This window comes from Pagrus major, chromosome 7 (assembly GCF_040436345.1).
Source record: "Pagrus major chromosome 7, Pma_NU_1.0".
NCBI classification, from domain to species: domain Eukaryota; kingdom Metazoa; phylum Chordata; class Actinopteri; order Spariformes; family Sparidae; genus Pagrus; species Pagrus major.
In genome coordinates this window covers 9,192,897-9,481,254 of record NC_133221.1, presented here as the reverse complement: position 1 = coordinate 9,481,254, position 288,358 = coordinate 9,192,897, and the positions used below count along the sequence as shown (strand labels likewise).

At 40.1% G+C, this 288,358-nt stretch overlaps 5 protein-coding genes across 7 annotated transcripts; 1 reads left to right on the top strand and 4 right to left on the bottom strand.

Annotated features, from left to right (window-relative positions):
• The first annotated feature begins 7,984 nt into the window (after positions 1-7,984).
• On the top strand, positions 7,985-39,735 carry LOC141000018 (synaptotagmin-2-like). The gene is made up of 9 exons (XM_073470635.1): positions 7,985-8,037; positions 28,317-28,532; positions 28,853-29,013; positions 34,165-34,302; positions 34,417-34,584; positions 35,037-35,204; positions 37,170-37,287; positions 37,629-37,762; positions 39,520-39,735. Exons 2-9 carry the CDS (start codon positions 28,337-28,339, stop codon positions 39,733-39,735), a joined length of 1,299 nt encoding a protein of 432 aa, XP_073326736.1. The 5' UTR covers positions 7,985-8,037; positions 28,317-28,336.
• Positions 39,736-48,204: 8,469 nt separating this feature from the next.
• Positions 48,205-63,300, bottom strand: LOC140999199 (protein phosphatase 1 regulatory subunit 12B-like). Its single transcript, XM_073469484.1, has 7 exons — positions 62,841-63,300; positions 57,124-57,140; positions 56,898-57,027; positions 56,534-56,638; positions 56,259-56,309; positions 56,016-56,066; positions 48,205-49,792 (listed from the first exon to the last, which is right to left on the bottom strand). Exons 1-7 carry the CDS (start codon positions 62,940-62,942, stop codon positions 49,706-49,708), a joined length of 543 nt encoding a protein of 180 aa, XP_073325585.1. The 5' UTR covers positions 62,943-63,300; the 3' UTR covers positions 48,205-49,705.
• A 10,600-nt stretch (positions 63,301-73,900) lies between these two features.
• Positions 73,901-80,366, bottom strand: LOC140999225 (uncharacterized). The gene is made up of 5 exons (XM_073469534.1): positions 79,826-80,366; positions 76,669-77,156; positions 76,180-76,246; positions 74,710-75,286; positions 73,901-74,615 (listed from the first exon to the last, which is right to left on the bottom strand). Coding segments are annotated over exons 1-5 (1,413 nt in total). The 5' UTR covers positions 80,105-80,366; the 3' UTR covers positions 73,901-74,613.
• Positions 80,258-99,007, bottom strand: LOC140999349 (immunoglobulin-like and fibronectin type III domain-containing protein 1). The gene is made up of 25 exons (XM_073469703.1): positions 98,962-99,007; positions 96,440-96,499; positions 94,845-94,967; positions 94,477-94,616; positions 94,271-94,370; positions 94,044-94,086; positions 93,738-93,924; positions 93,313-93,523; positions 92,457-92,729; positions 91,230-91,727; positions 90,694-90,831; positions 90,162-90,296; positions 89,784-89,909; positions 88,814-88,938; positions 88,198-88,339; positions 87,760-88,053; positions 86,836-87,132; positions 84,626-84,805; positions 84,407-84,535; positions 83,958-84,266; positions 83,698-83,783; positions 83,383-83,575; positions 83,007-83,303; positions 82,600-82,926; positions 80,258-80,550 (listed from the first exon to the last, which is right to left on the bottom strand). Exons 1-25 carry the CDS (start codon positions 99,005-99,007, stop codon positions 80,258-80,260), a joined length of 4,752 nt encoding a protein of 1,583 aa, XP_073325804.1.
• A 49,516-nt stretch (positions 99,008-148,523) lies between these two features.
• LOC141000435 (metabotropic glutamate receptor 4-like) lies at positions 148,524-287,006 on the bottom strand. 3 transcript variants are annotated; one of them, XM_073471177.1, is made up of 10 exons: positions 286,473-287,006; positions 211,465-211,681; positions 186,112-186,247; positions 182,244-182,398; positions 181,397-181,537; positions 170,808-171,008; positions 162,224-162,360; positions 159,553-160,488; positions 153,392-153,638; positions 148,524-148,573 (listed from the first exon to the last, which is right to left on the bottom strand). In XM_073471177.1, the coding sequence occupies exons 1-10, from the start codon at positions 287,004-287,006 to the stop codon at positions 148,524-148,526; spliced, it is 2,754 nt and encodes a 917-aa protein (XP_073327278.1). The 3 variants fall into 3 exon arrangements, with proteins under 3 accessions (XP_073327278.1, XP_073327277.1, XP_073327279.1); XM_073471176.1 differs by having other exon boundaries at positions 148,524-148,595; positions 153,408-153,638; XM_073471178.1 differs by lacking the exon at positions 181,397-181,537.
• Positions 287,007-288,358: the final 1,352 nt, after the last annotated feature.

Genomic DNA, 288,358 nt, shown 5'->3' with positions numbered 1-288,358 from the left:
TTTGTTTAGTTTTGTTTTTGTTTTGATTGTTCTGTAAATCCAGTAATTCATCAACTAAACATACACATGAAGACACTGACATTGCAAGGTTGCATTAGCAGCATGTTAGCTCCAGACAGCTAGGATGGTAGCTAGCATGTATTTCTGCTAAAATCAAGCTCTTATAGCCTGCCTTTTTATCTTTATTTTGCATTAAACATTCAAAAACGGTGTAAATAAATAAACAAATTAAACAGTTTAAAACAAATTCACAACTTAACTTCTATACCAGCCTATTTGAGCCTTCTGTTTTACCTGTTAGACTCACGTTTCAATACCTGTGTTTTACATCAGTGATGTGACAACATCAGATTTGCACACAGTCAGTCCTGCTTAGTTCAGTTTCAAAATCCCAGTGCACCAGGGAGCATCTCTCCTGCCAGGCTGGTGGATAGCCCAAAGCTGAGGATAGCCCTGAGCTAAGTGCAGACCCTGAAATAACTTAGCCCCTTTTACAGTTACATTGTTAACCCAGGGTTAACATAAGCCCAGGGCTATACAATTCACACTGCTCTTCTACTAGCCCATGGCTTACGAGTCCTTTGGCACACGCCACTGATGTTTACTTTCTAAAATGAGGCCTGACTACCCTCAAAGTCCATTGTTGACTTCAGCACTGGTTCACACTGGCACCTTTTAGCCCAGCATTTAGTTGACTTAAGTGCAAATAGCTGTATTTAAGTTGTCCGAGGGTAAAGGATAGTTCTGGGCTAATAATATGCAATGTGAAAAGCCCTTTTGTGTCAGTAGGAGTTGCAACTACAGAATGTAACCAAACCAACTGCAGAAATGTTGTCGAAGCCATTTTCAATCACTAAGCATTCTTTGCGGGACAACTTGTGGGGCTTTTCCATACACGTGCTGGCACGGCTTGACTCGGTTTGGCTCGGCATGTCAGCCTAAAGCGACAGGGATAAGCATTTCCATGACAACAGGGCTACCCGCTTGAGAGTGTGTCTTTCGTTGATGTCGCGCCTGCAGAAGAATCGGCGTTAATAAAACTCTAATTCAGGAATAAACACATTTTATTTCCTACAAGTTCTTCCCAATAGAACTCCTCCTTTAACCAGGTACATAAAAGCTTTTATTATGAAGCAGCAAGACCAGTAAATATAGGGTTTTCACCAGCATTAACAACACGACTCCTGTAACAAGCATGATGAATAATAAAGCAGCTATCTGAAAGTAGAAACAGAGACGCCAGAGAGAAACTTAACTGCAAAAGCACTGCATGCCACGCTTTGGCAATGAGTCGCAGTCCACTTGGCGGCTCGGCTCAACTCGGTGCATTTAAACCTGGAGTGGAAAACTCTGCGTGGCCAAAAATGCCAGTGGAAATGCCCAAATAATGACAGCATGGGGCAGGGAGAGCTGAGGCTTTGCCCCAGTGATTCTTTTAAAGAGAGTCAGTTATGAAAAATTCACAAATCTTGCACCTTAACAGGAATGGTAGATTATTTGCTCATTCGAATACCGCCTAAATCCATACTTAATGCCCACTTTGGGTTTGGTTGGTAAATTTTTGATGGACAGCGCTGTTTCTCTCTTTTGTCTCTGTACTGGCTGTATCAGAGCGTGAAGAAGGCAAAGTGTCATCAATTGCTTGTTTCTGCTGACTGTAAAAGACTCCCACAGTCAGCAATCTGTCATGTAAGCAACCACCCATCACGCTCTTCACCTCTCACACCCCGAGAGACTGTATGGGCTGTAGAAACAGTAAAGCTCACGACAGCCTCCACCTTTGTTTATATTCAGACGAATGGTGCAATGTGCTGAAAACGTTCAACACAGAAATCATTTGATTAACCTTTAGAGGCCCTAAAAGAACAATTTTCACAATCAGATTATCACTGTGAGTAATGGGATTGTACTTGAACGCAATATTCTCCGACGGCAGATTTGGTTATTTCACATGTTTCTATCTTTCTTCGGTTTTGAGTGAAGTGATAGGGGATCAGTTCGAAAATGGCAATGTCAGCTGCCTCTAGAGATGTGCACTTAAAAATAAAAAAATAAATGATATGGTATCAGATTGGTGCATAGACTCATGTACTCGGCCATACCGATTCCAGCATTTTCGTCAGTATTGGAGTATCGGAGAACATTTGAATGAAAATGTAATGCAGTTGAAGGGTTGTTTGGCCACTGCCAATCAAGTCTGATCAAATTACACCCACACAGTCCTGATGAGAAAGATGAACTGAGTAAATGTGACTTTTTTTTAACATATAGAGCAATATTTAAAGGATAAGTTCCAACAAAAATGAAAATTCAGTCATTATCTGCTCGCCCTCATGCTGATTGACAGCCAGGTGAAGTTTTGTAGTCCACAAAACATTTCTGGAGCTTCACAGCTTTGCAGCATTCTCCTAAACAACTGAAGTAGACGTGTTTTTAATAAAAACAGCGGAGGACAAATGGCTCCATACAGCTAGCCCCGTGTAATCTAAGTCTCTGTAAGTCCTGAGATCCCAAATTGATGCGAAATGACAATATTTACACCCTTGACGCGCGGTTGTTTTAGCTTAGCAGCTACATTGAAGATTTTGGCTTTCAAACGGTGTAAATAACATATTTCCGAATCAATTTGAGATCTCTGGGCTTCCAGAGACTTGGATTACTCTGGATACGCTGTATGGATGAACCAGAAATGGTTTGTGGACAACGAAACTCAACCCGACTTTCCATTTCAGTCAGTAGATAACTGAATTTAAGGCATTATAAATATGCAGATTAATCAATTCTGCTTCTATTCATGACTTAAAATGTTTTTAAAGTAAGTTCGGCTCTAAATATTTTTCATTATACTCAATAATATTTCTCCCCTTACCTATCATTTTACTCTTTTCATTTGGTATTTAAGGTGGGTTGACTGTCCTTCACAGTGCTGCAGATCCCTGACCTACCTGGCCGCTAAGATGCTACACGTGACCTCGCTCAAAGATGAGCTGCCTCATGAAACTCTGAGTAGGCGTTGCAACATTTCATGATGTTGAAATCACCCCCTCCTGCCTGTCAAACACTCTTTATGGAGGCATCTTCAAATCAAATAGGCTTCAGTGGGCGTGCATGCATGCATTCGCCCATCTGTGTGTACTTGTGTTTGTGTAAAAATATGCATATTGTGTGTCATCAGAGGGGCAGTTCTTTAATGCGTTCGCCTGCCTTCAGGCTCTATGTTAAACCCCTGCATTGCAGCACTGCCAGTGGGATTTCAGCAGGCACGGCCCTTTTTTTTTTCCAACCCTCCATCCTCACAATAGAGAGATTAAATTTGGGCCAGATCCCTCCTGCTTGGAAAGCTCCCGCTCACACATGCACATCTCCCAGTGTTCATACGCTACGCTCCAGAGAGCTCAGGGCAGCTGAGAGCCCCCCAAAGTCTCCTGTAGGCTCCCTTTGCCCCACATGAATCCCCCTCCTCCTCCCCTGTTTGAGTGGGAGCAACAGTCATGGAGAGCCACGTGTCTTGGAGACAGACACAGACAGAATGAGAGACCGAGAGAGAGAAAAAGAAAAACATGGGATCCTTGGGGGCTCAGCGATTCAAGTGCTGTCTTAGAGGCTGCACAGTAATCTTGTTAAAGAATGGAAGAGGCTCTGTAGTTTGGTGCTGAGTGACTTTTTCCAGTTGTTTGGAGGACTGCATTGGCTCCTTTCATCAAACAGAGATCAATTGGGGAATAAGAGACAACGTAAACCAAAGGATGTGATTTTTTTTTAGCAGTTTAGAATATTAAAAGAAAGCTTTTATTTCATGTCTCTCATCGTGGACTTGTTTCATCAATGAGACAGTCGTGGACAGAGTGAGTTTAAACAACAGCCAGCACAGATGGCTAAAACACTGCTGCAGGAATAATTTTCACTTAAAAATGCTCAAAGGAGGATCAACAGCTTGAAGTGAGTGATGTTGACAAAATGAGGAAGATAACGACAGATGTGACAGAAACGTTGGTTACAATGGTGGGATAATATTTTGGAGGTGACTTTTCCTCGTTTACGAAGATGTTAAGTTTCGAGCAAGAATCATCATTGGTGGCAATTTAGGTCAGAAAATGTTTGAAAATTGCACGTGAAATAATAAAATGGTTTTAATTTTGGCAGAAATAGTGTTTTCATATAGATTAAATGCATTTTCAGGCCCATCAAAGACGTCATTTGAGCTGCCATATATCACAGCACGTGAGATCATGTCCCATACTTGTCAATGCGATACGTCAAGAAGGCCTCGAGGGAAATTATTAAAATTTGGTACAAGTGTTCACTTGGACTCGAGGATGAACGTATTAGATTTTGGTCGCCACAGGTCAAAGGTCAAGGTCATAGTGACCTCAAGGCGTCCCATACTCGTGAACGCCATTTTTCAGGAACGCATTGAGGGCATTTCTTCACTTTCTTCAAATTGTCTACTATGACTCAAGGATGAACTGATTAGGATTTGGTGGCCAAAGGTCAGAGGTCAAGGTCACTGTGACCTCGCAAAACACATTACCATAACTCAAGAATTCATACAATAATTACAGTAACATTTTATACAAACATCTATTAGGATGAAATAATAGTTAGGGCAGCAGAATAGCTCAGGAACAGGAACTTGAGCGGAGGCATGCAAACATTAGGCATCTTGCAAAAATATTGATAGTCACAATATATAGTGATATAGTGACATTTTTTCAGTGTATATCCAAAGCCAGGAATATCAGTAATCCTCTCAAGGTCCAGCTTTATGTGCTGATGTATTGGTGCACTGTTTTCAGAGGTGTGTTGGAGCAAGATTTGACTATTTCGACCCGTTGGACCTACTATAGTCGGGTAGAATTTGCTCTAAACGTCCCGGAATTCCTTCACGCCTGGTGAAACCTATATCCTGACATTTAATGATCTGGTTTATCAATGTTCATTTTGATATGACTCCACTGCCAGCATTGGTTTACTGGTGTGGACCTGAAATGAAAGCCAAAGGGCGAGTCTTCATTAGATTCCCTCTTGTTTTTTCCTCTGCATAATTTGGTCCCTTCAGGGACATAAATAGGTGTTGGAAAGATCCAATTATGTTCACCAAGAGCCAATTTCCTTTAACGTGATTGTATCTGAGAATCAGGGCGCGCCACCCCTATCAGCTGTCCAGTTTATGATCTTTCAAGATTTTTTTGTCCTCATATATCTCCTGCTGTGAGATTATGTAATTATGTAAGCATGTAACAGGAGAGAACATTTAAAGTTTGAGATTCAAATCAGGTTTGAACGGGTGTTTTTGTTTTTTGGATTTTGAATTCCGTCCTTGTCGGTGACCTTTCTTTTCGAATCAATGGAAATGCCACTTGTATTGTTGGAGTGCTGCAGTGCGAAGCAGTGTTGAAGCACTGCTTTTCTCCTCCCTGTCACTGCGGCCCCTCAGCTCGCTGCAAACAACTCACTTTGACAGTTTCATAGTATTTCTATGAGGACTGCAGGTATTTCACAGTGCACGAACCCCAAAGAGTCTACGCTCCTCCGCGAAGCATGAAATTATTCTCCTGTCAGTAATATTTGTCACCAGCCATCTTGTTGCCGAGAAAAGATTTCAGTCACGTGTGTTATAATTAAAAGGTCACGAGCGCGAGATATAGAAAATGATTTCTTTCTGTAGTTTTATCTGTTTTCTTTGTCATCATAGATTTTATGGCATCAGCAGGAGCGAATGATGGATTGATCTCAAGGGTGTTATTTACTTTAATAACATTTGGAATGAGAATGAAAGTGAACTGCTTTGAGTATTTTTAGAAAAGTGAGTCCCGTATATAGTACATACAACTCAAGGAAGAAAAGGTGTTCTGGTGATGGCAGATTTAAATTGTGTGAACTGCTTTCCTCCACTGAAGTGCACAAATTGAAGTTGGTTATCTCTCCCTGTGGATGTCTTTCATGATACAATTACAATAAAGCAATTAAGTCCAGTGAGTCATGAAATTGATTGTTTTGCAAAAATAGGAAAAGTAAATCGGTCCTCATAGGTCTTTAAAAGAACACGTGCTGAATTTGACTGATCATACAAATGCTTTAATTCTCTCGTCAGCAGACTTAGATCTGATTGTTGCACCTTAAAGGATAAGTTCACCCAAAAATGAAAATTCAGTCATTATCTTCCTACCCCTACACCAATGGAAAGTCGAGTGAAGTTTTGTGGTCCGCCAAACATTTCTGGAGGGTTGCAGCATTCTCCTAAACAGTTGAAGTAGATGGGGACTTGTTTTAAAATGTTAAAAAATAACAACAACAAAAAACAGCAAACAGAAAATGGCCATAACCCAAGTCTTAATAAGTCTTGTGGTAGAGGTCATGCACCCACTCCGGATGGACCGTGCATGCTTTTAGTTAAGGAGCTACAGTGATGGTTTCGACTCGGATTACGCCGGACGAGCTGTATTGAACCATTTTATGTTTTTTTTCAGTTGTCCCCATCACTGTTTACACTCGACTTTCCAATTGTGTAGAGGTGACAATGATTAAGCCATAAAATAAAGGCTTTTAAGTATTCCATTCCACGTTTTAATACTTGTTCTTGTTTTTGGTGCCAGGATTACCTCTGGTTTATGAAGTGTTCTTTTTTCCCGTTTTCCAAGAGCACTCGACACAATTTTGTCTTCATTGTGTTACACAGAGCAACACTTCTTCTTCTAACACTTCTATTTTTGTACAAGTTGAACAAACGAGATAACCTGTGTCACGTCTAAACTAACCATTTCCCAGTCGTAGCTTCATATTTAGCTTCAGTGTATTTTGTTCATTTTAGTATTGTGTATCGTATATATGTATATTGTTTTTTTTATATAATGTTAGATAAGCATTGGATAGATAGATAGATAGATAGATAGATAGATAGATAGATAGATAGATAGATAGATAGATAGATAGATAGATAGATAGATAGATAGGCATTTATACATTGTGTGTTTTTATACCGATTTTCATTCATTCGCTGTGACCTACTCACAAATAAACAAATAAATATTTAATGCACACACATTACAATTTATATATCTTCTATCGAACTCTTGGCAAGAGAGCAATAAGCATATTTCCCCAAATGTTGAACTATTCATTTGAAATGAGTATTTTTTTCTAAATAGATTATAGAACCGCTCGAGTTGTCTGACTTGTTCTTTCTCAAATTAGTAAATGAATAATCAATGCTCTGAGTCAGATCTTAGTCAATTAAATATTGAATCTAGGACCAAAGGCAAATCTTTTATTTCCCAAAAGTGATTTTGTTCTCCTGAAGTTATTTAAACCAGTGAAGTTCAGGAAATGTGTTGCTTGGATTAGATTCTCATATTTGTCTAACACAGCCATTAGTGCGGTGTTAGTCATTTGTCAACACCTGCCGGTTGTGTTTATCAATAAAACGCCTCAGTGTGCCAAAATATTTATACATGGCTGAGGAATTAATCTTGAAACACCAGTGTGGAGAGTAACGGCACAATCAAATATCACAAAATCACATGTTGTGAAGTCAAAGTTCTTTTAACTCGGGTTTGAACTTTCTGTGACGTTTTGTTTTTAGGGATAACACATTGATTCACAGCCAGAGAGAGTCATTACACTGATACTTGGATAATGTCAATGATTTAATTCAATAACTTGTGAGCGGTAGTGTGCAACGGATAGCTGTCAGTGATAATTAATTCGTCCTGCTGCTTTGTGGATCAAAACCCGTTGACTTCAGGCATATATCAGCTTGTTTATGTGAGCCGGAGACAGCTATCAATGATCTTCTGTTGGCTAGAAATGATTTTAGCGTGCAGCGTGCAAATTGAAAGTTTAATTTGTTTTTGTATCCACATTTGGTTGTTTTATATTTAGGAATGCTTATCATACCAGGTGTTCATGGACTCCAAGAACTACAGTACGCATGTTTCTGTGCCTCTCTGAGTTCACATTGTCTCTCTCTCTTTCAGGGTCTGACAACATTCTCACTGTGATTACCTCCAGCCACTCTTCGAGATTCAAGATTTGGCTGTAAGTATCCCGCCGGCAAAGATATTCTGTGCATGAATCGTGGCTCTGAGCCAATACTGTGAACTTAAAGATAGTGAGATAGAGAGAGGATGGGGGGGGACGAACTCCACTCCACTCCATCAGAGCGGTCCGGTGTCATTGCCGTGACCGTCCTCTTTAAGCGGAGACAGATCACTGCACATTGTTAGATGCCTCCATCCTCTACAGCTCCCATCTCAGAAATATCACCCATCCCTCGTCATTTGAGAGATCCAGCTTGCCTCCGCTCCCTTACTGTCCACTAAAGGCACGGCCCAGATGGCGGAGCGTCTATGGCTGGATGCTCTCCGAAACTGTCCAGCAATATAACACTCTGATGAGCTGTGGGGTGAAGCACTAATTGACCTGAAAGTAAAATTCTGTTGATTATCATTAGTGGATGTGAATTCTTCCTGAAGAATGGAGTTGTTTAGACTTCACCACAAATGATTTCAGAGAAGGATCTCTGGACTAAACCTAAAGAAATTAAATCGGTACCAAAGTGTATGTAAACACACCCGAGCCTCGCGTCATCACGTTTTGGACTCCACTAGATGTCAGCATGAATCGTTGTGTGTCGGGTTTTCCCCACTCTTCCATCTGTTCTTAGAAAAACCTTTGCATGTGCCAGGGAGGAGGGAGCCCACTGCAGTGTGTAGCGAGCAGGAAAGGCGTGGTGAGGATGAAGGTGCAGCCCACTGTGAACAAGCATGATTTACTGTAGCATCGGCTCTTTGTGCGCCGGTCTCCATCATACCCTGCACACTCCAGCACTCAGCTGATTAATCAGAGTCATTTCCATGAGTGATGGAAGCTCCAGTGCCTCAGGGGCTACAGAAAGCTAATAAACCTCAGCGGACAATAGCCACGCCTGGACTGACGGTTACCGGCCACTGCTTTTAGACAGGCTCTGTTACCACAGCCATCTGCCATTATTCAGCCCCTCGCAGCCTCATCATTATTAACATTGATCAGCTCAACATTCACTGAATGAGATTTCATACCCCTGGGGACTGGTGGTGCACAATTAGTTGTTTGAATATGCAGCACCACGAGAGGCTATAGCTTCTAATACATGCATACTGATGGTCTTTTTAAGACAGAGATATATTTTTCCAGAGCGACCGGAGAAAGGCTCATAAATTCATCCCTATCTCTGGTTTAGACTCACAGGTGAATAAACAGTCTTTCCATTCAATTACGATGAATCATTAGATAACAAAAACAAGAACTGAGATACAAAGATTTACTCGTTAGAAATGTTTCAACCTTTAATGACTCATTTCTTGCCCACAGCTATAAGCAAAACACTAGCAAATAATCTCCTTTTAAGAAGATCTGTTGAACTTGTAAACAAACAGTTACCTGTTTTGACATCCAGCATCAGACGGAGCAGCATCATCATTTATTTGCAGTTGTGTTTCTGGCCACCAAATGAAAGCATTCAATCTTCCATAACTCTGTTGTTGATCTCCACCATCTCCTGAGAGAAATAACTGGCTATTAAGCTGCTAAATGCTCCACAGTGTTCTCCAGCTAGTTGATTACTTTGTCTGTCTGCTGTTGGATGCTGAGCGTAAACCAAAACAACAAGCTGAAAGACTGCAGAGTCAGGTGATGATTCTCGTTGGGTTCATCACCACAAGCAACCCTTTTCACATACAAGTTGTCATGGGATACACTGATGACAAAAATACCGATCACATCAGTGTTAAATATTGTGTTATTGCAAAATATGAAACGAGAATGGCAGTCCCCTTGAATTCAATCAAGCCTGATCCAATATTCAGTAAAACATATTTACATCTGCTGGATCCAGATCTGTTCTCGGTGCGCATCAAATTATTCTCACTCCTAGATACCAGCCACCTAAAGACATCTGATTTCATCAAGGTCCATGTGTTATTACCTCAGAAAGTAATGACGCTGTTGAAAATAGTGGTTAAACAATGTTAAAGAAAGTGAGAAAAAGGATCTGCACCGAAAGTTAATGGGGTCTATTCCTGGCCAAGACCAATCCGCCATTCAAGTTTCATGGAAATCCGTTCAGTAGGTTTTGTGTAATCCTGCTGACAAACCAACAAATGGACACAGGTGAAAACATAACGTCCTTGGCGGAGGCAAAACCGACATAAAATCATGTGATGGATTAAATCTGAGTGCAGAGTTTGATTAAAACAACCATATATATCAAAATAAGTAAAATATCTTAAAATAATATCACAGCAAATACACAAATATATATATAACCTTTATTTAAATAGGAATTCAGATTGAGAGTAAAATCTCAGGATCAAAATGGCAGCGACAAAGAACCAAATCACAGTAGCAGCAAGTACAATAAACTGCATTTCATAATACAGTGCGTGGACGAGGCAGCGATATTTAGGCATGTGTGAAGCAACTGCAGCTGGCGGTGACTACCTCCAAGTTTAAGCTCGGCCTGCTGATCATTCCACGACCAAGGACTATAGCGGAACAGGCTGGATTTGGCAGCCTCAAATACGACAGAAGGCACTTTAAACTGAAGCCATTCGTGCGGAAAATTAATGAAATAGTGGTGGTAAAAAACTGGAAATGATAATCTACTTTGTTTAGAAAACAATGTAAAATGGCTTTAAACATAACGATACAAACCAACATGATAAACAAAACATTTGCTGACAAGTACAAGTGATAACCAAATTAATCTGCCAGTTATTTTTTTCAATTAACTGCAAATTTCCCAGAGCCCTTAGGCAACATAATCCAACTGTTTCAGTCCAAAACTCAAACACAATCAGTTTACGCTAAAAAGACACATTTTGGGAGCCGGAAACAACAAATGTTTAACATTCTTACTTGGAAAAATAACAGAAATGATTGATAGTGTTTTGTTGATTAAGCCACTGCTTGTTTCAGCCCTCCTAGTTGATAAAAGACACTATTTCATGCATGCCCATGGTGTTTTTATAATGACGAATATGATCAGTTGTGAGTTATTGATTTGTACAAAACAGATATCTCTTCTATAGTCTTACATGTTCACCAACACTAACCCCTTCAAGCTTCAGCTGCAAGAAGACAAATCGTAGGTTCAGAACAACGGTGTGAAAATACATTATGGAAAGGAAAGGCTTCCCTCTCACTCTGCCAGATCTAAAAATGGGCCAACACATATGAAACACAAAGTACTGGATTGTAGCACCTCCTCACATCTGTAGCACAACAACCCGGCACAGATATAGCACCAGATCTAATTCCTGACTGGCAGCCACAGCGTTTTTTACCGCACATGCGTGAAGGCAGCATTCACTAAAAAAGATTAGGAGATGGAGGGGAGAGACAACAGTGCTTCAGTGCCTCGTGTTGTCTTGGGATCCCACTCGATAAAAAATGAAACACTACGGTAGATACTGTGTATGTTTGTGCATGTGTTCTGTATCTTTTTAAGCAAATGTTGTTGTTTTTTTGTTCTTGTGTCAACACCGACGAAGGGAAGCATCATCCTGCTTTCCTGTTTTCTCCTCTTCTGTGAAATATCTCTCCTGTCTCTGAAATACAGCTGTTAAAACGGAGCCATGCGACCTAAAAATCATTACACGGGAAAAAAAACACATGGTGTTACATGTGATTTTACAGAAAAGGCTGGGCAGGGCAGTGCATTTTAATAACTTCCCATAGTCACTGACTGAACAGCTTCAATACACGGCTGTAAGCTCCATGCAGTCAGTCTCTACAACACGCTTGCCTTATTAAATATGTATTCAAAGTTGCACTGAGTCTCTCCGGGGACTTGGCCTGTTTAGTTCAAAGTAAGGTCTGATGGAGCCTTTTTCTTTTTACTCAATGAAACGCTGCTGCTGATTTCGACATTATTAGTGTATTTGGCGTCTGCTTTAGCAGCAGCAGCAGTCAGCAGTATAAAACTATGATGAGACCATTCATACTTGTCCTCGGTTGCTACAAATCATTATGCTTCAGTGTGTCATGTCACATGGGACGGGCGCCAGTGTTGCTCACCGTGGGTTTACCCAGCATGCTATGAATCTTATTTGGATCAATATCCTGTTCCCACTCAGACACTGAATCAGACCCTGCCTGGGTTTCAGGGCACTGGGCTGTAAGATATCTGAAGGAGAGAGCAGAAAGGAATACAGGCTTGACTAGCTTTTCGCAGATTAAATCAAGCAAGGCCTAAATGTCATAGCAAATTGGTGATGAGGAGGGAATATAAACTATTGTGCTTTATTTAGTCCAAATTACAGTGGTAGGCTGACATTTTACTTTTACTCTGCACGAAACAATATGGAGGTGGAGTAGCCGACTTGTATCCCAGCAATATTCTGTATTTTTTCATGCTGTCAACAAAAGTCATGTCTGAATCTAACATATATTTTGTGTGAGTTAAATATTGGAGTTATACCTGTCTCAATCCAAAATGGGTCTGATCCTGATGTTTGAAAAGGGAGGAAGAGAAAACAAAATAAAGCACTGGCATCACTGCATGCAGTTAAGGAAGACTTCCTGGTACACTGAAGAAGAAAGAGTCTATTGTCTTCCTCTGTCTCTCTGCTGCCACCCGTTGGGCAGCGGTGTGTATCTCTTGTATTGAAGAGGAGCGAATTACGCATGTACAACTTAACAACGAGAGTCAACGGAGAAAGATTTTTGCACCCTGGGCTGGAAATGTGTCACCTATCCTTAACTTTAGACAACATAGAGCACTCACTGCCCATATATAATATTTCAGCCCAGTCTCAAAGCATGTAATAGACCAGCCGATACACTAGAGGTCAGCACCTGTGTGACGGTTTGGCTCAGCTAGGTGCGAAAAGCACGTGTATGCAGGTGCAATACCAGCGAGGGGCGATGATGATGGGAACAACGGATAAACACAATTCAAAATGCCAGAAAATCCAAATGGAAAGATGGCTGGGTGTTTTTTATTCACGGAAGTTCAACAAACAGCGGTGACCATTTGTAGGATGTAGCTATTTTAATCAAACTATGATCTTCACCTAAACCTAGCCGAGTGGTTTTGGTGCTTTTATTTTGAAAATGTAACACATGTAACATCTGTGTTTGCTAACTTGAAGATGGAAGAGACTATGTTGTTTTCTTGGAGAATCGAGGCCAAACGCAACAGTGATACAGTCTTAAAAATATATATCATACAATATATATATATGTTTGATTTCTTACTGAGGTCTTTGTGATTCTTCTTTATGTGGTGAGCACCATAGCACCCTCTACTGAGCAGCCGCCCCTTATAGCTGTATCGTTTTTCTTAAAGTGGGTACGATTTGCGCAGCTTCACCTCCCCTATAATTACCTGATCACTTCTAATCAAAAACCAGCAATCACACATTCCTGCCTGAACCCGATACAGAGGAACGGTTTCACCACGGACAGGAAACAAATTACATTTCTCTCTCTCGTGTTGTATTTTTTTTTTTTGAAATTCCAAAAAAAGCCATCTCTTCTTCTGCCTTCCATTTTCACTGATTGAGACTTCATTGATTCCTTGTTCGAGTGCCCATTGCTGGCCGATAAGAGGGTGATTCACTTAGGGGGACGATGATAATTCTCGGTGACACACAGTAATACCCGAAGGGCTCCAAACTGTCTGGTTCGGCGTTGCTGTTAAGCGAAAGAGTGCGTCACATTTTGTCATTAAAGACGCTGATTTATGCACTACCGTAAAGGAAAAAAAAGGCATTGTGAGCTGAGGGGTGATGTCGCTGATGACGCAAGTAGTTATACACTAAATTGTTGTTATCTTCTTAACCTTTTTAGTTTATTTTTTATACTCAGGCCCCTCATCACGAAGCTTTAGTTGCGAATATTCAGCAGATTCAGAAAGCTAATTGTTGGTCAGCGTACCGAGAACTCGCACATATTTGGACATTTCATACGCCGTACCCTGCCAGTCTTTGTGCCGTTGTCAAAGGATTAAAATCTTGCTGCTTGATGACAGTGGGAGTGGTGCAAGTCCAAAGACATAATTCAGATAAATGGATCGAGATGGCAAGAGCGAGAGAGACTCAGCAGCCAGACAACCGCTGCCGTAAGCAAACATCAAATGAAAGGCTTCTGCTCGTCTTCGTGCTATTATCTAGAGGTCTCATCTACAGTCATTTTTTCCCCCCGTTTACTTATTTACATCCACTCTTTCTTTTCATGCACTTGCAGCCTTGTAAGCTCAGGAACATGAGCCCCCACGGAGACCCCCGAGCGGCGGCGCTGTTTTAAAAAAACGAGGGTGTGGATGGCGGGGTCGGACAGTAAAGCATTATGGATGTTTTTGGATTGCCCTTATGCGCTGGACTTTGGGGGACGGTGGTGGTGGGTGGGTGGGGGGTGGGACGGGGCGCATATTGCTGCATACAGCACCTTGCGAGCAGCATCGCAAATCAGACGGCTGAGCAGTGAGAGCTGGAGTGGACGGGAGAGATGGAAGATGGAGAGAAAGCGAAAGGGGAAGGGGAAGGGGGAGAGAGAGGGGGGAAAGAGGAGGGGAGGGGGATCCTTTCAGTGACAGAGATAGGAAGAGTGGATGGAGGAGGAGGAGGAGGAAGAGGAGGAGGGGATTGAGAGAAACAGAGGTGGGGGTAGTCACCGAGAGAATGAGTGAGCGTGTGTGTGTGTGTGTGTGTGTGTGTGTGTGTCAGTGTGTGTGGGAGAACAAGTAGTGCTGCAGTGGAAACAGTGCGAGGAGGACTGCAGTTTCTGGTGCTGATGGGAGAGCGGTCGAGGGACGTTATTAAGGCATTGTAACATTAACCCTAAGTGCCTCTTTGGTGAATGGGTTAGCCTGTTGTGGAGAACAGGATTACGGAATTACGGTAGTGCTGGTAAGGGTGTATTTCAACTCTCTTCTCAGCATTGCTTGAACGCGTCCTTTTGAGGAAATCTGGAGTTGTTGGCATTGAAAGAGAGGGGGGTTGTCGCTGTGATTTGCTTGTATCCGACTTCCTTTTTGTTGTTGGTTTCTTTTGCATTAACGCAGGTGCTGTGTGCATGTTACTGTCCGGTGATGATGCATGTGGTCCCCCCAAAAACTTTACTCACAGCTAATTCGTGAAGAGGATACCGAACATCCTCGGGGGTGTTCGTTCTGCCCCAGGACCGGGGAGTTTGTCTTCATGCCATTTTCAGTGCAATCTGCGATGGTTGCACATCAGGCACGTTTTTTTTCTTTTTGCTCTGCTTACCCAGCCTCCCTGAACACAGAGGAAAAGAAACGACAGGAGTCCAAAAAAAAAAAAAAGAAAAACGCTGCACGCTTCACTAAAATATCTCAGGTCTGCTGTCTGCTTGTATCCGCAAATTTAACAAAACAGACACAAGCCACGGCGCTCTTCATCCTTTCAGAGTGAGTAGTCAGATGTAGAAAGAGGCTGACAGTTGTGCTGAGGAGTATAGAGAGTAGAGGGGTGGGGATTTTTATAAAGTGCTGCAGGATGCTCATTTTTTTTTTTTTTTTCTGCTGTCTCCCGTGGGACATACAGCACAGGCAGCACCGAGGTGACAGTACCAAGGACAAAAACCTATCTTGGGCTCGATTGTACCTCCTGCTGCCTGATGCTGACTCGTGCAGGTCTGCATCAGGCTCATTCATCACGAGCACAACAGAGTTTTCACTAATTCCAATTCATTATCACAAAAAAGATGATATCTATGATAATAATTCCCTATCTATGAATAGATAGGGAATTATTTTTAAAGTGTTAAGTGCGAGCCCTGAGGTTTCTTCTTCTGCAGAATTTTCACATCATGCACAAACAGAATTATTTATTCTTCTTCGTGTCCTGAAGTTACATTTTGAAATACAAACCAGGTTTAGTCTCTTCCCCCCCAGAGTCTCTGCTATGGGTAATTATCAGAGACAGTCAATGGCTTATTTTCGCGAGCAGTCACATGATCACTCAGGTTTCGGAAGTAGAGTAAACAAACACAGCATGGAGGATGCGAGGGATCGTATTATATGTATATACAGCTGGGTATATATACACTCCCCAGCATACATGTGTACTCCGTCAATATCCTGAGTGCTGGAGACTATTTGATACTGAGCATGCTCTGACGGCTTCTTTTTTTTTTTTTGTCAGGCTCTAAAACATTCAGGCAGGCTCATTAAGTCCGTACCTCGGGCTGCCGCTCCCATTGGCTCTCACACTGAGAAATAGTCTCCGAGCCTCTTCATACATAACCAGAAAAATGAGAGGATGCTTTGAAGTTCACCAATCTTATTTCCCTTTTTTTTTCCCCTTCTGTTGGCTCCCTCCGAGAAGGCAGCTGGTGCCCGGATGCTGGAACTGCTCGCAGAAGAGGAGAATAAAAAGAGGCTTATTCGAACTGTGTAGCTTCCTAAATTGTCGAGTGCCCTCTTGTACCCACATCGCCCCTTGTTTTTCCACTTCCCGCTGCTTCATCAGGTCGAGATATTTCTTCTCCAAGTAGGAGAAAGTACATTCGAAACCATAACGACACCCACGTCGGTCACAGGGAATGAGTCGGTGATTTTCTCTCCGACACATTAACACAACTATCGTCGCGATTGCTCAGCTTCTCACTCCAGGTGAAAGCAGAGCCTTCCCCGGTCCTGGCCCCGGCCCATTTCTGATGGTGTGTCGCTGGCAGACGATGGCAGAGAGCGTCAGTGTTAAACGGTCAGGCGCTGTCACCAGTCACAGCATCGTGATGGCTGACGGGGCATTTTTCACCACTCTTTAATCTGTAGAGGGATAAAAACATGGCAATTTTTGAGACCTCTAGCGAGATTTTTTTTTTTCGCCCCCTCACCCACAGCCTCTTGGAAGAGAGGATTTGTGATGGTCACACAGAGCAGGGCAACACTCCACTGTAGAGAATGAGTGAATTTATTTTCAGTATGTTTCATCATACTGGAGATGTTTTGCTGTAACGCCTACGATGTTACAGCAAAACCTCTGAATTTATGTCGAGATTTTCTGGATTGAAAGTTACACGTTGTTTGAGGTACGTGTTCATTTGCCCTCTGGCAGAGAATGAGATCAGATAAATGGAGCCACTTTCATGTCTTTACTACCGGCAGCTGGTTTGCTTAGATAGCAGGTGGAATCAGCTGCAGTGGCTCCGTCTAACAGTGACATAGTTCACCTACCAGCAGCGCTACTGCTCACTAATTAACATGTGTTATCGCTTTTGTTAAATCAGAACAAATATCAAAGGACAAATCACAGTTTTACAGAAGTCATGTGCTGGACTATTTCCTGGCTGGGACCTGCAACTTCCTTGAGTCTCTTGCTGGTTGCCACGCAAATGAAGGAATAGAAATAGTCTGGTGCACAACCGTCAACAACTGGTCTTTATTCAAAGATTTAAAATCTTTTAGCTTTGGGCAGAGCCAAGCTAGCTGTTCCCCACTGCTTTGAGACTTGTGTGTTAAGCTAAGCTCGCTGGTTTTAGCTAAGTCCTTTATTTTTGGGCAGAGCCAAGCTAGCTGTGTGCTCCTGTTACCAGACTCTTTGCTAAGCTACATTAGCCGGTTGCTGGTTGTTGTTAAAATGTTTTATCTTTGGAGGCGCCAAGCTGGCAAGTTGCTGGTTGTAGGCCTAGCTACAAAAAAAAAGGGAAAAAAATAGCTTTGGACAGAGCCAAGCTAGCTGTTTCCTCCTGTTTCCAGACTTTTTGCTAAGCTAATCTAGCTGGTTGTAGCTAAGTCTTTTAGCTTTGGGCAGAGCCAAACTAGCTTTGTGCTCCTGTTACCAGACTTTTTGCTAAGCTAATCTAGCTGGTTGTAGCTAAATCTTTTAGCTTTGGGACGAGCCAAGTTAGCTGTTTTCTCCTGTTACCAGACCTTTTTGCTAAGCTAAATTAGCCGGTTGCTGGTTGTTGCTAAAATGTTTTATCTTTGGAGGGAGCCAAGCATGCTGTTTCCAGACTATTTGTGAAGCTAAGCTAGCTGGTTGCTCATTGTAGCTACATTTCTTTTTTTAGCTTTGCACAGTGCCAAGCTATTTGCTTCGTCCTGTTTACAGATTTTTTTTGCAAAGCTAAACTACCTGGTTGTAGCTAAACAATAAAGGGCAGCCATGTCCATGAGATAAGTATCAATCCTCTCATCCGCCTCTCCACTAGAAAGCAAATAGGCATACTTCCCAGCTGTCTCGTAGCCTCGATCTCCACGTATTCTCCTTTTTGAAACAAGAACGTCAGTACACGTGGCCTATCTGCAGCGCTGCAGAAGCCCTCTCCTCTTTCACATTTTCTCCACACAGCCTTACATGCAGATTGGGTCACTGTCTCGGTGACAGAATGATTAATCGACCTATCGGGGGACGGGGGAAAGGGGCTGCGCTGAGGGGGAGAGGGAGGATGTATGGCAACCGGCTGTAAATGATCCCCGCAGCTCCTCACTCAGCATTCAAACCCTGGCTCCTCCCACCTTCTTTTTCAAGGATCCCTCCTGATAATAGCTGAGTCACATTCAGCTGCAGGTGAGAATAAGCGTTGTTTTATCTACACAAGCAGAGCTGTAAATGAGCCCCTCTGGACCGCCCTTTTGGGTCAGCACACAATGAGGTGTACGAGGGAGAGGCTTTTCTCTAATTCTCCTCGGCGAGATGATGCGCGAGGCTTTTTGACATCCTTATCTCGGCATGCGGCTCTCAGATCGGCGGTGGCGCCAGCAGGATTTCCCGATGCTCTTGCATTTTGTTGACATAAAGGTGTAATTGCCTCGTTGACACCTCTGATTGATGGTCAAGGTCTCCTCTATTGCGCACGTTTGCATTCAGAGCGTTTGTGCGGCCCCGAGGCGAAACACAGGGGTCTGATACCTCTGTAAATACGGTCGCATGTGCGATTCTGCCGACTGTGATGCAGATCGGTCACTGAACGGATGTGTGAATGTAATTTACTCCGCCGGTTTTTGGCACAGAAATCACTGAAAGGTGAAAAATTTGTGGTTTGTTTTTGAAAATCAGAAAGTTTGGCACCAGTTAAGTGAGCCTTGACTACTGCAGATAGAAGGGGGGCACGTACATCTTTAAAAGAGAGATATCTGGCAGGATTTTACTGGTCGCTGAAGTCGCTGCCTTGTTAGTTGAATTTAATGGCCTAATTAATGTTAAGTCACACTGCCGCACTCCTGACAGATGCTTGGCGCTTCCTCGTCGATGTGTTGTGGCAGGAGACTTGAAGGCTCCCGGTCAGGAGTTTCAGATTCTGGCTCTCGCTCGTGTTTTGCACCATGTGCTTGGATTTTGGATTTGCCAGAGCTTGACAAATGACAAAGGAGGGGAGTGTTTTGCAACTACAGTAGGCAACCTTACGGAAATCCGTCTCTGCCACAAGATATTGGTATCTGTTCAGCAGCAGTGCTATACACTGACACGATGTGCACAAGTGATGAAGGGGAGATGTGTTTTATGCAGCATGGTTCAAAATGGCATTAAGGGCCAAGACACGCTAAACTGACATCAAGGAACTAGTGGCGTTACCTCGAATCGCCTGTGTATCGGCCAAAAAGCCGCACTTGAACACACCGCAAAGACAGCAGGCGACGGCCAACTGCGCGAGTAGAGATACCTCTTCACACCACCAGGTAGCGGTTGTCTGTATTCGTCATTCAAAAAGGGGAAACAGGAAGATTCTTTGAAAGAGACGGAGGCCAATCTGTGACTTCTCTCAGCGAGTAGCTCCTCGTGGACTATACACGCAGAGTTGGCCAAAAAGCTGCCGACAAAGGCCAACTAGTGCGAACGCTGCAGGACACACTGCAACAACTACGGCCACAGGTCGCCCCGACATGACCGACTAGTGGCCTGGTGCGTCAGGGCCCTATAGCCCCCAGATTGCACCAGGCAAGGCTGTGTCATGTTGAGGCCACACCACGGCCGCATGAGCCGCCAACAGCTGTTCTGAACAACGCTCACGCTCGCTAGGGCGCGTGTCAGAAATGTCCCAGAAGCCTACGTCTGCTCTCGTTCCGTGGAGAATACGCGCCGAGTCTATTTTTGATGCAAGCGGGCCGCGGCCTCATCAAGCTGCGAAGTCAGATGCGGGAAGCTAAGATTACCCTGTCAATTTTCAAAATAAAACACTTGGGATCTACAGTATAACAAAGTCGGATATATCAACAATAAACACGCTAAAAACAGACAAACCGTTAAACCATGCAGCCTACGCCTCAGTGGTAGAAGCACAGAAAGCAACACAATCTGAGCGAGGCAACTAAATCAGGCAGGCGTGATGCTCTGTTTCTGAAAACGCTCCCGGGGGAATATGAAGCCACATGGAGGACGGAGCAAAACTGCTCTGCACAGGAGAGGTAACAGAGGCGTGCTCGGTAGAATCAGCCAGTAAGAAAAGGGATAGAAAGATGCAGCCGGCAGGTGAACGGACTGACGCTGCACGGTCAGCGGCAGCTCGCAGCTCGATGTCTTGATTTACACCGAGGTGAGGAATGATTGCAGGGCATTTTGTAAAAGATTAATCAGTAATGACTTCATTTAACGAACGATAGCAGAAATGGTTATCCCCCCACAGTTTGATCATCGTCATGAATTTTTCCTGCCTATACGACTCAGTATGCTCCTCAGGTTTAACTCAGGCCAAGCTCCACACAGGATCTCATCCTTCAGTGGTAAATAACAAGCAACGCAGCCATCAGCACCCCCCCGTAATCCTATTAAAACTCGGCCAAAATGAGACCATTATGACTGTGGGAGCACCAACTCCATTTCAGCAGGGGTAAATTACCATAGAGTAGCAAGAGTTCAGGAACAAAGCTGCACATTATCTCTAATTGAAAGAACTCCACCATCTCAGCTCAGCTCAGCTCTCTGACTACAGTAATGCTCCGCCTGATGGATCTAATAAAATATCACGCTCCCTCGTTCTCTAAATGTTCCCGTGCACACTTTACAGCGAGGTCCGAAACAGGATCGGGGGGGTGGGGGGGTCATCTGTGACTCAGCCGTTATCTCGTCTCCAAGCGTGTTTATCATAAAATCCAAGACGCGAGCGATCACCCCCTTTAAATGACGTCGTCCGTGTCTCGTGCGACTCGGCTCGCACCTAAAATAGCTCCGATGAAAGAGTCGCTCGGCACGAGATTGTAGAAATGCAAATTCAGATCACAGACGCACACACACAAACAGACACACACACGTACATGCATGCAATTTTCTCAGAAAGAGATAATCTGCATTAATGTTGCAGTGGCCTGAATCTGAAATGAGCAAATTAACAGTCTCTCCGGCGCTTAAAGTCTCGATAGTTACTCAATTCATGGATGTTTTTTTTTTCAAATAATAATCCAGCCCGGCTCACTGTAGCAATCACATCAGTGAGACTTGGGAGGAAATGAGGCTGCACAGGATGCGCCGCTAGTTCGACTGGAGGCCAAGCACTTCACCCACCCACGCATAACCTATAATGTCACAGATGGCAGGGGCCTCGGTGGGGGTCACACTGTTCACATTGCTCTGTGACTTGGACCCTTGTCGGCTGGCTGCCTGTGACAACCCAGCAGCCATTGCTGTTGTTCCGTCCCTGAATACAGCAACCTTTTCACGGTGCCTAATATTCAATACTTAATTTGCCGCCCCAGCGCCCCTGACTGTTGCCCTCGAGCTGCAGTCACGTGACCTCCCATGACCGGTTTTTCTTTCCATTTACAGAAGCCATTTCCATCCTTAGACGTTTGTAGCTTTTGAAGCGTGTTCTGCGTTACATTAGCGTGGAGGAAAATGTACGTACGTGCTCACGAGTCAAACAGACAGCTGTTTGAACTGGTATAGAGGCAAGTTGTCGAGGCCGCTGGGAAACAAAGGGCTTTGCCGTCTGGCTGTAGGTTGGTAATTAATTGCTGTTCGGGGTACTTGTTGTTGTGTAATGAAACAGCTGCATGACTTTAACTCGCTCTCCTTAGGTTGTTTTCTCTTGAATCTGACCTGGGTGCTAATAAGCCCCTCAATAAGCGCAACCCCTCACACATGGAGATTGTGCATCTGCAGGCCGGGGTTTTCCCGTCTCCGGGGAGGTTTTCTCGCTCTGTGGTCAGCGGGGTCATCACACTCATCACATCAGACGGGGACACGGCACTTCATAGTCATGTGTTTATATGCGAGAGCAAGGAGATGTAGTCATTATCATTAGGAGTTTGACAGGTGGGAGGTAATTAAGGAAGAGCACTTAGCCTGTAGGCATATTTGAGTGTTTATGAGTGACTCATATTTTTCCTCTAATGATGATGAAGACAACATATGATGTGATAATCCATCAATGTGCATGAATATGTTTCAGATTTGCTCCAGCTAATCTGATTCATCTCTAAAACTCTTATTTATCGCATAAAACGAACGCAGCCCGTTAAACGTACCGAGTTTTGGGGGCAAGTACGAACCACATACGTACCTGATTCGAGTCCAGCCGGTGACCTTTGTTGCATCCCTCTCTCCGCTGTCTGTAATGAAGGGGCGAGCTATCATACTTTCCCTTTAATTTGCTGTGATGATTTACTAATGGATGACGAGGATAGGAGAGGATACGTCAGTGTTGTTTGTGCACGTGGAGCAGAAACGCTCCCTCGTGAGGATTATCTTTGCCGGTTTAGAGACTAATTAAACACCACGGAGGAGCTCCATTTCTTGCTCTTTATCAGTACTTAGCCCCCTTTTCAGTGCTTCCCCTTAGAAAACAAGAACGAAGCATTCGAATATTGGTTTGGACATGGATTCCCATGGCAACAGTAGACCAGCCCTACAAAAATGCCCCCGAAATACTTGGAAAATATGCTGCGTTCATGTTTATTTCTTCCACAAAAGCAAAAAGAAGCGTTTTAAACCTTTTGAAATGACCGAATGTCATTTGAAAATGAAAGAAGCATTCAACACAGCGTTCCCCTCAGGTGTCTCCTCAGCATCTACAATAATGATTTTTTTCAAATACTGACGCCATCTGCTTTCACCTTCATGTCTCTCATCTGAAAGAGTTTAAGAGACATGTTGAACCTTTATGTCCCACGGTTCATTTTTCAGTAAAATGGCTGCGTTAGTACATCGGGTTTCTACACCCTGTTTGTTTGTGCACCAAAGATAAAAAGTGCTTGATCCCCATCCAACTCGGAGCAGTGTGTTTAGTGATAAGGGCCGGATCATGCCCATAGCTGCTCTGCTCCGGGCCGTGGAGCCGAGCCATTTTGTTTTAACTAATTCTGATGATTCAAAAGCTAACGGAATGAGACGCACGTTGGGAGATGGTGCTAAAAAACTCCCACTCGTCTCAGTAATCGAGTATTTCATGTCATTCATATTGAATAAGAGGTCTATTTTTAGCTTGTAGTCGTCCAGGGAAGGTTTTCTGAGCATTAATGCTCCTTTTTCAGGGTCGCCCTGCTCCACACTCACACAGCTTCACATATTTACACCTGGAAGCTGCCCAGTGCTACCACAGTCTGATCTGCTCCACTGGAGCAGATGGAAGTTAAGAGTCTACCCGAAGGGCAACTCAGTGGTGGTAACAAGCGAGAGGGGAGAGGTGCTCGATTTCTTCCCTTCCAAGATTTAATCTGTTGGTTCAGAGATTGAACCACAGACCTTCCCGTCAGAATCCCAGGCTCCCTTCAGGCCAAAAATAACTTACCACAAAGTAAAACTTCTCAATATTAGTTTGATGGATTGACATGGCGTTTGGTGCCTCAAGATTTACTGTGAATATTTAGTGATTGAATATCTTTTCATCTAACACCATAATAAACAAAAAAATCTCAATAGCATGGAATAGAAAGAAAATACTTTATCTACATCTACTTTTTTTGCAAATGCATGCAAAGACATGTCTGCCTTTTTGCATGCATTTGCATAAAAAAGTTACATTAAAAAACACAAGGTATCACACCAGGACACATACATGGTGAAACACAGAAACCCAATAGAAGCTACATTAAAAAAAAACACCATGTACTCAACGTTTAGCGCTGAATCAGAAACAGAACGATATAAAGTGCTGTGGCTCGCTGAAGAGGTGGCTGTCTTTACTTCTGGAGATGTTTTATGACAACACGGACAAATGCTCTGCAGGAGTAGTTCTTTACTTGTCCTTTATATTTTTCCAAGTCTGTAATTTTACTCGCACTGATTTATGCATTACACCATATTATTAGTACTATTTGAATTAATATGTTAACCTTTCATCTGTGTTTTTGTGGCCAATAAGACCATCCGATTACAAACGAGCCCATGAAAACCCTGACGGACATTCCCAGGGAGTCAAATACTGTCACGGTGTCTCATACAAGCGGAGAAGCTAACCTTTAGCGTCTGTATGAGACGCAGCAAAGTCAAGTGGAGGTCGAGGTCGAGTGGAGGGTCACATAAAGGATGTTCATGTCTCGAGTGAACTTAAGCATCAAGCAGAACAACAGCCGAACAATGACAGAGGCTAAAGGGTACTTTTTGTGTCTGCATGAGATGCCAAAGGGCACGACGACAGGCGATAAGCATGTTGGCTAAACATCAGCGTGTAAGCATTTGCCGTTTTGAGCATATTAGCATGCTGATGTTGGCATTTAGCTGAAAGCGCCGCAGTTTTTAAGGGCAGCCTCACAGAGCTGCTAGAAGACTCACATCATTGTTCCCACAATATCTGAATTATTAAAGCAGCTCTGTTTGTTAACTAGCATTTGTGTCTCTGTTTGTATCAAGATTTCAGAATCGTGACCTACTTGTCGTTCAGTAGGTTAAGTTTTAAGCACGAGAAAAGCATTTTGGCTTCCCCAGCCTGCAGGGGGGGGAATCTTTAAGAGTAGAGTAAAGAAGATATAACACTTCCTCCCTCAAATGAAAAGCAGTTTATGTATCCGATATGTCTGAAATGAGTTCTAAGAGGCGGCCGTGAAGCAGGACTAATGGCTGTCATAAAACAATAGCGTAAGTCTGTGTCCTCTCTGTCCGTCCTCACTTTTGCTCGCAGAGTGGAGGAGATAAAATGCTTGAGCACATAACCATGAATGTTAATTTAATTGGTCTGGCTTGGCCCAATGTCGGGGACAAACAGGATAAAATGCACATAAACCTCGGATGAAAATGGATGCTTTTAACAATGTCACAATATCTACAGTCGTGTGTAATGCAGAGCGGCGACGGAGGCGTCGGATGATTGCTGTTTCATTGAGCACCGCACTCATTTTCAAATGTGTGATGGGTTAAAGTGATTCTGAGTCATTTTCTCAATTTTCTTAATAACTCGGTTCCCGTCTCAGTATATTACAACAAGATGCTGGCTGTTTGTAACATCAGCCCGCACAAGTTATTTCAGAGACATATATTTTAAGATGTATAAACTGATCCTGGCCCATGAATAATATGAGCTTATCCTTCTGGCTGTCAGCCTCCGTTTGAATAATTTATATGCAGCAAGAAATAGAGGCAGAATCTCCAGCACAAACTTGGAGAGACGGCACTTGAGAAATGGGAATTTCCTCTCTTTTTTTGCCCATATCACCATGACTTTAATAAAATCAACAGCAGAAGTCTTCCTCTTGTTACGCTTGTCATCTTTCAGTGCTTTCTGAAGCGAGGTCTCGGCCGATCACTCAACGCTCTGTTGGCAGGCTGCTTTCAGCTGCACTTGTCACACTGTGATTTCTGGAACCGATAAGAGCTCTGATTGAACATTTGTTTGGCCCGTGGAAACACCACTACAGGACGGCTCGTAGTTGTTCATTTCGCTTCTTTCCAGGGTTTAAACACTTTTCCTCGTCAGGCACCGTTGGCTTGAGTACAGGGCAGCGCCGGGATAAAACAAATGTGTGATAAACGCAGAGAAATATAGTTATTTTCTCATAAATATCGTTAGTAACCGCTCTCAGATCATTGTCCAATGACCTCACAACACCGTAACATATGCTGGAACCTCTATAAAATGGCGGACTGTCACAATCTATCATTTAATAAAATGAATTCTTGTACACTTCCCCAGCGGAAATGAATTGAATGCTGCAGAGCCAAAAGGGTTCAGACCTTGGCTGAGTCATAAAAAGGAGCTTTGTCATGTGTTTCCAAAGCTTTGTCGCAGTTGTTGTGCACTTCCTGTATTGTGTAAAAGCTGAACAAGCAAGTTAAACTCTCCATCCTACTGTGGACAACGTGCCCAGTGCATCAAATGATTTAATACACTTTCAGTGCATTATATTCTTCCCTTCCTTCCTGTATTACATACAAGTTTTTGGCTTGAATCTTATGAAGTTAATAATGATTTGCCAGTGTAATGGCTGTAGAATAATGGCACTATCAGGCTTTAGATTGGTTCTCTATAAACTTTACTTTCACTCTGCAGTTTTGTCTGCCAGTGGACACGAAACCTCCAGAGAAAATGAAGGCTGACTGGCGATCAGTCAGTCTGGCAGCCTGGCACCGTTTCTGTCTGCTTTCACATCTCCATTATAGACTAAATGAAGGAATAGACTCAAGTTGTGAAAACAGAAAGGATCCAGTTGTCTTTGCACATAAATGCAAGGGTCTGTTTCCACTTTAAGAATTGAACCTCTGTGTCAAACTGATAAAAACAGGAAAAAGGACCATTTTGTTAAGTTGTGAACATTTTGAGTTTTGCAGGGAACATCACATGAATTCATTTATATGGTGTTTGAAGTTTTGTCTTTCTGAATTTTATATTAGAGAAACCTCTGTTGCAGTAGAGTATGTAGGGTGTGAGGGGGACGTGTGGAGCTTTAATAGATAGATAATAGATAATTTCATCTTTTGTAGGCGAGCTGCTTCCAGCCATCTTGTCTCAGTGTGTCTGACATGGATGTGGACATGGTGGTGGACAGAGAGGCCTTTTGATGAAAACATTTTAACTTAACAATGACTGTTGATGAAGATCTTGAGTCATTTTTCTTTCATACGATGCACCTCACTTGATGAACGGACTGCAGAACAAACTGAAGTTAGAAACGCTCACTCCTCTGGAGGTCTCACGTATGAACAAGTTCTGCTGGTTTATTTTGGTGATGAATATTTTAATTAGTGTGTCTGTGTGTGAGTGATGCTTCGCGTGAATGAATCGTCTTCTTGTGATCTTGTTAATTTGTTCTCAGGTGTGTCTTATAAAAAGAGATCATGAACTCACTGAGACGTTCTGAATAAATTAACCAACACCGTGATGTAGAAGAAACTATCAGTCTCAGGCGTGGACCTTTTGAAGATATCCTCTCTCAATACCATCAGCAGCAGCAGGAAATATAATTAATCCTTGCTTTCCCATCCAATATGATCAATTGACTTCGATTTTTTCACGTACATGCACACTTATAAGGAGTAATTCGGGTTTCAGTGATTGATGAACACCTCCAATTTCGACGTCATGTGGAGCAGAGTCTGTGCAGTAGAGGTCAGGCAGTGGAGCCGGGGTATCAAGGTCCTCCTAATACACCCGCCAAGCTCAGTCACGAGCACGGATGTATTAATAAGACCTGGATATGACTAGGCCGCTCAGCCTTGTATCCATTTTGACCAGTGGCATAAAAAAGTAATTTGTAAAATAAGAGATGCCATTAAAAATGTTGACAGGACACCTCGAACTGCAAACAGGGTCAGTTATCACTCTTTCTGTTATGAATTTTGATTTGTGGAGGATTTATACGTGTACGACTTTCCGTGAGCTGAGAAAAGCGATTTCAAAATCTGAGTCTGAGAATGGTTACCATCTTTGCGTTCACTGTATAATTCTGTTTATTCTGTTTCTGGCTGGGTTTATGACACTGCAGGGGATTTAGATGTTTTGGCTTCATCTATGGGGAGCTGTAATGTCGTCCATCTTTACATACATTGGTTTTGCTCAAGGACACCTCTACATGTCGACAGGGTTTGGGGATCAAACCACCAAACTTACAACAGCCGACCCATAGTCATCTTTGATCCATTTTAGTCATTTAGAGGATTTTTTCTGAAGATATGTTGCTCTGCTTGGTGTTTAATTTAGTCTTATAACAGCTCTATTAACTTTCTTAATGAAGGTAATGCACCAATACTCATTCATTAATTTGGGCATTTAAACAAACCACTGTAGACCATAAATTATTCCCTCTTTGGCTTGTAGAATGTATTATTATGAACTTAAGAACTTGTTATTCATTATTATTTGCAGAACAAGCTCAGATCCAAAAGCATGAAAGTTGGCTGAATGTCTAAACCGTTTGCTGACATGAATTTTCACACGCATGTGCAGGTGAAAAACAAACCATCGACAGTTTGGATACTCACGTTTGCTCTCATGCTGTTTTTCAGGGACCGTGTGTGCAGCCTAAATGCCGAAGTGGAACTTGTTCAAGCAACAGACAACGCCCATGGTCGCTGCTAAGCCAACGGGGGCCAGTGCCTTGACTATGACTCCAGCCCCCGTCGCGTTAGTCTCCAATGAGAACTCCACTGAACCGGTCGACAAGAACGATGCCTTCGACGAGATCAAAAACAAGTTCCTGAACGAAATCGACAAGATCCCACGTGAGTGACGGCACAAAAACCTGCTCTGATCAACCCACTGTTATCGATGTGACTCTGAGCAATGATTTCAGAATTAGATTTTCTCTTTCGCTGCAGGCATTGGCAGCCTCATAATGTCTTTATTCAGTATTGATCACTGGCTGCCCTTCCTAATGGCGGAGAAATCTAATTTTTACCCAATCTAATTGATAACCTTGCACCTCTCACTAAATATCTTTGGCTCAGGACATAACATGGAGTGGGCTTAATGATTGGTTGGTCAAATGTCAAAGTATTTTCTTCTCTTTTCTGTGTGTGGATGTGCCATCTATTCTCCTCAGTGCCGTCCTGGGCCATCATTGCCATTGCCGTGGTCGCTGCTTTACTCATTCTAACATGCTGCTTCTGCATCATCAAGAAATGCTGCTGCAAGAAGAAGAAGAACAAGAAGGGCAAGAAGGGGAAGGGTGACATGGGAATGAAGAACATGAAAGGGGGAGAGGTATGTTCCACCGCGGGAGGTCGCATTGTAGCCGAGGGGATTTACACCCACACTGTAAACGCAGCCGACATGAGCCTATTGTGTAACAGCTTACAGTATGGCTTTGTACTGGAATAGAGAGAAAACATGCATGTGGCGATAAGTTTTGACTCAGCTAATTATATAACAAACAGCAGTCCTCGTGTCGCACATTTCAGTCAATGCTCCCCGTTTGAAAATGTATCAGATTACATCTCACTGTTTAACTTTTGGACGAGTGTCTAACCCAGTCACAGTTTGTGTTCTCCGCAGGTGTTAATTACATTCTTGACTCACCATGATTATGTTGTATTTTTCTTTCCTTTCTTTCTTTTTGTTATTTAATGTATTTGTCATGAATGTTATCGTTGCTCTTTTTCTCTCACTTGTGCTTTTGGGATTTGAGTGGAAAATGACAGGACTCCTATCAGCCTAGCCATTGTTTTGCCAGTCATTAAAGAGCAATTATGAAAATGAGTAGTTTGCGCGATGCTGTTGTGTTTGGGGCCCATAATTACTATTTTTTTTCACACGCGTTGATTGACGATTTGACGAAGTACAATAAGACTACATCTAAAAAAAGAAGTGGAGTTATTTTAAAAAAAAAAAAAAACACCGGCCCTGCTGCACAAGATATGATTGTGCTAATGAGGAGGCTTCTCTATCTGTCATTTTCCTCGCTCCCTACAGTGTAGCTGACTGCATTTGCTGTGATTACCCTTCTTTGGTGTCTGCTGTGAGTTCAATCTCTGCCTTTGTCTCTGCTCTCCTCCTTCCTGCTTTGTGTCTTATGTGTGCTCCGTGTATCTTGACTGTGGTGGACTTCTCTGCCTACGGTAGGTCTGACAGCACGCGGCGCCCCTCTCTGGCCGCTCTGAGTAAGCGCAGACCAGGGCAGGGGGGGAGCTGGTGGTTGGGGGCGGGCTGGGCTTGAAAGGGGGTTGGATTGCAATGATGATGACAATGAGTGCTATGGCTTCCTTAGTTTTTTGCAAGCTTAGGTGCTGCGGGTGCTTGAGGAATCTATGGGAGCGAATAAGCTGCTTCGCAAAATCCACTGAACTGATATGCCGCACCAACTGCTATGTCTTGACTATTTCAGAGATTGCAATTTTTTGGCTAAAAAAGAAACTATAGAACAAAGATGTGTTTAACTGTTTATGGATTGAAATGGACTTGAAACTCATCCTGTAGTTGAGCCTTTGAATGACGAGTGCACTCAGCAACTCACTAGATATCACTAACATGCATGTGCAAGGGGTAAGCTGGGTATTTGTCAAAAATAACGGCTAAATCTTTACGCAGATGAGAGCTTTGAGCATGTTTCCACCATAACAGGCCTTGATCGCGCAGCCAAAAATCTCACAAACAATTTCTCTGCGGAGACGCTTAAATTTAAAATCCGGATGCTGCGCAGCGCTTGTGCAAACACGCTCAGAGTTCGAACCACAGATAAAGCTGTTTGTATCTCCTGACAAAGACCAGCATATGCCCTTGCAGTAGGTACCATTGAATGGCCACAACTTGACTTGAGAGTAACTTTTCTGGATGACCCATGCTGCTGACATACTAGGTGACCAGTCATTGACGCCCTCTCTCCCTGAAGCACTCGGGTCTCACTGAGGAGAAATGGTGGGCCAGAATGTTTGCCAGTCAACTGCTGAGGCCTCAGTCGATCCAAAGTTAAAGCCAACATCACCTGGCTGATATTTTCTTCGAGTCAAACCTCAGTATTGAGCTTGTACTTCACCTGATTGAGTTGACCAAAGGGCATACATTCAGACATACCATGTCTTTATCTTTGAACCCCCCACTTGAAGTTTGAGAACAACTGGAAATTCTCAATATAGCATGATCCCTCCATGGATGCGTACATTTCACTCAGGGCACGTGTACAGAAAATTTTTGGACCTGACAAAAATTTGTCAAAGGGGTTTTAAGAAAAACACTTTTATCCGTCCTCAGAAATTAAAAAGGTAATTTCATTTTTTTCAATTACATTTGCCATCGGATAGAAACTTGATCCTGCATTGTGTGGCCTGGCATGCTTGAATGAAAAGCATTTAACCACAGTAAAGACAGAGAATGCCACATATATAAGGATATTGTGTGAGAATGTGAGTGCGTGAGAGAGAACGTGAGTTTTTTTCAGCATGCATGAGAGCCTGCATGTACGCAAATGTGTGCGCGAGTGCGTGCAGTACAGTATGGTGTGTAGAGGGCGTGCTGGTGTGTGTACTCTCTGTGTGTGTGCCCTGTTCCTCTTCCAGCTCACCAGTGAGTAGCTGGACCCCTCCAGTCTTACGAAGACATCAGTGTTTTTTCAAGAAGACAGCCATAGGAAAGTAGGCCATACTGAGATATTATCCAGCTTCACACAGCATCCGAAGTGAAAGTTTACTCTAATATTCATATCGGAGCAAATTGCTCTCACACGATTAGTCATGACCGCCTCTAAAGAGATGAAATACTGAAGAGTCACCGAGTGTGATGTAAAGGCAAGATGGACGATAACAGAGGACTCGAGTTATCTTCTTTATCAAGCCCTGATAATCTCAGGAGCCGTTAGCTGTCAGTGCACTGCTGAATTTTGTCCCAGCATATGATCAAGAGTCCCAATAATTTGCATTAGACAATCAGCTGGAAAATCAAGAGTCTGCTCAGAATAAATTGTGAAACAAATCAGCGAGTGAGTAAGCTACAATAATCAGACTAGAGTAATAACAGCAGCGAAATCCTATCAACAACACCAGTGTAAACACATTAATGAGACTTTGGGATGTCAGGAGAAGATGAACGGCAAACAGTAATAATGTCTGGCTTGAAATAAACCTGTTTGTCAAACAGCTTACACTATCAGTCCTCAGGAAATCCAGCCTGCACTTTTTTTTTTAGCAAGTTTGAGAGCTCCTCAAGAAAAGTGTCAGGAATCACAGCGTCAGTGGTTTGATCAAAATCTATAACTCATCGCTCCGTCCTTCATTTCTCTCAGTAAGGACGCTCTGCTTCCTGTGACAGCCTGTGTTTGAAATACTGTACACAGGGTGGACAAAATAACAAGAGCACCTTGCATTGCACTGCAAGCGGTGCAGTAGCTCTGCATTTGATTCTAGTTTGAAGGGATTTTAGGTTTTTGTGCCAAAAGACTAAACACGGTGGTGTTTTTTGAGAAAATATCCTCCAGTCTGTGTACTTGTGACTTTGGCTCATCTTTGCTGATGCAGCTTTCCTCTGTGTGGGATACGCCGTCACGATTTCTTAGACTTTTCTAAACAACTTAAAAATGACTCACTTGGGATGAGTCATATTTGGGATTGGTGTAGATGCTTGTGTAGCCGCAGCGCTGTCCCCTCAAAGTTGAGATCCTGTCTCCTGGCATGTTCCCGTTACTTTGTCTACACCGCCTGTAATTATCCAATTACGAGCAGCTACACAAGTGAGTCTTATTGATTAACAAAAAAAAAAAAAAGCAATTAGCAGTAATGATAATTTGACAATCACCATTTTCATTAGTGAAAAAGGAAGATATTCACTTATTTCTGGACGGCTTAGATTGTATTAGATCGCAGTGTATCGTAAGGTGTTCCTGTTTTTCTGTCCACCCCTTGTATATTGACTGTTTTTATACCTGTTGTTTCCCTCTTTTTCTCCCTCTATCTCTCTCCACTCTTTGCACAATAACAGATTTCTATTCACTCCATAAAAACATAACTATGCCTAAAACGCTGAGTTTAAGTATTTTAATAACATGTACATTTTCCATCTTGTTTTATTACATGAATTCGATGTGAAAGGTCACATTTAATGCTTTAAAGTTTTTAGATCATATTGAGTCAGTGTGTGTAAATGAAACAACTCAGTCTGATTGGTAACATATCATAATAACTCATTTATAAATGGTAAATTTAAACTTTAGTAGTTATTTCACTGTTAAAAATCAATGAAATGCTTTATAAACTATTTGTTTATTGTACATTTGCAACTGATGTTTTTAAGACTTAGTAAGTGGTTAATAAATACCATGTATTGCATCTTTAAACATTATTTGGATGGTAGTTGCAACTGATGTTTATGAATCTTTAAGTAAGGGATCATTTCCGACGAGGTGTCCATTATCATGATAATGTTATTATCCTGCTTATAACACGGTCACTTGCCAAAGACAAAAAGATGAAGACCATTAAGATATATTTTACGTGTTTTGCAATCAAAATATAAGTATATATATAATATATATAATATATAAGTTTTTCACAAGAAGTTATTCAGTTTCCCTGGCAACACCTGAGAGTTTGACTAATAGCTGAAACAATCATTACAGTCCCATAAGGTTCTTATGTAATGAAAACATTGGTCACTACTCCGGGAAATAGGACGGATTAGATGCAACTTTGCAACGGGAGATAAATGAGTTCTGCTCAGCTGTTAGCCAGAAAGCTAACGCTATGCTTGCAAGATTCAAAACGTGCGGTAGACAAGCAGTAAATATAATTACACAGCAAGTTAAAAAACAAGACTTGCAAGCTAACCAGTCATGTCACTGTTGTATGGCTGCTGTAATCTCAGTAAAACGTTAATTAATTGACACCCTCCAGCCAATCAGAATCGAGTATTGAAATTTAATTAACTATAAATATACCATGTATTAATGATGGGTATCATGAAGTGTTAATTTAAAGCAGACACTCAACATGACAGAAAACCTCTGCCTTAAATGTGACTCTTAACATTGAACTTACAAAATAAAATAAGATGGAAAATGTGCACGTTGTTAAAAAAGTTTTCGGCGTAATTATTATTTTTTTGAGTGCTGAAATGGCATTTGTACCACATGTTGTAGTCGAAGAGAAATTCCCTTAATGAACGTACATGTAATGCTTAAGAAAACAAAGAGAAAACAGCAAATGGTGTCACCCAAGAAATAGTGAAATCAAGTCAGGTTGCAACCTGTGGTCATCGATGAACAGATTGCACTAGTAACTCCGGGGTGAGCAGGGGGTAAGTGGCAGGTAGGTGCTGTGACTGACCCGACTGCTGATGGCCGAGGTTTTGTGTTCAGCACAGCCGCCACCTCAGGAACGTCCTCTTACTCCTCCTTCTGCCGCCCGCCCCCTCCCCCTCCTGTCTCTGCAGAAACAACAGGATGATGATGATGAAGAAGATGATGTCGAACCCGGTCTGACTGGAGACGAGAAAGAGGAAGAAGTGAAGGAGAAAGAAAAGCTCGGGAAGCTGCAGTACTCCATCGATTATGACTTCCAGGAGAACAAGGCAAGCAAAGAGACTACTTAAAAAGTTTCTTGTTTAAGTAACAGGTTCAAGGACATAGGGAAGGATTTGTGGCCATAAGCTGGACTGTTAATCACATATTTCATACCTCCCCAGCTGACTGTAGGAATCCTGCAAGCAGCTGATCTCCTCTCCATGGACAGCGGCGGCACGTCCGACCCCTACGTCAAGGTCTTCGTCCTCCCTGACAAAAAGAAGAAGTTTGACACAAAGGTTCACAAGAAAACACTCAATCCCGTCTTCAATGAGACCTTTACTTTCAAGGTAAGCCTGACCACCTTGCGGTCACCCTTTACTTATTACTTATTAAACAACATGTACCTGGAGCTGTTTAATAGGTAGACGGGTCTGTTGAAGGTGAAGTGCTCTTCTTGTCTACTTCCATGATCACTTCAGACGATGAAAGGCAGCAGACACATTGAAGGTGTCTGACAAGGAGAATGTGGGAGAGAATCAAATTAAAGGAGAGGACCACCTCCGGTGCCCCTTGGCTGCTGACAAAGCTCTATGAAAACCAATTCAGACTGCTTTACCTTGTCAAAGTCGGGCTAGTTCTGCTGAGGCTGCATGCTATTAAGTGAGGCAATCTTGAGCTCCAGCCTAAAGTCACAACCCACATCGATTTATAGCTCTGATCTGACTCACACTCACAACTCTAAAACCTCCTAAAAACCATACAAACTAACATTTTGGGATATATGCTTTATGTCTGACAGATTCCTTTCCAAGAGATGGGAGGAAAGACTCTGGTAATGTCAGTGTACGACTTTGATCGCTTCTCTAAACATGATGTCATCGGAGAGATTAAAATACCCATGAACACCCTTGACCTGGCGAAGCCAATTGAGAAGTGGGAAGACCTGGACAGCGCAGATCAAGAAGAGGTAAGAGTCATAAATTGGGGTGTTACTTCCGCTGAAGTGCGATGTACAGTTTTGTCTTTTACTAGTTTTTTTTTCAGGCCATTGTGTATATCAGTATATTAGAGTTTGAGAATCCAAACACAATATATTTTTTCACTAAAACCATAACATAAACAACATTTTTAAACAAGGATCTTTGTCACAAGTTGACATTTTAATTGAAATTTGTATAACAATGTATGTGAAAACAACATGAGATGAACCTACAGGGCTTGACGCCTGAATCTGGCAACACATCCTCATCCCTAAAAGACTGAATAGGTTGATAGCGAGTGACTCCCAAAACATTACCATTCCCAAAACAACACCACAGCACGGCGTCCCAGCGAAAGGCATCCCAGACTATTGTGATACAGTTTGGTTTGGTTTAGGCACTTAAAATACTTGGCTTATTTTATGAAAACCTAGTGATTTTTAGTTAAAATAACTGCGTTACTCATTTAACTTCAGTTACGAACTTACCTTCAAGTAAGTTACCTACAAGTTAAAATAAACCACTGTTGACCTCACTGGACGTGAAGTGCAGTCTCCTGGGTTAAAGTCCTGTGCTTGTTTGACACATCCATCCTTCCCCAACCTTCTCCCTGTGTGGACTGTCTCTCTCTACATGCTGTTTCAACCGACTTCCTCCTTTACTGCCATTATAATTACTACAGCCACTAGAGATCACTGCCTAACAGGAAATATCAATATGGGTAGAAATAAGCTGCTTTCACAGTCGATGTATACAGTCATGTTTTCTGATGAGGACAGGCTGTCTCATGGATCCGCTCTCACAGCTGTCATCTTGGCCACAGCAGGCAGCTGTTTTTAGAGAAAAAGCTTTAGAAACCCAGTGTACGCTATCTGCTCAGCACCAAGAGGTGCCAGCTGGAATATATGACTTTTGTTTAGCACTACAAAACACAAAAAACACAATGCTGGGGAAGGTGCATCCTTTCCAAGACTAAGCCAGATATTTCCCGCAGGAGTTGGTAGAGACCAACAACAGAGCAAAAAGAGAGAGAATATTGGCTTTACATTTGCCAAGTGGCCAAAAACATGACTCCAAATGAATGAGAAAGTTGCTCTATAACTGCTGGATGTGTAAATGGTAAATGTTGCAAACAAGGTGATGGTATATCAATGTTGTGTTCGCTACTTGTTTCTGCTGCCCTTGAATAGCCAAACAAATCAGTTGTTGCAGGTTTAAATTGGATTATTAAAGAACTGTGACTACTTTAAAGCAGAAACATGTCAAATTATATGACGGTTACGCTACGTTACCTTCAACATATCTTTGGTGTCCTGCGGTTTCTTGTTGAAATGCAGAAACGTGTACTGACTTAACTGTAATCATAATGCAAACTGTTAAAGAGGTTTGAAATAAACGTAGAGACATTAAATCAGACTCTTAGGAGACACATTTTTTTCTTTCATGTAGAGCATTCTGACCAGCTTACACAGTAAATGTCAAAAATCAAAAAATAAGCACGAGCACAAGGTGGCAACTTTGTACGTCTGCCATTAAGATTCAAAGAGCGAGAGAAAAACATGCTCTGTTTTTCTACATGGCTTCCTCTGTAGCCATGCAGACTGTAAAGTGCCGTTTTCATCATTAAGCTGCCCCAGAATATGAAAAACAGCTTTTAATCAATGAATCCTCCCCAGAGCCATCTTAAGAAGAAATACTCCACAGTTGCTTGCAATCTCAGATATTTTATGAACTATGAAAAGACAAACTAGATGTGCTTAAGAAAACCGATAATTGCTGCTGCTGAGACAAAAGTAATGGCACCAGGAGATTTTTTTATTGATGCTATATTTTTAGAATGTAATTCCAAAGGGACATCTTGTTTATTTATGTAATGTACTGTATATCAGAGACAACGGTTCTGCGTCAGCCCTTTTTTAACCCTCTCTTCCTGGACCTTTTTTTCCTCACAGCCGGAGAAGCTGGGTGACATTTGCATCTCTCTGCGTTACGTCCCAACTGCTGGGAAACTCACCATCTGTATCCTAGAGGCCAAGAACCTGAAGAAAATGGACGTGGGTGGACTGTCAGGTATTTACGCACAGCTGAGCATCAGATATTGCATTTTATTATCATATCATCAACACTTGAAACCATTTTAATGTTCATCATTTAACAGAAATTGACACTTTGGTCAGCTCAGTGTGGAATCAGTGGGACTGCAGTGTGTAAGCAGCATGCTTGTAAGAGCACAGCCATTAGGTCGCTCCTGCTCTGCTCACGTGCTGACGCTGCAGTACTCACCATGCACCAGCCCTGAACTCCCACTGGGTTCAGCATTGGCCCCATCTGTTGGTGCATTACAGCATTGCAACCCAAACATGCATGTGCATTTGTATCAGGTTTATCATGACTCTCCTTTCCGTTTTCAGATCCCTACGTGAAAATTAACCTGCTCCAGAATGGAAAGAGGCTGAAGAAGAAGAAGACGACGGTGAAGAAGAACACTTTGAATCCGTACTACAACGAGTCCTTCAGCTTTGAGATTCCTCTTGAGCAAATGCAGGTGAGGGCATGGACTCACTTGGCAAAGTCCTTCAAGATCTGTCAGGGGTGGGAAGAGTGCCAGCGTATCCTACAGAAATAAAAGTGCTGAGGGAGCATTTACATCCAAATAAAAGCACTCACTACTAATTACCATGAAGAGGCAGATGTGTACCTAGTTCAGTATCAATGAGCTCATGTGCCCATCAATCATCAGGTAGAGAAACATTCATTTAAGTACATTTACTGAAGTATTGTACTAAATTACAATTTTGAGGTACTTTCCTTGAGTATTTCCATTTTCTTCTACTTTACATTTTGGAGGCAAATATTGTACTTTTGACTCCTTTTTAAATGAATTCATTTTAGCAGCAATCGGATAAAAAAAACACACTAACAATCATAAAAATGCTGAATATCTGCTCAGATAATCACCGATAGAACAAAGCATACACACATACATATATATATAATTTACTTTTACTTGTACTATGGGTAATTGAGTTAATTTAATATCAGATAATTTTACTGAAGTATTATTCGAATGGGCGTATTTTACTTTTACTAAAGTCATATTTTGACACAATATCTTCACTTTTACTCAAGTATGACTTTAGAGTACTTATAACAACGATAGCTGGAAAGCAGTTGAATGGAGTAAAAGACAAATAATACCTGTACACTGCTGTCTCGTTCCTGATTTTTAATATATTTTATGTGTACATGCCTGACAACATTTTAGATGAGCTGAGGATGGGAACTTATCAGTATATATGAGCAATTTGTTATGAATGTTTCTTGATCCCCTAAAATTAGATAATTTGTCAAATAAATGTGAAAACAATATGCCCACTCTTGAGATAAATCACAAAACTCCCATGTAAATGTCACCTTAGAATCAAATTAAAGTGAGACTATCATTCTAGTCCTTGGGCAATAATAATAAACGTACCCTTGCTAAGTTGAATACACGGAGGAGTTTTGCTGCTGCATCCTTATTTGGTTTGGTATGAGCAATGATTTATGGTGGCTGAAGTTAACAATCTTAATATAGATGTTTTTATTGACGTCATGATTCTTCTTTTCTTGTGCTATTATCATAAATCAGCTTTTAAAGGAATAAGTTGACATTGTGGGAAATGTTCTTTTTCACCGTCTTTCAAAGAGTTTGATGAGAAGATCAACACCATCTCTTGTCTGTCTGGTAAATATGAGATTGCCGCCAGCAGCCAGTTAACTGAGCTTAGCTTAGCATGAAGTCTTGAAGTCTTGCCATCACTGTGAGCTTGCCAGGCAACCAGCAGAGACTCCTGGAAGACACTGCTACTACTGTCAGAGAGATAACCTCCTGTTAACCACAACTCGTCCATCTCTAATAAGACATTGTTCTCACTTTAGATACCGTGGCTCAAAAACTAAAGTTACTCACAAATACAACACTACTAACGCACTAACACTTATCATTAACTAAGGCTGACTACAAGGACCTTAATATAAAGTGTTCCCTGAAAGTTTCTGGTTTACACAGAAGCATCCAGCAACTCCAATTACCCTCCACCCCACACAGACACCCCTGAAGGCACAAACCGCAGCCACAGCAGTGGGTACACTGCCGCCAAAACACTGCTCATGCACCATCGACTGCAATATTTCTGGAATACAAACCTCCTTCAGCGAAAAGCAGAATTTCTGATTTTGGAAAATACTCACCAACATGAAATCATCGTGCCATTCTGAACCCTTTTTTTTAATCGTAACGCTTTCTCTTCATTCTCCCAGAAAATCCTAGCTGTGATCACAGTGCTGGATTATGACAAGATTGGCAAGAACGACGCCATTGGGAAGATCCTGGTGGGAAGCAAGGCCACAGGGGCCGGGCTGAAACACTGGTCCGACATGCTGGCCAACCCCCGTCGCCCCATCGCCCAGTGGCATCCGCTGCAGCCAGAGGAGGAGGTGGATGCCGCCGTCGCAGCCATAAATGCCAAGAAGTAAAACTGCCTCCAGAACACATCGTCCCCCCCCCCCCCCACACCTCCTCCACCCACCTACCCGTGCATTTCCCATCATCCCCGCCCCCCCCCCAGGTCCCACATATCAGTGTATATTCCAAAAAGAGCACCCTTAACTGTACATCTGCTCCCTCCACCGCCACCTCCTCCTCCTTTTCTCCCTCCGCCACCTCTCAAAAGATCCATAGATACCATTCAACATGATGGGAAATATAGTTTAAAAAAAAGCATCATGTTATATGAATTCATGTCATTGAAAAAAGAAGAGAAGATACAGGATGGACAGATACTCCGTTGATTTCCTTTAGATCTATTTTTGTATTGGGGTTGTGGTTCCATTAATAAGAATACAGAGTAGACTATGAAGAACAGTAAGAGTGCTATATGGGAACCCGGTGATAGAGGGGATAAAACATACATTCACTCATGTTGTACTTCTCACCCCTTTCCCTTTAGTGACACAGTTTGCTTAGAATAGTGCTTATTAATAATAAAATGCTTTATACTGCCATATAATAGAGAAATAACACAAGCAGGTCCATTCCTTAGGTGTATTGTGCACCATGTTCCACACCTGCCAGTGATCATTCTAGATGATTCTGTTGGTTTGAAGTACATTCCTAGAGTTGGGTAGCCAGTAGGGATAGTCACATATCCAGTTACCCACAAACACACTGCCTTTTTTGATTAGTTAACGTTCCACCCATCGTCTCAGGAAAACTGAGAGGAAAAACGGAAACTCCATGCCTTTTTTTCTAAACGGGTTGTTATTATTCAAACACTCCACTTTTCGATCGAGAAAAAGAATTCAAAAAAGCTCGACCGCTTGTGTTTTTTTTTCCGGTGACGTAAGGCTCACAACTTAGTTTAATCCATGAAATGGTATGTCAGGGAACAGGGAGTGATGGATTTTTCGGAAAAAACAAAGGGGGTTTTGTGTATTTTTTTGACTGTGCAAAAAAAGGCTGTCGTTCGAAACAACAAAAAAGCGAGGAAATATCAGAGCGGGTACAACAGGGACTGATTCCAACCAAAATGACATGATATTTACAAGGTGTCGATTACTGCCTGCAGTCTACCCACCTCCCCTCCCAACGCCTCTGATTCTGTATCTCACTTGTTCAGTGCTACTGCCATTAGTCATGGACTTGACACAAGGGTTTTACTTCAAAGGAATCCCTATAACCGTCTTACAGTCATAAAGGAGACAAGCCTTCAAAGTAACAAAATAAGCAATTTTCAACTTACCAGGGACGCCTTCCAGTTAGCGGTGTTGTTCTCTTCATTTCTGTCTCAGTTTTTTTATTCTGCCTCTTTTACCCTTCTATTTGTTACGTTTTTATTTCATTTAACTTCAAACGCTTTTTATTCCTCAAGCACTTTAAATCCAAATGTTTTTACGTTTAAGCACCCTCAAAAATCCAGAGCTTTAATTATTTATGTTAGGAATAACTGCTGGAAAAAAAGAGGGCAAGGGAGTGTCAGCAGTTTTCCCTGTTGTCGCTTTGTTTCAGCTCAGCTTTTCCGTGTATGTGTTTCGATTGGTTGAATCTTACGTTTTCCTCATTTGATTGCAAGGTTATGGTCTGGAAGAAGGCACTGATCCATGTGTATTTTATACACAGCTTACCAAACTGTTGAATTTAATTGCACTACTGGGTATTATTCTGTTCTGTGGTAAGTTGACACTGTTATTTGATCTGTGTTTTTTTTTTTTTTTATTTTTATTGATAAAATGTTGTGAGATTGACTTTTTTCTGTGGCACATGTGACATGCCAGACAGGTCTCCTCGTATAAGTGGACTCCTCTGACAAGAAAAGAGACACGTTTCAATCTAACACTGCTCCCTTGCTCCTTCGCAGAATGAAATCGGTTCAGTATTTGCAAATTGTTATTCTGTTGAAGAGGAATTTTGAGGATCAATCTCTCTGGACCAAAACTCATCAGTCCTGAGTAAATCGGTGAAATTAAAATCCTGATATGTGTCAGGTGCTTGGGCCCCCAGTATACCTGCTTGCAGGTCCAGTTATTTATCTGCGAGGCACCAACAGCAAAAACTACCCGTTGACTGTGTGCAAGAAAAAATGCAAAGTCAATGTAATTCAAACGTAGACAGTACTGCAACTTTTTATTTCTTTATTAATTTTTTTATTTTGGAATTTAATGAATGTTGGCTCTTGTATCTTTCTCTGTTGGAAATTATTTTTTTATGACCGACATAGACCATATTCAGATTTCTGTTTCTCATCTCGCATTAAACGTTTTTCTTTCGTTGACGAAGCAGCACTAAAGAAAAGGCAACATGGAAGCAATCAAGCAACCCATCGGTGTGTAGTTTTGCCTATATACATAGTTCATACACGTTGATACTGCATGTTTATACAAAAATACTGTACATAAGAGCATGTTTTAGAGACGAAGCAAAAATATCTCGTGTACGTAAATGGGTGTCATTTGTCATTTTAATAACACGACGAAGGGAAAAAAAAGATGCACTGTATATTTTCTAAATGAAACAAATGTGTATTTATTTTCCATGAGGGTCATTGGAGAGAATGTCATACAAATATTAGAGTACTACTACTAATAAGAAACCTTTCCACGCCTGAACTTCTTAAGCAAGTGTGTCGTCCAGTACTGTGTGTGAGTTCATGTAGGATGAAAATGTAGCCGCATGCTTGCTATCTAATTCCTTGTGATCCGATTTTTATTTGTTTGTTTATTTTTTTTCATTTGATGCCATTTTATCTGCCATACGTTTAGTTACAGCACTTATCTGAAGGCCAATGTTTGTTCTTTTATTGCTGTTGCTTTTTTTGGAAAAAGATCTGTTTTAAAATTTTTAATGTGTGGGACAGGGTAGAGGGGGTCTCCAAGTCTATAAGATGAGTATTTTCTAATAGATTTGGCACGGTGTCATTCTGAAATAGCTCGTTAGGCAAAGACTGAATAATTCTGCAATCCGTAGTTGGATTGTAGGAGTCGTTATTTGTGCCAGTACCAAACCCAGAACGAAAGTCTGTTGGATCATATCCTGCATTTCCAGGGGCCAAAAGATGAACAATCTCATTCCACTGAACACAAATGACTTGGAATCCCTTCTTCTCTCTTTCTTTCCTTGGAAGTTTTTACTTTCCACTTCTATTTAAATGACCTAAAAACCTTTCACGGCTGTGTCTCTTTTACTGTGTTTATTATACAATACGTGTATGTGTATACAAGATAAATGAATAAGATAAAACTAAAGCCATAAAACTCAAGCACTAACTCTTTAGAGCTCAGCTGAGTAGCTAGAGTTTATTTATGAAGAAAAAAAAATCCGACATGTCGTTCATTTTCCTCGACTAGTGTTTCTCTTTTACATTCCGTTCAGAGGTCTTTGTTCGTCAAGAGGGCAAAATCCATTTTACTGTATATGTGAGCTGTGAGTTTAGTAGAGTGAGTGTGTCTTTTTCTACTTTCAGAGCTGTTGATGTCCTTGTTTCATAGAGGTAGCTGATTTTACAGTATCGTGATTAGTAATGTATATGCCTTGTTTTGATAGTATAAACGATAGATATAATATCACAATAGGTTCTCAATAATACTGCTAAAATGATATACAGTATATATCTATATATATATATATATAGAAGAGAGTGTGTTCTATTCTTGGGCTGAGTGCAATTTATGAACCTAAACTGGATCACTGATCAAGTTTCTCTTCTTCCCGTTTAGCAGCAGAATGTACCAGTGACTACATGTACAATCAATAACGCACTGCTGGTGAGCTGCGGCTCGCGCTGGTGGTTCTTGTTGGTTCATTTAGCAACGAAACAATAAAGTTAGAGATCCAACGATATAAACGCAAGAACAGAGAAACAAGAAACGTAAAACGGTGGCACCCAAGTTTTAGCCCTGAATCCCTCCCATAGAACTATGCATAGAGTTATGATTTTCTCCAACACGTGGTGAATAGCATATGAAAATGTAGAAATACGTATTATGTCATGCACATGATATGGAGTTAAAGAGGTAGTGTAACATTTTTGGGAAATCTGCTTATTCGCTTACATGCCGAGACGCGAAAAGATCAATAGAACTCGTATCTAGTGGTATTTGTCGAGGTGTTTGGACGCAGGATGCGACTGTTACTTTCACAACAACAATGGCGGCTCCTCAAGAGATTCTTCTCCAGACGGACATTGATACGAGTTTGATTTACCGACTGGCTCCGCTGGTCATGGCGCTCTCCTACTGTCGATCTGATTGTTTGAAGTTAGCCCGTAGACGGTTCGTCCAATTAGCTTCCATGTAATTTTTTTGAAAGTGCCTGCCCTTTTCCCAGCAGTTGTGAAAACAAACCATCTGACGTGTCACGTTAGCAACAGACTACATCCTCCGTACAATCACGTAAACACTCGTCGGCTGCAAGTGATTGGTTGAACACTTTCACTCGTTGGCTGTCTGCTCCTGGATTTCAAATCGGACCAATATGGCGGCTCGTTTGGAAACTTTCTCATATAAAATAGTTCGTCGAAAGTGAGGTGAGAAAGAAGCAGTTGCTGAAATTGTCTCCGTTTTAGACAGACTACGGTTAGTTTTAAGGTTTTTTAGGAGTGTCCAAAGGCGGCGAGTCGCGCTTCATCCCCCTGATTTTCATTGATTAGCTTAGATTTCAACTTTAATGAGAAGCAACCAATGTGACTCTGCGTTCACATGCTGTGGGAATTATCGGTTGACGTCTATACATTGGGTTGATGGTAAGAAACGGCTACCGAAGTCACGTATTGCATAGTCGTTGTATCGTTTCCTTTGCGCTACCTTGTCACTCATACTGAATACTGAAATCAGCTGTCAACATGTCGTTTAAACGCTCTGAGCGATGAAATGCAAAGCAACTTCTTTTTGCGTCCATCTTGCTCCCACATTCCGACATGAACACACCGAAGTTGGAAGAAACGACTTCCCAACTCGGGGAAAGGGGACCATCTGAGGAGTGCGCGAACGCAGCGTGACGCCTTGCATGACTGCTTTGGAGGCGTGGAAATGACGGTTCCTGTGGACACGTACCGTAAGAGTGGTATTGATTTTCTCCTCTAACTCTTGGCTATTTCCCAAAATGTTGAACTACTCCTTTAAGTTTACCTCCGTCGCTGAATTAAACTGCCATTATCTATACTGACAACAGTGCGTTGTGTTGTTACGCCGCACGTTGTCTAATGCAATATAATCTTTACTCACTGTCCCATTAATGACTGTGACCAAATGATGCACTGAGAATAAGTCGAAACACAAGGTTTCAGTGCGTTTCAGATATACTGCCACTACCTGATTACAGTTGCCTGCATTCGTCGCCACTGTTTGAATCTACGAAAGCCAAAATAACAATTCACGCAGAGGCAAACAGAACACATCTGATGATGAGGCAAATGTGATTACAGGTAAACATTTATAGCACATTTAAAGAGATTTATTTACTACTGCTTGGGTCACCACAGTCACATGACCACCTGAGTTCTATGGGGGACAGAAACTGGGAGCTGTGTGTGTTTGTGTGTGTGTGTGTTTGGGATATAAAGACGAAAAGTAGGCCCTTTAGCAGACATGGTGCAAAAACACAGCACTAGAATATATAAAGATACAATATACAGTACAGGTCTGCATGCATGGGACACATTACTCATTCCTAAATGTACATCTCTGTGTGTATGACTGTAATACTCAAACGATCTTAGTTATATTATAAATATGGGGTTACTCCGTTCTGTTGACCGCTGTGTAGATGTACAATACCTTATGCACAACTGCGTCTGAAACACTGAGTTTCAGAGCACCGTTCACACAACTAATTGTTCTTTTTTTTTTTTTTTTTTTTAAACAACGCTGGGATTTAAAAAGGGAAACCATCCAAAGTTCAACAAGATCATTTATCACCTTGTCAAAATGTGTTGAGAAGCCTCTCAGCGGGTAAAGGCACCACTTTGAAACATGTTGTCTTGTCTCCTCTATTACTCGCTGTATTTCTCCTTTGTATTCTTGTGCATATGTGTAATCACTTCTTCTGTCGTTTTCTTTGTTTTTTTGTCGTGATGTGCACTTCTTAATGTAGAATGTAGGAACTGTATTTGAATCAACGCCAGACTCACATTTGCTTTTCGTTTGTGTCTTTGTCCTGTTTACGTGTAACCAGCTATGTACCATCAATATCACTGAGCTGAGTAGAAAGCAGGCTCGTTGAGCTCTCCTCCTCTGAATCTGCTCTTGCTGAGCGTAAAGAATGCCGGCCTTCATGTTTACAACATGGACATACTGTATACTGCCAAACATGCAGGACCGTACCAAACTCCCCTCTTGAGCGCTTAGTCCTCCACCTGTCGTCCCTGATGCAACTGTACCCTCAAGACTCTTTTCTTTTCCTTTTTTTCCCACCTCTTTCTCTTCTTCATCATCTTTTAAAGCATCGGAGGACAGTCAGGTTGTGTCCTCTAGCTGTGTTTCTTCGTGTCTAGTGTCGTGGTGCGCGTGTTCATGTCAGTACTTGTGCCTACTGTGGATCGCATGCTTTAGCCCTTGACTGGACACAAACGTTGCTCACAAACTCCTCTTGACCCTTGTGTGGACAAACGTTGGGGATCCTTATAAAGTTATCAAGGGAACCAAATAACTTATTACAAATTTATCATATGTGTTACCAGTTCTGTAAAAAAAACAAATAGGAAATAAAGGCCTTTTAATTACCATGACTTGTTTGTTTTTAATATGCAGTGTGTTCGGCTCAGCCGGCTCCTAATAATCTCTCTGCCACTGATGCATAATTTATTGATGTCACGCAGAGAGACATTTTCATTTGCTTTACAGTTTATTAAGCAAAGTGAGTAAACCGATGCGTGTGTATTAAGCTATCATCAACACGTTTCAACACAATACACTGCATAGTTCAATACATCTACAGCACACGTAGGAATACTGCAGCTGACATATATTTTATTTACTGAACGTGAACAAAGAAACACTTGTGTTAAAGCATGCTGCCCTGCATCACATTTCCTCAAAGATTACATCAAACACAGGGACTTTGGTCCATTCTCATGTTAAGCGACGAGAAGACAGATCTCAAAATCATCGTCGTCCGAGACACACCGTCCATCACTTCTGACAAATCTACAACTGAAGGTATTTTAATGCAAATGTGAGCTGAGCCTGGCCGGTTTCATACATTTGATATGCTAAGATACATAAATAACACACTGTTTTGAACAAGGGATGACTTTATAGGCTCTCTATGGATTACAGTTAAGGTGACGGCACTCCATAGACTATATTCACGTGGCGGCCATTTTCTAGTTCTGTACTGCTGCGTTCCAGGTTTCAAGTCGTATAAACGTGGTGAACGAAGATGTGGAGGGAAATCGGGCCATCTTTCAAAGTAAAACAATATATTTGATAATCTGTTAGCTTCCAGTAGACGACAGCTCACTTCACCATTATCACTTCCTGGCTAATTTGACTGTTTGATAGTGTTACAAGATATGATAGGAAAGGCTTACATTCATTCTAAAGTATCAATATACATCTTTAAGCCTGGAAGTGATGTCTTATCAGATTTTCACTTCCCATCATCTTTTCAGTTGCTGATAAATCGGGAAGGGGTGATATGATAACAATTAGTCAGATTCCCTACGTTTATACCATTTGCAACCTGGAGCGCGGCAGCTTCAAGCTTCCCACCCTGTTTGTGCGTGATGTGAGAGGAACAATGGCCGCCATGCGAATATGGTCCATGATATGCACTCCATTTAAAGAAATGTATTTAAAAAAAGACTACAAGGCAGCAGCCTCTTTCATGGTGTTATTTTATTTCTCGCCTTATAGGTGAAATATAAAAGAATTTTAGTTTAAAACATTCAAAAATAAACTACAATCATCAACAGAATCTGAAGAATTAACACTTTTGACAGTCTGTCAAAGACGTCGGTGTATTGTGTTGCTAACACAACACAGTTATGATGCTAACCAGCTAGCCTCTAGCCACTTTGTACCTCAAGAGGATAGTAAAGAGCACCAACGCTCCCCGGTGCTTCAGGCTCCCGGTCCAGGTGAGCTATTATGACCGCTACAATGGCTAACAGAGCTTACTAGCTAACGGCAGCTAGCAGGTTCTCTGGTGAATTGGGGTATGAATTCTTACATATTGCACCCTTAAGTAGAGTGAACACTTTCTAATTGCTCAAACAAATACTGAACAACACAATACAGTAGCACCAGTATAGGCTATCTAATGTAAATGAGCTGAAAAGCTTCTTGAAGTTAAGATTAATTGCAGGGCTGTAGTGTTGGACTGCATTACATGTGTGTCTAATAAAGTGGCAACTCAGTATACTTAAGGTATAAGTCATTTAATTAATCGTGGCAATATCATATGCACAACAGAGTTTATGTCAAAATGCACTGTATCATGGAAAGTGCCAGCAACAGTTTATTTGATATTTAAGATCGCACAATATTATGGAGACTTAAAATGTCAGCAGTGATTTCGCAGCGTGCGTCTTGATTTCGGTATTTGTTTTTTTCATCACCTAACGAGAGAGATGGCCAAAAGGTCAACCAAAACAATCGGTGCATTCCTTTCGAAAAAAGGCACTAAACAAAGTATAAAGGTTAAAACTAAGAAATGCATAAATAAATAAATATATCTCTATTACAACACAAAACATAGGACACTTTCTCTCACACACACTCCTCTGTGTAGCTATCCTGCTGTTTGAAGCTGAGCCATTGGATTAAAAAAAGAAAAATCCTCTATGAAGGACAAGCAAAACCAAAAAATGACAAACTGAAGCCACGCAAAGAACTGATGAACAGAATCTGGCAAACACTAAATTATGTTATGTGCTGCTAGTGATGCCCAAGTGATCGAAGATCTGCACCGTCCACTATGTACAAAGTGCATATAGCGAGTACTCTGCCTTTCAGTGCTAACATACAGCCCTCTTTAAATACCAGATACAGTGCGGACATTATACTAAACATAATCCAAAATGATAAATGGGACTGAAATGTCACAAAAATGTTGGAAATGGTTTACAGATCCGCTGTTGTAATGAAAACTATGTGAATATATTCCAGGGTCCTGATACTTGGAGCATAAAAACTGTCAGAAAACATCAATATTGTTTCTAGGATTTTGCTGAGAGGTTTCTGAAGGGAGGTCGCGTTATAAAATGTAAATTAAAGTAGAGCCGAGGGGGGTGAGCAGGCACAGCTGAGTGACAAACCTGAGTAAGTTGATAAGCCAAAACATGCATCTTATTATCCGGAGTATAAATTTTGAAATGATGTATTATATAAAAAAACGTCTGAGAGAAGTTTTAATACATTCTTCGTCTGGAGAAAACATCTAGTGAGTTTGCATCTTACAGCTGTGCTGGCTTCAGTGGTTGAATCCTCAGATGCCTCGGTGGATTTATATTCAAGTTAATGCTTCTGGAACCGCAGCATCTTGGCCGGGTCTCGTTTTTTACTTGGTACGGTCACATTTTATGATTAAAAATTCAGATTATTCAAATGTATCTGCCAGTTTGGCATGGGGGGAAATAGCATGATTAAATGATGATGAATAATTGGCGTCTCTCTTTTGCAATTAAGACGACATTAAAATACTTTTCAGCGGTGCTCAATGTGGCGACAAACGTGATGTCTCAACGTGATGTGTGGGTATAATATCAGACATTCATGCAAACCCCTGGATTTGTTTGAACTGGGCCTCAAAAGGTTATTCAAACAGTACAACTGGTCCCTATTTGGTTGATGTGAAGTTATGTATTTTACAAATCTAATAAAAAGTCCCGACATGAATTGATTTCCATAACTCAGAGAGGAGCCACAACTTCGTGGGACATCGTGGATAATTATTCTGCCATATCAAGGCTGGAGCGTCCACGGACACAGAACAGGAGCGTCAGACATCTTTTCATTTGGACAGTTTGCTGATGACTCGGATGAGAGCCCCGTTCTCATCCTTTAGCCTCTGGTTGTCTGACTTGAGCTCTGTTAAGATCTGGGACAGCAGAAAGGAAAGACAGTATATTAGAAGATTATAACGTCATGACATTTATACACTCAGTGAGATGTATGTTAAAGCTTCAGGTGGTACAGTGACACACTTCACCATCAGGACTATCCGCTGTGATGATAAATAGCCTCGTTCACCGCTAACAACACGTGGACTAAAAGTTGTGCTTCGGTGAAGTTTGAGGCCGAGTTATGAGGACATGCTTCACAGGACTCGATCATGCAGGTGAGGAGTGACGATATGTTTTTGCATGAAAAAAGTGAAAGAGCATGTAGTGAAAGTCAAAGAGAGAGATACACTGAGAGAGGGTCAATTCTCCAAAACTAGGTCATGTCTCTCATGAGGAGCAATGACTAAAAATAACCGCCCTCTCTGCCAAAGTATTTCCCCTCTATTAGAGACAAACAATAACCCTCTGCTCTCGCTGCGGCATATTAAAGATAAACTGGTGAATGAGCAAAGGCACATGGCATCAATTTATTCAGAACCTGTGGCAAATCACCTGTTTGCCTTTAATATTTTGTTTTCTATGTTACCCTTCTCTTTTCACCCCTGCTGTCGGCAGTGCAGTTTAAAAAGAAATAGCTCTGCATTTTAATGTGCTTATTCACATCGTTGCCCAGAGTTAGATGAGAAGATCCACACCACTCGGATATTTGATTTTAAATGTGAAGCTGCAGTTGGCAGCTGGTTAGCTTAGCAACGAGACTGGAAACAAGCCTGGCTCTGTGTAAAGGTTAAAATAAATCTGCCACCAAGCACTTTGAAAGATCGCAAATCAACACAGTAAATCTTTTTTTTTTGTTTCATTTGTGTAAAAACAATAATTTGACAGATTACAGTGTTTGTGTGCTGGAAGAAGGCCAGTTCTTGGTTAGGTGCAGTCATGTCCTGGAGGCTTGGTCACCATTGTTTTGGGGGGTTTTTTCTCAAAGGTGCAATTAACATTGAAACATTCAAAAATCAACCAAAACTAAAATGATCAGAAGTATGTGAAGATTTTTGATGTTATGTCAAAGACATGTATGCATTTTGTTGCAGAAATATCTACTGAAGTTAGCATGCTAACCAGCTAGCCCCAGCCCATCCAGTCTCATAATACTACTTGTACCTCAAGAGGTGATAGTTCCATAGCATAGCTGAGGCCTCCGGAGGTGGGCTTCACAGCTAACCAAGCTAACAAGCTAAGGTCAGCTACAGTTAGCAGCAGATAGTGGTTACTCTGGTGATATGCTGCCCCTTATTTGTTAGGAGTATAAATTTGACAGGTGGCTGATTCTTGCATATTGCACCTATAATGGAATGAACAAATGACGTACAACATGTTAATTAGTGAGCTTTAGAGTTGTCGGTAGGCAAATGTTTTAAACTTTGGACAGCGCCAGCCAAGCTGTTTCTCTCTTTTTTCAGTCTCTTTCTTCAGGGGCCAAAATCTTTCATCAACTTAAGATGGGACAACTGCATGAAATGATCTCGAGCGATTCCTGAGGGGGAAAAACACATGTAGTGCTGTAACTCTGTAACCCTGCCAGCTAAGGAAAACTTTCAAACAGCTGCAAACACTAGGGTTAGAAGAACATGAAGAGTGACCTGTAATTCAGTGCAGAGAAAATGAAGACCGGTAACGATTACAAATGTTTTCTTTTTCTTCCTTTTTTTTTTTTTTTTAATTGTATTCAGCTGGAGAAGTAAATAAATGTCAAATTCTCTGACTACTGACTGGAGGTCGGCCACCACTGACTCAGATTCCCAGACACGTACTGCACATGCATGATGTGTCACTACCGAGGGCTTTAAGGGCACAAGTGCTTTTATTGCGTGTTATTATTATTATTATTGAGATAACACAGTTGTAATTACAGTGATATACTAGGTGGACAAAATCATGTTTTACACAGGATGGGGGCTTCTGTCCCCCTTGTCCCCCTTGTCCCCCCTGTGATTTACGCCTATGCCTTTATGCTACTCTAAAGTAAGCGTTTCCCAACTACAGCTTCATATTGAGCTTATAGACATCAGGGTGGTATCAATCTTCTTTTCTCACTCTCAGCAAAGAAGCAAATAAGCTCTAGAAATGTCAAGCTAAACCTTTAAAGTAACATAATCATCTGTTTTTGTCTCCGACAGGGTTCGTGAGCCAAAACACGCACGGACACGTAATCCGTCACATATGTGTGCTTGCATCTCACCCATTTGCACAGGACTAATGATCTCACACATTTCATTTCCTGTGGAAGACTGTTTCCTTGGCAAACACATTTGCATTGATTACACAGCACATTACGCAGGACCCACATATATTTGACTGCTGCAAATCAATACGGGCTGCAAATGTGTTTATTCTTTATGATGCTTCAGATGTTCAATAGATATGGCCGGAGAAGAAAACAACAACTCAACTAATGAGAAAGGAGTGTTCATGTGATGTGAAGCCCCATGCAACTTGAATGCAGCTAAAAATACACTTCAAAGGAGGCCTGAGAAATGTTCAGGGAGGGGGATGGGTCAGCAGGGTTTGCCCTCAGATGGCCATAAAGAAGACTGGGTGAGAAAGAGTGCAGAGGAAGATGCATTGCAGTGTGTGTGGGGGGGGGAGTGAGCATCGGGAGGGTGCAGGACCTGCCTGAGAGGAACACAGCAGAGGACGAGGGGGCTGTAGAGGCACCAGAAGGACAGAGGAGTGTAGAAGTTATGTGGCTGAGAAGGGGGGAGGAGGAGGAGGAGGGGGAGAAAGGAGGACAGATGATGTCAGAGGAATCAGAGGTCCTCCGTCTCCGGCATGGAGGCCGTCTCAGAGAGGCGGGCGAGGACACGCAGCATGGCTCTATTCTCAGCCAGGAGACACTCGTTCACCCTCCGCAAGCTCTGGACCTGAGCCAGAGCCGGGAAAGCCTGCACAGAGGAGGAGAGAGATACAGAGAGGGGCAGACAGAGAGAGCATGCAGGGAGGCAGGCCGTGTGCAAAGAGAAAGACTCATACAGAGACCCAATACAAATCCACTCGTACAGACATGCGCCCGCACGCCTACACAGACGGGGGACAACAAATAGATCTGAGGGACAAATCAGGAAAACTTACATAAGCGGATATTTACACAACAGGGAGATTTTGAGAAGAAATAGCAAAAGCTGCAACAAGCAAACTAAATCATGAAGCCACTTCTCCTTTGGTTTGTGCACATCACACTGTATGTGGAGAGTGGTAAGGTGCTGAAGTGCTTTGCAAAAGGAGAGGGAGGTAAAATTCATGAAAATTCGCAGAATCCAAAACTCTTTCCAAAAAATTTCACACCTCCATAAGAGTGTAAAAGTCCATTATAAGTCAAAGGAAGAGAAATAATTATTTTTCCCTCCTTCTTGGCCTGACTTTTTGAGGTTAACCTCAATGTGGTTCAAGAGAAACATCTGTGGTTTGTCACGATTCCTGAGGGTAAACCACAGGAAACACACACACACACACACATACTCTCACACACAGGGCACTTGTAGTGTCTCAGGCTCTCCGAACACAAGTCTGTAGACATTGTGGCCAAGGATGAGGTTTAAGGAGGGCATCCAGCTGCTTCTTACAACACCATAACACATTTATTAAAGCAATTTAAAGCTAGCCAGTGTTTGAGACTGAACAGTTCATGCATATAATGTTCTCTTGGTATTATAATAAAACTGTTCAGTTTCTGGAGACGTGCCCTTGGCAAGAGGGAATAAAAGGACAGAGTGAGGAGGGAATGCATAATGACTGTCCTTTATTACATCCTCATAATACTGAGCTCTTTGATATTAAATTAGATCTGACCACACTATCCAGTCCTGCAGATAATTCTGCAAAGTTGCTGTTAATTAGGTTTCAGAGGCTGTTAAGAATTGTTCAGCTTTTCTGCGAGAAATGTAAGACCCTACAAAGTTATCTGACACGATTTCAAAGGGGGAAAGAAGGACAGGCAGTGCAACTGATGTGAAACACCTGAAACTGGAACCACTTAACGGCAGAGTCGCAGTGTCAGCAGGTTCAGACGTGAGGAGGTTGTCTCAGTCCAACCTGCGCCTCCAAGCTGGAGATGAAGCCGAGTTAGTGTGCGCTATCCATGGGAGAGGAGTGGAGTAGCTTTTGAAATGTTGACGCTTCTGTCACCTGCATTGTGTCACAACTGCAGTTTTTATTTATAGCTGTTCTTATTAAACAGCTGCTGCAGCAGCATTTGTCACACTAACAGTGGTGAGAAATCACAGCAGCTGTTACTCTGTTTTCCTGCAGAAAAGACAACTCTGACATTAGTGTGCTGCAGGCTGCTGCGTTTCCTTTCCAGCAGATGGCACAGGTTGGCACAAATCGGACAATAACTGAACAGTTCCCCCTTGTGGAGAATCTCTAACTTGCTAAAACGTGACTAAAAGTGACTTTGTGAGTGAGTGACAAGCCAGCTTTTTGGCGTGCTTTACATCTAAAGAAAAGACAAAAAAAGAAAAGATTGTGCGCCTGTCTAACATTTACAGTATAAAGTACTCAGAGCCTAGCATGTGATATATATATATGTGTGTCCACACGTGTAAACATGCCCGAGCCTCTGACAGAGCAGAGGCATGTGAGGTGACAGGCAGGTGTCAATCACTCCTCTGCATCATTGTGACCACTCACCATCCCCCCTCCCCTGAGACAGCCTGCTCTCAGGGCTGGTACCCACAGCGGAACCGCAGTGGGGCGTCCTGCTGAGGGAACCATGACAACATGGGGGTCAAACATCCACTGCTGAGATGTGTCCTGTCTATAATGTCGTCGTCACTGTCTGCGAACCACATTTTCTCAGAAAGGAGCCATGATTTTATTTATCTTAAGGATTATAACGCTAGCTGGGTTTCCATCCTAATCAAGCTGGATTTCCGAGAGAATCAGCGGCGATGGGATAAAAGGCCGGTGGTGCCACTTTTCCAACCGGGTACCATTAAAAACCACAAAAATGGCCCCCATCCAGCGTAATCCAAGTCTCCGGAAGCCTCAAGATCCCAAACTGATTTGAAAAGACGTTTTTTACAACCTTTTTTAAGCTGAAATCTTCACAGTAGCTGCTAAGCTAAAAGCATTAGCACGCACCCCGTCTGAAGTGGCTGCACAAGCTCGACGTCATGTTGAGGGTACAAATATTGTCAGGGCTTCCCGAGACTTGGATTAAGCAGGATGATTTACCTCGGTTGTTCAGCAGAATGCTGCAACACTGTTTTGCTGTGAGGCTCCGGAAATGTTTTGTATATAATACGACACAACTTCTTCCAACTCTCCATCCGCATGGGGGGAAGTAGACGATGTCAGAATTTTCATTTTTGGGTGAACTTTTCCTTTAAGCACTTTTCGTTCGTAGCTACGCACAAATCTGATGTTTACGTCGACCATTATTTCTCATCGATGCAGTACATTGGAAGTTTCAATCACATGTACGTCATGATTTATTCACTAAGACTGTTTCCGTGGCATCAAGCCAAGCGTAAAAACCTTTTCTGTACATTTCGAGATTTCTCGAAAAATGACTGATCCTATTTCCGATCAGTTTTTTTAAGGCCCAAATTGAAAACGCGTATATAAACCAGCCTAATGTCGCTGTAATTATCTATAAAAATCCAATTAGAATCTCAGCGTGTAATTTTACGACCGTTTGCGCAAACTGCACACATACAGCGCAGATCACGTCTACTCAGGCCTGAAATCACTCTGCTGCTCTGCCCTGTGTCTCTTTGTGAAGCAGAATACACACAGTGCAGCGCAGGAATGTCTCACAAAAGCAGGTCTTTTGGTCTTGGACGGGGTTTGGTATTCAGCTGGAACTAGGTCACAATGTTCACCCCAACAGTGGGATAAGTGGAGCAGGAGAGCAGCAGCACAGGCTCCTCCTCAGCCTGGCAGGAAGTGGCCCAGCAGAACACTGTGGGTAATGAGCCTGAAGCATTAACCTTCCCTCTCCTTGACTCCGAGCCCACCTGTCTAACCACAACCCTGGAGTGTGTTATATGTGTGTGTTTTTGCTCTGTAAAAACACTTTAGGCGTGCTTGATTTAGCATGGGCGAGAGAGGCTTGGCTGGAGGTGTGTACCCTCCAGCACTGTTAGTGTTGTTAAAATGCTGGGGACAAAAACATCACTGAGATTAATGACACATGAGTTATATCAGACAAATATGCCAGTAATTCCAGGGTGGCTTTTTTTTTTTGCATGCACTGACCTTTATCTCGTCCTCCATGTTTGACACTCTTTTCTCAAGAGCTTGTTTTTCCTGTAAATAAAGAAGAAACAAGTAAAAAAGAAAATACGCCTGAGGTCCACTGAAAACCCGAAGAGCGAAAAGCCAGCTAGTTTGCAATAGACAGGAAAATTAAAGAGGAAAAGACCAAAAGAAGACATGGACGCTCATCCATCTTGATAATGCAGATCAAATAAAATGCCAAAAAGTTGCTGGGACACTTACCCTTTTCTCCAAATCAAGCGCTGTAGATCTCTCTGATATTCTGTCGTGCCTCTGGAAGTTAGAAAGGTTGTTACGTTATTGTCAAATAATGGGAACATTTTCTTGAAAATTACATATATATATATATATATATATATATATATATATATATATATATACATATATATATATATATATATATATATATATATATATATATATATATATATATATATATATATATATCAGCCACGACTTTCTTGGGCAATTGTGCCAGCTTCTTTAGTTTCCTCTACCTGGGTGACTTTCTCCAGCTGGGAACGAATCTTGACCAGTTCTTGCTTGCTGTCCTGCAGCCTGGACTTGAGCCTCTCATTCTCATGCAAAGCTTCTGCATACATCTGAAAGTGAGCAAAAATAAAGATTAAGGAAGAGCTTCATTCCTGAGATTCTGCTCTTTTCATGTGCCAGGTCCTTTTTTTTGTTGATAAGAAGAGGTTTTGATTCTGTTTATTCTCATAAAGTCCACTTAAATCTCCATCTCCTTGCCCTTCTTATTGGAATGTTACAAAAATAGATACATGTGCGTGGTGATCCAACAGTCAGGACCTCCGCTTCAAGTGGGATCGTGCTTGTTTCAGCCAAAGTTAGAGTGACTACCTTCTTGTAGTCTTTGGTAGTGGAGTCTTGCTCCTGTCTATTCAGGGCAGCGAGCCTCGTCTCTCTCCTCGTGTAAGAGCTGGTGCGGCCCATCGGTTTGTCCGTCGCACTCTCCCCACTCGAGTCATATCTAAAAGTAACATATTCAGTACACAGTGCTACTTTATTTAGGGCGTTAATTTATTTTTTTTATCAATACATTTCTGTAATATAAGAGGCTCCTTACCTTGACAGTCTTTCATGCTGAAAAACAAAGAATAAATCATGTTAGTTTGATCACTCAGCAGCACCACCACCACAGCATGGGAACGACACAGTGTGAAAAAAATGTTCTGTTGCTGTTAGATCCAGATTTATTTGTTTGATAAGAGCAAACAGAGGCCTGGCAGTGAAATATCTTCCAGTTTGAGAAAACAGAGAACAAAAACTTCCAAGTGAATTATCACAGCGTGTTCAGAGAGCCGGAGTCCCAGAGGGAAGAAGTGCATGCAGAAGTGAGATATAATTCACCCCAACGCTGCACCGACAGGGTTCACGCGGGTCAAACCTCCCTGGTGAGCCCGGTTAATCTTTTAGAACAGGCCGCTGCCACACAAATGCCTGCAGCGTAAAGATGACATCATGACATCAGAAGCTATAAGTATCTCCTGTGTGAAGGGTACGACATCTGACCTCAGACAACAGACTGATAGCAGACTGTCCTGGCAGGTTTTTAGCTATGACTAGTCCAGTGCACGTGGCTGCCTAGTTGCCTGTTGTGTTCACTTACTGAATTTCTTTTCCATTTCTTCATGGAGACCAAGTATTGTGCTACATTCAGAGGGGTTGTTTATGTTTTTTTTCTCTCTCTATTTACCTTAAAAATGTGCCTGTTATTAAAGGGTAACGATTTTAGATTTTACACATGTAAGTGTGTTGACAGGTCTTGGGGAGCAGTAGCAGTACAGAAGTAGCAGAAAGCCTTTTGTTGCTCCAGAAGAAGCTGCATGTAGTCTGATAAATTACCTCCAGTGATGTCATTCTGTGACCAAGTTGCATTGTGGGTAATGTAGGCGCCAGGTTTTGAAAAAGGAATATCCAATTCTACTGTATCAGTTTTGATCATTTGTTTTTAAACTGTCCATGAGTCCAACAGTGTTAAAGGACAGAAGCTCCTCTCTCCCGCAGAAAACACTGCTCCTGAAACGCCTCATCAGTAGTCTCACCTTTAATTCTGTGACTTTGTGACATCACACTACATCACTGTGTCACACATTTACATAATTTATGGCTCGCCACTAGTTTGGCAGGTAAGAACTGATTTAGCACAGCTGCTTTGTTGTTGTTAGAGGTGCTGGGTCAGGCGTGTTCGAGCTGACCAATCAGAGGAGACTGGGTATTCGGGAGGGGGGGTCTTAAAGAGACAGGAGCTAAAACAGCCTTTCAGATGGAGGGGGAATACAGTGCTGCAGCACTGGACAGTATGAGAAAACTGATGTGTTTTTGATGTCTCCTTTGAAGGAGTGCAATACTAGACAAGTGGACTGCTTTTCAAAGCCTGGCGCCTACATTACCAACAATGCAACTGAGCCACTGAGTGACATCACTGGAGGCAATTTTTTAGATTATATGCAGCTTCCTCTGGAGCCACAAAAAGCTTTATACTACTTTTATCACAGAAGTGCTACTCAAGACCTCTGAAGAAACCTTGGTGAACTTACCCTTTAATTATCACATAACTTATGTGTCTACTGTCTTCCTACATTGTGTCTATACAGACCTGTTTCTGCAATGCACACAGCTAAACTTATAGATAGCTCACTGCCGTCAGCTGATATAATTAACACGTGAGAGGACGATAACTGGAAGTGTTTACTATGAGTCAGAGAGACAAAGAGAGAGAGAGAAGATACCGTAATATGAAGCCAGACTTTCCCATGAATATCTACTGCCGTCCCGTAAACTTTACTCATAAATTCAAAAGATTTGAAGTTGATGTCTTGCTGAGGAAATAGGGCTCTTTACACCTCTGTTTGGGAACGCTTTGCAATAAACACCTTGCGTGGTGGTCCAAGCAATCTCAGACACGAAGCAGATGCAGCATCAGAAGCACGGGCTTTATAGGAGGAAAAGTTTATGTCAAAAGGAACAGTGTGCACTGTTATTCCTGAGCTCACATTTGGCTGGTTGGGGGATATTTCATGCAGCGTCAAAGGAGCTATTCCTCAGCAAGTGTTTACATAACTGAGCCAGCGCTGCCTGTCCTTATGTGGTCATGTGCTTAAGCAGAGCCATCCAGGAAAAAACAGACCTCCATGACCTCAGATCATGAAAAAGGGCCAAGGATGGAGCCAAGAGGAGCTCTCACTCAATCCCATTTTCTTGGAGGAGATTCCTCGATCAGGTTCGGTGTACAGTATATTCATTAATCAGCAGGGATGATTGCCCCCCCCCGGTTTTATGAATAAATCATCCTGCAGCCTGCTTTCGGGGAAATTAAATGTAACACAGTCCTTCGCTAAACTCTTTCAAGATTATAAGTTCCTGTACGCAAACCTATTTCACACTGAAGGATTAACAAATTGGTGAAATGAGTTTTTTTTACAAAACCTTCATTTCATAAAACCTTCAGTGAGCCTGGCGGGGTGTGTGTGCGTCTGCGTCATGAAACTTTTTTCTAGCCTGAAACTGAATCATATTTGCAATTCTTCTACTGATAGCAGCTGCACTAATTTGATTCCCTTGTTAGGAAATACAGAGGGAATCAGAAGTAGCACATGTAGCTCGGCAAATTATGTGAGGCTGAGCGGCTTGCAGGAGGACACAATCAACTCGGGGAGAGGGGGGGGAGAAAAACAACAGGGTGTCACACTGATGGAAACTGCCTCCAAACGGGTGCATGCTTGAACCACAGGCGCTCTGTAAACACAACTGCCTTCAGCTCAGTGCTTTGCCAGGACCAACATCATGCACACCAGGGGGGGCAGGGGTATGCATGAGCTCACTGCTACAGTGTAGAGATAATAATGCCAACAGCAGTCTGCGAGAGCCGGCGAGGACTCTTCTTCACCTTTCCTCTGACCTCTTTCACTTTCTCCCCCATTCTGTCACAGCGTCAGTCCTTCAGAGGTGACCGGAGTTTGCAATTGGAAAATCTGAGCTACACACACGCACACACACACCACACACACACATTGTCTCCCTCTCTCTCTCTCGTCACCCCCACCACTGGGACTGACACGGCACACACAACCATAAAAGACGTTTTCTTCCACATTCACACACCTTTTCTCACTCCTCCTTCTCTGTTAACTCTTTACAGAACATCCGAGCCTTTCTGATGACTGAGAGCATCTTCCTCTCTCTTTTTTTTTTATAACGAGCACAGACACTAATGACTCACATCCAGTGGTGAAAGGAGCATTTGGATCAGTCGAAAAATGGCCTCCGACCCGACACGGTATCATACATTATTAGATTGTGATGCAGCAAAGCGTAGGTAGCGTTTTAGTGTCGTAGCAGGTCGAGGCGGAGCTTGTTTTAATTATTTTATATGCAGTTAGTTTAGTCCAGTGGGGGTCAGGCCTCCTCCATAGGGTCGTGAGATGATTGACAGGGTTTGAAAAAGAAGAAAAAACACGCAAATTTATATTCCTTTCTTGACTTTTCTTAAACAATCTTTGCCTTTTATGAAATATTCTTTTAGAGGGGGAATATTGTTTTGGTGAAACTGCAAACAACTCTCAAGTCTCATACAGAAACAGATGGGAACTACTGACTTAATGTGTGGTAGTGTGTTATATTTACTAAGTCTATCAAATGTATTTTTAAGTAAAACGTCAATTTGAAAAGTTAGTAATAGCTTTAGTTGCCAAATAAATGTAGGGCAGTACAAAAACTGATGTGGAGTGGAACTCACAAGTGGCATAAAATGGAAAAACTACTTCAAATTAAAGGAAAACTTCACCCATTAAGAACATATTCAGTCGTTAACTCTTGATGCCGATGCAAAGTAGGGTGAAGTTTGGTGGTCCACAAAACATTTCTGGAGGCAGCATTCTTCTAAACAACTGAAGTAGATGGGGATGTAAAAAAAACACAAGATGGCTCCAAACAGTTAGTCCGGCAAAATCCAAGTCCCTGGAAGCCTCATGATCCCAAATTGATTTAAAAAAGATCTCATTTACACCCTTTTTAAAGATGAATGTTCATTTTTGGGTGACCTTATCCTTTAAATGCAGCAATCCAGTAAATGTCCTCAGTTACATTCCAGCACTACAAACCATCTGCAGAATGATGCGTGTCATCCAATAATGTGAATGTGTTTCTGTTTACACGTCTTCCTGTTGCTCACAGCTGTAACACACATTGCATTGTACTAAGGAGCGCTGTGGTTCTCATCAAAACATTCTGGCAAGTGCTAAAAATACTGCATCAATCCGATTCCACCCCCCTCTGCAGTGCATTCTCTCTCCCATGAAAACTCAATTCAGACCGAGCTGACATCATGGAAAAATGAATGCCCAACTTTCATCATGGATACAGCACATAGAGGAAAGCAGGAAAATGACAGCATCCACTGGTCGCATTCACTGCCCAAAAGACAGAATCAATGTCAATGTCATTTCTTTCCGTCCCTTTGAACATGGCTGTCACTCAGAGCACAGCTCGGCCTGGTGCGCTGACATAAACACAACAGTCAAACAGTCCAACGCCCATGAGAATAAGCCACTTAGACAGAGAAAAAATAACAGGAAATTACAGAAGGAATGTTTCAATCCAAAAGTCTTTTCCAGAAAATGTGGTCAGACTCTCAGAGCTTCAGAGCCAATACCGGCCCCTCTCTCTCACAGGCCAGCAAATGAGCTGAGACGATTGGTTCACAAGTTATTTAATCGTAAACTCGTTTAGGGGGATCAAGAGCAGCTGATTGTACTGTAAATACAGATAATGATGTAGAAATGTGGAAATAACTCGTTATCCTGTCAAACAATATTTGCTTGTTTAACTGCACACGCTTACGAAGACTCGTCCAAATACATATTTACTTTACGAGGCCTGCAGCTAACAACTTTTTTTTTGATCAACTATATGCCAGTTATTTTCTCGATGAATTGTTCTGTCGGTAACACTTCATAATAACAATGATATCATCGCCATCATTAAAAAAAGTACATTTATAGTTAATTAAAGTTTAGTTAATAGTTTTTTCACTGTTAAAAAACAAAGAAAAGCTTCATTCAGCAATAGTTAAGTTTTATAATCATCAGCTGCAACTTTATAATGGCCATCCAATGATTTTTATGGATGAACTACACAGTATTTATTACTTATTTACAATGTATAATAAACATTAGTTGCAACTTTACAACAAACATGGATTAATAAAGCACTTCGTTGTTTGTTAACAGTGAAATAACTATGAATAAAGGTTGATAAACTATACATTTACCATTTATTAATGATGGCCATCTAAACTGTTACAGTTCTGTCAAAAAAAGTCATGAAATAGTTTTTTTAGTTAGTTCAAAGTGATATGTCAAAAATCCAAATATATTAAGTTTTCTGTCATAGATGACAAAGAAAAGTAGCCATTCCTGTCATTTGAGTGGCTCAATTTATGTTTTTTTCTTTAAAAATGTACATTTCTGGACCTACCGACTAACCTATAAAATGTTTTAGCTCTACTTTACTCAGATTTTGTGCTGCAGATGTGATGCTGCCTTTGAAGATTTAGACTGAATCCTGGAAAGTTAATCCTGTTCATGGATCAATCACAAACACCTACTGAGAGAGAAGATGCTTTCCTTAAGTTTCTTCAAGTTTGGATTAATATAATACCAAGTGAGTTAGCAGTGAGTAACAGCTCCACAGATATATGTGAGATATATGAGAATAGACACAATTCTCCTGTTAAGTTGGTGCAATCATAAAGTTTAAAATAAAAAAAGCTTCTGGTCTTACTCTGTAGTTTTTGTCTGTAGGGGACGGAGAGGAAGGTGGTGACTCTGTCAGTGACTTCCTGGTGCGAGTCAGGTCCTTGGTGCGTGGGTAGTAGGATGACATCTCCCCCCTCTACCCTGGACTGGCAGGTCAACGTCTACTGTAACATTCAGCGAGGCCACCGGCAGATAACAGCTGCACAGACTGCACAGATTCCCTCAAGCAACAGTGACGCAGATGCCCATGACTGCGATCCCGGGGAATCCTCAGCAACAACAGGTGTGTGTGTGTGTGTGTGTGTGTGTGTGTGTGTGTATAATGTGTGTGTGTTTGAGTCCAGCTTCACACTCCCATGAGCTGGAGAGAGCTGCTGCTGCTGCGGCTAAGTTTGGAAGGATTTCAGATGTGTGGTCACGCCTTCTTCAAAGCTCAAGCAGTGAAGAAATAATCAGTTAAAAATGCAAAGAACAACAAATAACTGAGAGAAACTACTCTGGAACTAATAAAACCAACAAATTATCATCCCTCTGTAAACACTGAGGTCCCTGATGAAATGTGGAAAAGTCCAAAAGGCAGCAGCCAAGAGAGAAAAGTTTGTTCCCAATGCTGCTTCTTCCAATGTTTCCCAAAGTTATACTCTCCATCTCCCTCCCTCCCTTCGCTTTCTCTCCCTCCTTCTCCTTTCACTGCTTGGTCGCCCTCCCAGCAGTCCCTCCACCCCCACCCCACCGCCGCTTGCTTCTCCCTGCTGTCTTCGGCTCTGGCAGCCTGCCAGAGGCTCTGCTATGGCAGGACTCGGCACTGAGGGCTAAAATTGTCCACTGATGTGGACGAGGATAAGGGGAGGTGGAGCACAAAGCCAGAGTCGGAGGGGGGTGGGGTGGTGCGGGGGGAGAGCTGCAGCAGTTCGTGTCCTGGAAGGTCAACACACATTATTACCTGAGGAGCCATCAACAACCGAAAGGTGTCAAGTGGCTCTGTACACGGCACAGTGTGATAGAGAGGAGATGCTGTTGGCAGAAGTTTTTTACACGGTGTTAACACATTTCCTCTCGGTCAAATTTGTCTGATCTCTTTTAGATTTTAGTCCTGCAGTGCTCACAAACCGGTGGTGATTTTGTTTTCAGCCCCTCTTGTTGCCTCGGTGAATCAGTGGAAATATTACGTTTTTCTTCCACCTTTCTTCGAGTCCATGGGTCACCCACTAATTACCTCCACCGAGAAGGTTGGGATTTTGGTCCAGTTTTTTGGATTGTTTTTCAGCAAGATTACAGAAAAACGACTTGCTGATTTGCATTAAACTCGGTGATCTGATGAGCAGATCTGAATAGTGGGGCGGACACACTTTTGCCAATACATCTCACAATCTGATAGATGGCAGGAAGGTTCAGTTATGACGAAACATAACCAATTGTAGAAACCAGTGTTTCGAAACATGCTGTTCGACACAGATGATCTGCTAATGTGAGGAGTTTACAGATCCAGTCTTAAGTCTCCTGAACTGCTCACAGACTCAGCAGCCCCGATAATGCCAAACATGTTTGATATTTAGGATTTAAAATCTGGATGATGACATCGGTGCTTTCTCATCTATCTATGAGAGAGCCATCCTGGAGCAGCTGACGGTAAACATTCAATCCCTTGAGGCTAACGTTAGCTAGCATAGTACTGTTGACTCTCACCTCCAGTCCTCACTGAAGAACAGGAAACCCGTGTTGACCGTGTCTCCCCACTCAACTCGACTCATCTAACCTTCTGCTTTTGTTTGTTTCTCCCTGCAACGCATTAGCACCGCGAGTCGTTGCTCATGCCAATCTCCATTTTGTTTATGTCTGCTTCCCCACGAGATCACGTGAGACCAGCCTCAGTCCGCAGAGCCACAAAGCGAGGGCGCCGAAGTCAAATACTGCCTCCATATCACAATCCACAAAAATGTTGAAACTTAACGCTTCACAAGAACTATACTATAACGCTATCATACCGACTGATGCATTTAACTCTCCGCAAGAAAGTGAATAAGTGAATCTCACGAAATGCTGCACTTTTTACTTTTGAGCGACCCCTCTTCCCCCCACTTTTCCCCCCATAGTTGGCTGGAACCGCCTAATCTTCCTTTTACAGAGAGGTTCGCAGCGCCTCACATCTCCTGAACTCCCTCATCCTTGCTCGGGGCAAGACGATTGCAGAAAAGAAAGGACTGAAAAGAATTACACAAAAAAAGCAGAGGGAGAAAAAAAAGCAACACGGAGAGAAAATATAAGAGAAAGAAAAAGGAGGCAGAAAATACTCGATTATTTACCAAAAAGACTTTCAGTTGAGCGTTAGTGCACAACCATCCACCTCCAAAAACATTACTCTGAGATGCTGAAGCTCTTCTTAAAAAAGGCTGATGATCCCAGCGTGAGTTTCTAAACTATTCTGTATGGTGAGGGGATAGTTTGAGATATTACGCTCCAAATACTGAAACCGACAACAGGATTTAACCTGTATGGACAGAATATTTGCAAAACCTGTTCTTCAGAGACCTCTGAGAATTTGACTTGAGTGTTTTATCAGCGTTTGAGCCGAAGTGGAGGGCCCCCAGCATGATCCTCACTCTAGTTTCAGGTGTTTCCATACGATATATTATCCTCAAACATTTCTAAAAAGCCACAGAAGCAGCTATCAGAGTTTACATGATTCTTTGAGTAAACTTGGAGGATCAGGACGCCTTTCCAGCAGGATCTAATTACTGAAATCCCAGAATAAAATGCTACCGTCGTTTAAAAACTGTCTGCGAAGGCATTCTTGCTTTCTCTGTCTGTTTATTCCATTTATCGCAATTGCCACCAACAGTCTTAAAAGTAGCAGAATCCCTGAGCTGATGTGCTCTACACCTGTCTTTCTGTGGAAAATCTGCTCTGATCATCACAGAGTCACGCAGCGGTCGGCTCTGGTGATGGGCAGCCTTTCATGCTTCTGATGAACCCTCGCTGCTCGGTATGATTATCACAGACAGATATAGTCCTCTCGGTAACGCTAAGAGACTCTCATGTTACCAACAGATCTCTGTTTCAGATTCCACTGCAGGGGACAGCTGAACCGCTGACCTGGAGTCAGCTCACAGGGAAATACCACTTTCAATTCATGCCATATAATCTAGTAAAAGTCGCCCTTCGCTGTCTTATCATCCCCCGTCCCCCCTTTCTCTGTCCTGTTCGCTGTGATATCTATTTTTATCTTCTTTGGAGAAACACAGTGAAATAAAATATCCTCGCTGGAACTCGAAGTGAATTGCCAGGTTGCACCCAAAAGGAGGATTTAGCGGTGAGGTTCAGGGTTTTTTATCAGCACACAGGTGGAGGGAGCAAGCGGTTTAGAGGGTGAAAGGGAAAGGAAAGTCTGAATCTGAAGACTTAGCAGAGAGCGCCTCAGTTTTGCCCAATATGGTATGGAATGCTGAGACACCTCAGACATGTGATGTGAAGAAGCAAAGCGACTTAGACGGAGGGGAGGGGGGTTGCTCTCCCTGGACTGTCTTTTTCTTTGAGACATTAAACAGCACTTCTTGTTCTTCTTTCTGTGAACGCATGCTTCACGTCTACGATTGCGGTACATCTCAAAATATTGCATCAGAGATCAGAGCTTTAGCTGCCTTTGAAGCATACTTAGCTTTTGCGTGAGGGGGGGAAAAACAGGATGTGAATATGAAACAATGGAGCTAATGAATATTGAGCAATAACATTTGTGTCTATGAAATTCTCAGCTGTGAAGTAGGGGCCGCGCAATCGATTGAAATATGATCAAAATGGCAATGTGGGGAAGTGCAAAATTCAAATCACAAGATTATTTAAATGTGTAAACAAAACGGCATTTAAATGTAGAAATGTAGTGCTGCGTGTCTTCGTGTTCTTAATAGTTTTTTACAGTAAAAATGAAAATTGTGATGCAAAAACGATCATTCCCTGTAATCTTGAATCATATCACAATCACAATATCTGTCAAAATAATCGCCATAGACTTTTTTAATATATATCGTGCACCCCTATTAATATCTAAAAGCCCTTTTCATGAATAAGATACCATTTTTACTTTGATGATAACCACTTACATTTAGAAACATATTTTCAAGGTGTCTCTCCTCTGTGAATACTCTCGCTCTGTCATAAAATATGAAAGTCATTTGGCGCCATCTAGTGGCACTAAGAGGAAACAACAGGAAGCATTTTTGCCATCAAGCAGAGTAACTCGAATCATCTGATTTCTGTGGCTTGCTGTGATTAAAAGAGCATAATAGTTATCCACACACCTCCGCAGAGTTGTAGTCTGAACCTTGGTCATCACAGCGGTGTCGTTTTTGATGCTGCTTTGCGCTGAAGGTAAGCTGTGCCGGATCTTCAACTGGGTTCTGGTTTTCATCTCTCCACCATCGCTCACCCACCGCACCTGCACAGGAAGGCATTTTATTGCACACATGTATGAATCACTGTTGAAAATGAGCAATGACAACACACCATTTTAAATCACTCCTGCTTTTCAACACTGATTTTGGTGCGTTTATCTTTGTTTTATTCAGGTTTTACTTGTTTTATTCAGGTTTTACTTGTTTTATTCAGGTTTTACATACAGTATTTTTGTCCCCCTTGTTTGATTCATTCTGTTGTCTTTATATTATATATATTTGTAGTTGCCACTGTGCTTTTCCTTGTGACTCTTTCATTGTTCCGCTATGTACTCGCCCCTTATTCTGCTCCAAGAGCCCTCAGATCAGAGAACCAAATCCTGTTAACAGTACCACGGTCCAGACTTAAAACAAAAGGGAGACTTTTTGGCAGACACGAGGATCACAACCTGTTCACGCTGGGCTCATTTCACATATAAAACATTAAATATTTACTTATTTGATGTGATTGCAATACTTAAGGTAAGAGGTATCACTTTAATACATGTCTACATATTGGTTTATAATTTGGTGAGAAGAAAACAAAATCTGAAAAAGTTTGCAAATATCTGGATGATTCAGCAGTGGGATCTGTGGGATCTGTGGGATCTGTGGGATTCAACACACACAATCAAAACCCTGAATGTTGTCCTGACCTCTGAAGGAGTTGCTGCAGTAAGGCGGGCCACAGGATCCAGCAATAGATGCATATGAAGCATTTGGCATTGGAGACTCAGCAAGGGTTTCTAACCTGGGTTCAATGTTCCCCTGCTGTACATGCACGAGAAGAAAACAGAACTTACTGATGAATCACAAACATCCTCCAGAGCTACAAACCAACCATTTCTGAAGCAAGGAAGCCTAAACTGATTCCTGTATACATTTATCCTGCTAACCTCATCCAGTTTGCTCCATTTCGCACTGATCTCGCTTGTTTCCGTGGACTCTGTCAGGCTGATTCTGACTCTCCTGTCATCTGTCAAGCCTCTCCTCACACATGACCTCTCATCCAGGGTGCCTCCTTCCTCCGTCTGCCTGTCCTGAGGAGACAGGCTGTTGGTCTGCCGAGCCTCTTTCAGATCTGTCAGAGTCACACCCTGCAGGACATGTACACAGCTTCAACAGTCAAACACAATCCAGCGAAAGCTAGACTTCTGTATGCCTTTTGTTCTTTACCTGTGTCGACCTGCGGGTCTGTCTGGCATGACGAGACTTCGCTTTCCTCTGAGACTCCGCTTCATCATCCCTGACCGGGGTCAGATACGACCTGCAACAGGGAAAAAACAACAGTAAACACAGAGCTTTAAAGTAAGAAGGGTGACACAATAGGATACTGTCACAGAAATACACAGAGGGCAAATAAGGCAAACAGAAAAATAAATTAAAAATAGTAATAATAATAATTTGTATTAATATTTAATGCTCCAAAATGGTATCAGCATTAAATACGAATGAAATATGTCGAACAGCCAGACTCAATATTATGTGTTTTGACTTTAAGGCATACAGAAAGAACTTACTTCCTGTCTCTTTGCAATTTTTTATTAAAATGATTTCATCAGTTAATCCATTTTTTTATTTGAACTTTAATCATTTTAAAATAGCACAATAAGGTGATTGATTTTTTATTATTTTCTATTTATATATTTGTATATTTTTATTGGATCATTGTCTATTGATTGGTTAGCTTTTCTTCTTCTGTGCGTACTTCTTGTTGACGTCTCTTTTTTGTTGCATTTTTCCAAATTATGATATATTAAAATGTATTATTGTTTTTTTTTCTATAGAAGGGGTCTGTATAAGTACTTTTGAATTTTTTAAATATATTTTATATGCTCTGTGCTTTGTATTTATGATTTCTCTTTATTTTATTTTTTTACTTTATTTTTTATTCTCATTTTTATATTATTTTATTCTATTTGCATATTTAAGCACTTTGTAACCTGGGTTTAGAAAGGTGCTATACAAATAAAGTTTTACTTGGGCAACTTACTTACAGGCTTGGGAAGTAAAGGAATACGTGTAATGGGATTATCTAATTAGGATACAAAAAAAGGAAACTGTACTCCGGTAAAGCTACAGAAATGTTTTTTTTATTAGATTACAGATACATTCAGTTAAAAGGCATTCTTACCAAAGACACAATCATCATTCAGATTCAATAAAAGTCATCGTATTGATATTTTATTTCTCTAGTCATTATATGATTGGTGTTAAGGTAATCCAAAAGTAACAGGTAGTAATCAAATTACATTACTTCAATATTGTGATGCTTGGATTTTAACAGGTAATTAGTAACTGTATCAGAATACATTTTGATGTAATCCTCCCAACCCTGTTTACACACAGTACATACTACATTTTGAAAGCTAAAGTTTGTCAGACTCCACCAGTAACACTGCAGGACCCATTTGTATTATAGATTATAGTTATTATACATATATATGCCTTTCTGTCAGTTTCCCACTATACGTCGAAGGTTTTCTTTGAATTATTGTAATGAAATTATTTAACTTGTTTATTGTTTGGTAATTGTATAAAAGTCAAAATATAAAATCTACATGTTTCTTGTTATAAATGCAAAAAATGTCCCAAAGCCACTTCCTGCTGTGTATCTTTAATTGTGACCTCGTGCTTTATCAGCAGGTGTAACATCCCACTGACTTACATTTCAAATTATTTCTCCCTGCTCCATGCACCACCCCAGCAACTCATTTTAACAGAAAATGCAATAAATTAAGGAAGAAAGATGCTCTGAAAATGCATTTTTCATTGTGACTTCAAGACCTGAGCACCATTTCCGCCGGTGGCTTCACGGACAGACGGAAAGAGCTGAGCAAGCATCAGTGGAGAGGCTCATGTTTTACCCAGAGAGCTGCCTGCCCCTCCTCTGCTAAGCTTTTACTGGTATCGATCTCCTGGTTGTGAAGTCACCCTGAATCCTGAGTGAGAGGCTGGTCAGCCGCACATACTGCTGTATAATGTACAAAGCATAGGATGTGGACTCCTCGATCTATAGGCTGATACCACAAATGACAGAGTACAACAATCAACCACAAAACATGTCAGCACTGCCCTTCTGCTGATGCTCCATTTAGTGAAGTTTAGATTTGTATCCAGCCACACTGGGACGACAACAAAATCTGCAACCCATACACAGCAAAAGGCTGTGTAAATGTAAATTATTAATAAAACAGTTGCCAAGAATAATATCCTGAAGCCATTAATTACCAATGTACATAAGAAAGCTAAACAAAGATCAAAGAGAGTAATTAATTTCCAGTCCCCAAAGCAACAAACTACAAGCTCACCAGTTCTGAGAGGCCTGCAGCACCTGTACAGAGCAGCAGAGCTGTTCTCCAGTAAAGAGGACAAAAACGTGAGCACCGGGAGCTTCGACCTAAATGGTGGCTCGTCAGAAGGACAGCGCATCGTGACTCAGTCTCTCCGAGGACTTACCTGGCAACAAAAGCCTGCATGGTCCCGGTGGAAGGTCAGGAGACTGAGGTGCTGAGACACTGCAGCAGTGATGAGTAGGAGACGCTGGATGAAATGACTCTGATCCAGGCTACACAGCAGAGAGAGGAAGAGGGAGAGGGAGAAAGGGAGGGAGAGGGAGAGAGACTTCCTGTCTATATGCACACATAATCAATTTGGACTCTCTGTCTACCGAGGACTGATGCAAGCAAGTCAGTACACACTTTGGTTCAACGGGTGCACGGCAAACACGTTTCTGAAGTCTGGTGAGAGGAAGTTTTATTTGATCAGATGATTTACCAGAATAAATGTTGGCAAGGAACGATCCTGCCAAACCACAGTTAAGTTAAAACTTTTCATTTCTCTCCGTTGCAACTGTATGGTTGTTTCTGTTCAATTTTCAAAGGTGACACAATGCTACAACCATATTCACACAGCGGCCATTTTCCTCTGACATCACGCTCAGAGTGGGAAAGTCAAATGTGCTGTGTGACAGGTTGCAAGTCCTATAAATGTAGGGAATTTTACTTTAAATGTTATAAGTCTGCTTTCTGATTGATCAGCAAGTAAAAGAAAGACGATGGATAGTGAAAATCCACAGGGACATCAGGCCACACTTCCAAGGTAAAACAACATATTTGAATACCCATTTGCTAACGTATTACTGTTTGATAGTGTTACATGATACGATAGGTAAGGCGAGAATTAATTCTAAAATATCATCGAATATCTTGGACACATTTGCACTCATAATGTACAGTATGTGGTTGCTTATTCTAATCCTAATACAATATCCACGTATGGTGGAAATGATATGGATGGAATATGATCTGAATTGCGTACAACACAACAGCACAGAATCGAGTATAGAAAAGTGAAAGAAGCAGGGTTTATTTTAAAAACAACAAGACAAGTGTCATACTGACAGTAACCAAAGCCTTGGCAAAAACGGTGCATATTGTAAAAGTCAACATCAGGCTTAGTGACAATGTACAGTGATGTCCAAAAGTCTTACTATACTACCAAGAACTCTGTAGAACCACTTATCGCTTGAGACTTTCCACATTTGTGAAGCATGACTACAAAAACATCTGCAAACAAACAAACAAAAGATTAGGTATTTGCTCTAATCACAGCGTGCAGTCTGCATCGGAGCATTACTTGATAATTCACATTATTCCAGTTGTCTGTAGAGCACCTCAGAGAGAGTCTTGTGATGTAGCCTTCTGTTTTGCTTGTTATTTGTTTCTAATGTTCCCAGACATGTTCAGCAGGGTTGAGATCTTGTGACTGTGGATATAAGAGCCATGAAGACCTCCTGCTCCTCCTCCAGATTTCAGTCCTGGCATAGTTTGGATCCATGTCAGTGGTCAGTGTCCTGTTTGAAGACTCCTCTCCTGCACAACCTAAACCTAGAAACTCTGACATAGCTTTGCAATGTGAAGAAGTCCTTCTGTTTGGTTTCAGTGCAACTGTTCGGCTACTGTTTGAATCTGGTTTTAGGAGTAGTTGCATCCATCTATCATGTTATTTATGACTGTCAAGTTAAAAAATCACCCTCTCATTGCCAACTAAATCTTGGCACCATTTAGTCAAAATGCTGGTTTTTCTTAATTGTCATTTGATAGAACATGTTAGCTTGGCACAACATACTGATCTTTAGTTGGTGTCAATTGAAGTTGAATTGTTTTGGATGAAAATATCCCTCCAAACAGAGCTGCCGATCGACACTGCAATAGTTTTCCATCCATCTGGAGAGCAATTTGTCTGCGAGGTGCTTCGATTAGCTCTTCTGAAAGTTACAAACAACTGCTTAACTTGCAAAAGTCACTCAAAACATTATCAGTAGTGACAATAATGCTTTAAATGATGCAAAGTCTGAACTAACTAAATAATGTACTTTTGAAACAGTTCTTAGTAGAAGACTCAGACTTTTAGACCACTGTATCTTACAATACTACAGGCGTGTTCTGTCTGACTGGAGCTGGATTCAGTAAAAAAAAAAAAATCATTAGCCAAACTGAGTCAAGCAAACCTCCAGTTTTTAAGTACTGAAGCACATACATATGCTTTAAAAAGTAAAAAACAAAACAAAATCTATCATCTACAGTCCTTTTCTATGGAAGCCTTGAGGGGTAAGTGAGAAAACAACGCCCTGATCTAATCTCTAAAATGCTGGTTACATTGAACACGTCACGTATGCAGCAGAGCATGTAATCAATGAAACTGGCCACACCAGGCATGAGAGCAGAGTGGGGGTGGTGAATAAGTGCCACAGAGATCCACTCTTCAGGCATAAAAAGGGCCAGTCTGCCATTTTTTACCAGACTTTCATTGTATACTTTGTTAAATTACACTTCTGGTATACAGTGGATGACTCTAGTTAGCAGTGTGGGTTGCGAGTTGACTCCTTTCACCTTAAAGTAAATAAAAAATAAAAGATGCTCAGTTACTTTATCCCTTAATTTGCTTACTGGAGTCTGTAGATGGTAACTTACCCATATTACACAAACTCAAAGTTTCACAGCGCTGTGCTGGGTCTCAATAACTAAAGCTCACCATCTTGTCCTATGTAGTACGTGAGCTGCAGGTGAAGCCAGTTTAAGGTACATTTCACTGCATGCGTTACGTGTTGAATGTAGCCAAAGTGTACGTCTGATCTAAATTGTTTTCTGTATCGTGTTGTTGACTTAAGACAGAGACTGCGAATCAGCCATGCCTATAAGTTTATCTAGATGTAATCATGTACTATCCCTGTCAAATAAACCAGTAAAATAAATAAATCTGTCAAATCTTTCTAACTTCCTTTCTTGTCCATCTGAAAACAGGTGGAAAAAAAAGGTTTTGGCAGTGATTTCTTTTTTTTGTCATTGGCTTTTGTCAGTGGGCAAATAAAACATTTGCATTCACCGGTGAAGCAAAATTCAACACAGGTGAACGTCTGATGGCGAAGTTGCGGCCACAACCAATCGGAAACATATGTGTGTGGTTGTCCCCTCAAACAGCAAATGTTCTGTGTGCCTCACATCCTGCACAACCCATGAAAAAAGTATGATAACACTGCTTCTTGTTTCTAGCAAAACTTTTCTCTGATTTGTTTCACAAATGAATAAGAAAATGTCAGGAACGTAGAAAGATTAAACTGGCAAAATCTTTTTTTAGTCATAAACACAGGAGAGAAAAACAATTTCAATCACACTTTAATATTTTTCCCCTCACTTGCCTCTCAGGGCTTCCGTACTATTCTTTAAAAGTATTCAGGAATTCTTCTTGTTCATCTTATGAAAGTTTTTTTTGTTGTTGTTTTTTTTGCTAGCTCTTTAGTTTTGCCTGTGTAAACAACTGGGGTTCATTAAGCTCCTGCAACCTTTTTTTCTTCTGAAATACTGTCTCATGATTCGTTTCAGGCAGTGACAAAAAGAAACAGAGACAGACAGACATCACTTATGGCTTCAAGTGCATTGAGAAACAGTCTATCGTGTTGTGTCATTGGCTTTTTAGTTTTCCAGTTTAGTACAGAGATCTTGATTAAAAGAAAAAAGTGAGTTATAAGAGTGGAAAACGCTCTGTAGAAAGACAGTCATTCTTTTCATGGATTAAGGCGTTTGAGGTCGTTATTGGCAGGTAAACCCTGAAGTACTCGTTTCCTAACTTAACAGCCATCTGCTATTTTGAGGTACAGGTTTCAGCTCCAACTCCAACGTAGTGACTCATTTCTTCTGACTATGCCTGCCTTTTAAACCACATAATGAATACTGCACCTAAACAACAGCAATCAATAATGCCTTCCTACAGCATTTGTCATATTGTAGATCGTGACTTTAGTCTGAGCAAGTTCCTGTTTCTCCTTGGTGGATGTGTCCGGCGTGGAATAAAGTCCCTTACTGGTGATATGCACTCTGTAAAACATAGGAAAACAAGAGCATTTTAGGAGGGATGTAGCAATATAATTATGGAAGAATGAAAAAATGTTGTAGTTATATTCTTGCTTACATTCGTCCTCTGGTAAAGCATCATTATCTAACGGCTCCTCTTCTTCATCTGCCTCCTCTTCAGCTGCAACATCCTGCTGTTCTTCAACCCCTTCTGACACTTCCTCTTCCACACTGAGTTTCTCCTCCTCGAGCTCTGGCTCTTCCTGAACCGTCTCTCCTTCTGATGCCTCCTCCTCAGGCATCTCTTCTTCTTCTTTTTCTTCTGCCGTCTGTGTCGTGCCCTCTTCTTCCTTTTCTGATAAGGCGCCCGACTCATCTTGCTCCGTCTGATCCTCCTGAGCCGGCTCGACCTCCTCTTCAGGAGCTGCGTCCTCTGTCACAGAGGCCTCCTGCTCGGCAGGAGCTTCACCCTGTGCAGCCGCCTCTCCTCCTTCATCTGCCTCTGCCTCTTCTTCTGAGTTAGATTCTTCTTTTTCTAAATCTGCAGGAAGTGCCTCTTCTTCATCTTCTTTTACTTCAGTTGCTGCAGCTGCCTCGTCTTCTGTTGCGGGAGCTGCCTCTTCTTCGGTTGCGGGAGCTGCCTCTTCCTCGGTCTCATCTTCAGGCTCAGCAGGAGGTTGAGATTCTCCTACCAGCTAATATGAGGAAAGTAAAAATTAGAGCCCCAACTAATTGATCAGTCCATCAAAAGAACAATTAAAAAAGGGCCAACTATGTTGATCGATTAAAAGTTTCAGTCATTTTTCAAGTAAAAATGTTGGTTCCAGCTACTTGGATAAAAGGATTTGCTGTCTTTCTTGTTGGTTGGCCAAAAGAAACAACTTAAAAAGACGTCACATTGGGCCGCTGGGAAATTGCAACGAGCATTTTTAAATATTTTGATGTTTTAGACGAAACGATTAATCGAGAAAATAGTTGCAGCCCTGAATAAAACACTAGATTAGTTCACAGTAGAGCAGACGCTGGACAGCAAATCATTTGCAGGTCTGCCATCTGGACATCCAGGTAACAACACACAACACAAGGAGCTGTAGTGTATGCATGTAAGCGTAGATGCGAATCCATCAGAGAATCCATGCCAGGCAATTAGTTCCATCAAATTAATGGGATGAAAAACTCATTATAGTTCCCCGTGGGCACACAGTGGACAGAAATAGTAAAGAGACCATGTGTGCTGACAGTGTGTGTGCTCAGGCCTGTCAGGCAAGCGCTGCCATTATAGCTCAAGTATAATCTAAACTGTGTAAAAGTCTTCTTAGTGTTGTATTTTATGTGAAGGGAAACCTGGATTTAGTTTGGTTACAGACCTGTGAAACGCCACATGCAGCTCTGCAATTCAAGCACGTTCAACTTGGATCAGGAATGAAGTGACACCAAATCTCGATTAGGTCCGAATAGCAGGCTAAGTCCGATCGGTTCGTCTGTCGGTTACCTGGCTAACCTGCTTCTGCATGTTCTCCAACTGAGCCCCGAGTCCAGAGGTCAGACTACGGGCTGCTGAGCTCTGATCCTGCAGACTCTGACGTACCGTATTGAGCTGCTCCTCCAGGCTGGCCTGCTGGAGCCGCTGCGACTGTTCGCTCTCGAGCAACTCTCTGCAAGACAGAAGACACTCTTAGTGACACATTGAAAGTGTAAATATCTGTTTCAAACTATGTTTTTTGCTGTTATTAACTATGTTAAAATATTCGCAAAACGCTCCTGGCTCCGTTACGGTGCTTTCTTCCACTCTGACATGTGTGACAATAGCCTGTGAACCTCTTTTCTATGATGTTTGCATAAGCTTCAAAGAGCAGAGACAAAGGAAGTATTGCGCAAACCACTCGGCTCTAAAAAAAATCTTCAATACAATAGATATGTTTATACAGATGAGGGCAATCTTACAACGTGATATGAGGCTAACAGACACTAGTCTAGGGATGCTCAGACAATGGCGGCCAACAGGGCTTTAACAAAGTCAACATAAAGTTATGGGTCAGAGGAGTTGAGCTATTTTCTCCACAGATCCACCACCTACCTGACAGTGGTCATCTCCAGTGTGCTGGCCTCAAGCTTAGCCTGGTAGGTGTCCAGCTGCTCCTTCAGCGTGAGCACCTCGGCGGCCTGTCCGTCCAGGGTGGCGCTCAGCTCGGCAACGTGTCCAGCTCTCTCCTCCAGCTTGAATTCTGCATCTCCCAGGCTCCCTGCCAATTCCTCAACCTTGTGGGACAGCTCGGAGCTCAGCGTGGCCAGGCTCTCCACCTGAATCCTGACGCCCTCAAACTCCTCACTCTTCCCCTTGAGCATGGTCTGCAGCTGGCTCAGTTGCTCCAGAGACACGGTGGCTTGCTGCATCTCTGCCAGGCGGGTTTTCATCTCCGTGTGGAGCGACAGCACCTGAGCGGGGAGGTCAGACGTCCTGAGCTGTTCAGCTGTAGCCAACGCCATGCCCACCTGTTTCTGGGCCAGCGCGTAAGACTCCTCCAGGGTATTCAGACGGGTCTCCAGGCTCTCGGAAATGTGATGCTACAACGAGACACACAGTGATGTTGAGTCAAGCTGGCTACATGGAGTGACATTGAACTGGTGCTTTGATAGCCTCTTACGAGTGGAGGACTCCAAAACCACGACATTTTATCACATAAATATTATGTGACCTGACTTTGAAGATGCTTTTATATTCACATGGTATGGTCTTTTATTCATTTATACTCAAAAAGTAGATTTCTCCTACAGGACGAAGGAAATGCACTGTGTTGCAGAGATATCTACTGAAGTTAGCATGCTAACCAGCTAGCCTAGACCCTGTCCTTTTTCATAATACTTCCAAGCTCCTTGTCCGGACTGCTAGCTGCACTGCTAACTGAGCTAACTAGGCAACAGCAGCTACAATTACTCTACGGGTAAAAATGCTGTTGCCTATTTAAATAAGTTCAACAGCTGGACAATATTGACATATTGCACCTCTAAATATCCAAACCTTTACAGTGATCATCCCGGATGATGAAAAGTAACTAAGTACAATTACTCAAGTGCAATTTTTGAGGTACTTGTACTTTACTTGAATATTTTCATTTTCTGCTACTTTATTTCCACTCCACTACATTTTGGAGGCAAATATTGAAGTTTTTACTCCACTATACATTTCTGATAGCTTTAGTTACTCGCACTGTACTTAGTTACTTTGCAGATGATGTAGCTTGTAGATGTTATCTGCAAAAAGACTGTTTCTGAGTCACAGAAATGCTGACTATTGGATCCCATAATTGGCCAGGCCAATAAACAGTATATACATGTGTGTGTAAATATATATAAAATGTACTTTTTACTTGTATTTTTTTTATACTTTTGATAAGTACATTCACTTTAAAGACTTTTACACAAGTACTATTCCTTTGGGTGAATTTCACTTTTACTCAAGTATGACTTCTGGGTACTTTTAAAACCCTGCTCAGCCTGTAGCCCATTGACACAAGCATGGGGCTGCAGAATCATTATCATAGACTCAACTTTTCATTCATTTCTTGTAAATCAAGAAAAGAAAATTCTCCTCTCACTGTCCCTGACCCTGGAACTGGTCACAGGAACACGAGACTGCAAACAACCAATCACAGCAGGTCTGATAATGTATGGATGGTTCTCTAAATGCTTATTTCCTTGCAGGAAGTCACAGAGAACACACTGAATACTGATTTTGCATAAAGAAGCATCGGGTTGGTCAAAACTTTTGCAGTGACAAACTTGTGAGTCACGAATAACAATTAACTGCTGGTGCAGGAAATATTTCTCCAACAAGACTGAGCTAGCAGAGCCGTTTGCCACATTTACTTGCCTGAAACAAAGGTGGAGTTGCACTTGAAAGGAAAGGAGTGGACTTGCTTTGCCTGAGCACTTCAAAAAAATCTCGCTCTTCCTCCTAGAGTCGCCTGCAGCAACTTAGAAATAGTTGGAATACTACTAACTAAACAGGTGGAGTGGAACGTAGCTCAAGACAGCCGTGAACCTGAGCTTGAAGTAACATAAGGGACCATGTCATTCATGCTGATACATACAACTGACTGGATATCTTTACAAGCTGTGATTCTATGGATGCCTACGTTGATACAGTTTTAAAGGATAAGTTCACCCTAAAAGGGAAATTTAGTCGTCATCTACTCATGAAAAGTCAGGTGGAGTTTCGCAATCCACAAAACATTTCTGGAGCTTCACAGCAAAACAGTGTTGCAGTGTTCTCCTAAACAGCTGAAGTAGATGGGGACTCGTTTTAAAACGTTAAAAAAAACCCCAGCTCGGCTGGTGTAATCCAAGTTTCCATTAGGCTTGAGAACCCAAATTAATTTGAAAAGATGTTTTTACATTATTTTCTTAAGCTGAAATCTTTACTGTAGGCAGTTGAAGGCGTGTCAAGTGTCTAAATGATGTCTTTTCAAATTAATTTGGGATCTCGGGGCTTATGGAGCCAATTCATGTTTTCTTTCTGTTGTTTTTCTCTTTTGGTCCCCATCTACTCCAGTTGTTCAGGAGAACGCTGCAGCCCTGTTTTACACCGAAGCTCCACAAATGTACAGCGGACTACAAAACTTCACCCGACTTCGCATCGGCACGAGGGCGAGCATGCAGTGACTGACTCTGCTTTTTTGGGTGAACTTATCCTTTAACCCACATTGTGTCATATTAGAAATAACCCTCCCTGCTCCTCTACAAGCTTTCCGATGGCCTGTAAACAACCTCTGAAATGGTGTTCAGTATCAAAATCACACACTAAATTTAGCACCTGGCACACTACTGTCTTGTTTATTATTATTTTGGCAGCATCCTCAGCACTGCTCTTCACTTGGTATCATAACACAGAACACTTTCCACTGAGATCTCTAGATATTGAACGGATTTGCTGTATCCGATCCTCTGCAGCAGCAGGTCAAGAATAAACCACATTGCAAAGGCTGGCAGCTGTGCGGATGTTAGAAATAGCAGCGTTTTGTAGTCACTCCAGTGAGGCAGTTTGAAATCTGATAGAGGCCTGCTGCAGGTCTTAACTTTCCCTTACTTGTGACAGGCTGTGGGCATGTGGCGAGGCCCTTTTTGTCTCATGTGGCGAAGGTGTGAGGAGATTTATGGCGCAATCATATTAAGATCAGCCAATCAGAGGAGGCGTCTTGCGCAAATACAGGTGATTACATCATTAAATCACCTACCTTGCTGGTCGACTGTCGCATTTCTTCGTGGGAGGCCTGCAGTTTCACTATTTTCATCTGCATGCCCATGAGATTGTCTGTTAAGTAGGTTAAAGTTTGGTGCTGCTGGAAACAGAACCACGCACCGGTGGCAGCGCCAATCACAATCATGAGGAATAAAACCAGGAGCAGAGTGTAGTTATTCGCTCCAGCGCGAACTTCCGACTCCATGACTTCATTCTTGAAAAAGTTATCTTCATGCTTGTGGTTGCTCTTCCCTTTCCGATGCTTGGCAGTCATTCTCCTCGCAGAAAGGACACAATGTTCTGGTCGGGCAGAGAGGTGATATTCAAGGAGCCCGGAGGGTGGAAAAAAAAGAGAAAGTGCGATGTGCGTGAGCGGCGGTTTTGCTTCAGAAAGGGCTCCTTTACGCACGGGTCGAGCCTGTTTCAATCAGCGCTCAATAAAGTACCGAGAGGCTGCAGCAGCGACTTGTTTGATGAGGAGGTAGAAGCAGGAGAGGAGACGGAGGGAGGCGTGGACCGTAGGTAGCGTGCTCGTCCATTCAGGAAGAGGAAGGAGGAGGAGTGGGCGGTGGTGGTGGGGGTGGGGGCCGGGGCTGCCACCGCCGAGAGTGGCTGCGTCTCTACAGCCATGTGCGCTGCTGTCATCTAATGGCAGATCTACACGTCCGTAGCTGCTGTGCGCTATTTTCCACCGCAGCTGAGCGCAGAGCTGCGCGTGGCCTGCAGCGGTTACGCAGACATGAGCTGACAGGAGACCACGTGGCTGTCGAAGATTAATTTACTGTGACCTTATTAATCAATGAAGCTTACTGTTTCTGCCTCTGTTCCAATAGTACATCGCCCCTTTTAAAACGCGGCTCCGACACCGACATGCTGAAGGCAGATTTTCTTTTAAAGGTCATGTTTTAATATCTTCTTGACCTTTGCTGCTCTGAGTACATCTCTTATTAATCCTTATAAGGGCTAATTAATTAGATTAAATGTTTCAGTATCACTGTGTAATTAAGTATAAGTAAATAACCACCATTATTAAATGGTAAATTTATACTTAATTCAATTTTAAACTAAGTTGTTTCACTATTAGTAAATAATAGGCAAGATTTATAAACATCAGTAGACAATGAAATATAATAAAAAATCTAATGTTAAGCTCTTTACTATTTGGATCCCTGTTGGATCAGTTCCACTTGTGTTTTTTTATGCTGTTTGCATTAGTGAAATAATTCATACATTATCCTTTCCAGGGTTGTAGGGGACTGGAGTTTTTAACTGCTCCTGCCGGGCAATTGGTGGACACACCCTGGACAGGTTGCCAGTCCGTCACAGGGCTCACACAGACAACCGCTCACATTCCCAATTACAGACCGTGCACGCTTTTCATGGCAGACACTTTAACTTGTCAAAGCAGAAGAAGCACAGGTGGAATTTACAACATTGATAATGGCTGCATTCCATTAAGGTGAGGTTGTACCAGGGCTCTGGTATTGTGCATGTTCACTCATTGACATTACTGTTACACTGAATGGAGCCATCGTTAAGGTTATTGGCCACACCTGTGCTTTTCCTGCTTTGACAAGTGTCTACCTGGATCCATGAAGACTCCGGCAGAACACCATCATACTGCCCTGAAAGCTAAACTAATCTGCAGGTGGAAGAATGTGACAAAGTTTTTAAAGCCCGTTCATCCACAGCCCCACCCACACACAGGCATGTTACTGCAGTTTGTAGTCTACCTTTGTAATATTTTACTAAAGAAGGTGATAAAACACACCAGAATAATTAACTTCTCCATTTGAAAACAGTGCTTCAGTGTGTTTAGTTGCTGATTCATGTAGTCAAACGTGAACTCTGAACTCAACTGAATCCATCCATCCCATGAGCTGACATCATACACTTCCCAGCTTGGCTCCACCCAACTTTAATCTAGAGGTCTAACTGAAAAAACCTGTGCTGGTGTGCAGGGCTTTAAAAAATTTATGTTGTTACAACAACGAGCTAACATACATTTTCATCTTTTATATTTCTTCTTCATTACATTTTTTTTCAAAATAGGGTTTGCTTTGGAGTGTAGTAAATAATACAATATCCTGGTCCTGCTGACACACCTGATTCAAATGAATGGGTCGCTATCAGGCTTCAGCAGAGCTTGATGACGAGCTGATCATTTTAATCAGGTGTGCTGGAGCAGGGAAACATCTAAAACATGCAGGGCAGAGGGCCGCAGAACACCGCTGTAGGAAATAACAAAATGAGTGAGTGATCGTTTTTTTTCTCTAGGACACTTGAATTGTATGTGTGCTTTTCCTACTATGACAAGCCAAAATATCTGCTGTGATAAAGGTATATTTTGCTATGACATTTCTGTAGTAGCCCATCACATAAATATTCTATACTTTTTATTTGCCAGCTGTATGAGAGGATCAATCAAGACCCAGTGACCTAATTATCTGATTTAAATCACTGGATGGAAAAACACAGTAAAAATAAATTAAAAAATCAGGAATGCATTTTTTTTTATTTGAGAAATTATTTTATTTTCATTTCAGTATCCATCCAATAAACTCCACATCTCATCTTTTTCTTATTGCCACTGGTGTGTTACAACCACTTCAGTTCAAAACATCATGTATTAGATATCTAGCCCTTCAAATAAATACTCATATTATGCCGCCCTTGGTGTCTTCACTCTGTATGGAAGAGAGATGACACGATTTAGCATCATTAAGTATGTTTCTTTTGAATTAAAGTGCAGGTGTGTTTCTCTCTCACCTCTGACACTGAGGACGGTGGAGCATTCGGCCCGTCCGAGGCCGTTCTCTGCAGTGATGGTGTACTCTCCCGTGTCTTTGGGGCCTACACTGAGAATCAACATGGAGCAGACTCCACAGGTGTTGGAGATGTAGTAGTTGGTGTTGGTGTTCAGGCTGATGTGGTTTCGATACCACGTGACACGAGGTTTGGGGTTTCCCTTCACTGCGCAGCTCATGTAGCATTCATAGCCTTTGGGTGCAGTGTGGAGCTTCAAAGGCACGATGAAGGTTGGAGCACATCGCAAATCGCAGTCCTCTCTGGTCGATATGCTCACCACAAACTTTTCTACAAGAGAGGAGAAAACAGTGAGGTTGTATTTTTCCTGAAGGAGTGATTATTTGGCTTTTGAGGTTGCACAAACACACCTTTCTTCTTCTCCATCCCCCAGGTTGGTGACTCTGAGGGTGCAGATATGCCCATGTCGTTTTTGGCGTAGACCCTGAAATTATATTCCCTCCCGAGCATGATATTGCAGACCGTGAACTTGTTATTGAAGAGTCTGTCAGCCACTGTGGTCCATGTGCGTTTGGTAGAGTCCAGTTTGGACACTGTGTAGTGGAGGCGGTCATCGCGCTTCTCATCAGGAGAAGGCTCCCAGATCACCGTCACTGTGCCGGGCACGTTTTCCTCCAGTTCTACCGGTCCAGGAGGCTTTGGATCATCTGTAACCACAATCAGTTTTACTGGCTGATCCATGAAAACATGCAAAATAAAGTACACCTTACTCAAGTCTAGCTTTACCCGTGACCCGGACTTCTATACTGAATGTCTCCTGTCCTGCAAGATTTTTCACCACAATGGAGTAGATGCCAGAATCGGAGCGCTCAGAGGAGGGGATCAGCAGCTGGGATGAGCCGTCAGAGTTACTGATTGTGACTCGCTTTGTCACCGGCGCGTTGTCCTTCAGCCACATGATAACTGGCCGTGGGGAGGCCTGTCAGAAAGGGACATTAGTGATAGTTTTCAGGCCCGAATACATCATCCTTTGGGCTTTTGTCCTACTTATTTATTTTTCATGATTTACATCAGTATGTTAATGATAAGTATAAATCTCACCTCAAAGTTTATGATGATCCTGACAGAGTTTCCTGCCCTCACCACCCTGAAACTCTTCATCTTGTGGTTTGTGAACTTTGGCCTCACTGGAATAATGAACAAAACGATGAAAAGTGCTTCAGACAATGTATAACTTCTTAGATAGCGGAATAAGCATTGTGTTAACATTCAACACCGTTCTTATCACTTAAATAAAAGATAGATAATAAGAGCTACATGGGATTGTAAAAAACTTTGATAGTTAACTTTATTCGACGTACCAGGTGAGGGCATCGCAGTGACGTAGTTGGACAGCTCCTCTGGAGCACTCTCTCCGCCATCATTGGTCGCTATCACTCTCACCCAGTACGTGTCCATGGACTTGAGGCCTTTCACACTGTAGGAAGTCGTGATGGTGGGGGTGGTGTTGCAGCGGGACCATTCGATGCACTCTGCCTGCCGAATCTCAACAAAATATCCCTTTGCTTCATCCTGTATCCCCGGTCTGTCCTCAGGCTTGGTCCAAGTCAGGACAATGTGGGTGTAAGAACTTTCTGTCACCTTCAGGCTTGTAACTTTACCAGGAGGCACTTGGGAACACAAAATTATAAGTCATGAGATACCAAATATCAAATATTTAGATGTAATAGGTGTTATTAAAGATATAAGTAATATGCATTTAACAATACATTACACAATTTTAACATATGTACATGAATATAACACTTACTCTTTGGGTCTCGTGCAAAAACAAACTCCGACGGGCTGCTAAATTCACCAGCTCCTGAGAGGTTTATGGCAGTGACTCTGAATTCATATTCCATACCTGCCACCACATCTTTCACTGTATATTTCTTCTCTGGAATTGATTTTCAGAGAAACAACAAAACATCAGTTTTGTGGTCTTCAGTGCCGTCAGATTGAACTACAGTTGAATAGAAATGCAGACCTTTTATGAGTTCATCCAAGGCGTTGACGACGGTCCAGAGATTACTCCCCTTCTTGCGTTTCTCCACAATGTAGCCCAGGATGCGTGAACCTCCTCGGTTACTCGGTGAATCCCAGGAAATGTTGATGCAGTCGTCATAGGCGCTGACCACCTCTGGAGGTGCTGGAGGGCCGGGGAAAGCTGAAGCATGCAGGAACAAAATAGGAGACAGACTGACTAACTGACTGAACTTTACTTTTGTAGTTTGACACTCCTCTTTGACCTGTGCAGTGTTTTGTGTTGATGATGTCCTTTTTTGAAAATTGCAGTCTACTTTATTATTCTTAATCTTGTTTTTATCATTTACTTTTACTGGAATTATTTTTTATTTTGATTTGTTAAGTGTCAAAAATCAATCAAAATCTGATATTCAATCAAATTAAGTCATCAATCAAACAAAAATGCAACATCTTTGTTCCTCCAGTATGAGTTTTTCCAAATCATTCCAAATAAAACAATCACATCACAGTTTTGTGATGTTGACAAGAAAAACAAAGCAATCAGACTTGTAATTAGAGAGAGTATACTGTAGACCAGTAGCAACCAGAGGGGTCCAGTGGCTGATGGAGAACAGCAGGGGTCAGTAATGACAGAGAATCTGCTCATAATGAAATAGCTCTTTTTCACAAGACACATTTGGACATGACAAGGCAGGAAAAGCACATGTGAACCATACTAGGCTGTTTTTAAAAAAAATATATTTTTCACTAGGTATTTTGGCCCATAGACCAAATACATGCTATTCCACTTGTGTCCTATAGGGGGCTGTGCCTTATAATGAAACGTAATGCAACTGATAAAAGACCACATTTAGTACAAATCATGTCCTCATGTTAAAAATGCCACAAAAACACTATATATCAAGTATATGGAAATTTTTCTGTGTTTTTTAAAATTTATTTTAAAAAAAAAAAGCAGAGGTATCATGTAAACAAACTGGTATTTAAAGGGTTAAAATTATTATCAGGACTGATGGTAGCTGAAAAATGTAACCCAGTGATAGTTGAAAATAATATTAATATATAGTATTTTAATGGCAGTTGTTGACATGGAACATTTTGAGTAATGTGAGTGATTTTATTTTTTGTCAGTTGCATGAGGGTTAATGGATATTTTTTTGTGAATTCTTTTCAGTTTTCATAATGATTCCCTTTGGTCTACAAATGGCTAGCTCCCTAATCCAGTAGCTATTGGGAAAAAAGTGCAAGACTCAAAATTAGTTATGGATATTGGGATATGGGTGCATAAATGCATGTGCATGGATATACAATAAAAGTCAAATGAAATGTGTCACATTATTTTTGGGGACCAAAAATATTCTCAAAGCACAAAATAATAATCAGATATGTCCCAGAATCAAGTGAAACACTAAAATACCCCAATATCCTTCACTAATTTTGAGTTGTTTACCTAAAGAAGACTTGAACAGTAGATTTTTAAGGTAGAAAATAAAACTTCTGTTAGTTGATCTGATGAAAGACTGGTTCTGTGCCGTAGCTTGAGGAGAATAACTGCATCGTGGAGAGGTCTCTCTCAGACTTGTACGACACACTGACACCATGAAGGAAGACTGCAGGATGGATTTCTTTCTAGCAGATCTCAGTAAGTACAAGTCATTATTTTCTGCATCATGTTTGTGTTTCAGCTGCTGTGTCGCACAAGGCCTCTGCTTGTTGTGACCTTGTGCCTTTTCGGCTGGCTTTTTTATAAGTTGGCTGTTGTGCCATCAGAAAGCTTAAATACGTGAAACTTTCTGTCTGTAACAAACTCCTGATGTTGTATGAGGGGAAACTGTATTGCATCTTGATGGTTGAGTGGTTTGCACTGTCCCCTCACAATGAGACTGTCCCAGTTTTTAACCTGCCAGCTGGGCTTTTATGTGTGGAGTTACAAGCTCTCCCCTTGTTTGGTTTGGTGCTCTGGTTTCTCCGACAGGCCAAAGACATGCAGTTGGAAACTTCAACTTCATATAACCCACAGGTGTGCATTTGTTTTTCTGCATGTGTCAGGCCTGTGATAGGCCGGCATAGGTAATGACTGGACAACACGTAAGACAAATACACCACAAATAGACATAGAAGGACTGAAATGTTCACGTCCCTGTCTTTGGGACATCATACTATCGGTGGGCCAGACCTGACAGATATCACACAAGTACCAGTTTGGCTTACCCAGTGTGCCGGCCTGCATTTCATCAGTCTCCATCACTTCACTCGTGCCCTCTGCAGTTACCGCCTGGATACGGTAACAATACTTCCGCCCGTGTTCCACATTTGTGTCGCGGTAGCTGGGCACACCTGGAATTTCCCCTAATTTCTTCCAGCTGTTGCGTCCCACTTGCTGTCGCTCCATCATGTAGTTAATCACTGGCGAGCCACCATCATCCTTTGGTGGCCTCCATTTGAATTCAATACACATTGGTGAGTTCTCTGTTACCTCTGCAGGACCCAGTGGTGAAGTGGGTTTATCTGAAACATCAAAAAAGTGTTATCTAAATATCGAAAACCCTTCCTAACTTCTTTTTACGTGAGACGGCGAATAATACATTTATACATGGGAAACAGTGTTCCCATGTTCCCTGAGAGATGATCACGGTAAGAAGTACGACAGTTGTGATGCCGGCAGATGCAGCAGAAGTTTGAACTTACTAACTTCTGTCAGGCTCTGAAGTGTATTTTCAAAACTCATCTTTAATCTGACAAGTTATCACAAACTGGGATTCTGCTTCAAGTCAATCATGTGATAGTTAGAGAGCTGCATTTGGAAAATAAGTACCTAAATCTGTCCAGGCACAGATGGGCTCAGTGAAATATGGCATCGTCTTCACCTGATTTTTACTGTTAGTGCACAAGCTATGAAGCATTTAAGGACACTGCTGTTTGCTGTTATAAAGATTTTTACAAGAGCAAAGTACTTCTTATTGCTCAGCTTGCAGCACAAATCACATAATTTGGCATATGTTGAGAGTTAAGTTTAGAAATTTTCAATGAATTGGATGTTAAGGATTTCCTGGGAATCTGATTTATTTTTTGTATTGTTGTTTTATGTAGAGCATAAGAAAAAATATGTGGGTAATTTCCCCTTCATTCACTCACCGAGCACAATAAGCTGTGAAATTGCCTCAACGAAGCCGTGTTCGTTCTTGAGCTTGATCTTGATTTCTCCAGTGTCCTTCCTCTGGCACCTGCTCAGGAGCAAGCGACTGTGACTCCCAGATTTCTCTATCCTTGTGTTGGTGCCATTTTGTAGCTCTTCTCCCTCTTTGTACCACTGAATCTTTATTGGTTCGTGGCCAACAAAATGCACTTTGAAGATGGCGTTGTGCCCCACTTTAACTGTCACAGGCTCAATGAAATCACTGAGGTCTTCAGGGCCAATTCTTGGAGGATCTAAAAAAGGGGGCCAGTTAGGGTCATTTATATGGTATTTAGCTGTCATCTGATTCTGACATGTGGCTGTAAATATATTAATTGTCTTTTCCTTTTCCAGTTTATAAAATATTATTGTAATCATGAAATCATCAAAGTCCAAACCTCTGACGTTGATCATTGCCTCTGTTTTACGACCGTCTGCCTCAAAACGGTATTTCCCAGAGTGCTCTTCCTTGCAGCCAGTTATGACTAATTTATGAATTGCACCATCTTTAGTGATAGTGAAACTGTCATCTGGGGATATCTGAAAGGAAAAAGGCGCAGACGGATTAAATCAAACAACAAATTTGAGTATATTTGTTATTCACATTTTGTCTGAAAGCAAAGCAGAGCGACTTAATGACTGCCCGAGAGTAGAGATGTTATTTTTGCATGGTTGAATCCATCTACTGATGGTTAGCTGTTGAGGAAACAATCTCCTGATTTTTAACCTCTTTGTTTGGGTGCACTAGCACATAATCTAGTTGCACTCGTAACGCATTATAATTCAATTTCTTATGTGAATATAGTAAAGGTGCAGATATGTTATTTATGGTGCACCAGCGTGACCAATGAAGATGTTTAGACAGATTTTGGGGCGTATGTGTGACATTTTCTCTTGAGCCAAAGAACCAAACAACAGGTGTGAGAGTGACCTTAGATCCCCGGCTGCCGTAATGTGCTTCCTTGACACCGGCACAGGGGAAAAGAAAATTATGAGTTTGACCTTTTGACTGACCTTTTTGCCATCTCTGAACCAGGCTCCCTCACAGTCTTCGCTGCTGAGCTTACATGTTAACTCAGCAGTCTCATTGATGATCGCGTCGACATCAGACAGACCGCAGATGAACTGAACCCCAGGATCTAACAGAGAACAGTGAGGCACCATGTGTAGTTTGACTTGCATCTGAGCAAATATGATGTTTACACATGTATTTATTTTTTTAAGCTGCTCATAATTCTGTTTTTCAGTTATTTTATTAACTTTCTTAGACAGATTTCAGTCTCTGCGTGGGGTGTTTTTGCTCTGTCCTCTCATTCTTGTGCTACAGTATTTTCAAAACACACATTTCTAATTTAACATGCATTGTTTTGTTAACATAAAATGTACTCTCTCTAGCCAAATGCAGATCTGTCAGGAACACTCACAGTTATTAAGCAAATAAAGACAACAAAACAAATTGATTTGCGAGGTAGTTCTGCTCCTGGAGAGGCTCCCTGCTGTGTCACAACAGCAGCGTGATAAACAACACGCAAGGATTATGATTGTGATAATTGGGAAATAACTAGGGATGCCATACTGATGATATCTTCCAATCGATTATTAAACTTGTGACAACACTGTGGTTCTAATTACCAAGGACATTTTACAATGCTCACTGTTATCTGTGGAGCGCTGATGCAAAACCAAACATCTACTCCATCTGCAGCAACACACTTGAAGCATTTAACTAGCAAATATGAGTTAACATTCATTATAAATGAGGCTAGTCACAGGAATTGCAATGTGTTTAGTGAGTTTGAATTGGCATTGGGTTTAAATCTGAAATATTGACAAATTGGCGCTTTTGCTTTTTGTTTTCTTCCTCCATAATCTTGTCATTAAAGTCTCCATTCTCAAAGTAGTACTGGTACGATAGCTTTGACTACCAGACGCAGCTGGACCCTCTTCCTGTGATTCAATCAATGACAACTTTTAGGTCGCTTACCAATCACCACGTCCTCTATCAGCGGGCCATGTCTTTTACGCCTTGAATTTGCGGCAGAGCCAGCTGCATCTTCGGTCTCTTCAGTCTCGTCACACTCACCGTGTTCATTAGGACTTGTACTTTCACCTAATATCAAAATATTAAACTTTAAACACACATTAATTGAAATTTGTCCCAGAATAATACCATTTAACAGTCTCAGAGTGAGCAGATGTAAACAGTATGGGACTGATTTAACTGAAATTGAGTCATTTAGCGAACACATTATATACTTGAAAAGAGACACAAAACCATGCAGATCAAACTAGAAAAAGGATCCTAACAGTTATTTTGTCTGTCCATTAACCCAAGCTACTCCTCCATGCAGTGGTCTCTTACCATTGACTGCTTTCTGTTGCTGTTGACTTTGCTTCGAGCGACTTGAACGTGTGGCCTGGCCCGTAGAGTCCTCATTCTCATTCTCATTCTCATCACTGTCACTGGCTTCATCTTCACTTGCTAGTTCATTTGGATCTGTGTTAGAGCGGCAGACTTCAGGTCGTATACACTTGGCTGTATGCAGTGGGTCTTCAGTAAGTTCAGAACACTAGTGCATAGCAGTTTTATTTGATAAAATAAATTCTTCATCAGAGCAGAGCGGCAGGGACAAGAGATATGTCGCCGCACAGTTAATCGAAATACTGTCAAAACTGCGATGTGGCCAGCTGCATTATCCACATCGCAGAAACTTCAATTTATTGATAAAGGTAAAATGTTATTATTATTGTTATATTGAAGTACTGTCATGCTGCAGAGATGCCTTGGCCTACAAAAAGTGCTTCCAGATGTAAGAAAACATGTTTGTTTTGAACAGAACCCATCCAATGTCACATCATTGCTTTGTCCATGCAGTCAGTCTGTTGTTGCTCACCAGATGTATGTCGCTTCCAATGCACCTTCTTTTTTTTCCCTTCGCGTCTGACTGACCCAGCAGAGTCTTTCTCTCCATCACAATCAGCCACTTCATCTGCTAAATCATTTTCTACATCAACAGTTTTGCCGTTGGAATCTGCACAGACACAAACACAATTAACAGCTGTTGATAAAATAAGTGTGATGTTAGCTGACTACATTTTCTACATGCTGTCTTACCAATTTTTCTATATCCTGTCCCTCGACCATTTTTTGTGCATCTTGAATCACTGGCAGATCCAGTGAAGTCCTCATTCTCTTCAGAATATTCTTCTTCATCTGTATTTGTATCTTCATCTATATAGGTATATCAGTGAGAATAAAGTAGTTCAGTTTAAACCTCTCAGATTGACATCCAATCTTTAAAAAACACTGAATCCATCCTCCTCTTTCAAAAATGACAACAAACAAAAACACAAGCACAAGTTTTAACCACCACTGACTACTCACTGCAGTGCTGACGGTGAAAATGCATTAGGCATAGATCGACTTTACCTGTTACCTTGTCAAAATCTGCTTGGCCAGATCTGTTGTGTTTCTTTTTCTTCTTTGGGCCATCTACTATCAGGTCTTCTTCTGCCAAATCATCTGCTTGGCCAGATCTGTTGTGTTTCTTTTTTGTCTTTGGGCCATCTACTATCAGATCTTCTTCTGCCAAATCGTCTAAAGTTGTTACTGTGCCGTCTCCTCTTAAGTGTCTGGTCTTTGATTTACCTCTGCTCCCTCTCGACTTGTCCTTTCCTGCTCCGTTGCTTTTACCCGATTCAGTGATTGCACTTATTTCACCATCACTTCCATCGGTGGTTATTGTCGTTCCGTCTCTCAGTTGTCCTTCTCCGTGTTTTGCTTTTACTGATGCTAAAATCTTCTCAATCTCCTCTCGGTTTTTTATTTGTTGTTCTCTGGCCACTTTCTCAAGGTCGACCCTCGATCCACCAGCCAAGGTAGTTTTACGAGCTATCTTCTTACCAGCAGATGCAGGGTCACTGTCAGCTTAGAGGATGAAATACAATATACATGACACATAACTCACATTTAGCTGTGAAAATCATAGCTCGTAATTATGACAGTAATTAGGATCACTTCAGCACAGAGATGCACCGATTGCAATTTTCCTGGCCAATTTCCGATTTTTTTCAAAAGTCTGTTTTTCTTTTCGCAAAGAAAACTGGTGCAACAGATCGAGGCAATTTAACAACGCACATTGTTGTTATTTCAAATAAAAACCCTGTCTCTGCTCCGCTCTGTTCCTGCTGTGAAACACACAGACAGGCAGCAGAGGAGAAGAGAAAAGCATATGAAAGCGAGACTGCAAAACACAGTGAAAGACTTGATATGTCTGACACTGATCGGCTGGTTACTGGTCATGGCCGATCAAGCTGTAAACCGGACGATTGTGGTCTCTTCTGGTCTCATCTGGCCAATTGATCCTTGCATCTCTACTTAAACACATATTGACCAATCAATAGACCTTTTTCACAGCAGCCATATTGACAAGGTTTAATTAATGACAATTAATTAAGGCTCAGTTCCATTTAGTGTAGCGGAGACTTTCTAGTGAGCCAACATGCACAATAGCAGCACCTTAACTCTGTTTGACCTGAATGGAACTGAATCTTAATCAGTTTCATTGCTATCACCTGTGTTTACCCTACTGTTTACCCTCAAAATGGCTGCTCTGAAAAAGGTCCATTATCGGTCAGTTAAACTGTAAGGTGTTACCTTCCACAACCAGCCAGGCGCTGCAGGTTGTAATGCCGGCCACAGCTGAATAGATGCCTTTGTCCAGCTGCTCACAGTCCTTGATCACCAGCCTGTGGATCAGTTTGTGGTCCGACACAGTTATGCTGTACTTCTCTCCATCCTCCAGGGCGCTGCCCTTGCCAATCCATTTGACCGTGGGTAGTGGATGTGTCAGGACACACTCAAAGAGGGCATCCTCTCTTTCTTGAGCAGTAACCTCCTGAATTTTGATAACAAAGTCCAGATTGGAAACTAAAAGCAACACACAGAAGTCAGAAGTCAGTGAACCTAGCCATCTGTTCGGTTTGTGACACAAAGCTACAATCCTGATTCCAAAAAGTTTGGATGATGACGATGTAAATGAGAACACAATACAAATATTTGCTAGTCCTTTTTGACATACAGTATAGTCAATTGAAAACACTACAAAGACAATGTATTTAATGTTTTACCTCATCAAATTCATTGATTTTTGTAACTACATGCCTTTTCTTCATTTGATGCAGACAATACTTTTCAAACAAGTTGGGATAGGATCAAAACGGGTCAAGGAAGTAGCCGAATGCTAAAAAAAAACCAGGTAACTTGGTAACCGACAATGAATGAAAAGGGCATCCTCGAAACTCTTTCATTCAAAAGCAATTTAATTGAATATGGGTCGAAACGGAAGAAATCTGTCCACAAAATGTTTATCTCACCCTTATGAAAGGGACCTTGAGGGAACTGTTTGATAAGCAAGCATTGTCAAAGACTGGACACACACACGGACATCGAGATCTTTTTTCCCAAGAAAAACTTCCACTCCTAACTGATCTTGAATCTTTCTTGAACCTACGTTTATATTCTGCAAGGACGAGCTGGCCCTCTTCATCCACCTGATTCAGCCCTCTGTTGAGGAGGTTGAACTCTTCAACATCCATCTGATTCAGCCACGTGTCCTTTTGCTTCAGGCCCGTCACACTCAAATCCTTCGTCCTATCAGCACCCTTCAGGTTCTGTGTCTGTGTTGCATCTGCATCATAGGGACCGCTAGGGATCACACCATCCTACACAGTACACACAGGAGTTACAGACAATATAAAGCTCATGTATTGTGACTATTGAAAAGATAAACTCAATTTACTTCAAGCTACTTCAAGGCTGTCCAAGGATAGTTCTGATTCAAAATGATTTGAATATACATACTATTTTTTTGTCATTACTTTGAAAACAACACATTCAATCTAGGTAACATTTTTGAGAACTGCTATTTCGACATACCTTATACTTATTTTGTGCCCTCTCCCTCTTCTTCTCTTCCAGTTTCTTGAGAACATAATCCATATCTTTAACACCAAACTCATTGCAGATGCGCTCATAGTCTCTCCTGTCAGCGTTACACATCGCGTCCCAGAATCTTTTTTCGGTTTCCGCATTTGGTAGATCCATCTGGTTTTCCTCCACTTTACTGAAGGTACAGACACATATTGGAAAAAAAAGTTTATGGCTAGACGAGAATTGATGAAAAAATCACGCATATGCAGAAATATCTTTAATATTTTAGGACTATAATATCTGTTTCCTTACCTTTTCCTCAGCAATTTCCTGAAATCTAAAGGATTTGTCAAAGCTGAAAGCAACAAATACAGTTCAAGTAGTTTTTCAAGTAAAATCATTCAAAGAACTTGCAATTAAATAAGAAGCGTTGATGTAAATTACACTGCCAGACTGCCACTGACTTAACCCTTGAGCCTGGCAAGCAAAATAAATATACACAATCATGTTTAGAACTGTGTTGCATGAACAACTCTTACCGTCATTCACAGTTAAGGTTGCTGTGCAGACAGCTTTGCCAAATTCGTTCACAGCATGGCATTTGTATGTGTCTGTTTCTGCAGAAGTCACTTTGTGAATCTAGAAATACAAATAACATGCGACGTGGCAAGTTAATCGGATACACAGATTGAGTTCACATAACAGAAAACACTTATTTTTACTGTTTATGCAAAAATTAACTCACCTCTAATATATGCTCTCCAGTGGATTCATCATATTTACTCCGAAATTTGTCCTTGTCTGAAAGTAGTCCCTTAGTTCGTTTCCATGACACCTCTGGTTTTGGATCTCCATTCACCGTGGCCTTGAAAACGGCTAATTTCCCTTCAGGATGTATGGAAATATTTCATCATCATCTATTGTGATCATCATCTATGACTTTCAGTGTTTCAGAGTTCATAATTCAAAACATAGTGCTATCAAACCAAGCCAGTCAAGTTGTCTTTGTTTTCTTTGATCAGTTACAGTCATTGATTGTTATGCATCTCTTTTGGGTGACTATACAATTGCATAAATATGTCAGTTTTAGTGATCTCTTATGATGAAACCTACCTTCCTGGATAGTTACTGGGTTTGGTTTACTCTGGAAATCTGGGGTGCTTTTTCCCTCCGGCAAGTTCGCTACAAACTGCGTGATGATTACCCCAGACGTCTTAGATCTTCTCCGGATGACAGCTAAACAAAACCAGCAAAGAAAACAAGAAAAAATAAAAATATCTGTTTTTTTTAAAATCTAAAACAAGGGGGGCTTCAAAGGAGTGATGCTTTTGGTGGACAGGTTTCTTTTTTGCCACCAGCAGATGTCAGGGATGTCAAACATATCCCTGTTGTGCTTTTTGTGTGTGTTGACAGAGACATTGGCTTCCTAATGGAAAAGTGAGGCACACAGATCCCAAATACACTGAAAAAAGATTGAAAAATTATTACATACTGTACATGCAAGCACAGTGTTTATCTTTATGTATGAGTTTTCTTATTGTTTTTGAATGTTTATACGTTACGCCAGTTGTTCCAGCTAATTGCTCATTAACATCAATCAGGATATTTATGCTTTATTCTGACATGTTGTAAATTATCAAGATAGAGCATCAACACTCTTTTTTTCTCCCAGTGATGATTTTAAAATAAAACCTTGGATAAGAGAACATGCCTCTGTCATTGTAAGGTGTCGTTTTGCTCTTGTTCTTTGTTTTTACACCTTTATCTCATAAATGAGTAATTCAATGCAGCTAAAATGAAATGAAGGTTATGAGGCAGAAGTTGCTCTAGTATTTCACAGTGTGCTCATGTCATTACATAAAAGTTGATCATTATGTTCATTCCAATACTACAAAGTAGGTCATGTATAGATGCACAAGTAAGAGCTGCACTGGATGATTATTTTTCATTATCAATTAATCTGCCAATTATTTTCTCAATTGATTATTTGGTCTATGAAATATCAAAAAGTAAGTGAAGGTTACGTTGGCAAATTGCTAGTTTTGTATGACTTGCCGTCCAAAATCCAAAGATTTTCCACTTACAGTGATTTAAAACAGAGAAAAACAGCACATGATCACATCTGAGACGCTGTTTGGCAAGTTTAAAAAAAAAAGAATGACTCCAAACAATTAATCGATGATCAAGATAGTTGCAGATTATTAGTCTGTCAATCCACAATCGATCAATCTGCTAATTGTTTCAGTTTTAGTACACAAATCCAATACATTGCGTGCAAAGTAAAATGAATACTACACATTCATTTCCTCAGGCATTAAACAGCAGTGCATTAAATCCACACTGTAGTCCTCTGACTACCTGTTTTGTTGCTGAACACTTCCTTATCAGGCTTTGGGTGTTTTCAAAGATAAAGATCACACAGGAGTCGATGGGGAACAACATTAATCCAGGGATTAATGATTATTATGACAAGGACCAAAATAGGAGAACAGCCTGTCAAACGTGTAACTGAGGGCGACCGATTTCACAAGGCAGTAAATACACATTTCAGGTTATCAACACAAAGACAGGACAAGTCACAAGCAGACACAGTGTTCGATAATACCTGATGTATTATTCAATAATGGATAATACAGTTGTGAATGGAAAACTCACACAACGTTCTATGTTTGTCTATTCAGAAAAAAAAAACAGCTCCTGTATTTCACCTGACTTGCTGCCAGACACCTCGTTAAAACGCTGAATGTATTGATGGACGATGGAGAAACCTGTGTGAAAAGAAAATACCTCAGATCAGTTAGCTGTACATGAGGGAATGCTGAATGGCTGTCATCAAGTGGTGTAAACAGTACGTGTCCAACAGAAGCTGTTTGTTATTATTTGCATGTTATGTCATCAGGCATTTCCTTATATTTGCAGAAACGTTGAGGATCATCCAAGCCCGGCATTTATTTGCCTTCGCTTTTTCATGTGCGAGAAAGAGAGAGTGAAGTGAAATTGAGTGAAAGACTTAAATAAACAGTGGGTGGAGAGGCTGAAGTGAAGACCCGGCCAGGCATAATGTGGAAAAGGAAAGCTCATAGAGGCCTGAATAAACTGAAGCACCGAGAGGGTCACAGTAAAGGGCAACAGGCAGGCAACCTTAATCCAAGGTTGTTTTCTTCTCTTCCTCAGTTTATCACTGAAGCCTGAGAGAGAGGACCTTTAGTCAGCTGGCTGTTGAAGTGCCTGTCAGCTGGGCGAACTCCAGCCCGCACAGTTTTCATGAATTTTAACAAGGATAAAGTAAAGGGGAGATGCTGTACATCTTGTGGTTGTAGTGAATGTTTTCTCATTGCATTGCCTTCTATAGATGCAGCTTTAAATGTTATAGTAATAGTTTCAATGAAAAGTTTCTTTGAAGCTGCAGTGAGGGATTTTTGGCCACTTAGGGGCAGTGTAAACGAGCTGTGTTTAATGAATCAAACTTTCTGCAGTCATGGAGAAACATTATCATTCATTTGGATTCAGGTTTATGTCCACTTGGTGGATTTAAGTCACCTATTCACCGTCCCTTAGCTCCATGTTTGGTCTCGACCAGGTGCTAAATGCGCAACTATGTTCACCAACTAGTCATTTTGATGCTGAACAGGTAGTTTTTAAAGTTTTTTCCAGCTGCTTGCTGCATCCCAAAACGATGCCACAGTATAAGGAGAAGTGAGAGTGAACCAAACCTTGGGTTTAAAGTCACTACAGAGCTCTGTAAAGCTGAGGGGAGCTAATGTTTCAGCTGATACAGTTTGATCACAGATCACACTACAGTAAAGCTGGGAAACACTGATACCAGATCGTTATCGTGATACGAGACTATATTTTGTATTACATTTTGGTATCATTACAATGAAGTGGTTAAGTGTTGTCCTTTCAGGTTTTAAAGGCTCCATCACAGTCAAGTGATCCAATTTTCTAAACTTACCAGTCTTGTTCTAATACTTTCCTTTACCCACTTTGTCCTTATACAAATATTTTTGATGGTTATTTATCAAAAATGTTTTGTGAAAGCACCAATAGTCATCCTGACAATAATGTGTATATAGCCTAAAAATAATATAATATTATTTTAAGGCCATTTGACATGGCCCTAAGATACAATAACCAGTGTTTTAACAGTAAATGATGAATGCTTTTTGAAAGCCTTTCATTTTAGGTCAGTCTTACTTAAATAGCGACCATCATTAAAATTGTGTTCTGTTGGAGCACCATCATTAAAAAAAAAGATTACAAGATAGTAGCCAGGAATTCATAGCATGTTAACAACACATGTAAAAGGACCAGACTTTCATTTTTCCGTTTAAAGGAAAGTAATATTCCTCCAGTTTCTCTGTGAAGTATTGTTGAAGCCTGAGCATCACTCATTCTGCGGATACAACAGAACACTTCATGTTTCAAAGTGTTTTAGAGCGGCTGTCTTGATGATCTGTCAGCGTATACAACATGGAGTGCTTTTTTTTCAAACTCTCTAAATTGTTTGTCGACTCCTGCAATATGTTACGTTTTGGCAGGATTAGTGGGAGCTCATTTTCCACCACTTTTGGTGATGAATGAACTTACAAACACTTTTTCTGTATATGAGACAGTAATGAAACTAGTTTGCTCGCGTCGAAGACTAACGTAGACTTTGATTACAGATTAGCACCGCCAAGTATAGTGTTTATAAAATGACGTTGTCAATGTTATCTTTGCTTTTCTGTCCAAATTTTTACATGTTAAATGATTTTTCATGTATGTAATAATTTCAGTAATTGCAGAATGACTTCTGTGGAATAATACAGTAGTGTTTTTTGGATTACATTGTAGGTTTATATAAGTTCATATACAAATGACTTTTTGGCTTCAAACTGTTTCAGTTTGTATCAGACCATACCAATTCAAGCTTGAAGAAAATACAGAAATGTTAAAATAAAAAAGTATAAAAAAGAGGAAAGCCTGCTTATTTAAAATTAATTAATGTTTTATCAGTCTAATGAAGAAATGTATCACAAATTAATTACACAGCACACTCCATGATACAGTCTAATGTTAAACTCTGAAAAAATTTGATCATTTCAAAAACTTCCGCTGACAGTTTGCTTCAATCTGCTGTGTTTACCACTTTATTACCACTTAATTATTCCTTTAATCAGTACAATAAAACAGGAATAAGCTGGGGGAAAAAAAATGTAAAGAGAAGGGAAGGATTGCAGTACTGTACTTCGTCTGCTGGGAGTGGAACCTCCGTTCTTGGCTCTTTTCCACATTTTGGCGAGTTTACTGTGAAATCTGTGACCTGAAAATAAAAGAGGAACATAACCATTAGTACCAGTGATACTGTAAGACCAGACATCAATGTTCAGTTGCGTTAAAAAGTATCATCCTAATGCATTTATGTTCCTCTTGCTGTACAGTATTTTTGCAAAAAGAATATTTCTCACATTTTCCAGATCATAAAGAATAGCAGAGTATAACACAACAGTATGATAGTAGAACACATACCAACACATAATGTTAATATCGTTGCCACACTGGGTTAAAAAACCTGATTCTAGATCAGTTTTTTTTTAACAGATTTGGTATTTTGATGCCATCATGGTATGGAAAAAGTACTGAAGTGTTGATACTACTGACAATCTTATGGTCTATAAAGTAATATATAATAAAATGCTTATTTTAATAGACTTTTACTATACTTCCTGCCAAGAAGGACTGCAAAGCTTCTTTCAGAGCGCCACTTGCTAAGATATTTTCCACAGCACCTTCAGGCTGCTGAACATAAATACTGTATGTTAACAAGTACTGCACTGCCAGGTACTGGCAAGAGAATAGAATTAATCTTATGCTAAGTAGATGAGTCAGCGTTTCAAAGGTTAATTAAATAGTGTTTTTACAACACCAGGGTTGTAGAATGACTTAAAACTACTTTAAAAGACGATGCATATTGAGTTTTGTGTGTTACCTTCAGACTTTATGTACGACTTTGATAGATGCCTTCTAAACGACCCATTACTTAATATTTAAGTAATGCCACTGCCTTACAGTACAGTCAGACCTATTCTGTGCTTGTGTCATAGGTTGTATTAATCATGAAACTATCAGGTTCACTGTATCTAATCGTTTCAATCTCACGATGCTTTGAGGCTAATATGTGGAACAAGTCAAAAGGTCAATCTATTACGTTGATTGTGCCTTGATGCTTCTTAAATCCTGTGAGCCTTATGCACAGTGGGTAGCACATTTACTGTATGTGGGAAGTGTGGATTAAACCAGCTCCCGCAGTTCAAAAGCTTCAGTGAAAAGCTGTGTCGAAATCAGTTTATATGTTCTCTGAAGTTAATATTGGATGCCTTTATGAATTTCTTATAAAGAGATGGTAGCAGTTATGTAACACAAAAAATATTTGTAAAGTTTTTTTCTTGAAAGAAAGTGTATTCATACTGTTATATTCGAGATAGATCTGAGGGCTTACAAACATTAAGACCGTGGTCACTGAGAGTCCAAGTCATACTGAGTGCAGGACTAACACTGATGATGCTCGACTCCCAAGCTATAGTTAGCTGTGACCCTGTAATAACTTCAAATGGTTACACAAAGCCTGACCGCTCTCAGATCTCCATTCTCAGAAGCAAAATGCTCAGAATTTGATGCTGTCAATAAATCAGCATATGCTCTGTAAAGTACACCAATGATAAATACAATGAATAACCCAACAAATGGTGAAAGATTGTGAGAGTGTTAGATACCACAATGAATCCGTTCGTATTCAAAGTGACAAGGAAAACTGCATCGAATGCCAAATCAGCGTTTGTTTTATCATGGATTGAAAATAAAAGGCAATAAAAGGATTGAAGACAGAAAAAGATCTTTCATACATCACCAATCCTACAGTACAGAGCAAAACAAAGAGTGAAAACAACTCTTTGATCCTGTCTCCCTTTATGTAGAAACCTTGGATTCCTCTCAAGAGCATCCTGTAAACTCCAGAGTTGTTCTACCTCTTATCATTTCATAAACCGTAATCCACCTGGATATCATAAAAAAGTCGGTGCTGATCCGTGGTCTGAATGCACCCTTGGTCACACACTACAAAAAACAAACGGAGAGGAAGAGTGCTTTACCTGTCTACTGCTCTGCCCTCACTCCCACTGAGTCTCTGAGACTGGTTTATAGATGTTGTATAAACCTGCTGCCTGCTGGGTTTTGCTGGATATTAAATCCTCTGGGAAAACACTCTTGATTCTGCTGCCTGCAAGCTCGTGCCTTGACAGTGGCTGTCAAGGAGAGGCTTCTTCTTCTATTTAGGCAGATGGATGCTCAAAGCGAGTGGGTTATTATTAAGGGGGAGCGGGGTGGGTGGGTGGGTGGTGGAGGCACAGGATGAGGTAAAGAGGGATGAATAGCCTGAGGGAGAGGGAAGGGCTACCAATGACAAGTTAGTGGTGAAGTTTATCTCTCGCTGCAGTAATTACTGATGACAGCGTACTCATCTTTCACAGAGCAGTTGCTGACAAGAAAATGATTGGTGAGTTAATTTTGTTTGTGTGGTATCTGATTCCTACAGATGCCACATTACAGATAAGGTACACGTAGAGCTGTCAGAGGGAAAGGATGAGAGTGCAGTTTGGAAAGCAGCGCTTTCAGTTCCTGTTAAGTTGATTCTTGATTGCCGAAAATACAGGCAAATGGCAAAAAAAAAAAAATACAGACTAGAGTTTGAGCTGTAACCCCAGACTGAATTATGCTAATTTAATTGTGACCTTGGGTGGTGATTAGCAGGTAACTTGGCACAAAGAGGTATTGCTGACCACAAAACCACTACGAGAATGCGTCTGGAAGTCGCACTCCATTGACCTATAACGTGGCACGATGTTGAAACAAACTCACAGTTTGGTTTTGAATTGAACGCCACCATCGCTATTGAAGATCATAAGCTGTAAACGAGACACTAACCCCCCTCGTCTGCTGTGTTCTTCTTATATTACAATATGTTACATAATCAAGGTTGTGGCATTCATGTGGTGTAATCTCTTCTGCTTTGAGGCAGTTGTGACTTTGGAAAGAGAAGATCAACTGAGGAACAAGGCACGAGTGGTGTCAAGGTCAGAATGTTCATTACAGTCATCACATAACAGTTCAAACTGTATCTATGTTATGCCTTTAAAATATAAAAATGTGCACCACTTATAATGGACAATACCATAATGACATTAAACAGATGTCACTATAGAAGGTGATAAACATCTACAACTGACTTTAACACACTTTGTTTTTGCAGTTGCCACTCTCATTTCCATATGGGAGGTGACTATATTTAATTCCTGTTATGTTCTCTCCATGGAAACCTGTTTGTTTTTTTGCCACATTAGCAGCATGGCTCTAAAAAAAGGCAATGCCGTTCAGTCTGTTGGTCCAACACTTTGGTTCAAAGGAACAACTACTGATTGGATTGCTGTTAAGTGTGATAAACGCATCCATGGTCCTGAGAAGCATATCAGCATGCTAACATGACACCTAGCATAACCATGTTAGCATGCCAGTACAAGCAGTCAGCTCAAAGCATAGCCAAGCCTAACAGCTGACTAATGAAGAGCCTGACATGTAGAGTCTGAGATTTCCTAAAATGGCTATTGTACAGAGGAGAAACCCTTTTTATTCTGATAACTCATACCTTTGCCATTCGTCCAACTATTTAGTTTCCTGGTTCCTAATTCTGATCCCTCAGTTTAGTATTACACCAACTTTTTAAACTTGATGGGATAAACATGTTTCACCACTGACAAAAGTGCATACAGTGCTCCAACAACATTCTGATTTTGAACAAAACACATGTGACAGTTCAACCGAATCTGCCTCCGTGAAATGGCACACCACGGAAAGTTACGGATTGTATAATAAATGGAAAAACAGGCTTCAGATCGTGTCTGTCTCAACAGGACATTCATAGAATCTGCCACCCCAAGGTCCAAATGGTGCCAGTGTCCTGTTATGCTTGTCCTTCCACGTGCAGTACCTCTAATGCATCTCAATAGGCTCTTGAGTAGGCCTGAGCCCCCATAAACCACCAGGATTAGGAATTAAACCCCCTCAGCCTACCCTCCTTATATTGATGAAATGTCATGCTGCATAGCTTTCATTCCAGTCATGGGGAACCACAGAGAACCGCCGCCAAGGTGCTAACTAGACAGCCTGCCTGCCTTTCTGTAGCGTGTATTGCTCTTCTAAAGGGAAACCTCAACAGCACATCAGCTGAAGCCTTGTCACTCATGCAACAACAAGGAGCGAAGACATTATAAATTGGGCTTCAAAAGGTGCACTCGCAGTAAATCCTAGCTTCTAAATAATCAGAAATAACATATCCCTCAAGCTTTTTGAGCACTGGTACCGGTGTTTATTGGAAGAATTTCCACAGTATTAGAATTTAACAATAATCCATAACCATAATCTTGTCAATATGTAGCAGGTCAGTAGAGTTTTAAAAAGGAAATCAATACCAGCTGTGCCCTCAAAGATGGAATATGGAACATTTCCACATGAAAATGTGGAACAACTAGACCATTTTTTATTTATGTTGTTGAGTGGTGTTCTCACATTACCCCAAATGTTTCCAAGGATGTTCAAACCCCAGAAATCTGCAGTTTATCTCAACGCAACGTATTGTCGCCCGTCGCTATAACTGCCAGGAAAACGTCAGATTTTACATCAGAATGAGAGGAAGGAAGTCAGCAAATGTGACTAAATGTAACATGAATCAAACTTTAATACTTTTAGATAGATTTTCATGACAGTGATGGTTATTTTTCAATGACAACAAACATCTCCCGTGGCCGACACCACATATTTAAACGGTGTCTTTTGCTTTCGTCGTTTTGATCGAGAGACCCCTAGCACCGCAAATTACACACTGAAGGTTTAAAACAAATTTACATACAAACAGTTAAGTCAAACCTTTCTAACAAATGTGCCATAAGCGAAATCTGAAGTACCAATACCATAGTATAAGTTTTCTTGTTGTTCCACAATGGATTGCTCAGGCTCTTTCAGATATTTTTGGGCTTGCCAAAAAGAAAAATATATGAGAGTTTAACAAAAAAGAAAACGTATCTTGATCAAAGACAAACTTCATAATACAACCCTGATTTCAAAAACGTTGGGGCGCTGTGTACGAGCATAGACTGATTACCGCATGGGCAAAGTGGGCGTGTGCCCAGGGCCCCAGAGCCAATAGGGGCCCTGGGCCTTCAGAGTTGTTTTTTTTTTTTTTTTTTGGTACAATTTTAAAAAAAAAAAAAAAAAAAAAAGTATTGGAATGAATGTGGCTTTGAAAATGTAGTATGATAATAAAATCATTTTAATGTTTTATAAATTATAAGATTAAATCAGTAATGTGTGATGACACAATGACGTACTTACGTACGCTGGGGGTCAAACGTACGGTGCGTTTTCAAAATGGAGAAGCGGGCGCTCAGTGGACCAGCTAACCGAAAACAAAAGAAAGAAAAAGAAGCCAAACATGCCGCTTTGGTGCAAATTCTATCCATCTCTACATTTTTCACCAGAAAAGTGAGGCGAGATGATGGTACTCATAGCAGCGGTGCCAGTACTACAACTCACCGGGACGACCCGCAGGATGCTAACACTGCTAGCTCAAGTTCGCGGGAGACGTTTGGCGGCGGTGGAGCGGCGCTGCCTCCTACGGCCACCGTAGCGGACAATGCTAGCAGTACCACGGCGGGCAGCAGCCGGGCGGCCTGAGCTAAGTCCTCTCACATCGCCAGCGGAGGATGAGATGTTGGCGGCCGGGAACGAACCTGAGAGTGCCGTACAGCAGAGGGATGATGATGATGAAGACTCCTGGTGTGAAACTGTTACTGATCCTGCGCTGTGGCAGAGGCCGAACTGGTCCGAGAGTTGGACTTTTCCTCGAAGAAGGCCAGGAAAAAGCCGGTGGTTCAGGTGAGTAGTTTCACGGTGGTTTTGTGTGGTCGTAGCTGTGGCTCTTTACCGATGTTCATTCATGTTGCCTTTATTACTTTCACGATTTGTTTTAGGTGGTTATATTTTAATTAAGGTGTGTTTTACTCCATAATACTGCAAGGGCTGGCTGTTTGAGCTTGCTGTCTCTCCCATAATATGTATATTGTCCTGTACATGGCAGGTGCCAAACAAAACAGACCTAAAATGACAGTAATTTTGTGTGGTTGTGTGTTGCCCGGTGTTGTTATGTGCGTGCACTGTTTGCGTGTGTAGGCAGGGGCCCGTTGCGAGTTTGTGTCCAGGGCCCGTGGTCATGAATGATAATCCGTCTATGTGTACGAGGTGAATAAAACAGAATTTAATAACTTGCTTATCGTTTTTGTCATAAACTCTACTGAAAATTGAAATATAAATATATTTTTTGGACCTTTTTTACCAATAAAAAAGTTTGATAACAGGTAATGGCATCATGATTGGATATAAAAGGGGCATCCTCCAAAGGCTCAGCCCGTTCCAAGCAAGGATGGGCAAATCTGCCACTTTGTGAAACATGATTATATAAAGGAAATTACTACATCGGCTGGGGAACAGTTTGTCGGTAACACGTTTTATCTGCAAATGATTGCATTTGGTTTTTATTGACGTTTCACACAGCATCCCAACATACCAGGGTATGGACATAGTAAGGTGTCGGCATCGATGGATATATGGAATGGATAACATAGAACATAAAGGAGAAAGACCTTTATACAACCTTTATAAGTTCCTCTTGTTACTATCGAGACAAACTAAACTTTTAATCACTGATGAACTGAGGGCGTAACAAATGTGAAGGAGATTTCTCATATCGTCTGTAGCATGCATGGATTTAACAGATTGGACTTTATGGATAAGGAGTGATATAAAAAGATCCAGGCAAGCTGCCAGAACTTTGGCCATTACCTTTCTGCTAATATTCAATAGACTTACATGCCTCTAGCTGAAATATTTGACAGGCTATTTTTAATCACATTTTGGAATTGGGTGGAAATAAGGCTTCCTTAATAGATTTTTGCAGAATATCTATTAGTAAGTAATCTAATGGCAGCCAGAAACCAATGTGCATTTCTGCTGGAATTCCAGCCAGACGGAGGATGTTCTCATTTTCGTAATAGGTAGAGCATTACGAAGCTCTTTAAGAGTAAAGGCCTTCTCCAATAGCTGATAGCTGATATTTCTGAGAGGAGCTTAGATATCTCTTCTTAAGATAGAAAATCATTCGCATTTACATCAGTGTAATCCAATGAGTAAAGGTTTTGGTAAAATAAGTTTAAGGCGATTTTTTATTCTTTACTGCAATTTCTTTGCCCCTTAGTGGTCTGACGGACTCTGATGCATTGATATTTGCTTTCTCACTGTTCAATTTAATTTTTAAGAAAGCTCATGGCTTCAAAACTGGATAATAATGAACAGAATCAGTGGGATTTTAACTATTTTAGGTTTTTTTTTGCATAGAAAGTGGTTGCTTGTATCTAATCTTAAGCCACTGTTTCAATAATCAGATCTTATCACAGCTGCCTCACACTACATTATGCTTTATACTCTATATACTGTCAACCTTTTCATCATTGCTACAGAGCATGTCTACTCAAAGGTCTATAATTGCTATGATACATCAGTTGCCTCTCAAATGGAACGCTGATCGACCACTCGTGCCTATAAATCACAGTGAACGCGTGGCAGAATGTGCGGCAGAAAGCAATGAAGGTGCTGTGATTGTGACATTCACATTTATTGTACTGCCGTCTCCCCAACATAGGAATGGCCATATGAATGGTATATTGCCATTTCTAGGCGGTTTCTAAGAAAGGCGACGGGTCAAACGCGTACAATATATTCTGGTTCCTTCAATTCTGGGCTTCAGACCAGAGCAGCCCAGGCATCTTTGTGCAGTAATGAAAAGCTATTTTTGATGAGATTACTTACAATCAGAGGTGATCTGGTGTCCATAACTGAAAAGGCTAAACAAATGTTGCTGTGATTCGAAAGGCTTATGCAGTTGGAAATGGGATACTGGCATCTAATGCATCAGTCATGACACTCAAAAATGTAATCCTAGTCTGTATTTATGACGGACTGTTATAGAAAAGTGTTTATTTCAATCCTGTCTCTGTCCGATTATTTCAAATCTAGATAATGGATATAAATTGTTTTTGTTGCCTCGCTCAGGTGAGTGACTCATCTGGGTCCATGGAAACATGCGTTTGCATTGCGATGTGTTTTCAGTCACAAACAACAACACGAACAGTACTGACACACCGTCCTCCTCCGACCCAGCATTCACTCTCAAATTTTCAAAGGTCTTCTAGCTCTGGTGTCTGATTTGGACATTCGGCATAGTGTTTAGTCAGTTACAGTGTCTTCTTCCTTGTCTTGTGTTATCTTCTTTTTCTTCTGCTTTTGTTCCACTTACTGGATTAGAGTGTGGATCAGAACAGTTATACTCTTGCCCATTGACATATACTCTTTCCATTGTGTTACATGGCGTATTCTTGGTATGACTGCATGCACCAAACTGTGACGTCTGTACCATGACGGTTCGGGGCTAATACACGTACTGCTACACCCCTACTGCACACTTACTCTGTCCAAGATGCTCTTATTGTTAGTCCCGACCACACACAGCATTAAACATATGCTCTTACTTCATTGACAACTTGTCAATCAGCCATTTGTAGTTAACCTCTGCCGCCTGCAATGCTGCTTTAAACGGTCACACTGCTTCTAAGAATAAACTGCTAATTACTGTCAGATCATTAACATTGGTTCATACAAAATGTTATACGTAACCTTAGATAAATGGCTGAATATAAACACAGGACACAAATTAACAAAACAAAATAGAATTGTGTTTTCTCCGCCTGATTTTAGTCTTGTCATGTACTGTTTTCAACGCATTAAAGTTGGCTCATTAAACTTGAAAGATGTTCTGTATGAGATAAATCAGACAGGAAACTGATATGACTCAAAAGTCAATTGGCAAAAAGGAGGAGAGAGAAAAAAAGGGGCTCCGTCTCTCTGAGAGAGGGCTCTTCCCTGCCGTGCATTTTAAATCCTCATCACATCTTCCTGGTGGCCCAACTCCATCCTCATTACTCACAGCTCCAAAGGCTCCAAGCTTGATTAATTCTCCTCACTGACAAATAATCTGTGCGCTTTGAATGCTCAGACTCTGATTGTTGTTCGTATGCTTCCCCCCCCTCCGGTACAGCCATATTTGAATCATGTACCCAAGAGTTGACCAGTCACAACAAAGCTGTAACATACTGAGAGCTTGTATTTAGACTGAATGGCATTCAATGCAATTTCCCTTTGCAAACATATTAGCATTTTTTTTTTAGGGTGTGCCCACCTAGGGTGGCCTTGCTCCTCATCCAGCCGGGATCAACGCCATACCGCGATGAAATCAAAGAGCCGAGGATTGACATAAACATGGCACGGTTTTCAACAACAGATACAATATTGAGCTTGTAGTCTCACTGCACAGTCCTGTCTGGATTGTCACAATATTTTATTAATCTTTGCAGCTGCCTCTGCACAAATTACATTCTACAAGTGGAACACGCAGCAAAAATAACTTGATATAAAATCTGGTTCACCTGCTGCCTTGCACGATGTGTGTCGTGAGGACTGTAAATATAACATGGCTCAAACAGAATATGCCTTAATACAGACAGAACAAACCAATCGAGAGCACTGTGCAGTATGAGGATCAAAAAAGTGTTTTGGCTGTTTAAAAATAAGGTTCGTTCCCATACCGAGCAAGGTTCTGTCTGTTACTCATATGCCTGAATTAGATTAGACCAAAACAGCTATATCAGCAGGTTCTCTTTGGTTTCTAGGATAGATTGTACCCCATAGCGTTAATCATTTGACTCACACTGTAGATGATTAGACTCCTTTGTTCACTGAAAACCAGGTTGGGGCCTCTTCCCCTTTCAGTCCCACAAGATGGCAGTAGATTTCCTCCATTTGCCGTCATGGTGAGATTTAAACCTGTAGTGCAACATGCAGATGAGCCCCCTCTGTTACTTTTTTACAACATTCATACAACAGGAGAACCCTCTCTATCTGACACTTTTTATTGTGCAGTTATCAAGCAAAGTAGGACACTTCCATATTTCTGTGGCAGAAGGTGTTTTTATCAGCGTGCTGTGGTAAAAAAAATCTATCTTCTTTCTCGAGAGGGTTCAGTGAATTTTACTTTACCAGTGGAAACTAAATATGAGCTCAATAGGACCGCTGCAAAAAACAGGGTTGTAATAAGGAAGATCACATATAATTACATTATATTCAATACAGATTTAATTCAGTAATTTTCTTTATTGAATTTCAGGCTATTTTCCATCCGCTGAATGGCTTTTTCATTTTGCTGGATATGAGAAAGGCACTATATGATGCTATGGCGAGGCTATCTCAGTGAGATAAATGAAAAAGGCTCTCGGGAGAAATGTGAGACTGTCATTCTTTGATTGTGACCCAACTGCATCTAGCAAGCGCAGAAATCTTCAAACCAACTCTGACGTGCAGCATTACCACACACATAACAATCTGTATTCACCATTCTAGATTATTATTGGCTGCATTTTATCAGCTCGAACTTCTGTAGGAATCCAGCTGTCATAACATAATTAGATGATAGATGAAGGTTTGTTAAGAAAAACACAATTATCTAGTTTGCGTGCTTCTGGCTCCTCATTTAATCTGACCATTTCTCAACTTATTCCTCCTGTACATGCTAAACCAGTTATCAGTGAATGAAAGAAATTACAGATAGACATATAGACATTTTGGAAAAAAAAAAAAACATAACTTCCCATCAAATTCATCTTCAACTTTATTATGTTTTAACTTTTTTGTCAAATACTTGTAATACAAGTTTAGTGTGGAGAGAGAGAGTGTGTTGACCAAAACTGTACTAAAGTGTACAAAAAGAACAATTATACTCAATGAATTTTAAAAAAGCAACCTGATTAATTGATAAACAAAGAGCCAAAACCCACAACATCTACCATAAATACAATTTCACTTGCAGGGAGCAGGGCACAGAGAGTTTATGTGTGAGACGGTCACAAGCTGGAAACTTAACACTGATGTAGTGTGATGCACTAACCATGTCTTTGCTTTTTTGAGCGCAAGTTGATCTGAATCCCTGGCTCTCTCTCGCTGTCTAACATTTCATCAGGAGGGAAAAAACATGTCCAACGCCATGATCGATTAGCTTTAACAACACAACTAAGACCTGATAAAATTTTCCCATTTCAGGGCGAGCACGCTAACTGCAACTCACTTTCTCTGCCGTGGCAAAATCTGCAGGAAGGCGGGGGCGAAGGTGGGTGAACAGGTTGGTGGTGTTTCCCCATTTGTGGGACCTGTGGATCACCATTTCCTACAGACTGGTGACCCTGGCACACTGGGAGTTAATTCCTGTTGGGCATTTCATCTTGTCTGTCGACTCTGACATGATTTGGCTTAGCAGTAATAAATCAATGACAAGTAGCCACACACTGTGATAGTGGTGTTTTTTGGCGTGTGACGACCGGCATTAAGGTCACCGCGAATCAACAGCTAACCAAACTCTTGTAAACAAGCAGCAAATGGGAAAATGCTTTTTCCTTCATGCTTATACCTTCTAGAAGATCTTTCATTCTTTCCAGTGGGGAGCATTTGTCGTTTGAAAGTATGTCTGTGTCACATATTACAGTGTAATTAGACCCCAAGACAACTGACCAAGACCCTGTCACTTTCATATCTGTCTTACTGCGAGAGCAGGCACAAAACGTGGTACCAAAATCCAATCAGCTTTCTCTCCCCTATTCCCAGCAGTCAGCAGCTACAGCCGTGTACAGGTGCTTGCCCCCTCATGTTAACTTTAGAGCTCCATCTGCCTTCTGTCACTGGTGTTGTATATAACATCTGCACTGCATTTATGACCACCAGCATTGACCCGCAGTGGCAAACATAATTAGCATAATGCAAATCTAAACTGATATTTATTCCCTTTTCTGTGTACGCATCTTGTGTCATGGGAGTTTTAACAAAGACCAAACTAGATTTTTACCTTCATTTAATTCAATCTGAATGCTTGTGCAGAGTAATAAAGAGTTGCTCTCTATACAGTACATTACACTGGCTGCGAGGGAAGAAAATACACAGTCGATGTTTTATGTGTTTTAAAAGGAAAATACCGATAACAGCATCTGTAAGACGATTACACGTGAATACACCGTGAAGTCTACAGATTTTAGTGCTGACTGACAAGTGAGCTGATTCCACTGGCACAAGCAGTGTACACATGAACATGAGCCGGCTGATACCAGCCAGAGGAGCAGGATATTACGATAATCCACTCAGATGAATAGTCACTGATATCTACAGTATGTTGTCCGAGGGCAATCTGTATTTGTGGCTTAACCGCACTCACTCACATGCACGTCAGTCTTGTTGTGTTTATCTCGTCAGTCATCTTGAGAGAAGGTCAAGCACGTGAAAGTTTTTTAACCAGACAAATGCAACAGCCAATTTTCCCCTTATCAGGTATATCGCCGCAAGACAAGCTTTCTGTGCTAGAGGGTGTTTTCAAGTTAATTAGAACTATTAAGGAGCATTATCTATTAATCACAATCTCATTAAGGATAGAGGCTATGAACTTTAAATGATTAGGTTCAACCATTTAAATAGCTGATGAAGTAATAGGATGAAATACAATAACAAAGGCAAAGGCAAAATATAGGATTCTTGTTTCATCTCAGGAAATATTGTGCTCCCCTGCTCAAAGATTGGGATGGTTTTCCCACAACAACAAGAAAAAAAAAGAAACAGTAGAGTTTAATGTTTTTTTTTTTTTAATGGCTGTGGGTAAGGGCTCGTATGGCAGTTTGAGTTGTGATCAAACTGGTGAAATTGTTGTGGGTAATATCTGGTGTCTGTGGCTGCTCCCTATCTCTCAGCAAATCCTGGTCCATCAACCAACAGAACACGCTTCAGTAAGACCATGGCACTTAACCATCCACTTAACAAGATGGCACAGCAGCAGCAATTTAAAAAGAAAAAAAAAAAAAAAAAAAAAGGGCCGAGAGTGCCTATCAGTCTTTGAACTACCGCTTAACTGCATTGCAGCAGAAGACCCACTTAATACAGAAGATGGCAGATAAGCCAACTGAAATTCTGAGGCCGTAAGTTGAACTCCTAACAGCCCTGCTATTAGAGGAGCCATGCTGTAACTGTAGTTGCAGCAATATGCATAGCCTTAATTTTTGCATTAAAAAAAATATTTTTCTTTAACTGGTCTGTCAAAGTGAATCTTCTGTATGTAATAACATGCGACAAAGCGATTACTAATTGTACATTTAACTCATTTGATTCATTGTTGAATGAATGAATTGATTGACTTTAATAAAAAAAATAAATAAATAAAAGGAAAATAATTGGAGTGAACTGCACTGCTCCATCCCCACCAATCAAATGCTTCAGAGACCACATTTGAAATGTCCAAGTAAAGGTCACAATATAGTAATGAGGGGGATTGCAAATTGATTTTTTCAAATCAATTTCTTCGCCTATCACCCGCGAGAGCTGCCGTCACTCTCCTTATTCTATTCTGCCGGCTTCCCTTTCATCTTGCGATATGTTTTTTCATTTGTTTTTAATCATAGAATCATTTAGCTTGACACTGACTTTAGAAGTACGGCACTCAGTTCAGCACCTCCCCTGATGTCAATCATGACAAATGTAGGTCAGATTGAAAGAAAAAAAAAAATAAAGCTGACACAGGCGTACCTCTCACGACAACCCTGACATCCACATCCTCTTCACTCATCTTTTTTCTCACTTGGCAAAATCCCCAAACCAGAAAACCTGTCATGAAAAAAACAGTTTCACAGGCACTATCACCACCTTTCCCCTGCTCATCTGTTCCTGTCGCGGGTCACAAGGACTAGACCGATCTAACACTTTGTAATCAAGCGGTCACCCTTTATCATCTCCAACTGACAGCTTTAAGTAGCCATAAATAAGCGTGGGCCAAGCTCCTCATTTGTCATGTGAGGCCCTGCTTGCTGTATATCTCCCCCGTTAGGGACCATAGCTCTTTTTTACAGCTCCTGCCTTAAGTAGGCAATGCTGGGGAATGACGGCAACAAATAATCCTGTGATAATAATGGGCCTCTGCTCCTCAATGATGATGAAAGAAACCTCCTCGTAAAAAATACCTTTTTAAGCTTTCATTTTATTAAACAACAGGGCCTCCATTAGCTTCACAAAATTTATTTTATGTTGGGCTGCGATGGGAAACTTCCAGCCTGCCAGGAAAGAAGCCGTAATTACATTTAATGTGTCACCCTGTACCTTGCTGGAGAAAATGATTATGAGTAAAAACTTCCATTCTCATTATTTTTCTGGTTTCAAGGTTTCAAATTCAGGAAGTTGAAGGTTGTATCATTATCACACAAACCACTGATCATATCCCGACTTCAAACATCTGGCAGCTTTTGAATAAGAAATGACTTTGTACAAAATCTGGTGTCTCACCAGCAATGGACGACATTATATACTTGACTTAATAGTAATTGAAGTAATTTGCAGATGATCTATGGACGTATTAGGTTAAATTAATGATCCATAGTTTGCACTATATATTTGCATTATTACTCGTTGTCTGTGTGACATATAGTAAAGGCACCAGACCTTACGCACAATCAGCGAGGCAGACTGAGATTCACGGCGCCTCCACAGTCATTTATCTTCAAAAAAGTGTCATCTGGAAATTCATTTGAGGAACTTGGCAAAATCATACACAAGAATTACATTGACTGTTGAGTTCCACTTTCATTCGTCATCCCACCTATGAAATGCAGACGCTGTGATGAATCACTGGTGTGAATTGTGCGAAAAGGTAATTGTAATCTTCACACCCAGTGGCTGGCTGACTGATGGTGTCATATTACGTGCATTAAAGGAATATGTATGACAAGTAGCTTAACTATGAAATTGGGAAATCTTTGCTTTGTATCTCACTCACAGAGGTGGAACCAGTCAGATGACACACTATCTATAGGCTTGGGTAGATCCTTTAAAATGACATGATGATCATTCAGGTTTTTTCTTTCTACATGGGGCTCACCAGGTAGAGCAGGTAAATACAGTCTGATTCAGAAGTTAATTTCTGCTGGGTTAAAACTGGATTAATGTCGTCCTATTCGTGAGAATCACATTTAAAACATTTGACACATTACAGGTAAGATGTTCACTGCCAGCTGTAGATTTTTTGCTGCCCCCTAACCAAACATTATCACTGTGTGTCTCCGGTTGTTGATAGACTTCTTGATCAATATTCATTAGTCAGTGAGTTCTGCAGTGGTAGAGTTGATTGCATGTGCTGTAGATGCTATGCGACACATTCGTTCTTAGTCACATACAGTCAGTACAACAGTGAAACTGAAATAAAAAAAAACAAACAACCCAAGGCACACCTGTGAAATAATCATGCCACACCTGCCAGGTGGATGGATTATCTTGATTAAGGAAAACTGCTCTTTTACACGGAATTTAACAATTTTGTGCTCAAAAATAAGACTTACCTCAACTTGTGAAAAATGGAGCAAAAAACGACAAGCCCTGCGTTTATATTTTCGTGGAGTGTGACAGCATACAAACATAGATTCTTGGCATTTGTGATTCAGAATCACAGTTTTCATGTGAAAATCATGAAAATCATGTTTTTCCTCCACCTGTAGCTTTTCTCCTTTCATTTTTTACCTTGCATGATAACACATCGTAGTTCAAGATAACACATTTGCTCACATTTATCATGCAACTACAAAAGGCAAGAAAAAAGGAAGGGAAAAGGAAGAAAAATGTCACTTAATTCACAACCACCCTGAGGGCTTTCGCAACTCCTCACTTCCGTTTTTTCATCATAGCCTGCGACTATGATGAGCGAGTTTGTAGAAATTGTGCTCGATTGAGCCCACAGAACCCACGCTGCTCCTGCATCAACCCTAGAAATACTGTAGGGAAGACATCATACAAAATGTATACGTTATGCATCACATATGCTGTATAAATGTAGCCAGAGAGCACCATTTGATCTGTGGGTGAAATGGGTATGCATGAGCACCAAACGGTATGAACTGGTGCTTCTGCTTTGTTTTTGTTTGTGTACAATAAATGAATCAACAGTGCTGATTGTTAAGAGTGGGTAAAGCTTTTTTAGGGTACAGTTAAGTGTTGAAGCAGTGTGCAGGATCACAAATGTCTCTCCCTGCAGACAACTGTTTACACGTATAAAAATCTAACTACTTTAAAGTCAACAGTGTACCCTGTCTGGGACAACAAACGCAGGTTGGCTTATCAGAGTCCCATGTCTTCACTACATTTAAATCTCATCACGCAGCGAGGTTATCATTGGCTTTGAAATGCAAATGCCACAAAACGACTGCCCTCGAACAGCACAGCATTTTATGACTCTTGTCGATCAGGAGCAAAGAAAGAAGTACCTTTTATTATAGAGCCACAAACTCTGTAGAGGTTTAAGTGAAATGGATGAATGTTTGAATGACATGTCAGACACACGTTTTGTTGCCTGTCTCCTGCCGACGGTCAGCTGTAGTGATGGGTATCATTAGGATTTTATTAATACTACTACTCTTATTGATAGACCTTATCAGTTCTGTTCTTTATCGATACTCTTATCAGTTCTTTTTCATTAAAAAAACAATAAATTCAGAACAGGAACAGAATTGAATGTTTTAGATATGTTGTTATTAGAGCAGCACAGGAAATTCTGGTATGTCGCAGACTAAGCTCAACAATTACAGTGCACACACGAAGCTTTTGTTTTAGCATGCAGGTAGCTTGATTCTTAGTAACAATTCACTATAGCTGAGCTAGCGTGCTGTGCTTGAGTAAAACGTAGCAGCAGTGGATGAAAGACTGCAGATTAAAATACCGCTTTTGACATGTCATGTTTAAGATTGTTGAACAGGTATACAGAAGTATTGGCTTTTTACCTGCAAAGGTTTTAATTTATTTGTTATTAATTGACTTAACTTAGAATTACCTTCCCCTCGTTGACTTTACTGTCGCTACTGCTGCCTCTCTGCTCTGCTGGAACCATCTCTACACAACTGTAACACTAATTAGGTTGTTTTTATGCCTAAAACTAACCAAACCTTAACCCTAATTAGTGATGCAGGATCAAAAAATATTGTATTTTTTAAAATGGAAAATCGTCCTGGTTTCATATTAGAAAACACTCATGCTCGTCTAATTTTGTCATTCAATTTGGAGATCTGTCTAATTTCTCGTGTACATGCTAAGTGGCTTTTGAACGTGCTTTTGACAAACCAATTATAGTTACCAATACTGTACATTTTACTGAATTGAATGCAGTTGTGGACATAAAGAGCGATATTTTATAGTGGCCATCATCGTCTTAAAGTGGTTTGCATTTGGATTTCACAAGACAGTAGTAATCATCAGAGGTGACTCCTCCAGATTACCTCTTGTTGTAAAGCAATTTATGAAGTGGATGGGTGCCCAGGTCTTAGCCCCATTAGACACCTTCTTTGGCATGCTCTGCTGATCACAAATTATAGAAAAGTACCCACGAGTTTGTGTTGTGTCTGGATATCTCTGAACTCTAAGACCTATTTGAAAAAAGCATTTCAAGCTGGAGAAGAATAAATATATACATAAGAAGATAAAAATGGATAATTGGTTCAAACTGGACCATAATGGAACACACAGGTGCTACCTGCACACAGAGCAGAGCAGTTGATTTACAGTATGTGCCTGGTTTATATATCTATCTGTTACTGCATAAAGATAACACTGACAACGTGCACCAAACATTCCCTGGCTGTGATTACTCAGTTCCCACAGGGGTTTTTTGTTTTTGACCCACACTGATCGAGATGCCTTTATAATGGTGCAGACAGGCAGAGGAGTGTGGAAGTAAATGAGACTGGATAAGTTGAGTGGTTGAACTGTGATCTTCAATATCTTGACAAGAGGAGAGTCTAATAACGGAAAGTTTTCCTGGAAGTCTTTCACACCTAATATCAAACTTTCAGACAACAAACACCAGAGTTTCTGAAAGAGTCACCTTTGATGGCTTAACAAAGTGCAACTGTTATTGTTAATGTTACTTTTACATATTTGGTGTGAGAGGTGAGAGGCTCTCTTCTCAAGAGCCAGAGCATCAGTCGATAAATTGACAAAGCCCTCTAGAAGTGTAGTTATTATGACGGGAAGAAAGGAGGACGTCATGATGTTAATGACTTCTGAGGGAGAAAGTGTGCATATGAGGTATACAATCAATAAATCTTTATTAAACATCTAGTACGTTTACATGAACATGAGCATCCTGGTAATACTTGCAGAATTGGTGATTCAGCCAGCTGCGCCTACATGCATCTGAAGAAAAAAAGAAGAAAAACTTCAAAGACAACACAGCTATCTTACCGCTAGACTGCAGCTGCGCTTCCAAACAATTATCCTGTGTGCATTGCATGAAGACAATAAACTGACAGCATCAGAGGTGTTGGGTTTATTTTCTTTTTCAGAGATCCTTTTTAATAATTTGTTTGGAAGGAGAGTTTACCTTGGAGAGACGTCATTTCAAAACAGATGTAGTTCATCTCTCGGATGGATGATACAAAAAATCCTCATCACAAATACTTGCTCTATTGTCAGAGGGTAGCACAGTACGTGTAGTGTTTGGCTTTAAAACAACCACACCCAGAAAGCAGGAGTTTCCTTTTTAAAAGACCTGTAAATGAGTTTGTGAGTGGTTGTGACAGGGTTGAATATAATAGTAACTGCGACTTGGTGACTCATCGTGAAGTTCAAAAGTGACTTCATTTAATAGACGGTGCACTGAATGTTTGGAGTGGAGGTTAAATGTATTCTGATTGTTCTTTACTGACCATCAGACAAATGCACCCATCTGTGAGTCAGCTGAATACATCCTTCAAAATAAAATGGACAGAAATTACATGCTGCTGTCCGTCAGTGAGAGCACCAGGGGAATGTGTTTTGTGGCCTCCCTGACACGTAAAGTGGATGCTTCCTCTGCAGCCCGTTTACCTCTCGTCTTTGTGTGATTGGTTCGAATGCAGACCTAGTTTTCAGAAGAATCAGTTGCTTAGGTTACATGCAGATGTAACCAGATGCTGATTCATATGTGTGCTGTCAAACTTAATGTGTTTTGTTCGTATTGGCATGGGCAACATAATCCTGACAAAATGGTGTTTGTTACAGTCCGATGCAAAGGTGTTTTCCATCTTGGAAACTGATTTAAATTGATTGGGCATTGGTGATTATTGTCTCAGATTATTGATCAGTAATCTAAGACAATAGTGTCTGTCCTTTAACTATTATTGTCTCAGGGCGAGCTTTAATTTACTTTACTCACGTGATGAGTCCCCTGTGGTTTCCTCAACAATTAGTGAAACCGTTTTGGCTCAGTCTTCTAGTAGATCGGCACTGAAAGCTATCGAGTGAGACATCAATAAAGATGATAGTCTGTGATTTTTTTCCTCACCTTCTCTCCATAACAACTGCATGAAGGAAATGCTTTAAAACTGCAATAAGGTCTCGGAACATTTTGTGAAATAAGTCCAAATACATGTTGTTAATACAAATTATGTGAGTATCACAATCTTCCACCACTTATGAGAAACATTTAGTTGTTCCATGTCAAAAGTAAAATTAATTTTGTCAAGATAAAGATTTGGGATTTGGGCATTTTTTAACCATTTGAAATCTGCAATAGAAATGGTCTGACAGTGCCTGCATTGGTATATTTGCTTATTGGGATGTTGTTTCTTGGTGTATCTTAAAATGCTTCATATCCCTAAAGGGATTATGTTTTTGTAATTAGGTTTATGGAAGTCAGTTATCCATAATAAATAATAAAAGTAATGAAATTGTAAAAAAAATATACAAAAGTCTAACATTTCTTTTCAAAACACAAAACATTAATCCAAAAAATAAAACATATTCAGGTATCCATCTGAAGCTAATTTGTTTTCTACATAGCCATGTAGAAAGAAGGGGTGTAAACTACAAGTTTCATCACAATATGATATTAAGTTAATTATTTGGACAACGATACAATATTATATCACTAATATCACAGTGTACCTTCATACGAATTCAATTTGAATCAATTAAGGGGCTTTCAATTGATAAAAAACAAAATCATATGCCCATTCAACACGATCATGTACAGACGAGGCGGTCACCCCTGTCTTTTCTGCTTTTTGCCATTTAAAAAAAACAAAAAACGAAACACATCGATAATTGCAAAAATAAGTGCAGTGAAGTTCACTCTAATTTGACTCCACTAACCCATAATACATGGCTTAACAACAAGAACATTCAACAAAAGTATACAATTCATTTGAATATAACTGTCAAAAATACAAAACAATTGTTTTTTGCTAGTCTCCATTATTAATTTAAGCCTATGACATATTAAATCGCATAAATTAGCCTAGAGGCGAGTTCCTCTACTCACAGCTTAACAAATTACATTTATTATTTATATTATTTCTTACTCATGTTCCCTTCAACGTAATATCTTTTAAAACAGAGCAGATAATATTTCCTTAGTGAGAGCAACAAGTTAGTGGACTGCTGAGTGACATGCCTCGTTTGTTGAGTCGTCTTTTCTCCAACATCCAAAATATTTCTATACTCCTGATTTGCTTCAGTTAATATCCTCATAGTCTTTACCTTGGCTGCTTGCCATTACCTGCATGTCACTCTCACTGTTCTTAGGAAGAAAATTTAAAGAACAAATGTGTATTTTTCAATCAATATTTGCACTTTGCATCCATGATATTGGATCACTGACGATTGAATCTCTATACCGACCCAGATCGATGGATCGTTAGACCCCTTGTAGAAAGGTGACCTCCCCATTCTTTATCCCTCCTAGGAAGCTCTGAATGGTCAACTGATTGTCCAACTGGTGGGAGTTTTGGTCAATAAGCAGAGCACCAGGCCTGTTTGATTAATTTAACAACTCGGAGATGTGGGCAGTGATTCTCAGCAATTGGAATCCAAATTGGATTCTTATGCAATTGGAAATGCAGGTTTTTTTTGAAGAAATTCCATTATGGACTGTTAAAAAAGCAGAAAACCACAAGAGAAGTATGAACAACTCAAGGTTGATTCATTGTAACAGAAACAGCTCACTATACATTGCAGTGTGGTATATGCTGTTTCCCTTATATTACACATGCATATCCTTCAACCTTATTCATCAAGGAACAATACAATCCTGTATTTTAGGTTATATATTCTCATATTCTCATGAGCACCAGGACACAACTCTGTATTTTTATAAGAGTTTGCTCATCTGCTTTGAAAATGCAATTAACAGCCTTTAGAGAAATTGTGATTGGAGATGTCATCATCCACAACGCTAATCCTGTTGTTCCAGACAAAATTGATTCATTAGTTGACTGAGCCCTTTTGATGTCACCTAACATGACTGATCCTACGCATAAACATGTGCAGTGAACTTTAACTCAACTTATTTCAAACACCGACTGTGTTTGTCAGAAGAAAGTAAATCCAGCCTGACATTAAAAAGCAGCTGCTGGTCCAGTGCCTTTCATTGATGCATACATTTTGTTGTCAGAGAAGAAGATACAAATGAAATCAGGTAACTTGCACTTCCGAATCATAGAGCAAGGAAATGTTTGAACACAACATTTTGTTCCTGTGTTCAGCAGCCGTACCTGGAGAAACTGCATTGTGGAATGGAAAGATCTGCTGATTTTTCTACCCACAGACGACACAAAATAATATAATGCATCCAAATGACATTACATAGGTATGACTCACATTTTCTGGACTGTTAGCCCCTGCTCCTTTGATCTTACTGAGGGTTGGAATATATTTAATTTTTATTTATCAAACCATGGTGTAGGCTTAGTTGATTCACTCCCAAAACCAATGGCAACAAACAGCACAACTGAATCTGACATGATTAGATACATTTGTGGTACGTGAAAACAAAGTTTGTCATTAATAACTACTTTATTTGAATTAAACTAAGCTTTGTGTGCTGAAACTACCTGGAAATGTCAGTGACTACAGGAGAAAGTGACCTCCAATGTGTAGTTAATCTGTTTTCCTTTTCGCAAGAGAGGACACACTATTATTACCTTGCTCTACGGACCAGTACTTTCCAAGTTGTGACTTCATGAAATAATCTAGTTTTGATATTTGAAATGAACATCTCTACAGTATAGTTAAGTCTGCTCTCTTAGTGAATGCGCCATTGTTTAATAAAATGGGCAATAAGACAGCTTCTACATGTATTTTACCCACTGAATGTGTTCTTGACGCCAAAAAATGAGCCAAGGCAGTGCAGCAATAAGTGTGGCGTAAACAAAGAAGCTCAGGACAAGAGAGCCCCGTTCAAGTCCCACCTCAAAGTAACTGAGTAGACTGTACAGTATGTAGGATTAATTTGTCAGTCTATGTGTTTCTTTATGTTTTGGGGCATTTTATGACTTACATTGAGCTATACCTCCGCTATAAAACCTGTGATTCCAAGTATTAGGATAATCACTTGCTAGCTTTTCAATCATATTCCTTGTCAGCCTTATCTGTTAGTAACATTGAGAGTTTTCACTCCTTAAAGTGAATGCAAGACAATTATAGTGGTAGAATACAGCCTCATTGCATAGCCTTGAAAATATCTCATACAGACAGAATATGACTTGATTGTATGTATTTTGATGCACTTTTTATTTCTCACTCATTAAGAGGGTCATTTTTGATGAAAAGAGAAGCAGCACTGGTTCAGCCGTAAATAAATCCCACCAGCCACAGGATTCTGCTTGGCAGGTTTTAAGCAGATGGAGGAAATTGCAACATAATTCTAAGTAATTATATCACCACTGAAAATATGTTTATACCTGAGAAACCATAAAGCTGCTTTTGATGTTAAGACTGAGAATAAAAACGGTGCCTAGAGTTCTTTTAACATCACAGGCGTCCTGCTGTTAAATCGACATAGACGTGTTTTTTATGTTTATCTGTGGGCAGATCAGCATCAGCATGATAGCGTCGCAACACTGCGGTAGTTCTCGCTACAATAGATGTGTTTAGGAACACATTTTGCCATGATGACACACACACACAGACTCACAAGGTGAAAACATAACCAGGTGATGCTGTCATGGCTGGTAATCAGACAAGGCAAATGAAATTACATATACTGCCAGACTAATGGGGGAAACTAGGAGCAGGTGAGCAGGTAGGGGGGGAAAGTAGCGTGCTAACACTCTAAACTAATATGGCGAACATGCCTGAACAAGGATAGTCATTGTTAGTAGGCCTGCACGATATGAGGAAAATCTGCGATGTGCGATAACACTGTTCAATATTGCGATGACGATATAACTTGCGATAAATAAACAAATATTGAAGTTTGCATATTATTAACTATACAGTTAATAATAGTGTTTCCGCATTAATAGGTACACTGCTAACATAGACCCCAAACATTGAATAGCCAATGTCCACTGAATAGTGAAGAATTAAATACATTATTTCGAACATGCTTTTATTGAACAAACTGCACATGAATACCCAACCAATTAAGCAGAACATTAATTTAAATAAGACATTATAACTATATGAAATTAAAGTTTAATTTCCCCTGCTCCCTTTAAACTATTTTCTTGTAAACTCAACCAAAACATCTCTTACCATGCAGAGTTGAAATAAATAAAACATCCAGGGGGAAACAACTTAAATAATTAAATAAATATAAATTAAACATGGCACTTTAAATTAACTGTAATGTCTCTCATCACAATCATCAAGGCCCTTGACTCTGCCTAACAAGGTGCAGAGATCTATAGTATGAGGGACAAAACTGAAATAGAGTAGGGCCAGCCCACTAAATCAAGAGAAAATAAAATCAGGAAAAAATATCTACCCGTTAGGGCAAGTTACAACCTTAGTTATTCCCTTAACACAAGTTCTTGGCCAAGAAAACCAGCATGTTAACTTTGTTAGGTTGTTACCACATTCCCAGATGTGCAGATGTGCTCACACAGTACCTGTCATTGTAACACGTAGTAACAGTCAGTTATTTAATGTAGTGGCACTAGGTGGCGCGTCCTTTTGTTTAGTGGGTAATGTAACCTGTATGATGAAGAAGAGCAGGTGTACTTCCGCTCCTCATGAGAAAGGATACCGCTAACAGAGCGAAGACTTCCCTTTTTATTTTGTCTTTATTTTGTGAAGTGTTGGTAGAAGAACCTCGGCCTGTGTTCATTTGCATGTATGCCTGTAACATTAGTGCCGTAGAGACCTGGCATGGTGCGGTCAGTGTTATGAATAAAAGTGCCGAGCGGAAACACCCACATGTTGCCTGCCGTCTCTTGAGTAACCGGAGCAACCGCACTAAAGTGGACCATCACCTTCCCCTTCACCAGCTCACGTTACAACGTCGTCTCTCCTGAATCCAAAATAAGTTCATATAGCAGAAGTGCTGTTTCTTTTCACCACAAGGCCTTCGTCGACCATTTTCATCGCTTTTTTCTCCTCCCTCAGCCATCATAACCTGGCAATCAACACCAAACTGATGCCGATTAATTTTGTCAGGGTAGCTAATGGCTAGCTGGGGCTTCATCTGATTGGCCTTTGTAAACAGGGCTCCGTCTGATAGGCTAAATGTTAGCATGCTCATGGCGCATGTAAACAAAATGATTTTTCTTATTCATCGCGTGTCAGGCAGTCTTTTGCGATGTGTTTATCGCACATGTTCATATCGCGATGACGATGAAAATTCGATTTATCGGGCAGCCCTAATTGTTAGCATGCTGATGTTAGCATTTAGCTCAAAGGACCACAATGTGCAGCATCACAGAGCTGCTAGCATGGCTGTGGACTTGTGTTTCTATATGTGTGATTTATAAATACTTGACTTTGCTCTGGTATAACACCTTTATAATCTTTATTCTGTAAAACACAGGGTTAATGGTAAATTTAACTGTTATGGCGAAAAGTGCCACAGAAGAATCAACACATGAAAAAGTTTTCATTTCTCCATTTTCAGTGTGAAAGCAAATATTCTCTCCTCTGGGGTGGACAAGACAGCGCTGCCTGTCAGAACGTGGTAATGTAAAGAATAAATGCTGAGGAGTCGAGAGACTTCAGTCAGTCAGTCAGTTTCACAGTTTGCGATTAGCTGCTGCTGGACTGTGAAACCCTGGAGGCCTTACAAAGAAAATACACCTGAGAGGTGAGCCATAGTCTGTCTGTTACGCTTTGAAAGGGCACGGTAATAAGGTCAAAATGGAGAAAAGCCCTGTACAAGATCTCAGCACGAGGGCCCCAAAGATGCAAGTTTTCTTTCAGTTTTGACCACTGTGACCTTCCAGGACCCTCAGCCTGTTTTGATGTGTTAAACCTTCTTTCCGAATATTGAGTTGCAAGACTGAACTCATGGACATGGTTATTTCTTTTTGTGTTTCATCTTTTTCAAAACAAAATTATGCAACAATAGCATTTATATTAATGTGACATCTAGAGAGCACTGCAGATGTCCTGAAATATTGATTACCGGAGAGTTTTGTGTTCAGCATTTATTTAGAGCTGTTTGAAAAATATGCAACCACTTGCTCGGATGGGATTGTTGAGAGCAGATGTGAGTCAAATAATTCATTCTCACTAACTGGTCTTGTGAATACTGCGCTTCAAATATTTAGAAAAGGTTAAATGACTCACAGCTGACACAGTCGACACATTTCTTTATAATAAGGCAAACAAAGTCCATACTAGTTTTTCTTAGTATACAGCTTCAGTTATCTTCATGCACCAAATAGCAGAGCACAGTCCATGCAGGTCATGCACGCTTGTACTAAAAATGTTTTTCCTCTTCCTCATAGAGTGCTTTGTTATACTGCGTAACACAAATAGAGAGAACAAATACACTTTTTATACATAAGAGAAACACATTGACATTGTATTATTACATATGTTAAAGAAAGACCTCTAAGTATGTTAATAAGCATATTGAACTGTATACCCAACTACACTGGAAAACGTTTGGCTATAATGTTGTGGAATAAACCTGTGAACACAATTCTGTGATATTAACTACGCTCACAACTTGTTTAGCTCCAATGGTCTTTGAGTGTAAACACTGAATATTTAACACTGCCATTCAGATACTTTCTATAAATGCCTTCAGCATTCTCACTAACTATACTAAATACTAGACTATACTAGAGACTAAATACTACTACCGCTACTTGTACAACTACTACTACTTCAACTACTTCTACTACTACTACTACTACTACTACTACTACTACTAGTAGTAGTAGTACTATCTCAACTACTATTACTACTTCAACTACTGCTACTACTACTGCTACTTGTTCTACTACTACTACTACTACTTCTATTACAACTACTACCTCAACTACTACTACTACTGCTACTACTACTACTAGTAGTAGTACTATCTCAACTACTACTGCTACTACTACTGCTACTTGTTCTACTACTACTTCTATTACAACTACTACCTCAACTACTACTACTACTACTTGTAATACTACTGCTACTACTTTTACTACAACTACTGCTACTTGTTCTACTACTACTACTACTTCTATTACAATTACTACTACTACTGCTACTGCTACTTGTTCTACTACTACTACTACTACTACTTCAACTACTGCTACTACTTTTACTACAACTACTGCTACTACTACTGCTACTTGTTCTAATACTACTACTTATATTACAACTACTACTTCTACTACTACCTCAACTACTACTACTACTTCTCTTACAACTACTACTACTACTTCTATTACTACTACCTCAACTACTACTACTGCTACTGCTACTTGTACTACTACTACTACTACTACTACTACTACTACTTCAACTACTGCTACTACTTTTACTACAACTACTATTACTACTACTGCTACTTGTTCTACTACTACTACTTACATTACAACTACTACTTCTACTATCTCAACTACTACTACTACTTCAACTACAATAATGTCACAATTATATTTAATTATTTTAAATTGTACTGTAACAATAATGTTTGTTGTTTGTTAACGTTATTTTAGGTGCTTATTGAGTATACGATTTGGCAGGGCCTATTGATTTTATAAACTGCAGTCCCATAAACAGACTAGTGTGAGAATGACAAATAGTTACAAAATCCTAAAGCAAAAAAACAAAACAAAAGTTTAATGATAATGTTAATGTTCATGTGAGTCCCAGTGAATGAGGTTTAGCCCAGATATTGATACAGTGTTGTGTCAGAGCATTAGCCAGGCAGGAATATGGTCGTACAATAAAATCAGGTTGATTGTTACTTGTGAATCATAATGACCTCTGTGAGACTAATGACAGTGATGTTTTTGCTCCCTTTATTACTCCTTTTTGCCTTGTTCTCTTCATTAAAGGGTGAACTGTTGTTGTCATAAAATCAGGCTCATGTGTATCATAAACAGTATATCATTGTATCTTCTAGTTCTAGTGCATTGAGGCAGCTATATTTAGATACATGGGTCCATCTGGGTACTTGGCTTAAAACCTTGCGTGAAGAAAAAACCTAATGTTTCTCCATAATGGTGAGCAGAGAATTTTGTTTTTGTAAGCTCAGTTAAGTGGTACTATATGGCACCTAAAACTTTGATTTACAAAGTTCACAAAATGTGCAATCTTCTGCAAAAACATCCAAATTCAACACACATTCCTTCTACATAACATGCTGTCAGTGGTTATAAAAAGTGACTAGCAATCCATTTTCTGAAATGTTTTCTCTATTTGTGTTTGGAAAATAATGTGCCTCCATTAAAATGGGATATTCAGTATCAAGCCAATTGCAGGGAATCCTCTCATTTGCTTTTCTAAATAGGAGAAACCTGGAGCTGATGGTTTGATAGTTAAAACGAAATGTCACACCATGAATATACAACCGTTTTATTGGGGCTGCTGAAATGATTTTAAGGGAGGAGAGGAAAGCTGCATTGTTCACTCAGGCCAGAGGAATTCAGGTCCAGAGAGACAGTTTTTCATCCTGTCTAGTGGCACTGTGCACCAGCAGGTTCATAATAGCTCTGCTTAATGAGGGCTATGATATACCTCCACCACTTTATTGGCAGGACTTGGATTCTTTCCCTGTGCACAAAGCCATTATTCACTATAAAAGAAGCCCAAGCTCCAAACAAGCCTAATGCATTGCATCTGTGAGGATCGAAAAATGTAACAACATACATGAAAATAGCGTACAGCCTGTGTGATGATTAAAAGAGTACTTCAACAGGACTGTAAGATGATGGGTTAAGTGCTGAATGACTCACTTGGCGCAGACGAAAACCAAATCTGTGACCTCATCATGCATCAAAGGAGGATCCAAAGTAATACCACTTTGGTGGCACGGCCGTGGAATATGTTTGCAGTACATATCCCTTTTTGGAAAGGTGAAGTTAAGGTCTAGTTTCTAAAATTTAGAGGCAAGCCCGAGCTCAAAAAAAGATGATAAATAAACCAAGATGGCTTGTTATCAAGTATGCAGAAATGAATTAAGGCAGCAGATGATAAGAAATTAATATTTTACAGATTAGTGTGCAAGATTAGCATCACCCAAATTAGCTATGTTAAGCAAGGTATACGTCTATTTTCTGCTGATTATACAGTTGGTTTGTTTGCTCCTGTTTATTAAGCCTTAGGTGGCATGTGTATCTTCATTTCTTGCTGTGATGTCTTAAGCCCCAGGTGGGAGTTCTCTTGTGTGTCATTGTGGGTTGTATTTAATTTTGCAACATGTGGTGAGATATTTCATCTTCTCATCTTTCCTGGAGTTCAGGGCAATGAAAGGCTTTGCAAACACACACTAATCCACCAGCAGCTACACAATGGACTCCAAAGCTTCCTTATCCCTCATACATCCCAGTAAACAACAATAAATATGAGTTTTTCTTCTAAACAAGACAAGGCCTTCTGGAAAAAGACTGGAATCCACACTCTTAACTTTTTGCTTTCGTTTTCTTTTAAGTAAATCAGTGATAATCAAAAACACGATTTCTAAGTGCAGGTGTACAGGAGAGAACTTTTCTTACATTAATTCTCACAGTTTCCTTTTCAAGTAAGACGTTTAAATGTTGTGTGATTTTATTTACCATTTTCTTCATCCTTGCTTTATCCAGGACTGAAGGGTTTCAAACTAGCTGCTGGCTGACTTAATAAAAAGATTTAGACATTAGCTTTTATTGCAAGAGATACATAATATGGTACATTAGGTTTACCACAGGAAACCTCATTCACAGGGGGCAAAAAATGGGATGACTGACAATGAAAATGCAGATATGCTTCAATAATCTACTGAACAACCTGTGGTTATTCCTAAAGAGGCTAAAATAAATAGATAAAACAGACATTGAACTTCATAAAAAACCTATAGTCAAGTATCAATATGTAAAGGATTTCATGAACTTCATTGAGCTCTTCTCTCAACATTTTTTATTAAAAAAGCTTTTATAATGTCTCATTTCCTGTGTGTGTAGAATGTTATGTTGCCATGAGAAATTATTTGTCCCGCTATAATAATAACTGTTTAAAATACCAGATTGCAGTTTATCAGCATGAAATTGGAAGATATAATCACATCTATTTCTCTAGGTTTGCTTTTGTCACTGTGCGTACTTTCAATACACAGAGTTGCCACACATACTCGGTGGCAGATTGCGTCATGCTGAGGATCATCAGAATATTGCCACTTCCTCCCTCTCACTGGTAAAGCCTGAAGAGATGGTTACCATTTTCAGATATGTCTAATAAACAAACTATAAATGGATGGTTTATCACGTACTGCAGGTGTCTTTGTCAGCACGGTTTTCCCTAAAATATTGTCAGGCCCATGTGGAAAGTCTCTTTTGACAGGCATGGGCTGGCGACTGAGTGTCTTTTATGAGGAGGACCTGGTGCAGGCTAGGGACAGACTGATGTCAGAATTAAGGTAGGGCCATATCCACTTTACTTGTACTGTAGTCCCCATGATACCTTGCGCGAATTAGGTGCATGACTTCTGGTGTGTCGTGTCACTTAAGCGGAACCAGCATTTTCCATGGTAACAGGACTAATCCTCTTTCTTAGATCGATTGGTACGGTGTATCATACATTCATGAAGATCTAGGTTAGTGGCTTTATCGAATGAATGCTATGGACACCATTACTATTTGTTAGTCCACTTAGCTAAGGCTTCTACAGCCTTTAAGGTGCTGCCAGTGGCAGCCTGCCAGTGCATCAGTTATCAGGATACTGTGTTACTGACTTAAGCTAGTTACACCGAGCACCATAAATAATAGATCATCATCATCATTGTTCTGTCATGAATGCTGCGTTCAAATGAAATGAAATGAAATGAAATGAAGATAAATACATTTTTGCATTCTCCAAAAAAAGTCCCGTTTGACTACTGATTCTTACAGCCTGGGAATACTGGACAAATTTCAACAGCAGGAAAATAAATTGAACTAAATAATATCAAAGTTTTTTGCACTCCACAAAAACACTTAATCGTAAACGTAATTAAGTCCTGATTGTCCACTTTGTAAGATAGAGGTCCAAATTAATCACTTTAAGGCTTTGCAAAAAATCTCTTTTAATCGTGTCATCTACTTCATGGGCACTGTAGTCACAAAAATAATGGTTAGATGAAACAGGCAACACAGGATTGCTACCATGTTGTATCCAGTCTCTTCTCAGACCAGTGCTCATGAGGGAGAGAACATAAACTAATGAAATGGGGCCCTCGCTTTTTTGCAGCACAGACTGCATGTTGATTCATTACACGCCATTCTTCTGGTCGTTCAAAGAAAACCTCCAGGGCTTTCTGGTAGTCGGTCTCAGCCATGGGGGGTCCATTTGTTTTGATCTGCGTACAGGCTGTCAGGCTTTGTCTCTGTAGCCTGTTTCTGAGGTATGTCTTGATCTACTTAAGAATAATCACATAAGTACCACCATTTTCAATTAGAAATGTAAAATAATGTTACTTGGTGGTGTGCACACCTACATGATAGTTAAGATACAGATGGAAACATAAGAATAATAGCATGGTTTACCATGTTCCTGGCTGAGAAGTCTCTTTCGCAGTCCAGTTGACACTGGAACTGTCAATGCGAAGGCAGAGAGCTGTGGCAGATCTGGATAGAGAAACTTCAGTTCATCAAAGTCAGAGGCCAGCGCTTTCATTACCTCAAACTGTGACTTCTTCTAGTTGAATGACGCTTTAAAGAGCAAGCTTTTTCATTAAGTGCAAGGTTTTTTCATCAAACAATTAATGTTCAAGAATTTTATCAAACATTAATTTGCTTCTGCAACTAGCCTTGACATACCCTGCGAAATACGCACATTGAAATTGGCTCACTCTTTCAAAATGTCCTCTCATCTACAGCAGCAGTTTTACATTTCTAGTGCGGTTATCTTCCATCCTCTTTTGAGCTTGTATTTATACGGCCCTTTTGCAAGTGGCTTAACGGTACAAAACAATCACAACATTAAAATCAGCTCATTTTTACAGGTCCCATTTTTTGAGTTTGAGTACTTCAGTACCTTTGTGTGAAAACTGGTCCAAAGCGGGGCTGGGTCAATATCTCCATCCCACTCAATGTGTTTCCTCCTCTGCTTAAATGTTTAGACTTTTCAACCATACTCCCGTGCCTCCAAGATTTGTTGAATGGTCTCAATTGTGACAGGCACCTTAAATATTGAAGGAACAGAGGAATAGTCCACAGACAAAGTGGTGTTTAGTTATTCATTCAAAGTCAATGTACCTGTTCCTTAATAGCCCAAAAATTGACATCTCGCTTTTGGAATAACTTCAGAAGCGATGTCAGGTGGGGGAGGACGTCTGCCTGAAGGTGGATGCCGACCACGCATTTGTACTTGGCACATTGTATTGGCCCTTTGCTACAGGGTCCTTCTTCTCTGCCAGTACAGCTGCCAGATTCCTCCAAAGAGTTGGAATGGCTGTGTCCTAGGACAGCCATCTTGTGTCCTTTACCTCCGAATGAACAAAGAACACACAGATTCTAAGTTTCATAGAGTGCAGTGGAAGATGATACCAAAAAGAAATGCTGAAAATTGATTTCTTGCAGTAAAGTTCAGGTTGTTCACACCTTGGACAGAGGAAGCTGGTCTTGCAGGTGCACTTAAAATGTTTTCCTGAAGGGCCTTTGTCTGCAGCATCCTTGCACGCCAGAGCAAGGCGGTGTGCAGGCTTGAGATGGGGCCAGGAGTCTGTCAGCTGTTTGGCAACGCTGTTCTGGTGTCGTTAAAGATACAGATTACATTAAGCTCAGTACTTGGCTCTGCTTAAAACCAATCATATTTACTTCTTTCCTGTCATCACAGCAGCACCTTCCCTTCTGTCCCTAAAACAAATGTACAAGCTGCTGGTAGCACTTGCAATGACCTCACAGATGGCCTCTGTGATGGTGTCAGCCTTCCCATTGCTGACTGGCACCATGTCAAGGAACTTTTCTGTACAGGAACCTAGAACATACAATACATATTTCATATACAGGCTAGCTTCTCTGTAACATGGCACATAGACATCTTTACATTCTGTTGATAGGTAAAATTGCCCCTCTGAGCCAAGTTGCTCTTGACAAAGTGACTGAGCAAAACGTCATATTTCTTCTCTTTTACTCTTTGTAAGTGTATAATTGAGTCTGACATGGCATCGATTCTGGAGGAAACCGGAGATGCTGGAGGTGCAGAAATGATTCCCATTTATTGAAAGTGAAGATTGAATCATGATGTTTCTTTACAGAGATGTACATTAAATGAAGCACCACTCAGGAAAAAAAAGGTCATGACTGAGTGATTTGCAGTAGCAAAATCTATTAAAGGAAACAGCCTCTTTACAGTGGACTTTATAGCTGTGAAATACAGTACATACTGACATATGCATATTTTACTCCTCAAAGTCAGTCTTTAGAGTGAGTAATTGTCCTCATTTATAATGTATCATGCCTCCCTTAAACAGTTTTCTCGTGATAACCACAGAGCTTATTTGGGGAAAAAAAATATCTTTGTTGGAGCAAGGTCACTAATAAGTAAAGCTTACAGGGGCATTTGGCAATTGAAGCTGTTGGATAGACCTGATACACCCTGTATTATATCACCTTTATCCATCCACCTTCCGGAAGCTCTTTCTTTTGCTCCTTTTGTTGTAAAGCTGCACAAGATCTACAATCCACAATTACAAACGCCGCTTGATGGCAAAATGTGAGTTCAGGGAGAATAATAATGCTGCCATCCCACCCGAGGAGATTCTTGTCATGGTAATTTTTGTCAGTGGAAGAAAGGCCAGCGACTGCGTTTTCTGTGTTGACACAGCGTGGTGATTACAGCAGTTTTACTCTGACTGCAGATGCCAAAATGCATTGAGGAATAATCTCCAGGGCAAGCACATATTCTTCTAATAGATATGTCACCATCACACAGACAGGACAGGTGGTACACAGGAACGCAAACTGTTTCACTGGATGGCAGCCACGCAACTTACATGCAAGCTGTTGCGTCCTGACAGTGAATAACTGCTCCATACACAAAAGCCATTATTGTGGTGTGCAGTGGAGGAATTTCTGTCGTTAACCATAAGGAGTTTTTCATTTTTCTTTTTGTTCCATTTTCATATTTTTGGCTTATTCATTTACTATATTCATTTCATTTACTCTCAAATGAAAAAACACACTTCTCCTGATGAAAGTTTGGGCTATACACCGCTCCCCCTGGTAAGTGAATCACCAACCATAAAGACAAATGGCCGGCCGTGGCAGCAGATGCTCTGCTGAGGAATGGCACAGTATTATTGGATGTTTATTGGAACAAGAGAAAGGGAGCGAGAGATTGAAAGGGTAGGGCAGTTAGACTAATTCTGCACAGTACTGCTCTTTCATCTTCATTTCAAAGCAATTCACCAACTGGTGGTGATCAATAGCTGATTTCCCCCTACAATGGCTTCATACCAAAGCATTGTTTGAGCCTGAGACATCATAAAGGGTGGAAATCTGTTGATCCTTCAGCAGTATTTCACAGCCAATACCATGAATGATTTAATAGATCAGGGGTTACATTTTTGAGTTAATCCGTTTTCATGTTTCAAGAAGCAAACATTTCAAGGCACATGCGGAATGATAAGAAATGCCTCTTACTGTATATGCAATGGTAAATGTACATGTTCTTGTTTCTCCAGATTGAAGCCGGAAAAGTGAGAAATTAAGGCAGGGAGGTTATTTTATCAGACACATGAGAGAGGAAGGTTAATTCCACACCAGCGTCTCACGTCATGAAAAATATCCTCCACCCTCTTGAAGTAATTACCTGGATTTGAATCTGCTTGAACAAAGCAGCCCTCATATTTGTATATTTCAGCACTCGTTCTGCAGGATTGATGGTGTTGGACATGCATATTAGTTGCACAAATGAAATCCAGCTCATTTCTGCTCTGTGGAGAGAAAACAGAGGAGATATCCCAAACTCCCATAAACGATTCAAAGTGAGCGCTGATGAAAAGTAAATTGATCCCTGAGTACAGTTAACTTCTTGCCACTGGACCATGACCTCACAGTCCAGCGGGTAGATTGGCTTTGTTTTTGACTCGCAGTTATGGATGTTTCACTGGGGTAAAATTCCGGCACAATGTTTTTTCTATTTTGCATCCTAATCAACACCTTAGTACACTGGGGAACTGTGAAGCTACATGTTGAGGAAGTAGTTGGCTCACTTGCGAACCAACAGAGGATAGGCGCCAGTAAATGCTAAGTAGTTCAACAGAGATGTGGACCGTGTATTCCTGATTTAATAACTTTTGCAATACAAATCACTGAAGCATATGGTACGGGGCCTGAATAATAAAAAGGAGAACACTGGTTTCAAGAGTTTTTAATCCAGATTTGATGTCACTAAGTGTAAAAAAGGTTGTGTTTGCTTATCCAAAGAAAAATAGTTACACACACGTAGCAACGATGCACAAAATTGGCGGTCCTGAAATGTCATGATAAGTAGTTTGAAAATTGCCCATATATTATTTAATAATAGTATTTTGCTATTTTTCAACAAGCTGTTAATAAATACCTCGTTAAAACCTTCAACTAGTTTCTGCAAAACGTCTGCAGGTCAGTAAATTGAAATACATATTTCAACCACACATTCTCACCAAATCAACAATTAGCTATTAGATATTATACGCAGGTACTTGACTTGAATGATTGTAAATATTGACTATTTTTCCTGTCATTAATTTATTTGTTTATGTATTTTTTCAATATTAAAAGAGAGTCAACGTGAGTCATGTGAAGACATTATAAGGCTGCAATTGGCAATAAGGAATGAAACGTTTAAAAATGGGAAATTAGTCACTTGATTTTTGATCCTGAAGTTGTATTTGTCGGTAATTAGCAATTTATGGTGGCCACCTATAAAAGAATTGACATTTAGGAAAAGTTTTTCAAGTTGGACTTACCTGCTGAGATGAAGGAAATTAGTGAAATTGTTACATATACTAACCTTGATAAGTTAAACAAACTAATTTGAAATGAGATAGATAGATCTGAAAGCAGTCGCAAGTTTCCTGTATTAAATGTAATAATGTATTAAAGAAATTACGAGCTATTTACTACCTGCTCATTGGAAAATAGCAGAATATTATTATGTATTTATGTATGTATGAATGTCATTATTATATCAATATATATTATTATTGGTAACTACCACCGACTTACCATGGAATTTGCGGTCCTGTAAAATGTGTGGCTTCACTACATCTTACAATAAATTAAATCAATCTATCAATCAAACTTTAGTTTTGAATAGCACCTTGCACACAGGTTAGTGCAGTTCTTCCCAGATAACTGGCAAGGCAAAAAATAACAGAACAAGTGTAGACTGTAATATAGTGACATAAAAACTCAATTAAAAGAATAGATGATTCAGAATAGATTAAAAAAGACAAAGCAAATGTGAAAATGATGACAATAAAATATGATAAAATAAAATTAGGTCCTTCTGCAATAATGAAATGCTTCCAGTAATAGAAAGTGAAGGCAATAGTGGGATTTACATGTGCTGTAGACCCTCAAAGCAATTACAAAAAAAAAGATTTTAAATCAAAATATATTATATATTTATGTATATATTACTGTTTTTTATTGCTAAAAATTACAGCAACGCAGATGAATTCCCAACATTCTCTGTGGAAGAAAATAAAAAAAAGTTAAAATAATAAACCCTATTTCAACTCAGGTGCTGGCCGTTTCAATTTCTTTCTTTCTTTTTGAGCACCTCACGTTATTACATTTCTTGTGAGTAACCACAGAAATTGCTACTCAGCCGTGGCAGTAAACCTCATTCCCACATGGGTGAACTTTCATTCACGCTGGTCAAAAACCGGATCGAACCAAATGTTTTTGATGAAGGATATAAAATGGCTGCCGCGCAACGGGTTGAGTTGTGTAGGAGAGGATCTGTGTGTCTGTGACTTCAGGTGAAAGCAGAATCTTGTTGACAAGTGTGATTTTTTTTCTTTTTTTTTTTTTTAAATTCAACAAACCAGTTTATCACACTGTGTCTACCTGTCATATACACTGCCTGATATTGTCTGGTTAAGGCGGGCCTTCTGCGACACCTCAAGCATGATGGAGGGACCGCAACCTTCATGCAGTGATCCAAATGGTTGGAGGCTGCTCATTAATATAGATGGGGTTTTTATAGGAATGGCTGTTGGGCTAAATTATTCAGAGGGTTCAGGGAGACATATGGGCCCGACCCCTTCAGTAGCACCGCTAACTGAACACGTAAATACCTACTGTGGGGCAGGTGAAGCAGAGGAATGAGCAGGGAATCTGGTGTGTATGACAAGAATAATGGCAAAGACTCTTGACAGTCCTAAATCATGAGCTGTAATAGTGTCACCAGGGTAGCAGCAGCCATACACGTCCACACAAAACATGCAGCGACATTTGTAATTTGAAAAAAAAGACAGACGGCATGTATGTGACATGTAATGCATACAAATAATACAAGTGTTAAATGAGCAGGGTATTGGCCGGTTCAACCCTACATATTGTCGGTATGTGTGTTTGATCCAGTTAGATGAGGATGTGCAAACAGGACAGAAAAAGACAGCACACACCGCTGTGAAGACTGGTTAAAAATAGCAGGGGGGAATATTACTAAATTCCTGTCAGGGCATGTTCACATTTGATCGGCATCTCCTCACCAGCAACAGACTACTGCAAATCCACAAAGACAGACTCCACAGTGTGGTTAGAACCTGACTTGTTATTCATCAGGCATGCACACAAATGCAGTGCTTCCATATACACAAACACACACATGCTCGCTTGGGCGTACTTGAAGATAAACAAGGGGTCTAATCCTGTAATCAGATCCATTAAGTCATCCTGTCAGTGTGAGCTTGCTGTCATTATTGTGCGAAGAGTGATGGTTAATGTACACATGATTCTATCCCGTGTACTGTGATGTGGAGTTGTAGCATATACAGACACCAACCACAGTCCAATAAAGTATAACAGCGGTAGTATTGGTGGTATATCAGGATAAGTAAGTCACATAAGTAAAAGTATCAATACTACAACATAAAAATACTTCACTATAAGTAAAAGTCCTTGATCTAGAAGCCAACTTAAGTAAAAGTACAAAAGTGTAACTGTAAAAAAGTGCTTATAATATCATGTCATCCAACAGTTCATCAATAACATTTATATTGGATATGCTAACTACGCCTGTACCAATTTTCTTTTTTTATGTTTATTTTGTTTTTATTTATTTCCCCTTAGTACGGTGGCCAACAAGGGCAAACAAGCTACAGTTTGGGACTCATTAAGTTATTTAAGTCAGGTCCGTGGAGCATCGTTTCTGTTGTGAACTGGCGTTATCCCACTGCTTTAGATGGAAAGGGAGCAAGCATCCATCTGACTTCATTAACCTAATGAGTCACAAGCTGTAGCAACAACGACCGTGTCCATGCCATGTTCATCAACGGTGTCCTGGAAGCATTTCTGTTGTCTTTTTCTCTATTTGCAGCACTTTCTTGTAATGTGTTGTGGTATTTGAGACGCATGTGTATTTGGTTGTGTTGTATGTAATTGCAGTGTGTTTCCTACATTTTTATACATATGTTGTCAAATTAACGGAGATGTTTTTTTAATTTGCTTGTGTGTTGTCTCTTTGCACAACTTTTCTTTGACTGTAGCATGTTTGCCCCTTGAAGGCCACCATACTTTTATGCCAGTGAAACATAGAAAATCTTCATGATGACAACATTAGTGAATTGTTTTAAAGTCACTCAGCCCTTTATTTGACTATATCTTTGAAAGAGCACAAATCAGCTCATGCAAATTTATGAAACAACCTTTAATGTGATCTTGAAGTTCATCTTATTTGCCAAAAGGCAGATGGCAGTAAAGAAGGCGAATATCAGCCGATACTACTATACAAAATTGTACTTACCAGTGAATAGAGTACTTGATTAAATGTACATTTCATGTATGTACAATGTACAATAAAACGCACAATCTAAGTCTGTTTTGTATTGTAGCCAGCTTTTATTTTGAAACTTGAGGGAATTATTTCAAAAATTATTGCAAATTATAATTGTATATATGTTTTATGACGATCACAGATTCCTTAATTATTATCCCTTTCACTGTTGATAGACTTTCAGCCTTCAGACAGGTGACAAGCTTTTATTTGCTGGCTGCATAAACTTGTACGCAGTGTTTGTATCTGTAATTTTAAACAGGGAACCAAGTGTCTTGCTAATGGAATATTTATCTTTCCTCAATAGGGTTCCATTATGCTGTCATGCAGTTTGTTAAGATTATTTGAGGTCCAGGAAAAGGCTTCTATCATGCATAATGAGTTTCTTCCCGGGTGATTTAAATGTTTGTAGTAGATATGTGCTCATTTGAATTTCAATTATCAGATTCCAGTCTAGAGGCTTTTTTTTTTTTTCATCTGATTGTTTGATGGAGCATGTCCACAAACTCCTCATCTTGTTGGGAATGATCACAATAAAGTTGTTGTTCACATATAATGTATGCTAAAATATCACTTGACATCTTTGGATACGCAGGCCCGTTAAACATTTATGAACAAGCAGGCTGATACTCTTGCTCAAACAAATTGAGCAAGCACTTCTTCCTGGAGAGAAATCATTTGAGGATATGCATAAACTGTTAATGCCTTTTCCTTCAAGATGAACTGCTTGAACAGCTCATTTTGGTGAATATTAGCAGGGTGTTGATGGTTTACCCTCTATACTTAACCAAAAATATTCCCATATAGCTACAGCCACTGTTTTCAACAACGTCATAGTAAAACAAATGTCAAAACTTAATGATTTAATCAAAGTAAACACTAGGCACAGTCATCTGTAAAGAGAATGCTCAAGTATAAGGACGATATGATTCATAGCATGGTATGTTTTACCTGTTATAATCACTTTAAATATTGCATTTTAAAGGCTGATCTAGATGCTACATGTTCCATTTATTAATTTTATTAGATTTTTTACAATACATTAGAATTATTATTATTAGTATTTAGTTTATGCTTGTCGACAGAATGTTGACTCATGGTCAGAACAACCTGTCTCCTGAAAATAAAATTTGTATGGTACTAATTTGTTTTCCTATTTACATTGTGGTGACCCATTTGGCTAGGTAAAGGCAATAACAGCACTTTTGTTAGGATTGTGGTTTTGGTTATATGTTCATAAACACGTTGTGTCGTGTGCTTCAAGTCTCAGTCGACTTTTTTCCCCCTGTATTAAGCCAAGGCAAGAACAGCCCTGGTTGTCAGACTCTCTGCTTGAGGCATTGTGTAGGAACAGATTCTCACCAACATACCTAAATGTCACTCTGCCCCATCACACTGGGATGAAACTTTAATCTGGTGGCACCTCTCCTTGCCAAATACCTTACAGGTGGGTATTTCAACATCATGACTAAGACTCTTAAACACACAGGAAAAGCTAAATACATATGCAGTACATGTTCATCAGCCGCTCTAGGCACATTTTTGAGTTAATAATACATATTAACACCATACCAGTATCCAGTAAAATGTAATTTTGTTTTCTCCTCAAATTATTTCACCACTGGTCGGTTTAAGTTCCGCGCAATTACGCACTTACGCATACAGGATTGGTTTTATTTCTACACATCCTGAATGGATGACGCATTGAAGCACTCTGTTGTGGACACTTTAAATGCACTTGTGGATTACCATTCAAACTGTAGTGTGTAGTTTAGTTGTGTCTGCAGGGATGAATGGATTGTTTTTAAAGAGCAACGTTTGCAGCACATACCTGGTGCTACCAGAAGCCTGTGCTCTGTACAATGAGTTTAACTGTACCTTCTACAGCCGGTGAAGAAGGTTGATGTTAGGCACTTGAAATGTTGTTGTATCTTATAGTTCAACAACACTTTCCTTGAGAAAATTGTCACCTTTAAAGGAGGAAGCATGCAGTAAAGACGGCAGAGCATTTCTTGAGAAAGAAACTAGAGTAAGATTATTTTATAGTGATTACTGCATTTTTGCAACCAGTCAAGGGAGGTCCAAATGAAATTCCTGCTACAGGCTTGCTGTAATGGGCCACAAAACAGTGTACAGGTTGTCACTGTGATTTATTGTGGTACCCAGGAAACCTCCCCCCCCCCTGCAGTCTTTTGTATTTTATTTTTCCCTTATTGTAAGAGGTGTGTAAGGTAGGATACATGCAGTGTTATCAACATTTCTGGATGATTTCATGAAAAGATGATATTAGTTCATGACTTAACATGTGTAATTTGGGACGTGGAACTATTATTTTCACTCCGCAAAACACATACGCTATGTATGCATTATTTATATGATGTGAAACTGCAGTCTTACATAGGAACGGGGTTGTTCCAACTGGCCTAGTTTCATACCTTTTTGTTATTAGAGCTTTGCAACCTTCTAGCTCCATCACTCACAGTAAACCCCTGTCTAGTGCCAGCATTAGTTGACAGAAGCCACATCAGTCACATTGAGTGAGACACATGTGCATGGTGTTCAGATTAATGGAGCCCCGCATACAGCTGTTGGGACAACTCGAGACCGGGTGAGTCAAAAAGGGACAAGCATGGAGTGTTTGAACACAAAGAGATGGGAGAGGAGTGTTTTTGACCTATTTCATTCAGCACACTGTACTTTATGATGGACCACGGTACAGCACAGGGTAAATTCGATCTATAATCACCACCGCCTTAGCACCCGTGTCGCGTCTTCCCCACATTCAGAAAAACCCTCCACCTCGGCCACATTTAATGGTATTCTCCTGGGGACAAAAATAAAATACCCACTCGCTGGTTAAAGCAGCAGTGTGGAAATATTAAAGTGATATTTCAAATGAGGAAAACCTTTTTATTTTCAGCATGTATTCCCCAAATGATCTCATGAGCAGTACTTGTTAATTTGCACAATGGGGATGTCGGCGTGGTAATATTACATTTAATGGGGAAATATTCAGAGGATGTGGCGTTTTCTCGGTAATTTGTAGGAAATGATATGGAGAACGGTGCATCCTGGGCTGATAAACCATGCATGAAAAATTGAACGAGAAAATCCAATTCAGAATCTCATTGCTTACCGCCTGAGTAGCATAGACAGTGGGTAGCCAGGGTTAACAGGGGTTTAGAAACAGTTCAGCAGTGGTTGGCAATTAATTCTAACAATATTAAGGGCTTTTATATAAGTACAACATTCTTCATAGCAACCAAACACAACATCTATCTAAGAGCTGTCTCTTTTAAAAAATAGTTTTCTTTTGCCTATACCAGGGGTAGGCAACCTGCGGCTCCTTTGCCTCTCTGCATTGGCTCCCTGTGGCTTTGACATTTTACATGGAAATGAACAATGTTTTTTTTTTTTCTAATCATCATCCCTGTTTTAGGTCTACAGTGATTTTTACATTCTCTGACAGTAAAAATGCGTTGCCTACTCACAGAATTGGTATCTGGTCCATTAAGTTGTGATTAATTGAATGATCCTGAGCTAATGTCATTGTGTTTTATGCTTAAGCCCCAGGATTGATCGCTGTATGTGGCTGAGAATAAAAGAAGAAGGATTAACTCACACAGAGATGGACTTTAGTCAAAATAAAATTGAAACTGTCCTGTGTTCTTTTTTTATTACTTTTACTGTTTTTAAATCAAGGCTGCCGCCATATGTTTTATTTATTATCAAAGGAGGCTACTTTTTATTTTGTACATTTTCACAAACACAGGGAGGACTTAAGTAGGCCTGCTATACAGTTATGTATTGCTACTCTGTTTCTATTTATTGTAGGTTAGTTCTTTTATTTCATAAATGCACCAAAACATGGCATCATTGAAATGGAAATGCAAAGTTTAAGTACCTTTATAAGCATAAGTAGCCCATTGTAGAGTTGCAGCATCATGGGAAAATATTAATGAATGCTCATTTAGGCCGATTAATAATCTTGTTAGGCTAATTTGGACTTTTTAGGCTGTGTTACCTTCATTATAAGACATGTTTTGCGGCTCTTGCCTTTGTAACGCCATCTCCCAACTTCTTCTTAAACCAGCTAAACCCTCTCAGTCCAACAGAATTGCAATGTTCATCTCTTAGAAAATGTGGATGGGAAGGCCATCATTTGAGTGTAATGCATTTCCTTTGATAAAGCTTTTAGCATTGGCACTCTGTATGGCTTCCACTCGAAACCTTCAAGAGTTTCCATTTTTTACTCTGTTCAGCGTACAGATCCGGATGGTCAACCAACACTCGCTGATACACCTCACATCAGGCCTGTGTTTCAACAGCCAAGTCTCATCCTGGACATAAGAGGAAGCCAGGAGGGTCAACGAGACTCTATTTTCTTTGCCAGCAGACAAATACTGATGGATTACAAAATGCATCATGTGCAAGGTACGAATAATTATCATTAATAAGAGTTATTCTCAAATTGTAACCAAATGGGGCATCCTGATGGCTGAGGGGTCCAAGTGTACCATCTAATTGCAATGCATTGGGGTCAAAGCCATCGAGGAACCTTTGTTGTACGTCATCCTCTCGTTCTCTCCCCAAACATTTCCTATATTAAATTCCCCCAAAAGTTCCCGTGTTACTGTGCTAATGTTACGAGAATAAAGCATGAGAATGAAGACCATTGTAATGACGAACAGATCATTTTGAGACTCAGAAATGTACCAAATTTAATTAAGAATAAGACGTGGAGTTTTCACAGAGGAGTCAATAAGCAGCTCTTTTCTGTATGACAACAAGCAGAGGGTTTTAACTATTTTCTGATGTAATTAACTGTTTTGTCACCACTGTGCCTTCAAAAACACATCAGGCGATGAAGGCAGGCATCTGGTAATTTATTTATTATGACTAATGACAAATGATCTCATACCAGTTCCAAACAGATGTACTGTACGTCTCCATGGTTGTCAGACAACATGCGAACAGCATGGGGTAGAAGAGCTAACGGTTCCTCGGTATTATGGGCTGACTTTCCTCTAAAGTAGTCTTGCATCATCAGCCCTTGGGGGCCTCCTTGCAGTCACAGTGACTCTGCACCTGCTTGACAAGTGAATCAGTTTCCTGCGGTGAGAATTTTCCACGGCATAAGTGTTCATCCTCAGCCTTGACAAAAATGACAATATGCTATGGCAGTGAGTGTCGACTGTTAAGTGGGCCGGAAATGGCGAGACGAATTCGGCTTTGGTGATGATTTGTCCTGGTGTCCAAACATGGTACTGCACCAAAAGGTTTCTTGCAGACATTTGGACATTTCACAGCAGGAAAATCACAGCTGGGCTTTGTAACATTGATTTGGGCTGCATTCAAATTAGGTATTCAAGTTCTAGGACCCTGGTATTACGCATGTATCCTCACTGTCGCTGCTTTCTGAGATACCTAAATGGATTGAAGCCATCATTAATGTTATTATCTGTGCTTTTCCTGCTATGGGATGCCCAAATTATCTACTGAGAGAAGGGTTTATTGAGTGACCTTTTTCTTGATTTAAAGCATGAAGCTGTCCAGTTGCAGTGGGATCTACTACATATAAAGTTGTAAATCCTTTACTTCACCTTGTGAATGACGGGAGAAAAAACAAAAGTGCATTATCTTTTTGTTGAGTGTAGTTTATAACTGTAGCTCGCTGAAGACTATGATAACTGATTGATTACCTCTTAAAAGATGCCTCGGGACAACTGCACGGTTGTTAATATTGTAAAGAAGTGTGCTCTAACTACGCGTGTGTGTCTAAGGTGGAGTAAATTCAGAAACGGAAACCAAATGTACTGACAGTGTGAAGTACTGCAGACTTCTACGCATACTTCACACTTCTTACCAAGTTGATCCAATCATTTATCATGTTTATGAGTGAGGAGGTTATACTTGCTCAAAGAGGGAGAAAATGAAGATTTTTGCTTTCACAGAACAAAATGGCAACAGCCCTTAGTTTGAGAGACCTGTTTCTCTATTACCACCCAGGAAATATCGTTTGCAGCAATGTGGGGAAGTTAGCAGCAGGGAGGAGAGACTTTATTGGAATTTGAAAAATGTACATTTCTCCCTTGGGCACTCTCGTATATATCACAGAGAGAGAGAGACTGTACAATTTTTGTATTTATTGCTGTGTTGCTAATAGTGCTGGGCAGGGGATTCACTTAGAAAACAGAAGGCTAATGATAGTACCTTATCAATGATCGCCCAGGTGGCAGTAAATCCACTGTAAAGATAGTTTCACTAGCTTTACTTTTCATTCGGAGTGGCTCATAATCCTGTCAGCTTTTAAAGATAGACTAGTGTGATATTTTCTCAGTTTGTTCAAGGCTTATCCTGCAGGCGTACCTGAACATATTGATCCATAATTAGATCGAGGTTAAGGTTGCAGCCCTCCTGATTACTGGTGAAACTCACGTTACACTTGCAGCATCGTAATTCCATGTTAAATTGGATGTGTTCATGTTTGACAGCTTCTGCATAGTTGTCAATATAATTACACAGGGGCGCGTTGAAAAATAAGTCACAGCTCAACAGTGGCCTTGGCATCTTCCCCGTGTTACTTTTTAATTTCTTATTTTTGACTGATGGTGAAATCAATTTTTTTCCAGCCCCTTGACAGCTTCTCCTCTGGCAAATCACATGGCTTTATGATTCAGCAGGGACGGTGACAAGATGGAAAATCCTGATTCTTTCATGGGATGTCTTAGCTCTGGGCCATCCCAATATGAGATGTTGTATGTGATCTGAATGTGGCTTTCCGATCTTTATAGATTATCCACCAGTGTCCCGGTGCATTCACATAACCTGAATTTGCCATTCAATTAAAGCCATTATGACAAACGGTGGTTAGCCACTAACACTTCACCAATTCTCTCTATTGAGCAAGTGCATCATTGTTGATTATTTTGCCAATTATTTTCTCGATCAAGTGGTTCATCATTTAGTCTACAGAATGTCAGAAAATACTGGACAATGTCAGTCCTCCAATCTCAATCAACAAATCCAAACACTGGAAAGTTTGGAGTTTCTGGCTCATAAAATACTTAAACAATTACTAGATTATGAAAATAGTGCTTTCAATTGATTAATTAACTGATTTACAAGTATAACAATAATTGGAATAACTGTTCTACCTGTTAATATCTTGTTCCAATGTTAAAGAAAGACAAATGCAATGTGCAGCATTTTGTATCCGTATTTTTCAGGCACAAGTCCACATGAGGCACTTGTCTGGTGAGAGCCAGGCATCTCTCGGTATAAGCGTAACATACTCAGCTGGATGGTGTATTCACAAATGCTCATGCAGATTGGTAGTGTTAGAGTCCTTTGCCGGTACCATATGGTTGCAGAGAAGGCAAATTGCTTCCAGTTATGTCCGGTTTAAAACCCCCAAAAATCCCAAACTGGTGATTTTGTCTTCTTTTTTGCAACTAGCTCCTCCAAAATTTTAACATATCTCCCAACCCTAACACGTAGCAGGCCATTTTCCTGGTCTCCCATATTATAGTAACTTGAGAATACAGTTATACAGTAATAAGCATCACTGATGATGATATTTGTGGTTGTTGCCCCGTACTTATGGAAGAGAAGGTGAAATATACGTTGTTGTGTAAGAAATTGCTAATGAAACATGCAAACCAAGAAGAAGTAGCAACACTTTATTAGCAAAACAGTCTTTTATTAGAAATATCTTGTATAAAAATGAACATGCTCTACACATTTTTCTTTTTTTTTTTATAGATAATTCATAAATATCCAGGCACTGTAATTCTTTTTTAACTTTCTTCTTTTTTTTTTTTAAATAATTCAGTACATAAAGCAGACATGTTCAATCAATTTTAATAACGTACATTAACTTGCCATTTAATTTCAGTCAGCACTTACTTATTCTATTTTGTAACACAGACAAAGTGTTTTAGAAAAATAAAAAGGGGGGTTTGTGGCAAAAATAGCGGTAAATCATCATATTCACGAACACAAACAATCCCACAAACGATACTATCAAATGATGAGAAAAACAACATTTGCGGCAACACCCAAGACTTTTGTTGAAGCTGAGCGCTGAGAGAATCATAGATTCAACCAAAAATATTAGTTATTTATAATCCTCTGCAGTAGTTTTCCTTCTGGACATTATACCTTTCTCTCAAATTGTTCACATGATTTGTTATGAGTTTTGACATGCAACATACATATTTTTGCATTGCTGAGGATAACATCTAATGAGACAAATTCCAGAGTTACTGTTTATGACAAATACTTTAGAGACTGCAGACAGAAATGGAGTTTATACATTTAATTATAAATTGTACACTGAGTCCTCTCTTCTCATTATGTGGAACAGAATGAATGCAACACAAATAACACCATGAAGAATCCATGGAAAGAATGGCAGGAGCAGTTTAATGGATATGAGGCACAGAATGAAGGCACTGGCCCTTATTTATCAAGCACCTATACATACCCCTTTTTGATCAGAAAATGAGAGATTGTCAATATACTGTGAAAATCCATTAATGTGTGTTGTACAAAGGGAGGGAATTTAAAGATGTATAGGGCCTCTTTTGATCACTAAGGGGCAGGCAGACTCCAGCACAAACAGATTGTATACTCAGACGATCAGGCCAAAAAATAATGCGATCTATTCACTTGCAATCACGATACACAACATAAATAGCCTTTTTTTTTCTTCTAAATTTGATATGCCCTGTAGACTGTAGCAAGACTTAAAGCAGCTCATGAATTGCTCCATTTGCACCATTAAAACACAATACTGCATCAAAGATAGTTCTTTTTTGGCACAAGCTGCTCATCTGCCACACTGTTAGCTATAACTTACGTTACAACATGTCAAGAGCCATGTGAAGTAATTCGTCCAATCCGCCACATCACTCCATCAGTATGTTCACGTAATGCGATTCCACCAGTCAATTTAGGAAACAGAAGTAAGACGATAAAGTTTCTCTGAAAGTAGACTGAGATTGATCTTGAAGGTATCCAATCTAAAATCACCCACACTTATACAAACCTGAGACATAACAGGCTTGTTAACATGTTTGCAAACAACTACCTACTCGCACATTTCTCACGCACAGAAGAACATAGGTTACCTGTTGGTGTCATGCTTCTGACCACTTTACAAACATACGTGTAAAGTCCACTGGCCCTTCTAGCTCTGTTCTCAGAGTCGCTAGATGCTAAACTTTCATTTCCATTCACTTGTTTACTTAACATCTGTGCATGTAAAAGTAAAAAAAAACTGCACAGAGTTAAGGACTTTATTATTGATTTCAATAATAATATATATATAATTCAATCAAGCATCCCTGTCGGTTGATGGAGGTTTACCATGACAAAATCTGCCTTGGCTAAATTTGCATATGAAAATCTGATAATTACCGATCTGATAAATACTCTGCCCAATAATTGTGGACAACATTTAAATGGAGCATAATGAGACTATAGTGTTAGTGTTAAGGATGACATTGAGCCTGCTTAAAGTTAAACACTCTTAGTAAATTTTATGCATGTCAATGACCTAATTATCTTTAAACATTTTGGCTGTTTGATAATACTGAGCATGCACCCTCTCCAAATGGGACTTCAAGTGGAGTAGCTACATGAGCCTAATTTTGTACCTAAATTACTTTTAAAACTCTCATTAATCATTTCCACAGTAGCTTCAAAATTCATGACCCAGAAGTGGAAAAAATTCCAGGCAGGAAACGCAAATTACCTATTCATCTATCACAAACCACAGGAGATTTCCTATGTAGTAATACTGTCGTATGCACATCTATCATACTGTACCATCAAGCTTTAAAATGAATAAATCTGGTATGTCAGCACACTGATCTGTTGAATTATCCCTTTAAAAAAATCAAGCATTTAGGGACAGAATACTGTTACTCCACTTTATAAAATTATAATATTTTTCAATTCTTTATCTTGAAACATACAAATACACAAATATAGAAAACACAGGGTAATATGGAAATAACAGTGAAATAGGAAATACCAAATGCAAGTGTGTCATTAATATGTCAAGAATTGTATCTTTTAATGTTGGCTTGGATGAAATTTTATTTCTTACAATCAACCAGCGGCTTGAATTCAGAAAGGCTTTAACAAGCGCATGATAAATAAGGGCCAATAAATCTGAGATGTTTAGAGTATGCATCGACACGTCTCCGAGTCCTGACTGACATTGATGGAGTAAGGTGTAAGCCATAAGTATTCCTCATGGCAATTTGTTTTTGTTTTTGCTCCCTTAATGTTTGAGATTACTCTTTATTCAGCAGAGGGTAACCCAGTGGGTAATGATCCAAAATGTCTTCTTCACTGTGAATGACAACCATGACAAATGTTGCATTCCATAGACGTTGACAACACAGCACAGTACACGTGATGCTCCCACAAGCATGCTCTGGGACTGTACATTAGGTTTTGCCAAGATGATGGCGTCAGCATCATTATGAAACATTTATATAAAAAAAAAAAAAAAAAAAAAAAAACCTGGGATGACCCACTGCTTTGTTTTCTGGAGTTTCAGATATGTAGGATACTGAATGTTCTGTAGTAAGGCATGTACAGTTTGAAGCGTACTGCAGCTTTCAACCTCAATAATAACAGTAACCAAAAATAATGACTAGATTTTTATACTGTTTGATCTTGTCAACTGCATTAGACTTGAGCAAAAACAGAACCCTTTTTCCCCTGTCTTTGTTGAAATGAGTCAAACCATTCAGCCTCAGAGCTGGCTCACATTGTGTGCTATACACTTCAGAAGGAAAACATACTGTAGGTTCCAGGTGGTTCACTCAGCCTGCGTCTGGAAATGTCACTGCTCAACTCTCTTGTGTCTCAGAAAGGGTGGGAAGAGGAAAATTAACTGTCCAATCTCCCTTACATCTCCCATCTCCTTCCTGCAAATCTACTAATTTCTCATAAATTTGGCATTCAAGCCTTTACCTGATTCTCTAGAAAAATATGACATCCTCTCTTGTTAACAGAGTGACAAATTCCCATCTTTCCACCCGAGTCCTCTCTGCTGTAGCAGCTTGTAAGTCCTTCAGTATTTCCCCAGTATTCCCCAGAATCAGGTGATTTCTCCTCACGCAGGCCCTTGCTCCTCTTCCAACGTTCGTCTCTGGCTTAGATGGCATGGTTACTGTAGCTTATGTATGTCTGCTTGGAGGCCAACACTGTGGGTGAAGGTGTAGGAGAAAGAAGGAAAGGGTTAAAAATTCAACGGGTGAGATTCAAACAGGCAGTGAAGCGGTAATCTTTCAGAGCACATGTTGGAGTCCAGATTGATGGGAAGCTATATTTATGGATGACTTCATTAAACGAGTGCAGGTGGAACCGATCATAAAAGTGGAGTCTTGTAATGCAAAACAGAGTTTACAGGTACGGATACCTCCTCTGTCATTGTATTGCATTTACACTGAAATGTGTTATTTGTGAAGCTGAAGAAAATACTAAGTGGTGGCTGCATTTCAAAATAAACTGTTACAGAAATGCAAAGTTTAAAAAATACATAAAATAGATTAGGACTAATTAACAGTTATGTTCATTACTGAGCAATCAGATGATTGCTTTATCTGAAATATATATATATATATATATATATATATATATATATATATATAAAAGTGAAAACAATACCTAATATCTCAGATCTCAAAATTACATCTCAGTTGAATCAGATTAATTGGTTTTTTTCCAATCAACCCTGCACTGAAAGATATTTAATCATAATGAATTAAAACTGAGAAATCCGAAAGCTGGATCCAGAGAATATTTGGGATCTTTGCTCGAATAATTAAATGATTTATCGATCATCAAAATAGTTGCTGATTTATTCCCTGATGATCAACTTATTGATTATTCAAATAATCAGTTTTAAAAATAGGCTTTACACAACAAAAATTTACTGTTGCATGTGAATCAGTGATGGTTGTGCTTTGGGCTCTACCGTAATCTGATAAATAGCATCCACTGATGTCACTCAGTGGACGCTATGGCTGAATTCTGATAATTTCTTTGTTCATAATGAGTTCAACAGTGTTATAAGAGTGCAATGCCAAGCAGTGGACTGCTTTTTAACATCTAACGCCTACATGCCACAAAGCAACCTACATGCAGCTTCCTCTGGAGCCACAAAATGATTTATACTTCTTTACTCATATATGTAGTCTTAGTCCCAAAGACCTGTAAACACACTTTAATGTGTCTAATTAGTGGAGTTACCCTTTAATTCAGGTCCATGTCTCTCTTGCTGCGGAAAAGAAAGAGCAAACTGTTTTTTGACCGCAGTGAAAATGTTGTTTTTGATTTGAAGTGATTACATCTTTCTTTGTTTGATAGGTTTTGACTTTTGGACTTTTGGACAATGCTCTGTAGTTATTCAAATGTTTGGGTTACATGAGTCAGAAACAATCCGAAGCAGCCATCACTGGATTCTTATTCTACATATAGTGTAATATTAGTAATATTACTGGAGCCTAATCTTTATCTGCAACTGTGCAGAAATACCAGGTTTGAACAGAAAATTAATAGACATGCACACAATTTTTGAATATTAATGTTATGAATGAAGCTTCCAATTATTATTTACAGTGCTAGTTATAACACATGGGAACATTGCAGACATTTTTAAAACAATATACCATCATGAAATATTTGTCAAGACAGTGATGCAGATGCAATCAGACTCATAGGCCATGGCAATGGTCATATCAGTGTGAGCACCTGCTCTTACAATGCCATTAATGAAATCTGGATAAACTCTGTCATAAGGTTTTCCTCACAGCTGATTTTATCTTTACGTCGTATTAAAAAAATGCACCATATAGAGCCACCAAGCCGATCACAACAGTGTAATAAAAATGCAGTAGTAACCATTCAAATGCAAAGTCTGTTAACACATGCAGAGACCTGAGATTTCTCTGTGCACCAAGCAAGGCATGCAACAGTCAGTCAGTGTCTTAACATCTTGAATTGTAAAGCGTATTAGATGTAAAACGCTATTAAGACTATATGTGATCCGACTTGGCACTAAAAGTGATGTCATCAGTGTTTGACAACAGTGCTCATTATTCTTTAATGTTCTTTTCATGTCGAATGGAATTTTATATCAGCTGTGAATAAAACACATAAGACAGATGACTAGAGGGCAGACCACAGTGACCATAACAAGCCCGTACCGCTGGTCAAACATGACTCTCATACCATACAGTACCTTTGTGCATGTGTGCAGTCATGCTTCTATGCACACATATGTCTCTGTGCAAGTGTCGTTGTGTAAGTGTGTGCCATTTTTTTTCCAAATAAAACTGCCCTCAGCGAGCATGCTCGGTGGTGGTAATCACACTACCAATCTGCCAATCTGCCCACAGCAGCCTTGGCTGATTGAATATGTCAGAGGGGATGAATCCAATCAGAAGACAGCTGAAAGCCAGAGTCAGGGCAAAAGTGCTGTAGAGGAGAGATGCAGTCGTAAATGTTTCTGTATATTTGTCAGTGCCATGTTGGGTGTGTGAATGGGGGGGTGGTATTCTCGCCATTTCATCCAAAGCATCTCTTCCAAGAGAAGCATTGATAAATGAACCTTATTTGAATATTTATGAGCTGCAAGGCCAAGATAAAGAATAGATGGTCCTGAAAGAATTGGAGCTGGCAGACCCATCTGTCTTTTCCTGTTCACTCTTATTGTTGTTGTTGCCCCATTACCGTAAATTCCTTCTTTTGTCAACAGGGAAACAAATTACGGGGGACACATGGCTATCGCTTGTCTCATGCACTCAGGCAGAGTGGTGTCATCTTCCCACATTAACAGGCTTTACCATGCTGATTGGCCATTTTACAGCACCACACACCAATTTTGTCTATCCAAGTTAATGTCTGTTGGTCATGGGGTGGATTCGTGAGGGCTAGATTACTGCCTTGTGCCATTCAGGGTGCTGTGTTTTAGCCGGAGGCAGCCGGGGATGCTTTGTGCATAGTATAGGCAGGCACGGGGTGTTGTTGTGAACATTAGCAGAAATGAACAAGTGGTCACAGATAATAAAAGGTCAAAGTCAATTTCTAATCGGGTTACCTGAGAGTCTAAAGTCCCTCACAAGGCTCCCCTCCCTCAACACAGTCTGACACATAAGCACAAAGAGCAGTTGTTAGAATCACAGTTCAAACCAGAGGATGAGAATCAGCACCTGTGAATGCCTTCTATAACTGGATAAGATATAACCACTCCATTTTGAGGTCGGAAAAAAGGCATACATGCAAGTGTGGGCACAGGCTTTTAAGTCCTAATTCACATCATTCTGTACTGTTCAGCTTGTCAGAGTATAGAATCAGGACTTTCAGTAATCAGAACATGTTGGGTTGCTTGATTGGATTTAAGCCTGCTCCCACACAGGGACCTCCTACTCATACACTTTATCTCGGTGATTGAAATATGGTCTTTTCCAACACTGAGCTACCGGTTCTCTTCTGTCCCTTTTGAAAATCAGACTAGTGTGGGCACCCTGTCACACCTCCTGATTCACAAATCCAGTGTGGTGAGAGTAAGTGAGAATGGAATTATTTTTCTGCTCCATGTAGTCAAAATGCAGGATTATCCTGGCGTCAAAGAAAAGTTACTTCCTGCCTCTTTCAAACATTTTTTTTGCATTTGCAACTTGTAACTTATTTAAAATATATTGGATATTACTAAATCACCAACCCTGATTCTAAAAGAAGTTGGGATGCTGTGTAAAACTCAAACAGAATGTGATCATTTGCTAATCCCTTTTGACATATACTCAATTAAAACACTACAGTACATAGGCAGTATATTTAATGTTTTACTTTATCAACTTCTTTTGATTTCTCAAACAAGTTGGGTAAATAGCAACAAAAGACAGATAAATCAGTTAATTGGCAACAGGATAAAGTCTGATAGTATCACGATTGGGTATGAAAGAGGCATCCTCGGACGGTTCATTAACAGGCAAGGCCGTGGTGAGGTTCACCACTTTGTGAAACACATCAGTGTATAAAGGATATTACCACATGGGCTCGGGAACACTCATTTATAAATGCATGTCGTTTATAACTGATTGGATTCTGATTTTACATTTTGCACAGTGTCCCAACTGGAATCTAAGTTGTAAGAAGAGTAATATACTGTGTATTTTAACTATATTTAGTATGCTAAGGAAAACCCCCTAAAGATTTTTTTTACGAGAGCGGAAACACAGAATTTGCTGTGGAAACTGTCAAGACATGTAGCTTTACATACATGACAATATGAAAAAAAAATTGATTCCATATATTTATCATGCCTTAATAGAAAAAAACAGGATACAAAAATAAGTTAAGCATTAATCGGAAAATAAGAAAAAAATGAATGGGTTGGGTTGATGAAAAAAACAGCCTTGTGCTGGAGCCTCATTCTTTGACTGATTTTGAAAAATTTCAATGGATTTGTGCGTAGCTCCGCCAGTACTTGAAGTGCTGAAAAGGAAATGATAAAAGTCCACTTTGGACATTCATGAGTTAATAAATTGCAGGCTATAAGCATTAGTGTCACCTTCCATTGATTAATAATTGATTCCATTCCATTGATCGTTGAATAATGGGCAATTGGGAAAACCAAACTCCTGTGCTAGCCAGAGGCTATGTTGAACTCACTCTTATCAGCTCTAATTATTCACACAGTTCTGTCATCTACAATGGCTCATGCTCAGGAAAAAAACATAGTACAACATCACTTTGGTTGGCACTGAAATGGCAGCCTAATTTCTTGTATGCTCACATAAGACTTGCTAATTTCCAGAACCAATGAAGTGCAAAATAACACTGCCATCAATAATGTTCACATAAAAGGAGCTCATTGTTTTAGAGAAGACAAGTGTATTCTATAACTGTAAACACTTTACACAGAAACAGCTCAGCAGAATAAAATCAACTCCTGGTTTGAGTCCACCAGAACACATTTCATTCATCCTCTTAAATGCTCCATCAGGCATGATACCAACCTTGTGTTTCCAGACTCTCACAAAGTTCAGACTTGGCCTCTCCGTTGGGCCTCAGGCCGCCTTTTGGGTTGAACTTGTTGGACATGGTGGCCGCGGTGACCACAGCCTTCAGGCTGCGCTTGCGCTTGGGTACGTTCTGCTCTGGGTGGACGAGAACCACGTAGACCTTAGGCATGTAGAGCATTCCCAGAGAGACTGACGCACTGAGGCTTACAGAGATGGTCAGGGTTGTGGTCTGGATGTACATCTATATTATGGAAGAGACAGTGGAGACACATAAAAACAGAATCATTTATTGAGGTTACACTGACTGATGTCCTAGTTTTAGAATCTGAGGTTAAGCTGCGCCCACAGTAATGAAGTTTGTGCTACTTAAAGGCTGTGTGAATTTAGACCATCAAAGAATATCAGATTCAAATACGTTACTCTGAGAGCTAATTTTTTACTAAAGCTACAGGAGTAGTTTTTGGGTATATGATTGCTTTCAAAAGACAGATGCATTTAAAGTCCTGCATTTAAAACAATAAATGCATTACCCTATTAAATGCTGCTTCTTATGTAGGAGAACTTTGCACATCACACAGTATCACATAACCTTCACACAATAAGGTACGGTGGTGGTATACAGTATCCTTTACTCATGTTCTCTTTAACCGCTGTATTCATCACTCCTGAGCTCTGCTTTCAGTGTTGTTTGTTTACTTATAATGTACAACTAATAGATGTGACCCCTGATGGGTGTCTATGTAGTCTGAATATAGATGTTTTTGCCCTGAGGTGTTAAACAACAGCATAAGGACTATGTGCTTTTTAAAGCCAGTGACAGCTGCAACTCACAGCTGGGTAGCAGATATACTGTATAGCTACAGGCAACAACTGGGGATCGGAGAGGAACATCCTACAGCATATTAAAGGTGCCTGCAAGTGATTTTTCATTTATGATAATCTTGCCAGAGCTCAGACGCAGTCCAGCTCTGATTTGTTGATGTAGGGACTGTGGTGAGTCGGCACTGAGAAAAACATAACAGGTAGATCTTATCTGATATTGACGGACACATATTAAATGCCTTACATTATCAGGCACACCGACCCCCCCAAAAAAATATTTAAACATGATTTCCTCAGTTTAAGAGTATACTTTTTCTTTTAGCCGCCACAATGAATCATCCGTTTCCATCTTGCTGGCAAACCGGCCCGCCCAACGCAGCATCTGAGTTTTATGATCTGCATATTTGATCTGGCATAAGCTTTTTACGCCAGATGCCATTCTTAATGCATCCCTCCCCATTTATTCTGGCTTGGGACCAGCATTTACGAATGCACTGGCTTGTGCATCCCCAGTGACTGTGGAACAAACCCATCAGTGGGTTGCCCAAGGACACTTTGACATGTTCAGAGGTGGGGATCGAACCGCCAACCCTGTGATCAGTAGATGATGACCATCTTCCACCTTCCATTGACAAACATAATACAAATCATCATGATAATGCATTTGATTTTCCTACTTCAAGTTTTCAGCTCAAAATTATTAATTTGAAAACAAAGGAGGTCCTCTGGAGTTGATGAACACAAGAAGAGTGTACAGTGAAAACACAGCTGGCAGACATCCTTCAAACAGAGTTGCCTGGGGGTTTGTCTGACATTACATTTACAGGCATCACAAATGACCAAGTCTTTTGGCATGAGAATAACCCACAGGGCCTTCAACCGCTAGCATGTCAACAGTTATAAATGACGTTTGCCAACATGGTGAGTTGACATATGTTGTTTGCGTGTTAGCTTGAACAACATTTATCTTCTCGTTTCGAGTTGCTCATTCATTTCTTCTTCAAATCTTTCCCATCTAACCTGTTGCTATATGCCCATTAATAATAATCTGGCATTATCTATAATATTTTAAATTACATCATGACATTCAGCAGTAAGTGAGTGTAGCATTCTTCAGGCCATCTGGGGTGTACGCATACAGTACGACAGCTGGGACATTATTTTGAAATAGAATTGATAGCATGACCTGTCAGATAGCCACTATGATACATGTTGATGTAATGAAAGCTATAGGGAAGCCCTGCACAAATTAAACCCCCTAAAGCCATGTCAGTTAAGAAAAAAAAGATGTCAAATTGAAGTGAGAGGGCTTTGTATTCCATCACACTGCAAGTAGAACATGAGCATTCCTTGGTGATAGACGGGGGAGTGTTGTAATCTCCTGAGAAGATTACACGTGGCCTGGGGTGAGTTGGGAACAATATTGCTACCCCTCTGGAGTACAGAGAGGAGTCACTCTGTGAGGGGGAGCCAAGACCCTTGTCCACTTCCATCGGCCCTAGTGACATGAATTTTCCCTGACACGCCGATATGATTGCCAATCTGCTCCATCGGCACAGCAAGGGGAACAAGGCTGGGGACAGAAAACTCAGCGGGCTGAGCCATTATGAAGTTTCTTGGAAGCGGGATTGCTCCTTTTTGTCATCAGGCATCACATCCCTTGTCCAGACAGCTGCCAGAGCTGTCTCTACCTATATGCAAAGCACGTGAACAGGAACACACTTCCACAGCTCTTCCAAATCCATCTACTCGCATTTTTTTTTTGGCTTAGGGTTGTCTGAATAACGACAAAATTACATGAAATTATTTGTTAAATGTTTTAATGCCTACATTTCCTTTAGTAAGACATGTAACAGAATGTAAAGTGCAGGTGTACATATTGAAATTAATGATGTCTGCTTTCTATTTAAAGTAGCTGCTTGAGGTCCACGGTCCTGGAATTGTGCATGCTGGCTCACTGTCAAACTGTCATGGCATTACTGGGACACTTGACGAGAACAAAGCTACCGTTAATGTTATTAGTAACACCTGTGCTTTCCCGCTAGGACGAGTCACATTCCTGCTGTGACAAAAGTTTAATAACTCTAATTTAGTTTGGTTCAAAATGGTTACACAACACTGTTTCTAAAGAATATGACAACACAATTTAAAGGGGCCACATCACGTACACCACAGAATACTGTTTGTTATAGAATAATGATTGTTTCAGAAAAACAAATATCATGGGTTTATATTTAACGGTGTATGTAGGATGATAGCTTGTGAATAAACAGGATATAATTTATCTGGGGAGTAAAAGTACATTCCTTTTTCTGAAAACTGGAAAATAAAGGGGACTTTCTTGAAATAGTTCATAGTTTTTGGAGTTCTTTAACAGTCAGACTTTCCAATGTTTTATTTAACACAGTCAGTTATTCCACCTTTTTTTCTTTGTGATATCAACACAGCGAGACTTCAATTTGTGTGTGCACCATTTGGATTGGATGAAAAAACCTGTTAGTCTGAGAATTGTTTCCCATCTCAGTTTATTTACCTGCTCTTCAGTGGCAGCGATGCAAGTGAAGAACAGAGCTTATTTGTGTTTGGCTGCCTGTATCCTCACTGACTGTGTAGTCATGCATGGGGTAACCTGCTTATTGAATACACTTTGGGACAAGCTGTTTACATCAAAAATCTAAAATTCCCAAAACCTTAAAATGAGTATCCATATGCTAGATAACAGGCTGGCAGATGATTTTTTTTATACCTATAGTGTCCTGCCAACATGTTCTACAGTCCACCATTAACAAAGTACAGAAATAAGTGACTCAAGTTACCTTTTGGGCAACAACTAGAGGTGTGGAAACGTCTGATGCATCTACAAGCATTTAGTTAGAAATTGCAGCCTTCACAAAATTATAGCCTACTAAATCTGATTGTTGATCACAATGTCGCTCTCTTGCATTGAATTTGGCGCTAAAGATGCAGTTTTTATGTTTTTATTGTTGACCATTTCAGATGTATCTGACTCAAGCCCATAGGAACAGCGCCATCTTTTCGAGTTGACAACCCACAATCAGAGTTTGATATATTGGTCCGATAACATTTGGAAAGTCTAAAAGGGCAGCACAATTAAATTGTTTTATTCAAGTTAACAGAGGGCTAAACCAGAAGTTAGCTGTAAGAAGTTAGGAATGAACAGGGCTCCACCTCACATGCTGTATCCAGATTTGCTTTATCAGACCCATGATCTGACTGCTCGTATCAACCGATGAAAAAGTAGCCATGTGTATTAATATAGAAAAGTGAGGATTGCGATACATTGAGTTACATCGAGATGCGATTGTGCATTCAAATCACTGACAGGTGAATTGAATCGTGAGGCCAGTAAAGATTCACACACCGAAGCAACCACATAGCATTCCACACAGGCTTGCTGTCTGTTTGTGCTAAAGGCCTTACAGCTGTGAGAGGATGACCTGATGAATGCTGGATAGTGTCACAAGCTTATTTCAATTGTTTCAAATTCAGCTTGTTGTGCTGTTTGTTTTACAGCGTTGAACATGGCAGACAGAGAACAAAGGAAACTTTTCTGTTCCTTTCCAAGAAGAAGCATAGTCTCCAAACATTAACTGGATAATATTCTTGATATTGTGGTTTACTATAACTATTTTCAAACTGTGCAGAACAAAGAATGTGTCCCTCTGTAAAAGGATAACTCCCCCCTGCAGCCTTTGTCCATGAAACACTATTTATATTTTAATAGGTGTTTAAGCATTTGCCTCTACTATCATTTTGCCAATATCAAATGTCCATGCACACTTACCCATTACCTTGCCTTTTAACACACACTCTTTCATGCTGTTGGAAATGTTAAGGCTGCTATTAAACTTGTTATTATGCAGCACCTTCGCATTCCCATACTAATGCTTCGGTTGTGATTGGTAGCTTCACATTTCCACTCTCCGCTTCCACTACATCTGTGTCGAGCAGCCTCAAAATTAGCACTTGTAAGAGGTGATTTGTGACTCACTTTCTACTGACAAGAAACATTAACAGCCAGAGTAATTTTTATGCTACTTCACAAACATGCGTTATCTATTCCTGTGTGCATGAATGTGCAGTGATTGACTACTTGGTATTCCCACCCAGCGAGGCTGAGTCAATCACACACAGAGAAACACAATTAAAGAAAACATATCCAAGCAAACTTGAGGTGAATGAATTATTTTCTCTAGTCTCGAAAAGCCTTGTAATCCCCACGGCGGAGCACAAAGCCCATCATCCTATGATGAATAGTGGCAGCATCCACAAACACAAGAGGCTGATGCTACTCTACAAATGAAATTTGAATGGTCATTTTCTTCACAATGAAGAACTCCACATGGAAAACTGAAATCCAACATGCACAATTGAAATAAATTGATTAGCTGCTATGGTGCTCTCTGTAAATACAGTACAGGTGGGGAAAGCTTATGGGGGCTTTTCCACTGGTACTTGTGTCATATTGATTTGCTTTTCCACCACTGGTTTAAACGTGCCGAGTTGAGCCATACCGCAACCGAGATGGACCCTCTCTGAATTGGAGCCACCTGTCCAGCCTCTGAGTTAGCTATGGTGATGTCTTGCGGCTGTGGCCAACCTGTTACTAGCTCCTGTCTCCTGTCAAGTATGTCTTGAGATTGCGAGACACATGTTTGTGCAGGAGACCAAAGAGAGGGGTTTTTAAAAGTGACTGTGTGTCTAGCTCTCAGTACTTTTGTAGCTTCGAACTAAGTCTCTGTGGTGTTGAAGTTTAGTTTCTCCCCTGCATCCCTGTTTGTACTTTCAGGTATCAGCTCAGAATGATAGCGTAGAGAAAATGTAATTTAACATTTAGATGGCATCAGAGAGGTGCATTTCAAATAATGTTTTGCCAGTGACTTTACTTATTATGTTGCTTATACACCTATCTTTTACCTAAATATGTAGATAATAAATTAATAATTTGTAAATATAAGCTATATTCATGTAGACATGCCTTGCAGTAGGAAAAATGCTTAATGTCTGATTTTCAAAATGCCCCACGTAACTTATATATATTTGTAACACCTTTAATCGGTCAATATATCGGTTATCGAAAATTTTTACTCCCTAAAATATGACAGATGAGCTTCTCTTAATTGCATTATACTTGCACTTCCTATAAATCTAATTTAAAAGGTCCTATTTAATATTATCTTGTTATTAAAAGGTGTTATATGTGCTGCTGCAAATGGAGAAGAACCTGAATCAACAGTCAGTCCATAGTAAAATACTATAATTATATGTTTGAAGAAAAACTTGACCCTCCACATTTGAAATGGAATCCTTACCTTTTCTGCTGATTGTGAGGTCCCAAAGAAGATGGGAATGAAGGCAAGCCACACAATGCAGGTGGTGTACATGGTGAAGCCGATGGGCTTGGCCTCGTTGAACGTCTCCGGAACCCCTCTGGTCTTGATGGCGTAAACTGTGCAGGTGACCATCAGCAGCATGCTATAACCCAGCAGACAGATGAGGGACAGGTCTGATATATCACATTTCAGAACGCCACGAGCCATTTTAGGATTGGCTGTACGCTGGTCCTCATAGTCGATGATGGCTTGTGATGGGTCAACACCAAACCAGATGCACACCCCAAGGAGCTGCACAGATATCAGGCTGAATGTGATCACCAACTGAGAGGCTGGAGAGATGAATCGAGGGGCACTGACCGACATCTTGCCCTGCTCAAAAATCCTGTAGATCCGATTCGTCTTGGTGAGCAGTGCTGCGTAGCTTATGCTCATACCCAGGCCAAGGAAAATCCTTCGCAGGGAGCATACAAACACATCAGGAGTGGAGATCATGAGGAATGTAGTCGCATAGCACAGAAAGATACCCGTCAGCAGCACATAGCTCAGTTCTCGGCCCGATGCCTTAACAATGGGTGTATCATTGTAGCGTACAAAGGTGACGACGACAAACAGAGTGGCCATGATGCCGAAGACAGCAATAAGGACAGGGATGACTGCCCATGGGGAGCTCCACTCCAGCTTGACAATGGGAATGGGATCGCAGCCAGTGTGGTTCTCATTAGGCCGCAAATCAAAGCGACACATCTTGCAGGTGTAAGTGTCTGCCTGGTACTGGTAACCATCACAGTTCTCGCAGTGCCAACAACATGGGATTCCCTTGACGGTCTTCTTGCGCTGCCCAGGACGGCAGGGCTGGCTGCATATAGAGGAGGGGACCTCCTGTGTTCCACCAGGCCACTGCATTTCATTGGTCTGGAGGTAGAGGAGAGAAATTTGCAGAAAGTATTACTCCTTACCTAAAACTGTTGTGCTCATATACACACATCCTTGAAACTTAAACCCAAGTTAAATAAATACTATGCGAGTCATTACAGCAAGAAAACAAAAAGAAAACAATTTACTACATATTAAACAAAGTGCAACATGCATGAGCACACAATTCAATCAACACTTGGTATTTTAGTTACCACACAGAAGTGTATGCTAGAATGAAAAAAACAACTGTAAATGTGATATTCACCACATGAAAGCCCAAGTCTTTTTTATCAAGACATCATTGTGTAAAGTCATTGAATTTATAACTCAACAGGAAACAACTTTGCTGTTTAATTACTTCCAAGGAATGCTGCACTTAATGGAGGAAAGATAAGCAAATAGAGTCAAGCTGAGTTGTACTGCCGTCTCCACACAATGCAGTGCAGAATCATCTGCCTGTGCCGTTGCACTGACGTTATTTGTTTTTATTACAAGGCAGTTCTCTTAAGAGGCCTTATTAAATAAAATAGCGCGCGGAAAGGGACAGGGAATATTCAGTTACATTCATCATTCCAGTAAACATCTGGATGGTTTAGATGATTGGGTTTGTGTCTTAAAAATATTTCCATATGGAATTCTTGATTTTCCTCGGAGGTCTCGCCCTGCAGGCGATGCTGATAAGTTGATCTGTGTGCAGCGGTAACTTAGAACCTTGATGTCTGCAATAATCTAATAACATACCTAAATTATATAATAATAATGGCGGGGCTCATGTGTAAATAATTCATGAGAACAAAAATGATGCATAATACATTGTTTCTAACAACGTTTGGCATTTAAAACAAAGCAGTTTTGATGTTAACATGTGAGGCACTATGGATGCTGTGCTTTATGCATATGTATATGTATGTGTCGAAGAGGAAACTGGTTTGTGTTACTGTATCATGCAATAATGGTCAATGTCAAAATGAGGTTAATGCAAAAAGATGCTTTTGTCTTTTTACTCCTTTGCAGACCTACTCAAATGAGCATAATTGTGAGTGGAAATGGAAAAACTGTACAGCACACTCTGTAATGACCTGAAGCCAATGTTACTGTGTTACTGTGATTATAAATTCAAAAACCAAACAAAGGAAATGATTTATTATTATTATTATTATTATTATTATTATTATTATTATTATGGCTGTCTGGCTGCATAATATTTCCTAATAGTTTTTATCATATATACATATACTATGTGTACTATTGTTAGAGTTTATGCAATTGTCACATAAACGGATTGAAAGATCAGTGGTACAAAATACTTTTTGAGATCATGTTGACTCTCATCCTAATTAATGAAGGGTGCAGTTCATTGCTTATTTTCTTGTAAATAATTGTCACAAACATTGGGTTTTTTAAGCCTTCTGCCATTTAACTTATCTTTTAATTCATATTTATATTTAATACTTTTCCATCTTTCCACTTGGTGAAGATACAGATTGTTTTATTTTTCTCTTTTGCCATGGGCTATTTGCATTTTCTTGTCAAGACCAAATGATTTGAATTGGTAATGACATGCTAAACAGCCAAATATGGGAAATCTGATGAGTCATTTTGGCTGATTCTTAAAGTCTGACGTGGATGTCGAGCACGATGACCAGCGCAAAAATCTGTCGCTCAGATTATGAGAAAAGTCAAGCATACAATCCTCCACACATATTTGAAATAATATTTAAAATATTCTTACGTCTAAGTGGAGCTGATCTGTCCAGTGACCGATGATCTTGTATTCTGTGGTGTTGTTTGTGATCTGGTATTGGTAGATTTCGTAGCGACCAGGTGCATCTCCATTCACGTTGAAGATCACTGGGGTGCCAGCAATTCCTGAGGATGAGAAAAAAAAAAGGTTATTGTTGTTATTGTTTATTAAAGGGCAGATTGTAAGGCAGTCGGCATGTCGGTTAAACTGGACCATATTTTATGGATAAAATGTTTTCTGGTTTTTCCCTGACGTCCTCCGGCTGCTCTGCCTCAAGTTTCCTGATGAGCCGATAGCTTTACTTGTTGCTAAAGTAACCGCTAACTGCTGCTAACTGTAGCTGCCACTAGCTCCGGAATGGGCACCACAACCGGAGCCAGACAAATGAGCAACAGAACCAGGCTCAGCAGGCTCTTTGGACATCATAACAAGCAAAGAAACAGAGGAGGGGGTTGATGGAGGAAGCCTGACTTTGAGTTACAAAACAGATGCTGAGGTGGACTTCTTGCTGTTGGACTAATATTAGCTAGCTCGCTATGTCTTGTGTTGTTGCACTTACTTGAAGTTTGGTTGTGTTAGCATAGTACTTGCCTCCCTAGTTTTTTGTCTTGCATAATGTTGCTTTGACTAAGAGCTGAACTCTAGTGCTAGACAATACAGTGAAAACTCATTTTGTTATGCTCATAATGCTCTGAGATTACATGAGGCTGCAAGGGGGGACTCAAGCCATTGCTGTTATAGTGTTAATGATGGGAGTGAAATAGATGTTGACAGCCATGTTGTCCTGGTCCTTTGAGAAGGGCCAGAGCTGCTGTCTGTTCATGTTCCCATATCATTTCACACTCCTTCATTCTGCTTATTGCCCCATATCCACAAGGTCCCCACTCAGAGTGCTAACGAATGACAGCACTGATTTTGATCACCACTTTGAGGTCTCTCTACAGCCCGTTTCCGAGCCAACCTACAGACCCCTCTCCAGCTTCACAACGTGTTATAAAATTGTGGTGTGAGGGAACGAGAATTCACAGATTTAGTGATGAGAGCCCACCACAGACTGTCTCCGAGGAAAGGACCATTATTAGCATCCCCATCTCTGTCTATTTTCTCCTACCAAGCTTGCCTTCTCTCTTTTAGTGCATTTCTCTTATACTCAGCAATTCTGTAACATGTTGAAGTGTGGGTTGAAAAGTGCAAAATAAATGTATAATAGTTAACTTGCAGATGGATCTTTTTAAGGATTGCCTACAGTTAATACTGGATGTTGTGTACAGTAGATACAGCTACATCACTGACTGCATTTCTCTGCAACAGAGAAAGGATATTCGTCATGCCCAGACACCATGCTGGGTTTTCCAGTGTTTAGGAGAAAGTTGTTCATGTTTCGCAAGTATTGACTACTTTCTCCTCTGTCATAAGAATAAAAGGAATTATTTATTATTTGAGTGTTTTGTTCCCTTTAATAGGTCACAGTATTGATTGTTGATTGTTGTTTGAACCTGTGAGTCAGAGTTGGAAACTGGTGAGTAAGGCTATGAGACCAGACTTTTTTTCTTCCTCTTATCAGAGGTATAATCAAAAACCCAAAGGATTTAACTGCATTGCTATCATCCTGCTGAATTATCTAGAGGGAATGTCAACAAAGACAACAGCAGGCAGTCATGTGCAATTATGAACATTTTCTTGCTCATCTCAGCAATACAGGGAATTGAGGGGGATGTATGTTTCTACTAATTTGATTGCCTTAATCGATTAGTTTCACCTCTTAACTTGCAAAAAAGGCGTTGAAAGTTTCATGCCCAGCCAGCAAAAAATAGCAAAGTGCTTATTTAATAACCAGGTCATATTTTTGAGTAAACACTACCCAAGATAACTCTGAGGAATGAAAGCCATGCACTCTAGGAAAAACAATCTACTGCTATCAGCTGCAGCTTTGCACACATGTACTGAAAATGAACTGGTCATGGTCAAATTGTCTGTTTAACTCTAAATATGCAAACTAATTTCATAACTGTGTTGTGTGTTTGTGTGTATGCAAGACTCTAAATTAATGATTTGAAAGCTGAGTTAACCAGCCGGCCCACACCAGAAAAACAGCTGGATAGGTTGCCCATGTAAACAGCTTAGTACGACCCATAATTATGTTTACTGTTGGGGAACAACCTCTAGTGGCCGTAGTAATAATGAGAGGAGCAACGGAGGAAGTTAGGTGACGTAGTAAAAGAGTGACAGTCCACACAAGGTGGAGGATGGGGTTGGTGGTTGGGGCAAACAGCCACCGAGCTTTCACGCAAGAGACTGCTAGTGGTGCCCCGTACGAAACCAAAAGCAATCAGTGAGTATTTAACTTACATGATTTAATTTAAAAAAGGTCATGTACGTACATATCTTTAGCCCAAACCACGATCTTATCCAGAATCTTACCACCTTCTACTTCTAAAATGTAGATTCGTTGCCTAAACCTTGCCAAGTAGTTTTAAATAGGTACAGAACTTTGCATCAGGAGACCACTGTTCGTGTCCCACGCAAAACCAAAAGTCATCTGTGAGTTCATTTAACTTACATAATGTACTTAACTATCATCATGTATGTAACATATCTTTAACACAAATCTTGATCTTATCCTGAATCTAACAAAGTAGATTTATTTCCCAAAAAGTAGAAACAACAGTTTTTATGCCTAAACCTAACCAAGTAACCAAACCTGTGTCTTTTTCGCAACTTTAACCATGTGACAACAAAGTTCTGGACCGGTTCACCTGTCGCTGGTACTCTCTAACGGTCACATGTCGTAGTTTTTGAGTTGTCGTGGAAATTGTTTTGGGAGTCATTGACAATGGACCTTTTTAGGTCGTTTAGGAGTGAGAACATGTAGGAATGAAAACAACTTTACTGTGTAAAGACAACAGAGGACATTTTTCCAGGACAGTGTTATTACTAACAAGCATTTTCAAGTTAACATACAAATAAACATGATTAGTTATTCATTAAAGTTGTGACAATAGCCCTGAAATTAGCATTTTCATCTTGTGGTTCATGATTTCTCTAAATCGTCCCAGTGGTGTCTGCTAGTTGACATTCCAAGTTGCTGTGTCTTTTTCACGATTTTAAGGCTTGTTTATTGAGGGAGGCACATTTAAAGCTTTACTTTGCCTCCCTTAAGAATTGAAATGTAATCAAACAAAACAGTAATTTTCAGGATGTCACATTTGCAGTTTTAAAAAAGGCAATTTCAGTCAATTAAAAGCCATTAGCTAGAGCCACAATACATGGAATGTGTTTTACAAATGTTATATAAAAACTGATCAAAATACGATACAGATTCTGCCGTTGAACTTTATAAGAGCAGAGGTGGCTTCAGTGAACTTACTATTTTTGATGAAGGCATTTGCTATGAACCTAACAATACCCTGTTTGAAAAAAAGGAAATACCACCCTTCCCTCTTAAATGCAAAGCAGTTATTTAAAAAATACCAAGAGTCAGCTCTGTCAGAAACCGTAATTTATTTCTACTCTGAATGGAGACCGAGCCTTACATGGTTATTAGTCGTTCAATTGGGCAGAGTTGAGGGCCAATGTTGGGGTTGATTATCTCTTCAGTGTTTCACCCACTTTTATGAAACTGACCTCAGAAATGACTTAGTCTTTTAAAGTGCATCATACACTCTAAATTTCCTGTAGTGCTTAATATTCCTAGATCCCGAGACAGGCAAGATTCATCAGTAAGCAATATATACACTCTTTATTAGTTAGCAGTTGGCATTGGTATGAACAGAGACGACCTTTTTGTAACCACACATCCACAGCGTAACCTTTTTTTTTTAATGTGGCTTAATTACTGTTAGTAATGTCTCAGTAAATTACTCCACCGCCTGGGTCTGCAGTTGGAGGGTTACTGCAGGTAGACTGCCAAATTATTGCTCGACAATATTTTGAAAGTTTTTATTTTTTCAAAAAATATGTCCGGAAATTCACCCAGTAGCTTTGCTGGTAGAGCAAGTGTGCTGTGCACAGAGGCTGTGTCCTCACCGTAGAGGTCTGGGGCTCAAATCCGACTGATCCAACCCTTTGCTGCAAGCTCTCCCCGCCCCCCCAATTTCCTGTTAGCTCAGCTTTCTATTAGATAAAGCCATGTAAAAGTAAGTAACCTAATATTGAAACATATTGGCCAGTCATCATTATTATCCCAAGTTTATGGACATTCCTGTGAGCCGCAATGGATTGTTTTTTAAATATTTTTTCAGGCAAGAGACTGACATATTCTGCACCTCACCTCATTCTGCAACCTAAACTACAGCAGAGATAGCTGAGGGTGAGGCTAATGCCTAATGTTAGTCATGCTACAACTGCTGCCGACTTGTTTATACATGGCATGACACAGTTTTGTAGGCCCAGTTTAATATTCAACAGAATTTTACATACTATGTGTTGTTGGGGGTCTCTGCTCTGTCTCTCTAAGGGGTCCTTGGCCTGAAACAAATCGAATACCCTGCTCTCCTGTATACTATATTTAATGTATGATCCTGTGACTGAGTTCTTCCTTAATTTACAAACAAATTAAATTAGTACTCAAACCTCATTAAAACAGTCGGCTTTAAATGACCCGGTTACAGCCGACCTTTAATCACAACACTTTTAACACAGTTTTACTATCAGGTTTATGTCTCGCACGGTTACTTTGTAAAACAAAATGTCCTCAGGAAAATAGCATTAAGTACCACTGAGTTCGAGCTATATGGCTGAATATAACCTGCAGCATGTTTGTTAAGCATCACTGGGATCACAATCTCAATACCATGCATCAATAGGTATCAAATGCATGTGCATTACATAGTGCTTGGGTTTCCTCTTTCCTTTAGTCAGCATGGATGTCTGTAGACAATTCCCAGAATACTCTGGGATCATATGGACATTCCCGCCGTTTTCCTACAAACCTTTTATATACTCCATGTCTCTGCACCCAAAGACTCTTAAAAGCAAGGCAGTATTCTGGTAATGTGCAGCATTGATTTTTCTGGCTATCCCTGTTGTAAGCCCAATGGCATCAGAGCTGACAAGTCTTCCAGTAATAGTATAACACAATGAATAACGGAATGCATAAAGAATTCATTCTATCACGAAAGCTTGCCATACACTATTTCAGATTATCACTTTATTGCTAGGGAAATTGATCTACAGTATCCTGTAAAACTAAACAAACATGACTTCAGGATACAATTCCAAACATTTTTTTTTCTTATACACAAATGAGGACTGACCTGCTTACATAGTAATAAGCACACTCAGGAACAGCTAAACAGTGTTTTGACTTTGAAGATGGAGCATACCTCAAAACAATGCTGAGCACTGCAGAGTTTCCTTTCAATATCCATTAGGGATGAAAACTAACTGCTACAAACATAAGCGTCAAGTTAACCTTTATCATCCCAACAATAACAGTTACATTGACTGTATTATTTACAAAAACATCCATCCATGTGTAATTCATATTCCTGTTTCTTTGTCCCCCTGCTACTTTGTTTCTACTTAAAAACTCTCTCACATAACTATATGAACCAAACCAACTCTGAGGAAGCAAATGCCAAATCATCACTTTATCAGTTATGGGCATATTCTCCAACATCCCCTCAATTAAGCTGGCAACAAATTTGAATCCTGTTGTTGTACCGTGTGCCTTCCCTCTCAACGGAGCTGAGTTAAGAAAAGTACTTTCCCCATCCTCACTCCCAAAGCCACTTAGATGTGCACTTGAAATTATGCAAATTATGCTTTTTCTGGCCCGATATTGATACAGATTATTAGAAACCAAGAAGACTGAAAACCCATATTGTGGACTGAAATGCATTTGCAGTAAAAATGAAACTCTTTGTGTCAATATTCAAACAGCCAGTGATCAAATGAATGTAGCATTTACTCGAGAACTCTAAACTCTTAAGTACAATTTTCAGGTACTTTATTTGAGAAATTTCCATTTTCTGCTACTATACTTCCTCACCACTGTATTTATTTGATAACTTTGGTTACTAGTTACTTTGCAGATTCAGATTATTTATTGTTCATAGGCAATTAACTGTGACATGTTACCAATCAGATAGTGTTGTAGGCGGGACATTGTGTGAGAGGATGCTGCATCAGAGCCTAAGTAGCACATTTTGAATTCACTTAATTTATAGCCAATCTGACAGAAAAATCACTGATACAGATAATCGGAAAAATGCTAAATATCGGCCCGATAATCTGCCGGGGCCGATAATCTGTCTACCCCAGTTAGTATGATCTTTTCATGATCTGATGCTCCTATTAGCAGGACTGTGTTATTTGTTGTTACTGTTTATATACATAAGGCCATTACAAAATGACTTATGTATCTGTTTTCTGATCTCTTACTGCTAGAGTAAAGGTTTGATCAGGCTTAGGCACTGAAGCTATTTGGTGAAGGTTAGGGAACCTTATCGTGGTCAAGTGAATCACTGATTAATCGAGGTTGTTAAAAGGCAGTTAAACTAATATTAACTGTTGGTAGAACAGTAATGACTCCCTCCCTGATGATTTTATGGAAAGGACAGCATGATGGTGCAGCGATTAGCACTGTTGCCTCACAGCAAGAAGACCCTGGGTTCAGTATGCATGTTCTCCCTGTGTCTGTGTCGGTTCTCTCTTGGTACTCTGGCTTCCTCCCACAGTCCACAGACATGCAGGTTAGGTTAATTGGGGACTCTAAATTGCCCACAGGTGTGAATGTCAGTGTGAATGGCTGTTTGTTTCTATATGTCAGCACTGGGGACCTGTCAGCTTGCATCGGCTCCAGTCCCCCGGGACCTTGCACAGGGTAAGCAGTTACAGATGATTGATGGATTATATGGCAGCTTTAAACTAAGTATAGTTGACTGTCAAAATGAACACAATTTAATCTGTAAGGTTAAACATCGAAAAAAAAATATAAACTATTAATCTCATTCTTCAGTAACAACTTAAATGGGCACCTTGCACTGTGCATTATGAACATTGCACGTTATCCCACATAACATGACATACCTCAAATAAACTATAAACTTAATACATGTTAGCCGTAAAGATTAACTGCCATTGGTAACGTTAGTAACGCATGTTTGATTTGTATAAAGTCACATTTGACTATGTTGGGCTAATTCAGACCTCGTTTCTGAAGGACAAGATTCATAATTCCTAGAGCCACTACAGGTCATCATCCAGTAAACGTAAACATTAGTCGTGACGCATTTTTGAGCAAATGGCAAAGGCTGTCATTTTTTTATTGTGAGGACAGTCTCTGGAGTCACTAGCTGCTTAATTCCCCTGACAATAACAATTTCCATCAGGAGAGCCTGGTTTAGATTGATGCTATCTTACACTAAAAAAGTTAGGGTCAGGCCCTGACTAACCATTAGGAACCTCTAGTGCAAGGCATGAATTCCTGCTTCCCACTGGAAAACACTTTCAGTTATTTTCTTTGGAGCACTTGGTCAAGCTGCAGGCGATGGTGCAAGTGTTTTCCTTCTTCCAGAAGTTATTTTATTTTTTTCCGAATCTATTGTAGATTATTCCTGTCATATACTTGCTGTGGCGTGGCTGCCCCAAACATCCCACTCTGTAATTGTCATGGAAGTAAATCCATTAGTGTATAATCATCTGTGAGGGGGGAGTAGGTTTCAGTCTGTGTCACACTGCTCGCTTTGCATTCTGCTAGATAGCATGAACACTGTGACCCTCTACTCATCTGACATATAATTAGCTCTAGTTGTTATAACCACTAAGGCTGACCTAAGTTAGACCCTGTTCTGCATACATTGTTTTTTTTTATCCTCGCCAGCCAGCATGTTAAGTTCGTTTAGTGGATCTTACTTGCTATGTTGAAGTGTTACTGCTGTAGAATCATTCATGTGTTCAGACTGTAAATTAAAACCTGAACTTTACACGTTCTAAATGTCATTTTTATTAAATTCTATTGCATTTTAGGTGTCTAGCTGATGCTGTTATAGAGAGTGACTTACATAATGCAAGAGTCAAATCCAAGTGACCTTGCTCATATCTACCTTAGTGTATTTAACTCATACCTATTCCATCTCCAAAGATAGTTGCACACTTGATTGACCAGTAACACTAAAAAATATAATTCAAGTGTGCATATAACAACCAAAGGGAGCTGTTGTTGCCCTTTTTTTTTGCTGGTGCTGTGTGTTAACTCTCTTACCGCTCTAATTTTTGTACAATTTTCAACTCTAGCAGGAGATCTTCTGCGTGGGCAATTCAATGCTGACAAGATAAGGCGAGTTTTTCCACAAAGCACAGATCCTGCGCATCATCAACGATGATAAAATGCGCTGTTCTGCTGCTGATTGTCAACCCTCCCACGGATCTCTGCCGCTTATAGTTGCTGGGAGTAATTTACATTCAGTAGCCTGATAATTGGACACCACTGTATACTCACAGAGCCTCTGCATGAGCATGTTGGTGAACCCATAAAAAGGATACTTGTTGGTGAGTGTGTTTCCTGCATTGTGGATGTTCTTGTTGTTTTTAATATGTACAAAAAAATAGATGCCCGTGAAGTACATACCTGTGAAGTTGACATTGCGGATATACTTGAGCAGCAGTGTGCCGTTGATGGAGTCCATCTTGGAGCAGAGGCCGACTTTTCCAGGACACAGATCTTTGTGCATGTTATGTAGAGCGTGAGCCATGGCGTAAACGGCGTCAATCACAAACTGAACCTTGCCCTCTTGTTCGTAGGATGAATCTTTCCCGATCCGCTCATGGTCTGAAAGAAAAAAATTAACATCACACAAATTACAACTCAGGAGATAAACCCCCATATGGGTCTGATCTGGTCATTTCAATAATATGGCAATACATATGATCACTGAGAGTTTTACTTATATATGCTCCATGCTGTGTTTCAGTGGTTGAGTCTTTGCAATAATGGCAGCCAATCAAGACTGAAGTATATGAATGACACAACATTCAAAACAGAAAAGCTGCTCTACAATCAATCAAACATGTAAGAACCTAAAGGGTGATTGCTGGATGTGTAAAATCAAGCAAATGATAGCCTTTCAAGGGACCTGATTACTCAATTGTTAACCATCTTTTTTCCACCACATTTATTTAGAGACTGGTGTTGAATTGTGCATGTTAACCACTAATTATATGCTTCGCCTTCAAGACATCAATCAAAAAATCTCCTCTCAGAAAAGCTAAAATGGTCACAAGTGCAGCCTTTCTCATTATCGTCCGTCAAACGGTAATTGGACCCACTCAAGACTGTTCTGTTAGACCCTTGTATGGCTTAACCCTCCTTTTTCAATGAAGCTAACAGCAATGCTGTATGGTAACATGTAAAGATCTTAAGATAAGTAGAAATACGCATAAGCAAAGGTTCCTGAATGCAATAGAGGCAATTTAAGTTGCAGGAATCGGAAACATTCTTCGGAGCCTTGGAGCGCTCTCTTGTTTATATCATCTCTTAGTGTTGATCCCCACATAGTCATGTGCCACCTCACATCCATTAATCAAGAGGACAGAGTGTGATAGAGTGGTAGCGGGGGAGTGGAAGACACAGCAAGACAGACCTAATCATTCCTCAGCATTAATGTAATTAGATATGACAGGTGTATATTAATCATAGCTGGGGTTGTTCTAATACTTTGAAAATGTGTTAACCGCCAAACAAGGTTTCAATTAGCAGCTAAATATTTTATTAGCCAATACCCTGCCAGATAGGTCGAGCAGAGAGCGTGACACAAGGGCATTGTTAATGCTTTAAGTAAAAAAAAGGCCCACAGCAAAACCTACAAATACAAATGACACTCCAAGACTGATGAAGATTTAACCTTTTAAAGTAGCTAGAGTAGAAATACATGTCCAAATGAGCACCCTGGTCACTTTTAGGCTAAAGTCACGAGGGTAGTCTTAATAGGATGGATCTAGTGACCTTTTCGTATCACAAGTCTGAATTGAATGCTGTCCAGTTTTTCCCACACATAGACTCTACTTGGGCAGGCTGTTCGAGTATATTAACAGCCTTCCTAGTATATGTGGCAACTTATCTAAGCATTTTATAAATTTTTATCTATCCGAGACAACAATGCAATCCGAGATCGATTAACTAGTGGACAATCTGCCCAAGCTCTCACCTTCCCGTCTATTGTCAATCACACATAAAGCATGTGTCGCGAAAAAGAGAAAGAATCTTCGAACAGTCAAATTCTGAAGACTCTTCATTTACTATCATAAATGACAAAGATAAGCAGCAAATCCTTTCATTTAAAAAGCTGAAACCAGCAAATGTTTTCTCTTTTACCATTTTTACCCGTAACTAGCGCTAGCATTGTGGCTCTCAGCGGAAGAATTGCTGTGATGTCTGAATGAAGTCATAACGTATGAGCCATTACACATGGATATGTTCAGTAATGTTACATATTTCATGTCCGAAATGGGCTTTTTAGACACATCAGAGTCAGTTAGCTGTATGCTTTTGAATGTGTTTATACATTCGCTGCAGCACCATTAGGTATGAGGTACACATTTTTTAATTAATGATGTATTTGTCATGTCTTAATTATAAACCTACATGAAGGAAACCTTTCCTTAAGATTTTAATAGAATAGAGTTATCTGCACCCTCCATGCGAGTTGAAGTGCTTATGAATTAATTCTTAAAACTCAAATTATCAACATTGTGAGAGAATTAGCAGAACAGAAACGAGATAAACACTCTCACAATCTCTCACTTCTGTTCTCTCACAGATTCCAGCGCTGGTACAGCTGTTGTGAGAAGGGACGGGTAAATATAGACACTCCACATGTGGACTGCTTTAACTTTCTTTTATATTAAATCCCGTTGGAACACAGCTTTTCCTTCTCTCTCAGTGAATGTGAGAGGATTACAACCTAGATTCTTACAATCTGAAATTAGCTGATTGCAGTGTTGTTTCCCTGAATGTGACAGAAAAGTCATTTGAGAAGCACTTATCAAAGTTGTAAAAAGATTTGAACTGCAGAGCATTGCAAACGAATCCCCCCTAGGAAAATGAAATATTTTTTTAATCAGAAACAGTGAAGACAAGTGATCGCTGAAGTTACGGATAACATTTGACACTTTTTTATTCTTCGTGACAATGTCTTCAGAGCTCATTTAAGTCAAACCAAATGACTGACGCCCTGTAATAGAGGTTCATTTGCATTGGTTCAGTGGATGGTCTATGTCAGTCTGCTCCCTTGTGCTTTGAAGGGTGATGCTTTTTGAGAATAATTAAATCCCCTGACTCTAAACTCCGCTCAGCTTGAGGGGGAATAAATGTTTGGAAATCGGATAATTTGTGTTGCAGCGCTCCATTTCACCTGTACCATCAAAGAATGATTTTAAGACATAACGTGAAAAGGTGGAAAAAGGCGACTTTAATCAGCTTGATTTGCTGAGGGGTGTGCTCCGGTGAAAATTGGCCCCACTGTGCTTTTGCAAGCTGTTTCCTAATTACTGAGGAGTTGTTTTTTTGCTTTGACATTTTGCAATAATTATATATAATCTAAACGATCTGCTTAGTGTCATCAAGGGGGCAGTATTTGAGTTCTTTGCACCATTGCTTTTAATTAGGACTAACTCCAGTGTTACTCAACAAAAAGGCTTGGCATTTCCACTGTCTCATACACAAGTCTGTGGCAAGACAGGCACAACACAAGATAAACAGTGCATCATGATAAGATAAAAAAAACAACATGAAGATGAAGAACATGTTGATAAACTGGAATAATGTTTTGTTTGCACACCTTGTAAGACGTCTATAGCAGCCACTTCTTATCGCAACAGAAACACTTCATTTTTAGAAGTGCTGGATTTACACAGATGAATAGTTTTTGTTTGTCTAGTTGATATAATCTATATGCTCCCCAAGTATTTGCTCGCTCAGAAGAGGCAATTTAACAGCAGTGACAAGGCTCTGAATGTTAAAGGAGCTTGAGTATACAGCCAGTTATTCCATAAATGTGTCCTACAGGCAAAGTGAAGCATGGATATGCAGTCTTTGTGGCTCTCACAGCCTCTCTAATTTTTTTTCTATCTCTGTCTCTCTCTTCAAATCACCCTCTTTCTTTCCTCCTCTCTCTTTTAATCATAAATATACAGACATTTAGCTAATTAATGACAAGATGAGTCATAAGTTTTCACTTCTCGCAGCCAAAGCTCGTCCTATATAAGTTTGCATGTTTGGGTTTTGTCTAATGTTTTAGTTTACCCTCGCCATCCAAAGACATATCAGTCAGGCAGGTCAGTTGGTTCCTGATCTTTTTGACTTTTGCTCTGTTAAATGAAGCAATTGGTGCTTGTGATCCATAATCATAGGTTAAAAGTGTCCAGTATTTCAAACAGAACATGACTTAATTGGCTGATAAATGTAGAAAAAGGTGGATGACAAGATGCGCTGCTGGAGGTTAAGTCAGCAGTGCAAAAACAAGCATTGATGTCAATGAAAATGAAGCCTTTTATCAGTGCTCTAGGAGTTTCACACTTCAGATTCTGAAAGAACACAGTGATCCAGAAAGCTCTAGGTCGCACCGTACGATCTTAACCGCAATACTCCTTTGAGTGGAGGCAAATTGTTTCTTTTTTTTCGCCTCCCCATTCATTCAAGTATAGAGGCGCAAAAATGTCATTTCATTACTTGTGCCCGATGTGATTTCTGTCTTTGTGATGCTGAAAATTACAGGCTTTCTCTCCAACTAATGTGCTTCAGTGATATAGCAGAGTGGAGCAGGCTAGAGGGAGTGAGGTGAGAGTCCACTTTTCAGAATGATGCACAACACCATTTTCATTATTTGATATATTCATATGTATTATTTTTTTCTTCGTAGAAATATGGTATGCATGGTTTTTTTGACCATTCATCTTTATTTCTGTGCAAAATGCAAAAACTATTGAGCGCACAACAGGTGATGTAATAATGACTTTAGGCAACTGATGACATATTGATAAATATGAAATAATTAGCTGAAATGACTATTTGATTAATTGATTTGTTTTTCAGACTATAAACCGACGACTTTTAATTATTGAGTTTTATTGTATTTATTTTTAAATGGTAAACATGTGATACCTCCAACTTCTTCAAATGTTATGATTTGATGCTTTTTCTTGTCTTAAGTTATGGTGAGATAATTATACAATTATTGTAGAAACTGACCCTGTGTGATTGTAAATGAGGGTTGCGCCTCAGTGATCTCAATGATGAGTATGAATAAAGGTTTGAGTGAATATATTTGGATTTAGGCCTGTTGACTGGGCAACAGAAGCGAATTACAGCTATCACTATGGGCTCTGGAAAATTGCGATGGGCAATTGCAAGTATTTCCATTGACCAAATAATAATTTACCCCAATAGCACACATACGTCTCGCAGAAATTACGTTGATTGAAAAAAAGATGAAGTGTGGGGAACCTTTGCTGATTGGAAAGACGCTGGCAAGAAGTTGACAAAATGGTGAAATGCCGACCAACTTCGTCCCAATTAGCAAACGCTCCCCATACTAGATCTTTCCAACATAACTTTTCTATTCTTCTGCGAGACGTATGTGTGCTATCTTGATATGACAACAATCATTAGTAGCAGCCCTTGTCATGTGTATTACATTATTCAATCCAAAGTCTTCGAACATTTCAAATTTTAAGTCACATCTTAATGGGCAGCTGTGGCTCAGGAGGTAGGGCAGTCGCCCACCAATTACAGGGTTGGTGGTTCCATCTCTGGCCCCTGGCCCCAGTCTACATGTTGAAGTGTCCTCGGGCAAGGCACTGAACCCCATACTGCTCCCGATGTGTGTGTAAGTGGGTGAATGCTGACGTGTTGTACAGCGCTTTGAGTGGTCGGTACAGTCCATTTACCAAGCACAGTTTTATCCATCGTTTATTATCTCTTTGCACCCATATTGTGCAACATTATTTGATTAAGTTTTTTGCTCCTTCCCCACACTAAAGTGATAATATGCTGTTGTCAATATATCAGAGAACATACTGTATAATAATATAGTAGGCTGTCAGCCTTTTTGGTTTGGGGCAAACTCTGGGTCCAACTTTGTATTTTTTTGGCATGAAATTTCTACAGTAATAGTTAAAATGATCTCCTAATATGGCCGTAGCGTGGGGTTTGACAAATATTGGATGACATCCATGAGAAACCCCTCCCATTTTCTTATTCTAATTAAGAGGATTGGGCATCATCGCCCAAGGAACAAAAATAGACAGCAGTGCTCGAGAGTGCTTGTCATCACAGCTTCAAAAGACACGGTCGGTCAGATGGAGTAAAGTCATTGTTGCAGCTGCAAGCTATGGATAGCAAATGAGTTTTTCTTGGTCTAACTGCCTTTAAACAAGAATTAACTACAGGGAATGTGAGACAATGAAGATAACAGTTGACTTCCTCTTTGCCATTGCACACAGTAATTATTCTAAACCACTGCAGTTCAATCTTAATTTCTCCACAGTGTAGAAAACATCTCTTTGTTGTTGTGGCTTTTGTATCTTTTAGACCTTGACATTTGCGCCGCACCTCAAGAAATCAAGGCGGTGTCAAACAATGCTTCATTTCACATGGTGTCCTTGATGTTTTCAGTGAGCAGTGGACGTCAGCCAGTTGAGCAGGCATGTACTTTGTGTTTGGTAGCCTTGATGACTCATGTCTGCAGGGATGCAAAGCAGCAGAGTGACTCAAACCAGACTGCCTCATTCAAACTGTGAAACTCAACATGTGCTTAAATGACGTCAATCAGACGCATCGCACCTGCAGAGAGTGTCATCTTCGCCAGCAGCCCACTAAGACAGAAAACTTTAATTATAGGAAATTCTGCGTGAAATGCTTGGACTGTTGGCAAATTGCTCTGCTCTGTATTCTACCTTCAGAATTGTTTCCTATTAAAGGATGCAAAGCACTGAGTGACGCTGTTGTTCAAGTTAGATGTATACCAGTAAAGCACTGAAACATCTGCTGTCATGCTTTTATGCAGTAGCATTTTTAACAAGACAGATTGGAGGACCAGAGTTTATCTGCTCACCCTAAAGTAATTATGATTGATGTGTCAGCCCTGCTCATTAATGACCAACTGTGATGATAAAGGAGAATCTGATGCCGTGATACCGTGCAACCTCTTTCTGTTATTACCAATTTGTCTCTTTTTTCACAAGTTCTCGGTTGTATCAGCCAATTCTTGTTCATTCTGTTCTGCAAAACAGGATCATGTTTTATGGTTCAGTAGCGTGAAATAGTGTGGTGTACTGTGAATGCTCAGAGCAGATCAAGTAGGAAACCAGAGAATTGTTGAATTCTACACAGCGAGGTAAACCTCTGTTTGTAATTCCTATGAACCTTACATGCGTCAATCCCAAACAACCTGTTGACACCAACACCACGTTTGCTTTTAGGAGAGAAAGGTCTTAAAACAACAAGACAAACTAGACGTGTTCTGTGATTTATAGCACAGTTTTGATATTTGAAACACAAGGGGAGGACTACAGTCAAGCTGGGCAACAAAGACCAATTTGCGTGTTCCGACATCAAGCAGTGCTGCCATTACTGCGTTGGCAAGTAGTTGCGAATCAGTGTCTGCTGATGCCTACCGAAAGTGACAACAGAGTGGGTAGCTGGATTGATGACGTTCGACAGTGGCCTCCAGTTACTGATGAAGATACTTTATAGGGATAGATTTTTTCACCTGTGATTCAGTTGTCATAACAGCAATTGACTAACAGCATAACAGCAATTGACTATTTGTTAAACCCCACCCACAAACAGCCATTGTCCAGTCAGAACTCAGAGACAAGGCAGGCCTGTCAAACTTTAGATTTCACCACATACTGTGTGAGTGTTGAGAGTGGTGTTGAACTGTATGATAATTTTAGAAGATGTAGTTTGTGGGGTTGTTGAATTTTATTGCAATATACTGACAGTTGTTTCTTTTTTTCCCCACCTTATTTATATAAATAAATAAGACGGTCGACTAAATAACAGATGCATACAGTTCAACAGCATCTGTAAAACGTGGGATTTATTGCAGGACTGTTGCATTAGACAGCATTAGTTTTAGCTGAGTGAACATAATAAACTGACAACTGGGTGTATTTTAACACAATTCAAGTAGGCAGCTTATGGCACGTTGAGGTTGTCTTGACAATATTTTGCTGCTCTCTGGGAAAAGAAACACAGAGCAGTCTAATGACCTGTGGGATTTGAATTATACATCTGCACTCTGTTGTTGTCGACGTCAGGTACAATTTCATGTCTCGGTCCTGGAAAATGACCTGTTACTACCCTGCTGTTATGGCACATAAATCAGTTCCCAGTGATTTGTATTGCGCGATTAAAAGCTTTGATATCACGCAAATGGAATAATTACATGCTCATCTAATCATGTTAGTACTTTAAGAATATCATTTTGCAGTCCCCGGTGGATGATTACAGTCTTCCACAGATTTTTCATAGAGGAATTTACACTTTTTGAATATTAATTTAAAAAAGGAAATCTCAAACTGGCATTGTGTAGGCTACTTTAATAAAATATAATCAAGTGAACAACAGATAGAGGATTGAAGTTACACTATTCTATAATTAGTTTGTACTGTACTGTACTTGATGTATTTTTGCATGGTCTACACAGTTCGGTATTATAGTGACTAATGGACAATAGTGGGGACAGGAAATGATTGTGCTTACAGAAGGAACAATGGAGAGGATAGTGATTTCAAAAGGCTGTGAGTGAAATGATTGTACCTCTTGCCTGTAAAAATTTACTGTGCCCCAGAGGCTACTCAGAGGAAGAAAAGGGCCTGCAGCAATTTAGCTCAAGAGCAGCCACCATGACAACTGATAAATAGGTCTACAGAAATCATTTCAGATGACTAGTTCTCCTGAAGTGTGGATTATTGGAAGCATCTCTCTCTTTTGCCAAGGGACACACTTTTGTTTTGAGAAGTGACAATTAAATCTCTGCCTAATTGTTTAGCTTTACCTATTCATCTGTTGTACCAATTTAGCATGTCACCTATGGTATTTGGTGACATTTTGAGATCGCTGTGTCCTATATCAGCTGGATTAGAAAGCCAAATCTAATTATTCTATTGACAACATTTCAGGAAACAAAATGCGACTATACCATCTGTTCTGCACATCGTTCTGATTGTGACATCTTCGTATGAGAGTGCCACAATCTCTCCGGGAGGCTTGAGCAGCATCTTGCTGTTTACGTCTTTGCTATTCTGTCTACCTTATGAGAATCACAAGAACAGTGAAGCGTGCAACAGGTGTACCTGTACAAAAATGTTGAGATTGAAGACTTTTTTTCTTCCAGAATTACAGTAAGTGGTTCTCTTATGAACAATTCAGATGAATTGTCACCACAAACTTGCAAACTGGAACTTTTCCTGTATCAATCAACAGTAAATGGAACTTATATACATATTAAACTTACAATAGACAACTTTTTTTGCTTTAACTTAACATTTTGAAGTAAATAAAGATTGCACAGTGTACTGTAATGGCTGTAGAAAAAAAAGACACCATCCACTTATAGATTGGTTCCCTTGCTTTCAGTATGCAATTCGGTCTGCCACTGGTCTCAATTTTTCCCAGAAAAAACAAAGGTCAAATTACGGCACAAAGGAAGCGTGTCTGTTTAATGCAACCATAACAGGAGGGAGGCATAGTTTTCCCTGGTCACAGTCACCAGGTAAAGGTGGGACAACAGAAATAACTGTGGAAACTCTACACTGCAGAAGAATAAGATCCCCACTGATGGAGGAGGCAAAGACGGCGAATAGGAAGAGTGACAGAGACTGAGATAAAACAAGATTGAAAGGATGGGCCTTTACTCGATGGAGAGTACTGATGTGTCAAAGTTTGGGTCTCGAGATGGTTCAAAACTGGGACTAAATCAATAAGATAAGATCCGCCTACATACAATACAACCGGGCGTTCTCAATCATTTCGAGACGATCTCTCCACTCCGTTACATGTTTAATATGTACAGTGACAGTGGTGCCACCAGTAATACCACAGGGAAACGCTAGGTGAGGGGTAAGTTGAAAAGTTGTCTATCTCTGTTTAGATAATCAGCATTATGGTTAAACAACAGACTATGTTATTCAATTTTTTTCCACTCATATTTTTTAACTGAAACAAAACACTACGTAGTCACAGGTGGGCAAGAAGAGATGTTTATCATGAATCTGCCATTTTAGATTATTTTCTAATCTTGGTACACACCGGGTGTGTTCGCTCAGTGTGTTTCATTCACCAGTTTCTGTGGTCCAGTGATTGGATAACTGAGGCGGCTTCTATGTATACAGCACAGATGTACGTAACTGTTGGTATGCCTTCCCATATATGACGACGAACATACTGAACATCATTAATACATATTCCAGAGGTTAGAGAAACAGTGTGTGGGAGTTTTCTCATTTGTATTGGAATATAAATGAACAACATTGTAAATATCTTACAACAGACATTTGTTTTGAATTATTTAAATAACTATGCCAACTTTCCTATGTCTCTGTGAGCATCATACAGTTAAGTGGACTGCACTCTGACATTGGCAGTATTAGTTAACCCCACAAGCAAATCAGTGTTTTTACGACTGCTTCTCCTGTGTTGCTTTTTCTGTTGTATGATACTCCAACATACAAACTAATATGAGATTTAATAAGAAACATTTTATGTGCCAGCTGTAAATCAGTCTGGACTACTTGAGATGCAGTGTTGCACTGCACATTGGGGTGGGAGATGGGCCTGGAGAGCTGACTGATATAAATGACCTGAAAGCTTGTTTCTAATGGGCTGATTGGATTTACTATTGATTATAGTTTCAGCACATGCTGTGGCGTAGTTCTGTGATTGCTATTTTTGCCAACAGACAGGTAATGGGAACATTAATTTCTCTCGGATGGAATTAGAGATTCGCATTCACTTATGTTTGCACCTATTACATTTAACTTAAATTAGAGCACCATGATTGTTTTTTTTCCAGGATGACAAATACATTTACCTATGCATACTGAGTACACATATACGCACGTAATGTATTCACAGGAGACCCAATCAATACATCTCGTCATTGACTGAGTGCTTTCCATTGACCGAGGGCATTTGTTGCAGACTTGTAGACTCACTTGTGCATTTTTTGATGCCAGATCCTTTCTTCACAGCATGCCGACTGAGCTTGCATTGGAAGTTATTCTCCCAGAACTCTGCAAACCAGATATTCCTTCTGTTGTTCTCTAATGTTCGGCTGATGAAGTAGCGATCAAAACCTGAAAGAAATAAGGTGCTGTTAGAATTGAACCTATCGCCTATTACCTTTGATCATGCTAGGTGTTTTTCAGGTTAAAGTCGTTATCCAGTTAAAGGTGGGCCGAGCAATCCTGGATAAAGATAGATGATTGTTGAGTATATTTGTCAAGGATTGCACACCCCACCGTTAAACCTTTAAAAGCAAAATGTACTCCTTTATGCCCTGGTTGCAGCAGATAACCTTGGTGAGGAACTGAGTACTTTCTCAAAGCGCAGCCTCAAATTTACCAGAGAAGAAGGTCTACAATCAGAGACATCAACAATCCAAATTCCTAGTAAAACAGTTGGAATGAAGTCATTTAGTCTGTGTAGTATTGGCTGAATTTACTCTGATGAATTATTATATCCTATCCATGAGGTTTTAAAAACATTTTCATTAAACCCAGTTCTGAAGAATTTTCTACAGCCATGGGGGAGTATGTAGCTACCTAATGTTACTGAAACATGCTGTGAAATCTACTGCATTTATATTGTTTTCACATGGCATCATTATGCTATAGCCTACGAGTGCATTTTCTGTTACCCATGAACAACTTTTTTACCCTTCAGGGTAAAACACATCAATGGCCATCATACTGTAATTTATGTTGAATGTAGGAGAAATGTAAGAAAATTAACCATTATGACATTTCTGTAGGGTAAGGTTAGGACGTGTGTCATGAATACCTTTGATGGACTGTCGTTTTGGCAGGATGGTGACGGCACCTTCTGCCATTTCTTCCTGGTTCAGTATTGGGGTGATTTTGGAGCCCCAGCTGTCTGAACCTACCCAGATGAAATGGCCTGTTTGATTGGCCTTCTTAGCTGCCTGAAGGAGCCGCCTTTGGAGAAAAAAGGGAAAGCAAGCTATAATTGTACCGTATTATGTTGAGTTGTCAGTGTTTTTACTTATTTCATGCACATACATCGATGTATTACCTTTGAAAATAGCTTCCTATTTAAATGTACCCTAAAGACAGTGTAGCTGCCATACAGCTGATGCCATGACAAGAATATTCTATATAGTATGAACAAAGTGGCGCTGAGGCACTTTAGTAGAACTGAACAGCCACCATAGACACACTATCCATTCCCAGTACTGTGGAGTTCTTGGCGGTGGCAGAATGACACCCTTGCCACATTTGTCCAGGCTTGTTGCCAGTGGAAGTAAGTTTGGGGAGCTGTAAAAAAAAAAACTGTCGACAAGTTCTGCTGCAGCAGCAGACTTATATCAAGAAAGCTTGAGCACAGCAACATAAAATTTAAACACAGCCACCTGGCATGTGATGCATTACCGACCTTCACATCGCCCCTAAGGTGATAGAAATAAAAAAAAAATTAAGCATCACAGTGTATTGTTGTAAGCAGTTGTTGTTGCATAAAGGAGGGTATGACCTTGTCAACGTATGACTGCAGTTTCTTCGTAAAAATGTATATAGAGTGGGTGAGCAGTGAGTCATCCAAGTAACTTTATGTCTCGTTACATTAGTTTTATGACCCAAGGGATTCATGTTTGATTGGTAATGATTTTTCCCCCAAGTCTGGTCTTCACGACTTCAGAGAAATGAGCATGTCTTAAGATGCAATTATGTGTTCCACATAGGAAAAGATGAGAGAAATAGATTTTCTCACCGTCAGGAGATTACATAATGGAGACAAGACTAGACGGACTGATATGAAAATAACACAGTGAGAAGTGAAGGTGTTGTGTCAAGCTCATGAAAGGGGCATGTCCTTTACCTTAAAATGTGATAGCCCAGACTCATATCCCAACTAATATTAAGTTTGAGTGAAATTGTCTATCTAATCTATTTTTTAGGGGATTTTGTGCTCATATTATTAAATGTCATGAAGGACAGTTGGCTAAAGGATAAACCTACCAACCTGGCTGGACTGGAACTCTTTTTCTCTATATCACCACCATATATTTCTACAACTAGTATAAAAATAATATAGCAATATATTTATCTTTATCACAATACACAAAAAAAAAAAAAATTATCCCCTGAAAAGCAATTCATAGATGCTCAGACTAGGTGACAAAATCAAATATCACAATATTTTTGACTATGTATGCCAACTGTTATTGTTTAACTGTGTATCCACTGAGAATATTTTTGACCGATAGCGTATGTCTATAGGTATATTTGCATACAGACACACTCCCTGCTAACGGCTTCGCTAGAACAGTCGGAGGCAAAGTGTGAAGCGCGCTATAAGAAACCCCGTGTGGGAAGATTTCCTCCAGAAAGTGTAATCTAAGTTAAAAACATGTGATGCTTCTATTCAGTTTAGTAATAGTAATAGCACTATGCTGTACTTTTATGAAGAACATGCACCCTGCAGCAAAACATCACGTTGCTGCTAGCCAGGGGGAGAAAGTGTGATAAGCTGGTCCGAAGAGATATGCTGCCAATCAGTGTGGTCCAGGGCAAGGGATTGAAAGAGCTAGCTCGGTACCTCAAGGCCAATACGTTATGCCATTAAGAGCTTCTGTGATTAAACACACAGAGAAGAAGAGGGATGAGCTAAAAGTCAAGTTAGGCAAGGTGTCCAGTGTGGTCCAGCGTGGTCCTTTCTACAGTGCTGGCATAGCAAAAAACGAAGTGTGGAAATTGGTCCAGCCATGTGAGACTAGTGTGCTCCTCAGTCAGCGCCTCTCTGTTGGGCCCATGTCAGTGGAGCGCCACACTAAAAGGAAAGCGCCTTTTGTATTTTTAATATCATGTTGTTGTTTTTTAAAAACATTTTTTTTATAATTAGTCAGTTAGTTACCAGTTAATGGGTGTAAGGCTATCAAAGCAAAATTAGCCTAAACGATTGGTACTACAAAATGTTAACACATTGAGACTTTTGATAAATAATCATCAGAAATCTCGATTTAATGACTAAGCAGATAAAGGCGAGTATAGGAACAACAAGAACAGTCTGTTAAGTTAAAAAAAATCAGGTTACTGTAATGCAGCCAGCACTTATACCATATCCCGATATAACGATATCCAAAATCTAAGATGATACGGTATATAGTCTCATATCATGATAACAATATGATATCAATATATTGCCCTGCCCCCAATAACTGGAAAAGTATAACATTATAGGGCTCCAACATAGCAGCTCAAGTCAAATTGCAGACAATTTTGAGTTCTTATTAGGCTGCTGCCAGCTCATACTTACTGGGTTCAAGGATAGAGCAGGCATGCAGCGCTGAAATCCCCCTGGCTTTCTGTAATTACTATATATCCAGACTATTACCCGTTATCAGGACCGGATTAAGTCAATGAGCACTGGGACTTCTGCCCTGGTCATCATGAATAGACCGCCCCAAATCACTGCCCACTTCCACTAGGAATAGACCAGCCTGCTAACTGGTTGTTGGGGAACAACAAGGCCACAACAGTAATGTGTGTGTTGATGCAGCCTACAAAGTAATTAATCATTGTTAATACAGACTACCCGTCTTAAGAAGTCTCCAACAATTGAGTGGAAAATCCATCTCTAGCACAAGGAAAAATAAAAAGTTATATAGCAGAGGTAGTATCAGTGGTGGAAGTAGCACTCGGATCATTTTAACAGAAGTAATACCGCAGTGTAAAAATACTCAAGTGAAAGAGTTTCACTTTCAGAAGGTTTTGTACGTAACTCTCGACCTACAGTGTAAATTGTAGATACTATTGTCAAATAAATGTAGGGGAATTAAACGTTAATTATAACCCTCTGTAGTCTGGAGTAGAAGACCAGAGTACCTAAAAAAATGTACTTAAGTTAATTTGAACCTCTGGGTAGCAGTTAATTGCAGAAGGGTTTTTGTCAGTGACGTGCAAGACCAGTGGCCCACTGGGTTTAAGTTGACTCCCCGCCAGTCCTAAGTTGATTCGTGTGTGTGTGTGTGTGTGTGTGTGTGTGTTTGTGCGTGTGTGCGTGTGCGTGTGTGTGGATGTATCAGTGCAATGTGTGCCCAGTTTTGGCATTTTGTCAGCAAATAAAATGCTACAACTCCTCAAGACCATAGCTGAGTTCCTGTGTCTTAAACAGAATAAGCCTAAATGAAAAAAGGGATAATACACCTAAATATAACCATTTTTGCTATTTATAACTGATGTGTGAGTAGTGTACTGTAATTTAACAGGAAAAGGGAATGTAATTCATTTAAACATACTGTATAGAAGACATTTTAATGCATGCTACAAAGGCAGCCCCAGGTAAAGACATTTTTTTTGATGGCACGTTTTTGAAAACTTTTAACTTCGACTCAGTGTAATTGCACACGAGGAGGTGGGTAAAAGTGCTTAAATGGTTATGTGGAGATGCGTCGGCCTGCTAAGTCGTCCTCCTGGATCCACATCCTTCCATTTTTTCCTGCTAAAAGCTTTTTTTTTTTTTTTTCCTGACTTGAAATGGGGGTCTTAGGACAGACGATGTCGTAAACTGTAGAGATTGTAAAGCCCCCTGAGGCATGTGATGTTGGTATAAATAAAAAAATGACTTGACTTAATGAGATAAGTCAGGTTAAAGAGATATTAGCTGACAGCAATTAGGAATCCATTGCACTCACCTGATATCGTCCTCATTGGCAAAGATAATGACGACTCGGGCATTAGGGTTCTCACTCAGCCTGCGGATGATCTTGTCAAACTCTCCAGATTTTGGCTCACGGGGTATTTTCACTGTCTGGGAAATGCACAGACCACCTAATTGGAAGACAAAAGAGAAAAGTTTCCATATTAAAGAGGTTTATCTGTGAAATGTCTGACCAGATCTCATTAGCAGACATATTAACATCAAGTGTATTTATATCCTGCAGTTTAATGTGTGTCTTAGCAGAATTATTTGTTGGATTCTTTCTACTTTCTTTTAACCCACACAAATCTTTCTCAAACCTCTTGACTTTTTTTATTTTTATGATAGATGTGCTATTAAATGTGTACAGGTGCAATATTTCCCAGCTTGAGGGATGAAAGGTATTAAAAAAAAAATCTTTCCTTGGACCACAAGGGGCAACTTTGAGACATAGAGACCCATCAATTCACTTTATGGTCCTGCCGGTGAGACCGGGGGAATTGGGTAGTATTTGGAAGTACATAAATTTTGTAATTGAAAACTGGTTCCATATGGTCAGAGCCATTTGTCTTGTTACGTTGGTTGTTTCATTTTATTTAACTTAAAAACTACTGTTTACCAAATATCCTCTTTGAAATCTGAAGATTGAACTGTCTTTGAAAGAGACACAAAACCAGTCAACATGCTGGTAAACCTAGAGTATTGTCCAGTGAAATTGATTAGTTTGCCTCGTTAAGAAATACCTACGACTACCACAATTCCCCACGGATCAGTTTAAAGACAGTCCTAACCCTCCAAGTATTGAACATGTCTAAATGCAGCAGGGGGCGTCCCTTGGTTACCAACAAGCTAAGGCTTTTTAATTCCCAATGCAACATTTCAGGATAACCCTTTTGTCGCCCTGCCAAAATGCCACAGAGAGTTATGTGCATGCTAATGAATTTCCCTTTCGTGACACAGTACAAAGCCAGCCCAATGAACAATCAATGCAGGAATAATACCCTCTAGTTCTGTTCATGGCAGCCAGACTCACACCATAAAACAAAGCCTGGCCCCAGCTCAGAAATTAATAGGTTGGGTAACTGGAAATATGAGTAAAGAAAAGGGGATGCCATTAAATTAACAATGTTGTTGGGCTGCTCTGCTCATGGGTACAAAAAGTCACTTTCGTTTAAGTCAGTGAGGGACTAGAGTCAGTGGCACGCACTGTTGTCCTGATAGTTCACTCTGGATGAATTTAATGATGTTTGCTTTTTCTTCAAACCCGCAGTTTTGCTCCTCCACTGGGGCTGTAGGTTTCCTGTGGTCGTGCATGTCACAGCTAGAACGCGAAAAAATCTGGCTTAAACATTCACTCAGCTGTTTAATGGATAACACTGGAGGAGTAGGTTAATTCCTTTGTGTGTACTGGCCCATGTCTCCTATAAGTGCATGTTTCCTTTGGCACTCAAGAAAGAGCCTTTTCTTTTCAGCACAGCCACATCAAATCTTACTAATTTACTTTTTCCACCTCTGAAGTCTAACTTGAATATCACAGTGAGCACAGATCCCATCATTCAAGAGTTGAGATTTTCAGTGGTTCCATGGTAGATATAGACCGAATCACGATGTTTGTTTACAACAACTTCCAGATGGAAACCCCTGCATTACACATTAGCTTACATAGTTTAATTGTCTTTTTAAATTATGTTATAATGAAGTACTTACATGTAATTAATCTAAAATGCATGTTTGATGCTGTCATATCCCATTAATAACAAACTTTCACAAGACCTAATTTACCTGTTGGGCCACAGACAAAAAAAAATGACAGCTTGAATTCACGCAAAACTAGCAGTTGGTCTGAGCTGTTGCTGTTGGGTAGATATCAAAGATACTAGTAAAGCAACACAGTACATAAAATAAGCACAGCAGAAACATCAAAAACGTCAGACTAGCGTATTTTACTATATATATTTAAACATGAAAACTGAAATGACAAAAAGAAATATACAAGTTTGCTAATATCACATATCTTCACAATACATATCAACTGCCAGTTTTCTACCCGGAAGTGACTGTCACAGTGATTTGCATGAATTTGTTCCCAAACATCATTGAAAGAAGACAGAGCCAATGACATTAAGGAAGCAAAAGACATCTACATCACATTTACATTTTTTTTATCAACACTGCATGAAAATATGACCTATGTAACTGTGAATGTTCACTGTTTTTACTGCTTAAAGCCCTACAGGCTTAACCAACTACCTCAGGTGGACACAAGGTGGATCAAACAGTAGCTTAAACTGCTGTCTGTTGGAAAAAAAAGGTGGAACAAACTGTAAAAATGAAACAGTAAAGAAACCTAGCCTTATGCATTTGGGATTTTTTATTTCTTTGCTCCTGTTGTACTGAACTGTGACCCCCAAATTGAGGTATATACCAGACTTCTGTGTACTGTTACACCCCAGTTAACCTGGGGCAAGATTTATGAATGATGCATATGGACAAAAAACATCTGCGTCTGCCATTTCCTAATTTGCACACTACAGACAAGTTGTACATGGATTTTACCTTGAGGGTGAAAGAGTAAGGTGAAATAACCAAATCTAATTATAAAAAGATGTTTAGGTTGGCTATTTTGCAGTCCTCACAGCGATCTATAAAACACCAATACATTAATGAATTACTTAGTTTCTTTAATTTTACAGTTTAAATTTATTGACTTAATCTTGCATAATAACTGGAGTGTGCACAATTTCATCACTGTTTTAATTCACATGGGAGGCATCATTTTATTTCTCTGTGTGATCTTCTCATTTTATCCTTTGTTGTGAAGCACTTTGTCTGTTTAAATATGACAGTAAACAAATTCATTGATCATTTGATTTTTTAATGATACAAATAGCCAGAGCTGCACATCGTCGTCACGAGTAATAACGGCTGCTGTGGGTTTGTTGCAACGCAGTCTGCAGATTTACACCTATTGTTTGCTGTTCTCTCACTGATAGTTGTGAATACTAGTGCTGCAGGCGTACGTATTGGTAGGCTTCTGTATTTACACCCAGTTCTACAATAATTGAGATTTCAAAAACAGAAGAAAATGTGCAAAGATTATTGACAAAAAGAATGTGTATGTCTTTATGTGTATGTTTCTTCTGGCGTACACATGCTGTCGTTTTAGTCTTGAAACCTACACACGCTTGTATAAGCAAGTAAAGCAGTTCACAGTTTATTTCTGCAATCTACTGTATGTGCTCCTGGTTGCTGAGTGTTTGCTGAGACTGAAGCAGAGGTTTATCTGTCTACATCACTGTGTCATTGCACTAAAACTACCCGGACAGGCACGTGGGAAATTTAGTACCAGCAGAGCAGCAGCTCTCTGCTCTGAAAGACTCTATCAATCATTAGATTCTATGTCTTTGCCTCACTAGTACTTCAGTCCCCAGTTCCCCCAACATCTGCTATGTGGAAGCAGAGCACTCAAGCCTTCCTTTTCTTCTCCCCTCACATCACCCAGGCAGCAGGCTGTAGCTTTGTTTAACCTCCAGAGAGAATACCAGGAGGACCGAGGGGATAAGATCCCGGCCCGTGGGAGTTACGGCACACGGAACAGGGCTCTCAATGGGACCGGTGTTGGAACTCTCTTCTTTTTAAAGGCAATCTATTTTATTGCTTATACTATCCATTCAGTCACATGCATCTGTCCATCCATTACTTTCTAAGTACAGGATGGTCAAAGATATGGTCCCTTGACTGGAGGAAACCAATTCAGTCTCCATGACATGGAGCAACTACTAAATAATAGACTCAATCCCCACATGCACCAAGTATAAACCTTTGTTTTTCTGTTCTGCAGCTAATCCTACACTCTTTGCAGGGTGCTACATACATGCAAAAATACCAAACTAATGTATATTATATCATTTCCATATTAAAATATATTTTACATGTTGATTCAGCTGTGTAAGGCTGCTCCATGATTACATTTTCATGTGGCTTTTAATTGGTCTTGCTGATTGCATATTTTATATTAATTTAAGATAATGAAATTAGTCTCTTTAGAGGAATCAGATTTTCAATAAAACACTTTGCTAGATTCCACTTTGCCATTGGACAGGATGTAATTAGATAGATAAAGAAAGACTCCCCATGCGCTTGTCTGCACACCGCTACTTATTAGACTTCACTTAAAGTGAACCAGACCACCATCTCCCATCTCATTTTACTTTGTAAACACAAGAGCATAGAGAAACACAATTATGAAGCAATTAATTACGAATGTTTAGCAGCCCTGAAAAGAAAAAACTCCATCTACCTGTTTGTCTCTGAAGACACAAACAAACAGGGTCATCTGGTGATTAATTATGTTATACATCAAAATTACCTGAAAATGATATCATCAGATTAACAATCAGTGGCTTGTGTAAACCAAACTGAACAACAGGGTTATGCTTTAGGTTTCACAAAGTGAAAAACAAACCAAAACAGTAATTAATCTTCACATTTAGCTAGTTTGGTCATTTTCCCGATGACTTGTTGCAATGTGCCAAAGCCCAATAAATTACTGAAATTAAAGTGATACTAAATGCAAAGTCTAATCTACTGATAAAGTAAAGTAGCCTTTATTCTGCAGATACTGCAGAAAACTTCTTGAGCAGAGTGCTACTCTCCCAACACTCATCCTATACCACTCTTAAGATCTGAGCCATGTCTAAAAACCAACTCTAAAAATATCCGTTGCTGAGGAGACTGCGAGCCTCCTCTCGCGTGTCTTTCATTGTCAGCCCCAGTCTGTGCTCTCCTAATAGCTCAGAACACTAATATTCCTCCTCATTTGACACCCGTGGGAGAGACAGTGCTGCCATAAACATTAAATATTCCCTGGCACAGTCCCTGATTGCAGCACAGCTCCCTTGCTTGGTGAACAGTGGTGCAGAAGCACACAAAATACACCCAGGTGGGCGTTGTGGTGAAGGTGCACGTATATAAATAGTCTGTTTATTGGGATGGCCGTGGTCGAAATACCAACAAAAGCAGGCTTAATTTGCAGCTGGTGGACATTAAAAGAAATAGAAATACAGAGAACTAACAATAATATTTCTTTTATATTACTGATAGGCAGAGGTGGGAAATAACAAAGTACAAATACTTTGTTACTGTACTTAAGATGTAACTTCCTGGAAAAAGATAGTTGATTGTTGAATTACATTCCCAGATTGTCAAATACTGCCTAATAATCTATATGAGAACACTTTACCAGCCCAAAATGATGGTATTTGAGACTCAGCAGTCAACTATCATTCTGTTCTTTGTTATTTGTTTCTAACTCTTAGTTTAATGGTCTTTGATTTGTATTAATATGACGTCGCTTTGCACAGAAATGGCTGGCAGAATGTCCTTCAGAAGGATAATTTTTTTCTTTTTTACTTTGAGCACATTTCAGAGCCTGCATTTTCTTTTATACTTTGAGTAAAGAAGTTGAATCAGTGCCTCTACTAGTCTTTTGTTTTAGTATCTGCGCTTCTACTTGAGCAAATAATGTGTGTACTTTTGCCACCTCTGCTGATGGGCAACAGTTTTCCCTTGTTGCAGGCTTGAATTGTCAGCTTCTTTAACACTGAATAAAAACATCAGCTGCTACCTCTTTCACATGGCAGCGAATGATTTATTGGCCAACAGACACAATCAGCTAATAATTAGGAAGCCTGTTTGAGCTGCACAGACCTGAATTCCCATCTGCTTTGAACGTCAGTGTTGTTCCATCAATCTATTGATAGTTCGGTATATACTGTCTGGCTGCCGACCAATCGTCTTATGTGGAGAACGGCAGCGCTCTGCCTCAGTGGTCTGATCACACTGGTTCACATCATACAAAAACTCTCAGATGAGATTAAAGTAATGAAAAATGGTGGGAACCAAGACAAGGTGATACACTAAATAGAGAGGTAAATAATATCCCTCTCTGATTTACTGTATACCAAATTATTTATGCAAATCAGCTGATCAGAGGCCTGCGATAAATTGGCAACGTGTCCAATATTTCTCTGCCTTTCATCTAATGCATGCTGGGACACGCTCAGGCCCCTGAGAGGGAGAGGAAATGAATGGACTGAATTGATTTTAGGCAAGAAAAACAACAGTAAAGGTAAAATCCTGACCGTACCTGGTGGAAAAATGTAAACCTAAATTAATTACAGCAGGTGTGCTGTGTTTTAATATTGGTAGATTATCTACAGGTTCTGTTTTTCCTCGCTTATCACAAATGCAGCTGCAAGTGAGTGGGAGTGAAATCATGGGAGGAGGGAGACTGGGCTGAAATCTTTGGGGAAACCGACCCTGAACAGAAAGGGGCCCAGGTTCAGCCTCCGCTGTTCAGAAGAAACCACCCTGCTAAAGTGTCCTGGAGCAAAACATTAAATTCCCCCACAGTCCCTGAGGCGCTGTTCTGTCACTGACGCTGTGCTCTCACCTCACTGTGCAGGGCTGGAGGGATAAAAAGAAATGAATTTCTCCCCCGGGGATCAATTACAGTATAATACCGTTATAATTATTTTAGACTGCTGGGCCACAAAGATACCCCCACCTACCAGGTTGCATTCTTTTCTGCAGTGTTACGAGGATGGCTCAGATATATTTAAAGACAGTGAGAGTGCGGTAACACACAAATGAACAAATATGTTGTGTGTAAGAAGCAGAAAACACTTGCATCGAGATTTAGTAGCAATTATGATTTATCTGGACCACATTAAAGGCTCTCATATTAGAGAGCAGAAGATGAATGACCCCACTTCCACCTATGTGTCATTATAATTTGTCTTCATAATGCCAAACATCTGTGTCATTCTCCACATCTATAACACTTATCTACATTTGATCAAAGATGTCTTCCCACAAGAGCTGTGTATGCATTGTGTAGTATGTGTGTATATGGTGTATCTTCATTTAAAATGAATTTCGAGCACATGGATGTGTCTGGGTTCATTTTCTACACAGTCCGGACAACTTGCTGACTCTGCAGATTGATATCAGAGACCAGCTTTGGGCTGGATCATGTGATGAGCAGTGCGCTCACCATGACGTGCTGCTGGGTAAAATGAGGTTGAACTATGGTTTAATGTGCGGCTGGTGAGAGTCAAGTTCCTCCTCTCAGATATCACTGAGCAGCAGAGAAACACACCACCTCTGTCTGCCTTTGCTCTGCCAATGTAAACAAATATCTCGAGCAGATTAGACATACTGTATACTGAGAGACTAGAAAAATAGAACAATCTCTAATATGTAATGAAATGCAATAACATTGCAGGATGTTGATGAAGGTTCTCAGTCTTCCAGGTCATGAAAAACATTGCAATATAAGTGACCTTATTGGAAAAAGTTCTTGTTATTGAGTTTGTGCTTTCAATCTATTCTGGGGTGCATTTTGAGGCTGCACATTGTGGTGCTGTTGAATTTTTTCTGTATTATATTGAAAGGGGTATTCGGCCTCATCACTCAGAAATAAACAGGAAGAAAACTATGAGAATAATTTTTAATATAAGGCATGAATATGGAGCCACATCACCAGTGTTGCTAAAAATAATTTGAGTGATGTTTACTCAAATTAGTATTACACACAACCCAAAAGACCACTGGAGTCAGTTTAACAAAACAGCTAAAACAACCTCACAGAGTTCATTCTGTAACATCTGCAATGTTACATATTTGAGTTTTGCCAAAATATGTTTGGGATCTTAAGTCAGTAGAAAGAGGAGCTTTTTAAACATGTAGCAGCAGCAGCAATATCACTACTACTAGTAGTACTTCATCAAATCAGATCACAATAAGAAACGGTATTTTTGTGTTTATACTTAGCTCCAATTCTGTATGTATTGCATTTGAGGACATTGAGACGTAAGGTATAATAAGAGTAATTTAGTATAGCATAGTACTGTTATTGTTAATTCAAAAGGACACTCGTTTCATAAGTGAAACGATGAGCTTACTTTACCAGTGCATCCCAATTTTCATATAACATAGTGTTGTATGACAGTAGTTCCGACCAAGTAGTTCCGACCAAGCAATCCGATTGGTTATCAACTTGCTAGTTGTAGTGATTTGTATTAACCAATTTCTGTTCATGTTGTATTAATCGTGGACTTGACCAACATTTGGTTGCAATTGGACGAGTTATGGAAGTTTGAAGTAATTTTACCACACCCACAAAGGTTTGTTACCCAATCATGGAAAATACTATACATGGTATCTCAAATCAAACATGCAGCCAATGTTCGTGGTAATTCAAACATGATATGCACCAACTTTGATGAAGATTGGACTTCCAGCAATCACATTAAGACAGAGCAAAGATAACAATAGTTATAGATAGAGCACCAAGGCAGGTATGTGTTGATATGTGTGGTATTTATTCAGTTTGGGAAATCCCACCACTGACTAGAAATCGTCTCTGTTGCTAGGTCGTTACTCAGGTTTCACCTTCTCACTGGAGTAGTAAACTAGGTTACATTACTGTACATACAGAAGACTACTGAAGTGATTGTTTTGCTATTAGTCAGACCCCATAAAGTTCCAGGGAAACCGAGATAACACTTGCAAAAAGTTTTTTCTGTTGTTTTTTTTTCTATTCTGAAAGTTCTACTAAATGTCTTCCTACAATCTTGGTTTGAGAATAACAAAATCGATATGGACATCTATATTACTGGCTGATGTCAAAGAGTAACTTTTCTTCCATATGTTGTGTCCAAGTGACTAATGGTGACAACTATTTTTGAAATTGGTTCAGTATTGAGCAAAACTGTTACAGCTGTCAGCCATTAAAACGGCTTCGATGTTTCCCCTGTGGGCAATTGCAAACCATCAAAGTACGTCCACTAAAGTGCTTGTTTTTACCACTGTCAGGCTCAGATTGTTATTCTAAGTGTCCAACAATGTTATTGAAAGGATCCCTGCAGAGATAGAGCTTTTTATTAGAGAATAATAACCTTCTGGATTAACCAGAAACAGCCACTTGTCAAAGCCACCAGACTCCATTTGCAGAGACAGTAATTTTATCATTGTCAAACGTACTTCATTCAAACTCAACAGAAAAAACAAAATATGACACACCAAAACTATCATGATTAGTCTATCCACTGTCCCAACAATAACCAACTCCGGTTCGGTGAAATAAACCCTTAATTCTCCCGAGGAGATGTGACAATACTCTGTCTCTACATGCCGTTTTCCCCTGTTGGTTCTCTGATACTTCCTCTGTGACCTGTTTTTGCTATGTTATTGACAGTAAGTGCTGGTGCTGAGTATTTTGGTATCAAAGAAGCATAAGATGAAACAAAATGATAGGAAGCAATTTTCTAGCTTGCTGTTTAGTCTCTTATAATGGGTTTCAAATGTACTCATGGGGCGATGCTGTGATGTTAATAAGAAAGACATCTGCATGGTGATGTGTGAAATTAGATCAGATTAAATAAGGCTGGGATTACTGTTGTGCATCTTCCTACCAAATATGTTTTCTGTAAAATAAGTATGCCACCATCTCTATTCAAAAACGCCTAAACCAAACATACAGTATGTTCTCCGATCATTTTCACCATTGGGATCATCAATGATTATATATTACCCTAACTAGCACTGTTTTACAAATTAGAGTTAATGTTTTACAATCCTGAAGACAAGAAACATGTTAAATTGTGAGTAATGCCTGAGTCAAAGGCAGGTTGTTTTGCATTTTCAACTGCCAGTGAAGCTGGCAAAGGGGACTGAGTGGGCGAAACCTCCTGCATTAAACAAATGCGAGGGGCTCCATTGGTCTTGGTGTGTTGATTCCCATACCGGTGAGGCACACTGACTATATAAACTATGGACTGAGCTTCCAGGTCTGAAAAGTGAAGCCCATGCAGGAGTTGTAATGACCAGCAGGTTTAAAAAAAAAAAAGAAAAAAACTTTTTACCTCAGTTTCCTAATGAGTTTATTGTCTCAGTCGCTAGTTTCAAGTCTCCTACAATACAGCATGATGTTCATTTTGTAAATTATGGCCCGATTTAGAGAAAAATAGATAATAAAGCAAGGTGTGTTTTAGAGCATGGCTACCTAGTAGCTAACATGGTGTCTCATCAGGTCTCAGTCAGATCCGATCAGAATCGTCCCCAGCTCCACACTCTTTCTCGAAAATGGTCCAAAACAGGATGGTGACTGCCAGAATGCCAAACTCAAGACTTCAAAACCTCCATAAACCAATGGGTGACATCATGGTGTGTTTACACTCGGTGAGACAAAACAGCCTAGTTGCCAGGGTAAGATGTTAGCAGTTTCTGCAAACCACAGATATTTTCAAATTTGTACATGTCATAGGCTGGTTACCGTTTTGACATTCTTCAAAATGTGTCATATCAAGTTCAAGCATGTTTATTACCTGACTTTCATGTAGGGAGGTGGAGGAGAGGGTAGTGGACTCACAGATGAGAAGGCTGCAAAGCCATAAACCAATGACTATTGGTACTTTCACAAAATATTAACACAATGAGATTTCTGAAAAATAGTCATCAGTAATGTTGACAATGACTAAATGGGTAAAGACATAAAGAAGTATTAGAAAATGCAGAATAGTCTGGTAAGTTCTGAAAATTACATCAATTTACTCTAATGCAGCCTTTAAAACCAGGAAAAGACAGCACTTATGACATGTCACGATATAATGACATCAAAAATCTAAGATTGTATATTGTTTTGAATCACGATAATGATATGATATCTATATACTGCTCAGCCCTAAGCCAGCTGCAACTATTCTGCCTTATTTTTTTTAACTAGAAGCTTCTGGATAGCTCTGTCAATAATTTACCATGACATTATTAAACCATTAAGCATTTAAAGGGCATATTTCTATGTGTTAGCGTCAAATGTTTAGTTCTAACTGCTTGAGGATAAACTGCTACAGCTGAATGAATGTTATCTTGCCGTCTAACAGCATTAGTGACTTAATTGCCTCCCATGTGAACTGTTTGTTACAGTAGCTCATTCAGCACGTCGAGGTGCAAGAAATGTTAAACCCACTATATTTAGAAGTGGAATATGTTGGTCAGCGTCACACAGCGGTAGAGGTAGGAAGAAGAATGGAGATTCTCTTTTTTTAATTTTAATTATTTATTTTTTCTTCTTTTTTTAAGTCATCCCAGTTACACACACACACACACACACACACACACAAACCGCCTTTCAACATACAATGCAATATACCCATTAGTTTTTGCCTGTTCATTTAATTGTCTAGTTTTGTCTTACTGTCTCCAACTTTACACTGTCTTTTCGATCATGTCTCTCACTTGTCTTGTGTTGCATCACTTAATAAAAAAAAATAAGAAAAGAAAAGAATAAAAAAAAAATGGGAATATGTTGGTGGCATGGCTACTGGTATTATTTTGACAAAAGAGCTGAGGTAATTTGAGACCAATGACTTGCCTTTATTGTAATAAAAGTAAAGAAAGGGAGCAATGAAACAATTACAGAGCCCCAACAGGTACTATACTCTGGACCGGCTCTTAAATGCAGTGTTATGAACTGCATGGGTCCAATCTTCGGTCTCTAATAGAAAAAAATGATCCACTCAAGCTTGTATTGATGACTCCGCTAACAATCTGTGAAAGCATATATGAGCACAAGACAGGGTGGAAGTGCAGTAACACTCTGGCCTCAAAGTTGATGGATCAAATGAAAGTATTTGTTGGCATGGTTACTTTCTTAAGCCAAATGGCAACCAGTCCTGCTATTACATCTGTCAGCAACTCTGCTCTCTGATATCAGCACATTGTAAATCCCGGAGGGGAAATGGACCTACTCTGTATTTATCCCCACAGTGCAGGGGAAGCTCATGGAGGGCAAGAGGGCAGTGGTGACAGAACATGCTATTTTGTACATATCATTTATCCCACACTGTTCCCTCAAGTTGGTACATGCTGTATTGTGTATATATATGTATATGTATATGTATATATATATATATATATATATATATATATATATATATATATATATATATATATATTGTTTATTATGTGCAGCACCATGGTCAGAAAATCACATTTTAGAAGAAAATTAGCATTTGTAGGAATGACACCAGATTTTGAGAGATTATAACTAAGTTAAAACACTAAATAAAAGCATCAACTATCGTCTATTAGGAACTTCAATAAAAAGAATCAATCTGCCAGACTGGGTAAAATACACACCAACATAAAAAACAGTTGTTCAGTACAAATGTTTCTTCAAAACTAGACTTTGAAGCATTGTTGCTGAAAACGGCAGAAGCGCTTTTTTGTTGACGACCATGACATCACATTAGAAACTATTATTTCAGCTCAGTTGTGTAAGCACAAATGATTTGTCTGAGTCAGCAGGAGCTCTAGAAATCCAACAGTGTCCCATTTTTCAGCAGCAGTAAAGTTCTGAACTCTGTTAAATCTTTTTTTGTCCAAATGTGGCAATTTGACCCGAGGATACACACTTTATATAGAGAAAATTTGATAATACATTTTTGAACTCTTGAGGAGAGAATAGTAACTACATGTCAGTGTAGACCGCTGAGCAGTTTACTGAAGAGCCTGTTGTCTGTTCATATCCTGAATCTAAAAAAAAAAGAGGTGCATGACAACAGGTTCTGGGGCAACTATAAATTAGATTTCAGAATGTGTGAATGACATTTTCCTTCTCAGTGCAAATGATTTGTGAATCAAAGACGAGCCTCTAAGCACTGTGAAATGAGCTTTTCTGCACGGCGTTAAAATGACTCACCTGACAACTATGGGACTTTCCTCTTACCAAGGAGAACCCACATAGCAAAAACTCTTAAGATAAAAAGTGTACTGCTTCCACTCGTGAGGCAAAGCAAACATTAATGCTGCTGTCTGATCAGGCGTGGGTGAAGAGCTAGCTGAAGCAGGCCTCGAGGTGCACATTCTCACGTTGTCAAAAGGGCTGCTGAAAACTTTCCTGCAACTACATTTGATGTTAGACTGCCAGGCTCGATATTTCACCTTCGTTGCTAGCATGTGTTTCTGGCAGCAGATGAGTGAAATAATGGCTGGCATTCTGGATTTAAATCTCTTTTTTAGTTCCCTGGCATATCACAGTAGTTTCTTTATCAGTGCCTCAGATGTGATAAATAGCTTCTTGGTGTCGCTGGCATTCTTCATTGTGACTTGCTGAAACTGCCAGCAGCAAGTTCTGTGTGGTCCCAGACAAAGAGCTGTGGCAGTATAAATGGTCAGTGGTGTTTTTCTGTAAATATGCTTACTCCTTAAGTCACAGTACAACCTGGCTTAATACGACCTTGCTGGCAAGATGTTTCTTACTTATTTGTGGATCGTATTAGACTATATCGCTTCCACTCTGTCAATTAAACAACCAAATTGCCAGAATAAATGTTGGCAATGTACGTTTCTGCAAACCACAGATATAATGAAACTTTACATTTCTTTATGTTGCAACTTTATGTTTCTTTAGGATTAATTGTATGTTGTGGCAACACTGTGCTTACAGTCTGGTTAGGTTTGGGCACAAAACCACCTGGTTAGGGCTCAGAAAACATCATGTTTTGGCTTAAAATACCTTGTTTGTGTGCACAAACACGGCTCGAGATGTCTCGACTTCCCATCAAAGCTACTGGGTTTGTGTATCCACAAACGTGGCTGGAAATTGTCCCAAGCTCTGCTCAAAAATATCCAGTGGTTTCACACATGCTGAAACATAGAATTGAACTGTGGTCACTGGCTTGACCAACCTCTCGCCTAAATCCATCACCATCTCCTCCACCTCCTGATATGGTATTTCGGTCATAAACATGTAATGTGAATGTGATATCACATGTATTGTCAAACTGTCAATATGGTTGCCTATGTATGACACATACAAATGTGAACATATCAGTGGTTAGCAAAAATTTTATCTGCCGATTAATTGATTGATCAATTAGTTGATGAATTGATTAGCTTGTTTGAGTGACACAAATGTGAGGAACTGATGCTTTTCTTTGTTAAAAATAACAGTAAAGTGAATATCTATGGGTTTCGGACTGTTGGTCGCATACAACAAGCAATTTGAACATTGGGCTGTGCATTTTTCACAATTTTCTTACATTTTAGACAATAATTGAATAATCAAAAAAATGATCTGCTGATACAATAATAATGACAATAATTGATAGTTTTGGTTCACTCAGGAGCTATTTCCTGTTCAGTTAGCTTCATATCTCTTACTTAGTAAGAGTGCTGTAACTTTCAAAGTTAACATTTTCAAATTTGCAAATAAAAGGCATTTACACTTGCAATTAGGCCTCTTCTCCTCCAGAAAATGAGGATACTCAAAAAGCCTTTGATTCTCTGATTAAAGAGAGGAGAAATACATTCTAGGGGCTTCTGACAGAGAGCTCAGACTGAAAACACAAACTTAAACTAAAAGAAGTTAAGTTTGTTTCTGACTTGTTACACCAACTCTTTACACATAACACATTTTGAACTAAGAAATGTATTTTTTTCAAATACATGTAACAGACGTACTTGTGTCTTTTGAAACATGTGCTGCACCATCAGTCTGCTCCAAGGTTCATGGATGCCCCCTAAGCTGCGGCACGTCCAACTACCTGAAGGTTCATCTATTTTGTGATAAAGTGTCTTCACCTTTAATATAGCCTCTGGCAGGCCCCAGGACGGCCTCCTGCAGAGGCCAGACCAGCCGTGCAGGGCCTACAGCTTCTCCAAGATACAGTAATGAACAATCCTCAGATGAGTGCTCCCTGTTGTTAAATTGTTATTGTGCCAAAATAGTGGTCTGCAACTCCTGGCCTCAAAGTGGATAAGGTTAAATATTACAAGGAACAGTTTGAGTTTCTTCAGGAAATTGCAACTTACTTCTTTAACTACAAACACAGAAAATCTTATTCTTTCCATTTCGCAGATTACCTACCCATCTCCTAATCACGTCTCTGATAAAACTGTGTAAAACGCAAAAAAATTATAACCCAATGTTTAATACAAACCACGGATTAGATAGAATACCTGAGGAAGTTGAGGCTAGATAAACCAAAGCACCAGATTTGAGTGTTTTGATTGGTAAGTTTGGAAAATTCTGTCACGCCGCGTTGGCACGTCTCTGTGACACAATGAGATAAAGCACATTATGCAAATAGTGGATCCGTGGCAGAGTCTTGACAATCGTTCTGTCTCCGCACACCTGCAGCTAAAATCCTTCATTGATTCTCAAACTGCCTGAGCAACCGGCTTTCCAGGTGGTTGAAAGGATCATAAAGCAACACTTGGAAATGTAGCGGTGACAGTTTTCAAGATATGAAACCTTTTGCGAAGAGGCGCAAATTGCTAATCAAACAAGGTAATGAACAAAAGAAGATAGAAAAGTGTTGAATGGGCAGGGCGGCATAACGGTGTAAGCGGAGTGGAGATAGAGGAAATTCAATCAAGTGTTATTATCTGGGCTCTGTAAATGACTTGTTTTCTATTTTTGATAAAGCCAAAACACAAGTTAAATATGTATCCTGCAAAAATGCTTCGTCCTAGTTTATATATTTGCTATTGTTATGACGCACTTGTCTGGATTTAAAAATTTCTAGCTTCTTTTGTTCTAGCTGTTGAACACGTGCACTGCTCTGCGGCCTAAGCATATATACAGCAATATCCCCACATTGTGCGCAGCTCTACCTACCCGTCTTTTGCCACTCGATGGCCGTGCAGTAGTATGAATAATGTCGGCAGGTGAACAGTGCTGGAGATAATACCCAAGATACAGGTGCTTGCACAGAGTGAATTCAACTAACGTCTCTTTTAACCCTCAGTAGCCCAACACAGCATCCATCAGGGCTCAATGAGGCCTGAAGCAGGAGGAGCAGCTGCCTGAGCTCTGACAGGGATTTCCTGTGTCTGACATGTTGAGTCGAGGGGACGTGAACTCCTACTTTCCTCCCTCCCACTCTTCTTTGTTTCCTATCTTTCTTCCTTCTCTTTTCTTTCACATGACGTATAATTGGAACAAGAAAGTACATTAAACAGGAAGCTAGAAATTTGCATAACGCTATTAACTTACTTATTGAATTGTCCGGGATGTTCTTGTAATTGCTTTCATCGTGGTAGAATAAAACTGTACACATGAAAACAATTAATTACACAGTAAGCTTGTAGGTGGTGTATTTACATGATAAGTAATATCCTGTTTGCATTGTCCACACTAAACTTTTAGCAGAAACTCTTCCTCCGACGACATTTTTCACTAGATGTTTCAGGTTAATGAGTATTCAAATAATTCCTCTTGACATTTCCCTCATGACAAAGGGTGCAGGTACACAACCCTCATTTCTAACATTTGCATAATCTCCCTGTCATCCCTGGGATGCTGTGTGCTATCTTTACCCTCCGTCTCCTCCTCCTCCTCCTCCTCTGCTGCAACTGTCATTCACGAAAAAAAAAAAAAATCGTATTAATTGCAATCTGAAATTATCCACCTAACTAATCTTAGATGGCAATTTGTCACAGTGCAGATTTGGAAAACGAAAGCACAACAAGAAACAAAGCTAAAAAATGGTTTCACAGATGTTCCAGGTTTCATTTCATACGTCTACCTGAGACAAATTCTTCCAATAATTTAATTTTAAGCGGTGTCACCACCTAACTCTGTAAAAATCCACAGAATTTGATTACATACAGGGATACATGAGGTAAGTGTGCAATATCCACTGGAGAAAAAATCACACTACTTTTCACAAGGTGAGAATAAAATGACATGGAGTGTCAGCCTCCATTATAGCAGAGGACCGTACACTCTCTAATAAGGACACTGGAGGCAGAGCAGCTTTCAGAGAAAAGAATAAACAGAGAGAAATCTACTGAGGGAGCAAAGACATGTGCATCAAGGACAGCCTTGCATTTTAAGGGTGACAACAGCTAGACCTCATACTGGAAGAAAAATGAAACGCTTTTTCTCGTAATAATTTTCCATAATGGCACTCCAGCTTTAATCCCGAGGGGTGGTTTGATATATGTTGTTATACAATGGGAATGACCCCGAAGGAAAATGCCGCCCTGCGTCTCGATCGTGGAATGTTTCAGTGACAGTCCAGCAGCTGCAGATGAAATGATGTCTGACGTGTTGCCTTTTTTAAGACTGCCCTGATGTTGACACTATTCAGCATGCCCAAATATAGGGGCTGACACACTTTGGAGACCAATACAAACAGGTTCTCTATGCGAAGCTTGCACGGTCCAGCATTAAACATTTATGCCTGTCTTCCCTCTTCTGCATCTCCACTGCTGAGAATCCCTTTACTGGATCTGCTGTGTCGCCTTCCGGGAAAAATAAACTAGTGAATACGCAAAAGCTTTCTTTCTCTGACCATATTATTTGCAGTTTGAGACAGGGCTTGGCAGTATATTGATATTATATCCATATTGTGATATTGACTATATATCGTGTTGGATTTTGGCTATCTTGATATTGCATGAGTGTTGTCTTTTCCTGTTTTTAAAGGCTGTGTTACAGTGAGGTGATTTTATTTCCTGAACTCAACAGTTCTACTTGTTCTAATATGTGTCTTTACTCACCAAGTAATTATATCCACTATTTCTATTAGTGATGATTACTTATCAAAAGTGCCAATAGTCATCACTACAATGTTGTAGTTGCAATATTGATATCGGGGTATTTGATTTGTTGTCCAGTCCTAGCGTATATGAAGCGCTTTTGAGGATATTTTAAAGTATCTAGATATATATTGTGTGTCCTAAAATAGCCTAGAAAATAGCGTGAACGCATGGATTGTAATGAATTCATGGGCATCCATGCCTTTTCTTTAGCGCTACCATCAGACTGACAATTTTGGTTTTAGTGAAGTTTTTGTTGGAGGAATTGCCTTGAAATTTGATTCACCTATTCATCGTCCCCAGAGGCCGAATCTTAATGACTTTGGTGATCCCATTACTGTTCCCTAAGTAGTCGGTGCAAGGTTAACTGATTTGTTGCTTTGCAGTCAAAACAAATCCAGAGACAAAGTTCCTACAAAAGAAGAGAAAAGGAGGAGAAGCTTGCCAAAATTCCCACCCTTTCGGAGGGCGGTTGAACATGGCAACACAAAAAGTGAAAATGTAGTTGTCATCTTAGCCTGCCATGTGTTTAGAATGACACAAAACCCTAAAACTCCTGCTGACAATTTTTTTTTTGTCAGCAATTATTTCTCATCCAAGATAGACGTTGAGGTCAGAGAAATTCAAGAGAGTTGAAGGCAGCATTCAGAAAGATGAAATCTAGTGAAAAGCTCAGCTGAAAAAAACATGAAGATGATCTAACTCCTAAATGGCATATGTTGTAGCTAATGCATCACTGTTTTGTTATCTTGTTATACAATTTTGTAAGAGCCTCATACATGATTAAGGAAGTCTGGCTGTTTATAGAAAAGCTATCTGGATTATCTGAGCTCAAGAACACATTTTCTTCATTTTGAGTTTGAACATTCATGCTCACATACTGATAACTACAAGTACGCTTTATTTAGTGGGAGCAAAACTGTCATTTTTCATTTTCAAAGCGCTGTCATTCAAAGAAATAGTTCAACTCTTCCTAACCTGGTTTCTCTAGACTTAAGGGACAAAAGACAATGTCTAAGTGGATCCATACCAGTCCCACTTGATTTTCCAAATTGTAATTCTCTTTCATCCGGAGTTCACGCTTGCTCTCACAGAAACACTAAAGGTTATTTGCAACCTCCTCTGAGATATCGACTGGCCCATTGTCAAACTGTTACCGCTCCACAGTACAGACACTCAAGTCCAGCCGGTCTGATCAAATACTGTGTGAGTTTCCAGTTTAATTCCGTTTCCACATGAAAGCCCAGTGAGCCCTGTTCGGATGATATCAGATTCACTAGCAGGTCCTTATGTCATCTAACATGTCACCCGTCCCCCACTAAACCCCCTCTACATTATAGTTCTTGAAGATGTTTATTTGACCAAAAATATAATATTAAAACCAATCAGGCTGTGTGTTGGGCTAATTATCAAAAACTAATTTTTTCCATTCTATTTCCTTTTGCCAGGAAGCAAATGGACTTTTAAAATCATCCTCGACCTAGCTTCAAACAGAACCATTAAACTGTGGGGTGCTGTGAAGAAAAGGCCAAATTAAAGATATAATGTCCATTTATGAGCATGACGCTGGCTGTTGACTGTGCAGGAAATGAAACTGAAGCCACAGACACAACAGCTGCTGTGTGTTGACGTTAGGACAGCTCAAGCATATGGTCCGTGGGTCAACACAGCAGTTTGTTTTCTTTTAGCATTAGCATCCCTGCTACAATGTCCTCGAGAACGACTAAAGCGCTAATCACGAAAAATAAACTGAAATTCTTCTCGCTATAACGGTCCTGCAGTTCAGTCAGACAACTCTTGTTTGAAATGTTTATTACAGCAGCAAAACATGGTTAGAGTTTGCCGTCTGGGCTCCGACCTCATCACTCACCGCGTATATGTTTACGTAGAGATATTAGGGAGTGATGAGCAAAACATCTTAAACCCCCCCCCAGTCGGAGCCTACAGGTGGGGCTGGAAGAATATGCAGCAATACTGACGCAGGGCAGCGGTGCATTGACAGGCAGAGGGAGAGATGGGAGATTTTTTGCAGTTTAAATAGACCGCCAAATTGACAGGGTGCGCTTGGTTGATGAGTGTGGAGACTGGGGCATGTCATGTGCAGCTCGAGTTGCCGGCCTGAACTAGCTCGCAGGCGTCGCTCCATTTATTGTGCATATTTTTCCAAATAGGACAAAGCTGTTTTGATCATATTTATGGAAATAGACTCCAAGTTTCAACCATCTTGGTGGGTGTTTCCAATGGCAGCAGATTTAAGAACTGATATTTCATCTGTTCCATGAGGAGCTACTGCCCAAAGAACGGCCTGCTGCAAAAATGATCATTCCCTCTAGCTGTGAAATCATATCGCAACTGCATCATCTGTCAAAATGATCGCAATATTTAAGATATAAAATATTGACATTTAAAAAGGTAACCAGAACTGATAAAACAAGGGAGTTAAATCGTGTGTTAATCATTTGTCATGTGTTTCTTTTGAAGATTACCTAGAACTACAAAATATGGTACATCTTAACAGTTGATTGGTGGAGTGATATAATGTAGTACACAGGGCATAACTACGCCTGTTTGCTCTCATATTATTTCTGGTTTCGTCTAATTTGATGCAAAGGTCGGCTTATTCTTGTACTTTAAAATAAAGTGCGACCTAACTGGCTGCTCAGCTGGAATTGATATCACCAACAATTTTCTTGCACACACACACATGAAATGCACCAAATAGATAAAAGTAACATCCTGAGTTGAAACCAAAAATGTTTTCTCAAAGAAGTAAATGTGTCTGTTTGCATCCACACAGAGCTGCACAGTGAAAAAACAGGGCGGATCTGACATTAGGTGGGTGAGACTGCTGCTCAGTATGGCTTTTGGCTGGTTAATGAGATAGAACATTTGGCCACTTCTGATCTGGCTGTTTTATTATGTGAGCAGATAACTGCAGAACCCATTTAGCAGCCAAATACCTGTGGCTTTGATTTTGACAGAGCTGCCTGCTTGTCCTCTGTGTCTCTCTTGTATAATCAATCAAAGCCTGAATTGGAGGAGAGCACAAGGGATTCAAGCAAGACTACAGCACGCAGTAAACAGCCATTTGTAAATGTTTAGCAAAAATCGCTCATAGTCGTGTTATTTGAAGGAGCTGCCAACGGACTGACTTGACAGATACTTGTCTAGATTCTTGTTTACAATTGAGAGGCAGTGAAAAGAGTGCAGTGTTTGTCTCGAGACAATCACTTTGCATGCGTGGTTGACAGGTTTTTTGGCTGACATGCTGTCTTTCATTGGCAGGTGGTTAAATCAAGTGACAGTGAAATTTAAGAAAGTGTTCGAAAAACAAAAGTTTGACAAAACAAAACAAAGAAAACACAGTCTTTGCTCTGTTGTGCTTCCTCAGGTTTCCCACACTGATGCAGTCGTACATGGCTTTTAGAAGCCACATCAAATGTCCTTAAAGACAGATGATTGACCTTTTGTGTTGAGACATTCGAGACTAGAAGCCTCCTCTTCTTGTAGTTTCTAATTTCTAATTAATGTGTAACCTCAGGTGGGACACTTGACTCTGAATTGACATTGTTAAATGCAATAAAATCCTTTAGAAAGTTTAAGATCTTTGTAGCTGAAGACAGCACAGGTGAACAAAGGGGAAGTTTGCAAGGCTTTAAGCATTCGTGACTCAGTTAGGGCTTGATTTAATGAAAGGTTGCGATGAGAGTGGAGAGGAGTGCATTGGAGGCACCTTCAGGGATTCTTAACGTGGCTCAGTGAGACAATCTGAGAATAAGAAAACAGCAGATCCAGAGACACCCGAGTTCAGGATTTGTGAGGTGACTGGTTGCGAGTCTTCATGTCAAAAAAAGGTGCATTTGTTTATCATTAAAATGGATTGTGTAGTTACAACCCCTGAAGGCATAGATATGTTTTTGAATAACTTTTAGAGCGAATACAACTTGCGACTTGCAACTGGACTTGTGGCAGCTTCTTGAAGACGTTTCACCTCTCATCCATGACTCATGACTGAGAACCTTCATCAACACTGTGCTTGTTTTTGTTTGTTTGTTTAGTTTGAAATGAATAGTTGTTTTCAATGAGTTTTATCCTTCTAGTGCGTCACAGCCAACTGTTGCTCACTCCCCATCCACCTCTCATAGATGCCTACCTCTGTGTAAAACTCTACATTATTCCCATGAAGCAAAGATTGAAACCGTAAGACATGCAAAGGCAGAAGGAATCAGACTCAAACCAAAAGATTTTAACCATTTTTGAAAAGTTACATCCCTGTCTGTTGGGATTTATTTGAGAATCAGTTTCCACCCGCCCATTTAAAGGATAGTTCCGACCTCTACGTGAGCATTGAGGCCATTACTACTACTGAGCACCCAGAGGTTTTCTCCTCCTTATATCTGTTCTTTTCATGTGCATTTGGTGACTCTAAAGAACCGAGGCTGATGCAAAAATATTTAAATTCATAAGCCTTAATTAGCATTAAATACCATTATCTTCAAAAGAAGGAGGACAAATTGAAAGAATGTTTTCAAAAAAGAGAAAGAGAAAAAGCTCAAATCATAGTGGAATTGTCGTGTTGGGTTTTAAGTCCCCTATAGACTGTGAGGCAAACAGTCCATAGTTTGGTGCTCAGCTGGACAGGCTGGAGGGCTCAGCAGGGGTAATCTGCCGCTGGTGCCTCTCCAGGATGACTGGTGATGGGCAGCAGCTTAGAGCTGGCAGGAAAGAAAGCGACGCAGTGGCACAGAGAGTACTGGACATGTCGGTACTGATTACATTCTGCTTCAGAAGGGGTCAGGGGTCAGGCTGAGCTCGTGCCGGCAGCTTCCTGTGCCAAAATGACTGTATTCCCAACACTGTACAATGCCAGCTCCTTATGTAGCTCTGCAACCTCAAGTCCCCATTGTCACAGCTTCCTGATATCTGATAATTAAATTGAATTCCCTTCAATTGAATCTACTGTATGCACTTGTGTAGCAGATACAAGTATTCCCTGGGAAGGAGAGTTTGGAGCTCGATGCAAAGCCACAGGAACATAATCATACCTAGTTTGACAGTTTGCCAGTGGTTAATGGAGAAAAATTCCCAGCAAATTTGACCAATGTCTTTCACACACGAAGCCTCTGAGTTTAATGATTTCTATCAATTTAATTAAATTCTGATCATAATTTGACTTTCCTAAATGTTTGACTGGTTATTATTCACCTATACAGTCGTCCTCAAAATTATTCATACCCTTGCTAATTTTTGTGATTTTCTATTTTTGTGATGAAATGACTGCATTTTTTCAAGTTTGTTTATGAGGTATACGTGACCAACAAGTGAAAGAATGACAACAATACACAATTCAAGAAATTCTTCATTTCAGGGGTATTTTATTCAAGGATTCCCAAAAAATGCCATGTTCAAAATTATTCATACCCTAGTCCAATGTCTTTCTTTAATAGTCAATAGCATAGCCTTTGTTTTTTATGACTGCTTTGAGACGATTCTTGTATGTGTCCACAAGCTTCCTGCATGTCTCCTGTGGGATGTTTGCCCATTCCTCCTTTGCGAAAGCCTCAAGCTGGGTCAGGTTGGTCGGTTTCCTAGCCATCACTCTGGTCTTCAAGTGATGCCACAAGTTCTCGATGGGATTCAGGTCAGGACTCTGACTTGGCCATTCTAGGACGTTGACATCATTGTCCTTGAACCATTTCTTCACTACCTTGGCAGTGTGTTTGGGATCATTGTCTTGCTGGTACGTCCAGTTGTGGCCAAGCTGTAGTTTCTCAGCAGATTCCTTCACGTTTTCATCAAGGATCCTGATGTAATCTTCCTTTTTCATTATTCCTTGGACCTTGACTAGGTTCCCTGTGCCACTGGAAGAGAAGCATCCCCATAGCATTATGCTTCCACCACCGTACTTGACTGTGGGCACAGTGTTCTTTGGTTTATATGCTTTCGCCTTTCTTCCTCCAGACATATTGAGCATCCATATGGCCAAATAACTCCAACTTGGTCTCATCAGACCACAGGATGTTTGACCAAAAGCTGGGATCTTGCTTCAAATGACCTCTAGCAAAGGCCAGGCGAGCCTGCACGTTTCCTCCTGAGCAGCGGCGTCTTCCGAGGCCTATGTCCATGGAGACCTCCTCTGTGCAAGACTCGCTCAATGGTGGACCGTGAGACCTTTGTCCCTGCCTGGTCAAGCGTTTCAATTAGGGCCTTGGTTGTGGTCTGGGGGTTGTTGTTGACCTCTCGGCATATTTTCCTGGCAAGTTTGGGGGACACCTTACGCTTCCTGCCACGCCCGCTGAGGTTTTTAACAGTATTGAATTTCTTGTACTTGTTAATTATGCTCTGGACGGTTGCCACAGGGACATCATACTGCTTTGAAATGGCCTTGTAACCCTTTCCTTCACTGTGGGCACGCACAAGACGTTGACGTAGGTCTTCACTGAGCTCCTTCTTCTTGACCATGATGACCAGAAATTGAGAATGACCAGAACACTTTTCCTCTATTTATACTCTTCTGGAAAGATGCTATTTTTTTAAATCAGTGTTTAACATTTGTTCAACAATGTTAATGGTATTTATTCCATTGTAACATTTTGAAATAACCACAGGACAAAGATTTTTGTTGAGATATTGTCAGGGGTATGAATAATTTTGAACATGGCATTTTTTGGGAATCCATGAATAAAATACCCCTGAAATTAAGAATTTCTTGAATTGTGTATTGTTGTCATTCTTTCACTTGTTGGTCACGTATACCTCATAAACAAACTTGAAAAAATGCAGTCATTTCATCACAAAAATAGAAAATCACAAAAATTAGCAAGGGTATGAATAATTTTGAGGACGACTGTATATTCAGCTACATAGCATTAATTTCATGGTGTGACCTCCACGTAATTTGAACTAACACAGCATTAACAGCCAGTGATGATTTACTCAAGAACTCAACTTGAGTACAATTTTGAGGTACTTACATAACTTGAGTTTTTTCTATTTTCTGCTACTTTATACTTCACACACTACATTTTGGAGGGAAATATTGAACTTTTTACTTCACTACATTTATTTGACAACTTTAGTTACTAGATACTTTGCAGAAAACATATGTATAATTTGATTTTACTTGCATTTTGATACTGAAGTACATTTATTGCCAGAAAATTCCCAGTAAATTTAATATCAACGACTTTTTCCCAGGTTCTGTTCATATGGGTGACTTTCACTTTTACCAAAGTAAGATTTTTAACCAACATCCGTACTTTTATTCAACTATGACTTTGGGGTACTTTTTACAACACTGTTGTAAGCGTCTGCTTCTGCTCCTGTTTACTGGCTTGTTTATTTCCACAGCCTGTTTCGGCTTTACTCATTACAGTATTGTACAAAAGAATATCCATAAGCTCCTTTTCATATTATGCTCATCAGATGTAAGCCATAATTTACATTCCAACATATAACATCTAATCCTGCTGCTTTCTAAACAACTCTCAGGTTAAATCAAGTGTAGCACAAAGTGAAATGAAACAAATCCCTGAATCTCTTAATCAATGGATTTGTTTCTATACTTTGAGTTTGATTTTTGGATGTTGTTTTGAGAGTCTCAATGGCTCGTAACAGAGAAACACTGTCAGTGGTTCGCAAAATGAGATTCACGTACTGTAGCGAGAACCACTTTCAAATCTGTGTAAATAAACTCTGAGATGCTTGGATGAATGTTTGTAGAGAGACTCACCGTCCTCTCGAGACTTTTGAATAAACGCATCAACGCCACTTTCTCCATAGTTTCCCTCAGAAGCCACGGTGGAGACGTAGTTCCAGCGCATGGCTTTGACGATGTCCACCATGGCCTGGGCCTGGTAGGTGTCTGGGGGCACCACGCGGGAGAAGAAGTCGTAGCGGGTGTTGTCGCTGAGCTCAGGAGCCGTGGAGGCGTAGCTCACCTGAGGGATCTATAAGAGAGGAAGAAAGAGAGAGAGACTGTGAACAATATGCTTCGTGCACATTAATTATCTATACAACAGGAAAGTTTCTCTGCAGTTGCGTGTAAGGATGCATGATTATAATATGACACCTAACATCTGTTGAAGCCTTCTCCCTCTGTGTTATTCACCCTCTACAGTTGGCACGCCATTGCTTTAAATAGTCCTGGTGATCACAGGCTTAGCTACAATACTTTTCTGAGAGGTGATTTCGACACCAGTCAGGCAACACTAATCCGTTGATAAATTCAAACTTGTCACTAACATAATGTGAGATTTGTTCGGTGTTGAAAAACATATAAGCAAAAGATTATTTGCCTCCAAAGCAGCAATAATACCCAATGTTCTTGTCAGAAATGGAAAAAGGCTAGAGAGCTGGAAATATAATACGACCTTATTATGTTCAGTTTATATAACCGTTGAACCCAGTAAGGGTAAATTATGAGGGATATCTCAAAGGATGGAAGATAAATAAGTCAAACTTTTAGAAACTGTTTTAGATGTTCTTTAATAGTGTTCTGATAGTCTTTTGAAAAATCAGTTTTAGATGACACAAGTGCTATTTTCAGTTCTGCTTGTCTCCACGAGCCGCTGTTATAAAAGGTTTAACTCCCATTCTTAGTTTCACAACATAAGTCGTTTAGAAACTGCCTCTAGCAGGAAACTCTTACTTGCTATGTAATCTCAACTTTTGCTTGCTCAAGTTGTTTCAGATTTATGGCTGGTAATAACTCCTGTGAAATTCCTATGGCTTCTGTGCCACACAGTTAGGAAGTTAACTGACCAGATTTTATGACATTCAATAATGTGTTTCATGGTTTAACTTCAAATATAGACAGACTTTTAATGCTGATGCAATTTTTTGTCCAGATTCCCTACGGTTGATAAATTCAGGCAGTAGAAGGCAGATTGGCAGCTGCTTTAAAAACCAGAATAGATTTTGACTGTGTATGAATCAGTGAGTGAACATCTTTCAGTGTGCATGAACCAGCCCAGTATTAAAGTAGACTCCTTGTCTTGAAGCCTTACAAGAGGTCACACCAGAGACATTATAAGAGAAAGACAGACCACTTAGGGCATTGAATGGAAAAATCCGTAATGCGAGAGATGGTGGTTGTATGTAACTTATTCTGCCCCTTCCCCCCAAAAGCCAATCGTTTGCTTTATGGCAGCTGAAGCGAGAAAGCTATAAGCCAGTCGTGTTGTTGTGTTGAGGGGAGTGCACAGTTAAGATTCATGACCTCTAATGAGCATGGAAAAGGAATACACTCTAATGCACAGGTGCATTAGCACCAAGCAAGGTGAGGTTACTAAAACATTAGACATTAAATTGCATTTGTTCAGGCACTCTTTTGAGGGCCACTCTGCACTGAGCCGTAAAAGAAGTTGGCGTTGTGAAACCATGCATGTGCATGGTAGAAGTATAACCTATGGGGAAGGGCATTTTAAACCTTGTTGCAGGGCAAAGTCTTTTTAAGCATTTTTATCAGATATGACTGCCGATTCTGTACATGCAGTATGTTTGACTCGGTGAGCAAGTTCTGGCTTTCTCCCCATGAATTTAAATAGGGGCCTGGTCTTTTTAGCCCCAAATAACTGCTGGGGGCGTGACCAAGGTGGCTGCCAAGTGGCAAGAATGGGCCTATGAGGACTTTAGTAACACTTTATGATAACCACCATTAATAAATGGAAAATGTATAGTTAATTGAACTTTAGTTAATAGTTATTTCACTTTTAACGAACAATGAAATGCTTAATAAACCATTTATTAAGCAATTAGAAAGGTTAACAAACATCACTTTCATCAGCAGCTTTATATGAAAACACATACACAAGAACATAATGGCAACAAATGGGAGTTTTGCCAAGTTCAAACTTTCCATTTTCACACTTACAGCACCCCAATGCAATAAGCTATGTGTGTTTTCTGAATTCTTGAGATAATATTTGAATTTGAATGGCACATATTTTTTCAGTGGGATCAAAACGGGATCAGAAAAATGACTTTGACAGTGCCTTTTCATCTGATGACTGACACGTGAATGAATCCTTTCCAAATACTGTTTGTCATGGTGCCTCAGGTTGCTCTGGGGATTCATACAAATATTGTCACCTTTAAGTATCTCTATGGGAAAAAGGAGGAATGTGTTGTTGTTGGAGACATAAGCTGAATATGACACTGAAAAACACCTTGAAACCTGAAGTATTTCCTTACAGCTTGAAAGATGTGTGACTTTACATATCTGTTTTTTGTTAATTTCAAAATAAAAATGGTATGTTTTGGAGGGAATGTTACCTACCCAACCCCTCATAGTACTTACATCAAGCAATGCTACATCAAGCTTTACCCACTGACAGTCCTACTATACAAATATTTGCTCCATTAACTGCAGACAGACTGCTGTGGAAGTGCTATCGTCCCTTCCTCTCTCCCTCACTTCCCACAGCGGAGGCCTTTGATGTAGTCAGCTGCAGCACTGCACTGATCGCGCTACTACTGTGCTCCCTGCTTGTTGCTGCAGCATGTGTGAGGAGCACAGCTGTTCAATCTACGCCCGTGACCTCAGAGCTCCGAACAGCTCATGTAACTCAACACCGACTTTCTTTTATGCCACAGGGATCCACTGCGTAAAGCCCGAACAAGGAGCAGCAAGTGCACAACCAGTAATAAATGAATGTAAAAGATGTCCTCTCGTGTCATGTTATTTTAATATTTTAAAGTAGTGCTTCAGCGGAGGCTTGGCTTTTATAGGTAATGACTTGCGATACGGCAAACATGCCAGTCAAAGGCGGCCTCGTTAACTCGATTCCCTTTGAAAGAGAAAAGGCAGAAAAGGGGAAATCTGTGTGCGCTAATGGACCATGTGCACGTTGCAAGTCAGCCCTCTGGACTGACGCCTTCCACACGTCCCAGGCCATCACTTTGTGCCGAGCCCGCACAGTGTTTCTGCGCTGCTCGTCTTGTTTTCAGCTAGAATTGCTTGTTCAAATTGCACTGCTTCATGAACTGTGAGCACTGAATGACATTGATGTTGGAGGCTGACATGCTTCATGCACATGTTCCTCTGGGATGCACTCAGAGACACAGACCTTGACAGGGTCTCTGGCATGTGTTGAGCCTGCACCCTGTGGACTAGCAGCAGTCAGCTGACTTGTTGATTTAACACCTGGTGAGAGCAGCGTACGAAGGTGCACCTGACCCCCAGGTTTGCTCACTTCATGGCTGCCTTGATGGTTGGCAGAACTTTCCTGCCTATACATCGGTGTTCTCTCCCTCTTGGAAGCAATGAAAGTGTGATCCTGGTTTTTTTTCTTTTTTCTTTCTTTTTTAACACTGCTTTGACGTCATACGGCGGGATTTAGCAGACTGAAATTGAAGTGTTGTGCAAAGGTGTTTGGAAGGTGTTAACAATGTCTCATTATAGACTATTTCAACATGCGAGCACATAGCAGCACAGTGAAAATTAACCTTTTACCCATTTGCACTTAAATCAGCACCTCAATGATGCATGTGCTAATTATGCATAATAAGTACAGTATGTTCTTCAGAATAAAATACAAGGTGGATATGGACATGGATAAAAATGTATTTCATTATAGCACCTGTCAGCATTATGTGAACTCTCCTCCAAGAGGAGCTTTAACCCTCAAAGACCGAGACAGCTGCCTGCAGCTAAAAATAGCTATTGTTTTTAAATGTTTAACAGCTTTGAAACCACTAATCCTATCCATATGCTTGAAAAACTCATGTAAAGTTGAATTTCTCAGTTTTCTCTTGTTTGGGCATTCAGGGGCTCTGTAGTGAACACGAGCAATGCAAGTTTTGTTGTTTGTGTTCATGGATAATATATTTTTCTGAAAAAAGTCACTTTGCTTCAGTGTTTTCTGTTATGATTTAATAATCTGAACTTTTTGGATCTACATGGTCAGGAATATAGGATTATAACTGTTTTCACTAAAAAATGCTGTGGATAGTAATATAAATGGCTGTAACTTGCTCAGGAAAGGTCAGATGCAGACAAAAGACATCCAAGTGTAGATATTTTTCAAATAAAAAAACTAAACATCCTGAGGTTGTCTGACTTCACAGTAAAAAAAAAAAACAACAACACCATTTTAAATCTGGTAAATTCATCTATTCTCAGACAAAAAACTGTAATTAAATGTTCTCCGGAATCAAATGATGTATGGCACTTGATGCTGACTGCAAAAACAGGGTGGGAAAAACAAAATAAATACACGAGAGTCAGGCTCTCCAAACATTGTTCTAGGTCTTTGAGGCTTAAAACACAAACAACATCATTACCGTTCCCGGCTAACATGCATGATTGTTCAAAATCCTTTGTCAGAGGTTATAATGTGTACTGTTAATTCAGTTCTGTTGGTGAATTTGAAGAAAGATAGAAGTATTGCTGGTTACATGCCAGAATACAATACAGACTGACCTTACTAATGAAAAAGTGGATTTTGATGTTCATTATCAAAATTATGCTAAACTGTCACATCCAAGTAAATGTTTTGCACCCAATTATAAATATCTCTTTTCTTTTGGGTTTTTAATTTTCCTTCTGTCATGTACTCTGGTGCTGCCTTGACGTGTTTGGTCCCGTATCTGCCAAATAAGTGGGAGCTGCAGTGAAGCTACCCTGTGTTGTATTTTTCACCTGAGGGATTTTCACTGCTGTAACAATCACACAATTTCAGCATTCTGTCAAGAACCCCGGGACAGGCAGAGCTTATCGTGTTTGTGTTGGCGAGATTTCTTGCTCACTGGACTACAGCGATAGTCCTGAACATTGTGCTTCCTCTAATAGAACACAGCCACTTCTTAGCATTGACTCAAGAAATTAAATTCCACAGCAAAGGCCTGCTCTGATCTCCCCCAAGAGAATCAAAAGAAGGAGGGATTGGGAAGAAAAATAAAGGCTTGACGTGTTGTGAAAAGAGATTGTGCCATATGCAAGCAAGGAGAGAATATCTTGGCAGAGGGCTTCAATGTATGAAAGCTTGCACTGTGAAACTGAATTCAGGATTGGCTCACTATACTCGCAGCCAGATTCAGCGGTGAAGATCTTAGGTTGTTCAAAAAACGTTCTCATGGCTTCATTTTTAGTGATGCTGTGTGCTCTTACCATCTGCTCAGTGCTGGGACTTAAGCAGCTGAGCTTCCTGTCCTCTGATTTGAGCTCTATGTGACCTTATTACTTCACGCAGAGTACACCAATACATTGTGTTTCCCCCCCTCAAGTTTATAGAAGCACTTTAATCTGCAATCTCTCACCCCAGAACTATCCATTTAATTGCTAATGGGCTTGGGAAATATGCTTAATAGCTGTGATGTGAGTCTCAAGCAGATTTCTGATGCAGATTTAATGTTCAAATCACTTGCTTTAAATAACTGTGCCTTTTTAAAAATTCAATGAGCTCATTTGGCACTGCATCAATGCAGGAGTAATGATGCTCATTAGAACTGTACAGAAATATTATACATCTGTACTATTTGCTGGGGAAGAAAAATCAAAAGCTTCCACTAGGCCTCTGGAAATGTTTCAGTAAATACCTCCTGCAAATAAGTCGGCCGTATGAAAACAGAAAGAAAAAGTTTTGCATGAACTGACAGGACTTTGTCATTTGAGACATAAAGCCCAATGGTGGTTGTGGTATTTGATGTCTTCAGCACATCAGATTTAGCTGTAAATATTTTTGCTAAAGCCCTCCCCAAAACAGAGATTGTCCAATCATAACTTAGCAACTTTAACTTGGCACAATGAGCCAGTCGAGTACTGGATTTCTCTATATGTGCACAAGTGTTTTCATGGGTCTACAGGGAGATGGTGCATTCGATATCATCATTATTAATGTTGTTCCAGGACCATCATTGCAACTGACCAGTCACGCTGTTGCGATGTCATAGCTTTTTGACTTGTGTTGGTGTTCTTCCTGGAACATCATAAGTAAGCTTCCTCCTTAACTTATGAAACAGTGATGCAGTCTACATCTGGAGAAGCTGTTGAGGCTTAAATATTGTGGGTTAAACATAGGACTCACGAGATTGGGGTTCATATACCATCTGGAATCCATCTTTTCAGTTTGCTCTCGTTGTTTGGCTAGGTTTAGGGATCTAAAATACTTGGTTAGCTTCAGGAAAATGTGCTTTGGCTTAAAATAGACCCCTTCAGTATATTAAAGGTCCGATTTGTAAGATAGTTGATTGTTGAGTCTCATTCCCAACTTGTCAAAAGTAGGTCGGGCCAGCCACCAACCCAAAGCCTCAATATCTGATGAGTTGGCAATGAGACTGAACAATCAACTGTGTTACATATTTGGACCTTTAAACATGTATTTGAAAGTATAACTTCTCCCATGTGTGCATATTTTTTGGCCTTTTTCCATGAGTTGCTAAGCTATGACGTTTAAAAAAACAAAAACATGATTAGTCAGTTTCAATGATGTACTAGGAGCAACATTAATTATAGTGTTCCAGGAACAAAACCAACACGGTGATACCATATGATGTGCAGTAAGAACTTAGACTTTGCTAACTAGCTCGTTGTAACTTAAGGTACTTTCCAAAGTATTATTAGCTTTCTATACTATCTTATGAGATTGCAGGCCACATCAGAAAAATCCCCATTCATGTACCAATACAACCATTGCATTGGATCCAAAATGCAATATCAGAGTTTAGAGTAACAATAGGGCCTCTGAATCTAATCTACAGTTAATAAATTTTGAGAACAGTCCTAATAATAGCTGACAAAATGAACAGTCCAACATTTTTCTACTTCTGTGTAAAATTAAGGGCCCATTCTTTCAAAAATGAATACAATTTCGAGTGCGACAGTAACTAAGCAGGGTGGAGATTTGCTAAGGGTCATTTCTTAACACCTTCGTCTGTCAGTATCCTTTAGGGAAACTCTACACAAATCCCCGAAAATGGTGCTGTAGCTTCTAATTTATAATTAGAATTATAGTTTCACAGCTGATTTCATGTTTCATGTTCAGTTAGAGGCAAATGTAGACACTGCGTTTGCTCTCATGGGAGTCCCACAGAGCCAGATCGCTGACACTCATCAGCACCTTCAGGCACACCGTGTAGTCTTCACCATTCAATTAAGAAGCAGCTGAATATAACTCTGGATGGTAGCCAAGGTGAAGGCTCCAGTCAGTGAATCCCTGCAGTGTAGATTTGGTTAAACAATGCTCCTCCTGGCATACCGATTGATCAAACTATTGTGGTGTAGAGAATTTTTATGTGCTTTTTATTCAGCTACTCAACAGTTTCAGTGTTCTTGTCATTAAGACACCTCACCGCTGCCAAGTAGAAAAGGTTGCTCTCTCCACAGCTTGGTTTGACACTGTGACTAACTGCAGAAGCAATCTGCTGAGTCATAAAGCGCAATGGGATCTTTCAACCCATTGTTACTGAGATCAATATGGTGAGACTAGAGTGAACAATGCAAGCTCCACACAGAGGCTTGGGCCAACGATCAAACTTCTCTGCAAGGTATCACCCAATTCATGTTTGCCAACTTTCCCTGCTTACAACTCTGCATGAATCTCTCATATTTCCTCCACAATAGATGAATAGCCTTTTGAGAATTGTTTTATTGAGCAGTGTTGTCTTTGACCTGGCACATGTCCTTCATAATCATCAAACAATTTCTACGGGCTAACCCTGAAGTTGGCTTACCACTGACAAAAAGCAAATGGGATTTTATAATTGGATTTTGGATTATTTCAGAAAATAAGCTCTGCGGGGAACACAAGTTTATGATACTTACACGTTTCGTTCGGCAAGATAATCTTCACAAATGGACAGCCCTTTCATGGTTTTTGAAGCGTTAATGCAATCGCTAGAATGTAATAGCTGTATTAGTCTTTAAATGAACTCCATCACGGCTGCATGACTTCAACTTCACCACCACCACTAAGCTTCCTACTACACTGTACTATCCACACTTAACCATAAATTGATCAATTTTCAAGTTGGAAAGTTTGAGTGAGAATAGTTTGCAATTAAATAGGGTTAGGGTTAGGGTTAGGGTTAGCCTTGTAAAGGTGGTCTAATGAGTAGATAAGTCTTTTTGATGTTATTTGTTATGTCATTTAATGTCCTGAACAACCTCTGTAGTCTCATTTAGCCACTTATTGGCAGCAGCCTTTTTGAAGACCACAACAACAGACATCATTCCAGGCATCTAACTGAAAAAACCCATTCAAAACACCCATTGACCTTGAGATTAGGGATCTGGAGGTGCAAAATGCCAACTTAATTTTGGGTAGAATGCTGAACAAATTTTGAGACCCTATTCTCACTGAACTGTGTTATTTCCAACAACACTGTATGACTCACTAACAGCACACAACCCACCATCCATTTGTGTGCATATGTGCTCTTTGACGCTTGTCATTTCAACGATGTCAGAGCCGAGGCCGGTGTGCTTTCCCGTTACGTTCGTCAAGTGATTAATGCAGCCGGTCCTTTTTGACTCTGGTGCCATGATGTGGAACTTGTGTATGGAAAAGTGTAACAGATTTATAATTAAATCTGTAATTATATTGTTGCTTTAGGTACCCTTATTTTTTTCTATGTCAGGGTTATTTTTTATTAGCTTACTAGCTATCATGATGTATTTTTGGATTCTAGGATTGGGTTGTTGTCTTCTAACATCTTGGAATCATGTTAGAAATAAGTGTTTTTTCCTTATCATTTTATCTCTGTTTTTAATAATCATAAATAAAACCAAATCAATTGATTATAGTACAACAGATGAGGAATGAATACAATTTACAGCCAGCAATTTGATTACTGTAATGTAATTATTAATCAAAAGCAAGCCATCTTTAGTGCATGGCATGAAATATCCAAGCTGTAATCGCTGATTATGGCTGGACTACACCTCGCAGCGACAGATTGCTATCTTGCTACACTGGTTCTATCACAGCCACGTAGAGCGCTGATTAAATGCTCAGTTTAAAAACGTGTAAAATAACTTCTAGATAGTCATTTAAATGTTCATGTTTAGCTACTCTATTAACTATGTGTTTATACACTTTCTAACAGTTAATCTATTCTGTTTTTCCTTTGTACACTTCCTGTATGAACCACACTTTAATTGGGTTCAGGGCAGCCAGTGTGCCAAGCTCCAAATAATAAGTCCAATCAACAGAACGGTACAGAGCCTGGAAGGTTTGTGCTCTGGATTTCATATCGCTGTCCAAACAAAGCCACTTGGATTATTCAGTGCCGCGACATGTCAACACAATAAGTAAGATTTATTAATCTAATGTATTACAGACTCTGTGAAATTGTAGAACAAAGTGAAAGAGGCTCAACTCAACATAAAAGGGGACGTATTCAGTGATTTTGGAGAGGGCGGTGCTGCCATTACAGCCGCACAAATTGTGTCTTTTGTCTCACAGCTAGAATGTGGGAAAAAGCCCAGTCTAGTTAACCTATGCAGCTAGTGTATATTTTTCAATGAGGAGTGGCTTTGTGGCTTTGTTGTTGTGATATAGTGAGAGACACTATTAAATTGAGAGCATGATTATTTATTCAAGAGCATGAATTATTAAAAAGAGCTCAAATTAGTAATCCGAGAGGACACATTATTAAATCAAGATCACAGTATAGTTTTATTTTTCTCCATGACACCTCCTGGGCTTCATAGAAAGCTCACTGAAGTAAGACGTGCAGTATTCAGGTTTAACTGGCGAGCAGCATAGCATTAGAAGTGTACAGCCCTCAACCTGTGGGTTCATAATAAAATTCATATTCTATATACCGGAGACACTAAAGCCCCAGACAGACAGAAAATGTCAGACATTACTGTCAACAAATGCATTTATTGTTCTCAACGGATGCAAGCATAACAGAGACATTAAGAGCTGTGTTAAAACACTTTGGCACTGCTCCCAGCTTCAGTGGAAGTCCACTGACGACTTGACAGCTTGACAGCAATGCTCTTGAAAAATGTGAGTTTTGTGTGCATGAAAGTATGTGTATTTGCCACCTTTTGCTCCATAATTACCTCCAGTGTTTCAGTTCAAAAATAGATACAATAGCATCACAAGTCATGAAAAACTACACCTGAGAGTCATGATTCAAAATAATGTGTCTTCAGTGTCCAAAGGCTCAATTTTCTGCTCACTGTGGAGTCAAATATTAAGTGTCCAATTGGGAAAAGTGAATGAGGGAGTGATTTTGGACACATTTAAAATACACAAATAAACACTTCTGAGCGAAGGTATTACATGAATGTGAGTGATGGCCGCCCCAGTATCATTTGAGAGATGCTCTGAGAGGATCCTGCACTATAAATTAAAATATAAAAAATATTTGACATATATTTGAAATGACAAATAGCAGAAACGTTTTTCCATAGTCAACTTTAAAAGCTATCCATGAGTGAGCTTATCAGTCGAGGTACTGCCAGAATGCAGCTCCAGCCGCATTTTTCTGTCCAAACCAGACCGAGTCCAAGAAAGTAGTAACTGAACCCGACCTGAACTCCACAGGTGTTCTGTTTTTTATGTCCAAAAGTGACCCGAGCCCGACGCAGTTAATGTGAGCTGAAGCACTGAGTTTGTGTTACTGTCACACAGTTGTTGCCATGGTTACAGCTTGGCTGTATAGCCTAATTACAGACATGTACAGTATAGATGACTGTGAAAGGCATTGTTCTACACACATAGATATCACAGAAACCACAGTAAACCGGACCTGGACATCATTTCTAAATTAAAGCCTGAATCTGGCCTGAAAAGTTAGGCCCCGACGGGTCCTGATGGGTCCCAGTGGGTCCCGATGGGTTTGGGTCGCGTATCCATGCTCTAATTCACACTATTCCTTTGTCTTTTGAAATGAAGTGAAGTATCTCAATCGCAGTTCATAAAACCAAGACACACACATCAAACGGAGGCAGGATTCACAAAATAATGGCCAGATAATAATAACGTGCAGACCACATGTCCTCTCAATACAGCAGGTCAGTCCATCCAGACAAGCAGAGGGGTACAAAAACATTCAATAGAGCATCATGGCAGCATTATTATGTATTTCACATACAGTATGTGACAAGAGCCACTAAAAATAATGTGCTATCTCTCAACGTCTCCCTGCTTCACTCGCCTTGGCACTTGTGCTGTTTCGATCTGTATGTGTGACAGTCATGTTTACAGGGTGCTGGTAATGGCAGATGTTTATACGTGTTGTCTGTTAAATAAGGGTCTTGTTTATCAAGACTTTGATGAATCTTATGTCAAACTACTCAGTGGGATTTAGAGGAAATGTTTCAGAGACATCATTAAAGTAAGAAGCAAAGTAGAAAAATACTCTAATTTTAATTTCCTGCTTTGCCTCTCTGTGGCTTCAATCTCAAACTGTATTCTACATTAGAAAAGGACTAATCTGCACAGAGGTTCATTTGTAGGCTTCAGTTAATTTCCAACAAGGATATTAGGTTCACAGCTTAATTTTTGATAACAAAAGCTTGGGAGTCCATCTGAGTGTTTGTGCCTTGGTGTGAAAAAGCAAGAAGATCTCAAATTTATAATGTAAACTCCTCTGTTGTCCCTGCAGTTCTATATTAAGTATTAGAAAATGAGGCCTAGAGTTAGATTTAAATTACTTTACTTAAATTAAAAATGGCTGCAGAAAACGTCGACATCGTTGATAGACAGAGAAGGATCTGAATATGCTTATTCGTTTGCAGAACAAATGAAATATGTTAGCTTTGGGTATGTCTTCTGAAGAACATGTTTACACGTTTGGGGGTTGGAACTTAATTGATAATGATGTTATGCAAGTTCCCCTTTATTTTCCATCGTACCTAACACTTACGTTTGCATTCTGGCACCAAACATCCCCAGGTCATCCACCTCAGCGTTCCAAGACCTGATTTACAAGTTTTGCAGTTGTGAAAGCCCTGGATGTGTTATGATGTACAAACTAGTCTACACAACTGTTTTTGTCATTGTTCGTTTATTCAATTGTACACTCACTCTCTCTCTCACATATACATACACACACACACACACGCGCACACACACACACACACGCACACACACACACACACACACACACACATATGCATACACACATATGCATACACAGTAGCCAGCAGCCATTTCTGCATTGTTGCGGTTTGCATAAATCTTTGTATCTCTTGAGTTAGGGAACAGACAGGCAATACTAGATAAGAATTTATTTCCCATCCTTGCAGGGGTGGGCTGCTCCATTTCATTTCCAACCTTTTGTCACAAATAGGTAGCTCATTTTTCATACTTTGCCTTGACAAAAGCAAAGCGAAACACAACAAAAAATGTCGCATTTGAATTAAATATTTGATGGACCCCGGAACTTATTGTTTATCCCCGATTCTGAAAAGCCACTCTGTGCTGCTCCTAAACAGGGTTGTTATTCTATTTGTTAGGCTGTGGCACTCATTAATTTGGGCAGTGGCAACTGTGATTAATTATCTCATTACAAATTGAATTATTACTTGCGTTACACATGCAAATGATCTCAACTAAAGGTTAAGAATGTTGGGAGATTTTAACGAAATGACATTTGTGATGAATGGATCCCTGCATAAACCATAATGCACCTATTTACCAGAAAATGTGAGAGGGAAGTAGTAAAAAGTGTTATTGATGCTCAGGTTTGACTGATCCTCCCTCTCAATATACTGAATTTGCATTAAAAGCACACAAAAAATGAGTGATCAGAATGCGATTGAAATTTTCCTAACATGGACATACTAAAAAGAAAAAATCCTCCCTGTCTCAGTGACTGATGTTTTATTAGCTATCACTAAGCTATAAAAAGCCAGACTCTCTGGAAGATTCACAACAGATTATTAATAAATACGAAAAATAATGAAATGTCTGGAAGTATTTTCCATTAACACAATGGATATCTCTTTTGTATTCAACACTTTTGAACTGGTGCCCTCCTCCGTCTCCTCTCCCTAGGCAACCAAGACATTCCCTACTGCACTGGTTAAAAAGACATCAATGGAGGAAAAAAAGGAAATTCTCAGCAGCGCCTTGGGATATGAATGGATTTAATATTTCTGGGGAAGATTCAGAGCGAGTCTTGCACGCTATGTCAGTCTCATACTTTATTCATCGATCGAGGCCAATCTTAAAAGTGACTTAAACATCATGAGGTCAGCGGCCCACAAACCATCTATAGTATATCAGGGTTGCCTGTTGTTCCTGCGTATGAACCATAAATTCTTGAAGAATTTTTACATTAAATTTATTGCAGTGCTTCACACCAATGAGCACTGCCAGTTTTGTTTGATGGAGCCACACCAGGAGCAGTCGGAGATTAAGCCAATGACGCTGCAGCAGTGACTTTTCCTCTTCCTCTAGGCCAGTTCACAACTCCTTTGTATAATTATATGCCTGATTCATTCTTCTGTATCACGGATTTATGACCTTAAAGAAAACCCACTCGAGACAGTTCATTAAAGCTTTTGTATGTGGGTCTCCACTATGTTGGCAGTAGCCATAAACATTATCAGCAGACACAAATGTTTGTTGACAGACAGCAGTGTTATCAGTACAAAAAATGGTGATAACAGAGTGAGAGCATGAAGCTAATTAAAAATAATGAGTTCGCAACAAATCATATTTTCCTGAGCGCACAACCTAACCTGACGGAAATATAATGTTGGACGTGTCTCCTACACATGAAAATGGGCTCATTTACAGCATTATTTCAAACAGTATTTTTTTTTTTTTTTTAATAGAGCTTATTTAACCAGTTCCATTTCCTGCTGCATGATAAGTGTGAAATTTATTCTACATTATTATATTTTTGTGATGGAAAGATAGCAGGAAATATGTTTTCTAATGCAGTGGGTCTGCAAGAAAAATGATATTTTTCTGAACAGCAGTTACCCATAAACTTAATAGCCAACTTCCAATATTTGCATCCATATAGTGAAGTGTATTACAGGAACAAAATAAACAGACTATATGTAAATTCAGATTTTGAGTTTCTGGTGGCAAGATTTGTATTCCAACCCGTTTTTTTTCTGAAGCTGCACAGGATGTGATTATTTTTATAGAAACCGTATTATTAAAAGTATTATAACCTCCGCCAAGGAGGTTATGTTTCACCTGTGTACAACACAAAAACTATTGAATGGATTTCCACGAAATTTGGATGGATGGATTGGCCTTGAACCAGAATAGACCCCATTAACTTTTGAGGTAGATCTGGATAAAGGGACGGATCCAGACTTTTTTCTCACTTTCTTCAACATTGTGAGGTGGGGTGGTTAAAAAAATATTAGGCGGATGTAGGTGGCTGGTATCTCTGAGTGAGGACAATTAGAAGCAGATCCTAGATCTGGTGAGCTTAAATTGTGGTTAAGCAGTTATGGGTGGGTTAAAATTTAGAGTGATACATAATATCAAGTTTGTGATTGGATTAAAGGGGACTGTTGGGCCTTGGTGGAGGTTTGCGTTCTATTAAGTGCCATATTAGTATTATTAGGATGTTGCACTACACTAACTGTAGCAATCACTACTGATCAACAGTGCTATCGTTGTTTTATTACAAGTTGAAATTTTTTAGGCCATGCAGGCAGCGTGGCTCTTGGGATGGTGGCATCAGTACGTCAATCCATCTACATATCTGCTAGTTGGTCAGTTAGTCAGAGTCCTTGGTTCGGACCATAAGCTAGTGGACACCTGAGTCTGTAAGGTGAAGCAAAGTAAGTATCTTAAAACTGCATTGTTTATAATGGCCAGCAGGGGGCGACACCTCTGGTTGCAAAAACAAGTCTGATTGAATGTAAGCTTATGAGAAAATGACCCTACTTCGCACTTGATTTATTACCTCCGTCAAAGGGTTTCCTAATGAGTTTCTGGTCTCAATCTCTAGTTCCAAGTCTCCTTCAATATAGTTGCATGGTTATTTTGTAAATTATGGTCCCATTTAGAGTAAAAGAGATGATAAAGCAGGGTATGATTTAGGGCTGACAAATCACTGCACACAACATGTCCTCAGATTCTCATTCACATTCATCCTCTTGTCCAAAAATGATCTCTTGTGGATCCAGAAAACCAAGATTGCGATGGCCATGATGTGAAACGCAATGCTTCAAAACCATACTTCACAGTGGGAAGAGAAGGAAATCTACTATCTTTGGTGGATTACCAAATTTATAAATATTAGTGCTATGTATGTATTGTTAAGGTCAATGTAGAATATGTGAGACACTGGGTATTTTTTGACTGAAATGTTGCCTCTGTGAGTGCAGTAGCATCATTAGTAAACACTTAACTGACATATTCAAAAGAAAAATAACTGACACTTCCTACTGGTTTCAATATTTAAAGCCTCTGTTTGTAGAGTCTAAACTTTTCTGGCCATTGGAGCCCCTAGTGGTAGGTAAAAATACACTGTGGCAGACAGCACAGCCAAATACAAGGCATGATGTTTTCCTACGGCTAGCATCTGTTAATATGGAAAGTTGGCCTCCATGAATAATTCAGTATTTAACCTTGTATGTAGAAATGACTACATTCATCTTGTCTAGAATAGGTAACGGCATCACAATCTAAAAACGACTGGGAATTCAGATAAGGATTCCCTGCAGGTGGACTGCAGGGAGCCACTTTCTAAATTTACCCATTTACATCATCAGCTCCATTTACAGAGGGTATGTCCCGAATATCTTCTCCATCGCGTCCCTCATCCTCTCTCGCACCACTACTTATTCTGCTTCAGGAATCAAGTCGGACGAGATGAGGTAAAGCCGGATGGGAGAGAGGTGGAGAGGCTGTGTTAACTTCTCTGTTTTCGCATGAAAGAGGAGATGTCCATTAATAATGATTGCGCTTCTAAGGAGCCTCTAAAAGAAACATTTTATTCGGTGTATAATAAGATAAGATGCCATCAACTTTCAAGCCACTCAACCTTGAAAGTTTATGTGGAAACTCTAACTTCAGAATGGCTCATTGAGGTATGTGTTTGCAAATGTGGAGAGGAACTTGAAACACAAATAACACTTAGTAGCACTTGATAAGTGAAATACCCCTAATATATACAGTATATATTGTATTTTCATACAAAATACAAGATTCATTTATTGTATTTTCACACCACAAGGTCACTTTATGCTACTATTAAAAGAGAAACTATATAAATGGTTCACCTCACCAATACCAATAATTCTTGCAGACAGAAATGACTGTATGTCATGCCTGATGAACTGTTACACCCCGTTGTTGATGGACACACCCTGTAAGGTGTCCTGCCCTGTCTTTGTACCTCAAAAATAGACATTTTTAAAAATAATATGTAATATTTGTTTGTCTTAAAATAACTGGACAGTTGCTCCATATTTTGTTGAATTGTGTACTTGCATTATCCCAAATGTTTCCAACAATGTTCAAACCCAGAAAAATTCTCTAATTCTTCTCAAGGTTAATGGCGTGTTTCATTGGTTGCGTAACATGTGAAAACTCTAAAACATGACCATGTCCATGAACATTTCTGCATTTCTGAGTCCCGCAGGTAGATTTTAATCAGCGATCATGATTAACAATGAATACAGCAACTCCCGTGATCTCACGTTAATTACATTGTTTGTTTTTTGATTGAGAAGGCCTCATGCCAAGAATTAAATTACAGGGGCTACGACCACATAATGGATTTTTTTTTTTTTTTTAAACCAGGTTCTTCCATTGTGTTCAGTGTACAATGTCACACAGAGCTGGGCATTGTGACTGATTTCCCAAAGTGATTTGATTCTGATTCAACTCAGTACCGAGTCTGTTAGGGATATTTCAGTTCCAATACCAGGTTTGCTCGGATATGATGGAGATTCTGAGAGAGCTAATGCTGTAAATTGTTCAAGGAACCCTCTATTTTCCCGGAGAAAATGAAAAATATTAATGTTAACATTAAGAATTGAATTAAATGGTTTCAGAGATTTGTGGTTAAAATCTGCCTATGGAGACAATAAAAGAAGAAGATATAGCTGATAATTAAAAATGCTGTAGTGAAAGAACAAAAAAGTATTGACAGGTGTTGTAGGCCTATGAGTTTCAACAGAGGAAAGAAAGACATTCTACCTGCATGTAGCGCTTGACAGGTGTTAATTTTCGGAGCCTGTAAAACGCATCTAAAAGATCAATCTTGGAATTTTATGAATCCATATCAGATCATTCAAATCAATCAATTTGAATCAGAAAATGTATTTTCTATATGCAAACACTAATGTAAACACATTTGTTTTTCACCATTAGACTTTAATCCTCAAGAAATCTGTCATGTGATGTAATAATACAAATATAAACAAAGGTGTAGTCACATTTTTTATTTTTTTTGCCTTTCAACATCATGAGAATTGCTTAAAATAACCGACTGTCTGAGTGGGAGGTTAATCTTCACATGTGAGCAAATGATCCTGTATTCTCCTCTTCCTCATTTTTCATGCACACTGTAGGAAACTGTACCAGGCTAGGCTAGGCTATGTGGGTTACATAGAATACAAACACCCTGGGGAGGTGAAGACCATTTTCGAGTCAAGTGCTATTACAGCTATGAAATTTTCAGTAGATGTAGGACCTTAAGTAAACTTACATTCAGTCTGTTAGAATTTGCGTCATCTCTTCCAGCTTCCCCGACATTGAAGTACAGATACAGTAGATTTGTGTTGAGATTTAGTAAATGTATCCATTTTATCTGTCTCTCAACTGACCATGTATGCACTGTGTAAATAATAACCCCTTGTGTCTTCGATACTTGGCAAATGATCAGAAAGTATGTGTTCAACTCTTTGTGTTGACAGCATATTCTCTTCATTAAGCCTCCCAGCATGCTTTGATCAGCCATTTTTTTTTCACCGTCATAACAGGGTAAACATGTAAAATGTGTCGGTTAGCCATTTCTGTGGAGGAGAGAGGAATCTAGAGGGGATAGAGTGGCTCATTTAAGAGGGGGCACTAAAGACAAATAGAGGGCAGAGGGACCACTGGTGCCCAGTTGTTTTGTTCACACAGACAAAATAAAAAAGCCAAGCAGAATTGAATCCTGGGCGTAATGTGACGAATTTGTCCCAAGTGGACAAGGTAAACAACTGTTGTTGTTGAAATTGGAGCTCACTTCTATCAACAGCAAGGCCAGGGGCTCAAGCACCTCTTAATAAAACAGTGTCAGCAGGGACATGCAAACCCCAACAGAAAACCTTAGAAAACCAGAACAGGATAGGGCACTGCTTAATTACTCCCACCAGTGGATGACCAGCATTTAAAGTTCCTCCTGCAGGATCAGGCAGCACTGAGGCTTGTAATGTAACAGATCTGTGAGGCAGTGAGATATATTGTATATATTGATCTCGTCAAAGAGTCATGTAGATTGCGTGCCTCATTCTGCAACTGCAACTAAATCTGTAAAAGAACAAACAACATAGTTTTGATCTAATTTAGTTCAGTAAACGTGGGAACACTTACTCCAGGCGTACTCTTTAAGCATTTCATTAATTTTGTTTGTTTTGTACTGTAGTAACCTGAAACCTTTTGCAATTTGGGAGTTTGTTCAAGAGAGGCTGCTTGGTGCATTGGTTGTACATATTTCCATATAATATGGGTAATTTTATTGTTTTGAATGTGTCCCCATAGGAATTACGACCTATTGTAGTGTAGAAAACATTAAAGATTATGCATCAAGCATCTCAATACAGTGGTACCTATAAATCTGTCTTTAAAAAAAATAAACTTTGTTTATATAGCACCTTTCAAAACACAGTTACAAAGTGCTTTACAATGAGAAGAGAATAAAAAAAGACTTGGAGCCATAAAATGAAACACATAATAGAGAGAGTTAAATGAACTAAGATGTTATAAAACAAATTAAATCACCCGCAGCAATTTTGAAAAAGTGGGTTTTAAAAGCAATTTAAAAGATGAGACAGAGTTTGTGGCCCTGATCTCCTCGGGCAGCTCATTGAAAAGTCTAGGAACCTTGACTGCAAAGACTTCATCACCTTTTACGCTTTAATCTGGACTTTGGAACAACCACAGGCTAATAAAAGATCTGTTAAATAACTGTGGGCGAGGCCACTCAGGGCTTTGTAAGTAATCAATAATATCTTGAAATCAATTCTAAAAACAACAGTGCAGTTCTTACCTAAATGTTCCCGGAAGAAGCCCAAGGAACTAAACAATACAGTGGCTATTATATATTTATGATGTTATTCCACTTTTTCATCCTTCCCTTGCCTACAGTATATATATTAAAAAAAGCTCCCATGTGAGGTATAAATTAGAATTCCTGCAGGGACGCCAAAAGAAGGATGAATGCAGTAATCTTTTGAGGAAATTGCCTCATCAGTGTAGTGATATCACTTGTTTGTTGAATGTCAGTTCGGACAAAGGAAGGTCTTACTTATTCTTTTAAATGAATTATATTTGTGGTTGGTGTAATTGCTTTTAAAATCTCATACCGTATCGATTTTGGTAGGCTAAATAATAGAAACACTAAGCAGTATAATGCAATACAGCTGAATCAACACCTCTTGAATACAGTTTCAATTTATTAAATGTTGAACCTACTGTATATACCTATATTCTAATCTTCATGAAGGTTTTTATTGCAGGACTGTTGTCATAGACTACATGAGTTTTAGCTATCTGTACCTAATTAACTGTGTGCATCACATTATGGAAGATAAAGAGGTTTCACCATTAGTGGCTAAGCATTCAGCTACTTGGCTACAAGCTGACTTTTAACATTCAATCATATTTATGCAGGTGTAGAGTGCGGCCATTACAACCTGGAACTCTGTCGAACAATTCTGCAAAACCCTGGATTATGTTCAGTGATAAAGTTGTTTTGTTTTTTATCCTCAATGTCTGCAGTATTTTCAAATGCCATACATTATGGTTAACTTAAAGTTATGAAAAGATAAATAATATTGTTAGGATATGGTTAGGAAATTAAAACATTTGTTTGACTTTAGGAAAAGATTTTGTTTACCAATAATAAAACCTTCTTATGTGATACGTTTTTGGTTTTGCGGCTTTATCTTCAACTATCCAATCAAGGCAAAAGCCCTCCAATTATAAATGTATCAAAATCTGACAATAAATATGTTTATGATGCTATTATCAGCGCTTATATGGTCTTATAAAACATAATGTTAAAAAGCATCTTATAAGAATTTATAAAGGCCTCATTATATATTAACTAACAGCTATTATAAGGACCTTAATATGAAAGGTTATTCAGTGGTCATGTGTGTGTTCACCAAGAGAGGTTCTCCCAGCAGGTCCACATTGCTCTTTGGATTCTTTAAGACCTACCTCAAATAGCAGAGCCTTTTCTGCCAAATAAAGCTGTCCAGCCATTGGCTATAATTGGTCAATTACCTGATGCTGAAGTGTCTCTGACCTGGGAGCTTCCTATTACAACCACAGCTCTCTGCAGCTAAGCTCGAGAAGAAAACCACTATCCTTTTCTCCGGCTCTGTAGCTTTTTCATTGAGATCTATGTTTCTCGTATTGTCTCTAATCTCTGTAGATTAATAGGGGGATTTGACGATTGGATGTTTGGTAAATTCTGTGATGCTTTACGATGACTCTTTGTGGTTGCTCCAGAACAGAGGCATCGTCTAATGTTACAGTATGGTTAGCCGACATCACTGGCTTCATAGATACCCATTTGTCAACATAATCAATTTCCGTCCTATGATGCAGAGAACATCCCAAACCATCACTGAACACATTCACTGAAACATTTATGTCTGTGTAGCAGCACGTTATGGAAGGATATTGGTTTCAACCCTATAATTAGTAATTCTTCTGGTCAGTACAATCTGAACTCAATACAACACCTTCGACCTCAGATTGTTGATTCAGAAAACAAACAAAAAGAAAACATTGTAGAAAAGCCAGAGAGTAAAGAATGAGGGCTGTTTTGGTGACCTGCTATTATCCAGGTCTGCTCTTTACTGCTATTATCATCATTACACCAACAGACACAATAATCTGATATTTGATTATTTTAACCTTTAGGTATTCCTAAATATCTCATTATTAGTCATCACTCAGCAGGCCTCAGACATACATTATCTTAATAGGAAGCTCTGTGTCCTTTGGAAATGTAGAAATACCATACATTTCTTCAGTATATACCTTTGTAGGGATTTGTTTTGAGGATGCAGTAAGATGTTTAGATGCATGTTAGCCATTGGTAGTCTTCATGCAATGTCACTGTATTAAAATGTTTGAATAGTGCTAAAAGAGATACATATCAGCTAATGAACACTTGCCATGCAGAGTATATACACCTGCACTAAAGACAGACCTCAAGATGATGTGAGTGCACATTGTTACAGAACACAGCAGGTGACAAGTCCCTGAGCAGTCAGCTGTTAAGTTTATTCCAAGTTCAGGTGTGAGATTGCTGCAATTAACAGACAAGTGTTGCATCAAAAGCTATCTTTTGTTACAAAAGAGAAACATGCCATTCAAAATCCTAGAACAGAAACAAGACTATTTTGAATTAAAAAGCATTAAAAAAGCAATAAAACCTTTGTTTACTTGTCACAATTCACCTGGAAGTCCTGCAAAACCTTTGTCTGTTTTATGGGGTTCAGTCCTGAGTGTTCTCTGGACCTACAGTGCTCTCTAATAATAATACATGTAAATTACATCAATTTGTATGCTTGGTAAAATATGGCCACAGGTAAATTACAGTCCATCCCAGTAAATTGCAGTGAAACTGATTTGGTCTTGGTCTCTGTCTTGTCTCGGAATCAGCTGCATTTTTTAATTTGGTCTTGTTTCAGTCTCAGAAAAAAGATTAGCGTTTTATTTCAGACCTGTCAAGACCCCAACTGCAGGAATATCCATCTGTTGAATAAATGTTTGAGACAGTCTGTGCTTAATGATGGTTTGTACTGAAAGACGAATAAACCCAAAAACCAGATGCTTGCACAAAAAATGTATTGTGTACATTTAGGGTTATACAGAGTACATGTATACATAAACACATATACTGTATATAAGGCAATTGAGGAGGTGAATGAACACATTACTTTTCTTTGGTTGATCTTGATCTTGATCAGATCAATTTGAGGAGAACCTATGCTCAGCATGCTCCACATTTTGTCATTAGTGTATCATGCAAGTGTAGAACTTGCGCTGGTCTTGACCCGGTCTCACCCTGCCTCGTTCTTGGTCTTGACTTCGTCTCAACCCCTCAAAGTCTTCGTTTTGTCTCTGTGTCAATACACTCTTACACTCTTATACACCTGGTCTCGGTTTACGTGGTGTTGACTACAACTCTTCTTTAGACTAAACCAATGCAGTGCAATATATACAATCATTCAACAATGTTCATATGAAAACCCTTTTCTCTATTTTACACATTCTATTCATGTTTACACACAGATCAATATTGAACAAGTCAACAATGAGCAGATCTAACGCACACCCCGCAACTTCCGACAAAAGACCATTGACCAGAGGCTGGTGTTATATACTAATAGATGCACCTACTTGGTTCAGATATATTTCTTTCAGATTATTACCTTTTATTCATCCAATTTAGCCTTCAACATAAACAAAGCATTTAATTTATCTCTGATATCAGATAAAATATAAAATCAAATGTATCAGATACCATTGCTGCCTTACTGAAATACTTTTTGTGCTCCTCACTCTCTCCTCTGTAACATGCAAATCCCGACAAATGATGTATCTTTCCACAGATGAACTATTCACACCTCCAGGGCTTTCCAATTCGGGGAAAACGCCCTAGCTCAGCAAAAAGCAGCCGAGATATGGCTGTAAATAAGAAAGTGATGCAGAAACAGGGAGGAGGGATGAGCGTTGATGGGCAAGCGCAACCTGCTCCTCACAAGACAGTTCATTAAACACCTGTCACAGCCACCGTGGCACTATGCCTGGAATGAAAAGCGCGACATAAGCTCATGCAGGTCAAAGGGTCAACCTAGTATTGAAGTACACTGATAAATGCTGAGGCAGGAGCAGGGAATGAACAGCCACACACGAAGCAACCCGAGGTTATCAGAGTCACCAACTGTATTACATTTATCTGGGAACCACTTTATCTCCACGGGAAAACATCTGGTCCTCCACCTTCTTCTGTCTCTCACATCTTATCACAGTTCACTTGAATTGAGGGAAAAATAATGAATAATAATAATAAAGAAGTATCAACACTGTGTAGTGTAGATTGTCCTTCAGAGCTCATGCGCGGCATTGGGCTTTGCCTCTAAGATAAGTTGGCTTTGTCCTATTTTCCGGCGCAGTCGGATCGAAAATGTTACATCACAGTGAAAAACCGTTGTGGGATAATTTTGTCTGAAATTAAAAGACGAGAAACAAAAAAATAAGAGGGTCATCTGTCTTATGGGCTTCTAACAGCATTTGTCGTGACACGGTAATTAAAAGACTTCTTTCTAATGAGAATTCACGAGGCTATAATTTCGAGTGTAGCAAATGTAGCCATATAGATAAGCAGCCTGCAAGTTTTGATGGACTTTTTGTGGGGCATACCACTGACAGAGAGGCAAATTAATGACCTCCCTGGAGAGTGGAACTGGTGTATGGGGAGGCTTATAAATAGAGCAATGGTATGATGGAAAGTCTGTGATATCTGTGTGTGACTCTGACGACCCACTAAGACAGGGGAAAGAAACTCCTCTTGGGCTGAAGCAGGTATAGACTGCATTGTTTCTAAGAGTTAATCACAATCCCAGTCAGTTTTAACCTACTCAACAACCATGGAATTGCTCGATCGTTGATATAGTTGACACATTAAACAATCTGGGGGGGCAAAATCTATCCATTTCAACAGCGAACAGATATGTCTTTTGAGGGGAAGGAGAGTCCAAAAGGGAGGAAGGATCTTTGCAGTTTATTGGCTGTAGTGCACCATATAGAGGAGGAATTGTTTGCCAGCAGTTACGAGACCAGAGTTGATGGCACAAATAAGTCTTTTAAATAATCTCTATGTATTTATTGTCCCTTTGACAACCAACAGCCCGTTCTCACTCCCACTGGTCATATACAACAGCCTGTTCAGTGGCTGTTCAGCACACTCCAACTTTTGACGTCGTAGGTATCCCTCTCGCATCTCTTCTTAAAGCGCTCCTCTAGTGCAGCAGTATAAAGAGTGAGAAACGTGGATAAATGATATAACTTCCTCACACATGTTACGAAATGTGCGATATGTCACTTAAGTAACTCATTTTATGAGATTGAACGTAGTTATTTTGACCTAAAGTATGATCTTTTCCTAAACTAAACCAAGTAGTTTTGGAGCCTAGTCTGAACAAGGTAGTTTTTGTACCTAAACCTAACCAAACTGCAACCATTTTGCAATGTTGTTAACTGTCCAAAAGTCTTAATATGTCATATCTAAAGTGTTTGTCAGCATGCCTTATTCTGAAAGTCTAACAAGATGATGCATATTACATATTATTGCCAGCATGACCACGGAGCCCTTCACGTCCCAAACTGACGTCAGAGGTAGAATGTCATAGTTTGAAGCTTATGGCTACCAACCAAGCTGCTGTATTTAATGAGTTGGCAGTGAGAACATGTTCCAACCAAGCTAACGAGCTTGCTAACTAACAGACAGCAAACATTTAGCGAACTTGTTACCACTGAAAGTTTTTTTTTCCTCATTGATAACAACTTTTATTGAATTAAATGATTTATGAGCTTTGTAAAGAAGCTCTGGGAGCTATTGTGACTGACCCTCTACAGCATTTTACCAGCTAGCCCAACAAGTAGTTAGCACATCACTGAACTAATTCATCAAAGACTTTGCAAATTAATTTTGACACTCTGTTGTGGCCGTGCCTGTAGGCTGGTTGATTGTTTCAAGTCTATCTGATCTGTTGACAGTTGAGTCTATGTATACTCACACAGCAGTACAATGCACATGGTGCTTGATAGCCAATCCATCCGCATCGTGAAGCGTATTTTGTTGACTGTTGGTCTGTGCACTCTTGTGACGAATCAATATACTTGAGGGTGGAGGACGGAGACAAAGGGACTCGCAGTTAGTAGGAAAGTGAAATGAAAGTCTCCTTAAGTACCTCTGCTCCCTTAGTGCACAATAGTAGTAAAGTGGTCCCCGTAGAAAGGTTATCACATCAACTTTTCTGTGCCTTCTCTGGCGGGTAACGACTCAAGAGCTTTCACTGACATCACCCAGCCATCATTAGCATGCATACACCTCACTCAGTAACTTAAGGCTCTGCATTTATTAGATAGAAACTAAGTGAGTGTAGGCTTGTACAGTAAGTTATGTGTCACCATTTCCCCTTTTTAAAAGCAATTTTGGTGTTATTTAAAACAGATAAATATCCACAGACTTCTTGGATTAATTACTTTGATATTGAAAATAATTTAACTGAATTGGTATAAAAGGAAACTTTGGAAGGATGTTCTGAAAAAAAAAAAAACAGCTCAGTTTTCTTTTTGTTGTTCTTGTTTTAGTGAATTCATTATTTCATCCTACATTCAGACTCTCAGATAAACTCTCCTGCTGGAGTTGCCAGTCTGTCCTTATTTGAACTAAAAACAGCACAATGGAAGTCAGAGTCAAGTTAGAGCAGCAGTCTCTGATTGATATGTAATAGGTGTCTTTTATTTCATATCTGGGTGTCAGATAGCAAAATGAGATTGTCTATCCGCTTTATTTTCTTCATTATTCCGTGGCTGTTTTTCTCTTTTAGAACAAGCAAGTCTCTGATGGTTTTTCACCAAAGAATTACTTTTTGAATGCATGCAGGAACAAGCCAGGGACCAATGAGCTCCAGAACAGAATTTTGTTATCCTCAATACTTGTCCTGGTGTTGACAAAGTTTGGACATCCGTATTGTCCAAATACAACCAAATTAATTTGTAAATTTCTTGTACTCTATCTACAACTCTCAAATCCTAAACTCTGTGAGGGCACTGTACCTACAGTAGAATATCTGGAAGAGAAAGAACCTCTAATTAAATCCTTTCTCTCTTTGATTAAACAGTGTTCTGTTGGATATTTACTCGCCTAATATTGGAATGGATCAGTGCTGGCATGAAGCACCTGCAAGTCATTAAACCTGACCTTTTCTTTTAACCAAAATCAATCACCTCAAAGTCATGGCCCTGCTTTATCGATACCTAAACCAAATGAACTGTGTCGTCCAATAGGGAGTCCTTGCAGTTGTCTAAGGATCTCAGCTCTTCACCATATTGAAGTAACGCCTTTTATTATTTTGCTGTAGTTGATGGATGACATGCATGCAATAAAGGAAAGGGTGCATGTGTCATCAGTATGAGTTCAGATAATAAAGCACACATAGCGCTCTCATGGTGTTCTCCATCAAAAATAACCTGTATTTTGATGGTTGACGTGGGCATCTGAAGACAGAGCACGCAAGGAGGATTATACTGTAAAATCCACAAAGCTGCAGTGTGTTGTTCAGTGATTTTGGGTAAGGATACAGATGATTACATGGTGTGGGACCCACACTTCATAATCACCGCCATGAAATATGAGGAATTGGCAGTAGACCTCCAAAAGCAGGGTTATTAGCCAGGAATGTTTTTGTATTAAAGCTAAGGCAATCATTGTACTCGGATTACTTTTGCTTTTGACACATTTCCATCAGTAAACAGAAAATCTGCAACAGGAATCAGGACCTATAATCCTGGCTGCCTTTTTATAACTCACTGATCCTTAATCGAAGAGACCTTTGTGTGAACCATGAACATTTTCCTCTCCTATTCAGTCACACAACTACATTACTTCAGCTAGTAATATCCCTTGATATGGTAATTGAGCATTGGTAAACATTATTTATCATGCAGCTGCATTGCGAAATTGCAATTTGAGCAAATCCTTCTCTTGAAAATCGTTTCATTGTAAGGCTTTGTTTGAATACAAAAGAAAACATATAACTGTCTTTTCCAAAGTCTAGCTTGATGAATACACACCTAGTATTCACAACACTGCGCCACAGCCTAATGTCTGACTGCTGGCCAAGCAGTTAGACTGTGAAGGCAATGACTGGTCACAGATTACATCCTCACAGCAGGAAACCAGTTAATCAAGAAACCAGTGTCCAAAATTAACATTTCGACTCACTGGCCAAACTGAGTGGTAGATTAAAAAATCCACCGGCCAAGCATACTTTATGGGCCAAATTCATGCATACTCGAAATTATCATAGAGGTGCTTTGGGACCTGTTGTACAAGAATATTGTGGAGTGTGCAGATGACAATTTGATTAGATTTTTAATAGAATGTTAAAAAATCTGCCTATGTAGAAATGGATGGAATATTTTTATGATTTAGCATATAATTATTAAAAATGCTGAAGTGAAAGAACAAGAAAGTAGTGACTATAGATTTGAGTATAGATTTCTGTGTCTATGAAATGCACAGATAGCAGCCAGAAGCAAGTGTCCCCGTGAGCGACAAATCATTGTAAAGTCTCTCAGCATATGTTTTTATTATGTGACTATTTTGGTACAAACATTTACCTGCCACTGTGGCGGAGAGCCTTGCAAGATTTACCCGCCAAACTGAAAAACTACCCGCATTTGGCACTTGGCAGGTGTTAAATTTAGACCCTGCAGCAAACTATAGTTTCAACTTTTACGCACTGTACCTTTACCTACCTAAATCATTTATCTTTTTATGGTGCATTTCAAATACTAATAGGGCTTCTCCAGATGTATCATGTATCAGCCATGCTTTTCATGCATCAGTGTTACTGTTGTGTGATGAAACGCGACTTCCATTTTCACCAAGCAGCTGTCTATACCAGGGATGTGATGGCTTGCGCTTTCAGTTTACGTTTATCTTACATTCAACTGTCTTTAAAACATAAAGAAAGGCATTTCCCTGCTTTCACACAAGGACTTTGACCAAATATAAACAATTCACAAATCATTCTTCCTGGATAATCCTCAACAATATTTTATTTCTCATATGTTTTATTAAAAGTACCAGAGCACACACCATTTTACACAAAGTGCTGTTTGTGTGATTGAAACCCATTGACCTACAGATATCCTTCGTCCAGCCAATGGGCTTCCATCATGCATCTTCCCGTGCCAAGACATGTTTTCACACATGCTCTCAGACATGTAAAGTCAAAGCCAGTCACTCGTCAGCTGCTCTGACTGTGAAACAGAGGGTCACAGTGGCTGAAATATCAACTTCTGTGACCGTCCAACCATGTGGACACCAAAACAAAACCATTGTTCTAAGATAGCAGTCGCCACGCACCGCCTAGCTGTCATTATATGCCAAACACATCTACAGAGAAGGCTGAAAACAGCTTCAGTGCTTGTAGTGTCTTACAAATGGAGGGCCCATTAATCAATACACTCCTATGGTTCTGTTTTCCCCAGGGGCGTAATGAATGCTCGGTGCTGACTGCTGATGTGCTCAAAGCATTGCACGTACAGTAGATATCGACAGCAGCAGCCTGTCTGGGTCTCGTCAGCTGGTAGATGATCCTGTCCTTGGCAATGTTGTTATCCCAGGCTCTGAAAAACCATATACTGTGTGCAAGCTCTGTAACATTAAAGGTGTGAAGAACAGACATGCTACAACATTTAACTCACTGTATTGGCTCACTCTGAAGTCAGAGAACATCTGCATGGCCTTGTATTTAATGCGAGCTTCAGTCAGTATGAAAATAAAAAGATTTTTTTTATCAAACAGAAGCCATAAAGTGGTTCCCTCATGTACCTTTTTTTGAGTAACCTCACAGTGACCTCAACCACTCTGGCTGTTGTGTCTTTGTTTATGGAGTGATGAAGGGGAAGGTGAGGGAGGGAGAGATGAGAGCGAGGGAGAGGGAGTACTGTACTGTAATTCTGTGGTCAGAGAGATCCCTCCGCGGCTACAAAGAGCGATGACATGTTTGATTACATTTATGTTTGATCGAGTTCACTGCTCCCCTAAGCTAGCTTGGAGAAAATGAGATTTCCCCTCCCAAAATATTACCCTGCATCCCTCTTCCAAGCCATCCATCAAGGTCCCATACAGTTTACCGCTTTGCCAATTTTACAGATCCCATCAGGCACTCTCCTGCCTCACCTTCTCTCCCACACATTGCACCGGTCCGACCAAAAGACATAATAATGATTACATTCCTTGAAAGTCAATGAAATCCTTGAAGTAAGCTCATGCTGTGATTGCGCTCTCTACATGTTGGTGAACACTGCAGAACAAACACAGCTCTTTAATTATTTACACGGCGACACATAAATATAAGTCGAACGAGAGGCTGTATCCACTGAAATGCATTGTGCTGGGTTGCAGTAATACCTTGCTACAGCTTGGAAATGACACCACAACCCCAGCAAATGGTGAAAAACACCTCACGTCACTCATACTGGCTGTTATCTGTCATCAGAACGGGGAAGAAACTGCCAAAACAGGCATAAGAAGGGTAAACTTAGTAAAATCTCGGTACATGTGGTGTATATTTTTTGCTTCATGTGTACTTTTACTCCTGCCTTTTGAACTGTGAAGGGAAAGAAGCAAAGCCAAAGGAAAAAAGACAAACATATATTGCCTTTGATTGCATCAGGCGGTATTTATGTGCTCTCAATCTGTCACCCTTATTGTAGACATCCATCTGTCTCTCATCGCATGACTGCAGCTTGGAGGACACTTGTATAAAACTGCAGAGTGAGACAAAAGAAAAATTACCTTTTTGTCATTCATTATACCCTGCTTGAATTGATTGATTCTTCCATTTAAAAATCTGTTGTGTGTCACAATTTTGTTAAATTGCAAATGTCTGATGTTTATTCCCACAAATAGCTGTAAGTGGATATCAACACGCACTCAGTGTACCTGGTTTGCCAAGATAATCACGGAAAAACCAATCAGCACTGTGTCATTTTTGGCACAGTACAGCAACACACTATTGTGTATCTGGCACCATAATGGCCATTTGATTGAAATATATGTCTAGGTATAATCTATTGTCCCATATGTGAAATATACTGCTGTTATACTGCTGTCACAATACTGGAATTTCCAACTCTGCTACAATATCTTGTAAATGAATTATTGCTATTCAATACCATATTCAATACCCCGGAAACATTTATACAAACATTGGGGGCATAGAATTCAGATTTTTTTCTTAACAGATGCATATAACAATGCTTGTGTACAGTGTGTCAAGCACAACAGCATTTTTTTTTTCATGCTACCATGCACTAATGCCAGAATGGGGGGTAACCTGTATGTGTGAGTCAAGTAGATTCGCTGTGGGAAGTGAGTCTCTCCTGGTGTGTGGGATTGGTACCAGCATCTTGTCGCAGTTACAGAAAAGTACATGCCATTATTACTTTAGTCAGCCATAGTGTTAAGGTCAGTTCAGTTTGCTCAGTTTGCAGCGTAATAGTTACTGAAAGGCTGTGTGTTGTGGTTGCTGCCACAAAGAAGAGAAATAAAAAGTCCCTGTTTTTGCGACGTTACCACAGCAACGTATTACCAGCTACAAGCCAGGCTATAAGGTAAATTACCGTAGCGTAGGCTGGTAGCAGGTTGTCATACAAAGATATTTGAATTGTTTCACAAACGCACGTGGCATATTTATGAGCATATGCAATGTCTGTGCATACAACCAAAGGAATATATAAAGACTACATGACCACATGAAATCAAAGATGAAAACAAACAAAACGCAGCTCTCGAGGGGAAAAAGGCTCACAGTGTGTCAGGCTTCTATGTGTCGACATGTACTGTTGCCAGCCTTTACTCGACTCTGTTCTATCTAGTGTGATGCCTCTCTTTCCAACCATAAAGCCGGATGCTGTTGGTTACCTTGACATGAAGGACGCACATAAAAAACACATTAGTCTGGGTTATGAGAATCAGTTCTGTGTACTGCAGGCAGTGTAGAAGTCCTGTTAAACTTTAGCTTCCAAAAATCTTTTTCTTGTGGATGAAATCGAGCCGAAAAAATCTTTGGTCCCGCTCGGTATCACCTGAAATCCATCCAATAACAAAAGAGGGAATAAAACAAAAAACAGATCAAGAGCAACGATTTTATTTGAACTTATTTACATCGTCCTGATAGATGCCAAATATTATATGAATGTTGACAGCCCTCTTTTCACCTCCGTTGGCTGCCGAGTTTCTTGTAGTGTTTAGCGCCTCTCCTCTGCCTCCCTACAGCAGCACAGTTTGGATCCTTTGATCATGTCTCAGCTGAGGTTCCCTGGCTTGAGATGCTCACAGATTGCCACCACATACAAACTCCCTCTGGACTACTTGGTCAGGGGATTTGATTAGCTTATCGTCTGTGTGGAGACTGCGTTGTGAGTTGGTGTGCAACAGTGCAGCAACATCCCTGAGTGAGTGACGACGTAAGCATCACCTGACATCAATGCGGAACGATCAGAAGCGGCTCACATGCTAAAATATAACGTTTCCGCCGCCGTCAGACATCTGATGTTCACACCCACTTCAGCACTTTTAATTAAGTAGCCGTGGTACCAAAATAACGCTGACATTTATTTCATAAAACCTGTCTGAACTCGAGGAGAAAACAAAGCCCACACAAGTAATATTTTACAAGAATCAGCTTTAATTTGTAACTCGTCCTATTAATCATTTCCAATTCCTGTTTTGTTATTTTACAGTTCTACGGAGGCGAAGTAGCTCACACAAGACAGGCTTGGTAAACAAATGACTAGAAATTATGCAATCTATCAATTCAAGAGAGACCTGTAAATACCAAGCTGTCAGATCCAAATGAAAGCCATTAGTTTGCAGCGATCAGAGCCGTTGAATACCTCTGACATAGCCAACCTGCTGGGGGTGCAGTCAGCAGCTATTCTATTAATAACAGCCAGGATGGCACCTGCCACAAAGAAGCAGTGATCGAGGTCATGGAGCTTACAGGTGTTCACTGTAATCTGTTATTCAGTCTCTCGCTCAGTGCCATATTACATATTAATTCTCATTTTATCACAAGGAAAGTGACTAAAGTAACTGTACTCTGAAATGTCTTTATGCATGCAGGCTTAGAAGCTGGAAAGAGATCACATCACATGCATATATGCACAGTGCTGAGGCAGTACACATATTTGGCTTTGTGTGTGTGTGTATATGTGTGTGTTTACTTTCCATATTCTATTTTTGGGTAAATTAGGGCTACACGATATGCTTAAGGAAAAATCACACTGCAGTTATTGTGACAGATCGCTGTCAAAAACTATGACATTTCAATGAATAATGCAGTGCTGGTGTGGTTAAGCACATATATGCTGTCCAAGATTGTCCCTATATTTACACTTCCCACCAGCACTTGGTTTGCTGTATATTCACCATAAATAAGAAGTATAAAACTTTATAAACTGACTGAAAGCTCAGTGTGATGTGGTTGTGAGCAGATATAAAAACATTTAAAGTGCTTGTTAATATATTTGTCAACTTTTATAACTTCTCTGAAAAAGCATATGAAAGCATCTATAACTATAAACACTTAAGGATTGATTTATGACACACTACATCCCATAGCTATGTATTATTTTTATTTTTATTTTGATACTATTTTGTGCTTTTATACTACTACTAATACTTTAACAGCAAACTTCATTGTCTCAAACAAAGGAGGAAATGTAATTTCCCTGGGAGTATTTTTCTGCATTATACTCTCTTAAAGAAAAGATTCAATATGGGCACATATCAGCAACATATATACCGACACCGATTTATCTGTGATAGGACAATACGGCCGGCTCTTTGACAGTGTGTTACAAATTACTTCAAACAAATAACTTCTTGAACACATATATACATTATTCACTGGCAGGTTTAAAGACAGGATGTACTCTTAAAACAATTATTTCTCACTTAAAGCAACATTATGTAGAAATTGGCATTTCGCATGATTTGCTATTTTAAGGGAAAAAAAGGTACATAATGTTGCATCATGTTGACATGTGATTCAACATTATTCATACATAGTAGCATCAGTGAATGCAGTTTGGTCAGTTGCTATGGAAAGTCATCATTACTTAAAAAAATAAGTGTTTATACATCAGTTGCTCCACAGTAGAAGTTTAAGTTATTGAACAATACATTAAGAACACTTTCAAATGTCTTTGTATCTGCTAACAACTACACTAATGTGTGTCTTAAACCAGTTTTAAAGTCTTACTATGCTTCCTACAAATGCTAAATAGTTGAAATAAGGTTTTACCATTGCAACATTCAAAAGCATTGCTAACTGTTCACATACACAGTTAATCTAGAATCAAACAGCTTAAATGTGGTACTTTTGATTCACTGTACTTCCCTTCTCTGTTTTTTCAGAATGCATAAACCCACTCTGCTTCACATTCACGTTCTCTGAATGTGCGCTGAATACTGAATATCTTTCAAACTAACATGTCCAAAATCATCTGACTAGGGATTCACATATAGGAAAAGATTTGACTCTGTTTGAACTCATCTAATTACAAGAGTGAACGTAAACATTTTTGAAGATGAAACGTTGGACTGAAGTGTGCCTTTTTTAAATTGAGTGAGCGGTAATTAAAAACCGTGTACGTCAAACCCACATTTTGAATCCCTCAGAGCATCACGGCGAGCAACGACCACAAAAATAACAATCTACCCAGAAATCATCCTAACTGTATGTTTCGAATGTCTCCAGGGCTTTGCTGTTCAGTATCCAGTTCACGATTTTGAGCTCCTCATCTAACTGAGCTCCCATTCTCTTTCCACATTGTTTGATTTAATTATGTTATCTATATTTGTCTTGTCTGGATTTTTGTGTGCGCTGCAAAAGATAGACTCTTTGTTAAAGTAGGGCACCTCTCTCATTAGACACTCCCAGAAAAAAAAGAAAAAAAAACTGCAAGAGGGTTTTACACTTCATTATCATTCTTACCAACAAGAAAGTACTCTTCTTTTTTCTTAAATGATTAAGAAGGCCCTCTCTAGCTCAGCGTATTAAACTGCAGCACTTTCGGATAGTTGTTTTGGAGCCATTAGTGGAGGAGGAGAAAAAGTGGAGCTAACATTCAAACAAAAATGCTACGCACTTACCAGCATCATGCTGTCTTCCTCACCATGGGTTTCCAGCAATTTTTTTTTATCACTCTTAAGCTGCAGTGCCTCATACATTTAATTTAAAAGAACAAACACGAGTGACACAAGCTGTAATTACAAAACACAAGATTCCAATTTGATGTGTGGCTACTTATTTAATGAGCAAACCGCTGGCATTAACAAATAAGCAGAGAGATTCTTGTGAGTGATTCTGAGACCTACAGAGTTACATACTGAGTGACGTGGACAGGAGAAGAGGTCATTTTAATTGAGAATTTAGATGTTAGAATGAGTCTTTCTATAAAATAAAGGGAAGGAATGTCTTACAGCCGGGTAATTCAGCGCACCTTATAAATATTCCTGCCTTTGCAGAGACCAGTAGCACAGAGAGAGACATTTCTTCAGCCAAGGCCTTGCTCTTTGTTGACTCGAGGCGAGAGGGACTGGCTGCTTTCATAAAGAAGAATGAATTTCAGTTAAAAGAAATATGTGTCGAGGATGCCTATCGTTTGGCTTATAACTTAGCCAAGGTTATATAACATGTAGAAAGGATGGGGGAAAAAACCTGAACCATTGAAATTTGTAACAACAATAATAACGAAAAATTCATCCAACAAGTAGAGCTTCAACAGTATGTCTCATGGCTAACTCCATATGTCTAGATAAGGATGCTGTAGTATTGCCCATAAGCCCCAGACCATTGCAAGGTTCACATCACTGCTTGACAAAATCCATGGGTGAGTCGTGGGACCACAGCTTGCTCAGACATGTCTGTAACAACGTAGGTTTTCAGACAGCACAACATTACATCCAAAATATATAAAAATGACCATATGGAAAATAACTTGTGATGGTGTAAGTACCTGTTCGGCCATGCTTTGAATTTTTTTTAAAGCTGCTATAAGGAACATTCATTTTGTTGATTCTGGCGGCCCCTGTGGACAAAAGCAGTATGATGACCACTGCCACCTGATGTAAAGACCTTGACCTGGCTAGTGTGCATTTGTTTTTAAAGTGTTTGAAAGAAAGACTTGTCTTGCTAAAATCGCAAAGATTTCAACTTGTAATAGTAAGAGCTGTAGTGTGTGCCCATTTGTCTTACAATTGGTGACGTGCAATACCATTTGTTTGATTTCCAATACTTAGTCAAATCCAGGGTGGTAACACCAATACCAATACGATACCGATGCTTTGCACAAAAGCCTAATAAAACGGCATTCTGGGGTTTTTAAAACATGGGGACCTCCTGTTGTTTGAACATCAACATACAAACTGAAGCCGAGGCACCTGTGAATTACTTTCCCAGGGTCATTGACCGTGATAAACATTGCCGATAGCTACACTTTCTCTCTCTCTCTCTCTCTCTGGCTGTACCTTGATAATACCCAGTGCCAAACAGTCTGTCTCGCCTTAGCAGCACCTTTCTTATCCGCTTCTTTACACCGACGCTGCATAATCTCCTCATAATCTGTGTTGTGGTGAAATCTCAGATGCTTAACAAGGTTTATTGTGTTGCCACGGTACCTCACAGTCCTCCCACGCACATCATATACAGCGTCATTCCTGTTCTGAGAACTGAAAGAGCTCCACACCTGACCCATTATCACTATCAACTCCCTGTCAGCGACACCTTTCACATGGTCGTAGTTTGCTCATGGTGGAAGTAGTTCCTATCAAACTGGGTATTATTTGAACTAGATTGTGGTGAAAGTGTTGTTACCTTCCACTGTGTCCCTGTTGATGATAAAACACACATTTACCCTGAAGATACTGGGTTTTAATATTGATCTTTTAATATGAAAATCCATCCTACAACGAAAACACCACTATCTACCATATGGTAAAGTAAACCCCTAAAACACATTGATTTTTGTTTTTTTTTTGTGCATGCAAGTACACAAAGAAATGACAATAAATTGACTCATGAACTTTGAAGGTAGACGAATGAAAGCAATTTAGAAGTTACAGAAGCGACTGGAACAGCGAAAAGCCCGGATAAAGATGTAAACTTTTTTTTAACAAAGTGGAGTCTTGAAGAATAGTATTCACATTTAACTTTGATGGACACTGGAAGAATTAGTTTGTTGTACTGAGGGACGATCATGGATGTCCTCGTTTGTCTTTCCTGGAGCATTGTTTAGCCCTGGGGCAAAGAGAGAGACCTTCCTGCAGTCAAGACCTTACAGTTACTCTATCTGGGACTTATACTTCATACAGCAGCACCCAGGGCTAGAAAGAATGGCTCTTGGATCAAAGCAGCCTTGTGTGCCCTCAGCCACATATCTCAAGTATAACCGTGCTAATGGGACTTCCCAGACCGAATCATGTGAGTTTGAAAACCTCTGAATGATGGGAGTAGCAGGGCCACTGCACCACCGTCTGAAGGGTTTAGATCTCAGCCCCCAACAGAGATTTAAATTTCAGCAACAGCGGCATGCTGATTCAAAGAATTGCCTGAGTAGCAGTTGCTGTTATCTGAACTTTTGTAATACCCTGGTGACTGTGACTTAAAATGTATCTCCTAATTTTTTTTCAGCATTTTTTCATCATACTGCAGATCATAAGGTCTCTCACAGCACATTTTTAGATAGGAATATCCCGAGGGCAGACAAAATGAAGAGCATTTTTGATATGTTATCTGGTGCGACTATCAGAGTGACAGACCCTGTTGTAAGAGGGTACTGCGGATGGAGAAAATGATACAATATACAATATTATCCACTGCAGCAAAGATTTCCTCAGTCTCTCTCTCCCTCTGGATATTTTCCTATTTATTGGACACAGTTCCCTGTGTACACAGCCAGTTCATATGAATATTTAGCAGCAAGCAGACACAGAGAGATATGTGTGAATGTTAAAAAAGGACAAGATGTCTTTAAATATGTAAGAATTGGTGTTAATCTGGATCTCGGAAACAACCACCCTCTGGGAAGTTTGGTTAGGTTTTCACATTTTGGATGTTGCTCCGCATATTTAGAGGTTTTTTTTAATAACATGATGAGCTAAAAAACATCCAGTTATCCACAGTCCAGTGGACCAAAAAGACTCATTATTTAGAGAGGTCATTGACCTTTGCCATCAGAAAGCCCATTAGGTACTCCAGTGAAAGCTCAGTACAACATACTGTGAATCCACAAAAACAGAGAGGCACAAAGTGGTTGATGGTATGTTGTTATCGTATTCGGGGCGTGTGTCGATTCAGAGTGTTACTGTCAGTTTCTGGTATGCCGTTGCCATTCTACTGGCTTGTGGTACTAACGAATGGCATGCCATTGTCATGTACCGCTTTTCAACAGCATACAATTGTTATCAAGTCTGCATTCCTTTTTCTTATTTATTTATCTCTACTAATTAGGGGTGTCACGATTTCGATTTTTTATCGAAATCGATCGAAATTACGTCACGATCTCGAGCATCGAAGTCAAAGAGAGGATCGACGATCCCCCCCCTCCCCGTGTACAAAGCTACACACACTACGCAAAGTTACGCAAATGACGCAGCACATTGTAGCCGACGCCGCTAGTTACCTATCCTGCAGGTTATGACACGATGGCGAGTGCAGATAAAGGAGGAGACGCGGCACCGGAGCTTGAAGCAGCTCCTGCTTCTCTTAAATCACATGTATGGAAATACTTTGCGTTCCCGGTGAGTTATGTCGACGACGTTCGCGTTGTTGACAAGAAGACCACAGTGTGTAAGATATGCTATGCGCGTGTACCATACCCGGCCACGGGAAACACTACGAACATGGCAGGACACATTCGCCGGCATCACAAAGATGTAGATTTGACAGCTGGGAAAGCACCATCACTGGTCCAGCCAACTATTCAATCCTCGTTTGCAATAAAACTTCCACAGACCTCAGCTCGCGCAAAAGCTATAACTAGCGCTATAGGGCTATTTATAGCAGCAGACCTGCAGCCTTACTCGGTGGTGGAAAACACGGGATTTAAACATTTAATTAGCGTACTTGAGCCACGCTACAGTATGCCCAGCAGGTCGCATCTTACAACAAAAGTGGTTCCCTCCATGTATGAAGACGTTAAAGAAAAAGTTGTGAGGGGTCTGAGCAATGCAGAGTTAGTTGCCTTAACAACAGATGGCTGGACCTCAAGAGCAACTGAGAGTTACATCACCGTCACAGCGCACTACGTCAATAAAGATTGGGAGATTGAAAGTCCAGTCCTTCAAACTCGCCCCATCTATGAAGCACACACAAGTGATAATCTGGCAGAAGTGCTAAAGGAAGCGGTACTAGAATGGAAACTGGACAGACAAAATACAACCATCCCTGCCTAATGTGATACATTATGGAAATTGCATCACTTACATGTAGCCCAACTTTTGAAATAAGATTTACTGTACAAAATTTGATGAATAAAACCAATGATCGTAGACTAGACTAGTCTGAAAATAGCATAGGCGTCTGTGCTGTAAGAAAAAGAAAAAAATCGAGAATCGAATCGAATCACGACCCTAAAATCGAAAATCAAATCGAATCGAGGATTTGGAGAATCGTGACACCCCTACTACTAATCTATTGATGTAATGTTCTTGCCGTCTTATTCTCCCTTTCCAATTTGCTTGTTGTAGATGCAAGCACTCTTACCCATGCACTCACATAAACACATATAGACACAAACACACACATTCACTTTCTCATGCTTGCCTCAGCTTTATTGTTATTTTTGTACTACTATTTTCTATTATATTGCTGGTGTTTTTCCTGGTTGTTTATTTTAATAATAATATTTGATAATGTAATGTCTTGTTTTTGTCATGTAATATAATGTCCCTGTTCTGTATTTAAGCACAGTTCTCATTTACAGACATGCCTTTACTATCATATTTTGCATGGTATAGTTTGACTATTGGTGTTCCTGCTTGCATATAGCACATGAAAACAACATGTCGATCACTGGCATCACTGGAAGGTCAGTTCTGGTCAGAGATTCACAAAACATTGGAAGGCATACTTAATATGAAATTACCATTCCAGTTAGCTGTTTTTATTTTAGGGAAAGTTGACTTTCATTCAGGGCACTTTAACAAGTATTTATTAAGTGTTCTGATATCTGCTTGTGGGGTTTTATGCTTGTGAGAAGTGATATATGGCATTAAAACATGGGCGACATGCAGTGTATGATAGCCATAGGTCAGTAGAACAGCTTTGGCATACAAAAAAAAAACAATCTTAGAATCAACATATGCCACTAAAGCAAGAGTGACATCCTATCAGCCACTTTTTGATCTTGGTGCAAAGGTTATTTTTGCCAAGATATTGTCCTGTGTTTCTAGAGTTTGCTCACTTGTTATCACAAACTACCTTGTAAAGTACATAGCATTTAAATAAACAGTGAAGTACAGCTAATGTTGTCCACTCAACATGTTGTGCAGCTTAACTGTCCTCCAATTTTGTGCTCAACATGTTACTCTTCAGGGAGATGATTAGCACGGTTACCGCAAGGCTAGCAGGTGCTCAATCCTATAATCATGGATGACTCAGCCACCCCCAAAAACCCTCAGGAAGCCATGATGTTTGTGATGATGAGGACCATTTTGAGCACTCCGAGTACAGAGTATTTTCCTCAAACACCGTATGTAAATATGCATTTCCCCGCTGAAATTAAACTTCACACCTACTGCATGATTTTATTGTATTACAGTGGTATTAAAGTTGGTTTTCATCGTAGGACAGATCAATAAACATGGCTCGAGCAGTCCCCAGATTTCAACACAGCACTTTTTTACGATAAGGTGAGGCAGGATCTGTGTGAATTTGGTGCTGAGGAAAGTGCTAGAGTCAGCACTGACCAGGATCCCTGTGGAACATACCCAGGACCTTGTTGAATCTGTATCAGGCTGTTTTTCCGCTGCAGCAGTGGGTGCTGTTTGCTAAGGGCTAACTGGCTTGGTGGATGTGGGATGTGTACATGGAATTATGTATTGAGATTTCTTTGAAATTACTCCCCAGTTACCACAATAATTACCTTAAAATGTATTGAAAATAAAACCAACCTGCTGTTTTCCTATAAGCAGTTAATAAATAGCTGGTAATTTCTTTAAAAAACAAAACAAAACCACAACTTGTTTCTGCTTAACTTCTGCTGATAATGCCATTTTAATTTCCAACTAGTTTCAGTCCAACATCCCTGCAGCAGGCCAATAAACTGTAGTGAGATGTCACAACTTTATTTCCACTCGTTTCTGCCCAACTACTGCAGGTCAGTCCATCAAAGTTTATTTTTTCAACCGTTCACATTTTCAGCAATTTCTGTCAACTTCATAATCAAGAATGATTAACTAAGTCCGAACTTTTTAAATACGCTGTGAATCTGGAGACGAATATTCCAGTTGTGTTTCTCTTCCAGCAGTCTGGAAATCTTTGATCAAATCACCATCTCTATGTTTTTGCCAACAAATATATTAACTAAAACTACACTGAGCTGGCAAATTTCAAATTTACAAAGTTTGCCCAGCGCTGATGACATGGTGCTACAGTATACAAACACGGCACCGCTGTGTGTATTGCACTGTGTGTTTGCAGCTGTTGTTGCTGGTGTTTGTATGATAGAGGATATTTTGACTAATGATGTGTGTGACTGTACAGTGGATCTGTTTTTCTTCACAGCACATTGAGTGAAAAATGTTGTTATTGTTATATATTCATATCAGAATAAAACATAATATAGAGACAAAGCTTCTGGAGAGTTATGACCTTCCACCTAAGATTTCCCTCAGAGGAAAAACAATTCCGATCAAATTCATTAAATTTCAATTTAAGGTTATAATATTTAACCTAGACTAATTTGTTTTTCCATCACATTCATGCTTGACTACACACTACAGTTATGAGGGCTCCGTCTTTCTTCAGTAAACTGCCGGTTTACTGTTTGATTAATTGATTTAGATGAAGAGATTTACTTCCTCCCAGCTGGTAAATAGTGCACTGGGGAGGGGAGAAAAACAAACGATAGCTCTGCTGATATTTCTGCTGAAGGGTAGAGAATATAAATCCCTTCCTTGAGATGCATGACTGTGCATTTATTTCAAAATCATAATTCAACACTGCTTGCGTTTGTTGAACATTGCTTTACGCTCATCAATAACACCAAGGAAAACATTAATTTATGGATATGAGCCAATCATCTGTGTAGGAACAAGTAATTATCGTGTTTTGATAACAGAACCTTCTTCAAACTTTGCAGATTGACCGCTCTCATTCATCTACTGACAATTATTGCAGTCAGGATTTGGAGCCTTTGGTAAGTTGCAGGTGCCACAAGAAATAGGATTTTCTTTTGCACAAAAAAGCCCCCACACCTCCATTCTTTATATCCTGTTATTCAAACAGCAGTAAACAATGTGTCACAATGTAATAGTATTCACCAATCTCTGTTCAGCTGTGAGAAATTGCTCCTCAAATCTGGGAAAAACAAATGTCATTCCTCGTCTCGTAGTCTCTGCAGGTGTGGGAAGTCTGCTCATCAGCATCATTGTTCTGAAGCTTTGTTCAGACTGCAGGCGCCCCAGAATTTTTTCTCTGCACTGTTATTTGCAAGTGATCAGATTGGATTTGTGTGTCCAGACATCATTGACCTATCTGCACGGGTTGCTGTAGTAACAACGTAGGCGTCAGTAAATACACACAGTGGTGAGCTTTCCAACTCAGAAGCATGAGATAGGAAGATCCATCATCTTGTCCTCCAAACAACTGCACTGTCAAGTAACTTTTCTGGGCATAAGTCCAGAACAAAGGATGCATCATGTAACTTCTGTCTCTTTTTGAGCTCAGATGAAAAGTCTGGACATTTGTTGGAATGAAATGAAATGCTGAAATTTAAAAAAAAAAAGTGTGGTTTTGTTGAAAGCAAGTGAAATTCTGACAGACACGGCAGCCTAGTCACAGAAAAGGCGGTACATGCAGATGCAGCGGACACTAGCTCCTTCAAATTTTGATACAATTTTGTTTTTTTAACTGTTGTTCTTTTTGGAGGAGTGCTGGGTGAGGAGAGATGGACCCTGTGTTTACATCATTGATGCTTGGTGCTCACACGCAGTCTAATTTGATGGACACTGTTTACCAGATACCAAACTATTTATGTGAAGCTGTTGACCATGTAATCATCACCATCTTGTTGTCTCTGTTTACATTCAGCCAGACCGACTTTTAAAAATGCATTACAGAATTATTTCCAGGGTATATATGTGTGTATGTATATGTGATTATAATATATAATTCTGTTTATGTAGCATGAAGGAGATACAAGCTTTTATTTAATTATGCAACCCTGTGTTGTATAATGACAAATAAAGCACCTTGAATAATCTGCCAATATACATTAGTACCAAAGATTAATATCCAAATTGCTTTTCCGCACATTTCAGAATCTGATAAAGCTTTTTTTTCATTAGCCTACTTGTAAGCATAATGTCTGTTGACTCATTCTGAATTTTAAAGCTCGTCTTTGCCTCAGGTGTGTAAATAGTGATGAAATTGTATCTAATTTGGTGAAACAAGTTCTGCACCATGCCCCACAGTGAAACACCCTCTGAAAGACCCTCTCGAGAGCCTGTTGTGGCTAGCGGGCAACTGTGATTTAAGTTTTGTGATGTATGAAACATAGGATGAGTAGTCCACGGAAGACTGTCGGTATTTGAGAACATGGTCTCATACTGAAAAAGACAAGTTACATGATTTCTCTTTTGCTTTTGACAAATTCCCATAAAAGTTACAACAATGACATTGATGAGCAACACCTGCAGAGATTAATGAGAGACGAGGAATGACATTTTGTTTTCCCAGTTTCACAGAAGCAGCTGATCTGAAGGAGGGGAACATGCAGTACTGAACATTGGGACATTGTGACAGATTTGTTTACTGCTGTTTTAAAAATGGACTGGAATGAGGCGAGCTTTTTTTAATATACAAAAGATAATTGGATTTTGCATTCTGTCACCAAACTTAAATGATGGACTTTAAGGGTAATTTCTTATAAAGCTCCTAATAATCCAAAACATCTCACGCAGGTCTGACAACATTTGTGGATTTGAGGTCATTACTGATAAAATATTCACGCCCCTGTGTGAGACATTAATGCATAATGTTTTTTAGCAGAGGCACTCTGACCTTCCCTTCCCAAAAAAAATATTTTTATTGCTATTTAAAGTGGACAGTGGACTACCACAAGGAACCACAAGGTATATCTTCTTTGGATTCTGATATTTGCTCAATAATAATTCCAGATATTAAACTATACCACTCAATTATGACCATATGCAGTTAAAGGGAGAGTAAGACCGTGCTTGAAAGTTTTAATAGTACATCTGGATGTTGACCCTCAAGCTTGTTGTTGACTAAAAATGCCAGTGTACGTAGATCTGAGCTACGTTGTATTACTTGCTTTCCCACTTGACTGTTAGCGTGATGAAGCTAAGTTTTCGCTCTACCGCACAGGAGAAGGAGAAAAAAACAAATAGTCAACCAAAACGCACAGACGTACAAAAAAGAAAAGGTAAACAAAAGCATTATTGACAAGTTTTTTTCATCAAAGGATCAACTGGTGCTGGTGTTCGGTGCTGCTCACAATATTCACTCAGCGTCTCGGCTTAATGAGCCCTAGTGAAGCGAACATTAGGTCCACCGCCGGTGCCAATCCAACAGAGATGATGTGTGTGCTGTCATGCCAACAGATGCCGAGAGCCAAGGTCAGGTGTATATTTTAGAGTGATGATAATAACAGTGATCAGGAGGATGACAAGCAGTATCCAAACATGATGAATGGCACCACATCAATTCATATTCATTAAAGAGTAGAATTAATTTCTTAAGCTGGATGAACAGCTCCAGTGTTAATGCACGTTACTCTGTACCTTCGGTCAATTCATTCACACATACTGTAGCTCGGACAGCGCTTGAATGAACAAGAACAGACTGCACTTTTCATGTTTTGAAGAGTTTTGAGTGGTCTTGGGTAAAAAAACAACAACTATGTAATGGTGACACTAGTTTAAAATTCCCTCAAACCACCAATCTTTAGTACTCTGTTCTGCAGTTTCTCTTATTCTCTTCTTAAAGACTTATTTTCTCCCAGCAGACGATGTGACATGTCAGCCTGTTCTCACTCCCAAAGTGTCAAATGCAACAGCCTGGTCTGTGGCCCTACACTTGTTGAAAAAGTCAAGAGTCTAGGGGTGGTTGGCAGGGTTGGATGAGTCATACACTGGACTTACCGCCCAGAGACTGGGGTTTGTGTCATGTGTGTAATCAAGGTAGGATCTTTTCCTAAACCCAACCAAGTATTTTTTATGAATATGGCAACCAAACCACTATCATTTCACACCATTAATAATGGTGCTTTCCATTTACCTTGGAAGTTGGATTTCGGAGCCGGGAATGACGCCATAACCAAGTTGATTGCGTTCCAGTGCAAGTCGGAATGCCAGTTCTAGCCACATACCAGTTTGAAATTTGTGCAAAAAAACATTGAAGCGATATGTTCACAGATAGAAGTTGGACAGTGCTGTGTGTTAGACTGATTTAATGAGAAACAATTAAGACACAAGTGCTAATAAACAGTATATTCTACAGCTTTCAGAGCTGTTGATGCACGGAGAAGCCAACTTGGATTTTGAGGTCAGGGTTGGTGAGGTGCATCCAACTTTCCGAGCTGGAAATCTGACTTCGGGGTGGATTCCAGTTGCAATTGCTGACCGGGAACTCGGAAATACCGACTTCAGAGTTCAAATGGACTGCACCATAATAAGTCAGAGTATATGAATTTGTTGTCAGCAAGGCGTATTTTGAAAGACTAACCAGATGTTGCATGTATTATTGCTAACCCCGGAGCCATTCAGGTGCAAAACCGATGCTAGGTAGAGTGTCATAGTTTCATTAGACCTCTGGCCAAGCTGCCGTATTTGGGAGTAGGGAGCATGAAAGGGTTGGACACATAGTGGCATTCTGAAATAAGCATTAAGCTTAAGGTACAGCCTTACAGGGCTGTTAGCATTGCTGTAGACTTTTTGTTTTTACACCTCTTGTCTAAGTTCACCTCTACTGGAGGTGGTTCATCCATCACATCCTGTACTGTATCTTGTTTTAACCTAATAAAAGTATTACATTCTGCAGTTTGACTCAGTCAAGCTAAATGGAAATGTACGCTTGTACGCTTTACATTACATGCACATTACATGCATTTGTTGCCCTGATTGTAGACAGTCTCTTGGGGAAACCATCTCTGAAACTGACCCTTCCATGACATCTGCATTGCAGAGGTTTTTATTTCCATCTTATGCAGACTTTCCCCTATAGCTATTACTGGCATGCATTCATGTGTTTTTCTTTAAGTCACGATGGAGTGACTCTACAAAATAACTTAGAACTGAGATTAGCATTTGAATAGAAGACAAACACGAACCACAATGTCTCCTTGCTGGATTTAAAAAACACATTCTGTTTAGTAAGCATGCAAGAGATTTGAATTTATTATACTCCATCTGCGGATAAGCCACATCTGATTCATCAACAGGGTATCCCTTCCTTTTGATTGTATAAACTCTATCAATCCATACTCAGCCTCTCTGCAGCATAATCCCCATTCACCTCCTGCAGTCATTCCACTGAATCTCTGTGCAATTTCCCCTGAATTTCACAAATGAAACAAAAAAATCTCAGAATACATCTCATATGTTGTCCTTAAACCCAGTAAACACACTAGTGGAGGCAGAATGTCCTCAAGTGTATGGCCGCTGATGAGTTGAGGACCATACGGTATTTAAAACAGAATCTATTATTCATGAGACGACAGCAATTTTAGTTTCTGCTCCAAAACAGACTGCAAGTTTATTAAACCCATAATTGGAGCACGGCTAAAGACCATGCCAAGACATTACATTCCATTAATAATCTAATACTGAGCCTGAATGATGTCATTTGTCTCGAAAGGGTGTAAAACAAAGCTTCCCATTCACAATTACACACAGTCTGCCTGCTGTTGGAACCACTAGATGCTGTATAGTTAGTGACAAGCATGCCGATGCTAATTGGGAGCAAATGGCTAATTATGCCCACGATTCTTACCTTCAAGCTATCAGGGTGTTTAGTTTTTTAAGCATCCAAAGTGAAGCAATTCAAAGCAGAGTCAAGTACCTCTATTTTCCGGCTGTGAAGTGGGAATGACTGACAGATTAAAGGTGGCTGGATAATCTGAAGGCTTTACACAAAGAAAAAAATGACAAGTATCCACTTCACGTCCATAATGAGCAGCGCAGATGTTAAGATAACATTGGTTTCAGCAACAAAATATCTGTGCAAACAGAAATCAAAGCTTTGCTCGCTCAGATTTAGTTGGGAAGATAAAACAAATTCCTGGTGAACAATTAACTTTTGGAGTATTCGATTTGACACCCTTCTTTAAAATCGCAGGTAATGGTGGTGTTGTATTGGCTTGAATGATCAGAAAAATGGGGGTCTGTTCTGCCAGATTATGAAGACTCATTGACTTTTTTGAATGTGATTGGTGACTGCAAGAGCTAATACTGATCGCCTGATTGAGTGCTTGATTGCAGTGTTCTGCCTGAGCAGATGCAATGCTCCATTTCACTCAGAAACCGTTGAATTTGACAGAAAAGGCATTGCACTCCCAGATGAATCCCAATGAATCCGACCGGTTGTGCAAGATTTTGTTGTGAGCATGATAAAAAAAAAAAAGAACCCAAAACAAAACAAAAATCTGTCTCCTGATTTTTCGAGGAAAACCCTGGAAACCTTCCTCAAACAAAAGAGCCAACATCACAGTCTTCATTCTTGTACTTCATATACTCAGCCAACGTGAGGAAGCAAGCATGTTGTAAGTCTTTGTGGAAGCTTACAAATCTTTTCTCACTTGAGATGTGACCTCAGAGAGCTGACAGTACACCTTCAAGTGATCAAAACAGCAGGCAGCAGCATTTTATAACAAGAAAAAAGTTCTGGACAAGTTTGCAACTGAGGTGTGATACCGAATACTAAATGGGCCAGTCTGTGTGCATGCATGTACTCTTATCTTTATCTTAAGCTTAGAAGCCTCAAGATTGAGATTGTGGGAATCTGTTCAAATTTGGCCAGAATATTCACTTGGACTCGAAGATGAACTAAGTAGATTTTGGTGGCCAGAGGTCAAGGTCACTGTGACCTCATGGCGTCCCAATCTCGTAACAACCATATGTCAAGGACACATTGAGGGAATTTCTTCAAATTTGGTACAAATGTTAAAGAATTTTTTAGACTTGTTATTAGAATTTGGTGGCTAAAAGTCGGAGGTCACTATGACCTCACAAAACACATTTTTCTGCCATAACTGAAGAATTCATAAGATTATTACTCTTAAAGTTTTACATAAATGTCTAACAGGATAAAATGCTGAGGTTATAACATTTGATATCCAACAGGTCAGAGATAATATCTTTATATTGTCACAGATGCCCTGTGACATCATAATATTTTGCTAAAGATATTATCTCAATTATTAATAGCTCAAGAGCAGAAACTTGACTGGTGCGCGGAGGCATACAGTTGGGAGGCGGTAATTCTGGGTTCGGTTGTTTTTTACGTTTAAAACAAGTCCCCGTCTGGAGAATGCAGTGCGGTTTTGCAGTGAAGCTCCGGAAATGTTTTGTGGACCATGAAACTTCACCTTATTTTACATCGGTGACATATAGCATGAGGATTGTTGTTGAATTTGAGTGAGTCAGACCAAAAATCTTCTTAATCTTAGGTCTTTTCCGGTAAAGAGACACCGTGAACCTGTTTAATGAGTTCAAGGGAAACAGTTCGAAGAGCTCCGGTGTTTTTAAGACACAGCGCATTCATGGTTGGTGGTGGAAGGAGTGGGATAATGAGTGGTTTCCAAGGCCTAAAGCAGGAATTTCTGACTGAGTGAGGCCTTGATATAATGAAAGGCCATTGGCTTAAAGTAATCCGAGTTTGGCCTCTTGGCTTCTTAGCGGGTGTCAGGACAGACACTGGCAGCAGCTTAATTAGTTACAGTGGCATGAAGCAACATCGTAGTAAGAACCAAGACCAGAAACAGAGCAGCGTGAAGCATCAGCATACTTAGAGTGTATGCTGTTAGGTTTTAAAGACCACCTCATTGATTTATTTGAATGGGCTGATCGGCAACTGCTCGAGTCATCTGGCAGCCATCATGGTTTTTTGAGCATCTGGTGGCACAGCAGCTGTTTAAAGTCAGTTAATGCCGGTAGTGATTTCCTACCTCACTTCATTCAATAATGATCCCAGTCAACTACCGAGCAGTGAGCTGCTGTCCTGTCGTGTTAATTAGTTCAGCATTAATGGTAGCTTTCCATTAGCTTAATTCAAGCTCATATACATGGTCGATGGGGTCTGGGGGATAGCTGCATTTTCATTATGTTTGGCTTAGCAAGGCCTCCAGTTAATTTATCATGTCAGCAAGGTCTGAATCCCTTTACCCACAATGATCTCTCTTACTTTGAACGTCCATCTTTATACAGGACTGTGTCAAAGCAGAGATATGCTGATGGACTGCTTTTCTCACTTCATGTAATAGAGACAGATCAGTTAGTTGGCTGTACAGGATGTTTCTCTCATAGGAATAAGAGGGGGAAAAACAATCTTCAGATACTTTATTTAAATATAAATGTAGAAGAAGAGTAGGGTGATTATTTGCACATCCAGTATACCGTGTGAATGAAAAAGGTAATACATTTTGATCCCATTTGGATCCTCATCAGGCCGGCTTGACCCGATGAAGCAAACAAGGCTGCCAAATGGCTGGCCACAGTTTGAGTCACACCAGTGGATATTTTTGAGGAAACCTGGGGATATTTCTGTTTCTGTTTTTGTGGCATTGAATCTGGCAATTTTTTACAGGAAGTCGGACCATCTCCATCTGTGATTGTGACGAACACAGGCATGTTGAGCCAATGATGTTTTTCTAACCCTAACCAAGTAGTTCTTGTGCCTAAACCTAAGCGTAGAATAAGCACAGCTTTGTGACAAGAGAGAAATAGAAAATTCAACGTAAACAAACGTAAAGTTGCAACACAAAGAAACATTCAGTTTGAACTTATTTGTGGTTTTGCAGAAACGTACTCAGCTAACATTTATTCTGGCCATTTGTTTGGGCGTTACTCTCTTTTTCAATGCAATGTTTAACCACTTTTGTATTGCTGGATTCAATATTTTTAAATCTTTATTTCAATAAGGTTATGGTGTATTGTCTTTTCTTTTACCTCAAGAGTTAAAACCTTCCTTTGTGTATGAGAATGTAGACGGTGGTGAAATTAGCATAGAAGCAGAGCACACGGAGGATGATTAAACGCTGCATTAGATTTGAGCAGCACCTGCCCACTTTGAATCCAAGGTCTGGCGCTAATTCACAATCCACAAGACAAAGCTTGATACAGTATGACTAAAGCTGTTTGTAAACACTGTCATAGCAAATTTAAAGCTGCCATAATCAATAGTTTTATATTACCCATGGAAAATTATCACCCGGCTCTACACAGCGGCTCTTCGGCGTCTTTCTGCTCATCGTCATTGTGGCACACAAATTTTCTGTTCTGATTTTCTCACAGCTCTAATCAGCTTTCTTTCCAGAGGCAGAAGGCAGCAGTTTTACACCGAACACCCTGGCCAGCACAGGTAGCAAATAGCTGGTAAACATATTGGAGCATTTAACAGTTAAAGAGCAAGAAATTACCCTCAGGGGTTTGGTGGTAAGCAAAACAATGCCAAAAGGAAGGTGATTATTGGACTTACATTCATATGTGGCCAAAAACACAACTCCACATAAATATTAATGTTGCTCTGTGTCCTGGGGATGTTTAAATAAGCTACAATTTGCTAACTAATTCACCAAATCAATCGTATTAGGTTTCAATGTGTTATTGCTGTGTTTAGAAGGGTCAGAATAAAATGCTGGCAGTTAACATTTCTGCAAACCAATGATAGATTCACAGTCATATCTACCACATTGACGTTCCTAGAAAGTGTCATATCATGATCACATTACATGTTTATGACCACCGTTCGGGACTGCGTTTCAACCTTTGTAAGTGTGAAACTGGACAATTTCCAGCCATGTTTGTGGCGACCAAAGCTGGTATTTTAACCCAAAACTCGGCCACTTCCGAACCCTAACCAAGTGTCTTTTGTGCCTAAACCTAACCAGACATTAAGCACAACGTTGTGACAGCAAAAAACTTCTAATTGAACCTAAACAAACGTAAAGTTGCAACACAATGAAATGTGAAGTTTCACCATATCTGTGGTTTGCAAAAAAATGCACATTGCCATTGCAACATTGCAATTGGTTTACAGCTTGTTCAACTGCCCCAATTGGCAAAAAAAAATCTTTGCAACTGAATTTTAGATGCACAACCAGTAAATGAAAGGAGCAGACCTGTTGCTTTTCTGCCTGACAGATGCTGGAGAGATAAAAGCAAGGTCTCTGCTGATTACGAAAAGTTAGAGCCTAGCCCATGAAGCTTTAAGGACAAACAGCCTTTCATATTGAACATTCTCGTAGGCTTCAGATGCATTTTTTATATTCTCTCACTTGGCCTCCATTCATGCCTCCAAGTAGGGCTCAAGGCTATTTTTGTTACCATAGATGTGGGCTATGATTGGGTCAAGGCAGCCATTACAGTCGCAAAGGAGGAAGTAAGGTGAAGAAGGGTAAAGAGCGAAGAAGGGGAGGATAGATGGTCAGGTTAAACAAAGCAAGAGACCGCTGGTGGTGCCCAGTGTGAAACCAGAACTCAACTCTGAATTATTTTGTCATCATGAACATAACGTGATGTAAGTTACAGACTTTGGTATCTGAAGTTGCAGAAGTAATGTAGTTATTTTAACCTAAACCACAATGTTTTCCAAACTGCGAGCCCTCGAATTCAACCTCTTCAGCCGTTTTGCAATGAGGATGTGTTGCATATCAGGAGGTCCCTGCTATTTTCTTTTATCTAAGCAGTTGTGAAGAGGGATGATAAACACTACCCCACAGCTTTTCCCAAACATGTTCATGCTTGAAAAAGATTACATGGAATAGATTCAGTTCTTCAGCTCACTAAAAGTGTGCAATTGTGAGTCCTCACTATTATTGACATGTTGAAAATATTGATGAGCAATGAGAATTTCTTCAAAGCCCCAGAATGCAAGCTGACAACATCACATATTAGATGAAGCTGTACAACTTTCCGCTGGAGACAAGGGAACAATTTATGCATCTCAGGATTTCAGGAAGCATCAATAAGAATAAGATGTCAGCAAGCATCTCATTATTGTTTCATCACTGTTTCATCTTTGCATATGTTCCTTTCATGAGGGCCCATTTTAAAATCGATGCATGAAGGATGATGGCAGTTATCAATGAACGCTCATGACAGAACGCAAACGCAGGGAAGCAGCAGGAGCTGAGGGGGATGGGAGGGGAGGGAGTTACTGAAGATTGTTTTAATGCATTTCTATATTCTGTTGTTGGAAGAATCCACAAATGATTCTGAAAATAACATGTTGCACTTAAAATAGGATCCTGGATCTGTCCACGAACAGCTGAGAAATATGTGCGAGTGAGGCGAGAAAACAGAGATGACTCAGAGATGAGGTGTTGAAACTTGCTTGTCACTTGTTTCAGGGGTATTTACAGGTCAGCAGTTGTTCTCGCTGAAAGCTGCCATGACAACAGATAAAAACTATCTGAAGCCACAAAACATTTGGTGAATATCTTTTATATAATTTAAACGAAGGTCGTCACTTGCAGTGTTGGCAGGTAGTCTATAAACTACTTGCCAGAAGAATTTTTAATTAAATCCTTTGACACCTGGCTGCAGTTTGTATGCAAAAAAAAAAACAAAAATGAAAAGACAGTTTTCCTGCAGCCACAAACTAAGGCTAATGTTAAATCCTCTCCGGCCTGCCTGTTACTCCACCATTCTTCCACACCCTCGGGTTGCCAGTGTTGTTGCACTGAATTATACTCACACTGGACCGCCATGCTAGGGGGCATATCAGTAACAGTCTAACTCACCAGTGAAATACACAGGCCTCACAGGGAGACAAAGAAACTCTAAAATATGCAGTTCTTTCTCAACCATGATATCTCTGGCACCAGTACTCTAATCCATTACCCCAGACGCCTACACTGGAAGGGATCTGTGGATGCCTGATAAACACAAACAGAAACAAAGCCCGGAGACTCTGCCCACATTTACTGTATGTTTCCCCTGCCATTATTGCTCAGTGGTCTAGTAGGAGGTGGTAGAATACACGGCATTATATACACCCTCTATTGCTCGAAACTATTTGGGGCTACACGACCTGAGGAAGCTATTTCACGGGCTGCTTCAGGGGAGTTTCTCTACTTGCAGGTGGCTCCAGTGAGTATGGCACCCTTTCTCCCCTGCACCACTCGAGCCTCCTCAAGCTCCTTCACTCTCGCTACCAGTCTTTTGTGCTACTTTGTTACTCTTCATGACAAATAATTCCTCAAAGATAGCCTCAAGCGACAAACAATTGAGCGTCTCCCTGTTCTCCAAGGCAACTAATTATCCAACCACTTTATAATTGGTCAAGAGCCATTACAGATAGCTAATAAAAGTGCAGGTTGATAATTACTGTTCTGCTGTGGAGTGTCGGGAAATGAGGAATAGTTGTGGTTTGGAGTCGGGAGAAGGAGGTTGGAGTTCTCGGGCGAAAGGAGCGAGAACTAATTAGATCTGCTCTCCCCGAGCTCCGCCTGACAACTCGGAGAGTCTCAGTCTCTCGGAATAAATGGGAACAGGTGTTGAGAAGAGCTGAGTGAATCTCTGTGTTGTCCTCTGTCCTGCCATCATCTCTCAAAGCATTTTCATCAAACAAATTCATCTTAATGTCACAGTAATTATATGGATGCAACAGGACCTCAGAACACTCCCTGCTTGATGGATATACACAACAAAAAAATCAGTGTGTACACTACTGAATTATTGCACTCAGAGTATGACTGCTAAAATGTGTCCATTATGATGCTCTTCACACTGACTTCTTTAGTAATGGCATGCCCATTTTTTCAAAAAATCATCATGAAGATGATCTTTTTCCTGAAACCAAGTGTCTGGCAGAGGCAGCTGAAATAATTCTAGCTTTAAGGTGTTACTGGTAGTATCACTAGAGGAGCTCTCACACTGCGATTGAAGGCATCAACCAATCATGTTGTGCAAAACGCCACGTCACAACTCATGGCAATGACCTGTTGATTGTTTGTGTTTCTCATCACCCTTTATTATATGACAAAGGACACAAAATTTCCTGAGACAGTGTGACAAGGGTGACTTGGGATGAGTAACGTCGATTGCTCCCTGCTCTGAAAGGCGGTGCCGTTTTTCTGTCAGTCCCTTTCCTGCTCGGTCTGTGGTGACTATCATTTTAAAATGATAATATACCCCTGTCACAAATTAGCATACTGGAGCATAATTTGTGTCACTGCTGGTATGACTAGTTTTGATGCGACATATTCACAGGCGATCATTTCCAATTTTTTGTGCAGTGTATTCGTCACATGCCCGGTGTGTAAAGACCTTTAGGAAATAAATCATGACATTCATGAAGCGTGTGACTGAAACGTGCTCTAAAGCTCGGTCCACTGAGGAGACTGAAACATCTGACCTGTTTGGAGTAATGAGTAACCCCAACATTCTTCAATTTAATACATAAAATATACATAAATCCAATATTTCAATCATGTTTCTGATATTATCGTCTACTGTTTAAGGTTTGACTGGCAATGTGATAATAATGAGAGTGTATGAGAGTGACTTTCAATTTGTGTTGCCCATATTACAGAAGAGCATAAACAGACTCAGCCATGAGTAATATCCCGTTATCACCTCCAGCATTTAGTCCAGATTAAAGTAGATGACTACCTTCATTTTCTTTTTCTTCAGAACTTTTAATTATTTGTTTGAATTCTTTTAGGCAAACTTCTGCCAAATTTTCTCAACTCATGCTCAAAAACCGGCCAATTTATTGTTTTCCTGTTCATTTTCTTTAGGATTTCCTCTCCTGCTGCTCAAACACTTATAGCCAATTTTGTTTCCCTCTTCAACTACAAAGTCCTACTTAATTTTCTTCCAAGTGGAACATGACTTACAGCTGTTCATGACACTGACTAGATTTGCCAGGGGACCCAAATGGGCTCAGAAATCTGATTGGGTCCTTTTGCAGCTAATCAGCCCAAAATCTCCAGCTGGAGAAAGTTTCTCCATTCATTAGCTGTTTGAGTTTTCAAATATTGCCCTTGTTCTACAGCTCAAGTGGAAATGAAAGGGCCTCTGTGACTTCTTGTTGCTCACCTCATGAATGCTTAATATTTGCAAAAACTTTATTTAAAATCAAGTAAATTCAGTTGTCACTACCAATCACCAGGGAGGAGAAATACTGAGAATGCATTCCTCAGGTTTATAAACTTTAATCATGGATGGAAAACTGCTGTTTATAGAAAGTATACACCAGGGGTTCTTTTTACTTAAAGGACCGCATTTGATTTTCATTTTAAGGTCATGGGTCAGGAGGAACTGTCGGTAACAAAATATTTGAACATTTAATGTATTGACGCCACATCTCTCACATCTTTTATCCTTAATATTTCATTATTAAATAATTCTGGAGTTAAAAAACTAAAACGGATGGAAATGGGAGATGCATTGGTGCATATGCGTGCGGACAATCGCGTGTGATGACGGGCAGAGATCCTACCATTAAGTAAAAAAAACAGCAGGGGAGCCGGATGCTCTACAGTTCTGAGTGCCACAAAATACCAACTACAGGTCACTCACAGAGGGTCAAAATTACTATAATAATAACATTAATTAATAATTTCTAACTGTAATAACAATTATAATACTCTTGATCCTCACATGAAGTGTTTTTTCAAAAGATGAAGTTTGCCACGACTGTCCGAGCAGCTGAGAACTGCACATGTTCCTCCCAGTTTCCTTGCTGTCAGAAATAACACTACTTCTACTGGAGGTGAGTCTGACTATGTGAGACTTGTAAATGAGGGTCTTATTGATGGAGGTGTTACATTGGAAGAACTCTGCTCTGACTATAATAGACGGCTTAGTCACTTGAGTTGTCTTTAAAGTAACACTTACATGTGTTCCTGTATATTTATAAAAGGTCATGCATATCACAGACTGTATGACTGGAAAATTGACCAATAAGTACATCCATTATGTGAAATGTAGATTCATTCAGTGGCTGCCGAGCCCTTTAAAGTAAAACCCAGCTAAAACATTATTTAAAACGGCATCCACTGCACCATTTTGTTGTTTGGTGGTGTGTTTGCTATAATTAGGGGGTGAAAACGTGTCAACTGATTGCTGTAATAGACCTGAATGCAATTTAGCCTCAGGCTTGTTTTGCATAAGACCTTTAATTTTTCTCTTTTAACACAATAAAATTAACAGTTTGCGTCCCGTTAGAAAACATGTTTCCTAAATATTTGATTACGGTGATTGCTGTGTTGTTTGTCCTGCATTATTTGTCCTGCGGGTGTTAAGCTCAGACAGAAGAAAAGTTCAGGGTGAAGGACTGTTTTTGTCTGCTCTGATATTTTACATCTTGGTCGCTGCACTTTTGAATGTAGCTGTGTAAACAATCCGGTCAGCGCAAAAAGAGACTGACAAATCCACAGCTCCATTGAATAATTCAAAGCACTCTGCCACCCATTCATCCTGCCAGCTTTTAAAGCCCCCGAGTGCACTATTGATCTGTGTGCTTTGGCTGTACCCCATCGGATGTGTATTGAATGACCAAAATCAAATGAAAGAGATTGTTGGAAATTATGTTTTAGGTTTTTTAACTGATATAGAAGAAAGGACTGTATCCCAATGGTAGGTTTTTTTTTCCTTTCAACACAAACTTATGTAGACCGTCAGATGTCATTCTGTAACTGAAATTAATCTAGGTGAGTTTTATCTGTCCTTTTGATATTATGGGATTTGAGTCCCCACTGAATATCCATTAAGTACTTGAAGGCAACTGATTAGGTCCACTTAATTATCTATTACAAAGCTATTAAGACCACATTCCTAAATAAAAAAAAAAAGATTAAATGGGGTTATTTCTTTTTTTCTATGACAGACCTTAAAAAGAACTATTACATTAAAGCAAATAGGACATATTATGCTCATTTTCAGGTTCATAATTTTATTTTTGGTCACTACTAGAATAGGTTTAATGCTTTAATGCTCAAAACACACATCAGTTTTCTCATACTGTCCAGTGCTGCCCACTGTGCTCCCCCTCTATCTGAAATGCTCTGTTTTAGCTCCTGTCTCTTTAAGGCCCCTCTTGCCGAAAACCCAGTCAGCTCTGATTGGTCAGCTCACACACGCCTGAGCCAGCACCCTTAACAACAAGAGAGCAGGTGTGCTAAAGCAATTCTTACGTCCCAAACTAGCCGCCAGGCAGAAATTATGAGGATGTGTGACTCTAGTGTGACGTCACGAAATTACGTAATTAAAGGCGAGACTACTGACGAGGCATTTCAGAAGCAATGTTTTCTGTGGGAGAGAGGAGCTTCTGTTGGTGCAGATATTGACCTTCTTAAGAAAAGGAAAAAAGAAAAGAAAGAAAAGCATAATAGGTCTCTGGATCAGCTCAAATAAGAACATAATTTATGCAACATACTTGTATCATATTACCATGAAAAGAAAAAAATGTATCACTAAATGTTTCAATCCATGTTCAGATGCTTTGAGGGTCGACACGGTATAATAAGTGTCGTGTGTCTGCAATGGCCTTATCTCCCATGTTTAAAAGCTTTTTAATTGGAGACAACCAACTCTGCTGAACTGACACAAAAGCTAATGCAAATTACATTTAATTTGCATAGATTGCTTAATCAAATCCACCCCACAGAGACCAATTCATTATAATCTTTTGGCAGCAATGTCTTTACAGTTGAAACACTGCTGTAAACAGGCAGACAGGCCCGCTCTCATTGGCTCAACACAAATTACCTAAACAAATGGACACCACCTAAATCTTCCTTTTTATTCTTCTTCCCCTCAAGTTGTGTTTCTTCATCTTGATTGCATCAAGGTCAATCTGCACCTACATGTTCGACTTCTCAGGGGCTCTGAGAGAAAGAAAGGCACTCCTCTGCAAACCCCAATTGTCGGATTTTAAATATTTCATTACTCCTTTTTCAGCTTAACTTGCAGAAAAGAGAAATGGGGCGTTGAAAAGCATTGATAGCGCATGCAGTGTGCAGCAGTTATGAGACAACAGAGTGGGTTGAGTGAGTGTGCCCGCAGTCTCTACTGCTCAAAATCAAGCTGCGCCTAGCTAAAGTCTGTAAGCAGTGCAGCCTGATTGCCTGAGTGTTTCAATCTAGTCATTCCTGTGTGTGCTTTGACATTGATGCCAACAGACAGCCAACTTCTCCATGTGTAAGCAAACCAGGCTTTTCACCTGAGGCAGATCTTTGAAGTTTAGGACCTGCAAATGGAAAATAAGAAGGTGTAATACATTTGATGTGGCTTTTACAAAGACTGACGGCAGCATAAAATATTTACAACAGTAAGTAAATTTGCTGAGAATCATAAAAACTCTCCAGACTGTTGTCGCACTGCTTTCAAAGTTACAACTGAATAATTATTTTAACAAAACTGTTGCAGTTCATGGTTAGCTCCTGGTTGTGGTGCTTTTAGCTGACTTCCGAAATCTGCCAAGTACACTGAGGTTGTATTTGATGACATGACACAGCACTTAAAAACGCATGGGGGTTGAAGGCTTCATGCTACTCTGATATCCGTTAAAGCTGCAGATGATGGACGCATGCACTTACATCTGATTCACCAGCTAAGCCTCGAAAACAAGGCTGTATATAATTTGTAGCCACAGTCGGCCCATATTGAGCCATATATATTACCTCTCCCTTTGGCAACACTGACACTCAGTACACCATATAATAATAATTTGTTTGTGGTGCTCACAGCCCTAGAAAATTAATTGGAAAAACACAACAGCAGCTTGTCTGAAAAAGGTTATTCAGGGTAATCCACAGAGCTCAGTGTGGGAAGTTTTTAGCATTTTCTTGCCTTTAATGGCTTCCGATCAATGAGGTGAGGTTTGAAGATCCTCAGCCCAGTTGCCAGGATATATATATGTTAGCAATTAATGAATCTGAAAACCACAGATACGTCTAAGATATTTGTAGCAAACATGGCATATGGCGTTCACATTATATACTTATTAGCTGACTTTCACATCAGGAGGTGGAAGGGACGATGGTGCCGTTATTACAGCTGCCAAATGGCCAACTGCAATTTCGAGTCACACGAGTGGATATTTTTAAGGACACCTGGGGATATTTCCAGCTGTTTTCGTGGCAGGAAAGCAGATGTTTTGTTAAGGAAACCGGTAGACATTTGCATCCATTTTTGTAGCAACCAAAACTGGCAATTACAATAAATAGAAAATAGAAATAGAAAATTCAACCTCAGCAGATGTAAAGTTGCAACATATAAAAATGTTCAGTTTTAATTTACCTGTAGTTTTGTAGAATAATACTTAACTATCATTTATTCTGGTGATTGGGTTGAGGTCCTGCTGAGTAACAAGATGACTATCTATGGAAAGATATTATTTTTCAATGCTGTTGGCACATTAAGTGAAATTCCGCTTCCCTCCTAACATTGCTATCATATTAAAGGAGATTTTAAAATGTGCCTTCATGGTTTTTCCCCCCCCCCCAACTTTATTGAGAAACATTTAAACATACAAACATTGCATGTACTCCACATGATGGTATGGAGAAAAAAATCTTAAAAAATAGTGATTTAATAAAATAAGTCTATTTGGGATTATGGAGATGAGTAATCATAACCAAAATCACAAAAAAAAAAACAATAAAATAAACACACACAAGACCAAAACTAAACAAAACACATCATTCCTCTTTGAAATGATTGTCAGCGTTGATATATTACTTAAATCCATGTAAAACTTTGTAATTTTGCATTTGTGTGTCTGAAATTTCATAAATTCACAATAAAATCACGTTTTTCATGTTCAAAGCATATAATGACATTTTTTACACTCAATTCTGAATAATGTGCCTCCGTTTCACAATGCATCCATATTGTTTGTTGTGTAACATTAAATTCCCCTTGAGGTTTACTCATGCATGAAGCACTTGTGATTAATTTGCAAAAACAATTAGCGTTCTACGTTTTGTTGTTTACCAATTACAAACGCTGTTGTGAACCCTACCTAACACATTCAGGGCTACTTAAGGAAGTATTTACCCGTCATTTTTTCCTATAAACACATTACCACCGATTTGGCTGACCAAAGCAATCTTTTGTGCTTTTAAAACATTTAACAAAGGTGAGCTAAAAGGGAGGAAAAAGCACTCTGCTGCAGCTGCAGAATCACTGACGGCGTCTATGTCAGGTTCTGATGCCTCCATTAACCCTGACTAGTTGATTAACTGTGAGAACAGTACACAGGCAGGTCGTGTATTCACTGAGTCGATGTTAATGGCTTTTACACAAGAGTGTCACTGTCTGCACAGGTAATTTATTTTAGTGGAGAACAGTGACTGTAAGCACTGGTTTTGTAATGGAAAAACATCTTCTCTTGAATGCTTCAAATTGTGGCATATTTGCTAAATCACTTCATGGCTTCAAAGGAAATTTGATAATTGATGTAAACTCTGTTATCCTCCTTATCCAGCCGTGACCTTTATCCTTTGTAGCAGATCAAAACATTAAGAAAACACACAACGATTAAACCTGAGGTTTCCTCCGGGTTTATCCAGAAAACCCCCAAGCACCATTAAAACTCATTTCTGTCTGTGTAAAAGAAAGTTTCACACTCACATTGGGCATAATTACCTGCTTTCTTTAATTGAATATAATTATCCAAAGCTTTTTCCCCCCCCTTGGCTGCTTAATTGCTTAGAGAGAGGGATGTTTTCAGTCAAAACATAAGAGGCTATTACTTTGATTTACAGGGAATATGTGTTAAAGGAAACATTTGCATTGCACCAAAAGCCATATCTCGTGCAAGAACATAATACAGGTATCATATAATAAATATATGCTGCAAGAATGTTTTAGATCCAAAGATGTGATTTGATGTTTTTCCCGGTTTGACACAATAGAAACAACAATTTGCATCAACCGCATTTGGTTTTATATCAATGACAGAATATGTCCAGAGTTTAATTCGTTCTGCTCATTCACAGATATTGATTTCTCTCACACAAACTCCACTATGATTTAAATCTAATGGGACAACACCTTTGGATGACTTTGGAACAAGTCCATCCTCTCACTGTATTCACCCGCCTTGTCGATACTGCTGAGGTTTTAAGTAATGGTTATGCTCCAGCAGGGGTCAATGGGATCTTTGCGGGTTTACCATCTGTACTGTCGACTTTGCTGTGTCATTGAGATACATAAGACAGTAAATCCGGGGTCAAACAAAAGACAGGAGGTTGTAATATAATAAGAAGTAAATCCTCTCTCTGATTTAGATTGTCATGCATGACAAAATAAGGAATGTGACATTGTCAATGTGATTAAACTGCAGCTCTGTTGACATTTAATTTCCTGCGATCACAACAATCCCCATTTGTGTTAAATGAAAATGTATGGAGTTTTTGATTGAGGAGCCCAAACCACTGATACATTCATATTTGTACCTTTCATACGAATCATATTTTTTACAATATCGTATCACATTCTCATTGCAGGTGGAGGGGATGGTGGTGGAGCAACAGGCAAGAAGGCTGCCCAGCCAGTGACCATAGTTCAAGGCCAAGTTTCAACATTTGTAAGTTTTACAACACTGGATATTTTTAAGGAGACCTCAGGAAAATTCCCAGCTGTTTTTGTGGTGACAAACCCTGGTGTTTTTAATGAGACCTCAGGACATCTCCAGTCAAGCCAAAACATGGTCTTTTCCTAACCTTAATCAAGTGGTTTTGAAAGGTACTCATAAATAAATGATGTTGTCTTTCACTAGAAGCGTCAGATCACCAAACATCGGATCACCAAACTATATATCATTATGGAGGACTAGTACAAACAATTCCAAATCTGACCTCAACTTTTGTCTGGCCCAAGGGCTAATGTGATTTAATCATGTGTTCTGTAATTGTTGTTGTTTACATTATTTTCAGCGCTCAGTTACATAACTTGTAGGACTTTTCATCTAAAAAGAAAAAAAAAAGTTACCAGATTAAATTCTTAATCCTCAAAGATCATTTGAATTCAAAACAACAGAAATGTAACACTGAAATAAGACCTAAAACATAAGTCCTTTGACTTAAAGACTAAGTACGGACTTTGTCAATACCCCTTTGAACAACTGACTATTTCTGATGTGGTTAGGTGTTGGCACAGAAATGAGGCCATTGTTTGGATTTAGTAGTAGAGGACACAGTTCATTTTAGCTCAAACCACATTGTGGTTTGAGCTAAAATGACTACTTTGTTAAAGTTATATAATTGTAATAGGCTTTACTGCTGCTACATAAACATAAGTCTTTTTGGGGCACTTGCTTTAACCACTAATGTTATTTTCTTTGGATGACCATCTCACATTTTTCATCTTATACAAGGGCCATTTACTGTGAAACAGCATCCCAAGTATTACAGCATTATTAGCAGTATTACAATATTATTAGCGTGACCCTTGTTCAATTTCACATTCACACATCAAGTGCTTAAATACCTCGGGGGAAGCCTGAAAAGGCAAAGCAACTATGATTAGATAAGATGTCCTACAAGATGTGTTACATCAGAAAATGCATGTTTAACTGTGTAACAAATGGTATTGCATGAGATAGAGCAGCAGTGACAAATATGAAAGGACCTCAGGATACAAAACACAACTTCAACGTGAAATAAAAAAATGCTGGTTCCTGAGAAGAAGAATTCAAAAAGAATCTGTTGCTGAGAGGCTTCAGACAGATGACTGTTTTTATTGCTATTCTTAGTATTGATATTGTCAAGTGACTGATGGTGTCATGGGAAGAAAGATACTGTTCTTTAAGCATTTAAATTGCCCACAGTGAATTATTATTGATCAACTATTTCATAACAAGAATTTAAGGAATGATTCTCAGAGAAGGAGTCAGAGGCCAGAGATGTTTTGTGTAATAAAAAAAAATCTAGGACAAGAAAACCTTGGATGCACAAATTGAAACCTTGGGCCAGAAGCTGAGATGTAAGCTGACATATTCATTGAAAGTTCAATATCAGCATGTCACCTTTTTCAGTAAATCAATAGCAATGTGTTCCAATGCTGCACTGTACAAGTCTGAACACCGACATTCAGCCGCAGAAGGACGAGGTAAACGTCAGGAAATAAGGTGCGTTGTCACACCAGATACGAGACGCCAGGTCGATACTCAAGTGTGTGTTTGTAATGAAAGGTCTTCAAATCTTGATAGCTTAATGATTACAGGTTAAAGAAACAAGGTGACGGGGTGGTGACAAACAGACAGCTAGTCTGTAAGGATTTATCGTGTTTTCACAGAGTGAGGGAGCTCTCGGGACGATAATTAGCCTGTAAATGAGAATTGATCCTCCTCTGCCAGCTGGTAATGTGAATGTGTACAAATATTTGGAGAAACCTGCACGACTGGCCTCTGTATTCTGTCTCTACGTTTTCATCCAGTCTCGACGGACCTGGTTTTTTAGATATTAACTGATTCCACCTTTTGTACAGCTGTAAAAGCCAAAAAACACTGGAAGTGCTCACAAGTTCTAAAAATAGCAAAATACAAAAACCATAGAAACAAAATCATGAGACTAGTAATAGCGTTGTAGTCAAGACCGCACCAACCAAGACCAAGACATTACCGAGACCAGAGAGTACTGAGACCAAGACAAGGCCAAGACATTTGGAGGTCGAGACCGAGACAAGACCAAGACCATATATATCAAAGGAAAATCATAACAAAACATCAAAATGTGAGTTTTCTGTTTTTTTTAGCTGGGGGAAATCTTTACACTACCAATGATTTGAAGTTATTAGCTGTTTTTGAGAGGGTCCTTTTTCACTCTTATCAGTAAGGCATGGACAAAAAGCCTATCAGCGGTGGTCTTGACCGGTCTCGTTAAAAAAACCAGAGTCCGCCCAGTCCGAGACCGAGACAAGACCGAGTAAAAATGCCCTCGATTCCAAGACAAGACCAAGAACCTCAAAAAATGGTCTTGAGACCGGTCTCGATACCAAGACAGATCTCGAGTACTACAACACTAACTAGTAAGACCATCTGGTGTGAGAACATCAGAAATGTACACTGGAGCTTTAGACGTCAAGAAGCAAAGGGACTGTTTAAACAGCTTTAAAAATCTAAATAGATGAACAGTGTGCTGCCACTACAAAGTCTCATCTCATCTTTGCCTGTTAGCATAAATAAATATCAGCTATCACAGTTACTGAAACCATTGCATCCTTTTTTGTGTCAGCTCATTCTTACGACAATCAATGTTTTGAAATAGAAAAGCAACGCCATCATTGTTTTGTGGTTGATTTTTTTTGGCATGTCTCTAAAAATCTTCTAAAAGAAAAGCAAATTTTGTTGAGCTAATCAATGCCCCGCTCCTCGCATGGATCCGCGGCTTTAAAAAGAAAAAAATGAATGCATAATGTCTCTGGAGCATGTTCTAAATATATTTCTCAGAGTGTCGGGTGAGATTAGGTTAATCAGTTTCAATGATTTCAGCCAAGAAAATCAATGGGATTAATTTAGAAATGTATCAGTAGAAAATCATGACACCAGTACTGTTCTCATTAGATCTTCCTGACGCTACACCTAACTGCTGAACGTTGATGGAATTGTGGAAAATTATGGGGTTGTTACCTCTTGCTTTTCACAGGCGTGCAACAGTCGGATTAAACATCACTGAAGGCGACATGCAGTGCTACGTAATAGCTTACGTCTTTTCTAGTCGCAAGTATGACTGTCAGGATGGCTAATAGATTGTAGGCAATGAAGCAACCCTCACATCCAATAATGGTATCACTGTAACTATTAACCCTAGTCCTATTACCACCAGCCTCTTGAGGATGGTTTTAACTCAGCTTTATCTATGCTATCGGCGTGGCAAAAGGGATGAATACCCAAAGGAAGAAAGGTAGCACACACACCCTTCTTCAGGACAGAGTTGATATCTCAGTTAGACCAGTTTATTCTGCCCGTGTCGAACAACATGCTTACGTTCCGGCCTAGTGGCCTTCGTCTCTGATGAGTATCTCAACAACTGGATTGAATGAAAATGAAAATGAATTTTTGTACAAGCATTCGTGGTCTCCAGAGCATGAGCATTCTGAACTGAACTGAACTGATATCCACAGTTCCGAGACAGTTCCCTAGCTTGCCTATATATCTCTGAACTGTTCCTCTAGTCAAGGGGTCACCAACACGGTGCCCACTGGTGCCTAGTCGCCAGCAGTGACCATGTTGTATGAGTCGCTGGCAGGGCACCGTGAACCTAGACTATTAAATCTATATGTTGTATATGTGTTTCCCACACATACACTTTTCTTTGGCGGACCCATGTATATTTTACAATCAATTTTATACTTCGATTTTTTTTATCCTCCAGTAGTTTATCATGGATGGAGAACAACACCATCCATGATCAACTAGTGGACAGTCTGCCCTTGTTAATAACACATGCTTTGTAGTCCACTCCCAGAAAGGTTGGTGACCCCTGCTCTAGCGCCATCATCTGGTTAAAATTTTAATTTGTCTAACATTTTTGTTTAACATAAATTTGTTGCAGATTTAATGACCTTTCCACCAGCCTCAGCTGTACTTTGTGTTAGTGATAATTAGCAAATGTCCTCATACTAACATGGTAATCTAAGATGTTAAAGATGCTGAACATTAATGAATTAAAACACTGCTAAATACTGGCATGTTAGCACTGTCGCTGAGCATGTTACACTCAATGTAATTAGCTGTGTGGCTAATTACATTGAGTGTAAGGGCAATCAGAAGAAATAGCAAACAATGTTGTCATTCACAACAGAAATTAGTAGGGAACAGGAAATAAAATGAAGATTTTTTTTCCTTACTGGGGCATAAAATCAGTTACATTCATCATGACTCTTTTCAATATCAGAGTGCTTCAAACAAAACAAAATGATAGGGTTTAAAATACAGAACCCACTTGTCCCTGCCCTATTTCTTTGAAAATTATAGCCTGAATGTTCTGTTTTCATGGTAAATCCCAACTGCCTCTGACCAGAAAGCGAGTCCCTTTGTGTGACACAGCAGTGACTCAGGGGGGGCCTCCATGTTGTCTCATGTGCTGGAAGGCTGGACGACGTCCAAGCTGCTTAGCCTGAAGGCGGCCAAAACTTTCTCTTTCTGTCCCCACTGCAGGGTAGGATGAGGACATCGGCTGGCATCAGGCTGACAGAACAATCCCTTTAAGATCTCAGGCGGCTTTGCAGCAGCTGTATGACTTTTTTTATATATATATATAATATTGACCTTTTTCTTGCTCTTTTTTTTCATGAAGAAGAAAAATTTAGAAACTGCTGTGCTGAATTAATGAAATCAGTGAGCTCTCCGTTCATCAGTCATCTTTCACCAGCTGACACTGACACTTTGACTTCTCAAGTTGAGGAAAAATAAAAAACCACTGGCCAAAAATCAATACGGAAGCTGTCATGGCACCATTGATTACATCTAATTTTAAATCTTTTTGAGCCACTCGAGGTTTTTCTGGCTTCTCCTCCTTGTGGCTTCAAACCTCTGTTTAAGTCTGAGTAAATGGTAAGCAGCGCAGCCTCATACAGCAGGACAGTGATGGATGGGTGGGTTGATGGTGAGATTATGCAGGTGAGACAGCTCCAAGCCTTTAATCCCACGTTCGTTTCAAGGAAGCTATGTTGGCTCTGCTCTGTTTGTTGGGTTCTGCTCTGACAATGTGATTTTTTTTTCTTCTTTTTTAAAACTTTTACTCAAAAAGCCAGGGCAGGGTACCAGATGCACATCTTTAAATGTTTAAGATTGGAGAATTGCAATTGCACTGCAGCTCCGACACAGAGGACACAAGCGAACCCTGTTGGCATTTCTGTTGTGCTCTTCCACTTCCTTGTCCCTCTCGGCTTTGAGAATTTCACAGCAGTGCTCTGCAGAATGAAATCATACATTTAAAAAAGAAAAGCCATTTCCCCCTCCTGCCAGCATTCCCTCAGTAGGCATGCTACTGCACACTAATTAAATGCCAGAAATTAATTTGAGTGAAACCCAACATGTCAAGAAAGAGAAAGCACAGGAGGAGACAGCCACATAGTAGCTTTTTGTCACCGTGCTTGGTGATTACCAGCAGTGGTTCGGATTGGATTGCCTGGAGAGGGGTTTACAAACGGCAGGAGACGGGGGATAGTTATAGTGCCAAGAATAAAAGGCAAGCTTCTGGGCAGCCTTCTCACATGACTGTCCTGAGAATTGACCGCTTGGGCTTGGGTGGGAAAAGTGAGTCGAATCGGAACTAATCCTGAACTAAAGGAGCTACGTCTCTGTAGCCAGAGCATGGTAGATGAGGGACGTCTGCAATCTGGGGTCGAAAAAGACAGCTTCATGGATTTGGCCTGCTCAGTTGTAAAAGTCAAGTTGAGGGGCACAGATAAAACCGTGGAAGCCCACTGGTCTGTGAACACAATTGCTTGCTGCTTGTTTTTAAGGCATTTATTTGATTCGCTTCCCTGTTTGTTGGACTTTCCTTGTGTGGAAGTTTCGGCGAGTACATGGGATTTGTCGGGCACGGGCGGGCGGGTTTCAGGGACTGGGCTGCGTGGATGAACTAATGTAGCGTAGTGTGCACCAAATTACACTTAGCACAGAAAGGGAGTGAGCGCAGTCAGAATCAATTCTCATGTCCAGACCTCTCTCTCTCCACAATTACCACCCAGTTCCAGGGTGCTGAGGCTCTGTGAAGGTGACAGGGCACACCTTGGGAGCACTGTCCAGGTTTGATAAAGCACTATCAAGTCAGGGTGCAGCATCGAGCTGTATTGCACTCTGACTAACATGAATCTCTTTGATCACAACAATCACTACAAAATGTATGCATGTTTTTATTATTGTGAGTCTGCTGACATCTGGTTGAACCTTTGAAAAGCGCATTCCCAGTGAGCATATCAACACGCGCTCTTACACACAGGTGGAGGTTACAAACGTCAGTCCTCAAAGGTGCAATGTAGTGCTAATCATAGCGTTTCCATGACCTTAGTAGCAAACAATGTGTCTGTGGAGGAATGTGTACTGCTGTACCGACTGCACGAAGGAATAGAAAAAGAAAAAGACAAGGAGGGAGGAGAAGAGGTGATGAAGTGTCATAAATATGCTGATGCATATGGACATGTTTGGCCACAGCCTTGTCAAACTGGTAAGCTGTGGTTATTTTTGAGTGTAAGTGAACCAAACACAAAGGTTTTAGCTTTCTCTTGTTGTTTCACACGAGAGCACCCGCAGGCTGCGACGCTCAGACTGCAGCTCGTGCCTGCATCGCCTTTACTACTTTTTTAGGTGACACATTCCATAAAGCAACAACATGTGAAATCAATTTTGCGTAGCTTGGAGCACTTTGCGTTTGCATACTTGCGTTGACAGTGTTTCAGGCCTAAATCCAGCAGAGTTAGCAACTAGCTGGTGGATAGTGGAGCATTAAGCAGCGAAAGGGACAGATTTTCCCTCAGGAGTTGGACGACAACAAAACTGAAAGAAGAGTCAATGTTGAACTTTTTTCAATTTTTCAGGTCAAAAAAGGCTTCAGATGAATACTAATGTCAGTCCGTGTCTGGACGATGTGTGATTAGAAGGGCTGCAACTAACAATATTTTTTTCATTGTTGATTAGACATTATTTTTCACAATTAATTGATAATTAAATTAGGCTACAGAGAAAAGACAAATGCTCATCAGAAGTTTCTAGAGCCCAAAGTCGTCAAATTCCTTCTTTTTTCCAACCGTGTGGCATTGGCAAAACTTAGCTTTACAGTCAGCTTATACCCTTTTTAAAAGCATATCTGTAGCTTCACAGCAGCAGTTTACATACAACATTTTGATGCTGACAGCAACAGAAAATGATTTGTACCTGGCTATGTGACCATTAACAAGTGAAAGTGAAAAGCACATGTGTGCATGTTTCTGATAGCTTCTAAAGCTTTCAGCATTTCCTCACTGTAGGCTGTGGGGGTAATCCAATAAGAGCCCTGTCTCAACACATTGAAATGCTGAGGGGGAGGAAGGCACTGTGCCTGAGGGGCCTCTGCCTGTGTCTCTAATGAGGGAAGAGAGAGGCGGATGCAAGGTCTCTGCTTCACAGACAGCACAACAAGCAACTAGTTAACCCTCTTCATTCTGCTCTGAGTATACATAGCTACCTTCCCTGTTCTCTTCCTTCCATCTGTCTCCACAGCTCCAAGCTCACTCCTCCACAGAGGAAAGACTTAGTCCTGCACACTGGCTCTGCCTGCTTGTACCTAATTTAGAGAGCTGCCGTGTGGAAGTCGCCCTCCTCTTTGTCTGAGAGCTTATGATTGTCTCAGCAACTCAGCTTCGATACCTGAAACGCAGTGCATGCTACTGCACTTTCTGACTGCTGCAGCAATATCCCTCAAGCCAGCCGGTATAGATGTTTAAAGTGAGCTATAAGAGACACAATCAAAAGCTTGGGATTTTAATTACATTCACTCTGTCTTGAGTATCATAAGCAACCAGCCACTAATTACCTCAAGTTCTGGTGCACTGTGCTCCTGCTTATACAGCAGCAAAAAAATACTCAGCTGATGAGAACAGACCAAGCGCTGGACCCAGTCATGAGGGGATGCAGAGAGGGCGCTTTCAACCCCGATCCCTGAGCGTAAATTACGTAACAATATAGTAAAATATTCATGACACACCATGGGGACGGAATCCTGCCTGCTCTGAAGTGCTGAGCAAACACTTCGCCCTCAGCCACTCTAAGACTGTGAGGAGGATAAGGACAAGCCCAAAAGTAAGGAGCTGAAAAACCCATTGAGAGGCCGAAGCCAATTATTGTCAGGAAACAAATTCTTCAAATTCTTCCTCAGAGAAGTGAGGATGGCAGCATCAGATCCAAAATTATATCGAGGGTATATTATGTAGCATATGCTTTCATGCGAGTGCTCTTTGCATGTGTTAAATCATCAAATAAACATGACATTTGCACAAGAAACAAATATAGAGCTGCAAAGAACCAGCACAAAGCACTAAAAGCCGCATGCAGGTGCTGATCAACACATAATACCTTGGTAGGAGCTGCAATGAACTATTATTTTCATGACCAACTAACCTGCCGATTATTTGTACAATAAATCGATTAGTCTCTGAAAATGCTCATCGCGTCAAGTGACATCTTCAAACTGCTTCTGACTGAATCGATTATCAGAATAGTTTGCAACTTATTTCTCTTTTGAACGACTAATCGATTATGTGAACGACGCGCCTCATAACAGCTTATTAATGCTTCAATCATTGTACAAAACAATCTGTATGCATCTTGAGTTTGATTTCAACCCATCAGTTCAGGTAGAGGAAAGAAATTAGATTAAAAGGTTGAAGGACGAAGTCGAGCCTGACTTCTGAAGTCATTAGAGGGAAGTGGTGAGCAGCGAAACCTTCTCCACCACTCAGGGGAGTCCTACTTATGGTTTTATGTGACTTTAATGATGGAGAAAAGAGCCGGAACCTGCCATGCTGTGCCATGTGAGTGTTCAACATTAGCTTTACTTTTTAGTCAATATCCTTACGGCAAGAACAGAGGTTTGCATTTAATTGCAGCAGAGTGGTTTTTGATGGGTCCTGCAGACTTTTACAGCCAGAAATTCATATAGTATTTGTTGGAGAAAAAAATAGGCCACATTTAAAGTGTATAGTGACAGGTACTGAAAAAAACCTCCCTAGGATATTATTACATTGATGCCATAGATACCATCAGTCTTTTTTCTGTGCCTCATGAGATATGTTTATATTCATAATGGCATTGGACAACTACCAGAGAATGAGCAGTAACTTTCTTCCAAACTCACCAGAAGTTCATGCATTCCCTCCAGAGCCATGTGAAAATAAAAAAAAAATCATTTCCAGTTCAATAAAACATCCATCTAGTTTGCAGTTCTACTGCAATGTTTGTGTCGCCCTCGACTCAACTCATTTATTGTTGGTCTTCCATCGTCAGAAGTTATAGATGGTTCCTGGTACCTGCTGCTTTATTTGGTATTAAACGATCGAGTGAAAGCACTGCAGACCGGTAGCGTAGCCAGAAATGTAGGTGGACCTGTGAGATATTAGGTATGCAAGTTATTTCTTCTTTCAGTTCTGCTGTAAATTCCCGAATGGTTGCACTAGCAACCGAAAAAAGAATCAGAAATACTTTATTGATCCCCTCATGGGAGACTGGGTTGCCTTTCAGCGATGTCACCCTTAAAATAATAAGATTGTTCCTGACGGTAACATTAGATTTTTCTCCTTAAACAGCTTCATTCTTGTAAGAATCACCTGAACAAAATATCAGGGCATTTATACTAAATGAAACAATGCAATCAAGTAAACTCAAAGATAATGCAACAGTGTAAAACAGAGGACAGTGGATGGTAGAGATGATGAGCTAAAATTAAGCACAGTGGGAACATTTTATCAACTTGTTTACATCATTAAATTTGTTAGCATGATGATTAAATGCTGAAGAGAAAATTACAGAAACAAGGGCACAAATTAGCTTCAACAAGGAGCATGAATCTGGTTCACTACAGTAAACTGAAATGCATACGCAACATCATCTCATGACCTGGTGTAGTATTAATATTATTAAAAACTATTAAACCTAGTTTTCTTTTCACCTGGGGCAGCATCTGGGCCCCATACAAATCACATTCCCATGGCTTCTTGTTTCCCTATCAGTGTGATTCATGAAAAATTGTTCCGCCTGTCGAGTGCAAAACAGAAGATAAGTTGATTAAAGGCTTTTAAGCTTCCCCGTTCTCTTCCATGTTAATTTGGACTTCTACAGGAATAAATGTCGAGAGAACGATGTTTTAAGAAAGCTTGACGCCAGTGTTGTGAGCCTTTTTGCCTTTTCTTTGCAATTAATGCTATCTACTTGGCATTTGGTGTGACATTATGAAAAAAAACACTGACCAAAGAAAAGAATTTAATAGAAAGTAAATAAAAGAAAAGCCAGAGGAAGCTGCTCTGACCTGCTGTGGTTGTTAAATACAGTGTTTCCATTTCAGTGACAGTAGAAGGTGTCTGTTTAAGCATTTATCTGTCAGATTTTTGCCGTATGAACAGATTCAGAGCGAGCCATAGAAAACGTTGGTCAGATCATTCCCTATTGTACAATTGACGCTTCCTAAGTGCTGCCCATTTTCACCCTGTGGTCCAATACCAGTTACGCAAGCTTGGTACCTGGATAAACCTCAGTCAACTTTCCTGTTTGCTGTTAAACATTCTGTATATTATGTGCTATGTGCACATAAGAAAAACAAGTTATCAATCAGTTAAAAGGCGTTCAAAGATGAATTTAGTCAAAAGTAAAGAGTGGATTAGGCTGTGGGATAGACGTCACCGTCAGCTGAACTTCAACACCAACTTTACTATACTTTATTAACCCTCAGGAGGGGTAAAGGGGACATACCCAGCAGCGCAGGAGCAATGTTTACTGATAATCTTGTCATCGTCGGCCTCTACGAAAAGTAACGGTGGCATCACTTGGTTTCCTTCAGACAGGAATGACTTGGCCTCAATGCACGTCATTTTGACCAAACATCATGAATATATCCTTCCATCACGTACTGTAGTCCTTGCTTGCTGTCAATTTCTTGAAGCTATATTGCCTGACTCCCTGAAACTATCTATAAAACACTTAAAGGGACCGGCGTTGCCATGTTTGTTATTGTCAAGTTTGTCTGACCTAGCAACAGTATTTAAGTGACAGTTCATTATCACAATGTTACAAAGTCACACTAGAGAACCTCTGATGTAATGTTGGAACAATTGTGCTTTTTCCCTATGACCAACCTGCCTGTTTACCATCTATGTTTAAATCTGAGCGTGCCATGTTGGTGCTCAAAAACAAACCTTAAATGTGCCACTGACACAAGACTTTCTGAAACTTTTTAAAGCTGAATTGAGTGTGAAAGCGCTGTGTTTGTCAGCTGTAAGCCAATTCGCCATTGGTAGGTGGATGCATTTGCACAGACTCTCTTACCTAAAAGCCTGTTTTCCCTCCTTCCATCTGCTCCCACTGCTGACGCAAAGACTCAGAAAGAAGCAGCTCGTGGTCTTTCTGCAGCAGCACTGTGATATGCAGAACATGCTCAGCTAATGGCCTGCTCACGATGCCTCTCGGTGCTTGTATCATGTCAAGGACAGACTGGAGATTCTAAGATTGTACCAAGCAGTGGTACACGGCCATCCAATGCTTTTGTGATCCTCCAAGATAAGTTCCAAGTAAAGTAAGTAGAGACACTGAGGCAAAAGCTCTTGAGTTTCCTGCTACTTCTGCTAGAGACTTATGTCGGTGTCAAATATCAAAGTGTATGTACCAGCTAGATCCATGGAGTTTTTTGGAAAGAGGGAGTTTTCAGTAACCACCTCTTGAAATATAGTGTTTCCTCTGTCCCTCAGTGGGATTTGCCCATCGTGCTCGAGGCCCTGTCAAGCAGGCTGTTCAGGCCCACTGGGCAGATACCTCTAAGGCCATGGTCCATCAAAAAATGGATCCCTGCTTCCTCTGACCTCAACCCACGGGGTGAATAATTTGCGTGCCCCTCCAATCCATCTAAGCTGTTCACCCTATCAGAGTCAGAGTTTCACTGTGCTCGCACATAACTCCTTCTTTGCCCAAGAACACTGAGTGTTGGATGGGGCAGCTGAATGCCCTTTAGAGAAGTAACAAAAAAAAAAACTAAATGATTTGTTCCCACTGCAGGATTTGGCATGCTGTTTGGAACACATAACAACTCACTGGCAAAATCTTGCCCAAACAGAGGCTTGCCAATTAGCTGTGTGAAGACGTCTCGCAGGCCTGTGAGTGGACAGGCCCTCCCCTGGGCAGTCGTGTGCCCTCCGCAAGGAGTCTGGCCACAGAGTTGTTTGGTGGAACATTTGGGGGTGGAGAGATGTGCACTAGCATAAGATGTAGCAGTCATTTCAAGGTTTCAGGCAGTTCTGGGTAAATGCTCAGCATTGTCATGAGGTGTTGACTGCTGCAAGTTTATTTCTTACTTTTTGGAGATGTGTGCATGTATCTCTTCCTTCCTGTGCTCTGTGCTAACATGACTGCAGTGTTGCTGCTTTAGTTGAAAGTCTGATTGTGGACAGGTTGTTGTTGACAGCCTGCTGTTGAAACATCACCTACAGATTTATATATAAAACAAAGTCCTGTGCAGGCTGACAGGATGTTGGCATGTGATGTGGAGTGCTGGGGCAGTGTATTGGCCAACCTATCTTTGAAGGCAGGCTACTGCTTGCCTCTGCAGTGCTGAGCAATGAGACAGTTCCTGTGTGAGATATGTCACCAATGTCCTTTCCGCTCAGCGGATGATAATAATACCCCTGATGGTGAAAGTTGTGTGACAGGTCTGCACTTGTGGATGTAGAGGACGAGGGCTTGTGATGGCTGGACACTGACGCCAGCCTTGTGTTTCTAAAAAATCTCCAAGGATGTAGGAGTGACACAAATATTCACATTTAATAGGCTAGAGTCTGTTTGAATAGAGCAATGGCTGCATATTGTACTTCTAAAATTGGAACACAAATGGGAGCTTTACCCGTGTACTCATATACTTTATGCTCAGCTCATATGGTTTAAATATATTCATATATATTAGACTAGGTATAATAAGCCTAAACAGCCCATAAGAGATACTCACCTGTATTCCTAGAACCTGGGGTTACAATAAGTAACTGCTGTCTTTGTGCCGCAGTTTGTCTAGCATGAGTATTGGGCTGTTATTTTGAAAAGACAACCAGTTTTGACACAGTTCTTATGCTCATTAGTTTGGTCGTGGCCTGTAGTTCGCTTTGACAGCTCTGAGCAGGTATTACATAAGCCCTGTCATATATTGTTTATGATCTGCACTCATTTGCACATTATATTTGCATCTGGTGAGCCACAACACAGAGGCTCATTTTGTGGACTATATTCAATAGCAGCGCGATGAGCTTGTGGTGCCATGCATGGCTTCCTCGAATTAATGAGAAGAAGGCAACACTGAGGACTCTTGGCAAATTAGTGTCATTAGTGAGGAGAATTATGGTGTAATGATCAGTGCATAGTTTTCTGGACAGTCAGAAAAGAAAATGTCTGAATATGATTTAAAAGCTTCGTAGGAAAATAAAAAGGGCAAGGCCATAAAAAAACAGACTGGGAAATGTCAGAAGAAACTGATTATATGTTTTTGTGTTCATGTTGTTCCATTAACGGGAACTTTGCTGACAAAGGGGTTGATAATGACATCGTGAACTGAAAGTCTGAGCTCTCAAAGCGTTCTAGGCATTATGCTGTTTGGAATTATATAATGCATCCGTGCTGTGCAATCATCGGTGAAGAAAATGTAAAGAAAAGAAGCTGTGAGAGAAACTGACCTTGAAGAGACGCAATATGTTGGCTACCATGATTGACACGGAGCTGGCAGATGCACCAATCACTCCCACCACTCTCTCTGGCTTAGTGATGATGGGCGGCCCACCGCTGAGACACTTGACATCAGTTGAGTCTTTCTCAATCAGTGCCTGAACAAATGTCAGCGACTGTTCCAGAGCATGGGTGTCCCGGGAGCAGGTGTCCAGGATACGGGCCCCGAGGGTGATATTAGGCAGTAGCTCGTTGTCATTATTGATACGATCCAGGGCAAATAACATGGCCTCCAGCCTGTGGATCCCCTTCTCCTTCTTCAGCTCTCCGCAGGCTTTGCCATCGTTCCCCCTCGCGTGCACTGGGAACAACCCACCCAGAGATATGTCCCCATCAATGCGTATTGAATTGAGGTGTGTGTGGCCTGGCATTTTGGGCTTGGCTGCCAAGGCGATCAAGAAATAACAAGTCAGCAGCAACACCCAGCAGCAGACACTTCTGTGGCAGCCAATCCAGGCTCTCTCAAAGCCTCCTCGAAGAGTCATAATGAAAGGCTAAATCCGCATCCAAATACAAATTCAGGTCCTTTGAAAATGAAAGAGGTGTGCACACATATACCCACACACACATACAAATGTCCTGGAGGTAAGCCGCAGTATTTTTCAGAGCACAGTCGTCTTCAGAAGCCTCTTCTCATGGTTTCTAGCTCTCTCACAAACAGGGTAATACTAATTATGCAGCCCTGCTCTCTTCATCTCTCACTTTCTTCTTTCCTCTTTGTGTTTCACTCTCTTCCTGCACCTGAGAGTGGTGGCTACATGCGGTAACTAAACAGTACAGGGCGAGCTGAGATGGGAGTCCGCAGAGAGCGCTCTCATAAGGCAGGAACAAAGGTGTGAAGTTCGACTTTCTTCCCTGCCTCTACAGAATCACTCGGGTGCGTTTAGCTCTCCTTCCTGTTGGTTCTTGAAGCAGGCAGGAAGTCACAAGAGGACCCACTGGGTTCTTCAGCTGGCTCCTGCAAACAGAGAAGACAAGTGTTAAGACGCTAAGGCAACAACAAAGCAAGCAACTCTTTTCTACAAAAAAGGATATGAACGATGAAATGGAATTCCATTGATCTGATCAACAATAGATTTCTCAATGTGTTTATGCAGGTTGTGTTAGCCTCGAACACAGCTGAGGTTTTGTCTTTTACTGCTGAATCTCCCACAGAGCTCTACTGAAGTCCGTGGATGGGAGACAAGCTGCTGTGTCGTACTCTCCATATTTTAATTGACATCGTATTCAAAACTGCTCAGCACACTTGCATTCATCGGACAGTCAGAGTTCCCGAACTAGCTACAGGAATGTCAAATTCAAGCAGAAATAATACCTGGACCCGGCTCCTAGCACAGGAAATCTGTTCTGTGTTGCACCCATGCCTCAACTGCTTTCAGAGCAATGCAATGAATTATTTCTATGTGCCTTGAGCATAACTGATTCGCTGCTGCTTGGCACTGTTCCACGGACTTCATAACCACACACTGCTCTGCTCATGTACAACCTCTCCAGTGTTTCACCGAAAGGTTATGAAATATGGCACTAAATTAAGAGCAAAGGGGTTCTGATAATCAAAGAAACGCTATTCCTCGAGTTATGAACATAACGGCTCTTTGCACATCTCATCCCTCGTTGGCTGACCTACCCCTCGGATCAACATCAGTACCGGGTACTCTCTACGTGCGTGTCCATTCTCTCAACAGTAGGCTGGCTTCCTCCACAGTGCCATACTAATAGAACGGTCGATCTGGACACAGTTGGAGGTGCCTGCAGCTCCACCTCCCTCTCTTTTCTCCCTCTCTCTCTCAATTGACCATCACACACATATCTGTCAGGCTTTACTTCATGCTGCTTT

Coding starts and splice junctions, on each gene's coding strand:
- LOC140999199 (XM_073469484.1), bottom strand. CDS start 62,942: ATGTCATCCTACTACCCACGCACCAAGGACCTGACTCGCACCAGGAAG. Junction 56,310..56,533: donor AGCTGGAGAAAGTCACCCAG/GTAGAGGAAACT, acceptor TCTAACTTCCAG/AGGCACGACAGAATATCAGA. Junction 56,067..56,258: donor CGCTTGATTTGGAGAAAAGG/GTAAGTGTCCCA, acceptor CTTTATTTACAG/GAAAAACAAGCTCTTGAGAA.
- LOC140999349 (XM_073469703.1), bottom strand. CDS start 99,007: ATGTGGAAAAGAGCCAAGAACGGAGGTTCCACTCCCAGCAGACGAA. Junction 94,087..94,270: donor AACCTTAACTGTGAATGACG/GTAAGAGTTGTT, acceptor TGTTGCTTTCAG/CTTTGACAAATCCTTTAGAT. Junction 92,730..93,312: donor CGTCCTTGCAGAATATAAAC/GTAGGTTCAAGA, acceptor TGTTGCTTTTAG/TTTCCAATCTGGACTTTGTT.
- LOC140999225 (XM_073469534.1), bottom strand. CDS start 80,104: ATGACTGCCAAGCATCGGAAAGGGAAGAGCAACCACAAGCATGAAGAT. Junction 76,247..76,668: donor CTGGAGATGACCACTGTCAG/GTAGGTGGTGGA, acceptor TCTGTCTTGCAG/AGAGTTGCTCGAGAGCGAAC. Junction 75,287..76,179: donor TGGAGGAGCAGCTCAATACG/GTACGTCAGAGT, acceptor TCCTCATATTAG/CTGGTAGGAGAATCTCAACC.
- LOC141000435 (XM_073471176.1), bottom strand. CDS start 287,006: ATGACTCTTCGAGGAGGCTTTGAGAGAGCCTGGATTGGCTGCCACAGA. Junction 211,682..286,472: donor ACATATTGCGTCTCTTCAAG/GTCAGTTTCTCT, acceptor CCTCTCTTATAG/ATCCCTCAGGTGAGCTACGC. Junction 181,538..182,243: donor AAAACGACAGTCCATCAAAG/GTATTCATGACA, acceptor TATTTCTTTCAG/GTTTTGATCGCTACTTCATC.
- LOC141000018 (XM_073470635.1), top strand. CDS start 28,337: ATGCCGAAGTGGAACTTGTTCAAGCAACAGACAACGCCCATGGTCGCT. Junction 34,585..35,036: donor ATGAGACCTTTACTTTCAAG/GTAAGCCTGACC, acceptor TATGTCTGACAG/ATTCCTTTCCAAGAGATGGG. Junction 37,763..39,519: donor TTCCTCTTGAGCAAATGCAG/GTGAGGGCATGG, acceptor TCATTCTCCCAG/AAAATCCTAGCTGTGATCAC.